This window comes from Podarcis liolepis, assembly GCF_965112155.1.
Source record: "Podarcis liolepis genome assembly, chromosome: 7".
NCBI lineage: Eukaryota > Metazoa > Chordata > Lepidosauria > Squamata > Lacertidae > Podarcis > Podarcis liolepis.
In genome coordinates, this window is record NC_139561.1 from 59236578 (window position 1) to 59456580 (window position 220003).

Here is a 220003-nt window from a genome sequence, read left to right on the forward strand (position 1 = left end):
GAGAGGTAACAGCCACACACCGGGGTTCCTACATCCACAGGAAAACAGGTGGGTGGAGGGTTCGTATCTCAGCCTCTCTTTTTGTGGCCATGGTGGCTTGGTCCTCTTATCTAGGAAAAGGGGAGGAGGCATTGCATTCAGAAGATCCCAGTTTCAATGTCCAGCTGAAAGGCTCAGGTTTCAGGGGAAGGTAAAGACCTCTCTCTACCTGAGACCCTGCAGAATGCCAGTAGGATACCATGTGCCCAACAAAGGTCATTGATCAAGGTGACTAGGCAGTATCAGTCCAAAAGCAGGACATGGAGCCAAGTCGAAATGAGAGCAGAAACTCTGCTTCTTCCAAGCATGTCTGAGGTTCTTGAGAATCTTTAGCCCAAAAAGGAGGTTTGCGTGACAGGGCAATAGTTATCCAATACATCCAGGTTCAGGCCCTCTTGAGGAAAGGTCACACTAGCATCTCCTTTAAGGTTACAGGCACCTGCCCCAGCTTCAAAGCATCTTTCTATCTATGCTTTCAAGGTGAATATCGGGGGGAATCATGCAAAACGCTTACATGAAGCTTGCTAACAATGATGTCTGACTGAGATATTCAAAGTGTTCATCATCTATGGTCCCCCCCCCCCCACGCCCACCCCAATTTCCAATGTGCTGGGCTCACCACCCAAATTGCTAGCTTGAAATATGTGCTCACTGTCTCTCTCTTTCTCTCTTTCAGCTGAAGAATGAGCAAGAACTGAAGGGTTAAGTCAGCGACTGTTTCACAGCTCAGGCTGCAGGGCACTGGGAATCCAGGCGCTGATTGCTTAAATTGTAGATTGCCTCTTGACATTAATTACTATGTAAATCCAACAGATTAACATTGTTGGATGATGAGTGACAAGTTTCACTTGGAGCTCGTGTTCTCAGGTGTTTGGCTGCTATGGAAGTTGCCATGGCAATCTTCTCACTTGGAAAGAAAAAAAAGATACTGGTAGCCAGCATCCCAGGCTGCACACAGAGGCATTGTCTGGCTGCCAAAGCACACAGTGCAAGGTGGTGGATGGTGCCAAGACCCCAGGGTCTCCCCTCTGCTTCCCCAGAGATCCCATTTTTGAAGGTCCCTTGTTCCATAGCTGTCAATGTTTCCTTTTTTTAAGGGAAATTCCCTTATTCCAAATAGGATTCCACGCAAGAAAAGGGAAAAGTTGACAGCTATGCTCTTGCTCCCTCTCCTTCCCATCTCATCATCTGTAGATCAGAAGGTAAGGATATTGTTAGCTATAATATTTTTCACCTTCAGAACCATGGAGAGCAAATCCACCACACCACATCATCAATGAAAGTCCCCTCTCTTGATAGGATTTCAGGGAGACTGGCAGTTGCATAACCACTTTCCCTTATTGTGTCAATCTGCGAAAAGGCCTCTCTTGGCTTCCATGGGGCATGGCATGGTGACCACCTTCACTTTGGGTATTGAAACCACCGCACCCAAGGTGGCTGCCCCAAGGTCACCCAGTGTACTTCATGACTGAGTGGGGATTTGAACCCTGGTCTCCCAGGTCCTAGTCTGATACTACCCTGCACTGGCTTTCATGAATTGAACCCCACCCACCCCCACCCCACCCTGCAGACAGTGGCAGCCTGGGAGCTCCCAAATGTATGTGAAGCTTCAGCTGGTCCCTCTTGGACATCTCAAGGCCTGATTCTTGGAACTGCTGTGACAACTATTTCCCTTTTGGGGAGAACATCTCCTCTCCATCACCTACAAGCTGCCGTCTGGTGTTTGACAGAGTGTCTGAAACAATCCCAGTGCAATCTTTCTTTGTTGCTGCATTTATTTCCTCGTGGTGTCACTCAGTCTCTTGGCAAAGTATGATGAAGAGCTACTTGTTTCTGTCTCCTGCCTCCCCCGCCCACCCGCCCGCCCACCCACTCGCCCACTGGTCTCTTCCCTTCCTCCTGCCTTCACCTTGCCCAAGTGACAAGAGGGATGTCTTTGCAGAAGAAGCTATTGTGAACTGATGGGGCTAAGAATGAGCCTGTGCCAATCTGTGATAATCAGAGCATGACACAGTGATGTGTAAGGGAACGGGCTGGGCTTGGTATTATTGGTGCCAACTGTAGCTAAACTCTTGCTTAGTTCCTTGTGGGCATCTCCTGTTAGAATCTATCTGTGACATCAGTGGAAGGATGTCAGGCCTCAAGTCCCCTGCCAGTGACTAAACAACCTCTCCTCTTTTCTTTTCTCTGTGCCACCATGGTGCAAAAAGGACACTGCAGTTGGCTTGATTGATAGATTGATTGACTATAGCGCTTGCACCCCTCTCTTCAGACAAAAAGGCTCCCCAAGCAGCTTACATACAATCAAAACAAGACAGTCCCTACCCACAAGGTTACAATCTAAAGCAAAAGCAAAAACAGAGCACACAAGGGGAAAGGAGTGGAAAGAGGAAAGATCAACAATGAGGCATCAGTTTCTAAACAGTTGCTTCTGCACTGACCAGCTGGCATAGTTCAGGGGCTGGAGGTGCCTGGTGGAGCTGGGCCTCCAGCAAAATTGATGAAATGAGCCCTGCTTCCTATCAGCTGCTGCTGCTACTGCATCACTTATAAGGTGACACATGGGGCTCAGAGGGCTTTTTCACCCAACTTCTCTGTCTTGAGTGAAGATGACATTGCCCTCACACTGGCCATGTAGCTCAGCCCTCACAGTTAAAATTGGCAAAACAGAGAGGAAAACATTCTGCAGTTGTGGCTAATTGTTTTTCCCTGCAATTGTTGGGTTCCAGCACAACAAATGGGGTGCTTCATTGCTGGTAAATGTAAGGTTTTTAGGGGTGCTGCTGCGTTGGCTTGTGAGCCAAAGTCCAAGGTCTGGGAGTCAGCAGACAGGAGGTGCCAGGTGAGACATGAAAGGAAAGGGAGAAGGTGAGGGTGGCAGCCAAGGGACAAGCAGTCAAGGAGGTCAGAGTTCCAGACAAGAGATTCCACAACATTAGCAGGCTCGGAGATCTTGCAAAGGTAAAGCGGTGAGTCATTGTGAGGATTGCACAATATTAGCCTTATATTGACATGCTGGAATGTGCGCAGAGGATGGTGACCAAGATGATACAGGGTCTGGAAACCAAGCCTTATGAGGAACGGCTGAGGGAGCTGGGGTATGTTTAGTCTGGAGGAGAGGAGAGGATAGCTATCTTCCAATATCTCAAGGGCTGTCTGGTGGAAGATGGAGCAAGCTTGTTTTTTCCTGCTCTGGAAGGCAGGATCTGAAGCAATGGCTTCAAGTTGCAAGAAAGGAGATTCTGACTAAACATCAGGAAGAACTTTCTGGTGGTAAGAGCTGCTTGACAGTGGAGCAGACTCTGCTGGAAGGTGGTGGGCTCTCCGTCTTTTGAGGTTTTTAAGCAGAGATTGGATGGCCATCCACCAGGGATTCTTTCACTGTGATTCCTGCATTGCAAGGCTAGATGACCCTTGGGGTCCCTTCCAGCTCAACAATTCTGTGCTTCTATGAGAGAATACTCTTGAAATGCTGAAGAAGGGGGGCTATTCTGAATCCATCTGTGGTGCAACATCAGGACCAGGGTGATATTTTATTCCATTTGTATCACTTGTCTGTTTGGTTTTAGTTATTTAATTATGTGAGCTTATTTGCACCGCTTTATACTATGCCCTTGAGGGTAAGAGCTTAAGTTAACTTATTTGCATCGTTTTACCCAATGTTGTAAAAGGGACGTGGGTAGCGCTGTGGGTAAAAACCTCAGCGCCTAGGGCTTGCTGATCACATGGTTGGCGGTTCAAATCCCTGCGGCGGGGTGAGCTCCCGTCTTTCGGTCCCAGCTCCTGCCCACCTAGCAGTTCGAAAGCACCCCTAAGTGCAAGTAGATAAATAGGTACCGCTTTCTAGCGGGAAGGTAAACGGCGTTTCCGTATGCTGCGCTGGTGCTGGCTCACCAGAGCAGCTTCGTCACGCTGGCTACGTGACCCAGAAGTGTCTCTGGACAGCGCTGGCCCCCGGCCTCTTAAGTGAGATGGGCGCACAACCCTAGAGTCGGACACGACTGGCCCATACGGGCAGGGGTACCTTTACCTTTACCTTACCCAATGATGTATGGCTTGATATTTTTATTCCTTGCATTTAGTGATATTGTGATTATTTATAATTGTTTCTAACAAGCTTTGAGTTGTTATACTTATTTATTTGATACGTTGTAAGCCAACCTGGGAACAATTTTGTGGGTGAGTAGTCTAGTGGTAAGAGTGTCAGACTAGGATGTGGGAGACCAGGGGTCAAATCCCCACTCAGCCATGAAGCTCACTGGGTGACCTTGGGCCAGTCACTCACCTTCAGCCTAACCTACCTCACAGGGTTGTTGTGAGCATAAAATTGGGAGAAGAACTACGTTTGCCCCCTTGCGTTCCTTGGGTGAAAAGGTGGGATATAAATGTAATAAATAAATAAATGGGCGGTGATGAGATGAGGATGCTCTGCAAGCAATGGGAACTTTAGTGCTGCCCCATAGAGAGGGAAGCAACAGAAGAAGGAGTAACATCATCTTCTTGAACGTTTTGAAAAGGTACCTCTGGACTGACCTTTGCTTGAGCGCTTATACCAGCAAAGACACAGTGTTGGTGAACACCTTTTAAAGCTGCTAGGGGAGCAGGGCATGAAGATGGCCAGTAAAACATCTCTTCCCACCGCACATTCAGTTTCAAGGGATATTTTTTATTTATTATGCACCAGGAGTGCTACAGATTATTGGAAAATGGCATACACTTTCAGCTTCTGCTCCTTCCCTGTAAACCTACACACCCACTCACCCCAGACGAAATATTATTTCATGTGAACTGCTTGACCATGCCGGCTTTGGAAAACCAGATTTTGCCGGGGGCAGGGGAGGCAGAATGAAGAGCAAAGGTGGAGCTGCTGCTCCATCCTTTGTTCTGCCTGAACAAATCCGTGGAGAGAGGATAAAAGAGCCTTGCAAATTATAGGGGCAAAGGGGTTGTCTCCTGAACCACAGGTAGGGCAAGCCCACCGAAAGGCACCCTAGTGGCCTCTGCCACAGGGATGTAGTGGGACAAGAGAACATCTCTGTCATTATGCTTAATTAGAGCAGAGGTATAATTAGGGGTGATGCATGTATTGCAGGAAAAGACTCTCACAATGGACAATTAGCACTTTGGTGAGCCCCTGGGAGAAAGAACTGAGGGGGGATTGTTGTTTTTCCTTCTTTGTTTCAGAGGAGAGGTCAAAAGGTGTCATTTTGTGTGCTGGGAGGGCGGAGGAAAGCGGGTGTCCTTCCCCAACAGCCTTCCCCAACCTGGTGCCCTCCAGGTGTTTTTGACTCTCATCAGCCTCAGCCCAGCCATTTGATGCAGGGGCTGATTGGAATCATAACATCTATAGAGCAGCAAGTTGGGGAATGCTAGTCTCTATAGCCCATAATGTATGGCAGAGAGGATGTTGATGATGTGGGTCTTTATAGGAGAATGATGGTCCAGTTAACTTGTTGCTCGGTTAAATAGGAGCCAAAACTAAGTCAGACTCCCAAACCTAATTGCAGCACCAGGACATAGTTTCAGTTACAGTAACAAGGGATATTTCCCCCAGAACATATGCTGAGTGTGATTCCATATCCACTAAGCAATCCACAGCCTGCCTGTCCCTTTCTGGGTGACCTGGTGAAAGGTTTCTAATTTATGCTTCTTTTTGAAATCCACCACAAGTTTTGCCAACAGCTCTCCCCCCTCCACACACACACTCACACACACACAAAAATACATCCAGGAAGTGTCTTCCCAGACTCTGACTTCCTCCTCCAAATTAATCTGCTGCCAGCCTGATCGTCTTGACTTCTCCACCCATATTTGAAGAGGCGTGGAGTAATTAGACAGGCTGCACTAGTCTAAGTGGCAGAGGACATCTAGGACTGGGCACATCCTCCTGCCACAGGCTCGTGAATCCTCACCCAGCTCTGCCTCCGTGACTCCCTTAATGAGCAGCCTTGTCTGCTCCCGACAAATTTGGAAGGCTCTGTGAAAAGGCCTGGCTGCTCCTTCATCTCTGGACCGTGTGCGCAGCAGCAAAACGACTGCAGAATATTTTCTAATGGCTTCCCACTCGTAATGCCTTGTCTTTCGAGGGGTGCTGAGGGACTCTGGCACTAAGCTTCTGAGGCTGCGACCTTCCGAAATCCAGCTTACAGCTGAATTAACCAGCTTTGCTCAGGTGGATGCCTGCAGAATTTCAATGGGGTGCCTGCCCACATCTGTGCAACAGGTGCAAAAACCCTGATGGAAATGAGGTGGCTGTTTTAGCTTGCGGAATCAGATGAGGTGGGAGGGAGGGAGAGAAACAATGCTATATTTTTTCCATCATGCCAATTGATCACCAAGGAGCCCAACATGATAGCAGATTGCCCAGAAATCAAAATAGTGTTGTGTTTACCTGGGGTAGGTTTGTATTCGTCTGGGGCAGGGAATAGGAGAGATGTCCCTGTCAAGTGGGGTTTGGTCCTTCAGACCTTTTCTACCTTGCACAAACCAGTCTAGAAATAACAACTGAGAGGATTAAAATGTTCTCTTCTGGACAGAGTCCCTCTTGCTCTATCTTGCCAGATGTCCCATCAATAATTCTGGAGGCATCTCCGTAAAAGGCGCACAAGTGTCTCTTGACTCCCAAAACTGCTAAAGAGAAAGGTGAGGGAAGTGGTCATGTACAAGATGCACGTGCTATATCTATGTGGCATGTGGAGTTACTTCTAAAGCAAAAACAAATTTTCACCCAAACTGAACAAAATGGTCAAAACTTGTATTTGAATGTCCAAATTTTGATTTCAACCAATATTTCCAAATTAATAATCAAAGTTAAATCAATAATGCTAAGTTCACTTCTTGATTTTAGAAGGGAAATAACCCAAGTGGTTATGTGGTACCAAATATCCATGATTATAAATGTGGCAAATAAAATAATATGAATTCACCATTTCAAATAAAAAATCAGGTTCGGGAGACCTACTTTTTCCAGACATACCTTCAGGTCAAATTTCACCTTAAATTGTCATAGGGATGAACCCTCTAGTCTTCAGATGTGTGAACAGGCAATAACGTCAGACATTCCACACACCCCACTACCCACTGAGCTGCCGTCAAGCCCCCACAATTTTGCTGCCTTAAAAGGAAGGAAGGAAAGGAAGCTGAGTTCCCTTTTAGGAGGGGAAAGGGAGATGGGCATCTGTTCTAATGTCCTCCCCTCCCCAATTTCCTTCTCCCAACACTCTCTGTGAGATAGTCCAGGTCAGGCTGTAACTCTCAGCTGCAATCACAAGCACAAAGGCACAAGCTATTACTGTCTAATCACAGTGATAAACCACCAGCCAGAATGAGTGCAATAGGGGAGAGAATCGAAAAAGCTACTTTCTCCACTTAGGTACAGAGTAGATTCTGAGAAAGCAATCTTTCTGCCAATCAAAAACCCACGAGGCTCTCCGGCTGCCCACAGTACGGTTGTTGCATCTTCTTCCTCTTCTCCTACCTGGGTGGCAGCCATTTTCCAGAGTAGAAACAAGCCCTGAAGACTCAGGGTCCTTCTCAGATCATCTGTTTGTTTGCAAATGTACACATTGAACAGGTATTGTGTGCGAGCAATGACAGGAAGTCAGAGCTAGTCCCAGTTCTTCAGCAATATCTGCCACAACAAGATTGTGGCTTGAGGCTCAGGTGGTCTCACTGGCTCGGAGAGCCTTCCGTCATCTTCAGCTAGTGGCCCAGCTGCACCCCTATCTGGGATAGCCTAACTTCTGCCATCTATGCTCAGGTAATCTCTAGGCAGTGGCGTAGCGTGGGTTGTCAGCACCCGGGGCAAGGCAAGTAATTTGCGCCCCCTAACCTGTGGATTTGCACCCCCTAACCTGTGGATTTGCGCACCCTAACCCTAACCCCCAGATGTTGCGCCCGGTGTGGCCGGCCCCCCCTGCATCCCCTACGCTACGCCACTGTCTCTAGGTTAAATTATTGTGATGCACTCGATGTAGGGCTGCCTCTGAAGACAGTTCAGAAACTTCATCTGCTGCAGAATTCGGCAGCCAGGTTGCTTGCTCACTGGGGCAAGACAGTTTGAGCATATTACACCAATCCTGGCCCAACTGCACTGGCTGCCACTTAGTTTCCAGGCCCAAGTCAAAGTGCTGGTTTTGACCTATAAAGCCTTAAATGACTTAGGACCACAATACCTCAAGGGGCCATTTCTCTGTGATCTTCATCTGAGGCCCTTCCTCGTGAGAGGTGAAGAGAGTAGAAACACAAGAATGGGCTTTTTCTGAGGTGGCTCCCCATTTGTGGAAGGCTCTCCTCAGGAAAGCTCACCTGGTAACTTCATTGCATATCTTTAGGCACCAGGTGAAAACTTTTTCTTTATAATCAGACCTATGGCTTATTAACATTCCATGGCCTTTTAAACGTGTTAGTGGGAGCGGGGTTATTGGCTTGTTTTTCTTCTTATTCTGTTTTATTGTGTATTTTGTGCTCTCTTTTTGTATTTTGTGTTGTGAACCACCCTGCGATCTTCAAATGAATAACGGTATACAATAATAATAATAATAATAATAATAATAATAATAATAATAATAATAATAGATTCTCTTTTTCTTTCTTTAAAATAATTTTTAGTTGATTTTACACGTGTAGAGTTGTTACAAGTGTAACAATTACATATTCATATGTAATTACATATCCATATTTAGAGATGTCTCTGAATCTCTAGACTTCCCACCTTCCCACCTCCATGGGGCCTATTATAAACCTTTTCAACTGCATATTATTTCATCATCCAAATTTTATGTCTCTCCATTTTGTCCATAATATCTTCTACATTACAAGTGTTATTGCAATCCTGCTAATGTTTTCATCTGCTTACAGTGGTCTCTTAAGTAAATTATAAATTTTACCCATTCTTTATTGAAGTTTTGGTCTTTTTTCCTGCGCTCTCCGGTCCGTTTTGCCATTTTGGCATAATCCAACAGCTTAGTTGCCATTCTTCTCTGGTAGGGACTTTGTCTTTTTTCCATTTAGTAGCATCCATGTGGCTAATAATAATAATAGATTCTCTCCTTGGCTCAGTGAACAAGGAGCAGAAAGCCAAGGCCATGAGTTAGCCCAAGCCATGCGGAAGAAAAGGGGCATCTTGTCAAGGTGGGTTGAATGGAGCTGTCCAGCATCTGCCATTTACTGAACACACACTGCCTTTTCAGCTCAGTGCAAATGGATGTTCACCTCTGCTTATCGGGGTCATTGTTTCCAGCAATGAAGACACTTGCTGCTGTTGCTTCTCATTTCCCATGGCTGAGCCCTTGCATCCTGAGCAGGTTCTGTGGCTCACAGCCCAGTGGCCCCCTGTCTCATAATAAGCTACACTGGTGCTTTCCAGGCTAGTGAGCCTCTTCATGCCCCTGCCTTTTCCCACAAAATCTTCAAAACGGCAGAACATGCTTGTGCCTTTCCCTCCATACCTGGTGGCTTGGGCCTTATCTAAGTTCCCAGAAAGAACCAGCTCCCCCCCCCTTGCACACCACTCTGCCCACCTGTGTCTCATCGCACAGCCCAGCTTCAAGTCTTTAGTCTTGTGGCCAACATCCTCTTTGTGCCGCACCCATGTGCCGCCTGCATTGAAGCTCCTGCCAAGAGGCTGTGCAAGGATGGAGATGCTTTTCAGCACACAACCACAGAGGCCTGCTGTGTGTAGCCACAGCCAAGTTCCCTTCAAGATGCCAACACACCAAAGGGATAGTCCACGCAGGGAGTTTTCTGGCTCTCAGGCGCCTTGCAGGCAGCTTCATTCAGCCAGAGACAATGGGAGCCCTTGCAAACAGTGCAGCCTGGATGGTGTGTGGGCAGTTGTTGACTTTTTTTGGTGCTTAGAAATACCACAATGTGACAATAGTCTTTTTATCGCTTTTTAGGATTTACTTGACTTTCAAAGGGCTTCCCATTTTATTTGCCACTTTAACTACATTTTTAAAAAGCTTTTCAGATAAATGTTATTTATTCATGACATTTTTATCTTACCTTCCCTCCAAGGAGCTAAGGATGCCATATATGGCTTCACATACCTGCATGTGAGGAAAGTTAAGCAGAGAAGAAATTACTGGCCCAAGATCGCCCAGTGAGCTTCATGGCTGAGCGAGGATTTGAATCTGGTTCTTCCCAGTCCTAATCTGCCACTCTCCTAACCACCACACTCTGCTGGCCCTCAAATGCATCCTTTATTAACTTCTCCTGGCCTAGTCACAGGGAAATCAACAATATATTGAGGCCTGGTCAGTCTGCCTATGGAGCAGCTCAGGGCTTTGTTGGAGGATGAGTCCCAGGACCATAGACAGATCTAACAAGAGTCAACCTTGCCAGACTGAGCTCTTTCTTGGGCAATCATGCCAGGACAAAGCAAGCTCCCTTGCTTGCACTCCAGCCACACTTGGCAGGCCTTTGGGCATTTCTGAGTGGGTGGCCTCTGGAGCACGTCCCCAGGGGTCTGTGGTTAACAGATTGGGCCAGGTAGGACATCCCCTCTCTCTCCCTTCCTTCCCCTTCTGTTCCTCCTGGACCTTGGCTCCTCTGGGCGATGAAGGTCTCCCATCTCTTCCTCAGGGGAGTTGGGGTCTGCTCTGGGAGCCCCGTTTTCAAGGCTGTTACCCAAAGACACAACTGGGTCAATCAGTCTGCAAATGGGTGCCTCTCCCTCCCACCCACTGCAGGAGGGAAACTTGCATTCTGAGTACATCTGCAACTGCCGCTGGAGGAAATAGAGGGGGAAGTGTAATTCATTAGAATCAATTTCATTGCAGAATTTGCCACTATCTGGGTGTGATCCATCTTCCGCTGTTAATATCCAGAGCATAATCTGAACATACTTGAGCACTGGGGGTATTATAGGATGCCTGTGTGTGCCTGATTGGCCACCCACTTTCTGCACCTCCTGTTATTCAGATAGGCATGTTCCAGACTAAAATGGACTGGCCATTTCCCCATCCTGCTTTAAAAAAAACCCTTCTCAACAGCACACATATTCAGCTGCTAGAAGGGATCCATCAGGCATTCTCACTCTGTCAGCTCAAATTGCTTCCCAAGAGCTTTCTGCACCAGCTCTGAGCTCAGCTGAATTGTTTGCTCACTGAGGTTCGCCGGCACTTTACTGGCTATACTCTTAAGGTCATCCAGTGCTTCACATTCATTTTCCCCCAAGTTGGATCCGAACTTCAGAGTTTTAAGTAGCTGCCAAAGTCTCTCAGGGCTGTTCAGAGCTGCTGGGAACTTGGCAGAGGACGGAGGAGACCTGGCTTTTGCAAAGCAGAAGGCGCAGGCAGAAAGTCATGATCCAAGCACTCCAGCTGTCATTGAAGGGTATTCATGTCATGCACAGAAGAACAGTTTCCCTGCTGGGGTCAGGTATGAAATGAGGAGAGAATGACTTTCACGGTCCTGGAGGAAACTTTTCAAAGGAGAAACAGAGAAATCAGAGCACCTGCAGAACAAAAAAAAAATAAAAATTGGGGAAGGACCCCCACCCTGCAAAATACAGGCAATTGGGGAGCCATGTGAAGATCCAAATGGAACCTTTTTGCCGCAGGGAGGTCTGCAAAGGAGGACTTGTTCCGACAGTGCAAAGAGGAGTGTCTCTACTGCTAAAAGAAAAAGGGCAAAGAGCACTTTTATTTAAAAAAGCACAGACAGTCTGCCTGAAATGGTGGGGAGAGCAGAGGCATTCAAATCATTGCTAGGCACCTCAGTACAGAGTGTTATGCAAGTGGAGCAGGAAGCTGGCCTCTTTTCTGGGTGGGAGTGCACAGAGTGTCCTCCTCTTTGAAGGCACATCTGAACACAGCCTAAGGGCAAGCGATGGGACAGGAATTCAGTTCAGCTCACGTTTTAATGCCAACCTAATTAGCACCTTCTATAACGATACATGAACCAAAGCACAGCTGTCCAAGTTTTGGGATGAAGTTCACCAGCCAAAAAATGTGGTACAAAATGGGGGGAACTGTGCATAGAATGCACTTAGTAGCGAGAATAACATAAAATGCATTATATTAGGAAGAGTTGCTTACAGGTATGTGTATATTAGGAAAATTGTGTACCCAATTGAATATACTAGGAAAAAGGAGCGCTGCTGTATTATATATTGGTGTAGAAATATGGCAACCCAAACTTGTCATTTGAATCTATTGTTTCAGTTCCTCCCCTCTGGAGCAGCAATAAGCAAGCTTGCTCCGTCTTCCATGTGACAGCCCTTCAGATATTTGAAGAAACTGTAATATCACCTCTCAGTCTTTTCTTCTGCAGATAAACATACCCATCTCCCTCAACCATTCCTCATACGGCTTGGATTCTAGACCCTTGGTCATCTTGGTTGCCCTCCTCTGTCCATCTTCCCATTTCAACCATGGTGCCCAGGTGGAATAGAGTGGCACTAGTACTTCCTTTGATCTGGACACTAGATTTCTGTGGATGCAGCCTAGACTAGCATCAGCTTTTTTCCTGTTTCTATAATATGCCTTTTTATCCTGAGGCTGGCCTTGATGATTTCCCAGTAACCAAATCCCAGAGTCCCCAGTCATGGCCTGCGGATTCCCACTGGTCAGCAATGGGTTCTCATGCCTCCCAGCTCTCCAGTAGCATTCTGCCTGCCTCACTGATTCCTACCGCCTGGTATGGGCAAGGATTCTGTCACTGTAGTGTTTCAGTCCCGACTCAGCTTGAGAATCAGAAAGCAGCAAGTGCCTCTACATCACACTCTGGAAGTTTCTGGTGCCAGGGGAAATCCCCACTGGTACTTTCCCCTGCTTCCCCCCACCCTCCACAGCTATGAACTATATATTCAGTTTTCTGCAGATTATGTTTCCCTCTCAGGCAATGTTTCCCTGCTTTTCGACCCACACAAACGGGAAGATAATAGGGCCCAATTGAAATAGATACACATTAATCTTAACAGACTGAAGTGTTTTCCACAAGGTGTTCTCTTTGGTTGCAGCGAGCTATTCCAGCTGGCCTTTATCTGTATCATTTCTTTGCTCTCCTTTAACAGGATTAAGCACATTCTCCACATGCCCCCCTCGTCCCTATAATAGCATCACACCGAATACACGATCTTCCCTTCAGATATAACAGCAGGCCAAATCTGGGAATCCTCTTTTCCATTTCTTTCCCTCCCCACGTGCAAGCTAAATCCCGTACAGTTGCTGAAGCAGCAGCATTGACGGTGGCAACAGCAGGAGGTCAGACATCTTGGGTTGTGAAAACGGGCCCCAAAGTAATGGGCTATGAGGCATCATTCTTGAAGAAGTAAAACAAGCAGAGAGGAATTTATCTTCCCCCTTTGTGGCACTGAGTTTCAGCTTTTCTCGTTCTCTATTTTGTCAGACGAGCTTTCAACGCCAGGTGGTGACCTATCAGGGGTGCTGCATCAGCAGGGGGTTGGACTAGATGTCCTCTGAGGTGCCCTTTCAAGTCTCTTCCAACTTTACAATTCTATATCTTCCCAGAGAAATAGGGGTCCTCAGGGCCCCACCCCCCACTTACAATTCAACCAAAGGAGTGCTGAATTTTAGAAATGAGAGTTGATGTATCTTCAAAGCAGCTTTCATTAACTCACTAGCAAACCTCCTTCCTAATCCCAGAAGTGTGAAGGACACGCTTTCTGTTTCCAGTCATTCTTGGTGGCACAAATCTTTGGCCACCAGCGCTGGTCTGGGCCGTGGCATCATTTGCAAATGCAGCTTTGAGCTGCAGCTGATCTGCCGGGGCTGCTGAGGACCCATTTTCCTGCTTGCCAGCAACAGCCTCTTCTTTTGCCCCTGTTTCAGGGCCAAAGATGCCCCTTGAAAGCCCTGGCTGAGGCTGAGCACCATGTGCAGGTCCAGCCACTCTCCTTTGAACAGCTGAGAGGCTATAAATCAGCCGCTGAGACACCTAATCCATTTTGCCGACAGAACCGTGGCAGGCCCTACACCGCTGGTAACTGGATGCTAAGCACACTTATCACTGCTTCTATTGTTGCCCGACGAGGATGGTTTGTTGTCAGCAAATTCCAATTAATTTCACCAGAGTCTGCTGACAAGACAAATTAAGGAGTCTTCCCTTCATCCCAGCCTCTGCCAGGAGCTCGCTGTGGAAGGCACTGGCATTTTGGCCAGGCAGAGACAGGCACCCGCCTCTCTTTCTCATCGCTAGCATTATCCCCACGACTAGTGATATATCTGCAGAGGTCAATGGCTCATCCCAAAATGGTGTGTGAAGATGGGGTTGTGGCAGATACCCTTGTGGCATGCATTTTTCTGACAGGTGCCTGGGAAACACCATTCCTTCTAGTCCAGAATGAGGCTCAGATCTTTGGTATGCGTGACAGTATTATATAGTGGCTAGTCCTGGGAGACCAGGGTGCGAATCCTCCCCCAGCCACTGTGCGAGCTCTGGGCCAGTCACTGCCTCTCAGCCTAACCAACCTCCTCACAGGTTTGTTTTGGGGATTAAATGAGGAGGAAGGAGAACCACCTTGAGCTCCTTGGAGGGGGGGAAACGGGACCTAAATGCAGTTAACAACTAAGTAAATTTTATGTCATAATAAATGTGTTCATTTAAATGTTCAGGATTAGACAGCGGAGAAACAGGTTTTTGAAGGCTCACAGTTTTTTGTGCATGGGATTCAGAGGTATTGAAGTACCACGGCTAACTGTGACAATAATCTACTTAAATCCCTCCCCCCAAAAAATAATTATTATAATTTAGAGGTAGCTTCAATTTGCCTTTCAAAAGCATATTTAGAACAGCTGCCATGCCCCACAAATGTCATGGGGGAAATGAGGCACAGCAGCCATTTTGAGTGCTGTGTTCTCACATGATTTCATGCTGAGATCTCGCCCTTAAAAAGCACTTCTTCAGGGTGGTGATCTCAAAGGGTGCCCCAAAATGCACGTTTTTGGGTGCCGTGTTCTTTGGGGGCTGTATCAACTCCCCCTCTCAGCTGTCCCTAGCCTGCGGTATGAGGCTCATTGAGACTCATTGAAGCTAATGGGTCAGCTGTCCCCGATCAGGGCCCAAGCCACCATAAATGGGCCTCCTACCCAATGGAAGCGAGAGACTCTGGCACACAAAACACACACACCCAACGCAAGCTCAGAGGAAACTCTGTGGATGCTGCCTGCTTTTAGTTCCAGCAAGGGTTGGGAGTTATCACAGGGTGGTAGTCCACTGAGCATTACTCAGAGTAGACCCACTTAAGTTTATGAACATGACCAAGTTAGGTCCATTCCTTTCAGGGAGGTCTGCTTTGAGTAAAATTTAGCTGAATACCACCCAAGGAAACAAAAGGTGGTGGGTGTTATGTATTCGGTGGTCTGTGTCTGCCTGAGCTTGAGTCTGGACTAAGGATTCTGTGCCCCTGTGTTCTGATTCGATACATGATATCCAGTCACAGAACATTTCAGGATTTGGGCCTCTGCCATTGGCCCTTAAACTCTGAGTCATGATTCGCAGCTTGGAAGTTTAGACAGCCAATCACGTTGGGAGTGGGAGTGGCCCAGACCTTCAGAAATGTATATACAGTGGTACCTTGGGTTACAAACCTAATTCATTCCAGAGGCCCGTTCTTAACTCCAAACCATTCTTAATCTGAGGCACGCTTTCACTAATGGGACCTCCCGCTGCCGCCATGCCACTGGTGTGCGATTTCCGTTCTCATCCTAGGGCAAGGTTCTCAATCTGAGGTACTTCTCCCGAGTTTGTAGCCTGAAGCATTTGTAACCCAATGAACCACTGTAAGCAGTTGCTTTGTCCCTATTGTCCAGTTCTGTTAGGTCAATAAAGGTTCTTGCTGTTATTATCACTGTGCCTTGACTTGTGGGAACCCACTTACACTTCGGTGGTATTCAACACTAGCCCTACTCAAGACCCATTGATGTTAATGGGTTTACTCTGAATAGAACTCAGCTGAACACAATCCAAACTTTCCTATCTTGGTCAGGGCTTTCTTTCAGACCTCATCCTGACACATACATGCATGGCAGTCACCAGCCACTAGAGGGGGCAACATAGCTCCTCTGATCTCACTAGACTGGGTACCCCACGAGATGGGCTGATCTGATCTCACTAGACTGGGTACCCCACGAGATGGGCTGATAACAATCTGGATTTCCAATGTGGCCAAGAGACAAAAATCTGGACAACCTTTTCATGTATATGATGAAGAAAGAACTGGCAAGATTTGAAATATCATTCCTTACATCAAGGCTAACACTACATTCAGCAACTTGCCAGGCTGATATTTGGGTGGGTGGTGTTAAAAAAGGATTCTCTGGGTTTTTCCCCCTTTTGAAATTAAATCATTGCGTTCCTTCTGTCTCCCCCCGCCCTTGCTGGGGTTCGGTGGCCCAGGCCCCTGTGGAAGAGCTGTGGAGAAGCATCGCAACCTTTGTTTCCACCAGCTGGGAGGCCTCGCTCTCACCAGGCAGACTATCAGCAATGCCACATGCGATCTGCGCTATTCATATGACATCTGCGTGCGTCCCCAAGATGGACAGCCGCCCCAGGAAGCCACTTTCCATAATCAAGTATCATAATAGCCAAGCCTCGCTCCCCTCGCCGTCTCCATCTCCCCTTCCTCGGGGGGCCAAATGGCTTTAATTTGACAGCAGGATGCTCATTAAGGTCAATTATGGGCCATTTTGTTATTATCTGAATTACCTTAGGGTGACATGTCTGAAGAAGGCAATTCATACTTCTTGTTTAGCTGCTTGGGAAGGGGAGGTGAGAAATTTCTACAGCCACTTTGTCTGGGCAGCATCACTTTCCTGAAACACTGATAACAGAAAAGACACAAGGTGGGCAGCTGGCATGACACTTACCTGTGGGCAAAGCAGTCTGTATTTCATAAGAAACAGAAGCAAATATTTTCAATTGTTTTAGAAATCACTTTTTAAGTAGTTCAAGATGCTTTGGTTTTCAGGTATGAATTCTTTCAAAAATGGATTTCCAGGACTTCTTGCTAAAAGTACTGTTGTGGGTTCAGTCTAGGGTCAGTCTAGATGATGCCTTGAGATAAACAACTACCTGACATCTAGAAAACATCTGAAGGCAGCCCTGTTCAGGGAAGTTTTTAATGACATTTTGATGTATTTTTAATCTTTTTTGGAAGCCACCCAGAGTGACTGGGGAAACCCAGCCAGATGGGCGGGGTACAAATAATTAATTATTATTATTAATTATTAATTAATTAATTAATTAATTAATTATTGAGTCCCATCCAATTCTTGGGATCTTGTATTATTGGGGTAGAATGTATGAGAGCCAAACCAGTCCCTTTGTCTAGGTCAGGGTTTGTCAAACTTGGGTCTCCAGCCGTTTTTGGACTACAACTCCCATCATCCCTTGCTAGCATAACCAGTGGTAAGAGATGATGGTATTTGTAGTCCAAAAACAACTAGAGACCCAAGTTTGGGAAACCCTGGTCTCGGTAATGGTACAGTCATACCTCGGGTTGAATGCACTTCAGGTTGAGCGCGTTCGAGTTGCGCTCCACGGCAACCCGGAAGTAACGGAGCGCGTTACTTCCAGGTTTTGCCGCTTGCGCATGAGCAGACGCTCAAAATGATGTCACACGCATGGGCAGAAGCGGCGGGAAGCGACGCGCGCATGCGCAGACGTGCCGTCGCTAATTATGTTTGCTTCTGGGTGCGAACAGGGCTCCGGAACAGATCCCCTTTGTATCCAGAGGTACCACTGTATTGGCTACTATTTAAGCACCACAATTAACATAACCAAAGAAGTTGTTCTGTGCCATAGAACAAATGAGTGGATCTTTGCTCCACCAGGGGCAGACCTTGGTAATCTGGCACCTTGTGTGAGGTGAGAATTTGACAGACACCCTTGTACTGCCTTCCCAGAGCCAGGTAAGAGAGGTGCTGGGCTTTAGGAAGGAGGTACAAGGACTCTGACAGGGAGGCGGAAGGACTCTAGGACCTTGTCATAGCAGCTCACGCCTCCTTCCTGAAGCTGGGTCAAGCGCTTACAGGGCTTTGAGAAGGCACCCCCTCCACTCAGCACCCAGTGCAGGGAAACCAGTCAGGCTGCCCGAAATCTGCTTCTGCCTCCACCCTCACCTAGCTGCTAGGGAGGAGAACAATAGCCAGAGCAGTGTGAGAGAGCTGAGCTGAAAGCTGGATACACAGAGACTTGCTTGCTCTGTGCCAGATCAGAAGCTGTGACTAATGGAAAAGCAAGATCTGTTAATGCTGTGAGCCTCTCTCTCCTATGCTTGGGTTGTATACATGTGTAAATAGCACCATCTATCCTAAAGACACTATCTCCACTGGCCTTCATCCCAAGGCAACCAAACGCTGGGTAAGTGCAGGAAGCCTTGGGGTCTCTTACCACTCAGAGATGGAGTGGCAAGTAGCAGTACTAAAAACATACTACATGTTTTGTCATTTCCAGAAGGTTGTCCCACTCCCAAGGTTTCCACAAGGTTTCCGTGAGAAAACGGCTCACAAAAGTTCTGCAATGCCAGGTAAGCGGGGAGGTTATGCTCAGAGTGCAGCTCCCAGCCCTGCAGGCATCTGCCAAACCCACAAATGTGGAAAGTGTGCATTGGCTAACTGATCCACCTTCCCTCAGCTGGTTGCCACAGCGTCCCCCACAGAGCAGCGGGAGGGGAAGCCTGCATTGTGCAGAAAGCGGGGAGGTTTTTGATCTTGAGACTCCAACATGCGGGTAAGTTTCCACCGTGCAGCGGCAGCACAGATGGACACCAGGAAATCCCCACCACAGGTCTGGCCCACTGGTCACCCTTTCTGCCCTGCAGGGTCACAGGTTGGTCACATGAGAGCCTACAGGTTAGAAACCTCACGCATCCTGCACTTGTGCCTTAACCTGCAGCTCCATCAGTCTCTGTGCACATGGCCTGGGTTACTGAAAAGGGGTTGGCAAATGTCCATTCCTCATCCCATAAAACTCAAGCCCCCCACTTCCTGTTTCCCATCTCAACCCTCTTCCCCAGTGAGCTCTTGGGGAGATCAAAGGGTTGCTTCCTGTGTATGTGCAACTGCGGTTTCCATTCCCACTTGTCGAAACACCTCCCTGCCCCACCGCATTGCTGAATCTTGTGGTAGCAAGTTCCACAGTTTAACTACATGCTGCCTTCCTTTTGTCCATCTTGGCTCTTTCAGTGTTTAGCTTCACTGGACAGCCCTGCTGGGCTCTAGAGAGGAAGGAAAACTTCTTCCTCTACACCATGCCTTGGTCCAACTGTCAAATGAGCTGCAGCTTTCTCATGTTGATCTGCCAATATAATGGTTCTACCCTGAAAATCTGTGCAGTAATCATAATTGTGACCATGTGCACAGTTCCTTTTTGAGCAAGTGCAAGTAACACTTCTGAGACTGAGGAGGGAGGAGGAATCGCATGGCAAACAAAACCGTAGCTGTCAACCTTCCCTTTTTTTGTGGGAAATTCCCTTATTCCAGCGCCGTTTCCCGCTGCTTCCAGCTGCTATCCCGGATTGTTAAGATATCCCGTAGACTGTTCCCGGGACAGGTGAGGCTGCTGATCCTTTATTTTTGAGGCTGCTGATCCCTTATTTTCAAATCTGAAAGTTGACAGCTATGAACAAAACTACCTCATTTGGCACACTCCTTTTTCTTTAAGTGAGTAGATGCGGTGTGGAGAATCTTTTCTTCCAGGTGGGGAGCAGAAGGAGAGACTCTAGAAGCTGCCATGTTTGGGTAGTTGATTCCTCCTGATTAAGGAATGGTCTGTCTCTGAGTAGATGCCTGCTTTTGACCTGAAAGCAGAACCATGGCTTTGGGGTGCTGCAGACTTTTCTTGGCTATTGCCCTCTTCTGAGGATCATGTCTCCTTACCCCCTAAGCCCCCTTTTCCACCTCACTCACCTGGTGCATCTCACACATTAGCCGGGCACAATTATTCCCCAGGGAGCACAGGAAAGTGGGGCATGGGAGAGACCTCCCTTTCCTTCCCCCACTGCTTATGCTTTGGAACTGGAAATTTCACAGCATGATTTAGTCCCCGCTATGAAAATCACAGCTATTTCGCTCTCTCCTGCTGGGTCAGAAAAAGAGGAGGAGGAGGCTGCTGCCGCCACCATGTGGCAAGAAAAAAACACCTGAATGGGCAAGCCCCAAACATATATATTTTTAGATGTCCTTTTTATGTTGAGATTCGTAGATCCTTTGCTGAAGAGGCTCGCCGATCTTTCAGACAAGTCTAAACTTAATTCTCTCCTCTTAGGCAAAGATCACAAGACGACCTGGCTGGTAGCCAGATTCTGCGCCCAGATTTGTAGGCACAGATCATCCTCTAGAACAAAATAGCTTACTAGGGAAATGCTGAAGTCGCCCTTTGGGGCGCCTCAGGGTCATTTTTTTATGGTAGCCCAAATCTCAGCTGTATGAGTACATATCTCAATTTTAACTCATGAGCTATTGCTGCAATCTGCTCCAATTGTATATTTTATCTTTATGAACGCTGCTTTTATTGTGTTTTGCTATGTGAGCTGGTTTTTGACTGTAATAAATTACCTATCTATCCCTTGAATGGGTATTGGAGGCAGTTTCACAAGAGAACTTAAGAAAAGCCTGCCAAATCAGGGCAATAGCCCATCCAGTCCAGCTTCCTGTTCCCACAGTGGCCGCCCAGATCCCTGTGGGAAGCCGGGGCCTGAGCACAAAGGACTCTCCCCTCCTGTGGTTTCCAGCAGCAGGATTGTGCCTCACATGAGGGCTACGTTTGGGGGGGGGGTGTAAAGGCAAAATCAAGTCAGAATGACCCCCTGGAACCATGTGAGCAATCTTACCTTCTGGCATCAGCGCAAAATCTCATGAAGGCCAGCAGAAACCACACATGACCTTCCCAGAGCCCAAAAAGCAAGGCGGTGGGCTTTAAAACCCTTTCCACAGCTCTCTGCCTTGCTTGCCTGGCTCTGGGAAATGCTGCCACAGGCTCTGGATGCTTGCAAGATCTCAGGCAGCCCCTTCTGATGCTTTCCCCCCACCCACTCCTTCCACCCCTTAAAAAAATGTCCAAGTGCATAAAACTACAATCACGGGAGTAAAATCCATTTAAGCTATGATCCTACTGTATTCAGAAGCATTGCTGCCTCCGCCTGTGGAGGTACAGCCTAGCTATCATAATTCATGAAGTCCAGGCATATAGGGGGCTGGTTGCCCATTACTTCCTGAATGGCCCCCTGCCATCCACACTGACTTAAGCCCAGCATGCCTCCTTTTTTAAATCATAAACTGCTGGAAAAGTGGCAGTGCAACTGTGCTCGCTTTGCAACCCCAGAGTGACACTTGAAGTAAGTTTGATGATTTCTCCCTGGTCCCCTTTTCCACTGAACTCTGGCTTTGATCAATGGACAAATTGAGTTACACTTAAACTAATAAGAGAGATGGCTGCTGAGGGACTTCGGCAGAGATCTGGGCAGTGTTGACAGTCCTCTCTCAATATATTTTGCACCGCGAATCCATGAAATCAGCAAACCTCACAGTAACGCGGTTGTCCTTGTGAACTTTTCAGAGCATTGACTGAAGCCTTGCGGCTGCAAGGCATCCTGCTAACGAGACATGGCTGGTCCAGGAAACCTTCCTTAACTGGATTTTTGAAAAAACCTTCCAGGCAGCTTCTTGTGCTGCTGGTTCAACTCTGTACAATCAGGAGAGAAGAAGCAGCGTGGGGAAGAGCCTGGTGATGGTGCTATGGTGAGTGCTAGGTCATAAGAATGTAAGAAAAGCCTGCTGGATCAGGCCAATAGTCCATCTTGTCCAGCATCCTGTTTTCACAGTGGCCAAACAGATGCCTCAGGGGGAAAGCAGGAAGCAGGCACAAGAGCCCTCTCCCCTCCTGTGGTTTCAAGCAACCAGCATTCAGAAGCATGGCAGCAGAGCACAGCCATCATGACTGGTAGCCATTGATCGCTCACTCCTCCATGAACTTGTCTGATCCTTTTTAAAAGCCATCCAAGTTGGTAACCACCACTGCTTCCTGCAGGAGTGAGTTCCACAGTTTAACGATGTGCCGTGCAAGGAAGGACTTCCTTTTATCTGTTCTGAATCTTCCAACATTCGCCTTCATTAGCTGTCATGAGTTCTGGTGTTATGAGAGCCTTTCTCTAGCCGCTTTCTGCATTGCCATGCATTATTTTACATTGTCATGTCGCCTCTTCCTTGCTTCTAAACTACAATATCCTCTTTGAGGTGAGGTGACCAGAACTGCAAACAGGATTCCAAATGCAGACGCAACATAGATCTCTATAATGGCATTATGATATAGGTCAGGACAAGACAAGCCAGGCAGATGGCCCTAAACAGAGTCAATTGCTGGGTTTGAGGATGCTAGAGGGTAGGCACAAAGAAGGGGTGCTACTGGGTGCTACTGGGTGCTGCCTCCAGTGCCCCAAGGGTGCAGTTCAAGGGATATTTCAAGGTGCAGTTGAACCAAGTTCCCATGTTGGCTTGGAGCTTGCCTGCCTCTTACCTGAGTGGTCAGGAGATTCTGCCTGCTCTCATTTCAGTGCTGCTATTGCCATGCTGTCCAATGTGGAGAAACTCCTTCTGAGCAAGTGCCAGGCGTGGGGGGGGGGAGGGGAGGAAGAGATGTGCTCAGTTTCTGAGAGCAAAATTTTTTGACAAGAACTGGGAGCAGACTTTGTGGGCTGAATAGCTTTCAAGATCTCGAACATCGGCAAATGTGTAGCTGGCACGTGACTCCAGCATGTTTTATTCATCCTTTCCTAAATGGTTTCCAATGTTTTGTCAGGAACAATTCACCGTTTTACAAAGCATCGATTACAGCTGCCTTTGGGATTCCTGTTTGGTGTCACCACAGTGAAATATTTATAAAGACGTGCTCAGCAAAGGACAGAGAAGACTTGCCAAGAAGCTCCAGCTCTAGCTTGGACAGTAAGCAGGAGGGTGCGACTTAGGCTGCCTGTACCAAAAGAAAGTCGCAAACCTGCAGCCCAATGTCCCTCTTCCTTATACAACAAAAGCAGGATTCCGCAATCTGTATAAATTATACCAAGCAAGCACGTGTACACGGTTTATCTTGCTTTGCAAAAAATATTCTGCAGTATTTAATATTATTTCTCATAATCTCTTGCATTGCAGGGGGCCCTTCTACCTCTGCAATTCTATGATTCTATGGGAGGAGGTTCATTGCTCATCTACAGCCCTTTTCTGCCTCAACACCCCTCTTTGCCCCCTGGAAATCTTATTCAGTCACCCATTGGGGCTCAGATTTCACCAGATACTGCTCACACATTTTCAAGCAGGTCCTGTCAATCCTAAGAGGATCATAAGACCTAGAAACTTGCTTTCGTTTTGCTGATGTGAAAGCCCAGGCTCTTGGGAAGCACAGTCCTGTGGCCAACAATACATTCTGCAGCATTTCTGGACTCTCGCGGAATCACAGCCCTGATTATAGGCAAATGTTCTGCAAGCAACCAGCCAGAGAAATAACCCCTTGTCTCAGCAAACAAAATCCCTCAGGTTCTGCCACAAACTCCCAGAGAAACCTTCACTATCTCTTGTTGTGCCTATGTGTGCGTATGCAAACATATTAATGGATATATATAAATATATTACCTCCAGTGTCAGTGACATTCCACTTGCAGGGAATTATGACCAGAAGAGTGCTATTGCACTTGGGTCCTCCTATATCTATAGGCCAACTATCTGGTTGGCCGCTGTGAGAGCAAACTGCTAGACCACTGCATTGCAGGGGGTTGGACTAGATGACCCTCAGAGTTCCTTCCAATTCTACGGTCCTATGACAAAGGTCCATATAGTTAAAGCTATGGTTTTCCCAGTAGTGATGTATAGAAGTGAGAGCTGGACCATCAAGAAGGCTGATCGCCAAAGAATTGATGCTTATGAATTATGGTGCTGGAGGAGACTCTTGAGAGTCCCATGGACTGCAAGAAGATCAAACCTATCCATTCTGAAGGAAATCAGCCCTGAGTGCTCACTGGAAGGACAGATCGTGAAGCTGAGGCTTCAGTATTTTGGCCACCTCATGAGAAGAGAAGACTCCCTGGAAAAGACCCTGATGTTGGGAAAGATGGAGGGCACAAGGAGAAGGGGACGACAGAGGACGAGATGGTTAGGCAGTGTTCTCGAAGCTACCAGCATGAGTTGACCAAACTACGGGAGGCAGTGGAAGACAGGAGTGCCTGGTGTGCTCTGGTCCATGGGGTCACGAAGAGTCGGACACAACTAAACAACTAAACAACAACAACAACAAATGATTCTATGACTAGATGGAGCATTGGTCTGGTCCAGCATCCAGGTTCTTCTTATGTATCCATCCAAACAGATGCCTACAAACTAAAACACGACATTCTGCCCACTCAAATAGCTGATTGTGTGTATTTAGAAGGCAAATGTGTCCAACTCAAAAACACCAGAAGGGGCTGGGGCAAGGTGTCAACTGCCTCATGGTTTTGGTAAGAAAGGCAGGCAGTTCTAGTGATGCAGCTTTCAGCAGTCAGCTATCTCAAGGGGCAGTTGATGCCAAGTTCCCAGGGACAAAGTAACAAGGAAATGTGGGAGGAGCTAAAACTGCCAGCATCATAGTGCCATTATACAACTTTATGGTGAAAACACATTTGGAATCCTGTCTACTGTTCTGGTCGCCTCAGCTCAAAAAGGATACTGTAGAGTTGGAGAAGATTCAGAAAAGGGCAAGCAAAAATGATCAAGGGGTTGGAGCTACTGCCCTATGAAGAAAGGATGCAGCCTTTTGAGTTTACAGAAAAGGCAAGGAAGAAGCGACATGATAAAACTTTGTAAAATTATGCATGGCATGGAGAGAGTGGGTAGAGAAAAGTTTTTCTCCCTCACTCATAACACGAGAATTTGTGGGCATCCCATGGATCTGAACATTGGAAGATTCAGATCAGATAAAATAAAGTTAAACTATGGAACTCTCTCCCTTAGGAGGCAGCAGTAGGCACCAACCTAGATGGCTTTAAAAGAGGATTAGACAAATTCACGGAGGAGAGGGCTCTCAAGGGCTGCTAGTCATGATGGCTTGGCTCTAATGCTTCTGAATATCAGTTGCTGGAAACCACAGAAGGTGAAAGTGATCTTGTGCTCAGGTCCTGCTTGCAGTTTTTCTGGAAGAGGAATCTGATTGGTCACTGTGAGAAGAGGATGCTGAAATAGATGGACCATTGGGCTGATCCAGGCAGTTCTTTTTATGACCTTGTGCAAGGGAGGGAGGAATTGATGGCTCTCGACTCTGAACCTTTGCCAGGGATGCAATAGCTTTGAAAGCAGCTAACATTTGCCACAAATGCCAGCATTTATGTCTGTATCAGCTGGGTTAGGTTTCCTAGACTGGGGTCAGATATTATTAAAGGTCTGCAGGGGCTCTTTGCAGCGTTATGAAGGGAGGGGGCTTATCGGAGAAGGAAAATAACGTCTGCTCAAGCTTCCGGGAACATCTGCCTGCTGCTCTTTCAAAGCTAGCAGGCCTCCTTTTGCAACTTCTGAATGTGAGTCAATAACCACCGGATATTTTCACCCAGCCCAGTAAACACTGCTGGCACTTTGCCATGTGTTTGAGGATGCTTCTTTGAACAGGATAAAAATAATTGCTCTCCTGGCACTTGTGGCCTAGTTTCCTCGAAAGGTTGACAACCTGCCAGGTGCAGATTAGAAGCAGAGTGGAAAACGGACGCCCCATTAGCAGTAGAAGGACCTGGACAGAAAATGAGCAGCAATACATACCAGACAGCCCTCTCCCAAAGGTGTGCTGGTATGATGCTGTGGATGGAAGGGCCAGGGCCCAGGGGCAGGACACCTGTTTAGCCCCAAGGAGGTTCCAGGTTCAATCCCGAGGTAGAGCAAGATATGTTTCCACCTGAGCTCTATAAGGAATATATAGAATGATGGGTGTCTATCCTGGCTGGCTCACTTACTGCCATAAACAACACAAGCCAAATCCCCTCTATAGAGAAAATGAGTATCATTTTCCTGATTTATAAGAAAGGAGATAGGGAGGAGCCACAAAACTACTGGCCAATAAGTTTGTTAGGCATCTCCTCGAAGCTATATGCATGGCATTTCCCTCAAAAAATATCAGACTGTTTGCAAAGTAACATTATCCATGAAGAACAAGCAAAATTCAGAGGGTGACACAGTACCAGTGATCAATGTTTGAACTTTAACTGTATTATAAGGAAATATACTAAGAACATTAAGAATAATTTTATTATTCTTATTCTTATTTGAGGTCCCGACTGGGCCTCAAAAATCTCTTGGAGGTTTCCAGCACATACTGTAAACAGAAATGCATATCTATAAATTACTCTAAGACCAAGAGTGTGATTTTTGGCAACACAATCCTAGCTATAGGTGGATCAGCAGGCTATAGAACAAACTCACTCATTTAGATACCTGGGTTGCACAGTGCTTTTTTTTCTTTAAAAAAATGTTTAGGGGTACTCTCATTTTCCTACTCATATTGAAATACTGCCCCTCAATGAGGCAAAACTTAAATTCACAAAATTTTTAGGGGTATGTGTACCCCTGCGTCCCGTTCCCCCCCCCCCCCGAAAAAAGCACTTCCTGGGTATACTCTTAAATGAAAGTCTCTCTTGGAAGTGTTACTGTATTTGGAGGCAGTGAAAGTCAAAGCACAGAAAACTATTGGGGCACTGACGAATTTATGTTATAATAAGGGAGGGCAGCTGATTGAACCTGCCCTAAAGATATTTGGTAGTAAAGTACTTACTCAAATGCTCTGTGGCGTTGAAATCTGGGTCTCTGATTCCAAGTCCATTAAAGTTTTGGAAACTGTGCAGAATTTTTTTAAAAAATCAGAAGCTATACTCTACCATCAGGAATATCAGCAGCTCTTCTTTGTACAGAATCCAGGTGGCCAACATTTAAGGCAAGAGCAGACTGCACTGAGTTAAAGTATATTTTTTAAAATCCAACTATAGTGGTTCCTTGGTTGTTGAACAGCTTGGTTCCCGAACACCATAAACCTGGAGCTTCCGATTGAGTGTAGGAAGCTCCTACAGGCAATTGGAAGCCGAGCCTTGGTTTTCGAACGGTTCCAGGAGTCGAACGGACTCCCAGAATGGATTAAGTTTGACAACCAAGATACCGCAGTATGCCTATTGGGCTTTTTCCTGCTTTTTGCTATGCAGAAATGAATGACAACCAACTCTGGAAAGCAGCTTGTCAAGATGTTTTAGGCTATTATTATTTTCCAAGACTGAGCTCTGCTTTGACCTTGAATAAGTGTCAACTAAGAAACTGGCTCTTCTGGGTAGAATCTAGAAGGGACCTGCAACTAATTAGAAATATCACATTTCTAATGGCACCCATTCTTGAGAACAGAGCATTTTAGAGCTAGTTGCAGTGCTGGTGTGAAGGATTAGAACTCCCTCGCCCTGCGCACAGGTCACAATCTCAAATTGACCCTGCCTGTAACAGTGTGTGATCCAGGGGCAATCACAGATCTCTGGGGTTGCGACTTCCATTTGGCCCAAAGGGGACCTAGCAGGCAGCTCTTGAACGATTCCCAGGATTCTCTGGGGATGCCTAGACAGCTAAAGCTGTATTTAAATCATAAAATTGCAGAGCTGGAAGGGACCCTGAGGATCATCTAGTCCAACCCCCTCCAATGCAGGAATATGCAGCTGCCCCATATCAAACCTGCAACCTTGATGTTGTCAGCACCAAACTCTAACCAACTTAGCTAATTGCAAAAGGTGTATAAAGCACAGCACGGATATGCTCTTCTTTTTTTCCTTTCACATCTTGGAGACATCAAAGCAACATTTAGGCAGCTTTTCCTGTTTACAGTGACCAGCTGGCAGAAGCCTACATCTCTTATCCCAGTGAGATGGCCCTCTGGCTCACTCATTCAGCATTCCCCAGGCTGATGCTTCCGAGGCTGCCCCACCGTCAGGGTAGTTCTCAGCCTCAGAAAATTTTGCAACCTGCTTTCGGCATGAGACAATATTAAAGGCTTTCTCACCCATAATCCTTTTGGCTTGGAAAACCCATTAGGGACCAAGAAGGATGCATTGTGGGAAGAGGGCAAGTACTGGGATACACAAGTACTGCTTCATGAGCTGCAAGGAAAAGAGAGGGGGAAATCTGTGTTGCCTTTTTATAAAGCCATTATTTTCATTTTTGACAGGTGCATCTGTGGCTGGCTCAAGAAGCGGCTTTTGGCGCCAGGACTCAGCTTAGCGACATGTAAGCTGATAATGGAGAGTGTTGTTGAACATATGCAGAGTGCCTGTCCCTTACCACCAAGAAGGAACAGGTGGCCACATCGGGTCTGGGATTTGAAAGAACAACTAACAAGTCAGAGTGAGAGTTGACTGGCTGGAATTTGGCGCCAGGTGCAGCAAAACAAGAATTGTGGATTGAATCCTGGCAGTGAGCTTGCTTCCATCTGAGACAGCTCGACATTTGCCAGCAATAAGTGCACTCACAAGGCCGTTGCTTGAATTTCCTGCGATGGCATCAAAAATGCCAGATGCCAAAGGGAAGGCTTGCGCAACATCTGTGGGAAAGGTATGTTTTGTTGGCAGGGGGAAATCTCATCCATCAGGTGTCGGAAAGAGTGTGTGGTACAAGGTTACTACTACCTGAAGGAATTTGGAGTTGGGGATATTTAGCCTGGAGAAGAGAAGCTGGGAGAAGGAGTGATATTATATCCACCTTCCAATATCTGAAGGTCTGTCACATGGAAGATGGAGCAAGCTTTTCTCCAAAGAGTAGGACCCAAAGCAATGGATTCAAATTACAAGAAAGAAGATTCCAACTAAACATTAGGAAGAACCTTCAAACAGTGAGAGCTATTCCCCAGTGAAGCAAACTACCTCAGAATATGATGAACTCTCCTTCCTTGGAGGTTTTTAAACAGAGATTGGATGGCCATCTGCCAGGGATTCTTTAGCAGATTTGGAAAATAATCTTCTCAAACCAGCTTGGGAGAATGAAATAAGAGCCGCATCGTTTGCATAATGAAGAAGCAGAAGTTGAGCCACGTGCATGGAAAGGAAGAAGAGAATTCCCTCACTCAGATTCCTGCATTCCAGGAGGTTGGACTAGATGACCCCTGGGGTCCCCGGCCAACTCTACAATTCTATGATTCCTCCTCTGACAATACAGTGGTACCTCAGGTTAACTACTTAATTCGTTCCGGAGGCCCATTCTTAACCTGAAACTGTTCTTAACCTGAAGCACCACTTTAACTAATGGGGTCTCCTGCTGCCGCTGCTGCACAATTTTTGTTCTCATCCTGAAGCAAAGTTCTTAACCCGGGGTAATATTTCTGGGTTAGCGGAGTTTGTAACCTGAAGCGTATGTAACCTGAAGCGTATGTAACCCGAGGTACCACTGTACTAGAACACGGGATCATCCAATGAAACTGGCTGGCAGTATATTCTGGCTAAAGCAAAATGTTTTCCCTGCACTTTGGCTTATGCATAATTGGCTTATATAATTTAGCTTATATATTTAATGTATTTATATCCCATCTTTCTCCCAAGTTGGTATTTAAAGAAGTTTACAGCATTTAAAAAAAAACCCATCATTATAAAATACAAAATGATAAAGACAAACTAGTTAAAAACAATAGCTCAAATACATAAAAACACTTTTAGAATCAGCAATAAAATACCTATGGCTCTGGCAGAAGCCCCATGGTCAGCCTCATCTGTACCTAGATTTCAAAGGCCTGTCTCAACAGGGAGGTCTTAGCCTGCCAGCAGAGAGATAACAAGGAGGAATCCAGACTAACCTCTCTTAGGAAGGAATCCTACAGCTACAAAAATGATGTGGTGCTGAGGGGGGCCACACACAGGCTTAGAGGCTTGTGTGTATAATTTATTGAATGTTAACAAACAAGACTAACAGAGTCTTCCAACAATTCAACGACTGAGCATGTGAGGGTGTTCTTACATTCCAAATGAGAACTCACTTCAGAAAACCCCTCCCCTCCAGGGGGAGCAGGGTGCAGAATAAGAGCCACCCAAGTGGTACTGAAGGGTTAAGCACGCAGCATTTCAAGGCACAAAGTGCCCCCCTTGCTCTCTCCTGCCCCCCCAAATTCCCTGCCCTGCCTTTTTGCAATTTCTCATTTGCGGCAGCCTTGCCAAAGTGCCTGCCTCAGCAGCCTGCCAGCTCTCATTACCCAGCAGGTAGGAGAAATTGCTGGTGACACCTCACTTTAGACTGATAACAGGGGCGCACCTGGTACATTGTTCCTTTTCCTGCCATCAAAACACCGGCCAAGGCTTGACTTCGGCTTTCAGCCCTGAGCAGCTCTTTATTCCAGGTGGCAGAATAAGAAACAGCAAGGCCTCGGAAGACTGGTGCCTGAGGCAGGAAATCAAAAGGACGGACGTCATTCTCTCCCCTGCCTGCATCGGCTGATCACATCATGCACACATTAACACACGGGAGGCACCAATCTCCTGGGACGTTCTCCTGCACAGGCCTCCCTGAAAGGAACAGGAAAAAGCATGCAAGAGCCAAATACATGCATGAGCAACATGTAGCAACTCAGCATCAAAACAGGCATTCCTGCGCCTGTTTGACTCCACAGTAGGGGTGGGAGGAAGTAATACTTAACTGTGCCACTGGCGGGCAGGTTATTTTAGACCAAAATGAGTGGCAGCACCCCCTGCAGGGCGGTGGGATTACCTAGGGGGCACTAAGAGGCAAAGGGGCATTGGGTATGTAAACGACTGTCAGACTCTGAAAAGCAAGAACGACAGGTGCTCTGACAATTGTCAACAGAGTTGCGTCAGAGTGCTGAACCGGAAGGCACTTTGGTGCCACACTGCTAACCAATGCTAGGGTGAGCATCTTTTGGTCTGGTGCTTGTACCAGAGTGCCTGCCTGACCGAAATACGGGACATTCCGGGATCAAAACAGGAATTTGGGCATTTGGGCATTCTTCCTTCCTATCTTCCTTCCTTCCTTCCTTCCTTCCTTCCTTTCCTTTCCTTTCCTTCTTTCTTTAAATTATTTATTTGGTTGTTCAAATTAAAATTTTACAGTCACATTATCCAACTTACAACATAAAAACAAGACTCCAAGGAATCTCTTGGACTTCCCTTCTCCCCTTTGTGAGTCCTATTGTTAATCACTTCCTTCTGCATCTTTTATGATAATCCAAATCGTTTACCACTCCATTGTGTCCAAAATTCACTGTTAGACTATTAGTGGTATTCCAATCCTACTAACAATTTTAACTGTTTACAATGGTTTTTAAGATAAATTATAAATGTTCCCCATTCCTTATTAAATTCTTTCTTTCTTTCTTTCTTTCTTTCTTTCTTTCTTTCTTTCCATCTATCTAAACTTCTTTCCCTTGCACTGGATAATTTAAAAAAAACCACCAATTAGCATCATGTTTGTTTTTATCAGATTAAGTCGACCTTCTCCAACCTGATGCCCTGTAGATACTTTGGACTACAGCTCCCATAAGCCTGGCTGAGGCTGATGGGAGTTGTAGACCAAAACATCTACAGGGCACTTGGTTGGAGAAGGCTGAATTAGGCACACAGACACAGGAACACAGACCAGCCGCCTCTCATGCAATGCCATATTGCACAGCCCAGGTTTGGGAATTCCTTGTTAGGTGACAAACATCTGCTTCCCGCCTTACTATGTGAAACCTCTGGCATAAGAGGAATGGAAGGCTGCAAGTGCAACAGCACATTCTCCCAATCCCACCTGGTACACTCTTCCTAGGACTGCCTGGTGTAGACTGCAGCGCCTCCTTGAAAGAGTGGGGGACCACTGCCATCTAGTGAACGAGTCTAGGAAGGACAGGCAAGAGTGAGGTATCTAACTAACGTAGAGATGTCCTGAGCCATGCCTGCTCTTGCATCTCAGCTGGAGACACATGTAAAGGTGGCTTCTCTCCTAAGGTGAGGGCAAAGAAGAAGGAAGAGGAAGGGGTCAACAACCCTCAGCAACTGTGGTAAGGTCAACACAGGTTAGGTCAGAAATGATAGTTGAGGAAACATAGAAGAAGCTGTCTACCAGCTCTATCTGGTTCGCAGGCTGAGACCCTACCTGCCTGCAGACTGTCTCACCAGAGTGGTGCATGCTCTGACTATCTCCCGCTTGGACTACTGCAGTGCGCACTATGTGGGGCTACCTTTGAAGGTGACTCGGAAATGACAACTAATCCAGAATGCAGTAGCTAGACTGGTGACTGGGAGTGGCCGCCGCATATAACACCAGTCCTGAAAGACCTTCATTGGCTCCTAGTACATTTCCGAGCACAATTCAAAGTGTTGGTGTTGACCTTTAAAGCCCTAAACAGCCTCGGTCCAGTATACTTGAAGGACCGTCTCCACCCCCATCGTTCAGCCCAGACACTGAGATCCAGCGCTGAGGGCCTTCTGGTGGTTCCCTCATTGCGAGAAGTTAGGTTACAGGGAACCAGGCAGAGGGCCTTCTCGGTAGTGGCGCCCGCCCTGTGAAATGCCCTCCCATCATAAGTCAAGGAAATAAGCAACTATCTGACTTTTAGAAGACATCTGAAGGCAGCCCTGTTTCGGGAAGTTTTTAATGTTTGATGTTTTATCGTGTTTTTAATATTCTGTTGGGAGCCGCCCAGAGATGGGTGGGGAAACCCAGCAGATAGGCGGGGTATATATAATAAATTATTATTATTATTACTATTATTATTAGTCCATCTGTCACCTCTTTCCCATGCAGACTCTCTTTCACATCAGCCTCCAGTGCAAGCTGCATTGCATCCCAACAATTCCAGCACAATAGGCTAATGGTGAGCAGTGCCAGAGGTCAACATGGGTGGAACAAACATTGTAAATATTACCTTTGTACAGTCACATTTGACCTCAAAAGAGGAAGTTTCCCCAAAATGAAGAGATTGGTAAAAATGAAGTTAAAAGGAAAAGCCAAGAGGGTTAGTCATTCCAAAATGCTTGAAAGTTGTTTAAAAACACAATATTAGAAACGCAACTGTGTACCATACCGAAGATCAAACAAAGTACCATGAAGATACAGGCATGGTTAACAAGCAGATAAGCTATTAGAGGCAAGAAGGCTTCATTTTGAAAATGGAAGTCTTTTGCAGATGAAGAGAACTAAATGAAACACAAACTTTGGCAAAAAAATAAAGTGCAGGCAGACAGTAAAGGATGCTAAAAAAAGAATCGGAGGAACACATTGCTAACAGCAACGACTTCTTTAAATATATTAGTAGCAGGAGACTGTCTAGGCAGGCAGTTGGATTCTTAGATGACAAGGGATTCAAAGGTGTGCTAAAGGAGAATAAAGAGATTGCAGAGAAGCTGAATGATTTCTTTCCATCTGTCTTCTCAATGGAAGATATGGGTGGGGCAGATCCCAGTGTCTGAATTAACTTTTGCAGGAGGCGAAACTGAGAAACTAAGACAGATAGTGGTGGGGAGAGATAAAGTTCTAGACCTAGTGGTCAAAGTAAAAACTGACAAATCACCAGGTCCAGATAGCACCAACCTGAAAGTTCTCAAAGAACTCAAATGTGAAATTGCTAATCTTCTAATAAAAATGTGTAACTTGTCCCTCAGATCAGCCTCCATACCTGAGAACTGAAAAGTAGTGAGTGTAACACCAATTTTTAACAGGGATTCACGTACTGTCCAACTTTTTCAGGTCAAAACCTGGAATGAGCATCTTCCAGGACACGCTCTCAGGTGAGTCACATGACCTGCACCATGCTCTCACACACATACCCCAAGAAAGTGGTTTTTTTCAGGATTGTGATCTCGTGTGTTTTGGGACACCACATGAGATTGCATCCCCAAAAAGCACTTTTGGGCGGCTGAGACCATAGCGCAAGAGTGCATGAGATCATGGCACCCAAAATGGCTACCATGAACTCATGTGAAAAAACAGGATGTCCCATTTTTTCCAGAACACGTGGCAGGGATGGGTTCATGGGGGATCCTGGAAATCACAGGCTGGTTAGCTTAACATCTGTCCCAAGAAAACTGGTGAAAAGTATTGTTAAAGTAAAAATAACCAAGCATATAGAAGGACAAGCCAGCATGGCTTCTGTAAGGGAAAGTCCTGTCTTTCAACCCTTTTAGAGTTCTTTGAGAGTGTCAACAAGCATATAGAGGTGATCCAGTTGACATATTATACTTGGACTTGGAAAAAACTTTCAGCAAAGTGCCTCACCAAAGACTCCTGAGTAAGCTTAACAGTCATGGAATAAGGGGAGGGGTCCTTCTATGGACAATGAATTGGTTAAGTTGCAGGAAGCAGGATGTAGAAAATGGAGTCCCTCAAGGATTGGTCTTGGGACCTGTTCCTTAACTTGTTCCTAAACAATCTAGAAATAGGAGTGAGGCAGCCAAGTTTGCTGATGATACTAACATGTTCAGGGTCATTAAAACAAAAAGGGATTGTGAAGAGATCCAGTAGGACCCCTCCAAACTGAACAAATAGGTGGTAAAATGGTAAATGCAATTCAGTGTAAACAAGTGATGCGTGTCAGGGCAAAATAAATCTTAATTTCACATATAAACTCATGGGGTGTGAATGGGTAGTGACTGACCAGGAATGAGGCCTTGAGGTCACAGAGGATATCTCAATGAAGATGCCCACCCAGTGTGTGGCAACTGTGAAAAAGAAATTGAAAATAAAACTGCTGGTATCATAATACCATTATACAAATCTATTGTGCAAGTGGATAGAGAAAGGTTTTTTCTCCTTCTCTCCTAACGCTAGGACTCATGGACATCCAATGAAGCTGGAAGATTAGGGACAGATAAAAGAAAGGACTTCTTCACACAGCACACAGTTAAACTTAGGAAGTCACTCCCACAGGAGGTTGTGACGGCCACCAATGTGGATGGCTTTAGAAAAGGATTAGGCATGTTGGGCTATCCATGGCTACTAGCCATGGTGTCTTTGCTCTGCCTCCAGAGGCAGCAATGCTGGGAAACCACAGAAACAGAAAGTCCTCTTGTGCTTGGTTCAGCTTACAGGTTTCCCACAGGCATCTGGTTGGCCACTGTGAGAACAAGATGCTGGTCTAGATGAGCCATTGGCCTGATCCATCAGGCTCAGTTTGGAAAAGTCCTCAAAGGGCTGCCTAGTTTAAGGATAACCTTGAGAAGGGAGAGCTGGGGAAGGAGCTTGAAGTTTCCTGTGAGCATCTGGTGAATAGGCTGGACATGGAATAGACTCACCAGGCCCCCCTATGGTGAGAGGCATTCTATTTCTATGTACATTACAGTAATCATTTCTAAATTTGTGCCTATGCATATAAATGAGGATACGTGAGTTCTATGCAAATATTTGTCCCTGTTTGTGATGCATTTCATTGTTTCTGGTGAGGCACTGGTGTCCCCGCTAAGCTTGGGAGATGATTCATCCACATCTGACTTGCTACCAGAAGCCACGTAGACTTTTACTCTGCTGCAATGATGGGAAAGCCTCACTTCTTCTTTGGAGGTTCCCACTTGCATTTATGATAAAAAGAAACCTCGCATCTCAGCTAAGCCTTCCCAGCCAACAAACACCTCTATGTCGTCATCCAACTTGTTTCACAAACAAAGGAGGGCTAGCCTGATTCCTTGCTGCCAAGCCAGAAATACCCCTACAAAGGTCTAACGGGATCTGCCCTATATCTTCCATTGATCTGAGAATATAAACCACTTGTTACCTGACTGTGAATGCACTGGAGCTCATTGTGTGGATTCTGGTAGCCAGTGCAACAGGTGCACAACCGGCATTATGTGTTCCAGTTTCAAGCCCTCATCAACAGAAGAGCATCCATTTTTTGCACCAAGTGAAGTTTCTGAACCATCTTCAAAAGTAGCTGTACATGAAGCACATTACAGTAGTTGAACTTGGTTAGCACTAGTGAATGAGTAATTGAAGTCAGGTCCAGCCACTCTGGATACGGTCGTGCTTATGGCTCACAGCCTAGCATAGCAGCACAAGTCAGTGAAAGTCATCTCCCTGTCCCCAGCCCGTCCTTCAGGGGGTATGCGACCTCATCAGCCAGCTCCCCAGCACACATTACCTCCCATTTCATCTGGTTTAAATTTCAGCTTGCACTTCCTAACAGCTTCCATACACCTGTCCAAGAAAAGCACAGATCCTTGGTGTTGGCTTTTTGCAGTATAGTGACGCTGCAGAGAGCTTGCTGGGGAGATCATGCATTAAAAAGAAGGGACTCAAAAATAACTTAAAGAAGGTTTTAATAAGAAAAACAAAAACTCCATTTACACTAAATCCATTAACAAACAAACATGACCCAACCACCAACCCATCCCCCAGGGTAATGGGAGAGCTAGATGCTGCTCCTTATATACTCTACCCAAATGCTGACACACCTTAATCAAATACAACTCAGCAGCACCTGCTATGTTTCACAGCTGTAAAGCTGGGTCTCGTTATCTTGCTCTGGCCCTTGCTCTGGCCCCTTAAAGACATACACATGGAGTGGAACAATGATGAACCTTTACATTTAAAGAAACCATTCAACATTTCCCCTGCGGTTCATCATTGTGGAACAAAAACATAAAGCATACTTTGTACATGTTTTTCATGTGTAACCTTTGGAAGTGCTTTAGTAAAAATGTCCGCAATTTGATTGTCACCTGGAACATATTTAAATACAACCATTTCATCAGCAATTAGTTTCTTTACAAATTCTAAACGTAATCTTAAGACTCTAGTGCGCTGCGTATTGGTCTCTGAACACAGGATAGCAAGTCCACTCTGGGAATCAAGGTAAACTTTTACTGGTAGTGTTACTTGCATCTGTAGGTCTGCGAATACTTGCAGATACCATTCTACATCACGAGTGGCCTGAACGCATGCACATAATTCACTCTCTGTTGTGGAGAGACAAATAATGGTTTGTGTCTGGGACTTCCATTCAAATGGACAACCGTTATAACAAAACACCATACCAGACACACCCCTGCAATTATTTTGTTCTACTGCATGAGATGCATCACAGAAAATTTCAAAACCTTTGTCAATACATGTTGTAAACTGCAACCTATAATGTTTGGTATGTTTAAGGTACATTACCACTCTCTTAAGAGCAGAGAAACATTGTGTAGTGGGCTTTTCCACAAATTTTGCCAGAAAGTGAAAAGCATAAGTTATATCTGGTCTTGAGATTCTTTGAATGAAATTTAGCTTGCCTATAGCAGAACGATACAAAGTTTTGTTAGGAAATGGCTTATCTTCACCTGTAAAGGTGAAACCACACACCATAGGTGTTTCCTTTCCATTTGCATTTTCTAAACGTAGCATTTCAACTAGATCATCAATTTTTGCAGTTTGATGAACCAGAAAAGATCCATTTTTGCCTTTCTCAATTTGCATGGATAAGTAATTTTTAGCTATGCCCAATTCCACCACATCAAATTTCTTCTTTAACTGTGAAACTACCTGTTCATATTCCTGTTTAGTTTTTGTAGAAATTAACACGTCATCTACATACACACATATTTTTGTTACAGAGTTTGCCCTTTCCTTTATAAACACGCAATTGTCTGCCTTTCCTTGTGAAAAACCAATATCTAGCAATTCTTTTGCTAAAGTTTGGTGCCAATTCCTTCCGCTTTGGTGCAGACCATAAAGGGATTTATTTAATTTGCATACCAAACCTTCAGCAGCATCTATGCCTTCAGGGACACGCATAAAAATTTGTTCTTTTAAATCTGCAAACAAATATGCAGTTTTTATATCTAGGTGATAAACAGAATGTCCACGTTGTGATGCATCTTTTAACAAAAGCTTAACTGTTTCATATTTTACACTTGGTGAATAGCACAAATCATAATCTTCGCCTGGAATTTGTTGAAAACCTCTAGCAACTAGTCTTGCCTTGTACCTTACAACTTCATTTTTGTCATTCATTTTAACTCTATAAACCCATTTTGAATCAATAAGTCTCATATCTGGGGTTTGTGGTACAAGAGACCAAGTGTTATGCTCTTTTAAAGAAGCTATCTCAGAGTTCATAGCTTTATACCAATTTACAGCTTGGTGCTTAGGTAAATTCTGAACATCATTGTAGCTTTTCGGCTCAAAAACCGCCTTATTGGCATACACAGTATTAAAATGTTCATCTGCAAAACGCTGTGGCTTCTGCCTCTTTCTATCTGAACGTCTCAGTCCGGAAGGAGAGTCAGACTCCTCAGACTTAATGGGACTAAGTGAACCACTAGTTTCAGGTTGTAAATCATCACTGTCAGATTGAAGAGGTGCCTGTAGGCTAAGCTCACGGTCAGAAAACTCAAGAGAATCTAACCTCCCCTCAGGTGCCTGTGACTTTAAGTCAAACAAATTATCAGATTCAACAGGCTTTTTGTCTTTTTCTATTAATTCAGAAGCACCATTTTCTCCTCCTGCTGCTTCTTCCTCTTCTTCCTCAGTATCATTTATACCATTAGTATCTTGGAAAACAGCAACTCCATTCCAATTTACAGTTTGTATCATGCTTCTGGTAATATGAAATTTGCCAGTTGCTGGTATGTAAATTCTGTACGCCCCCTGCTGGTAGCCCATTAATTTTCCCTGAACACTACGCTCACCCAATTTCTGCTTAGCGGGATAATGCATAATTACATCTGAACCCCAAATACGTAGGTATTTCAGATTAGGGCGTTTTTTAAACAACTTCTCATAGGGGGTGACATCTAAACCAGAATGATAACTGCGATTTCTAACATAACAAAAAGCATGGAGTGCTTCAGCCCAAAACGCTTTGGGCAGATTAGCATCGTGCAGATAAGTTTTAACCCCTGCCTGCAAGTCACGCTGCACAACTTCAACAAGCCCATTTTGCCAGGGACTTCGGGGGCAAGATAACTCATGAGTAGTCCCCTGCGCTTCCAGGAATTTCTCAAAATCCTCAGAAACAAATTCCCCGCCCCGGTCAGAAAACAGGTTCTTAATTGGTTTGTTAAAGTGCGTTTTTACCCAGTTGCAAAAAACCTTGTACTTCTCAAATGCTTGGGACTTCTCAGCTATTGCATAAGTCCAACAATATCTACTATACTGGTCTATCAGGGTAAGCCAGTACTTTGAACCTCCTAATGATGGTGGGAGTGGCCCAACTAAATCACAATGTACACGCTCAAATGGCTCAGTTACTTTCCTATCTGAGCACCTACCCTTGCGTGCAACCTTAATCTTATTCTTGCACCAAGATAGACACTGCATAAAGAATTTACATGGTTTTAAGTTGAGGCCATTGACAATATTCTGTGTCTTAATTACATCAGCAAAATTCAGGTGTCCCAGAATTCTGTGCGCCATGTGGACACACCCAGAATGTGGCCTTACATTCCTCAACCCCTGGCTTGACTGTGCTGCTCTGCAATTTATAGGCAATTGGGAGTAGGTTCGAAAATACAGTCTATATAAACCATCAGATTCCCGGGCATACAATAGACGTTTGTTCCCTTCGAAAAACTCACACATTGACTTTAAGAAACGCACAGTTATGCCTTGACGAGCAAAACACCTTACTGATAATAAATTGTCCATTGAGGGGCAGTAAATGCAGTTCGCTATTGTAATGTTTAAAGAGTCAAGTTTAACAGTACCCCTGCCAAGCGACTGCAAGACTTGTGAATTGGCTAAATGTACATTACCAATTTCCTCTTCGAAAGAAATAAACAAGCTTCGATCATTGCAGACGTGCTGCGATGCTCCTGAGTCGATAACAAAAGACTTCCACTTGGCATCTTTAATTCTTTTACTATCTTTAGTCCGAGCGTGAAAAGCTCGCGGCTCGTTTCTGTCCTTACGGTACGATGCCGGCTGCTGGGCTGACGACCGTGATTGACGAACAGAAACAGGCTTGGGAGTACTTTGCTTTCTTTTGGATCTGCAGTCCCTTGCAAAATGTCCTTGCTTATTGCAGAACCAACAACGCTTTGCAGCTTTAAATGCAGTTGTATCACCACAGGTTTGCATATGGCATTCCTCATTCTTTCTGGAAACAGGAGTGCTTATGGCACAAGCCTCCCTTCTATCCAACTCGCCCATTAATCTTGCCGTTACCCCTTCCACAGTTAATTGTGCTGGTGGAACAGCAGATATCTGGCTAGCTATACCATCAAAGTCCTCATTAAGGGAACAAAGGATGATAAAAACATACTGAATATCAGGTACCTCCATGTCCCTTCGAATTAATTCGCCACGTATCGCCTCCAGACGTCTCAAGTGTGCTGCCAAATCACCACCAGGCTGCAGCTTCGTCTGGTACAACTGCTTGAAAAACGTCAATGCAGACGCTGACTCTTTTCTAACATGCACTGCTGCAAGACTGTCCCACATTTCTTTGGCAGTTTTCTTATTTCTTATATAGACTACTTGCTGGTCGCTGACTGCCAAATTAATTATCGCCCTGGCTTTTGCATCTCCTTTCGACCAAGCATTAGTTACAGGGTTAGGAGGGTCATCAGTTACATAGGTCCATACTTCTCGAGAGGTCAAAAGCGCCTCCACCCGAAAAGACCATAAACTATAGTTCTCATCTGTTAGCTGTGGGAAGACCAGAGCCTTCTCAGCTTCAGGAACCCGGTCAACCATTCTGGAACTCTTCCAGTCCCACAAAAACTACGCTAACAGGAGAAGGAGTTTTCAAACCTTTCTCAGAGTCCAAAAATATGCAGTCATCCACTCAGCAGCTGGGCCCATAACCAAAGATGTTGGCTTTTTGCAGTATAGTGACGCTGCAGAGAGCTTGCTGGGGAGATCATGCATTAAAAAGAAGGGACTCAAAAATAACTTAAAGAAGGTTTTAATAAGAAAAACAAAAACTCCATTTACACTAAATCCATTAACAAACAAACATGACCCAACCACCAACCCATCCCCCAGGGTAATGGGAGAGCTAGATGCTGCTCCTTATATACTCTACCCAAATGCTGACACACCTTAATCAAATACAACTCAGCAGCACCTGCTATGTTTCACAGCTGTAAAGCTGGGTCTCGTTATCTTGCTCTGGCCCTTGCTCTGGCCCCTTAAAGACATACACATGGAGTGGAACAATGATGAACCTTTACATTTAAAGAAACCATTCAACACTTGGGACAGGGGTGGGTGGGAAAGGGAGGTCGAGTTGTATGCCATTTGCATACCTGTGACTCAACACGGAGATCAAATCTCCAAATAACTTCTCCCAAATTTTAAAGAGCAGGTGGGAGGAGACTTCTCTGTGTGAATCACAAAATGCTCTGTCCAGAAAATCAATGAGCTGTCAACTGGTTGTGCAGTGGCCTCGAAAAGGGCAAATTCCATGATAATGGATAATTAGGGATAGAGTTGAAAATAAAGCTGCTGCTATCATAATGCTGCGATACACATCTCAGGCGTGAACACATTTGGAATCCTGTGTACTGTTCTGGTCCCCTCACCTAGAAAAGGATGTTGTAGCATTGGAGAAGATTCAGAAAAGGGCAACCAGAATGATCGAGGCAATGGAGAGAGTCCCCTATGAAGAAAGATTGCAGTGCATGGGACTTTGTGACTTAGATAAGATGCAAGTAAGAGGTGACACAATAGACGTTTATAAAATTAGACATGGCATACGAAAGTGGAGAGAGAGAAGTTTTCCTCTCTCCCTCATAACACTAGAACTTGTGGATATCCAATGAAGCTGAATGTTTGAAGATTCAGGGAGGACAAAAGAAAGGACTTCTTCAGACAGTGCACAGTTAAACTATGGAACTTGCTCCCACAGGAGGTACTGACAGACCTGGATGGCTTTAAAAGATTATTGGACAAATTCATGTAGGAGAAGATGATGAATGGCTACTAGCCCTGTGGCTATGCTCTGCCTCCACGGGCGAAGCAGCAATGCTTCTGAAAATCAGTGGCTGGAAACTGCAGGAGGAGGAGAGGGCTATTGGGCTCGGATCCTTCTTGTGGGTTTCCCACAGGCATCTGGTTGGCCGCTGTGAGAAGAGGATGCTGAACTGGACGGGCCACTAGCCTGATCCAGCAGGCTTTGCTTATGTTCTTAGGAGATGGTTCCTTCTGCCCTTTTTCAATCTGCGTGTCTCTTCCTCCCTTCGCCTTTCCCCAGCCACTCCATTGCATTCCCCTCCCTATTTGGTCCCCCCTCCTCTTTTTCTGGTTTTTTCCCCTGATTTGTTGGCTCTGCTCCAAAAGACTGTGTTTGTCTCCATGGTCCACAACCAAGGAAGAGGAAGGAGCAAGCAATGTTTTCCGTCTGACACTTTTCTGCCGGCTGGTCCCTCGAAGCTTCTTCCCGCAGAGATGGGTGATGCACGTCACCATAGTTACAAAAGAAGCTTGTTTTTCCTGTAACAAGCTGCGAGAAATTGCATCACCTTTCCAGGCCAAGGTGGGTGGTTACAGCAGTGACTCATCTCTGCCCAGCTACTGGTGGATTATTTGATATTAACAAGGAGCGCTTGAGGACCCCAGAAGGGAATAAGAGGATATGAGATCCAAGAGCTGAACTGATTTTTAATCCAGCTCCTGACATGCAGCCATATATAACTCCCTTCCATCCAAATCAGGAGGGGATGTGGAGGTGTTGAACAGGTGTCTGGAAGCAGTAATGGACTGCATGGGGGCTAAGAACTGAGGCTGAATGCTGATAAGATGGAAGCGCTGTGAGTGGGAGGTGTCCCAAGATGGAAGTGCATGGGTGGGTGGTCCCCATGTCCGGGAATTATGTGTACAGCCAGAGGCACCAACTTGAGCAGAAGATTGGGGGAGCCGATGATGCACATATTGTGTGTTTGTGTGACTCAGGAACGCAGGGAGGAGCCAAGGGGAGGAGCAGAACGCAGCAGCAGTGCACCTTCAATGACTGGCGGGTCCTCCTCTATGGCGCTCAGCCTGCTTCTCCTCCTACCACCACCACCAGCCCAGGGCTGCTTCCCCCCTCCCCTTAAAGGAAGTTCTCAGCTAGGACCAGGGCCTTTTCAGTACTGGCCCCGACTTGGTGGAATGCTCTGTCACAAGAGACCAGGGGCAAGCGGGACTTGACATCTTTCCACAGGGCCTGCAAGACAGAGCTGTTCCATCTGGCCTTTGATTTGGACTCAGTCTGACCCTTATGTTTCCCTCCCCTTATGGTTTTGATCTATGGGCTACCAATAAAATGAGGCTGCATTTTAAATTGTATTTTAACCCACATTTTAAATTGGTTTTTTCTTTTCTTCCCCCCCCCCTTATGTTTTTATTGTAATTTTACTGGTGTTAGCCGCCCTGAGCCCAGCTCTAGCTGGGAAGGGTGGGGTATAAATAAAAATTATTATTTTTATTATTATTATTCTTAGCTACAGAAAGTAGCAGCTTCTCCCAGCCTCTCACCCTGGGAGACCAACATTTCACAGTCCCTCACCCAACGTCCCTCCATGAACCATCAACCATCCCCATGGTGTCTCTTGATTGTTCTGTCCACCACATGTTATCAGTATACTATGCTATCAAACATACTGCTGATGTGGCATATCACTGAACATTGTCATAAGGCAAAGCCTCAAGCAACCCCTATTTACAAGGCACAGTCCCAATGTTCTGGCATCAATGCCCATGCTGTAAAATGTTCTTGTACATTCATTGCCATTCTTCTATTCATTTATTTATATTTATTGCATTCAAAGACCACCTTTCTCTCCAAAGTGGCATACATGGTCCACCACCAGCTCTCCTCAATCCTGCGACAACAAGGTAGGCTAGGCTGAGAGGCAGTGACTGGGTCACCCAGTGAGCTTCATGGCTGAGTAGGGAGTTGAACCCTGGTCTCCAAGGTCCTAGTCCAACACGCTAACCACTATGCCACACTGGCTCTCCATTTTCAGCCTCCCCCCCACCCCACCTGAACATCTAGCAGTTCAGTTTTGGAAGACATAGGGAGTGGGGGATCTTGTAATTGCAAACATCTAGCCAAAATTTTGCACCAGCTTCCCTCCCATTCCTGCTATTTAATATGCAATAGTAGGTAATCCTTAGTATGTATTTAACATAGCATGCAATGGTATATTATCCTTAATATATATTAGACATGCAATGATGTGTACTCCTTCGTATCCAATGCCTGTCATGCTCAAAGTCTCTGCATAGATTCCAGTTGCAGCTATTCTAGAAGTACAGCCAGATCCATTGTGACATCAAACATTCTTTTCAAGAAAGAGGAACTGTTACGGTACAGGCAGTTTACTAAGACACTGTGCTCCGGAAGTCAGGATGGGACAGGCTGTTACAGAGTAAATGAATACAATGCACAGCAGGCAGAGAAGGGATTGTGTAATGTGTGCAAGAGGGGAGAGTCAGGCAGTGATCCTTGATGGGTGAATAAGGGATGTTCCAGCTACGCCAGTGCTGGGTCCAAGAATCAAGGCAGAAGTAAATAACAAGGGCTTTGTTCTAAGATTAAAAAGTAACTGTCATTGCAAAACTCAACAAGTGTGCCCCAGCTTAGCGAGTCCCCGTTGTTACTTCCCATCTCTTGTAATAGGCTGAATCCTTTCAGTTGGCTATTCCTTCCAGCTGCCTTAAAAGGAGACTTGGGGGGAAACTGCATGTTAAATCACCATATTTCTCCCTCTCCATACTCCCACAACCCAGCACTACAAAAGATAATCCTTAGTCCATGCAGGTAGTTATTTAGCTTGGACAGGCCATCTCTCTGGTTCATTCTCTGTCCGAATGGTTGAGGGAGTTGCGTATGTTTAGCCTGGAGAAGAGAAGATGAAGAGGTGATACAATAGCCATCTTCAAATATCTGAAGGGCTGTCACCCTGCTGCTCCGGAGGGTAGGACTACAACTAATGGATTCAAATTGCAATAGAGGAGGTTATAGCTAAGCATTAGGAAGAACTTTCTGACAGTAAGAGCTGTTTGACAATGGAATGAGCTCCCTTGGAAGGCGGTAGACTCTCCTTCCTTGGTGGTTTTTAAACAGAGTTTGGATGGCCATCTGTCAGGGATTCTTTAGCTGTGATACCTGCATTGCAGGGGATGTACTAAATGACCGTTGGGGTCACTTCCATCTCTACAATTATGTGATTCCATGATTCAAGGCAGGTTCTGGTGTCGTCTGTAGTGCTGATGACACAGTGAAATCATCCGGCACAGCACAGCTCACCTGCCTCACTTTCCTACTCTGATGGAGCCAAATAAGAAACATCCCACACACAGTCATCAGAAAGGTCATGAGTATAATGTTCTGTTCTTTCAACAAGCTTACAGAGAGATGTTAAGCTGTATCCTCCCTTCCACAATATCCCAGGTTTTTGGTTTTTTGAAAAATATGCTTCATTTATGCATTTTCAGTAGTAAATACAGTTAAAATCTCTAACTCGAAAGCACCCCCATTTCCCCTCCCCCTCCTTCCCAGTCATCCCATATAATTCATATAATTTGCATAGACTTAAGGTGTTTAACAAATCATGTGTAAATATTGAGATCAATTGTAAATATTGGGTAATGTTCATTCTCCAAGTAGATTGCTCCACAGAGTCAATGGCAGTGTCTTTGTCCTGTAGTTTCTGACATGGGGGGGGAATGTACCATATGTCATCAAAATCTTAGATAGCTTTTCTATGAGTGCAACTCTATGAGTGCAAAATCTTAGATAGCTTTTCTATGAGTGCAACTCTTCTCATAGCATGGATCCCGTATCAAATTAGCAGCTGATTTCCAATTTTGAGCTAAAACCTGTCCAGCAGCCACCATAAAAAGGATTAATAGTTCTTTAAACAAAAAGTCTTTTAAGCCTTCAGTAAACAAGTTTAATAATTGTAGTTTGGGATCACAGGGAACTGTTCCACTTCGTCTATTCTTAAGCTATGAAAACCTTGAATTTTCTTGCAGCTCCACCACATGTGGCAATAAGGTCCCAATTCTTAGCAACCTCTCCAACCTGGTGGGTTTGCTTGCGAATTTGTTTTATAGCATCTGAGACCTATGTTGCATTTCTTTCTGTCCTTGCTGATATAGACTTAAATGGTTGTTTCCCCCAAAAAGTTATGCCGCTCACTTGGCTCAATATTACAGATCAAATCTGATTCCTACAGAGATTTTAAGGAACCTAGATTACCATGTGACAGTAATTTTTAGATGTGTAATAGTTAGGAGAAGCTGTTCTATGGGTTTGAGTGGTCTGATGGCTTGAGACATCCCTATAGGGTTGGAAGTAAAGTGTTTTACTTGAAGAATAGTCAGCCAGTCTGTATCCTAGTTTTTCTGTTAGCTGAGTGCCTATCAATAGGGTCTTTATACAGATCCCTAATGGTATGTATAAAAAAGTTTCCAGTCATTAAATCGTTGCTCCCTAGTTTTGCTATAAAACAGGGTGTGGTGATAGAAAGCTATAAGAGAAAGATGGTGGGAGCTAATCTTTTAATATAGTCATAGAACTGTAGAGATGGAAGAGACCCAAAGGGTCATCTACTCCAACCCCCTGCAATGCAGGAATCTTAACTAAAGAATCCCTGACAGATGGCCATCCAACCTCTATTAAAAACCCTCCATCACCTTTTGAGGGGGTTTGTTCCATTGCTGAATAGCTCTTACTCTTAGAAAATTCTTCCTAATCTTGCGTTGGAATGCTTGGTCCATGTTGTTTGCAAATGCAGTTGGTTTTAATGCATCAGGAATGGAACAGCTGCTGCCTGTTTGCATTTGAAAGAATCTCATTCCAGTGAAATTCATGCACATTGCTGTGTTTCATCATTTAACATGTGCTATGTATATGGGCTGTATTATGATCCCTTGTCAGAATATCCTAGGTTTCTTAACTCAAACAAAAAAGCTGCATTCAAATTGTTGTTCATTCGCACCCCAATGTTGCTCTGTTTACACTTCAGATTCCATTTGTTTCCCCCCCAACTATTTCATTCATGACAGATTCTGAAGATATGCCTGGTTTAGATTTTAAAACTCCAGCAACATTCACTTCCGGAATGCAGGCTCCCCATAGTCATTGGTGACTATGACAGAACAATAGGCCTAGGCCAGCCTTGGTCTGGATCTGGGGTGTGGAAGGCTCAGAAACCTGTCTTGCTCTCTGTGCTGAGTCCATAGAAAGCTGTGGCTTTCTATGTTCTCTCCTAGAAACCTAATGGGGGAGGAAGATATGCTCCATATGAATAGATGTGTAAATAAAACCAATATTACAAAGACACCACAGTCCCCACTGATCTTCATTCTAAAGAAACTGAAAGGAAACTGATTCAAGTGTTACGGAACATAGTTTTGTTAGCTCTTAAAAAACGATGTGGGCCACCAGTTTGCTGGCCTTAATCTTTAAAGCCCCTAAATGGCTTGAGAATAGAGTGACTAGGTCCCACAAAGACTTGCCTTTCTCAGAGGACTCCCACACATGTTTTTTGAACTAAGGTGGATGGCAAAAAGAAGTGTTACCTCTGGAAAGATGTTCCCCTGGCCACATTCCTGATGACTTCCAGAAAGAGGCTGAAAACATAGTCAATCTCTTCCGCTTTTAATGTGGCTGCTGTTTTAATGCTGTCATTGGGGGTCTTAACTGATTAACTTTCCATTTTGTTATTTTATTGCTTTTGTGGGACTAAGTCAAAGAAGCTCAGTGGTAAGAGCATCACACTTTGCATGCAGAAGGTCCCAGGTTCAGCTGCCAAGAAAATCCTGGGAAGGCTCCCAACTAAGATCTTAATATTAGTTTTCTGATATATCCCCTCCCCACTGATCTTCCAGGATGAGAAGAGGTCTGAAGAGGGTGGAGCAGAGACAGCCATGTCAGCAGAGTTCCAGATTGCATGGGAAGGACCCACAGGAGGAGGAGATTTAGGCAGCTGTGGGAAGGCGGGGATCTTCAGCCTCCACAATGGCCTCATAGGTGCAAGACCTACTGAGAAGAGTTGTTGTGCTCATTAGGCCTGGCTTTCCTGAGCTGACCTGGTTTCTGCTAATAAAGAGTTAACATCACATACTGCGTGTGATTTATTGCTGGCTGGCTCCCTGACAGTTGAATACCTGTGGGTAGTCCCAAAACAGAGTCTGTTTCAACAAAATTTAAGGAAAGAGTGAAGATGGCGAACATAGTCATGAATTTAGCCCAGAGCAGCAGAGTGAAATTGACAGCTTACAAATGGCTATCTGGGATCTTGAACATCCAGTGGAGAATAGGAGGATCAGCTTTGGGCAACTGGCATACGTGAGACCTGCCCTTGCTCTGGAGTTGCTTGTTTCCTGTTGGTTTCGCTTGTTTGCTATATCATACTTTGGGTTCAGTGTTTCCAGTTGCTGGAAATCACAGAGGCGACAACGCCCTTGACACCCAGCCATAGTTATATTATACGTTTAATGGTCTTCTTGTTATAATTTTGAGGATTCTTTGGGTGGATTATAAATGAAATAAGGGTGTTCCAGAACCAGAGTTACTAAAAAACATCTGCTCCTCCAACTTCAATTTGTTTAAAAGCAGTTCCTTTCAAGCCCAAAGTCTCCCATGCAGCCCTTGGAGTACCCTTAAATCCTTTGTGAGCAAGAGACGTGCTGATTCAATTAAAATGTATAAAGGGAGCACGATGCTGACAAATTCCGTTGAATGATCAGCCTTGAGAGACAGGATGGAGTTATCTTCCAGGAGTTTGCTTTTTGTTACATGGCATCCCAATCTCCGCGAGTCGTGCAAGATTCTGGGAGTTCCAGGTCGTGTTCAGGGTCGTGTTTCCATTGCTGTCAGGGGTTTAGGAGCAGAGGCACGGGCAAGGGAGGAAACAGAGAGCGAAGGGGAGGAGGCAGAAGAAAAGATGAGTGATGACGACGACCCGAGATCTCCTAGTCTTTCCAGTGAATCAGAGGATTCACAGAAAGGAGCACCAGTGGCCAGGGCAAGGGGGGAGTCTAGGGGGGCACCTCAGGAAGATAGAGCCAGAGGGGACTCAGGGGGGAGCAGCTGGAAATCGGGACCAGCGTCACCGCCAGGAAGCAGGGAAGAGGAAAGGAGCCAGGGGGGAAGCGCTGGCAGCTCACCACAGGAGGGAGGGCATGAGTCAGGAGTGGCCACACCTCCATCGGGGAGCGAAGAAACGGTTAAGAGGAAAGTGGAAGGTTGGGCGCGCGCGCCAAGTTCAAATGCAGAGGAAGGCGGCGCAGTAAGCAGCCCCGAAAGGGAACCAGGTCCTAAAGCCTGGCGCAAGGAGGCAGGAGGGTCCGGGTCAGCGTCAGAAGAATCCCGGAAGGAAGAAGCCCCGGGGGGTAGAGGGACCCACAGGAGGACAGTCAGGCGGAAAAGGTGGAGCAAGGCTAGGATATTAAGTTGGTGCACACGGGGCGGAGACTCAGACGGAGCTTCGCCGATCTAGCTACTAGACGTAGAGTTGCGCGCAGCAGCGTGAGAATGGAAACTGTAATTCAATAAAGACTTTTACTTAATGATCGCTGGCTAGCGTGATCCTCTGTGAGCTAGGATCTTCAAGCAGCTCTGACAATTGCGAATTCAGGGCACAGTGGAGTCTGTAGCACTTTAAGATATATGGTTTATTTTACACCTATATATGCTTAAAGTCTTCCAAGGATGGGTGCAGAACATTATACCCCAATAGTGTCTCTCCTTGCCCCTCTCATAGTTCAGCAGCTGAGGTTTAAAGCAGCTGTCAGACATGGCTGCTAGTCTCTCAGTGCAGTCTCCTCCAGCCAGAGCCAAGATGGTTTTTCCCTCCCCAGCAGCTCATGGAAGTCTGGGTTCTCCTTCTTCCTCCCAACACATCCTTCACCAAAAACCCAGCCCTCCTGCAAAACAACACTCCTTTTCAATCACCTCTCACACACTCATTGTCTTGGCAATATCTGTTTGGTACTAATCTGGGCAACTTCTTTGATGTTATGGGTACCTGACCATCATTTCATAATGGCCTACATTCAACCACCCCAACCAGACAAATTTGCACAAGCTAAACCCAGGAATTTCCGTAGGCACAGTTCAGGAAAACTGCTGCAGCCTGTATTTATCCCTTCAGTGTCCCAAATATTAGCTATATTCAGACATTCATTCATTTCTTGGGTTTAGCATACCCATCAATTGCCCTGGAAAACCAGGGACATCCCATTTTTTCTTATGAGACCGCGGTGGCCATTTTGAGTGCCTTGCTGTCAGGTGATTTTGGGCCGAGATCTTGCCCCGGAAAAAGTGGTTTTCCAGTTCCATGATCTCATGTGGCGCCCCAAAGGCAAGTGGAACATCCTCTCAGAGGACCATTTGGCCTATGTAAGCAGACTCACTCAGTGCCTGACTTCATCATCTTCATTTTCACCAGTGCTATATAGCAATATTGTTATTACTTACAGTCGCCAGCCTGGCTGCTGAGCTTGCTGGATCAGAGCAGAATACATTTGGGGGTTTGGGGGGGCAGTCCAGCAGCTTCTGAACTTTCATTAACATAAGCTCACTGATTTCTGTAGCAATATTGTTGCTAGCTCAGAGGAAAATGCACTTGGGGGGGCTGGGGACAGTCCAGCTTCTTCTGAAGGGTGATTACAATAAGTGCTGATGGGTGTGAACTTTTACTTTTTGCTTTTTCACCGTAAATATAAATCTTGATTAAACCTCAAGTGTGGAATTGTTCAAACCTTTGGAGTTACGAAGCAACATTTACTCCTTTGAGCATCAGGCACACCTGGCTATTTTATGCCTGGAAATCAGTAGAGAAACATGTTCCATCCCTTCAGCAGAAACAACTCAGTCGGGGATAATTTGATTGTCCTCTATTTTCTGGCTTTCTGACACTTCCCAATTGATTGTGTTTCCTTGGGCAGCGGTGTTTTAACTCTATGCCGGTTGGTTTATCTTGTTAACTAGCACTTGCTTGGGGATCAGACTGTCCTCAGAAAATGCCGCCTTAAGACCTGCCTGGTGAGTCATGCATCCTCTTGTCTCCTGCGTGAACCCCAGTCCTTCCATCCTAAGCTCAGGTTTTATATATGTGTAAATAAAACCACATATCCTGAAGATACCACAGCCTCCATTGACCCGCATTCCAAAGTAAATGAAGCCTGGGAAAAGCACATGGAACTCCCAGAGTCTCTCACCACATGGAGGTTAGGGTGGTGTGTAACAATGCATTGAGATGCAGTGTGGAGTAGTGGTTAGACCTGGGAGACCAGGGTTCAAATCCCCACTCAGCCATGAAGCTCGCTGGGTGACCTTGGGCCAGTCAATGCCTCTCAGCCTAACCTACCTCCCTAGGTTGTTGTGGGGATTAAATGAGGAGAGAGGAGAACCATGTACACCACCTTAAGTGCCTAGGAGAAAAAGGTGAGCTATAAATGCAATGAGATAAATAATAAATACTGTCAGGGAAGTGACATCAGAGCTAGAGGCGGAGGGAAGGCTCTCAAATGATGCTGGAGAAGGGCCCAGCAGGGAGAGAGGCAGCTCAACAGATGGGGAAGCAAATCAGCGCAATACCAGGGATAAAGGGGGGCAGATGGGGGAATCGGCGAGAGGGCTCCAGGACTCTTCACCGGACACCAGCGGGGAGAGCACGGGTCCTCTGCTACCCATGCCCTCCCTGCGCAGAAGACTTCCGTGCAGGGAGAGTAGGAGGAGACTTGGCGTCAAACAACTTTTATGTTGGAAAAGGTTTAAGAAATGCCCACTGACGTATTCTGCTAGCGACTGAGGCAGCCACGAAGTGAAGGGCTGTCAAGACAGAAAGGTTTAACCAGGCAACATAGCCAGGAGAGGTGGCAACTTACGCACGAGCAACCCATACTCATTACAAATACATTGGGCTGTTGTGTAGAAAATTGGCAGATTAGTGACTGCAATGTGGCATTTTAATATTTTGCTTTATCTTTGTCCTTGTTGTTACCCACCCTGGGTCTTGCAACAAATGGTGGGATATGTTTGTTGCTTTCTTTTTTAAGGTTTATTAAATTTTCTCAGAAATACAGTCATACCTTGGTTTTCAAACAGCTTAGTTCTCGAACATTTTGGCTCCCGAATGGTGCAAACCCAGAAGTGACTGTTCCGGTTTGCAAACTATTTTTGGAAGCTGAACGTCTGACAGGGCTTCCGCGGTTTCTGATTGGCTGCAGGAGCTGAAAATCAGAAGCTGCACTTTGGTTTTCCCGTGTTTTGGAATTCAAATGGACTTCTGGAATGGATTCTGTGTGACTTCCAGGGTACAACTATAGCAGTACAGTAGAACCTCAGGTTACAGACGCTTCAGGTTACAGATTCTGCTAACCCAGAAATAGTACCTCAGGTTAAGAACTTTGCTTCAGGATGAGAACAGAAATTGTGCGGCAGCGGCGCGGCAGCAGCAAGAGGCCCAATTAGCTAAAGTGGTACCTCAGGTTAAGAACAGTTTCAGGTTAAGAACAGACCTCCAGAACGAATTAAGTTCTTAACCCGAAGTACCACTGTATAAAAATGAAATAAACCATGTAGAAAACAACCAGAAACTGTGTTACAATTATGGTAATGCAAGTAGGCAGATCCAGACTTGATTTTGCACATTTTAGTCAATGAAGGAACCAATAACCAGAGTGTCTAATACAGCTGTAGAAGCAGGAAATCGCAACCAGGCAGCCTCACCAGGCATGTGTTGCTGGGGGTGGAGGGTTTCCAGTGCACGATTCTTGCTGATGAAACATATGAAAGGGAGCCATGTAACACTGAAGTGGCCGTGTTTCATTACCCCTTCAGCATCCTCTGTGGATGGGTTAAGTGGACAACGCAATATCCCACACTTTCTTAAGCCACCTTTCACAAGTTGAACAGGTAGGAGACTTCTGGAATCTGGAATCCCTTTTCTTTTGCTTTCCTTTGACACGTTTATTGAGTTTTCAAAAACTACAGTGTACAAATGAGACAAACAATAAAGAAACAAAGAACGATGACTGTGTGGAGCACATTGTTGCAATTGGAATGAACAGGAGGCTTACAGTTGCATCATAATAAAACAATAGATGCTGTAGTCTTGGATGCTACAAAGGCAGACTTTTATTCACCAGGGTTTTTTAAACAGAGGTTGGATTCTCTAGCTGTGTTCCCGGCATTGCAGAGGGTTAGACTAGATGATCCTTGGGATCCCTTCCTTCCAGCCCTATGATTATATGATGCTATGATTCTATGAAGGGACATTTTAGAAGTCAGAGTAACATATCAATAAGGCAGCCTCACCACACAGCGCCACTTGTTGTTGGGGGCCTAAGCTGTCAGTGCACTTGTTGCATTTATAAAGCATCTAATCGGAAACCATGCATCTTAGAACCCTCCTCTGTTGGGTTAAACACTCAGACAAGGCCATGTCTTGCACCTTCTCAAACCAATAGGGACACCATGCAGACTCCCAGCATTGGGAGATTTTGAATCTGGCTGCAGGCGGCAGCAAAGCAAGCAACTCCTTGTTTTATATGGGTGGAATTTGAGACACTTTCCATGGCTTAGCAATCTCAGTTCGGTCTGCAGCTAACAGCAGCACTACCAACTCTTTGTGCACAAAAGGGGGGGGGTTAACTCACTTTCAGTGACTAGGAGTGCCAAGACTGGATCAGGAGTGAAGGTTTGGTTTGTTATTGTGGAGAGATCCACAAATATAGATCACCAATAAGATGTTAGTTTTTCACACCCTCTCCCTGCCCCCCACGTATGGGGAAAAGGTGCCCTTATGGCCACAAGCTCTCCAACATAGTGGCATGAGATAAGTTGTTTTTTAATAAACAGGCAATAAAAGAAGAAATATCAGCTTGCAAAGCAGGGAGGGGGAATCAGCTCTGCAAGCAGTTATGGTGAAGATAACCATGAGGACTAGCTTCCAGAAGCCCAACCTAGTGGAAATATTCTCTGCCTTCAGTAGGCACATGACAGGACATCATTCCGTAACAACTCCTTTGCGCAGGAAGTGACACCATCCTAATGTGTCAAAAAAGTGGTGTGGAATTGTGCAATTTGCCTGTTTTTCACAATCACACTCCGCTCCAATGAAGTAAACATAGAGCTCAGTTGCCTCTTTGTGGAGCCCTGAAAAGGAGTGCAAGCTGGCAAGACCTGAGCCCATTTCAGATGAGAGGTGTGGAGCTATCAGTGGAGAAGAAAACTCAAGCCCCCCTCCCTTCCAACCCCACCCCTCACCATCCAAGTGTCCCTTCTAAAGCTGGGAAGAGAGTCTACACACCTGGAAGCTGTTCTCCCACTTCCACCTTCCAAGCGTGGATATCTCTGCATATGCCATCAAAACACTCCTTGAATATAGTACTTTGGTCAAATCGATCCCCAACAATATGACCTGTTCAGGCAATTCCAAGTTTTGAAGAACATAAGAAGAGCCTGCAGGATCAGGCCAATGGCCCATCCAGCCCAGCACTCTGTTCTCTCAGTGGCCAACCAGATGCCCCAATGGGAAACCTGCAAACAGGATTTGAGCACAAGAGCCCTCTTCCCCCCCTGTGGTTTCCAGCATCTGGCATTCAGAGGCATTTACTGCCTCAAACAATGGAGTCATATCATATAATCATCATGGCTAGTAGCTATCAATAGACTTTTCCTCCATGAATTAGTCTACTTCATCCTCACATCCTTGTGGGAGGGAGGGTTATTGATTTGTTTCATCTTTGCTCTTGTTTTTATTATGTACTTTGTGGGGGGGGGGAGTGTTCTGTGAACTCTCGTGAGATCTGCCCCGACAGCAGTATACAATTTAATAAATCAATTTTAAAAATTAAAAAACATGGAAGGGAGGCAACTGGGTTTACTTTCAGGCAACCTGTTTATTTATTGAGAATTTTGTCCCCTTTTTTGTACAACATATGTAGCAGGTTAAACAACAGTGGCTTATTTATAAAACTAAATTCTGATTTGTTTGTGGGGAGGTTATACAATGTCTCATCAAGCATTTGGTATCCCACACTTCCCAGTGCATTTTCCTGTCACTTTCCGTATGGCAAAAACTTCAGGGTTGTTTTGTTTTGTTTTGTTTTGTTTTTGGAGCAGGGAAGCAAGTTGGCTGCCCAAGAGCAACAAATTAGCTTTAATTGTACAACAAGAATTTGCCAGCATGTGATTGAAACCCACACAGAAATAGTGACAGTGAAGCTTCCAAAGCCCTGTGCATGTAGAACCTACCAAGCTCCAAATTCCCTCCATTCTGACCACTGGAGCATCTTTGGATCTGTACTTTGAGCAGGTACCATTGTTGAGCTTTTAAGCTCTCCCCCTTGCTGGGGTGGGCAGCATGGCCTTCTCAATGTGCTTGCTCTAGAAGCCTAGGGATGCTCATGTGAGATTTCGCAGGAACTTGGATGGCCATGCAAAATCTCAAGGGAGCATCCCAGAACCCATGTGCTGAGCACCCGCCCCCCAGCAAGGCAGAGAGCTGAAAATGTCTTTCCATGCTGGGAAATGCCAGTCAAAAAGAGCTTTCAAGATTGTTTGCACTTAACTTGCATATTTTCAACCAGGCAGCCTTCAATCACATAAGGTTGAAATCCCTCTAGTTAAAGGGACGTAAGGTGTTGTCATATTGTAATGAAGCCTAGATACTATTTTCTACTGCTCAGCTCAGTTGCTTCGAGCATGGTACTGAAAATGCCAAGGTCATGGGTTCGATCCCCATATGGGCCACCTGTATATTCTTCCAACTCTACAATTCCATGATTCTATCATTTTAATAGAAATAAGTTAATCTTTGACTTGTTGCAAGCACTGAAGGATGCCAAAGACAGGGACCTAGAATGCATTCCAACTTTCCTTACCCCCCACCCCTCCCGGGTCTCGTGGCTCTTTAAGAAGTCCTCCATGCCAAACTGATGTCCCTCTTGCTTTGGCAGAAGCTGCCCTGCTGTTCAGCATTCTGTGGCCGACTCCTTCCCCCAAGCAAGTTGCAATTTGGGAGCTTTCTGGGGCAGCACAACAACAGCTCTGACGCTAAGGAGAGCTTGCAGGGAACCTAACACACAGTTCCGAATCAATTTTATCAAGTGAGTCTCTTGTCGATTTTTCATAATCATCTGCACACTTCAATTTTATTTTATTTTATAAACTACTCCTGATCCCCCTTGCTAACAGAGCAGGGTCAGCGGGCAGTACCTCCCCTTTGGGGGCTGTGGGATCGTCTGGGGGGGGGACACTAAGAGCCAAAAGGGTAGCAGGGGGCTCCTGCAGGTGTAAATGACTATCAGACTATCACTGGATCTGTTGACTGAATTAAACAAAATGGTTTTAATTGGATTTTGAATAAATGTGCAATTAATTGTGACTGCTTTGAATTTTATTGTGCTGTTATCTTCCTTTGTGGGTCATGCAAACTATTATGAATTATGTTTTTCAACAGTGTATGGTAAGGGGCACTGGGGATGAGTTTATGGAACCAAGAGGGCAGTGGCCCAAAAAAGTTTGGGGGCCACTAGTCTAAATCCTAATAGATCTTGCTGGGCTGCACAGTCAGGCCCAGTCACACCTTTCTGCCCCCCACCTCCCGAAGATCACCCATGCGGCTGTCTCTGCTCTGACAGTTTCTGAGCCATCTCTGCCTGACAGCAAAGGTGATGAAGATTGCCACACCGCCTGCACATTGCAAAGCCCCTATAAAGCTGTGAAGGTTGGGGAAGTTGAGGCAGGGGCTGCCTCTCCCAGCCCTGCATGCCATGTGTGTGTGAGTGTGCCAGCCACGCAGTTCCTTCCTTCCTGAGAGACACTGTTGGGCAGATAACGCCTTTGGAGAAGCATTTTGCAATTACCTTGCCGAGAGGGCGAGAGAGAGAAGCGGAGTAACGGCAGTCCTTGAGCTGGGAAGCAGAAATTTGTGTGTTTCCCCCACTCTCTCTTTACAAACTTATTCAGGGGACGCAGCGCATTGGCAGGGGATTCCACTCCAATCTCCAGCATCGCCATTTCCCAGAATGAACAGAGAGTCAGTGGAAAATAAGCAGAGGTAAGTTCTGGGGATCCCAGATATTTTTTTATTTTTTAATTGCTTGCCACTCAATGCATGGGGCCATGTGCTCAGTTGTGTCGCCAGATTATGACTGTGTTTTGCCCTGTCCAGGGTCTGCTGTCTTAAAGAATGTCGTCCTAAATATGTACTGGGGCTCATGGGGCATTATTACCCCTTCTTCCTCTGTTAGGTGGTAGTTGTGTGTGCCAGTCGGGGAAGGGTTCCCACTCACTCTGTTGTGGGTGAGAATGCCCAGCCAAAGAAGAGTGGCCAGCTGGCATTTTGGTGCTGGGTAATGCTGACATGTAGAGCTAAACATTGTATCGGTAGATAGTTGGAACTCTGCTCCAGATATGTGGGACACAGGACAGCTCTGCTTGTGGTGGAAATGTCTCCAGAATGAAGTTGTGGGGTAGAGATCAGAAGAATGGTCTTGCTAGGTCACAGAACTGTCTAGGCAAGACCCCTCAGCACTCACAAGTAAGGCTTGAGGGGATGACCATTTCCCCCTTTGTCCCCATTGTCTGGCATTAAGGCAGAGTGCCCCAGCACATGGAGGTTCTATTTAGTCTCCATGTCTAATAGGGAATAAAAGTGGGACCTCCAACTGAATGTTGGAGTGTACCTCCTTTGCCCCCAAACAGGAGTTTGATTGCTGTTAAATCCTACACTCGCATTGTGTCGGGAACAGAGAGAGGCCAGTGCTGTATCTAGCGCTTGCTCAGGAGCAGAAGAGGAAAACACACAACTAGGAAAGACAAAAATGGCAGAAAAGCAGCAGGCATGCCCTGGACAGATCACTTATTCCCACCAGTGAGGGATTTTGCCAATGGGATGAGGGAGGAATTTGATTCCGTTCTCACTTAAAGGCGAAGCTCCCTAATTTACGCTTTATGAAATGAAGCTGCCCTTTGAAATGGGCACTTCTCCGAATCTTGCAATGTCATTCTCCAGCCAAGTAATGTGTGCAAAAATGCATATTCTGGGATAAAATACATTGAAATGTATATATCAGTGAAAATAACAGACAGAAATGCATGCTATAATAAGGGGGATTTTTGCAAAAATGTGTAGATTGGGGAAAACCATGTGCACATTAGGAGAAATTCGCACTAAAGTGCTGGTGTATTTTCACAAGGACATTTTTTATTTAAAAAACCAAAATCACAAACTGATGCATGGAAAATTTAGAGAACTGAACTTAAGACTGGGAAAACAAGACACTGAGATGAACTGAAACTGACTGACTTGCTCCTCTGTAGATGCCACCCACCCGTGAAGGGAGCCAATGACTGCTCACAACATCAGCCACCATTCCAGAAACCAGCCACTTGTCATGGTTGTGGGGTACCCAAGCAATTAAGCCAATCAGACCTGGCATTAAAGAATGAGTGGTGGCCTGTGGGTTTTGCCTCTTCTGAAGTATGCAAGAGTTGTTATTTAAGAGTGGTGATCCTAGCCTACCAACCCACAGAACTACTAAGTATAGGGCCCTAACCCACGCACCAAGTCACAACTCAAATTTCTATCAGCCTCCCCTAGCTGTGAGCTAGCCTTATGCCTGTGAAGTTGCCACAACCCTGTGCCTTATCCTTGGCATTCAGACATGCATCTGTTGCTGGAAGAACTAGCTATTCATTCTGATGGACCCATCACAGCAGCTGAGCTTGGGGCACTTTAGATTCTTCTTCTGAGTTCTATGACAGCATAATTTAGTTTTGCTACAAGCGTCAACAGATACAGGTGTCGGGGATCTGACAATAGCAGGCTCAGAATGTGATGCAGGATTGGTGGGGTTGTTGTAGAAGTGTCCTTGGTTTTCTCCCAAAATGTTCAAACTACATATCTGCAAATAAACTAAATTGTGCAAAGCGCCTGATGCTCTCTATCATCTAAAGCTAATTAAATCCAGCAGCACAGTGCCTGGAACTTTTCTCCACTCAAAGAAGTGAGGAGCTCAGAGCAGTTGTTTTTCTGCTATAACTAATGTAAAAAAGATAAATGGAGCAGAGAGTTGTAGACTTGAGGCATAGCATGACAATCCCTAATTTACCTGTCAGCTCACCAGGGGTGGCCTTCAGAACTATCCCAATATCAGTGATTCATCTCATTGTTTTTGTCTAGCCTTTTTCCCCCCTTAGTTCTCACCAAGAAGGTGAGCATGTGTCTGGCCTCCCTCACCACCCCAGAAACATCACTGGGGACCCACATAATTAAATGCCACACACACAAAATTCTGCATATAGTAAACTAGCAGGTCAGGAAGACGCCTAGGCCAGAAGCCCTTCTCTCTGACAGATGGAGGGTTACAAATCTACAAGGCCTGCTTCAACAAAGGCATTAGTACCCTGCTTTCCATCCCAGGCTCAGCTCTGCAGCAGCAAGGGGGAATTCCTCTGAGAATGTGAAGAGTGCCTTTCCCTTGCTAACCAGACACAACCCTCCCACACCTGGGATTGAGAGACAAAGGACACATCCATGTCATACGTTTATAGCACACTTATACTACTTTAACAGTCATTACTTTCCCCACCCTCAAAGAAACCTGAGAGCGGAAGTATTTAATGGGGCTGGGAACTGTACGTCTGTAAGGGGTCCCCTAACAACTCTCAGGGACGTGGGTGGCGCTGTGGGTTAAACCACAGCTTGCCGATCAGAATGTCGGTGGTTCGAAACCCCACAATGGGGTGAGCTCCCGTTGCTCGGTCCCTGCTCCTGCCAACCTAGCAGCTCGAAAGCACGTCAAAGTGCAAGTAGATAAATAGGTACTGCTCTGGCGGGAAGGTAAACGGTGTTTCCGTGCGCTGCTCTGGTTTGCCAGAAGTGGCTTAGTCATGCTGGCCACATGACCCAGAAGCTGTATGCTGGCTCCCTCGGCCAATAAAGCGAGATGAGTGCCGCAACCCCAGAGTCTTCAGTGACTGGACCTAATGATCAGGGGCCCCTTTACCTTTACCTTTAACAACTCTCAGCACCCTTAATAAATGACATTTCCCAGGATTCTTTGGAATAAGCCATGACTGTTAAAGTGGTATAAAGGTGCTTAAAATGTGTGGTGCAGATGTGAATGTAAAATAGAGGCAATCTCCAAAAGAAAGCGGAAAGGGTAGTGGAGAACACTAGCTCCCCACCAGGAAGGTGTGTGTGTTGCATTGGTTATGTAACACCTGCCTTGGATTCACTTGACCAACAGCGAATCAACACCTGCCTCTTCTTACACAACAGCTCTCCTCCAGGGCTGATGCCGACATCTGAACCAGACTTGCAAACTGCCTTTCAGATTCAGTATTGATATCAAGGGTGGCGTAAAACAAGGCTGCATTTTAGCCCCACTCCTACTTAATCTCGGCATAAATGACATCGTTCAGGAGCTCTCTTCTCCCTTTCCGCACACGCAGCTCGATTTCTGCAGATGGTGTGGCTCCTGTTTCATTCCCCCAAGTAGGTGCGAGATTATTATTTTCCAAATCTGGAACTTATGGCAATCAGGGAGGTTAATTTGCTCATTATATTGATTAAATTGGTGGTGTGCATCAAAAGGCATACACAGCATAAGCGGTTGTATAATTGAACAGTGTTGTCCACTTAAGTACTTTGGCTTTATCTTTGCGAAAACTCTCTGTGGCGCATTTATTTTGAGGTGCTTAAAAATTCACCTGCCTGGTCATTGCAGGGCTAGAAAGACACTTTATTATACTTCAGACCACCATTCATTTGAATCAATAATAACACTTTCTGCTGCTCAAACTGTATCCTGCTTGTTATATAGTACAGCTATCTGGGGGCAGCTCTAGCAGAGATTAATTGGATAACATCCAAAATAAGGCTGTGTACAAATAAGAATAAGAATAAGAATAAGAATAAGAATAAGAATAAGAATAAGAATAAGAATAAGAATAAGAATAATTTATTATCTATACCCCGCCCATCTGATTGAGTTTTCCCAGCCACTCTGGGCGGCTTCCAACAAAGATTAAAAATACATTAAAATTAAAAATACATTAACATGACGTTAGCTGCAATCCCTGTTGTTACATGCCACCCCAATCTCCAAATGGTAAGAGGTTTTTATTGTCGGATTGACCTTCTGACAATTCTGGAAAGAAGATTCCTGCATTGGTCTAGATTATCATCATGGTCTATTCTGATTTTATGTTGTTGCTGCTGCTGTTATTGTTGTTTTTAAAAAAGAGGGGCTAAAGAAAGCGTGGATAAGCCCTGAGTCCTACTCAGAAGAGACCCACTGAAATCAATGCACCCACGTTCATAAATTTCAAAGGCTCTTCTCAGGGTAGAACTGACATTGCTTATAACCCTCTGTCAGCATTTTAATGCAAATTTATCCTGATATGCACATTTTTGTATGTAGTCTTGACTAATTTACACATTTGCAAGCACTTTCTCCAAAAATAATGTGAGCTTATGCTGTTTTCACTAGCACATGTATCTTTTTGCACACTTTTCCCTAATGAATGTATTTTGGTAAACATTGACCAGTTGAAGAACTGCTTCACAAAATCTGGATAAGTGGAAATTTTGAAGTTTCTCCTAAAATATGTATTTTTATACACATTGGCTAGAGAACTGCATCTATATTTATTTGCTTGTGGGGTGTTTATATGCCATCTTGTTATTAATTTGTTCATCCAGCACTTTTCAATACACTTCCCTAACAACACATACACAAAAACCTCTTTGACTATATCTGGCTTTCTTTAATTGTAAACTATTGATCATGAGAGTTGCTAGCACACAGAAACAACAACTTTTCTAACACAGTTGGATAAATGTCACACTGCTTATGTCAATCTTAAGGATTAACAAAACTTTGCAACTGCATTGTCTCATCACAGCCTCTGCGTCTTCTGTTCCTCCTGTGTCCCAAAGATGGGACGCAGAACTTCTAAAGCCAGGTCATGGATATTTTTGGCATGCCTGAAACCGAATGCAGAGGGCGCAGAGCAGCCCAGAACATTGCCTGGCAGGTGCTAATGCCTCGTGATAATCCTCTTTGTGCAATGCAAAAGGTGGTGAAATTCTAACTGCACACCTTCTTATTAGATGTGTCCCCTTCCTCCAAGGTAAATCCCACCTAGGTTTAGGACTGGCAGCATTTATTGCCAATTGCGTGAGGTGAAAACATCCCCCTCCCCCGCCATAGTGTCATGAAGGGATTTTGAAGTTCTAAGTGCCTAAAAGTGTTTCTCTCTGGCTTCCAGGTGATGCCTGAACCCTGAGCAACACCATGGCAAGCCCTAAGAAGCCCTGGTCCAGGGGGCAAATGATGCTGCTTCTGGGGTGCTCTGCCTGCTTCTTTCTGCTTCCAGGAGGTAAGTTGCCATTCTGCTGTCTAGATGGGGCCAATTTGGGGCATAAGCACAGAATTATAAAATTGTAGAGTTGGAAGGGACCCCCAAGTTCCTGTAATGCAAGAATCACACGTAAATAATCCAACCTCTCATTAAAAACCTCCAAGGCAAGAGAGTCTACCACTTTCCAAGGAAGTCGTAGAAAAGATTAAAAAGGGGTACAGTGGTACCTCGGGTTAAGTACTTAATTTGTTCCAGAGGTCGGTACTTCACCTGAAACTGTTCTTAACCTGAAGCACCACTTTCACTAATGGGGCCTCCTGCTGCCGCCACGCCGCCGGAGCACAATTTCTGTTCTCATCCTGAAGCAAAGTTCTTAGCCTGAAGCACTATTTCTGGGTTAGCGGAGGCTGTAACCTGAAGCGTATGTAACCTGAAGCATATGTAACCCGAGGTACCACTGTACTTAAATACAGTTCATCATAATACTTAACAGTATAGAATAAACAGCCATGTCAAAGTATTCACAATTGCATGTGCCACCAACCACATACAGCTGTAGTAGTCCATTTTGCCACAGCTGCAGCAACAGGTGGATTTGTGAGGCCTCCTTCCCTGAGGTTTGGTGAGAGCCATGTTGCTCTCCCAAGCCTATGTGTTGCATAGTGGTTAGAGCGTCAGACTAGGAACTGGGAGATCAGGGTTCCAGTCCCCATTCGGCCATGAACCTTACTTGGTGGCCTTGGGCCGGTCACTGCCTCTCTCAGCCTAACCAACCTCACGGGGTTGTTGTGAGGATAAACCAGGGAGGAGGAGAACTACATAAGCCGCCTTGAGATTCCTTGGAGGAAAGGTGGGATTCAGATGGGATAAATCAATAAGCCTTTCTCTCCTTGCCCAGCAGGATCCATGGCCTGCAGCAGCATCGCCACAGACTCCCCAGTGGTTCTCTTGGGAGCCACAGCAAGAGCTTCTTGCACCATCTGGAGAAGCTCCTGCCTCATCCAAGACGATGAAGAAATCCAGATGATGTGGAAACTGGACGAAGAGTTCCTGACAGGGACCCAGTACAGTTTACACAATGGGGTAGAAGTCTCCAACATCACCATCGGGCCCATCAATGAGACCGTGACCACTTTGAGCTGCTATGTAAAGAGGAAACAGAAGCCACAGATGATGAAGGTCATCCAGATTCGTGCAGGATGTAAGTGCACCCTGGTGTTGCAGAGCAAGGGACATGGGGCAGGAGGCATCTTTGATATACATGGGCATTCATTTTAACAAAAGAATCAAGGTGGTTTACAATGATAAAAGCAGTAAAATCAAGATCGGTGCAAAACTTCCAAAAAGCAACAGCCAAAAAAAAAATCCTCATTAACAAGGGAATCCCGGAAAAGTCCACTGGGGTAAAACCTCTGCACTAAAAGGAGAACTACTTGAAAATGATTTACAGATGGTATTTAGCTCCAAGTAGGCTTGCTAAGATGTATAGCACTGAATCAGATGTGCTGGAGATGCAAAGACGTAGAGGGAACGTTCTTTCATATGTGGTGGGCTTGTAGAAGGGTAAAAGAGTGTTGGGAAATGAGCCATAATAAATTGGAAAAAATGTGTAAAAGTACTTTCCCTCCAAAAAAACCCAGAATCCTTCCTGTTGGGAATAATTCAGACTGAAATTCCCAGGTGTCAAAAAAGGTTATTTATGTATGCCACTACTGCAGCCCGTGTTCTGTTAGCCCCAAAATGGAAAACAAGTGAGGTCCCAACCAAAAAAGAATGGCAACTTAAGTTGACAGAATATGCACAGTTTGCAGACTTAACATATAGAATAAGCGAACAAGAAGAACATATGTTTAGAGAAGATTGGAAAACATTTATTGAATTAATGGGAAATAACTGGGTACAGCTGAAAACGCTGGCAACATTAAGATAAATTCAACAGCGTAATTAAGTTTTGATGGATGTAATAATGGAATACTGAATGGTATAGTTTTTGTAAAATATGCAGGGATTTATGATATGTAGAATGAACCATGGAAAGAGAAGGAGGGAAGTCATTGATATCTTAAGCATGTAAAAATGAGTACCGGTACTTTAAATTGTAAAACAGAAAATTTAATAAAAATTATAAAGAAGAAGCAATGGGGGCCAGGAGTACCTCTCTTCAGAAGCTGACCTAGATCAGAAGCAGCACAACCCCCCAAAGGGCCTGCGTCTTCTCTGATGGTGGGTCTTTTGAAGTAGAACTAAGTATTTATTGTCAGGAGGTAGGGACATTTCTTGAGCTATTCTAGTCCCAGAGTATTTAAGATTTAAAAAGTCAAAACCAGCACCTTTAATTGAACCCAGAAGCCAATTGGTAACAAGCCCAGCCCTACCATGAGGTAGAGTGAGGTGGGAAACCCTGGTGAGTGGGCAGTGGCGGTGAGGCATCGGAGATGAAAGTGGTATGTGCCCCCACAGTCTGCTGTCCACAGGTGGGGTGGCAGGCATTGTCCCATTGCTTGTGTTGAAGGAAGACTTGGCTGCATGTCAGGTCAGCTTCAACAGATCAGCAAAAGATCTTGGGCTGAGCCTGACTGGTAGCCTGTAAAGTTGGCAAAGGATCTACTGTGATGTGATCCACTCTACCATCTCTCTAGTCAAAACTCTGGCAAGCAACCATATTCTTCTTGTGGAAACCATTGCAGCGTGTCCCGAACAGATCGTTCCAGAGGGCTTTAGTAAATAAGCAAGGCTGTATTCTTCAGGTGAAGGGAGAAATTATCAGGGTCCCTAACTGATCTGCCCTGGATGACAATTCCTTTCTGATAGAGCCAGAATGAATATTTTAAAAATGGGGAACATTTATAATCTTTAACAGCCAAGTTTTGCATTATTTTTTTCTCCATAGCATTCCAGTACTTTAGATTTATTGGCATCTGTTGATTGCTATGTTTTTGGTAGGTATCAAATATGTAATTTTATAAACTGCCTCATCTCAAGTGCTGCTACTGGGGAAAGAAATGTTGTTTGTCTGAAATTCCATTGCATGTCCACTGTGAAATACCAGAGACAAATCTCAAACACAGAATTCAAATGTCATTGGGTGGCAGATGCAGATCTCAGTTCAGCCCCACTGAATGCAGGGATGCAATTCATCTCCTTCTCTTCTTCTGACCCCCTTTCCCGCCATTCAGATCCTCCAGCACAACCCCAAAACCTCACCTGCGTTATGAATGTCACCACGAAGAACCTCACGTGCCGGTGGGACCCTGGGCAAGACAGCTTCCTCCCAGTCAGTGTGGCCCTGAAGGGATCCCGGTAAGGAAATAGAATTTTTATTAAGAGTGTGGAGTGGGGGAAGTGGGGGAACTTTGTCTCCCACATTCTGACTACTTAGAGGGTCTGTAAAATTTGGCAGTTTTGTACCTGCTTGAACTGAACTCAGCATGAGCACATTAAGGCACCGATTTGTGGAGCTCAGTGCCCCATATCACCCACCCCTGTGCATGGTGGGACCACAGAGAAGTCAAAGGTAATTCCTCCTCTGACAGCCACTGACTGACTGCTCTCTTGGTGTTCCAGGAATCAGGGAGTGTGTGAGGTCCCCACAGAGGCCATCCCCGCAAGCTGCACCCCACTGCCTGGGCAGAACTCCTGCACCATCGGCCGAGAGAACCTCCTGCTCTACCACCCCATGATTTTCTGGCTGTCGGTGAACAACGCCCTGGGGGAAGTGGACTCTGAGCCGCTGTGTGCAGACCCCATCGATTTAGGTGTGTGGAGGCAGAGGCAGCGGAGTCCGCATCTTTTTGCAGTGCTTCTGCCTGAGGTGGGGAGTTTGGAAATGAAAGATGCAAATGCTAGCTGAGGCTTGCCATAGAAGAAAAGCTTGGCTGGATCAGACCTTCAAGATCAGACTTTAACACACACACCACTGCCCTTGCCTTAGCTTTTTGCCCTGCACTTCTCATTTCAGCCAAGCTAGACCCCCCAACCATCCACGCCATGCAGTCCATCCCCGAGGAGACTGACTGCATATCTGTCATGTGGGAAGCAGGGAGAGACAGCGAGCACATGCACCAGTTATGTGACCTGAGCTACCAGGCAGAGGGCGACCAGGAGTGGAAGCTGGTGAGTATTACTATGTATTCAGTGGTTTGTGTTTGCCTGAGCTTGAGTCTGGACTAAGGATTCTGAGCCCCTGTATTCTGATTCGATACATGATGTCCAGTCACAGAACATTTCAGGATTTGGGCCTCTGCCATTGGCCCTTGAACTCTGAGTCGTGATTCACAGCTTGGAAGTTTGGACAGCCAATCACGTTGGGAGTGGGAGTGGCCCAGGCTTTCAGCAATGTATATAAGCAGTTGCTTTGCCCGTTTCCTAGTTATGTAGTTCAGTAAAGGTTCTTGCTGTTATTGCTGTGTCTTGCCTCATGGGAACCCACCTATACTTCAAGTATCTCTTCCGAACAGGGAGCCTGGAGATCAAAGCAGGCCTCCCCCTGCTGCGCACACACCCAGTTCCATTGCTGAAGGAGGTTCCTAGCTCTCATTCAAGGGCTGAATGAGGTTCCTAGCTCTCATTCAAGAGCAGCTTTTTGATGCAAGAGAAAGCACACCCCCAACCCCCCAGGACGTGCTTGGCTTTGCTGTTAACCCCTTGATGACTGTTTTATTTACTCATTTATTCCCATATTTACCAACCCGAAAGTGCAATAATAGGGTATTACTTCATACTGTATGCTAAGCAAACAAACCATAAATAATCAGAGAAGAAATGCTGGCACATCAATATAAATTAAGGCATATTTCCCAAGCTGACATGGATGGTGGATGCTGAGCTTCTAAGAAGCATAGGAAATAAAGTCCCACCAGGTGACACAGAAGTGTTCTGAATCCTTCAGCCTCCTGGAAACATGCAAATATATGAAGTCCATAAGTTCTTATACCAAAAAGACAAATGTAGATTTCTCAGGGTTTTCCACTGCTGGGCGCTTGGATCCTAGCTGCTGGTAGCATCCATGTCAAAAGTTCTTTGTGCAGCATGTTTTCATGTTGTCCCTCCACATATTCAATAATGATAGTTGTGGGGAGACCTGAACAGATGATTTAATAATTTTAGGTATTTCTTGATATGCTTGAGACCAGAATAATGACAAGATGGAAGAATACCTGTTCTCCTTCACTCCTGTCCTGTGTCACATCCATCATCCCTAAAACACACACACAGCACCTGGTCCCTTATCTTCACACTTCTTTCCCAGGCTGTTCCCTGGCAACCAGCAAGCCAGGGGCTCATCAGCTTCGTGTTGGCCCTGCCAGCTTCTATTGCTGCTTTTTCTTTTGCTCCAGTGGTAGCCCTGCTGTTCAAATAAGCAAATGTGCAACTGAGCTATTTTTCCTCCAGATCAGCTCACCCACAATTAGCTACGATTGGTCATCCTGCCAAGCACAGCCTGGTTGGGGGCTTGCAGTGGTCCAGTTCCCCTGTTACTGGAGCATCAAGGGTGCAAGTCACTCCTCTTTGCTGGTGCTCTCTCACCATACCTTACCTGTGATGTCTGAGGCAGCCTTTGCCAATCAGATGCCCTCCAAATGTTCCAGACTACAACTCTCATCAACACTAGCCAAGGCAGCCATTCTGGACTGCAACCATCACCAGCCCAAGCCAATGGAGCCATTATGGACTATAATTCCCATCAGCCCAGCCAGCATGGCTGTGCTGGCCAAGGGCAAAGAGTTGGTGAAGGCTGGGCTCTGAACACAGGGGTCAAGGAGAAGTTCTATTTCATTCACACTGAAAGCCAAATCTATTAAATTTGCACTTTTTGAAACGATATAAGAACTTTGAAAATTGCACATATCCGGATTTTGTGATGCAGTTCTCCGATTGACCATTGTTTACCAAAATGCATTTATTAGGGGAAAGTGTTAATTAGAAAGAATATATTAGTGAAAACAACAAAGAAAAATGCTTTATCTTATGGAGAAGTGTTTACAAAGTATGTACATTACTCAAAACTGCAGGCAGAAAGTGGGTTTAGTAGGATAAATTTCCACTCTAACATAAGGTTACCAGATTTTTTTTCAGTGAATCCAGGGACACTTTTCAACTTCAGTTGAAAGGGATGGATTTTGTCAGGGGACTGATTTGTAAATCCAGGGACTGTCCCTGGGAAATGGGGACATCTGGTAACCTTACTCTAACACTTAAGGATTTCCAAAAAGGACTTTTTCTTTAAAGGCACAGATTGCTGGAGATCTGCATTCAGATTGGGAAAATGAGAAAGGGAGAGAAGTGAACCTGGCAGATCCTTCCGTCCCAACACCCAAGGGGCCAATGGCACAGCAGCCTTGGACGATTGGCTGTTATTCTTTGTAGAATTGTAGAGGTGGAAGGGGCCACCCAGTCCAAGCCCCTGCAATACAGGAATCACAGCTCATTCTCATTCTCGCTTTTCACCCCCCAGGTCCACAATATCACCAACCCCACCTGGGAAAGGCAGGAAGTGTGGCGTGTGCGGCACTGCGGCTTCCTCTTTGGGACCCTCTACCACTTCCAGATGCGCTGCCAGAGATTTGGTGGAGCCGGCTACTGGAGTGACTGGAGTCCAATGGTGAACTTCACCACCCATGAGAAAGGTGGGCGGAACGGAGGGACAGTTTCTTCCGAAATCCTGTGGCCCTGTTGTCAAGGGGGAAGCAGGGCAGGGGGCTAGTCCAGAGCCCCTCCTAAGCTCTGAACTGAGATGCTCATCAAAATAAGAAACCAGGGGTTCCTCTGTTCCCTGTGCTGTTGAAGGGTTTTGAGTGAGCCAGGAGGAGTTGCTGGGAGGCAGCCTCAGAACCGATCTGGCCTCAAACCATGCAGGATGAGGAGGGAAAGAGTTTATCCGCCAACGCTTTCATACAGCTGTTCTGTTCAAGAGCAGTTTCAAAAATAAAAGGACCGCCAAGATACCTCCAACAACAACCGTTGAAAAACAACAGGCTACCTTTTTTCCTTTGGGCTGACGGAAACAAAATGGAAGTCAGGGGTGTCATGAAAGGCAGCACCCAGGAAAGGATCACTTTCCACCACATGTGTAAAAAAAAACCCAGCCACCCACACAAGGCAGTTCAGTGTACCCACAGTCAGGTAACTTGCAATTTTGTATTATTATTATTATTATTATTATTATTATTATTATTCTCCTTTTTTCATATCAGTACTCAAGGCACAAATTAAAACAACACAGATAAAATACGGAAGGCTAAAAACATACAAAAGATAAGAGTTTAATTACTTTCAAACAATTATCTTCCATATGTTTTTAGACTTCTGTATTTTATCTGTGTTGTTTTAATTTGTGCCTTGATTACTGATCCAACAAAAGAGCAGGATGTTATTACTAATAATAACAATAATTAATAGAATTAATACAATATAAAAAAACCAGCTCTGTTAAAATTCAGATAATAAAACAGCACAGCAGTATTAAAAGCTATTGAAAAAGAGTCAGTTCCCAAAGGCCTATTGGAATAAAAAGGTATTTAGCTACCGGTAGATGGACTACAAGAAGCCAGTCTAGCATCTCTAGGGAAGGAGTCTAGCATCTCTAGGGAAGGAGTCTAGGAGCAGCCACCAAGAAGCCCCTCTCCCACATCCCCACCAAGTGTGCCTATGATGGTGTTGGGACTAAGAGAAAGGTCTCCCCCAAAGATCTCAGAACCCAGGGAAGGTTTGTATGGGAGAATATGGTCCTTCAGACAGACTGGGCCTATACTGAATTTTCTTCCCATGGATGGGAAAGTCCAAATTTAGCAGTGGTGGGAGTGTGGGCTGTCACTTTAATGAGGTTACGGTGTGGACCCTACCACAGCAAAAACAAGAGAGACACAAGCAACTTCAAATTCACATTAAACTCCAGTGTAGATGGACCCAAAGCCTCTTTTTCTCTTCCAGCACCTTCAGGAGAGCTTGATGCCTGGTGGAAAGTGAAGACCAGGGAGGCAGAGGCAAGAACTGAAGTGCAGCTGTTGTGGAAGGTGAGGGGTGGGGGACTACACTGCAGACCTCAAGGCCAACCATTCTCCTGCAACCTGGTGCCTTCCAGGATTTTTGGGCTACAACTCGCATCGGCTACAATCTGACCATTCCAAAACATCTGGAGGGCACCAGCTTGTGCAAGGCAAGAAGCCCTCATGAGATCTGTGTCTTGCAGTCTTAGGAGGCATCGTCATAAGGTGCAAGAGGCTAATCCAGGGTCTTCTGCTCCCACCCATGTTGGATATAATGTGCACTTTTGATTCACTCATTAAGCAAGCAACCCCTTACAGTAAAGTGGGCAATCAAGAAATGTTGGGAGTTTCAGGTCAGATAAATGAAAGGACTTCGTCACGCAGCTAAACATAGCTAAACTATGCAACTTGCTGCCACAGGATGCAGTGATGGCCACCAAACTGAATGGCTTTAAAAGAGGATTAGACTAATTCATGGAGGAGGGGGCTGTTGATGGCTATTAGCCATGATGACTCTGCTCTGCCTCCACAGTTGGAGGCAGCAATGCTTCTGAATACTGGAAACCACAGGAGGGGAGAGGGCTCTTGTGCTTGAATCCTGCTTGCAGGTTTCCCACTGTGGCATCTGGCTGGCCACTGTGAGAAAAAGATTCTGGACTAGATGGGCCATGGGCCTTCTTCTGTTCTTCTGTTCTTATTGTGCAGCCAATGAAACCCAATGAGGCCCATGGGAAAATCTTGGGTTACATGGCCACCCTCAGCACCCGGCGGCACAGCGGGGAGCCATCGCCACTGTGCAACACCTCTGAGACGTGCTGCACTTTCTCACTTCCACTTGGAACCCAGAAGATTTATCTCATGGCCTACAACGCCAGAGGCTCATCTCAGCCCACTGAAGTCTACTTGTCCGAGAAGAAAGGTAGGAGCCTCCTCAACCTGGGGACAGCTCTCCTGCAAAGAGTCACTTTTACATACCTCTTGCAATACATTCACTGTCTCAAGAATATGAGCGTATTCACTGTCAGCTGCAGATTTTTGGGTTTCCCTCTCCACAAGACTCGGGGCTTGGTTTTTCTGTGTGCCACAGGTTTCTGTTTTTTTCCATCTTGGATATTCATCGCTGTTCTACTGCTTGCCATCCACACTAGTGGATACAACTTGACCGAGGGTATCAGGGTGGGTGCGCAAGCCCCTCACCTCAATTACTCCTCTCTCTCTCTCCATTCGTTATCTTCTCTTTGGAAAACACACACAGGTATTTCTGTACCTATCCAAAGATTTTCCAAAGATAGGTACAGGATTGGAGAAATGGGCAAAAGGGGGTTGTGCTTTGGATTTTTAAAATTTTTAAAAAGCTTATACTGAGGTCTTGCATAGGTCTTCCACAACTAAGGCACAGCAATGATAAAGAGGTCAATTGCCATCTCCAAGTACACATATGTACTGTGTGGAGATCGTATAGAATCATAGAATTGTAGAGTTGGAAGGGAGCCAAAGGGTCATTTAGTCTAACCTTCTGCAACGCAGGAGTCACAACTGACAAATAGCCGTCCAACCTCTGCTTAAAACCTCCAACAAAGGACAGTCTGCCGCCTTTCTGACCGTGAGAGCTGTTTGAAAGTGGAACAAACTAGAATCACAGAATCGTAGAATTGTAAAGTCAAATGGGATCTGGTAATCATCTAGTCCAACCCCCTGCCATTTCAGGAATCACAGCTGAAGAATCCCTGACGTCTAACCTCTGCTTAAAATCCTCCAGTGAAGGAGAGTCCACCACCTTCCGAGTGAGTCTCCTTTTGCTGGAGGCTTTTAAGCAGAGGTTGGATGGCCATCTGTCAGAGGTTCTTAAGCTGTGATTCTGACATTGTAGGCTGGACTAATGACCCTTGGGGTCATTTTCATCTCTCTGATTCTATGATTCCCCCCCCCCATCACCAGTTTGCCTTCCTATGCTCTCTTGCCTATAATTCTAACCATCTCCCCTGCATCTTCTGATACTGTCCGTAGGTCAACCCGTGCCCAAGTTCCAGGCCTCCCCTCACAATGAGACAAGCATCTGGGTGCACTGGGATCCCCCAGCGACACCAGCCAAGGGCTACATCATCGAGTGGCACACCATGACCTCGGTGGAAGACTCATCCGACGGCAACCATGGTCACAACAACATGGGATGGACCAAAGTGCAGAGTGGCACCATCACACATGCTCTGATCCAAGGTGAGAGGGAGAGAGAGGGCTGGAACCTTTCATCCATTGGAAGAGCTGCTTGGGACACAAAGGAGGGGTGCCCGTTAGTGGGGTAGGACAGCTGAGAGTCCCTCCACACTCTTTTCTGTGAAATGGGTACATATCATCCCAGATTGTTCTTCAGGGCCAGTCACCAGCTCACCTTCTGATGTTCTGGCTCCCGTTCTCACATCCACGGACAACCTTCCCCTTCTCTCTTTCAGAAAACGTGAAACCTTTTCAACGCTACAACATCTCCATCTACCCACTCTACAGGGACAGAGTGGGGATGCCCCAGTGTTTGGAAGTTTACACCAGGCAGAAAGGTATGGCCTCCCCCTGCTTCTTCTCAGCTGCTATCATCTGGGGATGCACAGTCTTATTTGGACGCATAAAACTATCTTCCTTCCAACAAAACTGTCTTCATTTGGCATCTTGGGAACCATCCAGACCGATGTGGGTGGTTGCAGGGGGGAGGTTCTTTTCTGCAGCTTGTAACTGATACAATAATAGTGCATTAGTGGTGGATTTATGTTGGGACCATCCACATGCCATTCTGCTTTATTAGTTGTGCTGCAGAGATTGACCAGTGTTATCATATTATTGCTGTCTGGAGGCAGAGGGGAACTCTTGCGCTATTGTGCAACAAAAGCCAGACAAGCCCCACCCCCTGATATGCACTGATTGGAAACGAAGCAGTATGTCTGCCCTAAAGAGTATTGGAAACGCTTATAACTGCCCTGATACCATCATGAGAACACACAAATGCAGCATAGGAAAGAAATCTCCAGAGGGTCCCCTTAGACTTGGAGGATTCCCCCCCCCCCCAAGATATTCACGCCCCACAACTTAATTTCCAAAATTATAAATTCCCATGCTATTATTTGAGTTAACCCTAAACCTTTTTGGATGCCACTTCCTCTGATTGAGTTAGGGGGTACCTGTGGATGTACAGTGGTGCTGGAAAGATACTCTGCACATGTTCAGGCACTATCTTTCTGAGATGTAGAGCTAAGAGCAGCTTCCAGGGATGACTCCTAGCAAGCCTTGGTCCAGATTGCCTTTCTCCGGGTGGACTCACACCATGTGATTAAAGCACACCCAATGTGCCTTTAAAGTGCCTAACTTCTCCCCCCAAAATCCTGGGAACTGGAGTCTTCCCTCACAGAACTGGGACTCAAACTACCATTCCCATGATTCTTTGGGGAAAGCCATGTGCTTCAAAACTATGCTGTGGATCTGCCCTAATAAAACCCATCAGTCCACCTGCAGCCTCCTGGTGACCAGTCTGCTGGTGGCAATAGTAATAACCCCCCTTTTTTCCCTCTGCAGCTCCAGCTGACACCCCCAAACTCCACCCAGGGAGTATCAGTAAGTCCACAGCTCAGCTTCACTGGGAACCCATCCCGGTTGAAAAACGGCATGGCTTCATCACCAACTATACCATTTTCTGGAATGGCACCAATGAGGACCTGAAAAGTGAGTCACACCCATACATTCAGCCCCTCCCAGTTGTGTCACTTCAAATCCCCCCAGCAAAGGGTGGGAGGACTCTGAATTGCCCGGCCAGTGGACAAGGAGAGCTCAAGTTGAGCTGGAAGAAAGGATCTGCCTTACTGCACAGATGGCTGGGTGTCTAACTTCACCTCTGGTCAACAGGCCTGGAGGTGTAGTGGATTTCTTCAACAGCCCCACCATTATGATGTTTAAGACAACTTTACGTGGGGCTTATCCACACTTACCTGTCCTCTGCTCTTTCTAGGCATGCTCCGCATTTTAAAGCTCCACGTCCAAAGGCCCCTGTTTTTTGTTTTTGCTCTGGAGCTACTATTGTTGGCTCCGAGTGAGTGCTAAAGAGCAGGTTTTTGTGGGAAAGCTCTGGGGGCAGGGGATGCTCAGACACAGAGCTTTTAAACACAGGCCTGTGCCTGGAATGAGTGGGGCAAGAGATAAGTGTGGATAATTCCTTGGTCATAGCAGCAGCCTCTGGAAAACCCACAGAAGTGGAGTCCACCAGCCTGTAAATTACCCAGGCTTATACCAAGGCTTTCCCTTACCTTACCTTACCTTACCTTACCTTACCTTACCTTACCTTAGCTTTATGCATGCGTAGAAATTAAGTCACTTTGGGCTCATGCACACTTCTGTTTGTTTCTAGTCATGTATTTGATAGGTTCTGTTTTTGTTTTGTTTTGTTGTCCTGCCACTTTCCTCAGAAAAGCCCACTTTTTACTGCTCAGCTGGAACAAACGTCGATTGGGTTTGCTGCAGATCGGCGTTCGTTCTGATTCAGCAATAAACAGCGGGTTTTCATGGGGAAAGCAGCAAGACAAAAAAAAGAAACCTCTTGGACCCCTGGATAGAAGTCTCCAGACAAATGGAAGAAATTGTGGGGGGAACAGAAGTGTGGGTGAACCAGTTCTTGGAGGAAAAGAGTGCCTGGATCGTGAGAGCTGGATGTCTGATTCAGTGAAGAACAGGGTGCCTACTTACTATCGGGCTACGTACCTCAAGAGTGAGATTTTCCCGCACAATCTCGACACTTTATACAGTCCGAGCAAGCAGATTCTCCTCACTACATCCTTTCACAATCTCTTCTATGCCTTTCTATATCCCATCACGTGTAGGCTGCCTATCAAAGCATATACTTCCACTGCATAGGGTTTCGTATAGTTTCTAAAACCTACTGGGCCAGAACAACATGAGTCGTGTTGGTAAAATTTACGGTGACACCAGCTTTCATAGGCTAGACTAGAGGCCACATTGTCTGAAGCGTTGCCAGGTGGCCTTTTGTCAAATCTACCTACCCTCTGGCCTCAGAACCCCCTGCCTCAGCTACACATTCACCCTGGGGGGGCTAAACATGACTGCCTTTTTCCTAGGTGCTGTCATGAACTCTTCAGTCGACACCTTCACCATCGTGGGTCTCTGGCCTTCCAGAATGTACAGGGTGCACATCATGGCCTCAACAGTGGGTGGTAGCACCAACGGTACCATCCTCACGTTCTACACCAAGGCGATTGGTAAGGAGAACCATAGGACAGAGGGTGGGGCTGGGTACATGGGGGCAGTGGGCTGTCCCCATGCTCTGCCTCCACACTTGGGGGTTGCAATGCTTCTGAATACCAGTTGCTGGAAACCCCAGGAGGGGAGAGTGCCACATGTGAACTGGCTGCATTATAACGATCTGGCAGGCAAGCAGCCTGATAAGCAGCAAGGACTCTTCGTCAGTTTTATGTAAGTTTAGTTACAAGAAAAACACATCCAGAAAACAGCTTCCCATCTGCTCTCATTAACAGTAGTTGATCAGTCTGAATCATTGTCCCTTCCCCAACAGAAAGAATGCCAAAATCCTACCTATTTTCTCCTTCCCTTCCATTGTTCTCTGAGCTTCTCCAGTCTCCTAGTACGGGGACTGAATGGCTGACCTGTCTCCTCCCCACTCCCGGAAGACACAGCCTCAGACTCTGGCTTATCTGCTGGTTGCCTGGCAATGCTCTGGCCACCTTCTAACTCTTCCTCTCCTTGGGAGCTAACAGCATCTTCCCAGGGAAGGAGTGGGGCCGGACTGCCCTTTCTAGACTCTGACAGCCAGCTCTTATCTGCAGAGTTGGCCCCCTGCTCACTTAGCTCAATTTTTGAGGCTGACTCTTCTGCTGCACTCGGGGGGGGGGGAGCACATTCCTGACATGCATTGTGGCTCACATTGCAAGGCTGAACAAGTCCAAGTGCACCCCATCCTCCTCTCTCTCCTCCAGCCCCAAATGCGGAAGGTCCTCTTAACATGCCACCACTATCACCTGGGCTTACTCCTCTGTGATCTCTCTCTTCCAGATGACATGGACCTCCCCTTTGTCTACATGCTGATTGGACTCCTCTTGCTGGCAATTATTGTCCTGGTCATCTGCTTCCAGAAGAGCAAGAGGTGAGTGTTGGGAGGAGCTGCAGAACTCATCCTGCTTGTCATCTCTAAGAGCAGATGAGGAAACACAGTTGTTACCCAGAGGGCCTCAGACAGGAAGTGAGATATTTGCAGGAGGAGGAAAGGAAGAGGCCAGGGAGGAAAGGAAGAGGCGTGTAAGTAGGGAAGAAGCAGGGAATGAGCATGAAAGCAAAGGACAAGAGGAAAGAATGAGTTGGGACTCGGAGTAGGGAGGGAAGGAACAGTCAATTTCAGTTATTTAGGTTTCTCATTTTCCCAATCTTAAGTTCAGTTCTCCACATTTTGCAGCAATTTGTAATTTTAAAAAATCCTCATTAAAATTCATCAGCATTTTAATATGAATTTCTCCTAACAAACATATTTTATATGTTTTATTTGTTTTATATGTTACATATTTTATATACTGTACTCTTTTGACTGACGTACACATTTGTGCAAGAATATAATGCACTTGTGTTATGTTGATTTCACTAATATATTCATTTTTGTGCGAGCTTTTTATGCACTTTTGTGAACATTGAGTGGATAACTACATCACAAAATTCAGATAAGTGTGGCTTTCAAAGGATGGTGATTTCCTGATTTCCTATGCAATTGATGTTGCTCTCCTATTTGGACTTCAAAGCATAGCGAGTATCAGGATTTAGGGAGGGGAAAGTGTGGGTCAACAGTAGTTGGAGAGGGTGGGACAATGGGGAATTAAAGGAGGAGCAATAAGCTGGGCCCTTAGTGGTTGAATGGGAATCAGGCTGACACAGCGAAAGCAATAACATCCTGCCTTTTGTGGGATGTCCAGCCAGCCTAAACACTTTCCTCCTGGGATGTTGAGTCTCACCAGATCTCTCTCTCTCTCGTGTGACCCACAGGATGAAAACCCAGTTCTGGCCCAGCGTCCCTGACCCAGCCAACAGCAGCCTTGGCAAATGGGCACCAGCCATTCTGCAAGAGGTAAATGTAGTGTGGGGGGTGGAGTCTCTTGGGCTTGGCCTGCTGCCCCTCCTATTCCTCCCCTACCTGCGCAGGCCTTTTGGAATACTGACCCACATTTTACACACATCTCAGCTGCAGTGTGAGTCATGGGCAGGTGGTACGGCTGGGAACATGGGCCACCCCTCTGTCCTGACCCACCCTGAGTTCTGCACATCACGAGCCCCACATCGCATAGTAGCCACAGCTAGGTATCAGCACATACTGACCCCAAAGGTCAGCAGCCACAGGCCAGGGATGTTTAAGGACATGGGCCTCAGCTGTGCTTTGTTGGCTCAGGTCAGCCTTTGCCACCCTCCTGTCTTCAAGCTGAATTCGACCACAACGTCCATCAGCTGCAGCCATCACTGGCACCAGCATCATATGGCTATGATGATGGGAGTGGAGGTCCAAAGGGTCCAGAGGGCACCAGGTTGGAGACAACTGGCCCAGATGAATACATGGATGAATCCAAGATTATTGGAGTTTTCTAGCTATGAGGACCAACACTGCAAAGCCTTCATGTTCAGAGACCATCTGATGCTGAGGCCTCACCGGGGATGGTTATTCCACCTCAAGGGATGATGGGCCTCTCCTCTCACCCAACAGGGGGGTGACCTGTACTGTGGCCATTACCTGTTAACTTGACCTACTGCCTTCTTTCCCAGGAGATCCTCCAGGCTCCAAAGTCGTGCGAGCTCAGCCCTGTTGTTGTTTCGGCCATCTTGGTGATTGAAGCGGATGAGAAGAAATGCCTTTCCTGTGGGAAGGGGGAGCCTGCTAAGGCCCTGGAGGATGGGTCAATGACAGCCTCCTTGGAATCTTATATGGCTAATGCTGAGACCACTTTGCCAACCGGTGACCCAGCGCCAGCCTCTTACGTGAACAGCCCAGAGTCTGTCCAATACGCAAAGGTGTTTGTGGACAGCTACTGCAGCCAACAGAAGGCCTCACCCATTTTCTACATGCGCTCCAACTCCACGCAGCCCCTCCTAAGCGACAGGACGCCCAGCCCAAAGCCCTACGAGAACCTATGGTTTCACAGCGACCATCCAAACAGAGAGCTTGACTACAGTTGTCAGGAGGATGCTGTTTTCCTGGACAGGGCGCTGTTAGATTTCCCGTTGCTACAGGGCCTCAAAATCGATGGGGATGAAGACCTGAGCAACTTCCGAAAACTGTAGAACCTGATTGACAGGGGGAGCATCAAACTGGAGCTGCTTGTGGCTTCTTGCATTCTTCTTCTCCTCCTTCACTGGAGGAAGCACTGAATTATTCCAGCCAAACATCCAGCCACCTAGATTTTGTGTCACCCTAGAGAGACTAAGAAAGTGGAGCGGATGTTGGGGTGGTGTTCCCTGAGTGATACCTTTTGCTCCCCTTCAGGGGAAGGGGTGTATCTCAGTAGCAGAACATCTGCTTTGCATGCAGAAGCTCAGTATAAGGCAGCTTCCTCCATTTCGAACCAAGAAGAGGCAGAACTGAAAGGAGCCCTGCCTTGGGTTCCTTCCCCTTTCCATAACTGTGGCCCCCTATTCAACCCCTGCTGGTGACCATGTGCTGCCCCCTGCTGCTGTGACCCTGGACCTGCATGGACGACCCACCTCCCACCTCAAGTCTACCAAGCACCTGCAAATGGAGACTCCCCTCTCTTTCCCATGTAGCACGGTCTCCACGGCTCAGAAAAACAGGGGCAGCCCATAGATAAAGGCAAACTCCCTGTGCTGGCCCCATATCTGGGGACATCTGCCTCTGCTGTGCAAAGGTGTTGAGGAAAGAAAGAGCAGCCGTGGAGAAGCTGCAGAAAGCACAGTGCCAACTGGATGAGAGTCACAATCCAGAACCTCCCAAGGTGGGGAGGAGGGAAAGGAAGAGGCATGAGAAAAAGAGCAGCCCAAGAAACTCACAATCATTGTGAAGTTGCTCCTTTCTCACTGCATCAGTCAGCTTTGTTTGCTAAAAGCCATCGCAGTTGTCACAAAAATGCAAAAGATCAGGCCAGGGTACATGCTAGCATAAAGTCGTGTTGTGCAAAGGAAATACTGTGTTGCTCCTTCTGTAGCAGGAAACAAGGGTGCCCACAAAATGTCAATTTTTGCCTGAAAGGGTTTGGAGGGGAAACCAAGGAGCCGCTTGGAGAATTGAGAAGGGGAAACGGGTTTTCCCCTGTTTAGCACAGCCTGAGCAGGAAGTCAAAGGGGATGAATGTTCCCAGAAGTAGGGTTGGGAACGCCAGTTTTCTTCAACATGTTTATACCCACTGCTGCTGTTTATTTATCATGTATATGGAACATTGCAAATTAAAAGTGCTCCACAATTCTCCTTGTGTTTGTCATCGTTGTAATTCTTGCACCCTCCCCCTCCCGCAACACCCCTCATGCAGAGATTGCAGACAAGAATTGGCTGCAGTCCCTACTTCATCTTTGTTGGGTGGAAAGTCGGCACATGATCCCTAAAGAACTTCCTAGGAACTTTGGAAGATGCAGGTCTCATAGTTCTGTTGCAATCTGTGATGGAGGAGCAGGGGGAGCATCATCTATTATTTTCTAGCTTTTCCCTTCACATTCTGCCAGTGCATCTGCAAACCAACCCAAGCAGTTGCTCAGGGGCAGTTGCATTTTTCAGGGCCCCAATGGAGAAGAGTGGAATCAAAGCATGCTCCACTTCAGGGCACTTTGCAAGGTCACAGAAGGTGCTGGTGGGAGAGTGTGAACCCTCTTGCTCACATCACATGCAAACCATTAAGGCAGTTGCCGTCCTCCAGAAGGGATGGGGGGAGAAATTTGGTTTGCGTTTAAAGGTGACACTGCCATATTTGTACTTCCTGAAACAACATGCAATTTGAAATACAGCTATCCTTCCGAATTCACACTTATCCAAATTTTTAAATTCAGTTCTCCAAGCAAGCAAGGATTACAAAAGTGAATATATTAGAGGAAAATTGAGCATAAAAATCAATATATTAGTATTCAAAATATGACTTTAAAAAGTGGTTGAAAACACAACAGCACAAAACAAATATGAAAAATGTAAGTCAAAATCCAGGATAGCTTGGCCAGACACATACATTTTCAAAGCCATTTAAAAGTCATTGGAGCTTTAATTAACATTAGAATTGAACTAGCTCACTATAAATAGAGCTTGCATACAGGGAAGGGCATTACTGCACCAAGACTTTATGACACCTCTGTTTTAATTCCCCTTTCACTACCTGTAAATAAGTGTATTGCCAGTGCTAAAGGATTTTAGTGTGGAAACAACCCCAGAGTTCCTTTAAAGGTAAGTCAAGGGTCCCTCACCAACCAGCCAGGTCACAAAAATATTATTCCCACAATTAAAGGGAGACCCTTAGCTTTGCTGGTGCAGCACCTCTTAGGGGCACCTAAGATTCCTGGTTCAGCCTACAGTGTAGGATCATGGCAATGAAAATAATAAATTGAGTTGGGGCAATAACACAACCCTGCTTAACACTTGATCCCACTGTGAATGGTTCACTTTGAGAGCCATTGTTATCTGCAATTGTTGTTGTCATATTATCATGGAGGAGCCGAGGGATGTTCACCAGAAACCTATGACCTCACTGTGGAAGGACGTGTGGATCCAGAATTGGCCTCCATTGTCACTTACAGACTCACTGTTAAGACCGTGTTCATGGAAGACAATCTTACTCGGCTATGAGTGGGAGAAGGAGGCGGTGGTGGAGCCCTTTTTGCACCATGCAGAAAGTCCCAGCGCCAGGTCCAGTCCCAGCAGGCATCTCCAGATCAAGGAGAGCTGCTGCCAGCCAGAGCAGGCAACGCTGGCTTAGGTGGCCCAAGTGAGCAAGCTCTGCCAAGCACTGAAGTCCACAGTGAGGTCATAGGTTTCGCAGGCGGCCCTCGCTCGGCATCAGAACGAAAGCAGGCTGGGAGCGGGCGCTGCCATTCATCACCTGAGGGGCGGGCCTCACCCTCTTCTTTTACCTTCCATTGGCTCCGGCGCGCAGGGTATCAATCGATGCTTTCGGTGCTCCCGCGGGAACCTGGCCTGTGACGCACCAAGATGGCGGCGCCCAGAAACTAAGCCGGGAGAGAATGTCGCTGGTGTTGCTCAGAGAAGTCTCGGCGGCGGGGGCTGCCGCGCTGCGTGGATGGAGCTGCCTCGGGTCGAACGTGGCAGCGGCGGCGGCGGCTCGGGGATCACTGCGTAAGGAGCTCGGGGTTGAGTAATTCGGAGCGCGCGCACCTGGTCCTGTTTACACGGCCTCTGCTTCGGATTAGATACGGGCCTCCCCCTACCTGGCACCTTGGGGTGCAGCTCCCATTCAGTCCCAGACAGCACAGCCGGGCGGAGCTCAAGGGAACGCGGCCACGCTGTTTGGGGGGGTTGATGGGGATTTCAGTGCAGAACACCGGGAAGGCACCAGGTTTGGTGTGGATTCACACCGTCCCCGTCTCTGCAAGTGACAGAAAGGCCCCTTTCCACAGGGTGCCTTCCAAACTGCTTGCAAAAGTCACATGCATCTCATCAAAATAGAATTAAAAGGAGATCCGGGTGGCCTCATTGTCCAAGAGCATGGATATGATTGGCCGTCAATCTGCTTTAAGGCACCCGGGGGAAGTGGCTAAAACGCACTGAAGACCCATAGACGAACACATCTATGCATGTTCTTTGTTGGTGTAATAGGAGCAGAAGGCAGGACATGGGGAGGGGGTTGACCTGGTAATTACCTTGCAGTGTGGCAGACACGTTCCGCCACCCCACTTATTTATTTATTTATTTTATTATTACATTTATATTCCACCTTTTCCCAAGGAGCTAAAGGTGCTGTACACACCTTTTGCCCCTCTCCTCATAAGAACCCTGTGAAGTAGACATAATGCCTGGCCCAAGGTCACCTAGTGGGCTTCATGACTGAGTGGGAATTTGAACACTGGTCTCCCAGGTCCTAGTCTGACACTAACCACTGTGCCACACTGGCATCTGGTGGGTGGAGATGGAGCTTCCCAGCAGTGATGGCTGCTTTGGTGTCTCTGTAGCTCTGTCGCGGGTTCTTGCATCACTTGTCATCTTCCGTGTGCCAAGGCCTCTCACTCCATTTCTCTCCCCACCTATTAAATGCAACATCAAGCTCACAACCAAGGAGGCAGTAGAGTGGGCTGTTTCCTCCGTTCCTGGTCTTAATGCACTAAATGATCTTGATTACGGCCTTGGATTGTGAAAAGAATATGGTGACCAAGAAGTTGCTGTTGTATGTCAAAAGAACTTGTTTACATGTCCCTTGCATTGGAAGCAATTTCCTCTTTCCCTGTAGTGGAACCTCTACTTGAACTGGAAACTGCATGACACTACTGAACTTAGAATAGAAAAGAATATGCAAAGGATTTTGCTGTTAGAGATCTTCCCTCGCCCAATGCCCAAAATGTGACTTTTGATCACATCTAGCAACCTGAGCAATTGCAGCAGCCTTGTTGGGAGTGAAAGGCAGAGCAACTTACTCTTTCTCTGCTCATTCATTGCCTGCATTTATTGGCTGTGGGGCAGAAAACAGAATGCTTTCTTCAAATATGAAATGTTCCATCTACTTATGAGCCTAAAAATTGCTTCTCCACAGATTGTTCTCAGACTGGAAGAGCTGTTTTATCTCCCCAAAAACCAAGAGAGAGAAGTGATGTGCCTAATTACTTCCAAGGAGCAAAATGCTAATGTGCTGTTGTGTTATTGTATTGCATTGATGTGGCTCAAGTGTAACCCCTGCTGCTTTTCTGTCCTTTTAGATAAGAGCCCCCTCCTTCAAACAGCCAGGGATTATGCCAGGCCTGTCCGTAGAAAAAAGCAAGGTTTGTATTACATTCTCATTGTTGTAAGCAGTTGGTCTGCTAAGGCTGTCACCTGAACTGTTTGGGATTCCAGTTTTGAGGGAGTTTCATGACTGTACTGGATATTATGGGTCTGAGTCTCTGTCTCTTACCCCATTTCCTAATCCATTGAAATGGAAAATAAAATTGCTTAGATGGTTTTTTTACAATTAAGCAGCACACAAGTTCTGTTAAATAAAAAAGGGTGATTGGACATGTTAAGATACACCACTTGCTACATGTTCTGTTGGCCCAGGTGAACCAACTTCCTGCTGGCTTGCGGGTCACCATGTTTTGCAACTGGAGTCCCTCTTTAGCTTCCACAATGTACTTCCTTCTCTTTACCTACTGAGAGATGCCAAGAGCTTCTCTTTTAGACATCAGCTCATGTGTTCCCACCAATACTTGGCTGACTACTGTTAGAAAAAAGTATTCTGTACTAGAGTGAACTAGCAAGGCAGCTGCTCTGCTCTTATTGCTGTGTTGCTGTTGTTGCAGAAATCCCCAGCCATTTGGATGATCTGCCTCCCACAATGCTGAAGAAACCTTATGCCAACATCCCAGTTATAGACAAGTAAGGTTTGCGATGACCAGGGAAGGACTGTGAGTTTCATGAAAAGGGGCTTCATGGAGGAAACAGCAAGTCTGCCACATTGGGCTGCCCTTTAGGGGCCCCCAAAATGCAACCACTTAAGCCTCATTTTATTGACTGGGGTCCTCAGATGATGGGGGAGGTCCTAAATTAGTGCTCCTATAACTTACATTTAATTCTGAATATCTAACATGGCTCCCTTGATTTCTAATCTCTCAAAGCTGTTCCCCAAATGTTAAGCAATTCGGGGACAAGTAATCAAAGGACTCTCTGCTTTCCTGCAGGGTAGACGATGTTGTGAGAAGGTTGCTGTCTCTGGAAATGGCAAGCCAGGTCAGTGTTCTCCTACATGGGTAAATTGGGATTGGGGGCTAATCTTCCTTCATTCCCCTGCTCTTCCATGCTTTATCATTAAAAGAGCCGTAAAAGCAGAATTTCTGCCTTTTCTGTAGGCAGGCAGGTTTGCTGTTGGCATTGTAAGCAAACAATGACCTGCCATTCCTGCATAGTGGAGTGGGGTTGAGTGGCTATTAGTTATCTAGTTGTATTAGTATCTAGTTGTATTAATTTTGTCTTCTCCTTCTGCATGCAGAAGGAGAAAGTGAAAATCAAGAAACAGCAGCTAGCAGACCAAGTCCGGAAGTTCCCAACTGACACTAGCTCCTTAGAGGTCCAAGGTAAGCAGAAAAATATATCCCAAGAGAAAAGCTGCTGCCTCCTATTTCCTTCGCTGTCATCCTGTCTGTGCCCCAAGGGAGTAGCCCCAGCGGGCACTTCAAGGGATACATAGCATAAAATGGAGCTATGAAAGGGTACATCTGGAAACAGATCCAACTGGATCCTACTTGGCAAAGGCCAGTGTTGGGCAGAGTTGCGGCAGGATGATCTCTTAATGTTGAGAGACATTTCCTTTTATATAGAGAACATGACAGATCTGCTTATGTGCTTTCCCTTCCTGTATAAAAGAGCTGGAGCCAAATGGAGCTGGTCTCTCAGCAGAGCAGGTGGGGTGGTCCTGCTTCTCTTTTTGCCCTATACCAAGGTGGAGAACCTACAGACACTGAAGTGTTCTTGGACCCCTGACCATTGACCATGCTGACTGGGACTGATGAGAGTTGCAGTCCAACAACACCTGGAAGGCTAACAGTGTTCTCAACCTCTGCCATATATCTACAGCCAAAGTCCACGCAAGGATTTTGAAGTAGCCAGAGGGAAGACCCTTAGGTCTTCCAGCTATATAACATCAAACTGTCATTAGTCAAGTGCAAGCTCTAGAATAATGGAAGCACGTCCAGCAGCCAGCTCTAAGTGGTCAGTTCCCTGTGTTTGCTTGCTGGTTGGCAATGTCTATGCGCAGTTTTTAAAGCAGGAATTCAGAAACATTCAACATTGGAATAGGCACTTTGTCTCTGGCCTCTCTGCAGTGACTTTCTTTTGCTGTTGCAGTTGCATTCTTGACAGCCAAGATCCGCACACTCCAGGAACATCTGCATATGCACACCAAGGTAACCGTCTTTGATGCAAGTACAATATATGCTGTATTCAGAGCCAGCTGATAATTTGTATTTCAGGGTGGAGCTACTGTTGAGTGCCAACTGCTACAGCCATTGTTCAGATACAAAGCGATGTCAGTATTTCTTTCAAAGTTGGATCTTGCACAGCACTGATTACATAAGATGTCAGAACCAAAATATAAATGCATTTTACAAAATAAAACAGTTAATATCCATAGCAGTAAATACAGAACAGTGCGGCAAAACTTTATAGTCCAGGGAAAGCCTGCATAAAAGGTGCTCCTTTTCCTGCCTCCTAAATTGGAGAGGGTGTTCCAGAGCTTGGGTGCCATCACCAAGAAGGCCCACTTCATAGGTGCCTTAGATGCATAGATTCATTTGACTGAACTCGGTAGACCTAGACCTAGCAAGGCCTCCTTAAGATCTTATGATTAGCTGAAGATATACAAATGTATAAAAAGAAGATAGTCTGCAAGGTATCCTGGTCCCAAGTAGTTTAGGGCTTTATATGCCAGCAGGAGAGCAAGAGAGGCTGCTCCATTTGGGCTGTTGTGGCCATTTGGACTGTTGTATATAACACCAGCTGGATCCTCACAATTTCTTATATGCTGATACTTTGTGAGATCAGCCACCTTGGAAAGATGTCCTGAGATCTGGGATATAAACAATAGTAGTAGTGGTAACTAGCAACAAGTAACCCTTGTCCCCAGGACACAGTCAACCGTCGCCAGATGCTGATAGCCATAGACCGGCGGAAGATGCTGCTGAAGTACCTGCGCAACACCAAGTACGATGTCTTTGAGAAGACGTGTAAGGTGCTGGACATCAAGTACGAGTTTCCCCCATTGTACTGCCGGAGAGCCACCCGGCGCTGGATCGCCAAGAAAGCCTTGTGCAACAAGGTACGGCCACCATGGCATGTTGCTGCCCAGGCATTTGGAAGCAGAGCTCCTCTTCTGTAATGGATGAGCTTCGGGGGGGCCTGGTGCTGCTTTGCGCTCCCATCAACTGGGAGACATCCGGAGGGCACTGGGTTTGGGAAGGCTTTCTTAAAGCAATATTACTCTGTTAAATTGCCAGGCAGGCCAGCGAAACCTCCACCCTCCTCAGTGGAGCTTACCTTTGTTTTGTATTTTGCATGACCAGTAGTGCTGGGGGCACATATTGGGTAGGACTGAGGGTGTTAGCAGCCACCCGGAGCAGCGCCAAATAGCAGGAGTGCAGTGTTAGAATTCTGTAAGATATATGAGATTCTGCCTTGTGCCAAGTCAGACGCTTGGGCCATCTAGCTAAGTATTGTCTCCAGTCACTGACTGGCAGCAGCTCTCCAGGGTTTCAGCAGGAGACTTTGCCAGCCCTATCTGGAGGTTCCACAGATTGAACCAATGTGTAAAGCAAGGGCTCTGTCACTGAGCCGTGGCTCTTCCCATGAAGTAATAAATATAAAATAGTAAATGCCCATTGTCAGCTGGTATGGGGATTAGACCACTCCCAATAGAACTCTGGGATTTTGTAGTCTTGGTCTGTGCTACTGACTGCCTAACTGCCTCTCACCTCCCTTCTTCCCATTAACCCTCTAGGTCTATCAAGAGGTACAGAAGCTGAAAGCCCCGCAGAGACTGAAGCAACGGCAAGAGTGGCTAGAGAGAACCAGGGCCAAAGAAGCAGAGAAGCAGGCATCACCAACTGAAGGCAGCCCATTCTAAGCCAAACCTACCCTATGTTTGGGAGGGGGCTCATATTGAGCAACATCTTCTGAAGCTGGTAGACAATAAATGATTTAATCACCACTGTTTCCTCTGCCTTGGGTGCATATGAAAGTCTGTTTGTGTGTACAGAGTCCTGTTGCTCCTATTCATATGGTTCAGAGGCCATCATCACTGGGTTAATTTAATCACTTCCAGGTTAATCATGCTAGTCTCTTGTAGCAAAAACAAAGTCTGCAGCACTTCCGGAGAGAAAGGAATGCCATATTTAGGGCTGCAACAACTGTAACTGATCCCAACCAGAACAGACGGTGCTCTGGATGCCTCCATTGGGATTCTACTAGTGTCTAGTTAGAACAAATGTGAGCAACTTTATCCTGGAAATGCCCTGCAAGCCTGTCACAGCAGGCCTATGAGGAGTCCAGCCACTTTTCCCTTCGAGGTAGGTTTAGTTAGCCTATTTCACCACTCAGAATGACTCCAAATGGCTACTTGGGGACAGCTTTTACCAAAGGTGTCATGATAAATGCCTCCCTGGAAACCAATGTCCCCACTGTGGAAGGACATGCGGATCCAGAAGTGGCTTCCACAGTCACTTGCGAACTCACTGTTAAAACCATCTTTATGGAAGACAATCTTACTTGGCTGCAAGTGATCGCCAAAGAAGAAGAGGGTGCTGGAGTGATTCCTTTGGTAGCACAATCATACGCGTTTACTCCTGTCATGGCTGTTGCTGTGAGACACACTACTTGTGCTCAAGCTGCTGTTCTGCCTGTTCAATTTCCTGGAGCTCCCCTGCAAACAAGGTGCAGTCTGGGCTCCCTGCAGTGCCATAGAAGGCCATGAGCAGCGATTGTGTCAACAACACTTTCCATCTCACCATTCCACAGCCTTCCAACCAGAGCACTTAGGAACCTGAGCAAATTCTGTAGGTCTCCAGGGGCTACCAACCCTACAGTTGACTAGCCGTCACCACCCTAAAGTGCCAGTCATAATCCACACTATCAATATCACTCCCAGTCTTGTAGCAAAGACCAGTTCAAGGGTCTGGCCTACCATCTAGCAGTGATGTACTTGGATGAAGGAATTGAGGGGATGTTCATCAAATTTGCAGATGACATCAAACCGGGAGGGGTAGCCGATGCAGCAGAAGATACAATCAGGATTAAATATGACCTTAGCAGATTGGAGAGCTGGGCCAAACTAACAAAATGAATTTTAATAGGGACAAATGTCAGGTTCTACACTTAAGCAGGAAGAACCAGCTACACGAATATAAGACTGGGGAGACCTGCAGTGGAACGGACTCCTTCATTGGTAGTCTTTAAGCAGAGGTTGGGTGGCCATCTGTCACTGATGTTTTAGTTGTGATTCCTGCATTCCAGGGGTTTGGACTAGATGACCCTCAGAGTCTCTTCCAACTCTACAATTCTAAGATTATTTGATTCTATGAACAAATAGGGTCAGCTGAGAAACCAGCAACTTTGGGTGCCTCCTTGCCTTGAACTATTTCCATGTCTGCTGGCCTTTGTAACTAAGAAGTCCCTGAGTTTGTGTTTTTCCTCCTTCCTCCAATTTCTTTTCCATTTTGTGTCATGCCCCAGATTGCCCTCAGCTGACAATCTTATTACTGATCTCTGTAAGCCAATCTTGCAGCCTTTTTACCTGAAGGGGGGGGTGAAGACACCAGGACAGAGTGAACAACCTCCTGAACAAAGTCTCGCCACTAAATTCTCCAGGCCTTGCAGTCCTCTGCTTCCTGCTTACCATTTCCCCATTGCTCAAATACACATGTGGCCTGACCGCAAGGAACTGAAGACTTGAGTTTGCCTTGCAAAACATTTGTCACTGCCATTCAGATTTGCCTTTTTGAGGTTGTTTCTGAGCTGCCAGTGGCCTTAGCTCTAGCTATGTCCGAGCCTGTGACCTGCCAGCCAGTTGCCACAGTCTCACCTTTGACCCTGTCCTCAGAAGGCAGCTGGAGCAGTGGGAGGTATGACTGCTGTTCAGACTGCCCCATGTGTAAGTAAACGTCTGGGTGTATTTTAGCCTGCGGAGATCAATTTTATATAAGATGGAGGAAAGCTGCTGTGGGTTATTGTAGACTGACTCCCCTCCTATTTCCCAGATATTTGTCCAATGATTCCCATATTGCTTCCAGGTTATATGTGTTTAAAACTTGCCACCTGTTGCAATGTAGACCTGCAGCCGTTGTACCTCAAGGCTCTTTGTGAAGAGAAGCTAAGTTGTGGGATTCTTTAGATTAGGAATGCATGGAAATCCATGCCCACCACCTTGAGTTCCTTGGAGAAAAAGGTGGAATAGAAATGCAATAAATAAATAAACATTTGAGGGGATTCATTAAGCAGTTGCAAAATATAGAAAACATTTTGCTTGCAAATGTTGAGATGCCCAGTTGCTTAAGCTGTGCCCAAGGGAACTTTTACCATTTTCCCTACTATACATGACAACTGGAAGCACTTGCCTTATGGCATGGAGGGAAGGGGTTCTCAAGAAGTGCAAGACCAGTGCCCCCTTAGTGCTCAGAACTAGTTCCATGGGTCTTTGGATCCAGGGCAACCTCCGTGTAGGTCCTAGAGAGACCCTTTATTTATGTGGCTGTTTTGATTTGCAGGAGTGTGGGATGTTCGCTTCCTGTATCCAAATCTAACAGCATAAAAATGTGTGATATTCTTTTAAAATCAAGAGAGGTTCAGCTTGCTGTTTTCTTCCTTCACTTGGCTTTCACAGACAGTTATTCTGTCCTTAATTTTAAAGACTATTAAAGTTTATGTTTGTGAACTGTTCTGAGTGTTTGTGTGCACACCTGCTGTCTCAGTCCCTTAGCCATGAAGGGGGACGATCTGTGCAAAAAGTACAGTTAGCAGGAATTATATTTTAAGAAGGGCAGGGTTAGGGTTACTGGTTCCCTTTCACTGATGTTTGCCTCCTCACCTGCGTGTTTCATTTGGGCAGGTTGTGTTGGGCTTCTCTGCCCGGCAATCCTGGCCTGTTACGTGTCACGCAAATACGGGGAGAACTGTTGCCTGGGACTGGTGCCTGGCGGCTTGACAGCACTGCGGACTCACATGCGGCTCTCCTATGGCATTCCGGTAACACTTTCCTCCATCACATTTATGGTGTTGTACAGTTTGTTCCCCCAGTAGATGTGCTCTTACTCATTGATCAGCAGGGGTCTGGAGAGTGAAAGAAACAGACGAAATGTGCATCATCCAAGAAATGATTTATTTCTACACAACTTGTTTGTAGTCCTCTACAGCAGGGGAGTGGTGAGTTCCTGAGATAAATGCAGCCCTCTATGCGACAGAGTGATGCTTGGGACAATTAGTTGCTTGCTGGCCTTTGCTGTCACCTTCCCTCTCTTCCCTTGGATGCAAGGGCATTGCCAGGTTCTTAAAAGACTCAGGGCACAAATTTGGGCAAATTGAGATGGTGGGTGGGTGGGTTTAAACCATGCTGCACTTAGTAGTGTGTCCAACTACCCTTTAAGCCAGAGGTGGAGCCGCTGCAGCCAGGGCCGTCTTACCCATTAGGTTTAGTGCCCTGTGCCACGGCACCAGCCCATCGGGGCACCCAGCAGCGGGAGTCCGGGACCAACCAGGAACAGCTCCGAGGGCATGCTGAGCGGTGGCGGCTCTTCCTACGGCCAGCTGCGCTCTCTCGCTTCCTGCCTGGGAGAGGGGGCAGCGGCGGTGGTGCACAAAGCTACGCAGCACCCTTCTCCCTCCTGCCCGCCCCATGGCAGTAGCAGGACTGCTGAGGAAGCCTGCGTGGCAAGTGAGCCTCGAGCTGCCCGGCGCAGGGGGCAGGGAGGACGGGGAGGGGGAGGGACGCCGAGAATGTCTGAACCTGGGACTTTTGCATGCAAAGCAGATGCTCTACCACTGAGGTTCACTGCTTCTCCTCTCCCCAAATCCTCTACCTTTATCAGAGCTGGCTGGGAGAGGAATGAATAATCTTATGGAGCAAGGCGTCAAGGAAGGGGAAAAGCTAATGCTGATGCTATTCTAGGCTGCTTCAACAGATGTTTTTAAGCAGAGGTTGGATGACCATCTGTCATCAGTGGCGTAGCGTGGGTTGTCAGCACCCGGGGCAAGGCAAGTAATTTGCGCCCCCTAACCCGTGGATTTTAGCACTCGAGTCTCTTCCGCGCCCCCCCCCCCCAGATGTTGCGCCCGGTGCGGCAGGCCCCCCCTGCACCCCCCACGCTATGCCACTGTCTGTCATGGATGCTTTAGTTGAGATTCCTGCATTGCAGGGGGTTGGACGAGATGACCCTTATGGTCCCTTCCAACTCTATAATAATTCTAGGTGATAAATTGCACCATAACTTCTCCAGCAATTTGAACAGAAACAGCAGGGAACAGTTTGTTCCGAGGCCTGGAACTGCCTTGTTTCATTACAAAACAGAGCAGACATTATTTCTGTTGCTTTTGCAACACCACAGATAACTATTTCCAGCTTTTTCTCAACAGCCCAGGTTGTCTTTCATTCCATCCAAAGGGTAGCATTACAAAAACCTTTGTCATGTTGCAGAGGAAGTTAGAAGTGCTGTGGTGAGCGCAACAAGCAGAACAGAAGAACAGGTCCTGGTTAAATAGCTTCATATCTCGGTGGTGGTGGAAATTGGCGAGGAGGACAATATTGATTTTTCATTGGGTTGGACTTCTCCTTGCCACCTACAAAGCATTCTCACCTCTTCTCTCTTTTGCTGAACAATTCATTCTTCCACTGTATAGTGTGAGCAGGTTGGTTCAATGCTCGCCTGACGTTTATAGATGTTTGGACTCTTTTTCAAAAGCTGCAGTATAAACTGTGAAGTATGTCATCTTTGATTTTTTTTCATATAGGCGCTTCAGCAGGGTTTATTGAAAATAGCGATCCCCATCTCTGTTTTGACTGAAGGCAGAGGAAGACATGTCTTTATCTGCTATCTCATTTTTCCTCCCTTAGGAGCCCACAACACACTAGGTAACTGTTTTCACCAGACAGCCCATGCTACTCCTGAACAATATGAACTGCTTCTTTCAGGGGAAACAGGAGTAAAGTGGTGCTAGAACCCCAAACTTCCAGTAGTTAAGTGCAAACCCTATAGAAATAGTGGCTTGTCCAGCAGTCAATGGTCACTGTGAACACACTCAAGTACTGTAGCATGTTGCCCTCTTTCAAATCCCTGCTTGGCTATGAAGCTTTAAGGGTAGCTATGGGGAAATTGCTATTTTTCATCCTAGCCTACCTCATGGGATGGTTGTGCAGCAAAATGTCAATGTGAACTTCTTGGAAGAAGGAAGGATACCATTTTTAAACAAATGTATTGGGTATATCTTTCTCCTGTGCATGATCTGATTTTCATATTATTAATATTTAGTATTGTAATGCTTCGGAGCATCCAAAGGGCTTCCTGTACATTTTCTTGTGATCCTTACAACAGTCATGTGAGGCTGGAAAGTATTATCATATCTGATTCTGAGAGATGAGATTCCAAGGGACTGCCTGGTTCATAGCTCAGCATCTTAGCCAGAATATGACACCTGTATGCTCCTCATGCCCACATTAAGCTGATCCTGTCCACTGGCTCATTGTATGTTTCTAAAGACCTGCCTGTATGTGCAGCAAAAATGTATTCCAGATTTGAGGTGCTATGTCTCATTAAATCTCTTTTCTTTGTTTCAATCATACAGGGCACTGTTTTTAGGGATGCCATGTCAATGTGTCTTTGTGGCCTGTGTGAGTTGTGCCGCATGGGCCGTGAAGTGCACAACCGCTCTCTGAATAAATAAGTAAATGGAGGGGCAAAGGTGGGTCTTGATGGAAAAGTAGCACTGGCATTTTTTTCCCTCGAGGACAAAAATTGGAATCTGACGATCTCTAAGCACAGATATCAGTCAGATGCCTAAATACAGTGGTACCTCTGGTTACGTACTTAATTCGTTCCGGAGGTCCATTCTTAACCTGAAACTGTTCTTAACCTGAAGCACCACTTTAGCTAATGGGGCCTCCCGCTGCTGCCGCGCCACCGGAGCACAATTTCTGTTCTCATCCCGAAGCAAAGTTCTTAACCCGAGGTACTATTTCTGGATTAGCGGAGTCTGTAACCTGAAGCATCTGTAACCTGAGGTACCACTATACAGTCGTACCTTGGAAGTCGAACAGAATCCATTCCGGAAGTCCGTTCGACTTCCAAAACGTTCAGAAACCAAAGCGTGGCTTCTGATTGGCTGCAGGAAACTCCACAGAACCAGCGTCAGACGTTCGGGTTCCAAAAGAACATTCGAAAACTGGAACACTCACTTCCGGGTTTCGATTGTTCCGGAGCTGATTTGTTCGGGAGCCAATGCATTTGAGTTCCATGGTACAACTGTATTTGAGTCCACTTGCAATTGGTTACTGCTGCAGCAGGGAAATCACACTGTTTAAATTCTGATAGTTGCTTAAATTGTGAAACTTTGAATTTTGCCATTTAGGAGGGAAAAAGGAGGAGAGACACATGATAGGTTTATAAAATTATCCACACTATGGAGAAAGTGGATAGAAGTTTCTCTCTCTCTTTCACATTTGCACATTTGTAGCCTAAGCTCCAAGAGCTTGCCTGGACATCGAGAATCTGCCTCAGGGGCGGCGTTCATGTCTTCACCTGCCAGATCAATTTTGCTGGTGGGCATTAGAGACGGGGTCTTTTCAGTGATGGCCCACAATTTGAGTAAAAGAACAAGGGATGCAGGCGGCTATGCATTTGGAAGGGAACTTCACTGATTGAGGCAAGAAGGCAGAGCCAGGCCTGACTTTTGCACCTTGTCAATTGTGTGTTTGTGTCACTAAATGTGTTTACCGTATGAAACTGCCTGAAGAACGCATGTGGGGATAGGGTTGCAAATGGCAACGACTTTCTTCTTCCCAGGCGCCTTAGGGCTGCGACTGGAACCGAGAGTGGTAATACTTAGCCCCGCCCTTTCCCTCACACGATGCTTCTATTTTTGTTTTTGTTTTTTTATTCATTTTCACTTTTAGCATTTGACATCATACACAAATCATAATCAGTTTACAAATGGGATTCTCAGAATCCCCGAACTTCCCTCCACCCTTGTATTCTTTTCAAACTGAATCGTATCATATTCTCCATGTTTCTTAAAACTCACTTTTTATCATAATTCTCGCTTCATTGCAAGTGTTTGTAAAATCCTGCCAAGGTTTTCAATTGTTTACTGTGCTCTTTCAAGTAACTTTTTAAAAAAATCACCATTCTTTAGTAAATTTATGGTCCTCTTGATCTCTGATTTTCCTGGTCATTTTTGCCAATTCGTCTGAAGCTTCTAAATGGGTGGGATATAAATAATAAATTATTATTAATTATTAATTATTCTTATTCTTATTACTAAATCTTCCCCACTTTCCTTGTGTTTTTCAGACACGCGGGGCAAGAACTGGACACTGCATCTTGAGCTGCGCATGCGCCAATAAAAAGCTCATCCTATTAACATCCGACTCCGTCTCGATTATACGCCAGAGGATGAGAGGGCGGGAAAGAGGATGAGAGGGCGGGCCGTAAGCCCATCTAGGGAAGTTGTGGGCGGAGACCTAAGCTCCACCTATAAAAGGAGACGAGACCTGCCAGCAAGCAGCCTTCCGATTGGCGGTAGCGTTGTCCAGGCAACGGGGCCGCTGCCGTCGTAGCAGCAGCCGCCGCAATCAGAGTCGCAGCCACAGCTTGCCTCCTGGGCGGAAGCCCGGCCGTGTGCGGGTCCCGCGGCCATGTCGCTGAGGACGCTGCCGTTGCTCGTCCTCAACCTGGGCGGGGAGATGCTCTACATCGTGGACCAGCGGCTGCGCGCGCAAAGCATCCCGGGAGACAAGGCGCGCCAAGGTCTGGGAGGGGCCCCGCCTATACCGCGCTCTCTCTCACACCCACACACCCCTTTCCTCTTCGGCTACAACGCGGGGCGAGGGTGTCATTTAATGGGGTGGGGGAGGGGCTGGTGTGATTGAGTTCGGGTTGAGCCTATTCGGGTTGGGAGGGGCGAGTGCCACGGCGAGGGTGAAAGACACCCTGCCCCAAGCTGTGAGGACCATTTTTTGGCAACTCGCATCTGCTGTGTCTCGTCCAGATGTTTTGGACTTAGGAACGCATGGTGCTGGGCCCAATGAGAGTTGTAGCCCCAAACATCTGGAGGGCACCAAATTAGGGAAGGCTCTGCACACCTTAGTGTGATATAGTATCTTGCCCACTTACAACTTGGGTCTTGGGTCATTATTATTATTATTATTATTATTATTATTATTATTATTATTAATTGAATTTATATACCACCCTATACCCGGAGGTCTCATGGCGGTTCACAGAAAAGATCAACATAAAAACCACAATATATATAATCAAAATAAAAACACCCCCCCCAAAAAAGGGCCACATTTTAAAAGGGCAAAGGATGTCAAATCAGATCAACCAAAGGCCTGTTTAAAAAGAAACGTTTTTGCCTGGTGCCTAAAGGTGTATAATGAAGGCACCAAGCGCACTTCCCTGGGAAGAGCATTCAACAGACAGGGAGCCACTGCAGAGAAGGCCAGTTCTCGTGTTGCCACCCTCCAGACCTCTCGAGGAGGGGTGTACATTTCCCAATACCTGTTGAGGTAGGCAAATCAAGTACACCTGATCATAAGTGTGCTTAGAGCAGGGGTGGCCCTCCACTTGTTGTCAGGCTGCAATCCCCATTAGCCCCAGCCAACATGACCATTTGTCTGGGATGATGGGAGTTGTAGTCCTGCAACATCTGGAGGGCCACAGGTTCCCCAGCCATGAGCCAGAGGTAGTTGAAAGGTGGCTTTTCTCCAACCATCTCAGTGCAAAGCCAAGCTTTTATTGTGAGTGTATAGGGAGTCCCTTTTTTCCTATTCACTGTATAAGACATCTCTCCAGTCTTGTTCCAAGAGCTGGGAGAAGGTCTTACCTTAAAAAAAAACCCAAGTATGGGTGTTGGGGCTCTGTAACCATAGATCATTCTCTACACAATCCATGAGCCATTTAAGTAATTGCTTCCTTGCACAAGCTAACTTTCTCAATTTCCAGAGCCTGGCAACTGTTAATACCACACTCTCCTGAATCCCCATATCAGACAATTTCCTTGTAGCTGTAATTTTGAACTCTTATAGTACATCATTTATTTGATGGCTCTTACATGCCTTCAAAACCACAGAGCCTAGGGTTTCCTGATTAGAAAGGTTGGTGGTTCAAATCCCCGCCACAGGGTGAGCTCCTGTTGCTCGGTCCCAGCTCCTACCCACCTAGCAGTTCGAAAGCACGTCAAAGTGCAAGTAGATAAATAGGTACCGCTCCAGTGGGAAGGTAAACGGTGTTTCCATGCACTGCTCTGGTTTGCCAGAAGCAGCTTAGTCATGCTGGCCACATGACCCAGAAGCTGTACACTGGCTCCCTCAGCCAATAAAGCGAGATGAGCGCCACAACCCCAGTTGTCCACGACTGGACCTAACAGTCAGGGGTCCTTTACATTTACATACGGTACCTTCAGTTGCAAGTAAATTTTCAGGCCAGCCAAGGCGTCCTACCTAGAGCAGCTTTTCAGAGTAATGTACTTCCCCCTGTCACAGATTACAACCTTCTGGGTGACTTACAATATTCTGACCAGGCAACTTTATAGAATAATAAAATGATGTTGAATGTGAAACAGCCTTTATAAAGTTCTGCCACCATATCTGAATGACAACTTGTGCAGACAGTTTTAAGTTCTATGTCTTAAAGTGACTGGTAACCTTGTTAGGATCAACATTTCTGAAGACATTGCCACATTAGTAGTACTTGGGAACATTGAGAGGGGAGAATATTTCCACATGGTGAGCTGAATGCTGGAAATGTTTAGCATTCTAATGGAATTCTCTAGAAATAAGTCCTTTGCAGGATTCCACAATTTCCTTTGCCATAGTATGCCACTACCCATTACTGAACATGTCGAGACCCTTCCCTCCCACTTGGAGCTGCAGTCATGCTACACTTTGGAGTCCCTCAGAGCATTTTGGAAGAACAGCATATTTCATGGACAATCGCCCCACCATTTCAAGGTGGGGGGGGGAAGGTTTATCTGATCTGCTTCCTAGGTACTTGAAGAATAGCTTTGCTGCTTCTTGGGTATGAGCATATAAGGCTAGCATTGAAAGTGAATGTTTCTCCTGATGTACAAGGTACCCACAACTTACACAAATTTAACTTATGCGCATTCAGCTTTACACACTTGGGGGGGGGATAAAAATAAAGAAGGGGACAGGCATCCAGGAAAAAGGTCTTTGGCAATCCCACCTGCCATTGTATCCAATATATTTTGACTATACATGATTTTGACTTTAGGTGTGATCCCTGGAACATAGCCCTCATATAAGTTGAGGGCATACTGTACTAGAAACAGACCATTAAAAGGAAATGTAAAATAAAAATAATAATGTAAGTCATGGTTGACATTCTGATGCAGGTGAAAAGGACTAGAAAAAGATTTCCGTTCTCTAGGCACCAGCATCAAATCCTATAGTATACTACGGTAATTCTACTGCAGAAACGCTTAAAATTCCAATAGTAGATAGGTAGCCGTGTTGGTCTGCCATAGTCAAAATAAAAGGCTCTCTCAGCTATCTGCCTATCTCCCATTCCCACCACCCTTCTCAGTAACACCCCTCCCCACCTTCTCACTATATAGAAGGATCTGGCAACTTCTGTTTCAGTGTATCTGAAGAAGTGTGCATGCACACGAAAGCTCATACCAAGAACTAACTTAGTTGGTCTTTAAGGTGCTACTGGAAGGAATTTTTTTATTTTAAAATTCCAAGCTACTGATATGCATGTGTTTACATCTTGGGCTGGTAAATAGCATGAGTTCAATTCGTCATACAGCTTACTGGACAAGTGGCTGAACTCAAGAGGAAAGGTGGGAAACAAATCTTGTTACGTTCTTGGTGATCCAGGATGCATGTATCATATTTTTTCTACCTTCAGACTTAAAGTATGGGGCAATGGCTTTGTACAGATTACATTTGCTCAGAAGTATTGGAGTTGCTCTAGCACAGTAACTCATCTACGGGGATCTGAGGATACTCAGCAGTCAGCACAGTCATTTTGAGCAGTTAGTGCAATTATTTCTGTTGTATCTCATTTGTTTGAAGTGAATGCTCTACATCAAGGCTGTGCAGCTGTTGCAATACTTTGCCTTTTCACCAGATTTTATGCTGGGAAAATAAGCTTCTTTCCCCCACAATGTGTGGAGTGAGATTACAGAAGTGTCATAGGTCCATTTTTATAATGCCTGTATATCACCCCTACCCTCCACACATTATGGCTTTTTTTTTTTGCCACTTTAAAATATTAGTTGAAAGCTCTCCTTTGCTTTGCAGCTCTAATGCAGCAGGGTACTAAATACTGTTGGATTCTTTTTTACTTATTTCCCCTCTTTCATCCTGCTTGTCAGTTTGTTGTTCTTAGTACTTGACCCGTCATTTTTTCTGTTTTATGCTTCGTGTAGATGAATGGACTGATGTGGACAGGAGACGAGGTACTGTAACATTTTTAGCCCCCTGCACAAAGAGGTTTTTTTTTCTCTCACTGAGATTCCAAACTATGCATACACAGTATCTTCTGGCATGCTATTGGAAGATCCCTTCAGACCAGCAGCATTATATTTCTGGAGCTCGGGTGACTGACAACATTATGTACCACATTTATAGCAAATCCTGGAAGAAATTCATTGAACCCTCGTTGGTCAATTCTTATGACTTTAGTTTAAGTAATTTATAGTAGTGTTGGCATGCTGGGCAACTGTTAGGAACCTGGGAAGCTGCCTTATACAGAGTCAGACTATGGTTCATCTAGCTCAGTATTGTCCTCACTGACTGGCAGCGGCTCTCCAGAATTTCAGGCAGGGGTCTCTCCCAGCCCTACATGGAGATGAGGGATTGAACCTGGGACCTTCTGCTTGCAAGATAGATTGCCTGTTATTTGACTCTGGTCACATATTATCACATATTTCAAGAATACCATTGTGAATATGGCAACTTGTCATTTTTTTATTTTATTTTATTAGGTTATCATTTGTTAGCAGGGGCAGGCACGAGGGTTGCTTGCTAGTGACAAACTCCACATCAAAACACTTTCCACAGGCTACCTTCTTTAACAGGCAGTTCCAAACAGGAGCAGAAGCAGTCATTGATGAGTAAAGTGTCAAACTAGGACTAGGAAGACACAGATTCAGATCCTCACTCAGCCAAGAAAGTCATTAGGCGATTGCGGTTAGGTCACACACAGGTCTGTTGTGAGAACACACTGAGGGATGGGCGGACTGCCCTCAGTTTCTGGAGAAGAAGCCAAAATAAATATGTATTAAAGATAAATCATTCATTCCCCTTTTTAAAGTAAAAGTTTTCCAATTTTGTTGTAATTAGTATAAGTCTCAAATCAGTTGATGACTGTCTTCTTGCTTTGAAAATACTTGACCATTATTTGGCAATATTGGATTAGTCAATTGACCAAGTTTTTTTTAACCCATCAACAGCCACAACCCTCAACTGCCTTCTGTCTAACTGAAACAGGCGACATGCAGAGTTGAAAGATTTTGCTATAGCTGAACAGGAACCAAGAACAAGCCATAAATGCAGTAGACTGTCAAAGTGCACATATATATTAGGATGTGCTTTTAAAACCTATGAACTGCCTACAGGCCTTCTGTGTGTTGATTGCAGTGGTTTTATTTTATTTCTCTTAACAAAATTTATATACCGATTGTAAATGAAACCTCTATGCGGAACCTCTAATGATGGTGAACTCCTGTAAAAACTTGACTGATTAATGACTAAAATTTTGACTGACAGCATTTTTAGTGGCATGTTGTACATACACACAGCTGCATAGTTGTTCCCAGCTGCTTCAACACTTCTGTAGCAGGTGTAATTGACGAACAAGAGAATGCTTGACTAGGGCTTTCTGCATTTTAAAAGCAGGCAGGAATGATCCTGAAACATAAAAATAATTCACTAGTGCCTTGGAAAAAAACTTATTGGAAAATTCATCTTAGGTAGTAGCTCAACTGATTGCTGAACATCTCTGTTGGCAAAGGAGCAGCTGTACATGCATACTATGAGCAGTATGCAGGCAGAGTGTATCCAGTGGTTCTTGCTCTCTTCCTGCCCTACTGCATCTCTGCCTTGAACAATGTCTTTTAATCCACAACTAAATCCCAAAATTTGCTGCTGCTTTAGTATGGCATTATTGCATATCTTTAGATTGCATCATGCTTTTCTGCATCATGCTTAATACCTGGAGTGGGTTGAGATGAAGAAACCACCAGGTATGTTTCCCCCACAAGTAAACTATGTAACCAAACATAACCCCCAAATGTTACAATATCTCTGTTTCTATTGCTCAGATGCATAGGAGTCTGCAGGTAAATAAGGGAACGAGGGAGTCTGTGGTTTTTTAAAATGCTGTTTGGTGGCTGAATTTTAGCCCACCTGCATTTGCCTATGTGTCACAGGAGCCCAGACCAGTGGATTTGGTATGGAGGAATTGTTAACCACCTATGGCTAATGGCTACCCTAAATGCTGTGTATAGCGACTGTACTAGGTAGTCTTAATTGGTGGTGGCTTAATAAACCAAACTGTTTAGGAGTGAAAAAGAAAAGAAAAAAAGCAATTCCACCACAGGATTCAGGTGTGGATCGTAGAGCAATGCAGGATTTCTCCACTTTCATTTACCAACCCAAAGTTTAGTCACTCACCTGGCACTAAACACCCTGTGCCACCCTGAGGGTTGAGAGGAAAACTGGCTGGCAAGCATCCTAATCTTCTACCACCCCTAGTGACTTATATTTTGGGACAGTGGTGCAATGTACTATCTCATTCAGTTACATGAATATAGTGCAAAATGTCAGAGGTCACTATTTGGTGTGATCATGTTTCTGTCCAATTCCAAACTACTAGAGAGTTTTCTTGGCTGGGGCTGACAGAGAAGCACAGAAGCAGAACTCTGTCAAATCTCTTTAGAAGCATACACTGAAGGAGAGTTTACTACAGCTTTGTTAAGGATTGCATCGGAGCGGGTCAAGAGAGAATTGCATCACTAAAAGCTCTGCTTATCCATCCTAGTCTCTCTGTGCTTAGCAACACCTGCTGGATACTAGATTGAACAACTGCTGCTACTTAGCACAAGGGAGAATGAAAATGGGAGCTAGAAAAGACTTTGTAACTGGGCATAGAATCTCAGAATTGTAGAGTTGGAAAGGACACCAATGATCATTTAGTCCAGCCCCCTTCAATGCAGGAATCACTGCTAAAAGTCCCTGGCAGATGGTCCATCCAACCTCTGTTTAAAAATTTCCAGTGAAGGCATAGAGAACCAGAAGAAGAGTTTGCCTTTGTCCACTTCCACCAGGGAGTGTGAGGAGGGGACGGTACTGGGCAACAGATCAGGATCAAAACCTTTTAAGCTCAGATTTTATTGGTATCCACATGAATATGGTTTCTGTAGCAGCTAGGTCCCATACAGGAAACTGTATTTAATTTCAGCTTGACTAGGAAGATCCCAGGCACCTAAGATCAGAATTTTGACATTTTGGTGAAATATTTTAACCTTTTCTCTGTACACAGGTACACAGTCATTTCTAAGACTGGTTTTTACAGTGATTCTCTCCAATGTTCAAGACTTATCTACATGACCAAATATCATTTTCTTAGCATTAGGGATACCTACTATGGTACATGAGAGATTCTTTGTAGCCAACTCTGCTTGCACAGTACTGGGTATTGAATGTAAAAGAAATAACATCTAGTGCTTGAGTATTACTGGTGTAGTACCTCTGGCAATAGTAACCCTGACCACTACATCTGAATATTGTTTCAATTATTTTATCTACTTCTCAGTATTTAGTTGTGGTTATCAGCCCAACTGCAAGTGATTAAACAATGGGGGACAGGGTGTTGTGATTCTCTTCTACCTCAATTTACTTATCATGGATTCGGGAGCCTCTATAAAATGTTCGCAGAAGAAAAAGAATAGATGCAGTTTGCAAATGCAAAAGAAGACAAATTGTTTCAGATTACCATAATCTGCTGTTCTACTCTTAGAATTTATTGAATTTGTAAACAGTAGTTTCAATGAGGGCAACCGTGTCTCATTACTAAGAAAAGAAACCGTTTCCAGATCCTGTATCTCTACCAGCACTCGTGAAGTCACTGGTAACAAAGGCTGGGAATGGCTTCTGTGCAAGTTTCCTTGAACTGAAGGGGATTTGGAGAGGATCACAGCTTCGCACAGAAGACATTGGTGGGGCATGGTGTGTTTCAGTTGGAGAGTGGCCTTTGCAAGTCCCTCCTCAGCTATAACTGTCTGTGTCTTCCTGTGAAACAAAAGCAAAGCCGATCCATTTGTGATACTTTTGAATCTTTTGTCTTTTCAGTTATGAATGACATCATAGGGGGTATATTCAATAAAAAGTTTATGGACGAGCTATTTAAGCCGCAGGAGCTCTATTCAAGAAAGGCCCTGAGGACAGTTTTTGAGCGTCTGGTTCATGCCTCAATCATGAGACTGAATGCACCCAGTATGGATAAGGTGAGGATGAACCTTTCTGTTTCCCCCAATGTCTTATGGGGAATTCAGGTAACTCTCTGTCAACAAGTGCTGTCATTAAATGGAACTAGGATTCTCATACTTAACATTCAGGAAAAATTGGGGGATAAAGGAAAGTGATAACTGACTCAGGGGAGAATGGCAGCTTAGGTAGACAAGGGAGCTGAAGGCGATGCAACAGCAGTGACAACTAGAGCAATATCAAGACAGGTCTAACCAAGCACAGGCTCCTATTAGGGTGGCTCACAGAATAAAATCCAGCCAACTGCACAAGAAGACAGCTGATTAATATCTAATAAGGCTCAGCCTGGGCTCTGTAATTTAACTAATTCCAGTTTCCTTACTTTGTAGCTCTACGATCTAATGACCATGGCATTCAAGTACCAAGTTCTACTCTGCCCTCGGCCCAAAGACATTTTACTCATCACTTTCAACCACCTGGATGCTATCAAAGATTTCATTTATGAAGCACCCAAAACTCTGGCCCAGGTTGATGCAACCTTTAGGAAACTCATTGATGTAAGAGCACACCATACCTTTTAGATTCCATTCAAATGTATGTACAACTATGGGGGGAAATAATACGAAGGCAAAACATATTGGAGCATGCCCTCATATTGGTTTTCTACTGTGTAGTGTGCTCCCCCTTTAAGCTGCTGCACTGTAAGTCTGGAGATTTCACCAGTGAAAGCAGAAATAAGACAACTGAGTAAAATACAATGCAAGCATATCTTGTTACCAGGGTTATATCAGTGTTGCAATACTGATGTTAATAACATTCAAAAAGTAACAAAAGTTTTGAAATGGATTCATGATTTCATAAAACAAGCATGTTTTACTGGGGGTTAGATTTCTATTTAAGTTTACTTGAATCTGGGAGACTTGGTTTAAAATCCCAGCAGCAACTAAATAGCCACTGGGGTGTCCTCAGGAAAAGTTGCTCTTTCTCAGTTGCCTGTCACCAAAATGGAAATAATCTTCTGCCCACAGTTATGAGGATGCATGAAGCACTTAAACATCCATGTGACTCATACACTTGAATAATGCTAAAGCAGCAGCAAGGATTTATTCTTATTTTATTCTGCAGACATACGGCTCTCTCTCTGCTGGCGAACTTCAGCTCATCCGGCAGACATTGCTCATCTTCTTCCAGGACATACACATCAGGGTGGGTGGCTTTTTCATTTTTACACATCAGTCCAGGGACTTGTGACAGTAGAGCAAGGATCCCTGGGTGAAGTTGCATGATATGATACAGGAATAAGGAGGTGTTGGGCAGAAATTCTTTCTAAGCAAGACCGCTTTACAGACAAAGTTTTGTGCTTCCTCCACAGGTTTCCATCCTCCTCAAAGATAAAGTACAGAACTCAAATGGCCATTTTGTACTGCCAACCTCTGGTCCAGTTCCTTGGGGAACAGAGGTTCCAGGGCTCATCAGGTGAATCTTAGACCTCTCTACCTTGCACCCTGCTTTTTCCATGTAGCCACTAGATAGATCAGCTGCACCTAGTTAACCATCTATCCCAATCTTAAGGAGAATCCCTAGTGCCAGGCTGGATGGGTCCTCTGACTGAGACAAACCTGCTGGGGGTAGAGGAAAGAGTGTATGTTCACTACCTTAGGCCAGCAAATTCCCTTTTATTAACTCTCCCAGCTGTTCTGTGAGATAGAGGGTTATTCTTCCTTGCTCACAAAAGCACTAGAAGTCACCACAGTGCTTCAATTTTGCAATTTTCAGACTTTTCAACAGTAAAGGGGATGAAATTAAGAGGACTGAGTTCGTCAGTGGTGGAAATTACCAGCTTCCATATCGAGAAGGCTCATTCGACCTCTATGGAGACAGAGTAATCAAATTGGGAACAAACATGTAAGCCATGGAATGCAAAGTCACATTTCAGTTGGGGGCTCTCTGCAGTTTTTTTGTGTGTGTCTACTATAAGCCTTATCAATTACCTCTAGATACAGCATCAGTCGGCCTGTAGAGACAGACATGTCGGGGGCAGCCAAAAATTTGGCATCTCGTGTAAAGGTCAGTATCTTTAGTCTACCTTCTTAATCAACCTTTCCCAACTTGGTGCCTCCAGATGTTCTTGGATTACAATTCCCAATGCTCCAAACAGCCAGTGATTAGGGGTTGTGAGATTTGTAGTCCAAAATATCTGGAGGACGCCATGTTGGAGAGGGCTGCTCTTAAGTAGTGCTGTGCTGAAAACCACTTTACAAACTAAATGTTTTCTGTTTCAGATTAGGATCCTGTATCCTTTAGTAATATAATCAGTCCTTCTCTCTGGATGCCATTTTGCTCAGACAGAGCATCCTTTATCATATCTTTTCAACCTGGAGTTTGTTTTTTCTGGTCTTTTCTTTTGATCAGGTTGTGTCTGTTGCTGAATGCAACTTCTATAAGCCAGTGTAGGTGTTTGCTTAAGAGCATTGAGGGCTGAGAGACTATTGGGGGCAGAGAGTACTTTGAGCCAAGGCCACACATAAACATCTTGTCCCAGTGATCTCCAGAGCGAGAGAGAGAGATTTAGATGTCCACTTAATTATGAATTTCACACCAAAATATCTCCCAGTAATTCATCTTCTGTAAGTTGCATGTTGCTGCCATTAATTCTGTGGAGATAACTGATAACCTCTGGAGCAATGAGCTGGCTTTATAGATTATTCTAGACATTATTTTATGATATGTAAATAAGTTGTATCCAAGGCTAATCGTACTCAAAAAAGGCTTGTTGAAATCAACAATCATGCCTATCTCAGGCATATTAATTTCCATGCCAGAACATACTCGGCTACAACCATATACAGTATGCTCTTTTATGTCCCAATTTCAAAAATGTCAGTTGCAAAGCTGCTTTCAACCAAGATGCCAGAGCCCCAGCAGACCGCTTTGTTGCAGCCTTTATAGTGCTAGGCAGCCACAACCCCTGTAAACAAAGCTCTTCCAATACTGCCATTGGTTGCCTCTCCGTGTAACAGACCCACTCTTGTTCCATGTAGGAGAATACTGCTCCAAACCCTCTCGCTAAAGAAGAGCTGAACTTCTTGGCCAGACTCATGGGAAGCCTGGACATCAAGAAGCCCCTTGGCAACGAGGCTGGTTTCCGGCTGAATCTCTTCACCACAGATGAGGAGGAAGAGTATGATCAGTCTCACTTGCTTTATTGGTGGTGTGGGTGAGAGGTGGCCATTCAGCCATCTAGTTGAATCAATCCATGGGTGAGAGGCATGTACTGAAGCCCTTGCATGACACCCCCCTTCCTTTTGGGAACCTTTGCTGCAGAACCTTCTTTAATTAGTACCAGTGTTGCAGAAAAAGCTCATCAGATGCAGCAACAGGGAGCAATTGTCAGGGAATTGCTATTCATTAAAAATTCAAACAAGTGAAGTATGCCAAAAGCTGCTAGAGGCATTACAGCTTACCAAACAGGTTGCATTTGTAGCATTCTATCTGCAAATGAATAGCATTTAATCATGGCTGGTTTAGTTGAGATTCCTTCATCACAGGGGTTTGGACTAGATGACTCTCATCTAACCTTCCAACTCTACAATTCTGTGACAGCGCTTTATTCTTTTCCTCAAGACATGCTGCACTGACCCGCCCAGAGGAATTATTGTATCAAGTTATCAACATACAAGCAGACAAGGTATGCACTCATTGCCCCCTAGCCTCTCATTTCGTGAGTAAGCTGAATAGTTTTCGAACTAAAGGAATGTGCATTTGGTGATGTTTGTTATTGATGTTTGTTGCTATGTTACTTCCAGAAAATAACAAAATAGGTAAGGAACTTGCGGGGGGTAATTTTAGTTGGGCATGCAAGCATTTGAGTTTCACAGAACTCTAGACTGCACAGCAGAATCTCTTCTGCCTGATCAGCCTGCATAAAAGATGAAAAGAAGATAACACATGGGGAGCGTGGGGGAGAGAAGCCACCACATTCTGTGAACATAACTGAGAAAAACCTTGCTGAATCTGAACATGAGCCTCTCTATCCTAGCATACTGTTTCGAACAGTGTCTGGTCAGAACCTGGCAGAACAAGAGCACTCCAGTGATATTTGTTCCCTGCATCTTAGATGGTGTGCTGCCTTTGAAAACAGAAGTTCCATAGAGCCAGTGATAACTTGCGCTTTTTGATGAATTTGTCTAGTGTCCTTCTTTTTGCTTTTAATATTTATTATTGATAATCATAAAAACTGTCTAGTCCCCTTGAAGCCAACTTGACCAGTAGCCATTGCCACATCTTGTGGTAGTGAGTTTCATATGAGGTGTGTGTTATGTACCTGGAACTTGGTGTTTGAGAACCAAGAATGCTTTTTGCTGCCCTCACAGCAGTCAAAGCTCCTTTTGATTTTCAGAGGAACATTTTGATGCTCTTAAAATCAAAACTACGGTGTTTTGTTGCTTCTGGCAACTGAGGTTAAATTGATTTTTTAAAGCTGGTTACTGAAAATAAAGTATTGAATTGTCAAATTTATTATTTATGTTCTCCCATAAGTAGAACCAATTGGACTCTTTTAAATAGGACCCTCAACGGAATGAGGAGCTGGCTCGCATCATGGGAGAGTTCGAGGTCGCAGAAGAACCAAAGGAGAGGATCAGCAAGGGTGCTGACTTGCTGGCAATGATGGATGAGCTGGATGCTGAGCATGAATGCAAGTCTCTTCCATCTTGAGGAGGAGAGCACCTGGCTGTCAGCCTCCTGTAGAACAGAGCAGTTACCAAGGTCATCCATTTTTGTTGGGTCACTAAGGCTGGATGTTGCTTAGATGTGTTTGACCAATTCTGTCTCTGGCTTTGGTGAAATGGGGTCATGGTCAAATAGCAGCTTCATTCCTGTGCTAATAAGGACCTAGATTGTGCCTCACAGAGTTAGAAGCTGGAGCATCTGGAAAGAAAGTGGGCATTTATGTCCTGTGTGCATACACAGATTCCCTCTATAGGCTTCCTAATTAAAGGTCCAAACTGTGTTATATCACTAGTTAAGTTTGTGAGTGTGTTATAACACAAGCAGAAAGACCAGTTTCTTCATTTTGCTTATGGGGACCAAGTTTTTAATGGTGTTGCAACCAAGGTCTTTTTAGTTGCAGCAATAAAGACCAGAAACAAGATGTCCTTTTGCCTTTTTTATCACTTACCTTTTAAGGCTCTCTCCACCCCACCTGTCCTGTGATAACCCACCGCCTCACATGCCAAGTCCAGAAGTTTACTCATAAACAAATCCCCCTCTGTTTAGTAGGGTTTCCTCCCAGTAAGTGTGCAGAGGATTGCAAGCTCTGAAAATCCCTGTAGACATACATTGACAGAGGAGAGAAACAACACTCTTACTAGAGTTGCCACTGTTTATTTCCCTATATCAGCATGGTGCCCTCCAGGTGTTGCTGGCCAACAACTGGGACTGGTGGAAGTTGTAGTCCAACAGCATCTGAAGGGCACCAGGTTTGTGAAGGCTGCCCTAGATGCCTCTCCCACTGATGAATTTCTGCTGCTTTTGCAGCTGTTAAAGGCACAGCAGCCCTACTGGCAAAAACCTTGACAATTCTGATTGTGGGACAGCATGGTTTAAGTATTGTTGTTGGCATCCATCTGTCTCAGGAGACAGTGAAGGAGTGTGCCTTTGGGGGTGAAGCTAATCTATTGGATGGTTGCAGCACCTGCCGTGGCTGTTGAGACTAATACAAGAGAGTCGTTTTGTTGTAGCTGGGTCAGATGAAGGCATCTGGTGGTGCTGGTGCAGATACACTATGGCATTTCTTCTCTCTACACTCCTCCCAGTGGTCTTTCCTCCTCTGGTCACTGCTATGGATACACAACCTGACTGTCTATCTCCAGGCACTCCAGTGTTCTGCAAGGTATTCCCACACAGTGGGGTTAAAGCTACCAGCCTTCATGTCACATTTGCAGACATCTTTTGTAACACAGAGTTGGTTGGCCAACAGGCCTGGTGCCTGAAGCCATTTTCCCATAGAGCACGTCCCTGATGATACCCAAAAGCTTCCTGACACAGCACACATGTAAGGCGTTGAAGGGTTGCTCCTAACAATTCTAAGGTTCCCATGACTCACTTCCATAAGCAGTGTGCTCAACACACAAGCATGGTAGACCTTTATCTTGGTATGGGATGTTAGCATCACATTGTCGTAGCTGTATTGCCAATATGCTTGTCCAGCTCAGCATTGATGGAGGCTGCTGGTTATGGTGAAATCCGGATAGACAAAACAGTCTACCATCTCAAGCGTGTGATCACCAGTGGATGATCACCGAGGATGTTCGTCATCAGGCTGATGGAACTGCCTGCAGGTTTGGTAAAATGGTTAATGAGTCTCTGTGGAGCTGATGCATTCATATTAAGTGAGTTTGCATAGGACTCCCAAATAGATTCTAACTAAGGTAAAGGTACCTCTGACCGTTAGGTCCAGTCACACACAACTCGGGGGTTGCGTGCTCATCTCGCTCTATAGGCTAAGGGAGCCGGCGTTTGCCCGCAGACAGCTTCCGGGTCATGTGGCCAGCATGACTAAGCTGCTTCTGGTGAACTAGATCTAGCCTATTTGCACAGAACAAAAGCTGCTTATTAGAGAAGATAGTTCTACTTTTATTATAAGCTAATTATAAATCCATTACTACCATTAAAGAATAGTGTATAAAAACTATATGTGTTTATTTAAAACATTTTAAATTTGAAAAATGCAGCTTAATACACAGCTCGTCATGTGTAGTTAACTAAATCTTAGCCATGTTTACCGGGCAGGAAGCATTACGCTGCTCAACAAGGGTTGCTCCAAAATACTTGATTGCAGTCTGATGTTACTGTGCTTCGTAAAATCACACCCGGATACCGGCAATTCTGAGCATGCTTAGTTGAGAGTTAAGGCGGCTTTGAGCTGGAGCAAAGGAGCCCATCAACACCACCGAAACTACAACCTCTCCAGCTTTTAGGTGGCTTATTTGCGTCACTTTCAGGGCGGAAAGCGAATCTCCGAGCGCACCAGCTATGGGCGGAAGCAACGGAGCAATCACAAGCCAGCTTTCTCCTCCCCCACCTCGAGCCCCGCCTTTTCTTCCATTCTGGCCAATGGGACTGCTCCACTTTCTTCCGGTTGGGTATAGAACCGGCGAATGAGGAGCGAAGTCTCTTTGATTAAGCCCCCTGTCGATTGCGCACGCGTGCTTCCGCTTTTGCGCTGGGTGAGGAGGCGGGAGATCCAAGACAGGTAGGCGAGCGGAGACTCCGCTTTGTGTGCCTCTTCTGCACGGGACCCGATCCGGACCAGGAGCCGCCACGAGCTGCCCTTTCCCCTTCCCTGGCTTTGCCTGCGGAGCGAAAGGCCGGAGAGCGAGACAGCGAGAGTTAGGCAGGCAGGAGCAGGCCTAGGGGGCATGGGCGTAGCCAGGATTTTTGTTAGGGCCATTTGTTAGCTAACAGAGGTTCTGCCCCCACCCCCTGTATTTTTATTTATTTTTATTGAAGGGAGCAGCTGCTCCTACCTGCCCCCCTTGGCTACACCTATGCCAGGGCAGCTCATTCTGGGGACCCCTATCATGAGCCCCTGGGTCTGCTTCTCCTGCCGGCCGGCCGGCCTGCTTGCTTTCTGCGCCCACAGGATTTCCTGCGGCCCAGGAGGCCCCATGAGTGGATCGGGCCCCATTCCCCACTAGAAGGCCACCTCCTTGGTGAGAGGGACTCTTTGGGCCACTTGGAAGTTGTTTTACAGAAGAACATCAGAACAGCCCGGCTGCAGCTAGATTGAGGCATAGGAGGCCAATCTAGCTCAGTGTCCTCATCTCACAGTGGCCAAACAGATGCTCCCAATGGGAAAACCCCAGAGCAGGACCAGAGGGCAATAGCAGCACACACACCCTCCTGCTGTTTCTAGCAGCTGGCGTTAAGAAACATCTGCCTCAGGCCGTGCAGGCAGAGCCTGGCCTCCATCATGGGTAGGAAGCATCAACTGCCTTCTCCGCTGATTTGCCCAATCCTTTTTTTTAAAGGCTTCCAAGTTTGAGGGTTCTTCTCGGTGTATGTATTTGCCCACAGCACTTCTGGGTCACAGCTGTGACTGTACTCCTTGGCTAAAAACAGAAAAGCAGGAATAGGCTCATATCACAAAGCAATTGCTTCAAATAGTGATTGCTTCAAATGCCCACACATTTTACTTCCTCACTTTCCTTCTACAAGTGTTAAATTCAATTTAAAAAAACACACAGAAAGAAAGAAAGCTCAAGAGTCTGGACCCAGTGTAACAGTGTTCCTCACTCAGTGGCCCTGGCACCACTAAACTTATTAGTTGCTTGTCACCAAATAGGTCTTGCAGCAACTTACACTGAAGCACATATAGTATACATAAATATGTTATGGGAAAGAGAAGAAATTCAGGTATCTGAAGAAGTGTGCATGCACACGAAAGCTCATACCAAGAACTAACTTAGTTGGTCTTTAAGGTGCTACTGGAAGGAATTTTTTTTATTTTGACTATGGCAGACCAACACGGCTACCTATCTATAGCTTTCTCACTATTTTACTGCTGCTCCTTCCAAGTGAGAATGTTTGGTTGCTGAGCAGTTGGCCTCTGGGCATGTGCAGATTCTTTGGGACAGATGATAGATCATGGGCTCAGCCCCTTTTGATTATTACTGCCTGGCTGCTAAGGAGAGGCCAACCAACACACAGAGTTCTGTACTGAAGCTTGCTTAGGTTCCTTTAGAGATCCTGCAGAGCCTCAGTTTGGGTTTTGAGGTTTCACCTGTGTACTCCAAGCAAAACAAACAAGAACTGTGATTTTAAAATCATGAGCTGAATTCCGTGGTTGGCACAGACCCGTTCTCTATATAGCACAAGAGAAAGTGATTAATGGGGCTAACTCACTGAACTCTCTTCTTCCTCCTGTTTCTGTTCCAGCCATCAGGTGGTGCCACGCCATGGAGATCAGCCACTCCGTGAAGGAGCGCACCATCTCAGAGAACAGCCTTGTCATCCTGCTGCAGGGCCTTCACGGACACGTCACCACTGTGGAGCTGCGGGACGAGAGCATGGCTGTGGGACGCATCACCAATGTTGACGCCTTCATGAACATCCGCCTAGCCGAGGCGACGTTCACTGACCGGTGTGGCCATTCCACCTGGCTGGATGATCTGTTTGTGACGGGAAGGAACGTCCGCTACGTCCACATCCCTGATGACATGGACATCACGACCACCATTGAGAAACAGCTGCAGCTCATTCACAGAGTTCGCACTTTTGGTGGCCGAGACAGGGGCAGGAAGGAGTTCCTTAAGCAGAGCTACAAATGAGCAGGCTAGTGCCCTGGATTTGCCATGTGCCCTAAACTCAGTCTGACATTGCTTGCACTCCTGATGAAGAAGCACATTTTTCTGGACTGAGATTAGAAGTGACCTGTAGACAACCCTCCTTGATTTTTCTAGATGCCTTACCTGGCTGCACTTCCTGAGTTCAAGAGTTCACCAAACTTTTCTATAGAAAGGGGAAGTGGGCATTAGGTCTCTTGGTAAGAATAAGTTCGAATACAACTGACCTTAGCAACAAATAGGATTCTTGCTTTCTGTGGACTAATACTCTTCACCCTCTCAGCCTCATTTTTCCAAATAAACTGTTTACAAAATTTTAAGATCCACTTTCCTTTTACAAACTGTTTCTTACCAGACCAACCAGCACCTTTTTGTACGTTGAAAATCCTCATATCATCCCTCTTTAACAAGGATTTGCAGGCTGAGGAAAGTAGCAGCTGAGCCAAGGTTAAATTACAAATGAGAGAGCACTCAGTCCTTGTACAGAGCTTGACTCTGTATTTATTTATTTATTTACTTACTTACATACATACATACATACATACATACATACATACATTTATATCTCACCTTTCCTCCAAGGAGCACAAAGTGGCATATACAGTTCTCTTCCCCCATTTCATCCCCACAGCAGCCCTGTGAGGTAGGTTAGGCTGAAGAAGTGACTGGCCCAATGTCTGAGTGAGGATTTGAACCCTGGTCCCCCAGGTTTTAGTCCAACACAAATCGCTACACCACGCTGGCTCTGGAACCTCAATAATGCAATCTGAACATGTAGTAGTATCAGGAACTTGGTCTATCTTGCCTAGCCTTTTCCACCCTGGTGCCCTCCAGAGGCTGGACTACACTTCACATCATCCCTGGCTATTGCTCATGCTGGGTGGGACTAATGGGAGTTGTAGGAGTCTGATTTAGCCCAGTGCTGACTAATGGTGGTGGTTTTCCAAAGCCATGGGCAGAGAGAGCTTTCTTAGTTCTGCTGCAGCACATCTTTCCAGTAGGAGATGCCCAAGGATTGCAAAACATAAACCTGTCATTGAGCCCTTCTCTCACTCATCCTCTTGTTTGATCTGAAGTTGCATCTGACAGAGTGCATTCAGTTCATAATACAGCTGCTGGGCATCATCTCTTTTTGCCAGAAGCACATGTGGAGACTGTAATGCCTTCTCTTCTGAAAATAATGGAGGAGGGCGGCTGCAGCCTTACTAACATCCCATAACTGTTGCTCAGTTCCCCCTTGCGTTTCACCCATGGGCATTACTTAGTTGAACTGGCAGCCCCACTCCAAAGTGGGCAGCAGGTACTATGAGGGCAGGTTGCTGCTAACTATGGCTCTTTTGTTAGGAGAGAATGGTTTGCACCATGGATAAGCAATGCTTGGGAATTGTCCTGGCTCTCAGCTGGATGAGGAACTAGAACTCTCAACACCATTTCTTCCAAAAGTTTTAATGCATAAGTCAGTTTGGTACAGAAGTCAGGTTCCAAGGCGCAGAGTAAGCAGGTACATCAGAGGCTATGTGACCAGTGGTGCTAAATGTCTGGTTTCTAAATGTCAGTCTGTAACATGGGGGGACAACTAACATCACCCCTCTGGATTTCAGTGGTCAAGCTGGAATATAACAGTTCAGGCTTCAGGTATTTTAGGCCCAAGTTGCTCAGGGCTTTGTATATCAATGCCAGAACAATGTCAAAGAGCAGTCCCCCACCCAGTGTTATTGTCTGGACACAACCAAGCAGGTATGAGTGGAACCACTAATATAGTGTCTCCACCCATCCCACTCAGGTGATCCAGTAGGTTACCATGACCAATGCTATCTAAAGCTGCTGAGAGATCAAGCAATTGTTACAGGGCCATGCACCACCATATTTCTCCCATTACAGGTCATCCATCAAGGTGACCAAGGCCAATTAATTCCCAAAAACACGCCTAAACCTGGATCCTGATAACCAGTGTCATCCAGGAACACTTGCAGTTCTGCAGCTTCTCCACCATCTTCCCCACAAAAGAGGTACTGTACTGGCAACAGGCCACCTGTTATTTCCCACCATTAAGTTCAGCTACTCTCTAGGCAGATGAAAGAGCAGCACCCCCTCCTTCCTCCAGCAGGCATTGAAAGCTGCTCTTCCTGCCAAGTCTGCTGACTTGCCTAGCACATGTTGAGGGGTAACTGGCACAGGAGAGGAGCTGGACTTAAATGCCTTTGGGCTGATGATTCAGAACTTTCCAGGGCCACTGAGGACACAGCAGACAGCCTGTCTGTCTGCACCAGCTTTGCTTTTCTTCCCAAAATCTACAGCTCAAAAGAGTTAATGTTTGTGTGGATCCATCTTAATGTGTGCTGAATGCTGCAGCAATGTGGGCCCCACAGCTACACTTTCACCGCCATTGCATGCACGTGACTCATCTGTACTGCAGGAAATGTTAACACGTCCCCTTCACCTGATGGAGCAGGTGCAAGTTTACAAAGTGAATCAAAGGCTGTGCAGAGGCTGCCTGGCACAGGTTGGTGTGTCTGTCTGGTAACAAAAACGTGGCATCTTGGCCACATCACATTAAGGAGCCAATGAGGGCCATGGAATTCTGTGTGCTCCATATTTGCTATGCTAACTAGTTTGGACATGCTGAAATGTCTCCCGACTTTTTGCTTGCAGCTACAGTGGCACCTCGGGTTACATACGCTTCAAGTTACAGACGCTTCAGGTTACAGACTCCGCTAACCCAGAAATAGTACCTCAGGTTAAGAACTTTGTTTCAGGATGAGAACAGAAATCGTGTGGTGGCAGCGCGGCAGCAGCAGGAGGCCCCATTAGCTGAAGTGGTACCTCAGGTTAAGAACAGTTTCAGGTTAAGAACGGACCTCCAGAACTAATTAAGTTCTTAACCCGAGGTACCACTGTATATGTATTTTGAGGGTCTCTAGTCAGACTGCACACGTGGCATTTGTTGTTATTTATTGCATTTATATTGCACCTTTTCCACTATGGAACTCAAGGTGCTTGCATGATTCTCCCTTTCCTCATTTAATCCCCACAACAACCTTGTGAGGTAGGTTAAGTTGAGAGTAATAATAATAATAATAATAATAATAATAATAATAAATTTTATTTATATCCCGCCCTCCCCAGCTGAGCCGGGCTCAGGGCGGCTAACAACAATCAAATAACAATCAAATAATAACACATTCTAAAAATATTTCATTATAAAAATTAGTTAAAATCAAATTGATGGCAACCGATTAAACAAAATTCTGTGCCGGTTGCCAGAGGAGGGAGTCAGGCTGCGCCCTGACCAAAAGCTTGGCGGAACAACTCTGTCTTGCAGGCCCTGCGGAAAGATGTCAGATCCCGCAGGGCCCTAGTCTCTTGTGACAGAGCATTCCACCAGGTTGGAGCTGCAGCCGAGAAGGCCCTGGCTCTAGTTGAGGCCAACCTAACCTCTCTGAGGCCTGGGACCTTGAGGGTGTTATTATTTGTAGACCGTAGGTTTCTCTGTGGGGCATACCAGGAGAGGCGGTCCCGTAGGTACGAGGGTCCTAGGCCGTATAGGGCTTTAAAGGTTAAAACCAGCACCTTAAACCTGATCCTGTACTCCACCGGGAGCCAGTGCAGCTGGTATAGCACCGGATGAATGTGATCCCGCGGCGAAGACCCTGTAAGGAGTCTCGCTGCGGCATTCTGCACCCGCTGGAGTTTCTGGGTCAGTCTCAAGGGCAGCCCCACGTAGAGCGAGTTACAATAATCCAGTCTGGAGGTGACCGTCGCATGGATCACAGTGGCTAGGTCAGGGCGAGAGAGATAAGGGGCCAACTGCTTAGCTTGGCGGAGATGGAAAAATGCCGCCTTTGTTATAGCTGTAATCTGCGCCTCCATAGAAAGGGAGGTATCGAAGATTACACCCAAACTCCTAACGGACGGTGCTGGCACCAATTGCACCCCCGCAAGAGATGGGAGTTGCCCCCTCGATCCCATATCGTCCCGCCCCAGCCAGAGGACCTCTGTCTTCGAAGGATTTAACTTCAACCGGCTCCCACGTAACCATCCAGCCACAGCTTCCAGACATCTGGTCAGTGTGTCTGGGGCCGAGTTAGGATGGCCATCCATCAACAGATAGAGTTGGGTGTCATCAGCATACTGATGGCAGCCCAGCCCAAAACTCCGGACAAGCTGGGCGAGGGGGCGCATAAAGATGTTAAAAAGCATCGGGGAGAGAATCGCACCCTGCGGCACTCCACACACCAAGGAGTGACGCGATGACAATTCCCCCCCAAGCGCCACCCTCTGTCCCCGATCAGAGAGAAACGAGCGCAGCCATTGAAGGACTGTGCCCTGGATCCCCACATCGGCAAGGCGGTGGTCCAGGAGTTCGTGATCGACCATGTCAAAGGCTGCTGACAGATCTAAAAGAATCAGCAGCCCCGACCCGCCTCGATCCAGCTGCCTGCGGAGATCATCTGTTAGGGCGACCAGAGCCGTCTCGGTCCCATGACCAGCACGGAAGCCGGACTGGAATGGATCCAAAGCAGATGTTTCATCCAGAAACCTACCAAGCTGTTCAGCAACCGCTCTCTCAATCACCTTACCCAGGAATGGAAGTAAGTGACTGGCCCAAGGTCACCCAGTGAGCTTCATGGCTGAGTGGGGATTCGGACCCCAGTTTCTCAGGTCCTAGTCCAACGCTAACCAGCACACCACCACTGGCTCATAATTCAGGATTCTTGGCTGCTGCAACAACTTCTAGAAGAAGTGATTTCTATCCACTTCAGTTGGCACTAGACAAAGCGTGGGAAGAGCCTGGCTTTATTTCCAAACGGTGCTGAGCATCCCTGCCAATGATAGCAAGAGGGAGTTGCACATCCAGAACACAGAGCTGTTTGCAGAAAGAGTCTCCAAATTGGCAGAGGGCTCAAGTCAGGTTTGGTGACTGCAGCCCCACTTCCCCTAATGCCGGCAGTACTAAGGAAGGCGAACTCTCTTTTGTTACCTCCCTGGAGTCTGTTGTTTGCAGAAGTGGCAGTTGAGGCTCCCATAGAGTGAGTCATGCCTGCATGATGCAAGTGCTCAACTGAGGGAGAGAAAGCGAGCTGCTGTTTGTCCTTCTACCTCCTGCCCCCATCACCCAAGCATGACTCACCAGTTACAAAAGTGGCTGAGGGTTGCTCTGGGTTACTTGCTTTTCACTTTTTAAAAAAACAAAACTCTAGTTAAGAGATATGGCAATTTGAGGCTGTCAAATAAGGAGCAAGCGAAGGCCCCATCAATATATTTTTTTTACTGCGTAGGTGAGGCCGAGAGGTAGTGCTTTGCTCAAGGTCACACAATGAGCTTCATGGCTAAGTGGGGATTTGAACCCTGATCTACCAGGGTGTTGTACTGTAGCCTTAGGACAGGGATCTGCAACCCGCGGCTCCGGAGCCGCATGTGGCTCTTTTACATCTTTGCTGCGGCTCCGGGGCGGATACTAGCAAGGGGAGGAGGCGCATTGTGCACCCGAACACTCCTCACTGTGGCGGGCGCTGTACTGGCTGTGACGTCGCATGGGGGCGGTGCATGCGTTAGTCACGCACCGTCCCGACATCACCTTCCCGCCCGCTCTCAGATCGTGGCTCCGGAGATATATTTGTTTTAAATGTCGCAATGGTTTTGCGGCTCCCAGTTGTTGTTTTTTCTTCAGAAACGGGTGCAAGTGGCTCTTTTTGTCTTAAAGGTTGCAGACCCCTGCCTTAGGATCAGGGAGACCAGGGTTTTAATCCCTACTCGGCCATGAAACATGTGCGCCGCCTTGAGCGTCGTAGAGGAAAAGGTGGGAAGATAAGAGTTATAAAAATAAATAAATAATAAAGCCCCCTTTCCCCCTAGGCCAGTTCCAGGAGCAGATTTGGTGGAAACAGCTAGGCCAGGTTTCTCATGTGTTTTGCTTTTTTAATAATTAATTGTAATTAAACACGTTGCTCCGAAAGAGAAATAAAAAAGATTAATACAGTTAACCTATGGTATTTAAAGTGACGTCAGTCGGAGCCTGCCAATCATACCCTGCGTAGGTCTTTCATTCGCCCTCGAGTAGGTGAGGGGCAGGGCTGATTTCTTACCGAAGGGAGGGGTGGGGAACTCGAGTTCACCAATCCTGCACCGGCACTCCCCGCCTACTTCCCCTCTTCCGCCCGGCCTTGCTTCTGTCGGCGCCATCTTTGACACAGGCCGAGGCTCCGGGGAAGAAGATGGCGGCGGCGGCAGCCTGCGGGGGCGTGGCCGGCGTTAGCGATGACGGCAGCGTCGCGTCACGTCCGTTGTCAGGTGGCGGAGTCGAAGAGCCCGAGTTGGCTGGGACAGGCGAGAAGCGGACGGTGGCCGGCGGGGCCGGGCCCGGAGGCGGCGGCGATGGGTAAGAAGGGGCAGGCCGCCCCCTGCCCGCCCACCTACCCCCGCCGCGGTGCGCGCGAAACCTTCTCTTTCTCGGGGCGGGGGTGGGAAAGGGTAGGTAGGGTTGGAATGGGGTCTCCTGGTAGAGGGCATGGCTGGCCGGCTGACCAGCTGGTGTCCTGAGCAGGAGCCCTCCCGCCGCCTCTCCTCCTCCTCCCGTACGGCAGCAGCTTTGGCTCTTATGAATGGCTCAGCCGCGGCAGCCCAGCAGGGAATGGAGTGGAGTCTCCTGGCAGAGGGTCTGGCTGGCAAATTGGCGTCCTGTACAGGAGCGCTCCCCGTCCTCCTTCCCACCCCTCGTTCAAGGGCCAGCCGTGGCAGCCCAGCCCTCTGCGTACTGCTTGGACTCCCGTTGCAGTTGGTGCGCAGGCTTTCTTGGGAGTAAGCCTCGCTGAGCTCCACGGGGTGGCCTTCCCAGGAAGGCTGCTTAGGGCACGTAGGACTGCAGGCGGCGCGGAGCCGAGGGGGTTAGTAGATCTGGCATACGGTGTTTGGGGCGGCGGAGAGAGGGACGGGGAATCGGGGAGGGGGGACCAACGTGCCCCTTTGCAAGCTTTTTGGTCGGTAAGCCACCACGCCCCTCCTTCCCCATCTCCGGCCTCTCACTGGGATACGGGTTTGTGGAGACAACCCCCTGAACACCTCCGCTGCGGAAATCAGTCGCTCATCACCGGCATAGAGTCCCCCCGTCCCCAAACAGAAACGGTTGAAGACTCCCGCTCTGTTCCTTGCAGGGCGAGGACAGAGTTGCTTTGGCCATGGCTGCTTCTCACCCTCAGGTTTGCCCTCGTCTGCAGTCTGGCCTACTCCTTCCGTTCAGAAATCGGCCCCCTGCTCACTGATGTTGCCTCTCTACTTTGATCCTTTCATCTTGGTCTCTTGCATTTCTCTTCATACACACCCTGCTGGCCGCTCTGATTTCATGTCCATTTAATGCTGTTGCAATCAGAAAAATATGGGGGGGGCGACGTTCAAGCCCTCTTTTCTCTCTTTCCCTGCCTGCCCCCAGCTGAGACTCCTTCCTCTCCCTTCCGTGACCACGCCTCCTCCCATCTTCCCCCCACCCACCGGTACCCCACACTGGCCAGTTGCTTTGTTTCTGGCATGTGTGCTGCTTCAGCTCCTCTACCTGACCCCTTCCAGGGCTGCTGCAGCATGCCATAATTCCCCACACTGCCATCCCTTCCTGCTCAAGAGATCTGTGCTTGGCTTTGCTCATTTCTCTGGATGGGGATGATAGATTAAGGAAAGGCTGCAACCCATGAGGGTTTTCCTGTGGTGGTGCTGAGTGCAGGGCAGGAAAGAAGGTGAGAGGAAGGACTCTTGGCCCAGGAGAGGCTGGGAGCCCACATGCAGTTAGAAGAGCACTTTTTCAGGGGGATGAAAACAATCCTTGTTCAGGAATGACAGGTGGGCTCCTTTGCAGAGCTAAGAGAAATATGAGGGCTCAGCCTTCACCCTGCTAGTAACGGGCAACTCGTTTTGTGTATAAAAGTTATATCACGAGAATTTGCTTTTTGCCCTCTGAGAAAGTGTGGTCCCACAGATCAGGATAGTCTTTGTGGTACCCTCTGGATGCTATTGGATTACAGCTCCCATCAGCCCCACTCAATGTGGTCAGTGTTCAGGGACCACTATCGCTGGATGTGGTGGGAACCTGGCTATGCCCAGCTCTGCCATGGCAAACCATTATCTCTGCTTATTAGTGAGCATGGCTACTGCGCTGTAGAGTTTTTGAAGCACTTCACCATCATTATCTAAACATGATTAGCTACAGCTACTATCTCAATGTGGCTAATGTGGGAGCTGAGTCTGAAGGGAAAAAGATTGGCAGTGGCCATTGTAGGAGAAGAGATATGGGGGAGAGAGGGAGCTTCCACATTTCTGGCTCTTAACCACTATACTTGCTCCTCTCAAATGAGAATAATGGCACTTGTGTTCCCTGATGCAGAAAAAGATCTTGCAGCACTTTTGCACCTTAACAGCTCCTTGCTTTCTGCTGTGGCTTCACTTGACAGCTGTGGGGGAAGTTCACAGGTCTACCACTGGCTAAAATGTTGAGGTGGGACAAAGTTTTCCCAGTCCTCTGACTCTGGTGTCACCAGTAGCTGGAGCAGAGGTATAACCCTCGCCTCTGCTCTGTCTCTGTCTCCAGAAGTCTATGGAAGCAAGTTTCCTTAATGAGAGAAAGCTATAGAAATTCTACTAGCAGCTACTCGAATAAGATTTGGAAAATATATATATGTGGCAGTTTGATCCTCGTGTCCAAGAACTTGAGATATCTTTGACCTAGGAATTGAAAAAGCTTTCCAGCCTGAGAGGGTCACTGTGTAGCTGTTTCACAGGTCTTCAGCATGTGGAGAACTATGAGTCTTCTTAGGTCTTCTGATCTAAGCCCTTCTCTCTCTCTCTCTCTCTCTCTTGCCTTGTAACATTTGTTTTTAATTGCAAATATACATACTGAGTACAAATAGAGTAAGCCTTTCTCCTCTGTAGGCATACTTTGCCTCTGATTCCATTTGTGTGATTTTGGGCAAGCTTGTCTTATAAAACAGGCCCAGAGTTCAGAGCTTGCTCTCCTTTCATGTGTGTACCACTCTCTTCCCTTTTCAACCTGAAGCTTCTTGGGGCTGCTTCTCTGCTCAGGTCTTCCTTTTTCTTGTCACGTTGATAATGCTGCAACTTAAGGTGTGGTTTTATAGTAAGGTGCAGTCCACCACTTCAGGTAGAGAGAAAGGTTGAGAGACTAGGCTTCATTTTACAGTCCTCTCTGCAGGTAGTAGCTTGGTTGTGTCTGCTGGCTTGCAGACCCAGCCATAGCCTCGTAGGAAAGTCAGGTAATGATACCCATGATGGTGATCCATAGAAATCATTGGCATTCCTGTCACCTTACACAGAATCTGTGTAGCTTGTAAATCTTGACAACTTTTTTAAAAAAACCTCTCTTTGATTTCTGATAGCTTCTATGACCCTTGCATATGCTCTGTAATTCTGATGGGAAGCTGGGGGGCGGGCAGTGAGAGGAGCTGATTTATGGGCATAATGAATACATCTGATATCTTGTGCTTGAGGTCTTTACGGAGGAGTTAGTCAGGTATAGAGTTAAAATCTTAGCTGTCAGAGATGAAAAACTTGGCTTCCTGTGTCTTCATGTGCATGAATGAGAGTGAGAAAATGAAAGGCAGGCCATGTAAATACATCCTGTGGTTTGCTTCTGGTTATGTGTTAGTTCACGGGCAGGCTGCATAGCACTTAACCTGATGTGCTTTTGTGGGGTCTATTTGGCATTCTGATCTTCCTTTTAAACATGATTCTAGCCCTGATTACAGCGCTACACCCCAGAAGTAAAAAGCAGTACTCTAGAAGCATTATTGTTTATTAAATTTATTAGTTGCTTTCTTTTTTGCCGCAGCAACTCAAAACGACTTAGAACATTTTAAACAAAAACACAAGTTAAAACCAGCAAAGAAAAATCTCTACATTAAAACGCACCATCCATGCAAAAATGCCACAGATAATTAGAAGCCAAAGGCCTGGATAAAGAGGAATGCTTTTGCCTGGCACAGGAAGATATGTAGTGATGGCACCAGGCAAGCCTCTGTAAAATACAATTGATCAGAGCCCAAAGTAACAGAGTCAAAGTGTGCGTTTGCACACATGCACATATATTTGGGTTTGATCTCTAAATCCATATAGCAAGATATTTTTCCAAGGCTGGTTCACATTTGTCATGGGTATCATTTTCCAAATAAATGCAGTGTTTTTGCCAATGGCTGTTGGTCTTCTGATTTGTTTGGATAGATGAAGCTGCTTTATGCTGGCTCATCAAGCCTACTACTGTCTAATCTGATGACAAGGAATGTGGAGACCTCCAGATGGTGTTGGGCTAAAGCTCGTATTAGCCCCAGCTAGCCCAGCCAGTAGTCCAGTGTGATGGGGGTTATAGTCCCACAATATCTGGAGGGCACCATGTTGGCTGTTCCATCTAGCATGCAGCTGTGTGGTTTCTTCCCTTCCTAATCGAAGGTGCTAACTAAAGATTGGACCTGGGACTTACATGCAAAGCATGGACTCTGGCCTTGAGCTATGGACCTCCTCTACGGACATGACAAGCATAGCGTGTGCACATTGCAGGTGCAGATACTGAGCAAGATGCTCATGTACTTCTATTTCAGTGCATTAGCTCCACACGGGGTCCAGAGGGTGGCAACACAAGAACAGGCCTTTTCTGTGTTGCCTCCGTTTGTAGAATGCTCTCCCTAGGGAGGCTCACCTGGCACCATGGTTACATATCTTTAGGTGCCACCCAAAAACATTCCTCTGTTAATGATTTATGGCTTCTTAATGCTATGTGTGTTAATATATTTTCTCCTTTGTTTTAATTGTATCCATGTGATTTTTTTTTTGTTTTGTTTTTGTAAATCCCTTTGAGTTTCTTGTAGCAAGAAAAAGGGACAAATACATTTTCTTAATAATAACAATAATTATAGCTCCTCAATGAGAAATTTTGGTGACTGATAGCACAGAAACCTGTCCTTCTTGAAACAGGTGCCTGACCCAGGACGGGTGTGCACAGGCCAGTGGTTCTGTTTGGGCTGCTATTAATTTGCTCTAGGAGAGGCAGCAACCAGATTAATCAATGCCTCCTGTGGTTCCCAACCCTCGCCCCACAGACCACTTGAAAAGTGATGCAGGTCTTGGCGGACCACGTGATATTTCTGTCTGTTGTAGTAATTGTAATATGCTGTGCTAGACACTGGGTTTTGGGGTTTTTTGCATTGCTTCTTTTACTTCTCATATTTGGGTTTTATTGTATTGCAATTTGAAATCAAATGGTAAAATACAATGTAAGAAATAAGAGAAGCAATCAAAATACGATTAAAAACAAGTATGAATGTTGAATATGATGGATTGCCGCTGTCCTGTCTTCAGCCACAAATCCTCAGCCACACCTCAGACCACCTGACAGGGCTCAGAGATTGCTGGTGGTCCACAGACCACAGTTTGGGAACCCTTGATGTATCTGTTCTTCAGGAATCCCCAAGTGGCAAAGCTAAGGAAATCTAGGTTCACTAGTCTGGCCCAGAACAATTTAACTTCACATAACTTCAGACCCCTTTTTTACGGGCCTGGGGTCCTTTGTCATGGACAAGCAGTTGTGTCTCCTCACTCATGCTTGGAAAGGTCTGTTTGCTCCATATGCCTGTGTCTTCTGTATTGCTTTCTGCCTGGCATCTGGCCCACAGAGACCATGATTTTCCCTGCGGATTGGGTTTTCAGTGAGTTTCTCCTCTAAAGTTCCACATGAGGCCACAGAGCAGAAAGGAAAAGTGTCCTGGCCCCATCTTTCAACCAAGAGGCCAAGGGCTGTTTGGGGGTTTGTGCTTGCTGTTCAAATCTTTTGTAAGTCGTCTTGAGACTAACTCAAATCAAAGGCAAGTTATAAATAAAACAGCAAGGGACTTCTGAGAAGAAGGCCTTCCCTCCCTTTCAAACTCCATTGGTTGAAGTGCCCATTTAAAACTGGCTCCTGGCTCTGGGGATGAAGGTTTTGGAAGAGTGCAGCTGTTAGGTATCATGACCAGGCTGGCTTACTATTCTGGAGTGCCATGGCCTTCCTCCACTCGCCCCACTCTCCTTATCCGTATGACCAAATGTGGGCAAGCCTTGTGGCTTGCTCTGAGCTAAACTTGCCAAACCCACATAGCTGGCATACCTTCGGCCAGTGAACGGCGCTAAAATAAGTTTGACCAGCGAACGGCCCACTGGGTTGCTGATGTCCCAAGGAAAACAGAGTTTTTTGCCTTTGAGCAACAACTGGGGCATGTGTAAATATTATTTTGGGGAGACATTCTAAATTTTTTCTGGAAACATTTAAATTTATTTCTCTCCCCCCCCCCTCAGCTGTTCTAAATCTTTGGAAATCTCATTTAGCATGTTTGTTTGCCTAATAGTGCAATTCTAACAATGTCTGCTGGGGCTTACTCCCAGGTAAGTGGGGTTAGAATTACAGTCTTACAGTTTTGTTTGTTTGTCTTGTTTATTAACCTATCATGTTCCTTTTTTGAGCTGTAAGTTTCCTCCCCAGCCCCTGTAGCCCAAGTCAGTGAGCTGAAATTTTGGGTTGGGGGAGACCAATAAAGTGCTGTTAGCGTGGCTTAAGTATTATAGTTGGGGGGAAAATCAAAACTTTACTTGGAAAATATTTTTATTGACATACGCAGAAATACATTAAGACCTGACAGCTCAGTAGCATATGCTTCCCACAAATCATTGGATTTTAACAGCACAGTCCTATGTCTGCTTCCGCAGAAGTGAGTCCCATTAAACACAGTGGAATTTACTTTTTATAAAGTGTGTTTAGGATTGCAGCATGAAGGGAAAATGAAGGATCCGAAGACTGTTAACGTACTCATTTTACAATGTCTGAAGAGCTCTGTGCATAAATATATGTGCTTCCTAAGTATAGTCACCTAAATATCATACAATTAAAACATCGATTTTAGGTTTGAGTGGTATTGTATCTGTCCCAGTTGCCCAATCTGAGTTGTGTCTGTTCATTATATTACCAATCTTATGAAGTAGTGCATTTCTAAAAGTGGAACGTTTTCCTTTGAAAAAGGTAACGGTGGGAAATTTCCTACCCAGCATTACTACTGGGTAGAAGAACTTTGCACTGAGTTTTTTTGTGTCTCTGTGTAATGAGTATCTCAGCATACATACAACTTTTTTGCTTTTTACCAAGGTGAGATTTTGAGATTTGAGATTTTGACTGATGGAAAAGTCTTTGCCCTCTGACGAACCTTCTTATCACAGCCTTTAGCCTATCAGTGAATGGGATCTGATCAAAGTACATACAGTAGTACCTTGGGTTAAGTACTTAATTCGTTCCGGAGGTCCGTTCTTAACCTGAAACTGTTCTTAACCTGAAGCACCACTTTAGCTAATGGGGCCTCCTGCTGCCACCGGAGCACGATTTCTGTTCTCATCCTGAAGCAAAGTTCTTAACCCGAAGTACTATTTCTGGGTTAGCGGAGTCTGTAACCTGAAGTGTATGTAACCTGAAGCATATGTAACCTGAGGTACCACTGTATTGGATTGGTCAGACAGGGGCAATCAGACGTTGGCACTTTCCTTGCATGGGTTCACCAGTAAGGTGTTTAATATTTGTGTCATCATGGATCAAACCTCTTGTTTAAATATCTGTATCACCTTTGGGGTCATCAGTTATGTAGCAGCACAACATGCAAAAACTGCACGTTACTGCAGCTGAGTTATGGTTGGAAGTGTCAGTGTGACAAAAGGCTGAAAGTGAGACCTGTTTGCTAATCCCATTTTTTATTAGTCACCAAAGAACACTTTGGGGGTGTATTTTCAGTGGCATAATGGGGCATCAAGCTGGAGTTCCGTTGGCGGTGAGAGCTACCAAACAGGGAGCAGGACTTTGCTAAGAAACATATACACAGTTGTAGATAATCCTGTTCTGTGTTTCGGGTGCTATGTGGCAGCATGCAGTGATTATCAGGGCTAGGAAAGTATCATTCCAGTGCAGAGGTATTGGAATGTTGTGATACTTTTAGGAACCAGAACCAGAGTATCTCCCAATTGTAGGTGCAGGTTAGACTGATGAGATGTAGAGAACTCAACAAGATATACCTGTGTGTGTGTGTGTGTGTGTGTGTGTGTGTGTGTGTAGTGGAGCGGATATTCTCTTGCATGCTGCTCAGGGTTCTCTTGCAGAGGATTAGAAGGGGACTAGGGGGTCACTTAGCCCAGTCCCCTTTACAGCAGATACAGCATCCCTGGCAGACAACTGGCAGTCTCTGCTTAAACAACTCCAACAGAGGTGCCCATCTCTGCCCAAGGTAATATTACCGCTAGGGCGTTCCTCCTGATGTTTAGCTGAAATCTTCTTCCCTGTCATTTCCACCTCTTGATACTCGTCCTTCATAAGATGTCTGTGCACAGTGGTAAGCAAACCAGGCCTTCACCGGTCTGTCCTGACTGGTGACAACGAGAGAGTTTCATCACAGCCCTGAAATCTTCCAGGTCCTATCTAGTGAACATGAATACTCCAAAATCTACAAGCTGCTCCACCTGCCCAGCTGGTAAAGAAAAGGTCTCACCAGAGATTCCCTATCATACATGGAGATATCCATCTCCAGATATCTGAAGGGCTGTCACATGGAAGAAGGAGGAAACTTGTTTCCTGCTGCTCCAGAGGTTATGACCCGCATCAATAGATTCAAATTACAAGAAAGGAGGTTCTGATTAACATCAGGAAGAACTTTCTGATGGTAAGAGCTGTGGAACAGACTCCCACAGAAGTTGGTGGAGTTTTTTTAAAGCAGAGGTTGTGTGGCCATCTGTCAGGGATTCTTTAGCTGTGATTCCTTCATTGCAGGGGGCTGGACTTAGATGACCCTTAGAGTTTCTCCCAACTCTACAATTCTAGCATTCTGCAAGGCCACCTTGGATAGAACTTTTAATCCAAAGCAAACCTTCTGGTCCTTCCAGTCTGTTCCCACCATTTCTGGAGCATCAGAGAAGAAACATAACTTCCTAAGCACTGGAGAGGTAGTTGTGTGATGTATAGCACGGCGGCACTTGGGTAAGGCCAGCCTCGTTTGTTTGGGTGTAACTTAGCACGTGAGAAGCTTGTGGGGAGGGTGCTAGCTCTCCCCACCCCCGTTTTCAATGCTTTCCACTAGTGTTCCAAAATGTACAAAGACAAGAGGCTTCCTGCTACAGACAGCTTCCCTTCAATTTGTGGAAGGTGATGAAAACAAGCTGGGGGCACAGCTACTGTGTTTGTCATGCAGTAACCTGCATGCTTAAACAATGCCTGAGTGGGGCTCTAATCTCTAGTTTTCCAAAGTCCCTGGTTCTTCTGTTTTCCAGCTGCATCAGCCTTTGTTCAGGGCTGGAAAAAATCCAGGCGCCTGATGATAGGTATTTGATTCTGGTGCCTAGAAAGCAAAATACTGAAATAGGCCTAAAAACATACTGCTGGCACCAAAAAGCCAGGTGATGTCACCTAAGACCAACCTTCACCCACCTGGTGCCCTCCAAATGGTTTGGACTACAACTTTTCCTTAGCCCCAACCTCTTTTATGGTTCCAGAGTGGGCTTGGTGAAGCCTGCTTAAGTCTTTTAAATAACTTGCACACCTTTGGTCATCTGGATGGTGAAGGCTGTTAGATAGAGTTCCCTGGTCCAGGGCAGATTCACATTGGCGCACTGCCTATCCAAGAGAGCTTTTAAAAAATACTTACTTACTTATTTACTTACTTACTTATTTTTAAGCCTGCCTCAACTTTGTGCATCTTCTGTATGCTGACGGTCCCATGCACAATCCCTAGCATGTTAGGGCGCTCACCAGCATGCACCGCGTCTCCACTACAGCTGCCAGAAGGATATTGGAAATTTCCACTTCAATTTTAATCTTCGGAACTCCATAGTTAGTTGAAACAAGCCAGTTTCATAAACTGTGGCTTTAAGCTGCCTTTTCCCCATTGACGGTTGTTAAGGCTAACCACAGTTTGTTGGGGTTCAGGCAGCACAGCAAACTATGCTTAACCTAAAACGCAAGCCAAACTCCCTCCTGCTTCTCTGCACCAAAGGCAGGGGAGGGGAGGGGCTGGCTGCAATGCCTGCTCGTAATGCAAACCTTGGTTTAGATTTACCTCCGTACCAGGTCATCTTCTGTATCCCGTATCCGTTTGCTTACTTCCCCTGCAGCAGATGGCATTGTCATCAAGAACCACTCTTGCCATGCTCCTCTCTTTATTAGGAAAGATTTCCCTCTAAGGACGCATCAGTATTTATTGGGTGGGACTGCAGGCTTGTCTCCTCATTTCTAGGCACATTTTTTTCTCCAGGAATTGTTTAGGGTTGGGGAACCTGTGGACCTCCAGTTGTTGTTGTTGTTGTTCTCCTGCCCACATCAGCCTCAGCCAATGATTAAGGATGATGGGAGTTAAACTCCTCACTCTCTCCCCGCAGCGCTTTATCTGCCGTGCTGCGTCTCTTCTCCCTAACAGCAACCACAGACACCCTGAGAGCTTTGAGGGCTAAAAACACAGTTCTCCTTGTGTGGCTTCGCCGTCATCCTGCATAGCTGGGCTTTGCGGCATCTTCAGCATCTCTGAAACGGGGTTTCCTTGCACAGAACTTGCAGGCCAGTTGTGTTGCAGATTTTGGAAGCCAAGAGGAGGTGGCCAGAGGGTGGGCTATGGTTCAGTAACAGAAGGCGCTGCGCTTGGCTGGCTGCTGCTTGCAGGCCACGCAAAGTAGAATGAAGCAGATGTTTACTTTTGCTCTTCGGAGGCAGCCAGATCCAAATCTGGGGGCCAAAGTGCAGAGAACAGCTGGCTTTGAATCAGGCTGCGGCGTTGCTGCCTTTCCGAGCCACGTGCTTGTGCTTTTGGCTTCACAATTCCGGCATTTTGGCACCTAGAAAAGCTGTGTCCTGCAACCTGGATAAATTCTGCCAGTTACATGTTTTCCTCTGTCTCTGCCGATGGTTGCAGCTCAAACCCCAGGCAGTAGCAGTGACTGCTTAGCTCTACCCCCCCCCCCAACTTTGAATGTCTTTACTGGGCATAGATTTCCTCATGGATTATTGTGAGTGCAAAAAATACCTTTATATTAAAAAAAAAAGTTGAGATTTTCCAGATTGCTGAATTCTGTGCTGCGTTTGGGTGATCTGACATACGTTTCTGCTCTCATCCCTCTTGCATTGACTGGTGCTCTATGGAGTCTTTGCTGTTGAGTTTATGATTCTCGGTCTGGAAGAGATGGGCAGGCAAAGCTGGCCAGGGAGACCTGTTCTTGTGTACCAAGTAAACTCAGAGAGGCGAATGGGAATGTGTTGTGAGATTTTGGATGGCTCTTCTGGTATCCCACATTCTCCCCTTTGACCGTAATAAGGCAGTGCCCTTCTGCCTATTCTCCTCATGAACAAACAGATCTTCTTCTCCCATAATCTCTGCCACCAAGTATCAGCTGAAGGCAGGTGACAGCAGCTCTTGGAGGGTTGGCTGAGCCCACAGTTTCACCATAGCTTCTGTGTATTTGTTTTATCGGTGAACTTTCACAGGGTGAGAAGCCCGAGGGAGATCCCGGCCAGATTCCCCCATGGGCTCCCTTTGTTCCTCTTTTGACAGAACATCAGCCACTGCTGGGAGATCCCCTTGGCCCCTTGCCACCTGGGCGGCTCTCTGTCCTGGCAAGGCTGCAGCAACAGCTGACATTTCAAGTTTGATGACAAATGGTGCCCGCCAGGAGTCTCCAGGGAGAAGTGACTCATCTCCTCTGCATGCCTGTCAACTTCAGCAGCGTGGGAACCTCTCTCGTATTTCCCCATTGTGTCACATTATGCTCAGTTGCTTCAGCCTTGGGTGGGTGGTCCTGTGCGCCAGGGGCTGAGCAGGCTCACAATCCCCATTTTGAAATCCCTCTTGTGTTTCCAAAGACCACCCTCAGCCCTATTTTCCTGGATGCGTGTAGGGTGATGCCTCTTAAGGAAGGTGAATGTGCTTTCAATTCAGCCACCATTCCTTAGGCTCTTGGCTCCAGAAGCTGCAACGTGGGCAGCTTCAATGCCACTGCTTCAGTTTGTGGCCACTGCTGGTTCATAACAGGAGCACCTGGGCCTTTTTACATCTCATCCTATTTGACTCAACCTTAGAGGCGGTGTTCACATTATTGGTGCTTTTCTGTTCTTGTATGAAAAGTCTAAATGTGCTTGGATTTTGGCTGTGATTGGCAAAGCAACAGTCCTACATAACAAGGCTGTGACAGCTGCTGCTGCTGCTACAGCTGAGCCTGTTTTATCTGTGGATCACTTGAGGCTAATCTGGTGTCTGATCCTGGGCATTGGACAGGGGCACAGTTAATTTCTCTTAGCCTTTGGTTTGCCTGTATGTTTCATCTGCGACCTTTGCCCAGGGTGGGCAGTATCTGGTGGCTGTGAGTGCATGGCAAAGGCACAAGGGAATAAAGAGGGTTGCACAGCCATCTTTTCCCAGGGGCTGTCCCTGGCAGGGATGGAATAAAGCGGGAGAGAGTTGCATTTATTGACTTGAGGACAGCGTTCAGAATTAGCCAGGCACCAGTCGCACTTTGCACCCGGCTATGGAGCACTTGCGACCAAGTGAAGATGCCAGGATGGTGCCTGACATCTCCATCATCTGGGGATCATTGTATCTGGACTGTTTTCACACACTAATACCCCGTCCTGTAGAATTCTATCACTTGTTTTTTACAGGCACAATTAGAATGCATTTCTGGAACCAAAATGCTTTTTCTGTGCAGCTTGATCAGGAGCAGTCACTATTAAGAAAAAGGTTGGAATAAGCCAGTATATACATGGCCTGTCTCTGGATCAAGTAGCTTTTCTTCTTTAAGTTCTCAAAGTTCTTAACCTAGCTCAAGGTTGTCATCTGAACTAGCCAGATGTTTATATGAGAATCAATCTCAGTCAGTCCATTGTTTGAAAATTAAGACTTTAGAGACATTTTACCCCAAAATGGCAACTAGACATTCCGTTTTGGTGACTGTAACCTTGGTTTAAGGAGCCATTTGGCGCCTAGCTTATATATCTGAGTTTCTAACACTGCTCGAGGAATCACCTTCGCTCCTAGAGCAGGGGTCACCGTTTTAGGACCATTTTGAATTTTGAGTGAGTACTGTAGGTGCCATTCAGAAAATAGCTGTTGGCAGGGAGGCACATAACACAAAATTAGAGAGACATGCCAACCTTATGCTTACTATGGGAAGTCAGCTATGTTCTGCGGGTCCTGAGTTTGGAGATCATGCAATATTTCTCTCTCCCCCCCGCCCCTCTCTTTGTAGCCTAGTATACAGCATTACAGAGGGAAAGACTTGAAGGTCAGGGGGCTCCCTCAGGGTCTCACAATGAGTGTCTGCTCTCTTTCCCCAGAACTCAGAATGAACCAGCGAGTGTCCGACAGAGGGGGCGGGGAAACATCCACCAAGGCTTTCTGCCCGGGAATTTCCAGCAGCAACACCAAGCGGGCAGGACCTTTCATTCTCGGTAAGCAGGAACAGAGCCTGTGATCTGCTGCATTGCACCTGGCGAAGGCAGGCTGCAGCCTACCCTGTGCTTACTCTGCAGCTGGCATGCAGAATGCATGTTAATCAAATGTGCATAGAGCTTGCATTGGGCACAATTAATTCTCTGGCAACATGGTCATATTCTGCCCACTCCTCTGGCATCTGAGATCCCTCCAGATTCAAGCTTATTTTCACAGCCAGGTGGCTTAGGAGTTTGTTTTTTTTCTAAATTTGGTAAAAGGGGGAATAGGTAAGGTTCTGAAGGAGAGCTCTGTCCCTGGTACCACATTAGTGCTCCTCAGTAGCACACAGTGTTGCTCACCTTACAGCTAAGTCACTGCTGCTTACTGGGAAAGTAGGAGGGGCAAGGTGGTGGGGAGGTCAGTGCTGTGCGAACACACCGGCAGAGATGCTGTATTGTCTCTGCTCCTGCCGACCTCCTTGCCCCTCCCACTCTCCCTCCTGGTAAGCAGCAGAGACTCGGCTGCCGTCATTCAAGCACTGCTCCACAGATCTGGCCCTGACTTAGAGCACTACCTTTCTCCTTTTTGTGGTTTGCTGTGTCCAGTGCCCAATCCTGGCCACCTTGTTTCCTTGTGATATAGCCCAAGTGCAGTCTCCAAAGGTCCTGTGGTGGTTTAGACTATGCTGGCAACCACTGAGCAGCAGGAGGGCTTGCGCCAAAAGTAAAAAACAGCCAGGCTCTTCTGGCATGTGTGGCGTTTCTGCCATGATCCAATTCTGGAGGAGGTGCCCTTTCTTGTATCTCCTTAAAATGTAGGTATGCTTTCTCTCTATTTAGATGTGCAATCAAGAAGAATAGTAATTTAGTTACCAGATACCATTCCGTCTTTATATTTCCTTATTCAGATTAATTCCAGGTTGGTACATACTAAAATACCGATCAATAGCACCAAATACACTTAAGCCCACTACAATGATAATATAATAAGATGCAGTATGGTCCAGGATTATAAATGCAGTCATTAACCATAATCACTTAAATTAGTTTGAATAGATTATAGCATTTAATACCTAATCCATATCTATTCCTCAGAAAGTTTAGAAATAATGTTCAGTGGTGATGAAAACTTTGTCCGTCCGTCCCCCAGCCTGCCATCTCTTAACTGAATGTTCTCATAATAAAAAAATTCCTTCCAGTAGCACCTTAAAGACCAACTAAGTTAGCTCTTGGTATGAGCTTTCGTGTGCATTCACACTTCTTCAGGTATCTGAAGAAGTGTGCATGCACACGAAAGCTCATACCAAGAACTAACTTAGTTGGTCTTTAAGGTGCTACTGGAAGGATTTTTTTTATTTTGACTATGGCAGACCAACACGGCTACCTATCTGTAACTGAATGTTCTCAGTAATCTTGGCAATTTCTACAATAGTCCAAATCTCGAGCAATCACATTTTTGTTGATGTGACAAAAACAATTGACTCTCCACTTTTCTGTAATCACTATTTTTGCAGCTGACAATAGTTTTCACACTAGCCCCTAATTTTCTTTCTTTACTGTGTCATTCACATAACCTACTGACCTCAAGAGAGGATCTAGTGGCATTGTGTAACCTCATGTTAGGCATAATGTGTAGTTAGCTTGTTTTGGAAAAGGATTTCATTTACAAGCAAGCTCACCATCTGTGGTAGAAATTAGCCATATTTTGAGTACAGCACCAGCCATGATCTGTGGCTTTTTAAATATTCTAAACTGCCTGTCTGGGGTCAGATACCACTTACATAGTTTAATGATTCTCTCCTTTTCCAGCAGATGGTTTGAGGTGAATCTCTTGCAAATATGAAGTGTCATATCTGATATGATATATCTGAGCCATTCATTTCTCCCTAGGCTTCTTAAAAGCTATTAACAACTACTATGCAAAATTTAATAATATACTGTACATTTTTTTTACTTCTTACCATAAATTTTTGACACCAGATTATTTGAACTACTGGATTACTATGACAGTACTTCAAAGTCTTACTATTTTTAGAAATACAACTGTTGAGATGTAAATATTGGAGCCAAAAGAGCGGTTTCCTAATTTTTCAAGCATATCTGTTCCACTCACTTCACTAACACAAAGGGAGACAGTAAAGATAATCCTGGACTTTAAAAAAATATATATTAAAAAACCGTATCCCATACTTCCTAAACAGCAGTCACACAAATGTTGTTTATGTGGCCGCTGTTTTCTGTTTCTTTTCATCAACCCTCACTTGGGGCTGCAAAGCATTTGGGCCTCCATGCTCTGAAGCTCTGTGTGACTTACAGAAAGACATGTAATCCATCCCGGGCAGGGAAAGGGAACTTCCTGATAATCAGGGTCGGCAGCTGAACTGCCAGCAGTGAGCAGTGTAGGTGATGAGTCAGAAGAAGCAAAGTCCATTGTTCTGCTTTTGCCTTCTCAGGGCCTCGCTTGGGCAACTCCCCAGTTCCGAGCATCGTCCAGTGTTTGGCAAGGAAGGATGGGACAGATGACTTTTACCAGCTCAAGGTAAACACCAAGCAGGTGGAATCCTTTTTTCTGGAGAAGAGCTGGCCAGGTTGCGCCAGCATCGGCAGCTGCTGCAGTCTGTAGCCTTGTTCCTTCTGTGATGGTCAGCCTTTAAACCGCTGACACCACAGCACAAACTGCTGCCAGGGTGCTGCAGCTCTGCCCAAGTCCCCAAAGGTTGGGCACCAGGGTTTCCTTGGTCCAGCTGTAAATATTCCAAGCACAGAGTTTGATGTTGGAGCTTGTTGACTTTTGAGAAAGAAATGCAATATGTGTGTGTGTGTGTGTGTGTGTTTTCTTTGTCTGCTTTCCCCAAAGATCCTCACCTTGGAGGACAGGAATGACAAAGGCACGGAAACCCAGGAGGAGCGCCAGGGCAAGATGCTGCTCCACACAGAGTACTCGCTTCTCTCCCTCCTGCACAACCAGGACGGGGTGGTCCACCACCATGGCCTTTTCCAGGTAAGCACAGCCATCCTGGGCACACTGGGGTTCTGTATCCCTGCCCAGCCCAACCGGTTGCATTTTCTATCAGCTTTTGCCCTTTAGAGAGATGTGGGGCCTGTGTTCCTCAAAAGACACTGCACACCTATCCAGCCGCTCTTGTGACCGTGATTGCCCCCATATTTGCTTCACTTATATGTCACTCTATTGATATTATAGTGTTTGCAACATGATCCACCCCCCCAAATGCTATTATGATTATTATGAGCTGCTTTGAGCTCAGCATCTGTTATCTGAAAAGTGGAATAAAGTATCAAATCAGATCAGATCAAATATATTTTAAAGCTGCTTGCTGAGGCTGCCAGTGCCACAGTGACTCCATGTTTTGCAATCACATTGCAACAATGAAATATCACTCTGTTCAGGCTTTGCTACAGTCTTCAAGTTCTTCTGACTGTAACTTGTTTTACCCGGTTTTAATATTTTTACATTGTTGTAACCCACCCTTGGACTTTATGGTGAAGGTAAGAAATCGCAGTTCATAATACAGACTGCGGGTGACCCACGCTGAAGTGTTTAGGAATGTTCAGTGGAACATTCAGCAGTTCAGCCTTTTGAGTCTGTGGCACATTAGTGGGAAGAATTCCAGCACACTTCCAGCAATAAGCCCTTTTCTCAGGCCCCCCACCAAACACACACATCCATCCATGTAAATTCAGCACATGACTGGAGAAGGTGAATGGGCCAGACCTGCCACACATGCTGCTGTTGTGCTGGTGGAAAGAGACCTTTTTGGAAAGGAGGCTTTTGAAACAGAAGTGCTGCATCCAGTATTAGTCATACTTGGACTATACCCATTGAAGTTAATGGACAGGACTGACTTAGGCCCATTAATTTCAGGAGGTCAGCTCTGAGTATACCTTAGTTTCCTCCAACCCCCAAACCATAACTGGGCTCTTTATTGCATGTCTGTGATCATGCAGGTGTAGAGTTTGGGGTTGGCTGTGACCTCTCATGCCAAGGAGTGGCGGCCTAAATAGGGGTCTTGGCTTTTGGGAACTACACAAGCAGCAAGTATGGGGGTCAGCCACTGATGGATGGAAAGGCCAGTTTGGCACCACCTCTCCCAGATTAAAATAACGCCTGCCTCCATCCTTGTTGGGGCTCTGCAGGACCGAGCCTGTGAGCATGTGGAAGACCTGGAATCCAACCGGATGGTGCGTAAGATGAAGAAGCGCATCTGTCTGGTGCTGGACTGCCTCTGCGCCCACGACTTCAGCGACAAGACAGCCGACCTCATCAACCTGCAGCACTATGTCATCAAGGAGAAGCGTCTCAGTGAACGGGAGACCGTCGTGATTTTCTACGATGTTGTGCGGGTAGTGGAAGCCTTGCACAAGGTAGGATGTCTCTACTTGTCTCAGGGAACTGTGAGGAAGATGTGGGGCCCTTGTGGGGTTTTGGCAGCCACGTGGCTGTGTGGGAGGCCTGGTGCTTTGGTGGGGGGCATGGGGTCTGCCGATGCTGAGCGAGAAAGAGTTCTGTGCAAAGCATCTTCTTATATCCAACTTAGTTGGTGCAAAAGTCTTCAGGTCATAAAGAGCCAGGTGAAATGAACACGTGATCTTGATCCACTCCATTTTCTGCAAGCACAACTTTAAGGTTGGGGGGATTGAATTAAGCATTTAAGTTTCTTATCTTACCATAAAAATCTACTTTGTTCTACAGTGGTACCTCTGGTTATGAACTTAATTCATTCCGGAGGTCCATTCTTAACCTGAAACCGTTCTTAACCTAAGGTACCACTTTAGCTAATGGGACCTCCCGCCGCACCGCTGCTGCGCGATTTCTGTTCTCATCCTGAGGTAAAGTTCTTAACGCAAGGTGGTACTACTACTGGGTTAGCGGAGTCTGTCACCTGAAGTGTTTGTAACCCAAGGTACTACTGTAACAGTATAAATTCCCTCTTGTCTTTCTAGAAGAACATTGTGCACAGAGACTTGAAGTTGGGGAACATGGTGCTGAACAAAAGGTGAGCCCCTTTTGCAATTTTCACTCTGGAACATTATTTGCATCTGGTGGGATTTCTGCGGATTGAGGTGGCACGCCAAAGAAAGTTGATCTCCTGTATGTACTGGGAAACACCTGCCAAGAAAGCTCTTGCTTTTCAGTCTGTGCATCCACACACAAATCAAACAGCAACGTTAGAAGGCGGTGTCTTGTTTGCTTGTTTTTCCCTGGAGAAAGCACTTTGGCCTTCCTTAGGAGTTTAGCGAGGTCACAGGAGAAAGAAACTGGAGGAGGGAGGCCATGTCAGTCTCATCCCCCTAGACATCTGATGCGGGCACTTGTGTTGCAGCCATGTCATTTGTGTACCAGTTCAGGGTTGACCTCGTAAGAGCCTCAAGTGAGATGAGGCCAACTAGTTTGATAGTCAGAGTGTACCGTATTTTTCGCTCCATAGGGCGCACCAGACCATAGGGTGCACCTAGGTTTTAGGGAGGGAACTAAAGGGGGGGAATTATCCCCCCGCCCCAGGTCCAGGAGCAGCGGCAAGATTGCTCGCAACCTCGCCGCCGCTCCCAGAGCTTGGGGGGCGGGGAAGCCTGAGCTTACCCCAGCCCCCAGAACAGGCCGCGCTCCCACCGCGCTCAGAAGGCTTGCGGATAGTTGCCTGAAGCCTGAAGAGCAAGAGGGGTCGGCGCACACCTGCATTCGCTTCATAGGACACACACACATTTCCCCTTCATTTTTGGAGGGGAAAAAGTGTGTCCTATAGAGCAAAAAATATGGTAACTTCCAATAGCTGCCACTGCCCTCTCCCTTCCTTTGCTCCCATACAACTCGGGGTCACAATGAGGAATGCCACTGACAGCTCCATGCACCCCTTTAAACAAGATGTTATCTCACATCAGTAGGTTTTGTATCCATTGCTTGCACACACTCACATGCTCCACATAATGTGACTCACATTTCTGGCAAGACTTTGCCTGTTCAAGCCCCTGCCACCCACAAGCACAAGTTATATCTGTTCTGAAACATACAAGGCATGCATGTGGCTTCATGTCTGGCTTGTGAGCTTCTTGGAGATACTTAAGCTGCTGCATTTGGAAAAAGGATACTGGGTTAGATAAACCTTCTAGGGCCGCTCTTACACTCCTAAAAATGAAAATCCCAGGGATCCAGCAGTGTTTTGCATTCAAGGTGGCCACAAGGCCATGTTCTTGTGGGCATGTTCTTGTTTCTGTTGCCACCGCTGCATTAAAAGCGCATCAAATGGCCTCGTGGAGCGAGAGGTGTGAAGCAGGCAAATCTCTTTTGAGCAACGACCTGGTAGTGCAGAAATGCCCTTTGGGTGGCCCTCGCTCATCCAGGATCACAGTGAGGCAAGCGGTGCCATTTCTTGCTCCTTCCTGATCCCCTGTGGGATGAGGTCAGTTTTTGGCTGCCTGAAAACAGCCATTCATACATTTCACAGCTGAAGCACCTTGGATGCTGATCTCCTGATGGCTTCATTGCCAAGAAAACATCGTCGTCTGCCAGGAGGACATGGCGGATGTTTATGAGCTGAGGCCATCCTCCACCCCTCGCTCACAGGAGAGTCATCAGGAGCTGGCTGTTTGGAATGCTGACTTCTTTCTTTCTTTTAAAAAAGTCTCCGTTAATTTAGCCAAAGAACATCCAGGCCTGCTGATTCTTGTGCATTCAGGCCTCTTGCTCCGCCGTCCCTCCCTCCCACTCCCAACTTCTCAAAAGTCTGCTCGTATTTCTTGAGTGAAGGTCAATAAATCTGACACAGATGAGCAAAACCTTTCAGGGGAGTGCCAGGCCCCCAACTCCTAGGGGATTAATGCAACTTTTGCCATCTTAGTGCTCTCCGCATTTGTGGAGGACTGAAGGGTGTTTTAGTCCAAAACGTCTGGAGGGCATCAAGTTGGTGAAGGCTGAATCAGGGCTTTGAGGACACTCTGAACATCAAAGTTAAAGGTGAACCTGAGTTCACAAATTTAGATAGATAGGCAGTGACATATTTATACAGTGCTTCTCCAAGTTGCTCAGGCCAATGTATATGGCCATGCATCCATACACCCACATGCCCTTGCCAACTACCGCATGAGGTAGGCTAGACTGAGAGAGTTACTCACTGGTCTTAGGTCACCCAGAGAGCTTTGCAGCTGAAGGGAGGGTTTGAATTTGTTTCTTCCCAGCTAATCTGCTGCACCACAGTGGCTCTGAATAATTCTGATGTGTATGTCATACCAAACTCCCAAAAGCCCCATCTGGTCCATCCACTGTTGTTAGCTGCTTGGCATTATTCCTCAGAGCGGCCTTCAATGACTTTGTTGACACCCCGGTCATTCATACCACTCCAACACCCCTCACTCCCACACCCCATTACCCAGCCACTAACTTTTTCTCCCCTCCAGGACCCACCGAATCACCATCACAAACTTCTGCCTGGGGAAGCACTTGGTGAGTGAAGATGACCTCCTGAAGGACCAGCGTGGGAGCCCCGCCTACATCAGCCCTGATGTCCTCAGTGGTAGGCAGCAGCATCCCGTGGCAGCCCCCAGACCTTTCTCCCAAAGGGGCCTCCTCCCTGCTTTGCACGCATGACATCGCAGGCATGTGACGCGGCACTGAGCCCCTCCAATGTTGGGCCCAAGATGGGAACGTGAGACCAACCCACGGGCTGGTTGCTTAGTGCCTCTCCTTTGTCTTCCTCCTCCTCCTCCTCCTCCTCCTGGATGGGCTCTGCTAACTCTCCAGGGCCGTCTCTCTCTGTTTGCAGGCAGGCCGTATCGTGGGAAACCCAGTGACATGTGGGCCCTGGGCGTGGTCCTCTTCACCATGCTGTACGGGCAGTTCCCCTTCTACGACAGCATCCCCCAGGAGCTCTTCCGCAAGATCAAGGCTGCTGAATACACTATCCCCGAGTAAGTGGGGGGTCGGGGGCATGCCTGGCCACGGGGTTCTGGGCCTTGGTGCCTCTGGTTTGGTAGCTCCACTGCCCCTCACTCTCGCTCTTTCCTAACAGAGATGGGCGGGTGTCGGAAAACACTGTGTGCTTGATCCGAAAGCTGCTCGTCTTGGACCCTCAGCAGCGCCTGACCGCCTCCGAAGTGCTCGACTCCCTCAGTTCCATCATTGCTTCCTGGTGAGTGTGTGGTGGAAGGGGATAAAATCCTTCAAAGAGCCCTGCAGATGGATCAAGCCAAAGGCTCATCTCACCCCTCCAGCCCAAAGCTGGCCTGTATGTGGTAAAGGAGTGAGCTTTGTTGGGAAGGCTGGGTGGAGGAGTCTTTTGTAAATGCTTTGAACATTGGCCAAAAGACACAGGAAGTGTTGTCTCAACTTCTTGGGAAGGAACACCCTGGGCCATGTCTCTTGTTTCTTAATGGTGGATGCGGCATAATTTCACCCTCCTCCTCACCTTGCTCCCTTTGCTAGAAGAGCATCTTCTTGAGCTTAGTTTTATACCCTGCTACCAAGACCCAAGTACCGAATCAAGCACGAGAAGCCACCTTTACTTACTTCTCAACTAAATGGAAGCACCCCATTTGTGTCCTTCAGTGCCCAGCCCAGGGAAAGGCTTGCCTTTCTTGACAGTGGGCACTGTGGAAGACCTCTTACAGTTCTAACTACCAGGTCTTTAAAAAGATATTGTAGAGCTGTCAAAGGACAGTCAAAAGGATCCTGGGGATGGAACAACTGGCTGCAGCATGTGTTGAACAAGTGCCTACAGCACTTGACCCTTCGGTCCACTGATAAAGAAGCATCCATAATAACCTTTGCACCATGTTGCCCCCACCCCACCCCGGTCCTGTGCTGCTGCTTCACATGCTGAGAAATGGTGAGGTGGGTGGGTGGACAAGGCTCCTGGGTGCAGTGTGTGAAGGTTGCCGCCTTCCAACTGGGGGCTTAGGCCACCTCTGAGGTTGTCACAAATGTGCCGCTTCCTGACCCACCAGCCTGTCTCTCCTGCAGGCAGTCCATGTCCCTGCTGAGCGGGCCCTTGCAAGTGGTGCCTGACATAGATGACCAGGTGGCCAGTCCAGAAAGCGCACACGAGGTAAGACCTGCCTGCTGAGCGGGACCACTTGCCCTTGAGGGAGGCGGGCTCTGCGGCCTGATTGGATGGTGTGTCTTGCTTGATTTGCATATTTTCTGCAAGCTATGCGGAGGGTCAAAGGAGCTCCGCTCCATTCTGAAGCCCCATTCTCAGGTGGCTTGATCCCAGATTTTGCTTCCAGAGCCACATGGGAACTCTTTGGTGTGTGTGTGTGTGTGTGTGTGTCTTTCAGACAGAAGCTGTGAGGACATTTAGTGTGATCTGTTTTCTAGTCAGAAATGAAACAAGCAGGGCAGAGCAGGTACCCAGCAGCATCTGTCTCTCCTGGCCTTGGGGGCTTTTTCCATTAGTTGGTTCCCAGCTGATGAGGAGTGATGGCTGGGGAAAACGAATGTCTTGCTGAGAAAGTTCTCTGAGATAGCAACACATTTTTAAACCCAATTGCAATTTTAATGCAGATTCTTAAGTATTATTAAATGCTACTGGGGATCTGAAGTCAACCACCTCTGCCTGTCCATGAAATTCAGCTGGTCTCTTGGCCTCCTCTTTTTCTCTCTCTTCACCTGCAGGTGGCCCCTTCCCTCTTAGCTGACTCCACCTGCCTTTCCTCCAGGCCCCTCCTGCTTTCCCTTTGGCAGTTGGACTGTTTGAGGACATTCCTGCCAAATATTAAGAGCCCCCAGGTTGTGTTCAAGTGCTGCAAATCTGGCGGCTCCTTGCAGCAGAGACCTTTGTCGCCTCTCAGAGCTTGCTTTCAAGTCATATGCCCACTGCTCTGAACGAATCTGGGATTCCCAGGTGCTTGAACATGGAAGGGTGGGAAGCGACTTGTCAATGCAGAAAACGAGCCTGGCAGGCTTCCTGGTGTGTGCAGTGGAGCAGTGAGCTTGTGTACAAATCCTGGGGGGAATGGGGGATGCTGTTGCAAGCAGGTCTGGCCCCTACCTTCCTGCTGGTTTCTAACAGGGCTGCTTCTCCTTGCAGGCGAAGGTGACGGAGGAGTGTTCGCAGTACGAGTTTGAGAACTACATGAGGCAGCAGCTGCTGCTGGCCGAGGAGAAGAACACGCTCCATGAGGCCAAGAGTTTCCTCCAAAAGCGGCAGTTTGGGAACATCCCTCCGGTGCGGCGCCTGGGCCATGACGCCCAGCCAATGAACCCCTTGGACGCGGCCATCCTTGCACAGCGCTACCTTCGGAAGTAGCTCCTCCCACCCCACCGTGGGTCTCTTGCCCCCGACGGGGCGTGCGACAGCGACAGCCAGGTCCCAGGATCCCTCACAATGTAGCAGTCTTTCCCTGTGTGCTGAGTGCTCAGTGGGCCTCGCCTGCTGGGCTTTGCCCCCCGACCCCGGAGGGGGCAGCAGGGGAAAGACCCCAACTGTCTGGGGAAATGGCTGGCGGATTTTAACTCCACACCTAGACAGCTAATCTGCTTTTAATCATGACTCTGAAATCTACCTCTCTGCCTCTTTTTAACCACACTGTTCTCTGGACTGAAACGAGGAGCGTTTTTTGGCAATGTTTGCCCCCGCAGGCTTCTTTTCTGACGCAGACGTTGGACTGCTGCGGAGACCACGTGGGCCGTGCTTCGCTCTGTCTGGTTTGAATAAGCTTAATCATTTCCCCCTCCTTTCTTCCCTCCCCCCTGGTGGGTTTCATGAAAGTAACTATTTCTTAAACCCTCTCCCCCATCCCCTTTGTTCTATTTTTAATTTAACACCTGGTTTGAATATATTTTGTGTAAACGTTGGTTTCGGGCCCTCTCCGTGACCACAGGCTTAGCAAATGGGTTGCCTCCACTACGAGCTTCTCTCCACGTGAGAAAGCCTCACTCTGCAGATTCTGACCTGGGGAAAGAGTTCCAAACCAGGGGCTGTTTAAAAAATGTAGCTTTTCTGAGGGCCCAAACCTCCCTTTTCCAATCACTTTAATTATTTGGGGATATCCTGGGAGGGTTTTTGTTTTGTTCTGTCTTCCTTTCTTTTTTAAATGGTAGCTTTTGAAAGGTGCAGTAACGTTGCATTAATTCTGTTGACATTTCTCCCTGCCTCCTTCTCACCCACACTGGTACGGCTGAAGGGATAAATCTGTGAAAAATGTGAAAAGGGTTTGCTTGCTTCGTTTTTGTTTTGTCCCCTATCCGCCCCGCCCCCCCCAGGCTGTCTCAGGTTCAGAAATGCCTGCTGGTCTCCACTCCTTTATGTGCTCTTTGCTTTGTCTTGCCATTGCCATCTTGTCACAGACAATTCCCCCACCATGACATTCATTATTATTTTTTGCGGGGGTGGGCAGGAGTGCCCCCTGATGCTGCGCAAACGACAGGTCTTGCTGGGACTGGGCTGGATCATTTCTGAGCCTCGTTTGTTGGAACTGGATGCCTCTCTTGCCAGATAAGCTGTTCTCAAGCAACCCTCCCTAGGCTGTTCTGCCCCATTTCCACTCCCTTCCCATTTCCGGTCAGCCTTCATCACCCTTTCAAAAATTGTCTCAAAATGTGAGGTGTCCCCTCCCCACCCACCCTGTTGTACCGCTGGATGCCAGCAGAAGCAGCATTGCAGTATCCAGGAAGCGACACTGGCCTGAAGGAAGTTGGCTCAAGACCTCTGCAGTCTGGCTGGTGTGGGGCTGTTGGATGGCCCTGAGATGAATGAACCAGCCAAGGACAACGGCCTCCCTTAGTGTGAATGTTTTTGCATGGTTCAAAGAGGAGGACTAGCAAAGGTTGTAGATCCTGAAATATGACTTCAGCACAAGGAATTCTTTTCTACTGACGAGAACTGCAAAAGAATTCTGCAAATCTCTTTCAAAAGAGAAAAGAAGAAAACCAACCACGTGTAAACTTCCTTGCAGAACCTTTGTGCCTGATCTACACTCCCCTCTGTGGGGCAGACTCTGCTTTGGCTGTTCTCTGGCTTTCTCATCGTTGCTAAGTTGGGAAACAGAGATGGAGTTAGGGAAACCCAGGAACAGTTTATTTTGCTCTCTCGCTAGGGACGGACGGTAACCAACCCCTCAAAGGTCACCAGCCCCCCCATGCAGTCTCGCCAAGAAACACAGCATAAACCTGTCTATAAGGCATTAGCTCTGTGGATCAAGCCAAAACTGGATTGGTGAACGCTAACAAGCTTAATGGCACCCCTTGCTTGGCCCAGGTGGGGGCAGTAAATTTGGGCTCCCATTTCACAGCCCCTTCTGTGAGCCAAACCTCTCCAGGTGAGCCAGTTGCTGTAGGCCTCTGGATCTTGTGTCCTGTGGCCCAGCCTCTCTGGTGGTTTTTGGTACTGTTGCTTGCAGCACCATCATAGCCCACAAGATGGAGGAATCCCTCTGTCCGGGGGGGGGGGGATATTTCCCCCACTCCAAATCTGAGTTGCCCATCATGTCATCTGGAAGCACATGCGAGGTGTCCTGCTTGAGCGGGGCCTGCACACCTCCAAAATGAACTATTCTGCTGAAGACAGACCCTTAGCAGTTCCCCTCAATCCTACCTACAGCTTTCTATGGGGTTGCAGTCCCAGCTGATGTGTTTTCTTAACAGTATTGGAAGGTGGGGGAAGAAGTGTAGGATGACAGGCGAGGTGTGGGCCAGCTTTCACGGCAACTTTCTAGTCCACTTCCCAAGCAGGAGGTTTCTGTGGACTTCTCCTCTGCCTGGAATATTTCCTGTGTCAGTAGCAATAGAAGCCCCCTGGGCAGGGCCGGCTCTTCCTTCCCCTCTCAGAATTCAGGCAGGGCAGACACTGCTCCCTCTGCTTCCTTTCTCTCTCTCATCTCCCCTTCACCAGTACTGACCATCTTCCCCAGCAGAGCTGGCTGTGTGTTTTGCATTGGGACTCTCTCCATCCTCAAAAAACATAGCAATACTCGACAGGCTGTCAAGCTGTGCGCTCCGCCCAACTCTGGACATGGTGATGAAAAGCAAACTGAAAGGAAATGGGGAGTGAGGGTGTGTGGAAATTGGGGTGAGCTGTCTGGGTTGTGTTTTTGTGGATTACAAGCCGGGTGAGACACCAGAGACAAAAGATCCTATTGTAAAAAAAATTGCAAAGATAATTTGTATAGAGACCTATTTTTGTATTACATCCAACTATTCCTGCATGTCAGCAATAAAATTTCATAATGTAGAACTAAATCTGTATTGTGTTGGAAGGTGCTGGCGACTTTTGTCTGGAGCCAAGCTGTGTGTGTGTGTGTGTGTGTGTGTGAGAGAGAGAGAGAGAGAGAGAGAGAGAGAGAGAGAGAAGCATGTGAAAACAGAATTCTGTTTCAAGAGAATTATTTTTCTAGCTTTTAAACATTTTTACAGAAACTCCTAGTTCTCATGCGTCTGAAGATGTGCTTGGAATGAGGTAGGCAATATCTGCAGAAATCTTGGAAGCTGGAGGGAAGGAAGGCTGCACATGAGACGACAGGTTAGAACGAACTGCACATGGGGAGGCTGAGCACATGGGATCACTTTGTGTAACTTATGAAAGGCCTGCGGTTTGGGTGCAAAATCTGAGTTGTCCAAGGAGACAGAATATAATGTGTCTCAAATAAGCAAGCCTTGCAGTGAGTCAGAGCGAAGGGCTTCTCGCCGCTGCCTGAGGAGCATCCCTTGAGTTGTTTGTGCAACTCATTTGTCAAACACCAATGTTCTACACCTGTGTTATCGCTGGCAGTCAGGTATGTCCTTTCTGCCCTGGTGGTATGGGTGCTTGTGGTAGTTAAAACTCTTCTACTTAGGAATGTGTTGAGCCCCAGCTGGGAGAGAATTCCACTGGTCTGTCTTATCTAACACACTCAAAATTCCTCTGAAGCACCACTCCACCATTGAGGAAGCGAAACCCAAGAGGGCACAAGCTGGTACTCAACTGGGGAAGGGGAAGACACTCTCAGATCTCTCCCTTGCCGCCCGCTTCTGACTCTACAGAGTCGGAGGAGGGCTGCAGGAATAGTTTTGTATTTCCCATGCACACAGACATTTAGGCAGCCCTACGGTGAAACAGCGTTTCCGTGCGCTGCTCTAGTTTTGCCAGAAGCGGCTTGGTCATGCTGGGCACATGACCCGGAAGCTGTATGCCGGCTCCCTCGGCTAATAAAGCGAGATGAGCGCTGCAACCCCAGAGTCGTCTGCAACTGAACCTAACGGTCAGGGGTTACCTTTACCTTCACAGTGAAAAATGGCCTGGCATAGAAAATCCAGGAACCTTCGCAGCAGGGCTGAAGGTAAAGTGAGCTAGAGTTTCCAGTCCAACAAGGCACCGTTAACCCACCTCTGCCTCGGTAACACACTGGTTGGTCCACATTGCAGCAAGCTCATTAGGCGGGACATCTCCTGCACCAGCCCTGTGAGGTAGGCTAACCCAAAAGGATGACTAGTTCAGAGAGTGCTCTGGCTCAGGGAGGTGGGTGGATTTGAAATTGACCCCAGTCTAAAACCAACAGCATGCTGCAGACACCCCTGTGCTAGGCTGGATGCTCCCTCTTTTGCACGCAGCTGCCATGTAGAATCAATCTTGACTATTAATTTGTTCCTCTCACCTGGTGTCGCCTGCTTCAGGGTATTGGGCACAACTCTACCACCTGGTATAGCCCCCCCCATGCTTGAACTTGGGGTTTCCAGCCAATCAGGTGCAGTTCTCTGGGCCCCAGAGGATCCTCTGCAGTGATCTGGTACAAAGGGGCACTGCTGAGGTGTACCCTGCAAGTGATGGTGATTTGGAGGCCTGCTACCAGGGCTAGGTCAGTTGCCCAAGCCCAAGCCCCCCGGTCACTGCTGGCGTGGCAAGAAATTAGTTAAGAGGTGATGTGATGGAAGATTACAAAATGTGTGGCATGGAGGAAGTGGATAGGGGAAAGTTTATCTCCCTCTCCCATAACACATTCAAAGCCGAAAGCTGTGGAGGATTCAGGACAGATAAAAGAATCTTTATGCAGCACATAGGTAAACTGTGGAACTCTCTCCCACAGGAGGAAGGGGTGACCACTGACCTGGATAGCTTTAAACGAGGATTGGACAACCTCATGGAGGAGAAGGCTACTAGCCAAGATGGCTACGCCCTGTCTCCACCGTCAGAGGCAGCAATGCTTCTGAATACCAGTTGCTGGAAACCACAGGAGGGGAGAATACTCTTGTGCTTGGGTCCTGCGTGCAGGTTTCCCATAGGCATTGGTTGACCACTGGGAAAAGAGGGATGCTGGACTAGGTGGGCCACTGGCCTGATACAGCAGGCTCTTCTTGCATTGGGTGCTGCTACAAGGGCCTGAAGAGAAGTCAGTGGAAGGACTGGGGCTCCCAGTGTGGCACCTTCACTTGCTCCCCTGAAAGGGATATGAGGGCAAGCAAGGGCCTCAGGCTGGACTCTTCCACTACTGAGTTAATGCCTGGCCCTCTTTTTGGCACAAGAGGGTTGGGCGCTGGATGCAGCCCTGACTGGGCCTCAGTCCCTCCTGGAAGCTCCACCCTTTGCAACTGCAGCAGCAGCCTTCCCTTCCTGCAAAGGAAGATTTGGGGTGGGAAAGTCTCTGCCAGTGCTTTCTCCCCAACTTCCCAGTTCAAGACCTGGAAGGAGAAAGGAGCTTTTCTATTGGGGCTTCCCATCTTCTTTGAGCAGCTTCCCTGAGGGTTTCTTGCACCCCCACCCCAAAAGAATGAGAGATGGGGGGCTGCGTACCCAACAGGTTGGCCCCAAACTTGTTTTGGGGTTGGCAAACTGCTTGTGCAACTTTGTGCCAAACTGAGGAATTGGGGACCTATTTTAGCATAATTGGAAATCCCTTTGTATAGGAGTGACGGTGATTGAGATGGAGCCAGCCCACAAGGGTTGGCTAGGGAGAGCTCTCCAGAGGTTGGGGGTAGCCCTTGAGGACGCAGCATTGCCCCTTCCTCGCTACTTGCCATGGCTTCCCAGTGCCAGTGTCCACATCCCCTCCTGAGTGCATGCTTTTCTTTCACAGCTCAATAAGCCCAGCCCCACTCTCCTGCCCCCTGGATTTGGGGGAGAAGGCATCTAGGCAAGGAGGCAGGGTTAAGTTCCAGCCCCATTTCCCTGTGGGACTGGGTGGACAGAAATGGGCTGTGCTGCTGGCACAGCTGCCCTTTGAGGTAATAGAAGTGGACTAAGGAGCACCTTCTAAACCCTGGTTGGACTAATGCCTACAAAATCTCCTTCAACCCAAGTAGAAGTTGCACGTGATTGAACACATAAGAGTCTTGTGGAGGAAACAGCCTCAGAAAGAGAGAGCTGCAGCAGGAGGAGGAGGGTACCGGTGAGAAGGGAAGGGAATGGCCAGATCTAGAACTTCGGGTTAAATTTGTTGGGAGAGCAGCTGGTTATAAATGAGGTGGGGGGGGGACTGAATTTATGGGTGGGGGTCTCTGCAACACTTGGGCAGGACCTGCAAATGGTTGAGAAGCGGAAAGAATGAAAGGAGAGAATTTTCAGCCCAACATGCTATGTTCAGTCTTAGCATGTCTTCTGGGAGTCACCTGCCAGTGGTGGGTGGGGCCAGACACAAGAGTGGGCGGAGCAGCGGAGGTGACTCCTACTTCCTGCATTCTAGCCACACAGGTCAGAGTGGGTGCATGCCTGCACACCCACGCTTCTCCCTCTGTCCAAGCAAGCAGGAGGCCTGATCACACAGTTCATGGGCACATTCTAGCCAGGCAAAAGCAGTTGAGGAGGGTGATGAGCCAGGCAGATGAGGGCTGTGACCTTGGGGAGAAGGGGTGTGCCCTGCAAAAGACTCCCAGCCACATTCAGACCCAGGTTTGAGGTTCTCCACCCCGATAACAGAGAGTCAGCTGGTCTAAAGGGGTCCCCCATCTCGAGTCATTCCCTGGCACAGATCCACCCTTAAACTCCACAGGACACACAGGGGCTTTTTGCAGGCCTGCCCATGAACACTAGAGCAGGAGATATGGGAATGTGTGAAAGCCATGAGGTCTCTGGATTTACACCTTCAAGAGCTGGATCCTTGTAGCTAAAGGGAGCTGCAGTTTGTGCCCATGAAGGACTTGTTGTACTGTCCTGGTAGGGATCATGTCTCTTGTTCTCCTGCCTCTCAGCCTATTCTATTTTTTAAGGTTAAACCAACAGGCTCCTCAAATCTGCATATATTTAAATAAATTAACATGCCAACTATTCCAGCTGGAATATTTAATCCTCCTTCCCTCCCATCCACATGGAATTTCAATACGCATAATTGTTGTTGTGTACTCCAGTGGCCATTTTTGTTTAAGGGACGGCACCTGCCTTCCCTTGCTTGTTCTACCTGAAGCAGGTTAGCCATCAAAATAATCCAGCTATCCCTGCTCTCGCTCCCTCTGTGTGGGTGGAAGGGGGGGAGCTCTGACCCGCCAGCCCCCTCTCAACCACTTCCTGTTGCTCAGCAGCGTTAATGGAAAACAGACCCCATCTTTGCCTCTCTGACTCTTTTCATTCCCAAGCAAGAGGACGGAGCAGGGGGGTCCTTCCATGGCAGAGGGGCTCCATTTTTCCCTCCTGGCACCCCTGGTGCTCCCACGTCCCTCTTCTCCGTGTGCCCGGTGAGTATGCCATGGCGAGCAGCCTTCCCCCACCCCACCCCCATTTCTAATGTCTTCCCACCCAGGGATCCAGGCGACCCAGTTCTTTGATCACTGGAGAAAGAGGAACGGCTTCTGCGTCTGGCTTAGAAGCCACTTAGCTTGAGGTTCTCCACCATGTTTCACAAGGAAGGTAGCGGAGAAATCTCCCCCCACCCCGATTCTGCTCTTTCTCTCTGTGTGTGTGTTCATGTGTTTGCTTGTATGTAGGGAGAGGAACCGATCTGGGCCTGTTAGCTCAGTGCAAGCATGCTCAAATTTGCGTCTTGGGCACAGACTTGAGTTCTCTCATGCTAGAATTCAGCCGGAGAACAAGCTAGCCACCTTCCTCCTCTCCGGTCCTACTTAACTTCTGCAACCCTTCTAACCCTTGGAATTAGGGAGCCTTTGTTTTCAAATGTGTAGCAGTTGACTGTAGTTACCCAGCAGTGTCCCTCTGCATGTGTTCAATGATGCCATAGCTATTTCACAGAACCATAGAGTTGGAAGAGACCTTGAAGCTCGTCCACTTCAAACCCCTGCTTGGTGCAAAGACGCCCATTGCTTCAGCATCCCATCCAACCTCTGCTTAAAAACCTTCTGAAACAGCCTGTTCCAAATAGCTCACGTTATCAGGAAGTTCTTTCTAATAAGGCAAAATCCTTTTTCATGTGATTTGAATCTGTTGTTTCAGGAGTCCTACAGATTTGCCCCATCTCTGTGACAGCCCTTCAGATATTTGAAAGTAGTCGTCATTGTATCTTGTTCAGGCTAAATATACTCAGCTGCTTCAACCTAAAGACCTAGGAAGAAAGGGGTCCTCTTGTCCCTCCCCTTGTTAGTTTGCTTGCTTGCTTGCCCACCCCAACCCCAACCTCTGGACACATTCCAATGTGTCAATATCCTTTTTAAGCTCCAGTGCCCAGAAGTTAACACTGTTCTCCATATGAGGCCTGGTCACAACAGAATGGAACAGCACCGTTCCTTGTGACTGGATGCTATCATGCTGATGCAACCTAGAATTTCACTAGCCTTTGTAGACACCCCATCCCACTGCTGACTCAACAGTGGGGCTGCTGATTCCATGTGTCCCAGCACTGAATACTAGACTCTGTGTCAGCAACTAGCATCCTTGGGCAGCTTCCAGAATTGCAGTACCTTGGCATGGTCCACTGCTGATGCCTGCCCTGGACCTCCTATAATTTTGATGGGGTGGGGGAGCACTATGAGCATTGCAATGGGGTCTATCCAGCTTTTAAATTTCCCAACAATGCCCCTGGCCTAATGTTGCTTTGGGGTACTGTATGAAATTTTAAAAGTACATAGATTTCACTGCCCAGCAGTCAGCTAAGCCCATCAGAGGACATTGTTGCCCAAGGCAAACCTGAAGCTGGCTCTGATGAAGGCCTTGAGAAGGGGCTCCAGGTCAAAATCCACCCCCTTCTTCCACCTTGCCCTGCCTTTAGAGCCTGCTAGGGTCAAAGAGATGAGATAAAGTCCACAGGGCACTAGGCTTCTTCAAAGCTCAGTGTTGCTTCCTGGGTTTGGGCCATGAAAGCTTTCTCCTGCCATCTTGGCAGCACATGGCTCAGCACTGAGGACTGGAGCATGATGGCAATGCCCATTCCTGTTAGCACATTCCCAGCAGGCCCAGGAATTGCTGCTGAAAAGTCCGGGCGACATTCTTGTTCATGGCTCTAGCTGGGGCCAAATGGACTTAGCTGCCCCAATTGGGTGCTCTTCAGCAGTTGCAATAATGCATATATAGACTGCTGCAGACTCCCCTAAGCAGTCGGGACTCGGTCTCAACCTAAGGACCCAGTTGAGAATATTGCAGAGATGAGAGAGTGAGCCAAGGGCACCCCAGGATGACCGTCAGCCAGTGGCCTTATTGCAAGCACACACCCTTTGTCTTGGGACTCCGTTTCTCTTTCCACCTGTAACTGCTTCCTCCTCCAGCTCTCCAGACTGCCAGCTGACTACGAAGATGCAGGACTTCCTTGCTCTTGTGCCTCCAACAGCACTGAGACCATTTGTCCTTTCACCTGCTAAAGTCTGCGGCCCAATGTGCTGTTACAAAGGCACAGTTACACTTTGCAGCTGAACAGTTGGCACCCTGAGTCACCCCCTCCACTGCTCTCTCCCTGCACTTCAAGCCTCTTGACTTTGCTTTAATCATTAACCAGATGTTTGAGCTGTGCGGAGACCAGGGAATGGGGGGGGGTGCGGGCGCTGGATGGTGGGAGCTTATAGGAACTGAGCTGCTGCATTGAGGGGAGGAGGGGAAGATTGTGGAAGAGGTTGCAAGGGTCAACCTAGGGCCACTTCACATTATTTTAGTGGCCCTAGTCTGGACTCATAATGTGCCTATGGCAGGGTCCCCTCAAGGCTGGCAGCTTCAACCTCATCACCCCTCTTTGTGGTAGTGAAGTGTCAACTCTCACTCAAGCCTGGCCACTTCATTGACTTGCCTCTCCCCCTCCCTCCCTCCCCCAACAGACTAGCCAACCAGCCCTTTGTCGGACAGATACCGCCAGACATATCAATACAGATTGGGAGAAGCCACTGAACTGGCTGGGGGAACAGCTCCACTCCTTGAGGCAGTGACTGCCCCCCCTCCGCCACCACCACAAACAAGAGAGGGGCCCCAACACCCCCATTTCCTGTGGCTGAATACTTGGCATCCCTCCTCCTGCTCCTTGCCAGAAGCCCCCACCCCACCGAAGGGGGTCTGTGTTTTCTATTGCTGGCCTGGCTTGACTCATCTCTGCTGATGTGTCACATTTTTTGGATTTTTCTCTTCATCCTCCATCCATCCGGATATTTCTGGGAAAAACAGGATCTGGCTGCCCCTGTGTCCACTGCCCCACTTGGGCTAAACTCAGCAGCCATCGCTCTCAGTCCCAGGAAAACTCCAGCTGCCAAACTTGCTGCAGCCAAGGAGACGGGACAGCTGCTTTTGAGCTCAGTGTTGTGAAGCGGAGAAAGAGAGAGGATGCTAGAGGAGGCCTGATCCTTCCCAGCCCCATTGCCACTGCTGGGGTTCTGAGGTTAGTGACTAAAAGGCTGAGGGACTTAAAAGCTGGAGTGCCCAGAGGTATGAGAGCACTTTCGTGTGCCAGGAAAACATGTGTGCCAAATCTGAACCAATGGCGGAGGGGAGCAGTCACTATATATTTCTGGAGCAGATGGCCGGATCCTTTTCCTTATCAGGCTGACCAGTATTTATAATGTATTTGGGGAGGTGGGGGTGGGCAGCAACCCGCATTCTTGGAAGGGTTCCTGCACTGAAAGTTTGGTTGTCTGAATGCAGTGTTTCTCCCTAAGACAGGGCACCTGGTGTTTGTCTTTTTGATAACAGGGTTTGCAAAACCTGCTGGAACTGGATGCTGCATTTGTGGCCTGTGCACGGTTTTGACATTTTGGGGGAGAAGTCTTGGCAACAGCAGGAGAGGTTATTTTGACGTGCACCAAAAAAACATCCCTTGCAGGGTGTGCCAACCAGTGTGGCCTCCTGGGACCAGTGCCTTGGCTGCAGTGCTTGTTTTCTCTCTTGTGGGGCTGAGTTAAACTTAACATGCCACATCTAATGAGCACTCCTCCCATTGGAGGCATGCTGCCAGGGTGCCGTTTTGGGAGCTTAATCCGAGAACCGCTTAGCTTGGAGAAACAGGAACAGAGTGTCTCTGCGCCATGTGCAGAGAGAGACTTTCCCCTCTCAAACTAAGAAATTGCTGCTCCGGTATAGTTAAGCTTACTGACTAGTTTCCCATCCAGAAGGAGGCAGCCTTGGGGGGGCCCATCCAGCACCCCTCCTTTTTAAAACCAAGCTATGCTGATGAAGCCCGGGACCAAATCTAAGAGGCCCAAAGGAGCCGTTTTCTGCCTCTGCTGGCAGGAGGGTGTTTCTCTTGCCCTGACTGTGCAAACACACGCATCGGGTCTTGATGCCAACCCAAGCCCAACCTTGGAGGCCTCCCTGGTGCGGAGAGAGAGGGTCCTTTGTGTGGACCTCTTTTGATCCTGACTTCCTTCCGTGGACTCTGGGCCCCATTGACCACCACGGCAGGTGGGCGGGCACAGGGACAGCTCCTTTCGCAAAGGATTTTGCAGTCCATTGGCCCTTGCAAGCCTCTCCTTGCTGCCTGGCCCTCTGCTGCCCGGGGGCTGCTCCTCCCCGGAACGCAGAGAAACAGGAGGCCTTCTCTTCTCCTCCCTCTGTGTGTCCCTGGGTGTGTGTGTGTCCGTCCGTGTGTCCAGCCCAGGCTTCCTGCTCCAGGGGAGGGGGCGGGTTCACTGTCCAAAGGGAGCCAGGCCGGTCCTGACATTTGTGCGCTTCCAGCTGCACGGAAGTGAGCGGCAGTTTCCATTAGCCGCTCAGTCCAGAGGCCAGTCTGCTGCTACTCTGTAAGATCCCGCTCAAGCAGGGGGGGGGGGCTCCCTTTCTCCCCTTCTTCTCAGAGGCTCCTTTCTTCTGACAAGGACTGCAATGGAGGCAGAGCAGCAGCCTTGAATTCGGACAGACCCTGCGCTCGGTAAGCCTGGCACCCTTTCTCAATGTTGGTCTGATAGCTGGATTCTGTGGCTGCTATTTGCATGAGCCGCTTTGTAACGGTCCCATTCAAATCTGCTTTGAAGATAGCAAACTTTTCAGAAAGGAGAGCTGGAAGTTGCCCATCCACATCTATGCACTTGGATAGCAGACCAAGCACAGGGCCACAGGTTGCCTGACAAACTTCCCTGCCAGGGTGAGATGTACTGTATTTCCATCGAAAGCACAGTAAATACTTGCAAGCTTTCGTGAATTAGTGCATCCAAATTTTGTGCAATTGCATCCTCTTTGCCCCTCTTTTGGTGTTGCATCTCATCCTTTTTGGGTGATGCCTGAGTGGGGATCTTGTCCCTGTGCCATTTGGGAAGGATGGGCTGATAGAAGGAGCTTTGTGGAAGGAGCTTCTCAGTGGAAATAGTGGGTGAACAAGTCTTGGGATTCCAGTCCGATTCTACTCTGGCAACTGTTCCTTTAGAAGAAGTTGTGCTTGTTCCTAGAATCAAAGAATTGTAGAGTTGGAAGGGACTATAAGAGTCATCTAGTCCAACCCCTCACAATGCGGGAATCACAGCTAAAGAATCTCTGGCAGATGGTCATCCAACCTCTGCTTTAAAACTTCCAGCAAAGGAGAGTCCCCACCTCTAGGGACAGACCTGTTGGTTCTATCTCTGGCCTCTTCCACGCATCCTTTACTGTAGTGGCATGAATAACCTATTCAGGTGTAGCTCCTGAACCTTCATGGCTCACTTTCACCAATGGATGGGGTAACTGCTCTTAGTTTCACAAAGCAGACCTGGCTAGCTATCACCTCTGCCCTTGGAGGGTCCTCTCTTATCCCAAATTAGGGGAGGGGGCTTGCTGTGGATGCAAGAGCACTCTGCCCATGCTCAGAGACAGAATTTATTATTAAATTCTAAGCCGAGTCTTGCCAACGACTTGTATCTCCAGTCAAGTCCCCCAGTGACATCTTAATATCCTGTTGTTACTGGGTGAGATCAGTTTCTACATCTTTAATGCTCTGTGGAAAATCCCATTTCACGGAGCCTTTTCCAGTCACTACTAACATTATGTCTTCAGCCAAAGCTGCAGTTCACCGTAACATATTCACAAAGTCTCCCCCCACCCCCAAAAAACCATCCAACTTTCTAGATTTGCTCTCCCCCAAATAACAGGCAATGTTTCCTCAATGTGAGGGATGCGCTCTGTGCATGCTTTTGGTTATTATTGCCTTTGTTATTAGCTAGCACATTCCCAGAGATGCGCTTAAAGCAACATTGAGCACCAGGACTGTGCCTGAAGCTGCATCTGTGTCTGGCTTCTGCTGGTTCCCCTTCCTCCCCGCCCCCTCCCTCCCTCCCCTGCATTCCTGCACTCTTGGCTTCCTGCTGCAACAGGCCAGGCATCATTGGGCAATTTGGTCAGCACAGGAGAGACTCCAACCAAGCCAAGCCAGTTTCCATTTTAATTTCAGGCTCAACTGGAGGAGGAACTGCCTGGTCCCTCTTTGAAATTCATTCACCCTCCAGAAAAAAAAGCATCTAGGAGAGTTCCCCAGAACATACCAGCGGGGGCGGGAGAGAATCTGAGGCACCTTCTAAATTGCTTTCCCTACTCACAAAAGGTTCCTCTGCAATCTTTTTCTTTCTTTTTTCTTTATTCTCCCCTGCTTGATATTTGAAAAAATAGGACAAAGCTGGGTTTTGTTGGTGAGATTGGTTTCATAACAGAAATCTCTATTTTTAAAATTATTCCGTTATCTCAAATTATTTTGATCAGATTATGGAAGCATTTATCTCTATGCTTATTAGCTAAAACAGATGAAAAACAGGTCATGGGGGGACCCCTTTGCTACCCACACCCCAATATGTGTGTGTTGCACTCCAGTTAGTGATCGATGGCACAAGTCTGTTTTTCTGCATTTTTCTGCATTTTGGGGGGTTTTTTTTAAGGGTTTCATCCTCTGTGCCCAAATGTCTCATTTTCATTTCCGAGTTTTACAGATATTTTTGCAAGTGGTTTTTAGACTCCGTTTCCCATTGCATCCCTGCTGTACTGCCATGGGGTTGGTCAAGGTGTGTGTGCGTATTTTCCAACATCACAGACAAATGAGAAGAGGCAGTTCTTACCTTTGATGAAAGTTAGCAGCAACACCCCCTTGTTCCCTCCCTTACAACTTCGTTGTTATCCCCGACTTATGTGGAAATACTGCTTAGCCAGTCTGCTAGGAGCTGAACAGACCCCTGATGCAGGACCTTCTCTGCATTCCTTGTAGAGATGAACAGTGGGAGGTAACAGGAGGAGGTGCTCTCCTTCCCAGCAGAAGTGACCAAACTCACAACCCAGATCAACAAGGCAGTGGTAGTCACCAAGCTAGGTAAAGGTAAAGGGACCCCTGACCATTAGGTCCAGTCGTGACTGACTCTGGGGTTGCGGCGCTCATCTTGCTTTATTGACCAAGGGAGCCAGCATACAGCTTCCAGGTCATGTGGCCAGCATGACTAAGCCGCTTCTGGCAAACCAGAGCAGCACATGGAAAAGCCATTTACCTTCCTGCCGGAGTGGTACCTATTTATCTATTTGCACTTTGACGTGCTTTCAAACTGCTAGGTTGGCAGGAGCAGGGACTGAGCAACGGGAGCTCACCCCATCGCAGGGATTCGAACCACCGACCTTCTGATCAGCAAGTCCTAGGCACTGTGGTTTAACCCACAGCGCCACCCGCATCCCAGTCACCAAGCTAGATGACTCTAAAAGCGGTTTAGACAAATTCACGGAGGAGAGGGCTATTGTTGACTAACAACCATGATAGCTACTAGCCACGACCAGTCAGAGGCAGCAATGCTTCTGAATACCAGTTGCTGGAAACCACTGGAAAAATCCTGGTTGCTGTTTCCCCTGTAGGGCATCTGATTGGCCACTGTGAGAACAGGATGCTGGACTAGATGGGCCATGGGCCTGATCCCGCAGGCTGGTCTTATGTTATTATGTTTGGGGCCCATAACTTTGCATGGTTTATCCTTAGCATGTTCAGAAGAGGAGGTAATTTTTCCCCAAAAACAACCCCCTCTTTCTTCTCTGGCCTGCTGCCCAGCCCAGCTGCCTGGCTCTCATCAAAGGGTCGCTCAGAGCTTTAGGAAATCTTGGACTCATGAAAAGCTTGTGGGATGAGGGGGGAGAGTTCTGTTTGCAGATGAGGCTGGCATCTGCCTGGATGGCTCCGGGAAATGGGTGGCTGTGAGCTGCTCCTTGCTCAAGGGGGTATCCAATCCAGCATGTTGTCCTGAATGGGGGGGGGTGCTTTCTATCTATTATTCAGTGGAGGGGGGGAGGAATAATTATTTGCCCAAGGCCCTGTTTAAGGAGTTAGTGCTGTGGGTAGTAATATTGGTGAAAATTTGTGTTCACATGCAGCTTGAGAATCTTCAAAGCTTTTGACTCAGATCTAGTTTGAACTTGAGAGTCTCAGACCCAACCTGTCCTTCTGTCCCCAAGACCTTTCTGCTCTGATTTCAAGTTTGATCCCCGTATGGGACAGCCACATATTCCTGCATTGCAAGGGGTTGGACTAGATTATACTCAGGGTTCCTTGCAGCATCTACAATTCTATGACTATCAGCTTCTTCCCTGGCCCTTGTTCTGTCCACCCTGGAGTGTGTCCTCTGGACCCTTTGCAACATCCTTTCAACCTGCCAGAAATAGCCTTGACCTGGAAGACTCCTGAGTGCGGCTGTTGCTGGGTGGGAGCAGAGGAAGAGGCAACATCCGGTCTCCAAACAACAAGCCATCTTCCCACCACTGAGGATGCATCTTTTCCTGTGACAGTGGCAGGAAGTGCCCTGGGGGTGGGGGGCTTAAGGGATGGGGGAAGAGAGGAAACATTTGCTGGGACTCTGTTCCCAGGGTCATGCACAACTGTAAATTAAACATTGGGCCTCGGTGCATGACAAGGCAGTGTGAATAATGCATTGGGTTTGGGTATGGAGAAACTTGGGTTCAAACCCTGTTTGGGCATGAAACTCAAAGGCCTGGGTCATTGAGAGGATTAAATGCCACAGGAAATTCTTTGTATCCTTTGGCGCCCCTCTTTTCAGCTTGCAGAGTCACTGACAGATGCCTCCATCCAAGCTTGCCCAGGGTGTGGTGTGTGACGCATGTCGGAAGAGGCCCCCTGGGAGGGATGACTGTCACAGGACTTTGTAGCCTGAGAGGCTGTCCTGTCCAGCAACCCCATGACTGGCCTGGGGGCCTGAGGGAAGCAAGGCAGCTGTTTTGCTAATTAATGGGGGGGCAGTTGTTTGGCACAGTCAAGCCCCCAAGGTTTCTTTTATTTGGCAATTTAAAACTATCTCAGCTGTTTGCCCTTTAAGCTTAAGAGTTCTGGGGCTGTGCACCCCACAGTGTGAGCAAAACCGAGAGAGAGGAGTTCTCAGGAGTGCCACAATCAATTTATTAAAAGCCCGACCCATTTTAGAGAAATTCCTTTGTTGGAGGCATCTTAGTAGACCTGCAACCCACATGCATTTAACTTGTGTGCATTCAGCTTTATGTGACCTGGTTCTAAGAAATGATTCACAGTGGGGGCAGTGTATCTTGTTTTTATCCCACATGTTACTGAGGTGCTCATTTGTAGTGGTCTTTGTGTTTGACCCACATACAGTTTCCTGCATGCACACCAAGTGGCATATTCTACATAACTGCTACTGCACATGGAGAAATGTTGGCTGGTATAAACTGTTGGATTTGTGAACATGTAAAATTTACTTGTATGATTACAGTGAATGCAGTGTCTGCAGGGATGGTGGCCAGAGAGCTTAGATATTCCCAAGATAATGGACTATGGTGGATTTTACATTAGAGTCGCTGCGGACCAACCAGTGCTTTAAGTTCCTTGTTCTTTTGTGATTAAAGGTTTGCTCTCTAAACATAGAACGCTATCTTGAGATGCCAATGTTTGTGAATACGATTCTGAAGACCATTGGTGACACTGTCCTATCTCAGACCACAAACAATTCTGTCCTTGCTCCTCAGCAGGGATATTGATAGAAGGTCCTCTGTGTTCTTTCTGAAGGCCCTTAGCCTAATGTTCTCTTCAATTCTTCATGGACACCCTCTGTCATTTAGTCCTCTTTCCAGTCGAGCTGCCTCCTGTCTGAATGAATCATTAGATGAACCATGTCTCCTAATTCTAAGGAATTGGGCAGGAGTAATATGCTAATAACGACCCCTCCTCCCTGTCCTCCCAGGTGCCACTGAGGAGCCACCATGGAGACCCACAAGCGGGAGATGGAGCTGCTGAGCAACAGCATGGCAGCCTATGCACACATCCGAGGTGGGTCAGGAAATGGGGGAAGGGGCGGACATATATGTGAGCAATGGCAGTCTCTGGCACTTGGCCAGAGGTGGCATCTTGTTCCCACTATCCATCCTCAGCACATTATCTTGGGATGTGGATGGAGGATCTTCCTCCTGTTTCAAAATGGCAGATCAACCTCCTTCCTTCCCATCCCGAGAAGGGAGTCTGGTTTACCTGCATTTATGAACTGACCAGCCAATTTAGCCACCAGCCTTTGGATTTCTTCTCTCAGAAGCCATTATGTTGTTGTTGTTGTTTAGTCGTGTCTGACTCTTCGTGACCCCATGGACCAGAAGCCAATATAGTCCACTGCATTTCAAGTTCAGGAACCCTCTTGGTCAACTTAACATTATAAAAGTTATATTGCTCCATACAGTGCAGTGTGATTTAGGATACCTCCTTGACTTCATAATGGAAAACAGTGGGAGGCATTCAACACCGTGCTCTTCCATTCATTCATTCATTCATTCATTCATAAACTAATTCGTATAGAGCTGTGTCATTGAGGATGAAGGCTATCCATCCCTTGATGTGCAATTCACAAACGCCTGAAACTGAGCATTTACAATGTGAAATAAATAAATAATACTCTGGTAACCATTTAAGAAACCTCAGCGAAAGACTACAATGTCAAATTAATTGCCTTCTTCCTGTACCCACTTCCGTATTCCCTCATTACATCCCAGCTATTCAAAGGCCATTTCTTTATTTCACACAGAAGAAACTGTATCCCTAAATTTTCTATATACATCATTCTACTTTCCCTCCACCATAGTATTTATCTAAGTTTTAAGCATTTAGTACTGAACAGCCCTTCACCTCCAGCTGCACAATAGTTTAAATCTCTGGTGTATTTCAGTGTTTGGCTACTAAAATTCCAGCATCCACAAAGAAATGGCAAATCAACTCAGTTTATTACCGCCTAATGTCTACAGAGTCTGTGGGAGCCCCAGCTCTTAACCATTTCTGTCCCCTTCACTACCATTTGAATCTCAAAAGCCGGTCTTCTCTGTGGTCTTCCCAGCCTATTTCTGACCCTCCCCTCCATGTCTCTCTCATCTAGATCACCCTGAGAGCTTTGGCCTTTATTTCGTGCTGGGGGTCTGCTTTGGCCTTGTCTTGACCCTCTGCCTGCTGGTCATCCACATCTCATGGCAGCCTCAGGCCATCCCCCGCAAGCCCCGAAAAAGCCTACGTGACTTTAGTGAAGATGAGGACGAGGAGGATGATGACGATGAGGAGGAGGAAGACACCATTGACCAAGCGGCTTCTGAGCCCCCCTTGGCTATGACGGAGCTGCCGCTGGAGGCCCACTCCACCCCTGATGGGACCCTCACGGTCAACGTCTTTGCCTCGGCGGAAGAGCTGGAGCGTGCCCAGCGGCTGGAGGAGCGGGAACGCATCCTCCGGGAGATCTGGCGCAACGGGCAGCCTGACATCCTGGGCACAGGCACTGGCACCATTGGCAGAGTCCATTACTATTGACCCATGGTTGGCCATGGTCACATTCCTCACCTGGGCAGGGTGGACTGCTACTGAACTCTTGAACCCCCTTGTCTCACCCCAAGGGATTTATGGTTAATCACTTCACCCAGCCAGTATCTCAAACATTGCGAGACCTGCCCTGATGCCAGATAAGAGGCAGCGGTATTGCACAGGGGTGAGAGAGGATCAAGTGACAGTGATAAAATGGCAAGAAGGACCAAGATGAGTTAGTTAAACTGTTGGACAGCAAATTCAAGGACTCTGCTCCTTTTCCACCTGGGAACTTGAGAGGGAAGGCAGTGCAGGGCTAGTAAAGGAGCAGCACACAGAACTAATGCCAGTTCCTTTGTTTACGTGTGAGGACTATTCCTGATTTTCACAATGGACACGTGTAGGGAACATGGAAAGTGGTGTAGCAGTGCCCACTGCAGTAACAGAAAGGTACGGGGGTTGCAGTTCACCAGCCTGAACAGACCAAAGTCAGTACTTGCATGCAGGACTCTGGCTTGCATTGTGCTTAACTGATTTAGTAGGCAAAAAAGGAATAAGGTGCTCTTGGGGAGGATTGTGGTGGCAGCAGGGGTGGTGGTGGTGTCTTCCTGCACCTGTCCAGGTACCTCCAACGGGATGGGTTGGAGGGAATAGACTGCAAGGACCTTCAACCCACCTGTGCTTACACACAACCACATACCAAGGGAGACATATCAACTGTGACAAAGTTCTGTATCTCCCTTTTTCCTGGCTGTGTTGGAAGCCTGTTTTTCTCCTACCCCTCCCAAATGGTGCTTATTATTTCAAGGAGTTGCATAGGGAACAGGTAAGTGCCAACTTCAGTATTTTTCCATACTACCAGGAAACTCCCAGTGAATTCTCAGGGTGCAGCACTTCATCTCATCCCACCTTCAGCCAGGTTGATGCACAACTGGGGCGCATCCTGCAGGGAGGCAGCTTGGGGATGACCCCAGCATATCCTTTGCTGCCTGACTCCTCTCATCCCACAAACAGAGTGTGGTTTGGCTAAGTATTATCAAGCAGCAGCATTGTCCAGTTGCCTTTATGGCTCTTTCCCCGATGGAAAAAAAGGGGGGGATTAGCAACCCTCCCACTGGTCCTGTGAGGCTTTGTGCCTGGTGCCCATGTACCCCAGAGGGGGACTCTTTCAACTTTGCACAGACCCATGTTGTATACAGGACCTTGGTTTTTAACAGGCCGGTAAACTTTTGTGTAAAAATGTGCCTTATCTTTCATAAACATCATTCCAGTTTTCCACAACTTGCCTTGTGGTCTCACCTCTGGTCCTCTGCCTAATTTTACCTGGGTAACAAGGAAAATGGAGGAAGCAGGCAGGCGGGAAGGCTAGCTTTTCTCTGCCCCTGGTGGAACCTCTTTTGGTTGAGATGCTTTGCCAATGCCTCTGTCTCTAAGCCCCCTAATGCACAGGAAGGAGCCAGATGGGAGGTTTGAGAGGGCGGGTGAGTCTGAGAGACTGTTGGCCATGTGCCAAGCATATTTTGGTAGTATAACTTCCTTTAACTTTCTCTCTGTCCCCATCTACACACACACAGACCAGCCAACATGAAGGATGTCTAGTCTTTTCCTGAAAAAGGCTGGTTCTCCTCTGCACCAGACCTTCCCTGTGTTATTGGAAGAAGAATTTTTTGTACCCATGCTACTTGAAGGCTCTTACTGACCTTCCTTGTTTGGGAGCCCTCTTCTTGGTTCCCACAAACCTCCTCCCCACCCCCCACCTGTCCCTTGACTCAATCTTGGAAAACATAACAGGCTGGTGGGAAGGGGGGGTCAGGTTGGGGTTGGCTTCCCAGGGTCAAAGCCTCTGTCCAGTAGCCGCATGTTTTCCCCCAGAGACACAGCACTGGTGATGTGGGAGGGGTGGAGAGTGAGAGCAGAGTAAATCTGTCTGGGCTGGGAATGGGCAGTGCGGAGCAGGGACAAGCACAGCTGAAAATCAGATGCTTAAAGAGTTTATTTTGCAATTAGGGAAAGCAACCAATTCTTCCATCCAAGAAAACAAACCCCACCCCTGACAGCATCTGGCCCCTGGTAGGACATTTGGGGTCATTGGTCCTGGGACAAAAAGGGCCCAAGGCACACACCCCTTCCTCCCTGCTCCTTTTGCTCTTTATCCCACTCCTCCCTAGTTTGGCTTGATAAAAATAGCCCGTCCTCTCCTCCTCCTGCTGCTGCTCTAATTGGAACCAGATGTTTTCCTGCAGGGGGGGGGGCTGGGCAGGAAGTTGCCTGGAATGCAGTGGATGAGGGGATGAGAAAGGGTGTTGGGGGAAGGAAGCCATCCTGCATCTAGGGAGTGGGAAAAGAAGGCAAGGCTTCTGGGTCCAAATGCCCCAAAGAGAGCCTGTGCCAGCCCAGGGTCTTCCCATCTATTGAAAGTTAGGAATGTGACATCTGTTTTTTGTATCCACATCATCAACTGTGTTGGGATTTCACGCACACAGCATCTCCAAGGCCAGTGTCTCCAGTCACCCTGAAATCCTTCTGGGTCCTATCCTGCCCCACATTTTTTCAAGGCTTGTGTGCCACTTCTTTCTGTCTGTGCATGGGAAGGTTATTATGCCAGCTTCTTAAGTGAGGCTTAATATCATTTTCCTTATATTATCTGGTGTAAGGGGGAAGTTAATGAGTGAGGCTTATGACCACCCCACCAAAACAAACATCATTTAGCTGGCAATTACTGTTGAAATTAAAACCTGACCTACCCAATTCAGTTTGGGTGGAGGAATAGAAAGGAGGGCCCCTCAACCTCGGCCCTCCAGATATTTTGAGACTACAATTCCCATCATCCCTGACCACTGGTCCTGCTAGCTAGGGATCATGGGAATTGTAGGCCAAAAACATCTGGAGGGCCAAGGTTGAGGAAGCCTGGTCTAAGAGATTCCGGTAGTGCCAGAGTTGAAAGGTTAACTGTCTAAGTGAACTTTTTCCCGTTCCCTTAAAAGGGGGCAAATGTCTTGATCCCTACAAGTGTGGGTGATGAGACCCCAAACAGTGTTAAACATTCTCTCTCTAGTCACCTGCCTCCTTGAGTCCCTTTAGGGTTACGAGCAGGACAAACAAAGGCACGTGCCATAGAACATACCACTTATCAAGTGACATGTATTCTTTAAGAGGGAACCATGATATACAAACTGCCAAAAAAAATACAGGTTCGGAAACTCCCTTCAACCCCTTGAAGGAAACAGGAAGCCAAAACTTCAGACAGAGTCTCTTCTTTCTGGCCAGAATGGACTGCCTGGAGCTCTGCCAAACTGGGAGCCTAGAGGTTCTGAAGGAAACTGGTTCTTAGCCAGGCTTGTGCATGTGCTTGTTTAGTTTCAAGTAGTCATGGCCATATCTCTCCTCTCCCCAAAGAAGCCTGGGACCAGGATATTGGGTGCCTGGCCAGTGCTCTTGATAGCCATTTTATCCCTTTGAAAATCCAAGTTGCTAGCTGCAGAGAGGTCCTGTTTGCATGGGGCACCTTCTAAAGAGCATCTCATCAAAAGTAGGAGTAAGGCAAGTAGCAGGGAGACCATAGTGGACTTGAGTTCTTCTTTGGTCTCAGTAAGCCATGGTTTGGCCTAGTGCAACATGAGAACAAGGACAACAAAATAAGTAATGGAATAGAGACATTCAGGAGTTGTCTACGCTAGACACTTGCAGTTCCCCTAGAGTCCAACAGCACTTGTTTTGCACATTTAGAAGAGATAACACATTGTTCCCTCATTTATTATGGGACACCTACATGATGATGCCACCCAGTTGTTATCCTCTTGTGTGTTCTCCATTGTATCGGCTTTTCCTTCATCCATCTTCCCTTAAAAGTCTTTGCACTACACCCTCTGTCACAGGTGTGCATTTAAATCTTTTTAGAAATTGTCCATGGAGGATGGAGAGGTGGTTGTGGGTGTGCTGATGCACATTTAAACACTGTGTGGCTTGAATGCAGCCTGTTCTACAAAGGTTAAGAGCCATGTCTGTCACTTCACAGTGATATTTGTAAGCTCTGGAGTACAGTTATGGGAGCTGAACTCTATGAAGCCACAAAGCTCCGCCTCCAATTCGGGACTTACCTCCTTCTGTCAAATCATCCACATGCAGCCAAGGTCAACAACCAACAGATGGCAGAACAAGCCAATACAGAGACCATAAAGGGTGCTAATAGCTCATGTAAAGTTCAGATTTCTTCCAAGATAGACCAGCTATCAGTCTGTAGAAATGGGCTCTGAGCCTCACTCACAACAGATAAATCGGAAGAGAATCTTCACTGTTGCTGGGGACATGTGGAGTAGCCAGCTCCAGGGAACTACAAGCTTTTTCCTGCAGTCATGGTGGGAGCTGCTCCCCCAATGCTTTCTTCCCCCTGATGGCTGGTAAGAGCAGTTACATCTGTTTCTGTTTGACTGGGAACATAGGCTGGAGACCTCCAAGTAGGCAGTCACTCTGGGCTCCCCAACTTCTGTTTCAGGATCAAATACTACGAAGAAGGGAGGGAGGGAGAAAAGAGAGAGGAAAGGAAGAAATAAGGAAATGAGTTGCAGATGAAATCTTGTCCTTTGTACAGCACCTAGGGCACCATTGGTTCTGAAATGAATATTAAATTGTAATAAGCACCAGTACCCCCATTAGACTCCAATGGATAGTGCCTTTACCAGTTTTAGCTATTTGGTGCTGAACTGTCTGCGGAAGCGGACAAACGCCAGCTCCCTCGGCCTGTAAAGCGAGATGAGCGCCGCAACCCCAGAGTCGTTCATGACTGGACTTGTCAGGGGTCCCTTTACCTTTACCTTTTACCCACCCACTGAGATTCAAAGAAACAAAAGCTGAGGGATCATCCCAGACCCACCAGCTCTTTTCTCAATGGTTGGAGGGTGCTGTAGGCATCTTACAAAGGTGTGAACAAGAAGTCACAGCTCCGCACCACAGCACTGGCTCTCCTAGCATCTCCTCCCCATGCACAGAAGACACCCCATGGTTCCTTGAGGACCAGCTCTTACGTTCTTACGGCTGGCAATCGCTTGTTGCAACCACAGCAGCTCCATGGCCAGGTGCTTTCGGTAGCACTGGAGGTCAGGCACAGCTTGGGGCATCTCTGGTACTCTTTGGAAATGAAGCTCTGCACAACAAGAGGTGCACAAAAGGTCAAGAAACCACTCTTAGTTTGCCCCCCCCTTTTCTCTCCCCTCCGGTTGGCTCCTCTTCCCTGCCCCCCCACTACCAGGTAAGTTTACTGGGGCAGGGACTTGCCTTTTCAGCATAAGCAAAAAGCACTATGTTGGTTGACGATGCTGAAGAACAGAGAAAAACAGCAGCTGTACTGCAAAGCAAAGGAAGACAATGGGTGGGAGCTTGGAGTCTCAAATTGCTCCACATGCCTTACCTTGGCTCATCCTCGGAGACTCCATGTTGAGGATCATGCTGCTCCATTCGGACGACATGCTACTGTGGTGCTTGCCTTCCTCACTCTCTCCTGGCAAGCTGCAAGCATTCCCAGGGGGCCTGCCCACAAGATGTTCCTCAGCCTCAGTTTCTGCCACCACTTCAGCTGGTGATTGCATCTTGCAATCAAGGTCTTTTTTGGAGAGTAGCTCTTCTTGACGACAAAGCGCTGCCTCCTTTTCATGCAACTTGTTCTTGTTGGCCCCTGGCTCTTGGACACTTAATTCCTTGGCTTTTATTGGTTTCTGGACAGACTATATTTAAGACAGAGGAAGAAGAGCACCATTTTCAATGCATGGCTGCAACATTAAGTATCACCCACACTTTTACTGATGTCAGTTTTCATTTCCCTCTTCTCTTTCCTCCTCGTGCAATTAAAAGCCAGCGAAATTATAAGCACTGCCAGATTCTACCAAGAACAGAAAGAACCAGTAACCGTACCTTTGGAAGAAACACCGGCACAGGCATGGAATGACTGTCCCACTTCAGCCAATCCAGATCCCCTTCAATCTCCTTGACGATGCTCTCATATTCCCCCTTTAAGCTTTTAAATCTCTTCCTGACCAGGTAACCCCTGACATGAGCCTAGGAAGTAAATGAATCATAAAAAATAATCACAAATTAGGAAGGAATTAAAGGTCATTAGCTCAAGCCTGGTTTAATAAGACAAGTCCACGCAGGCCAGCCTTCTAGGGTTGCCATGAGTCCCCCCCCCCCACTTCCTGGTCTTGTGGCTTTAAAAAGTAGCCCAACAAGCAGGAATTATATAGTGATGGTTTTTCTATCTCCACCTTTGCCAGGCTGCTGTAGAAGATGCAGGAGAAAGGCCAGTTGGCAGTCCTAGTATACTCTGCTCCTGACCCCAATCCCAAGAGAGGAGATGCTGGAGGCAGGAAAGGAAAGAAAGAGGAGCTAAAGGCATATGTATGTGTGCGTATTTATATATTACACGCTACCACCACGACTTTTGAGAACTTTTCCCTATGGGCATTCTTTAACAGAAGCCACCATTTCCATTTAAAAACAGCAGCAGCAGAACAAAATGCTTTAAGCAGAGCAGTTTATTTGCTACAAGGGAATCACTGAGGAAAAGGGTGGGATGGGTGAAATGTGTATTTATGCAAAGCAGGCCATGTTGGGAAGGGAGAGTAATGGTTCAGCGGTAGAGCATCTGCTTTGCAGCAGAAGCTCATCTTCTCTGCTTTGCACCCACACCAAGCCTCCCGCCCTCCCAGGGCTGCTGCTCCTTTTCAGGGTCCCCAGGGGGCATGAGACCACGATAGGAAGCCAAACCATGAGGACGAGCACCCCTAGGTCTGCCTTCAGTGGCAGGTCCACCATGCCAACCGGTGCCACCCACTATCCTGGTTCCGGCACCTGAAGCGTCGCCACTCTCCTCCTCAGCATCAGTCGCTGTCGCTCTTCCTCGCTCTCCTCCATCATCTTCCTCGGCGTTGGCTGCCCTGGCAACCGCGTCTCTCGATGACGTTAGCGAAGCGCGACAAGCGCGGGCACTTTTCTTCTTCCTTTTTCCTGAAGTTCCTCAGAGCGGCCGCGAAGTGGCGCTGTCCAGGCGTCCTCTTCGTTCTCCGGGCTGGATGACGGAGGCGAATGGGGAAACAAAAAAATTTCCGTTATTTGCTTTCAAATAAACTGTAACGTCTGGCGCGCGCACGACCCTTCCTCCAGCCCACCTGCCCCCCGCCCACAGCCAAGTCTCGTCGGCAGCTCGCGGCGGCTGTTGGCGGCGAGCTCTCGCGAGGCTTGTTCGCAAGGCATCGCGGATGCCTGAGCCGCGCCATTTTGGAACTGGCTGGCAGACTGGAGCGAGGCCTTGTGGGCGCGGCGGGGGAGAAACGGCGGCAAAGAGGAGCGTTCAAAATCCGGGATCGCGACTGGAGCTGCTGTGCTTTGCCGGAACTTGGCTGGCAGGTGAGAGTCGCGGCGGCGACGCCGCTTCCTCCTTCTCCCTCCACACCGCCAACCGGCCTGAGGGAAGAGGAGGCGGAGGAAACAATGTTTGCGTGTGGGGGGCGGGGCGCGTCCCGGGGGGGGGGAGAGGGAGGAGAAGCCAGGCTCTGAGGCTCCCATAGTTCGGTCTTTCGCCCCCTACCTCGAGCATGTGGCCTCTCCGTCCTTCCCCCGTCTCCTTTCTTCTTCCAAGGGGGAAAAATAATGGGACTCAAGTTCCGTTGGGGTCCGGCTTGGTGGAGGAGCGGCAGTTGGAGGCGGATTGCGAGGGAGGGAGGGAGAGTGTAGATAGGGCAACCTGGGGCGAGGGTGGGGGGAGTCGTACCCGACTTTACCTGGCTATGAAATGGGAGGGGAGCATAGCTGTCAACTTTCAGATTCGAAAATAAGGGATCAGCAGCCTCACCTGTCCCGGGGACAGTCTACGGGATATCTAACAATCCGGGATAGCAGTGGGAAACGGCGCTGGAATAAGGGAATTTACCGCAAAAAAGGGAAGGTTGACAGCTGTGGAGGGGAGATGAAGGGCAGGAAACACGCGCGCAGTCCCGCAGGTTAGGCGCTGAGATCCGCGGGCGCTTTTCCTCCTCCGCCCCCTCTTTCTTTTCCTCGGGTCCCGGATCCGAGCTTGCCACCTCTGGTGGTTTGCAGCGCCGTCCTGTTGCGTGATTACTCAGAAGTAAGCCACACGGTGCGTTACGGGGACTTTTCCCAAGTAACTCTTATGCCTTGGGGTTGCAAGGGGCGTGCTTGGTGACAGTTTTAATTCCTCCGGTTTCCTTCGCGCCTGCCTCCCATGATAGTATCACCATTTCACCCTGCAATAAGACATTCTCACCTCTTTTTTCTGCTGACTTTAGCGTATGCTTCCAGCACAATCGGCGTGGATTTCGTTGCATGTTCTTATTTTAAGACTTCCTTGTTCACAAGTACATGGTGTTCACGTCTGGAGAAAGGAACACTGATTGCAACGTGTCTTGTCTCTTCTTCCCAGCCTGGCCTTCTAGGTGATCTGGATTCTGAACATGAGACCTGGATATTTTGCAACCTGTTGCCTCACTTGTGGGGGACAAAAGGTAGCTGGATGTTGACCTGCAGAGTCTGCTTCGGTTGAAAGGGAAAACGTTGACTAAAAAGTGAATTGGGATTAAAACCAGCTCAGTCACTTTTCCACTTCAAACACTTCTGAAGTCTGCAGAACCTACCTCATGAACTTTTGAAATTCTCCTTAAATTCAGGATAACACCTTGGACTAATATTTTCCCACATGGAATGGATAATTGTATAAACATCTTAAGTTCTGCATACTACTTTCAAGAGCTGTTTTTGCTTTCTGGTTCAGACATTTCAGGCAAAACTGAGATTTAGTGCTTCTACACAACAAAATGCCGAAAAGAAAATGTAAATTTTCTGTTGGGCTACAGAAGAAGTATACCTGTTTTAGAAGAGGTAGAGATGATTTTGAAGGTGAATGCATGATATGTAAACCGGGTACATTTGTCTCTGTGGCAAATAAAGGAGGACGTGACCTGCAATCACACGTGGAGTCCGAAAAACACAAAAAAGCAATTCGAGGCGAAGCTTCCTCAGCACAATTAACAGACCTTTTCATAAAACCATGTAGCAAATTGGAAGATGAAGTAACTGCAGCTGAAGGAACTTTTGCTTTTCACACTGTTAAGCACCACAACAGTTATAATGTGATGGCGTGCACATCAGGCCTACTGAAGACGACATTCCCGGATTCCAATATCGCAAGGAAGTTTTCAAGTGCAAAAACCAAGACAGAAGCAATTGTAAATTCTGTCTTGGCACCCGATTGTTTGGAAAATGTTTTGAAAAGCATTGAAGAAAATGACGTATGTTATTGTGGAGTTTCTACTGATGGGAGTAACCATGGTTCAGTAAAGGTGTTTCCAATAGTTATTCAGTATTTTGACTGGAAAAGTGGTGGTTTGCAGTCCAAAATAATTGAAATGCAAAGCCAACCCAATGAGACTGCAGATACAATCTTGTCATACGTGAAGGAAACTCTTGAAAGTAAAGGACTGCTAAAGAAATGCATAGCATTCATAGGTGACAACTGCAACACAATGTTTGGAGGGATACGATGGGATTCAGAAGGAAGAAATGTGTTCGCAAAGTTGAACAATGAGCTAGATAACAAAACTTTAATTGGTGTGGGATGTCCAGGACACATTTTGAATAATTGTGTTCATCAGGCAGCAGAAACTTTGGACATTGATGTTGAGAGCATCATTTTCAAGATATACCAGTACTTTCACATCTATACAGTCCGAACGGAGCAGTTAAAAGAGTACTGTGAATTTGTAGATACTGAATACAAAAAGCTGCTATCTCATAGCAAGACAAGGTGGTTGTCATTATTTCCAGGCGTCAATAGACTCATTCGCGTGTTTCCAGCTGTCAAGGCATTTTTTCTTTCGCAGAATAATCCACCAACAGTGTTAAAAAGGTTTTTTGAGCACGCGTTTAGTGAGGTTTATTTATTGCACTTGCAGTCTCTCATGAGTATGTTTCACTCATATATTTTAGAACTCGAAAGGGAAAATAATTCAGTTGTAGAGGTTCTGAAAGTTCTGCTTTGTGTTCAGAACGTGCTCAATGAACATAAAAGCAACAACTTTATGTCCCTCAAAGTTAAGAGCCTTCTAGAAGAAAAGCGTAAGGAGGGTCTTGGTGCAGAGTGTAACAAATTCTATGCAGATGTAAATAGCTTATATGACAGCTGCATAGAATATTTGGGAAAATGGATGGAGTCCATGAAAGAGTTTTCATGCTTCATGTGGATGTCTCTTAGTGAGTCACTTGAGTGGGATAAGGTAGAACTTTCCATAAAATTTCTCCTGGACAGGGATGTTTCCATAGATGATGTGAAGTGCTTTGATCAATTCTGCAACCTCAAGAAGTTTGTGGATCAATACAAGGGTGATGATAGGTTCATTAATCTTCAGGCACATCAGAAGTGGACCAAGTACTTTGAGACTTCCCAAAACATGTGCCACTCAGAACTTTTGAAGATTGCACAGTTTTTTTTTGCTGTTGCATCACATGATAATGCAAATATGGAACACATTTTCTCTTTGATGCAGAGTTGGTGGAGCAAAGAAAGAGGCCACTTATCCTTGGAATCGCTGCGGAGTATATTGCTAGTACAATATAATTATAAGCACTTTACTTGCAAGGAATTTCATGCTTATCTCTTAAGCAATAAGCAGTTGTTGAATAAGATAAGATCTACAGAGAAATATGCTTGGGCCAGACAACATCAGAAAGAAGAACAAAGTGCATTTGAAAGTGACATACCATAAGGTAATTAAAAGTAGAAGTTAGCAAATGTGTCCTCTTTTTTGTTCTTCAAAATATGGCAACCTTAGTCTGGAACTGAGAGGGGTGTTATGCGCTGTTGACACTAAATAAATGTTTTGTACTGACAGTATATGGTGAATGCTAATGTATAAGTTTGCTTGAAGACAGAGATGCATTATTAAACAGTCTGTCTCCCCACACTGCCTCATATTTAAATCAAGCCTTGCAATTATGTATTTGTTCCCCATCTCTCAACCTTAGTTCCCAAGGCAGCTTACAATGACATTTAAAAATCCATCCAAGAAATGAAAGGGCCCCTGAGCAAATGAATGGAGAGGGCACAGGAGGGTGACACAGCCAAGAGGAGCCTTGGGACAGAGCAGCAGTCCCCTAGGATTGCTATCAGCCAGATAAGTCACTAAAGTGTAGTGCCAGTTCCCTCCCTTCAAAACATATTAGTATTAAAAGCTGAAAAGCTATAGGAGAGCCAATATACTCGCACGCACCCTCCACTGGTATAGACTATCTAGCAGGACCATCAAGACATTTTCAATCCCAAATCTGGGTCAGAATCAATTTTATAGCAAATGTGGTTATAGTATGAACAAGAATTGAGAAAACATTATTTTAAGACACAGTTTGCCAGTCTGACTTGCATTGCCACAATGATGTCTCCCAGCCCACATAAAGCCCCATACCTCCTGGTTCACTGCCCCCTTGATCATGAGATGATGAGGTTCCTTACCACCTTCTCCCTTGAAAAGTACTTAGAACTGAAGGAGGCAGCTGGACACCCGTTTCCCACACGATGTGCTCTCAAGGCTCAGATTAATTCTACTGGATCCAACTTTTGCACAAATCCCTTGGAAAAGTTAAGTGAGTACATGCACACTTTCTCTTGCACACCCCTGGTATCTATGATGTTAACTGTCGTAATAATAATAATAATAATAATAATAATAATTAGTTACAGGTAGGTAGCCGTGTTGGTCTGCCGTAGTCGAAACAAAACAAAAATCCTTCCAGTAGCACCTTAGAGACCAACTAAGTTATTGGTATGAGCTTTCGTGTGCATGCACACTTCTTCAGATACACTGAAACAGAAGTCACCAGACCCTTATATAGAGTGAGAGGGTGGGGAGGGGTATTACTCAGAAGGGTGGTAGGAATTGCAGTCGTCAACAGGTTTACCACCCCTATCAGCCAATCACCCATTCCCACCACCCTTCTGAGTAATACCCTCCCCACCCTCTCACTATATATAAGGGTCTGGTGACTTATGTTTCAGTGTATCTCAAGAAGTGCATGCACATGAAAGCTCATACCAGTAACAAACTTAGTTGGTCTCTAGTGGAAGGAATTTTTTTATTTTATTAACTGTCCTGTTTACCCATTCCCATATTTGTGTGTGTGTGTGTCACTGTATTAAACTAGCAAGTATCAGTTGTCTCACATACACAGTCCCATTGAGGTCTGCACCCCTTTCCGCCTCCTGGATCCCACCACCACAGCCCACCTTTGTGATGTGATCCTCAGATGTACATTCCAAAGTAGAGAGCATTCCAGTGCGACATCTTTATTGTAAGAACATCCATAAGATAAGCATTTGAGTCGAAGATTGCACAAAACCAGCATGTGGTTGTTTAAGGATCTCACACACACACACACCTATCTAGGAAAAGCCTTGCCGGGTCTTTGCGCTACCACAGTCTTTTCTCAGGTGAAACAAAGTTTCTTCAAGCCGGATGGAAAGGAGGCTTTCTTGTCACTTCTTCCTGCGAGTCACCAGCAGAACACTGAATTGTGTGGGCCTTCTGTAGTTTGTCAGTATTCTCAACCTACTTGATGCATAAAGAATTAGAAATTAAAAAACAAGGCTAGTGCTGTCTCCAAAAAATATTGAAATAAGCATCCAGAGGGCATTGGAAGGAAGGTTGGACTGGGGTGCAAGTGCTGGAGTAGGAGGGCTGTAGGAAGAGAACAGGGATGGGGGACTTGTGGTGTCCCAGGTGTTGCTGGACTACAACTCCCATCATCCCTGACCATTGGGCCATGCTGCCTGCAGGGGACAATGAGACTTGGGAGCCCTGCAAGATGTGGAGGGCCACTGATGTACCCCACCCCTGTCTTAGAAAAAGGTAACACATGCAAGAATAAATGGTATTTTGTGCTCAAGCGATTAACCACCTTTTCTAAGGTGAAGGGGTTAAACTATGGATATGTTTTTTTCTGTGAAAGGTGCTGCAGACAATATGCACATTTCTCTGAGACAGCTACTTTACTTTACCTTCCTGCGTTGCAAAGCTTCACTTTTGGGCACAACTTCCTCTTCTACAGTTTCTGCAGCTTTCTGGAAAAAAGGGGAGATAGAATTGAAGAGGCCCAGGAGGATTCACAACACACACAGATGGAGAAGTGCTTTGTTGCTCCATACAACAGTAAGTCCCAGTGAAGAAAATGGGACTTGCTTCTGTGTAGAGGGCTGTACAATAAGTTGGCCACAGCCACAAAGCCAGTTGCTTTTTAGAATCGTGGCCATAATTGGAATGTAAAATTTAACAACAGGCTCCTTGTGTGAGGATGGAGATCTAAGAAAGCTTTCAGCTTTCAAGTCAATGTAAAGGCAAAGAGACTCCAACCCAATATTCAAAGTTCTCCATAACTCCTCCCCCCGACACATTTTGAGAGTGAATTCTTCCTGCTGAAGTTTCGACACTCACTGGGATTCTTTGCGGTGGTGACAGTTTCCATTCATAAAATCAATCCAGAAGATGTTGACCTAAAGAGAGGCCCACATAACCCCCTCATACCTGGTCAAGAGGCAATTCCACCTGCGTGTTTTCATCATCTCTGATTTCCTGGGCATTCTGTATCTCTTCCCTTACACCTTTTATTTTGTAAACACTTCCTTCATCTGTAGGAAAATAAAACATTTTGAGAAAACATTCTGTATCCTGGGGCATCCTTACCAGAGGAAATGGGATTGCGAAGGCAGCCTACCCAAATGGCCTGCAAGTCTGAAGTCTTCTTCACTTTGGGGGAATCCTATGACCTTTCCCCTTAAAATTAGGAGCACCCTTTCATTTCACCCAAGAGGTACTTCTGAATAACACAGCTACGTCATATTCCAGAGAAGTTTTCAGCATCTCTCACACATGATGGGATTCACTATGAGAAAACACAGTTCTTGCCACCAGCTGAGGACAAATTCATGGAAGACAGGAAGACGGAACCTTCAGGGGGCACAGCCTAAATTTAAATCAAGCTGGCTCAACCCGAGACCTTCCGCAACCTTCACAGCACACACACCGGTCATACTACATGCGGTTGGGCTTTATGTGAATTCTACCATCTTTATTACTACTGTATGAAGGATAAAGGTAAAGGGAGCCGTGACCATTAGGTCCAGTCGTGACCGACTCTGGGGTTGTGGCGCTCATCTCGCCTTATTGGCCGAGGGAGCCGGCGTACAGCTTCCAGGTCATGGGGCCAGCATGACCAAGCCGCTTCTGGCGAACCAGAGCAGCGCACGGAAACACCGTTTACCTTCCCGCTGGAGCGGTCCCTATTTATCTACTTGCACTTTGATGTGCTTTCGAACTGCTAGGTTGGCAGGAGCAGGGACCGAGCAACGGGAGCTCACCCCGTCGCAGGGATTCGAACCGCCGACCTTCTGATCGGCAAGTCCTAGGCTCTGTGGTTTAACCCACAGCACCACCTGCGTCCCTGTATTAAGGATACTACAATCCATATTATACCAACCAATGAAGACATTTGGTTGGCCTGAATGAATACACTTCCCCTCATAGGGATTTGAGTTTTGATTTTTTAATGACCAATGAGGCTACCTTTGTGTTATGTGCGACATTCATTCATTTATAACATTTGTACTCTGCTCTTCAGCCCAAAAGGCTCCCAGAGTGGCTTACATGCAATCAAAACAAGACAGGCTTATCAGCTAAAAATTCACACAGCACGCAAGGGAAAAGGAACAGGGAGGGGAGAGGAAAATTAAAAACTCAGGCACTACACAGCTGTTCCTATATTGACCAGCTGGCACAATTCAGGGGCAGGTGGGGCCTGATGGAAATGATCCTCCAGCAAAGCTGATTACATTAGCCCTGTTGCTTCCCATCTCTCCCCCTGAGGCAGCCTGAGAGAATGGCTGCCCCCAGGATGACAGTTGAGGGGAGGAAGAGGAGGAGGTCTGGTGGGGCTGGCTTAGCTGACAGATTCCAAGCAAGAAAATCTCCTTTTCCTTTTTACCTTGGTCAGAATTCTGGTTTGAGTTCCTCCTGATACGCCTGACCTGGCCCGGCTTGGCGTGGAAGATGGAGTCTGCCTCCTTGCGCAGGTGCTTCCTGCCTTTCCGCGTCACCGCGGAAAGATTCTGGCTGCTGTCCTTCTGCACAATCCCTGTGGACTGCACTCTCCGAAGGTTCAGCTGCAAGTGTGAGACAATTTTATCATTCTCAGGAGAAATTTATTTCTAGGAGTGGTGCCTTATTTGAGCTGGGAGCCCCACCATGTCCACATTTATGAGTGCTGATGCTCAGGTGAGATGTTTCTTCACAATCACACAAGTTGCCATGGCTGTCACTTGTGAGCTCCTACACTCACATTTCACTGCTGACACAACTAGCCTCTTTCCACCAAAAAAAGAAAGCTAGTGTGGTGTAGTTGTTAGAGCATGGGACTAGGACCCAGGAGACTAGGGCTCAAATCCCCACTTAGCCACTGGGTGACCTTGAGCCAGTCACGGCTTCCCAGCCTAACCTACCTCCCAGAGTTGTGAGGATAACAATGGGGAAGAGAACCATGTGTGCTACCTTGTCACTTTTGAGCTGGCCATCGGGGTTGAGGGAGAAACAGGACTGTTTACACACAACAATTGCTAAGGTGGAAGACACACCACAGAATGACTTTTCCCACTCCATATTCTCATGCTGAAGCAAACTTGGGGAAAGGGTCCCCACAAAATAAAATGGCAGACTTGGGTAGCTAGAGAACAAGTGCTTTCAGCACATCCATCATTTGTCATCACTCTCTAGCTCTAGAGGGTAGACTCAATGGCAACCTCATGGAGATTTCTCCACTTTGAAAACGCACCATCTCAAATCAGGGTGTGGAGTCTTCCTGGCCCAGTGGGCCTGTTGACCTTCTGTTCCCACCCTCACAGGGTCATTACGATGCTAGCTGCTTGGGGGCTGCAGCAAGAGGAGCTTGGCAGGCCGATGCTTGGCAAAGCTGCATTCTGGAGGGATTGGCTGTGCAACCATGGGTTGAGTTCACCTGCTGATGGGCAATGAACCATGATCAAGTGCCCCACAGGGAATTTGGTCATGCAGATGATCTACCTACGTCTATACCTGATGTTACATTTGCAGAGCTAAGCAGGATCCAGTATGGTTTAAAACTGGATGAAAGACCATGTGTTGAGATTACTGCATTGCAGGGGACTGGACTATAACACCTTTGGGTTACCTTCCAACTCTGCAGTTCTGTGAATCTATTATTCTATATGACATCAGGTATGGGAAAGATGGGTGTAGTTTGGGGAAAACAGTCTCACAGGCCAAACTGGAACCCACACAGGACCAAATCTGGCCTGGAGTCTGGAGATTGCTCACCCCTGTCTTACATTTGTCCCAAATGGCCACCATTTGCTTTTCGGGGGGGGGGGCAGATAGAAGTATTTAATGATGGAAGGGAGAGATACATACAATAAAAACATGTTTTTAAAAATATGACATCAATGAATTTTTAAGGCTGCACAAACCTTAGGGGGTCTTTGTTAAGTTCTTTGCAGTAATATTATTTGTGCACTTTTACTGATGACCATGTAATCACAAGCTCCCTTTTTCAGTCAACACGAAAGAGAAGCGTGAGGAGAAGCCCCCATTTCCCCAGAGCTGCTGTTTGTGTTTCTCTACCTGTTGTGGCGGTTCAAGAAGTGCTGAGTCACTGGACCCCTCTAGCGGAGCCAGGTGGAGCTTAGCTAACTGGAAAAAAGAAGATATAAAATTCACACCAGGGTACTAGTGATAAAATCAAATCTATTGTTAACTTAACCCAAGGCTGCTTCATTTTAAAAAGACAGGCAGACCCAGAGGGCTGGAATTCCAAGTAGAGGAACCAAAGCCTATCTCTACATTTCAATTGGGTTTTGAGCCGTGGCAATGGAAAGGGCAGACTTTTGTGGCACAACATCAGGAAATCCTACGCACTGAGATTTAGCAATGTGAGATTTTAGCTTCCCTGGGATCTCTTTTATTTGATGAAATGGGGGTGGACGAGCCCAATACATCACACAGGGAAGCAAGCGTTTTGCAGAAATCACACTATTTTTGAAGAATCTAACATCTTCAGATGGTCACTGGAAACCCTTTTAAAAAAAATGGATTTTTCCCAGAAAGGGAAAATCTAGAATAAAATATTTTTCTCATAAAATATCGTGAGAAAAAACATGGGCTGGCCATTCTGCATGAGCACCACCAAACCCACCATATGACACACCGATCCATCTGGAAGTCTTTTCCCCGCCCTTCCCCCTTCAACCAGCACCATCCCTGGGGAAGTCAGCAAAACTTACCCCTCGATTGTGGCTCATTCGTCTGCTATTTGAGTGGTCCCTGTAATCATAGAAGCAGGAAATTCACTGCAGCCCACACCCAGATAAGTTTAGTTAGGGAAAGAGGGTCTGGATAGGTAAGATTTATTTTAAAATAATAATTCTTATAGTGCTAAAAAGTTGCCTTTGGTACGTTGTTATATCTGCTATTATGTTGTTTTACTATGTAATTAGGACATTGTTTTTGCACTGTTTGATTGTGAAATGCATTCCTGTTTCCTTGGTTGTAAGAGCATAATTTGTTTTGTAGAAAAGCGTCCTACAAATATGATTATGAATGATTTTTATTTTGTTTTAAAGGGCTATGTTTGGAACAAGAGGGACTGAACAAGTTTTAGCAGCATGAACACAACCACAAAGGAGTGGGGAGGGGCTGGTGTTTACAGACTTGTAGCCATCTAAGGAGTGGCACTTGAACCAGCCCCCAGTGACTTCAACCACCTACCGAATTGGCTGGTGTGTTATCTTTGGGGGCACTAGCAATTCAAAGTAGGGCAGGTCTTTGTACTTCTCCAGGCCCACCGCCACGTAGTAGTTGCCGCTCACCAGATCTTCACCAGTGGAGACGGCATCGCCATTGAGCTTGCAGAGCCTGGCCAGAGACAGAAAAGCAAATATCTACAACAGGCAGGGAAAACTAAACGGGGAACGAGATTGAGGATGGAGAGAAAGTTCTATATTTGAATGGGGAAGGGCCATAGCTCAGTGGTGCAGCACCTGCTTCGCATGCAGAAAACAACCTTTGCATGGGAGAGCCACTGCCAGTCAGTGTGGGCAATACTGAGCTAGATGGGCTAATGGTCTGCCCATCTGAAAGTAGGTTCCTGAAACTTCACTATAAATCTGAAGTGAAACTAGCAAACCAAAATGCTTACGAAGCCTTGAGAACCGACTTTGCACCTTTCTGCATTACTGTAAAACAATAATAATAATGAATTGCTATTCTATTCAAACATTAAACCTACAAAACAATGTGGGTTTAAATGTCACTGTCTTCCCTTGAGAATTGTGTTGACAGCCTGGGAGTTTGAGCAGAATTGCCAAATTATAGTTCCCTGAATTCCTTGGGAGGAAAACTATGACAGTGATGCCAATATAAAACAGAGTGCAGCTCTCTTCCTACAGACCACGTAGTTGCTTGTAACCCCCAGTCAACAAACCTTGTTGCACATATTCCTAGGAATGGGCACTTTCAGAGGAAGAATCTAGCCATGCCAATTACTTTTATTTATTTATGGCATTTATATCCCACCTCTCCTTCAAGCTCAAGGCGGGATTCTTCCCCATTTTATCCTTATAACAACCCTGTGAGGTGGGTTGGGCAGAGGCCCACCCAGTGAGCTCCATGACTGAGTAGGGGTTTGAACCTTGGTCTCCCACATCATCATCCAATGCTCTAACCACTACACCTTTGGAAAGGCAGCCCCATACTGCAAGCATCTCATTCCCAGCTGGTTTTTCTACTTGTAAACTACTTAAAAGTCTGTTTTGGCATTAAACAACATATAAATAGCCAGTGTTCCAGAATTCAATAAATCCCACATAGAGGTGCCTCCTAGAAGACAAAAACCTTTGGGTCCATTTCCCAAAGAATCTCGTTACTGGAAAGTGAAAGGCAGGCAAAAGGGGTGGAGCTTGTTCAAAGTACTCACCTTCTAACAGCCCCAGTCCGCAGGTTCGCCTTGATTGACAAGATGGACAGGACGGCGCTCCACTCCTGCAGGGTGCTCTTGTTGAGGATCAGGCGGAAGGGGGGGCTTAGCAGGTCCCCGTTGCGGAAAACACTTCAATAGAGAAGCAAAGGGACAGGCTGCATGGGGCATGATTTCCATAGTCACCTGTATGTGTAAGCTCTCCATTCCTTTGGGAAGGGGTGTGGCTCTGTGGCATGGTTGCATATGGAAGGTCCCAATTGAAACCCCAGTGGCACCTGGTAGGGCTGGGAGAGAACCTGGCCTGAAACTTTGGAGAACCACTGCCAGTCACTGTAGACAATGCTGACCAAGATGAACCAGTGTATGAGTGGTATACACTGATGGTATACAATGACGACCACCAAATCCACCAACTACATACAACAAAACAATGCCACTGTTGCTTCAGGAACCTCCAAGCCGCCTTGCATCCAACAGGTACTCAATTCAGATTTATACATTTTTGTTAACCACACACCAGCTAAAAGCAGCACGAAGCCCTTGTGCCAAGAAGTTTACCCCTATAACAGTCAAGAAACATGGCTTGAGCCAGGCCTGGAGTGAGGGACGGGGCATGTTCTGCCTTCAGGACCCTTTCCTAATAATCCCTGCACTCCCCCCACCACCACTGTCCAAAGAACATTTGTTTTAGTTCTCTACTGCTCCAAAGGGAAAATTGTCAGAAGCAGCCAGGGAGTCACTCACTGTATAATGCAGGGCAAGTTCGCCTGCTTCCTCCACTGTGTCGAAACGGGCATCTTCTGGGGAATAACTGGGTAGCTCTGAAGACCAGAAACACCAAAATTGTTATTGACAACAAGAGATCGCCAGCCGTGCTCTTGGTGCTCTGCAGATAAGCATAAACGGAAAAGAGAGACCAACAGGGGTCTCTACCCCAGCAACCTTACAATCTGATTTTTGGAAGACCAGAAGAGGGGAAGGAGGACCAAGTCTGACAAGCGACGGACATGGGGTGACTCAGAAGACCGAGACAGCCCAGGAAAGCCTGACGGGTTTATGCATTCTAAAGTTCAAACTCAGAATTTGAAACCAGACAGCCAACACCATGTTAAATGGGCTGCTGCCCTCCCCGCTAAGCCCAGAACTATGGCACACAGCAGTGAGTCATTGTGGCCTTGGCAGGCCTGTTCCTAAGAGGCACTGCTAAGACAAGGTCTTTCTGTTGTCATCAACACAGAAAGAAGCCTCTTTCACAATGGCTTGCTGAGTGCACATCCTGCTGCTATAGTGACTAAAGCTTTACTGTATATACACACAGCTCAGTTGGTAGAACATGAAACTTGATCTCAGGGTCATGGGTTCAAGCCCCAAGTTGGGCAAAAGATTCCTGCATTAAAGGGGGTTGGACTAGACCCACGTGGTTCCCTTCCAACTCTTACAATTGTATGATTTTTAGTCTTGTAGGGTGGATGGGACCAAAGGGGTTCCACTCAGCCTGAGGAAGATTCAGACTTTCCTCCACAGATTTACTCTTCAGATTCTTCAGAGGTTAACCTATATAATTCATATCATCATCTTCAATGAGTGGACCATTCTGTACCCCACCACTGCTTTCGTCCTAAGTAGAATCACAACAGTGATAGATAGTTCAAGGTCTTGTTGCTATATTTAAGAGAAAAATCAATAGGTGGATGGATAACTTACTTGCATCATCCACTAGGCATTGCAATTTGTGTACAAACACACACACATTATTATTATTATTATTATTATTACTACTACTACTACTACTATTTGTACCCCCACCCATCTGCCCGGTTGCCCCAGCCATTCTGGGTGGCTTCCAACAAATATAAAAGCATAATAAAACACCAAACATTTAAAATCACTTAAAGCTGTTTTCTACTGAGCCTAAAAACACAGAAACAGAGCAGTTCAGAGCCCTCTTGCAGGTTTGCTTCACTGCATTGGCTTCTCAGCAACTGGACTATATTGGAGTGGGTGGGCCAAGCAGAGAAAGTAACTTTTCCAGACTAAGTCTGAAGGCAAAGCTTATTCTTTTGCTTCCACAGTGCCTAATATGCCAATAAATATTTCTAAGTTGTTTTTGTGTGTGTGTGAAAACCGCTTTAAACTGCTCATCCTTTAAAGCAGTATCAGGTTCTTACAAACAGCCAAGGCCTTTCCCTGCCCCACTCTGGAACTCACCTGCACTCTGTCTTTCTTCTGGTTCCCATTGAGCTGCTTCATTCCAGGGTTTAGATAGCTGTCAAAGCAGTGAGGGAAGAAAATGAACAGGGTGAGCAAGCAGAGGTCAAGTCCCAGCTCAAGTCTGGCTCACTGATTGGGTTTTGAAAGTCTACTGTTGCCAAGTCTCACTCTCCCCTGCTATGGATTGGACATGTAATTTAGCTTTACAGCTTCTTGTTTGGGGGAATTAATGTCCCCTGACAAAACCAATGTGGTCTTTATAAACAGCAACATTTGGGTGATTAATTAAAAAAACTAGTTGGATCTGCAACAAAGTGCTGCAGTATATCAGGGGTGCCCTCTAGGACTTGCAAGGGTGAGCAGGTAAGCAGGCACCAGCAGCACCATGGCCATTGCTGCTGCTGCTTTATTGCCAGTGTTCGAAATTAGCCAGGAGCCAGGTGCATTTTGAACCTGACTATCGGCCACTTGCAAACAAATGAAGATGCCAGGGAGCCAGGATGGCGCCTGACATCTCCATAATCTGGAGGTACATGCCTGGGGATCATTGGATCTTGATTGTTTTCACACACTAATATCACATCCTGTAGAATTCTATCTGTTATATTTTATCTGCACAATCAGAACAAATTTCTAGAACCAGGTTTTTTTTCCTGTGCAGCCTGAACAGGAGTGGTGAACAACATTAATTGTTGTGCAAACCTAAAGTTACGGTGTTCCCTTGAATCCCGCCCCTCTCCCAGAAAATAGTGACTCTTTGGAGGCAACCAGACAAAGCCAGAGTCACTATGGTTTACAAAAGCCAGAAACGACCTCCAACTTCGTACTGTAACAGCCCACCAAAATGCAAACTGCCAACAGCTGCCTCTCTGTCTCACACCCACCTTTCTCTTCTGCTAACATCCCTAACTGTCAACGACCATTAAAATCCCCTGACGCTCTTGAGGAGCAAATAAAGACTAGGGTCCTAATCCAGTCTCTAATATAGGATTATGACTACTTCTACAAATTATACACTTTTTGGCCCAAAGGCCCCCAAAGTGGGAAACGGCATGTTAAAACAAAATATTTCTTTAAAATATTTATAAACTGCCTACTCCCATAAAATATATTAAGGCAATGTACAACAATGCACGCACACACCCATAAAGTGCCACAAAACAGTACAAAACAATCATAAAAAAGACTGGCTCGCCTTTTTAAAAATTTAAACAACTGAACAGGCCTGTCGACATAAAAAGATCTTCAAGAGACATGAAAGTCAAAAGCAAAGGATGCCCTCCTCTGGTTAATGGCAGTGATCAAGCTGGTGTCCTTATTTCATGGAGTACAATAAATGCTACCATCAAATCAGCAAGCAAAGGCAGCCAAATCACAAGAGGAAAAGCTTCCCCAAGCAAGATTGCTTACAGGTGACTTCACCAACCCTCCACACACAGCACCTAGAAGAGTGTACAGACAATAAGAACCACTTCTCTAAAAAAATGAGAAACACTTCTAGAAATATTTATTAAGTCCAACATGCCCCCCCATTATTTCTAGCAAAATATAGCCCCTCAATAGAAGCCTCATTAGACTTGTGTGTCCTGTCCCTCCGAAACCTCAGCCGTGACCTCCAAAGTCAAAAGCACTTGCAGAAAGGTTCTAGTTCTCTCCTAATAATAATCATAATGATTCACCTCAGCCACTCTCCACAAGTCTCAGGCTAAGGGCTGAGTCACCTCTTCTCTCTGGGACCCTCCAAAAGCCACTAGACTTTGGACACACACACACCCCTCTGTTTTTGGCCATGTTGGCTGGGGCTGATGGGAGCTGTAGTCCAAAGCATCTGAAGGGCACCAGGTTGAGGAAGGCTGCACTAAACATTGACCACCAGATACACCGCTCTTTAAAGCAGCCCTTTGTTACCTGCCAGTAGATTGGCTGTATTCCCAGCAGACTGGGGGATAACAGGCACTGAAATTCAGACTGTTCCGTTACCTTGCACATCTGCTTTGTAAGTCAGGAGCCCATGCGTACACAATACTTGCTGGGGATAATGCCTGTGATGTTTGTGGGCTGACATCACAGACTTGCTGCTGTCACAATCCAGGAGGGGAGTCTCCCTGGGACACAACAGCCCATTGTGGGGCCTCCTGTATCGATACGGGAATCCCAAATGGGAAGGGTGTTGCTGTGGCACTCAGGTCCTCCTTGTGCGCTTCCCAGAGGGCCAGAGTAAGAACAGGATGAGAGACCCTCCAAGTGCCCCTATTTTCCAGGGACAGTCCTGGATTTACAGAATGTCCTACTTTTCCTCTTTTCATCAGAGAAATGTGGAAGGGGATGCAGTTATGCGACCCCTGAGCTAAGGAGATAAGTAATTACAACCTTTAGAATGGGGTTGCTATATTCCCAAAAGTGAAAATCCGGACAAAGTTGTTGACCAAAAAACAAGTAAGTCTTTGGGCCCTTGGGGGGATTTTTTAAAGCGTTTTTATTTTTAAAATCACCCTAGTTGCCTGGACACCATTTTGACAATGATTCCCAGATGTGTCCAGGAAAACCCAGACATATGGCAGCCCTACTTTAGAAGACATCTGAAGGCAGCCCTGAATAGGGAAGTTTTTTAATGTTTAATATTTTATTATGGTTTTTATATACATTGGAAGCCACCCAGAGTGTGGCTGGGGCAACCCAATCAGAGAGGTGGGGTATTACTATTACTACTACTGAATAGGACGTCCCTATTTTCATCAGAGAAATGTTGGGGAGTAAGGGGTGATGGGCTAGATTGCCACTGACCTGATCATAGAATCATAGAGTTGGAATAGACCACAAGGGCCATCGAGTCCAACCCCCTGCCAAGCAGGAAACACCATCAGAGCACTCCTGACATATGGTTGTCAAGCCTCTGCTTAAAGACCTCCAAAGAAGGAGACTCCACCACACTCCTTGGCAGCAAATTCCACTGTCAAACAGCTCTTACTGATCCAGCAGGTGGGCTCTACTTATGCTCTCAACTTCCACTCATGCCATCAGGACTCATGTAGGAGATCCTGCCACAAGGAGGCCGGAGGGTGGCAACACGAAAACGGGCCTTTTCCGCAGTGGCTCCCTGCTTGTGGAATGCTCTCCTGAGAGAGGTTCAGTTGGTGCTTTCATTATACACTTAGGTGCCCAGAGAAAACGTTCCTCTTCCACCAGGCCTTGGGCGGAATGACATCCGGTGCCCTTTTAAATGTGTGGTGGGTGGGGGGATTATTGGGTTGTCTTTGTTCTTATGCTTATGTATTTTGTGTGTGTTTTGTATATGAGAATTTTACTATGTGAACGGGTATAGGGCAGCATGCAAATTTAATAATAAACAAATAAAATACCATGTGCCAGCAGAAGGAGCTCTTCGAGGGAGTTTTCTTATAAGACGACTTGCCAGACACAGCGAGATTCAGTGTCTATTTCTAGTCACCTCCCAAACATATTCCTAAAACGCTCACAGCCACGAGGCGGCTGTACGTGAAAACAAAAACATTGGATAGGCTCAGGGACAGCATACAGGAGAAAGGGTTAACTCTGTTTGGCATGGTCTTTCAGGTTTAAATGACCTCCCCCCGCCCCCAGTCCTGTTATTTGCTCAACAGCAGAAAACGTGCACATTGAACCAGCATGTTTCTCTACAGAGCTAACTGCAGCTTGGGAAGACAATTTTTATCTAGGGAAATGGTGCGGGACAGCTGGGTTGAAAGCTTAACTCCCCTTTACACAGTCCGTCCGTCCCCCCATTCCGGCAGCTCCTTTCAAATAAAAATCTGGCACCCTGCAGTGCCCCAGGTGAGAAGACACCCTAATTTTTGGTAGGAAATCAATGCCCTCATACCTGACTTCATCCCTCCCTGCCAGTCAACATAGCTAACAGGTTCACAGTCAGTGGAGCTGATTTTCTGCAGAGAGCCTGGGATTATTTGGGGTTGGGGAGGGGGGCAGATAGTCTGCTGCCATCGCTATGGCAGGCAACACAGCCAGCCTCCAAGTGCCTACTCACTCCAGTCTCTTGAATCTCTCAAAGCCTCCTGCAACGTACTGGCACCCGTTCTGCAGCTCGCCCAGGTCGGAGACCCGATGACCGTGCCGGGGGGTGTAGATGCTTCTGATGGCCGTGGGGGCATGGATTGTGCTGGTCACCTCGTTCAAAAAGGCCTCAAAGGTCAGGAACCGCCGGTGGCTCACCACAAACTTCCTGCCGTTGAAGAAGGGGTCCCCGTTGCGATACACCATCACGTTCTTGGCCACAGGGGCCACTGCCACTGTCCCTGAGCTCATGTCCCTCTGGCCTGCGGGTACCAGCAGATTATCTTGCAAGTCCCCTTGGCCAAAGTTGGAAAGCGGAGCAATGGGGGCGGGGGACAATCCTAGGGAGCTGCCACCACTGCAAACCCTTCCAGTCTGAGCAGGGCCTCTTTGCCAAGGTCTGTTCTGAGAGAGCAAGGCTTGCCGTTTCCATAGCTGCCAGCTCAGCAGGGGAGGAGGAAATATCCTTGTCAGGCCAGGAAGCTGAGCCACATCAAGAGCGAGAGGGAGGGAGGAAGAGAGTGAGTCACTTTTGGCTTGCTATGGACACCGATCCTCCCTTGAACAACATTCACAGTCCAGGTTCCTTCCTTTGACTTCAGAACCTATCCAGTTCTCAGGCCTGCAACATGGGAAGCACTTGAGCATGTGCAGAGTTCCTCCCACCTGGGATTATAAGCGAGGCTTCCAGGCCCTTCTCACTTACGTTGAGAAGTGATGCCACTGGTGGACACAGCTTGGGAACGTATATTTTCACACTACAGTGGTGCCTCGCAAAACGAAATTAATCCGTTCCTCGAGTCTCTTCGTCTAGCGTTTTTTTCGTCTTGCGAAGCAACCCTATTATCGGCTTAGCAGATTAGCGCTATTAGAGGTTTAGCGGCTATTAAAGGCTTAGCGGCTATTAAAGGATTAGCGGCTAAAAGGCTATTAGCGGCTTAGTGGCTTAGAAAAAGGGGGGGGGGAGCGAAAAAAAATCGGAACACTTGCAAGACGTTTTCGTCTTGCAAAGCAAGCCCATAGGGAAAATCGTCTTGCGAAGCAGCTCAAAAACGGAAAACCCTTTCATCTAGCGGGTTTTCTGTCTTGCGAGGCATTCGTCTTGCGGGGCACCACTGTATAGGCAATACATTTATTTTGCAAAGGAATTTGAAATCCTTCCTGTGCTTGCCTACCTAACAACTCGGCAAGGTAGTCCATTGTTAATTCCAATTTACAGATGGGAAAAAAGAGGTTGAATGTGTTGCCTATGCACTGAAGCCACAGGACTTGCCCCTGGGCTGCTTATTTGTCAAAGCAAGCTCTGTAGACCCTGGCAGGACTAAGTACTACAATCCCAAACAGCCGTGTGATGCAGAGCAGATTGTCTCTTGGAGAATATTCTGTGACTATTCACAGAACCTGGTGCTCCATAACCATCTCCCTGCATCGGGCATTGCTGTCCAGCCAGGTAGGAAATGTGACTGCCACCTCTGATGATCACGGAAGGTTTGTATTCTGCAATTCAGTACAACAACAAAAATGCAGATAGTGGCACAAGGGGCAGAATCCAGATTCTCCAGCATCTTAACTTTTCTCAGGGGGAAAAACATAGCCATAAACCTTGGAAAGGATGTGGGTAAATCTGACCACAGCAGGCCGATTTGTTGCACAGCATCTTGCTTGTACCCACAGAAAGCAGCATTGGGGCAGAAGTGATGGTTTGGTACTAGGCAGAGGACACTTCTGTGGAATACTGGGTGCATAGTCTGGGATAATCCAAAGCTGGGATTGCTGGGAGCCTACTTTGTTTCATACACTACAAATCTTAGCCTTTCTCAATATTATTGCCTTTCTATCTGTTTATTTTTCCCCCCTGCCTTCTAAATTGGCAGGGGTAGGGCAATCATGATTAGGAATCTGGAGGGGGGTCAAGTATTTTGACTCTCATTCTAATTAAACCCTACCACCCACTTGGCTACAGGATGTGATTTGTACTCCAGAAGTCTGGAAACCGAGTTGTGATACCATTTGCAGCGTAAAGCACATCAGCAGCGACTGGGTGCTGCTAAATTGCAGTGTCGCCAAGTTAGATGTCAAAACCAAAGACACAAAATAAACTTACCTACCAAATATACACACAAAACTTTTGTCCTATAGAAAGTTTAATAACTATTTATGAGCTGATTTTACAAAAATTGGACTCCACCCCCTTCCACGATGAACGTTTCATGTGTTAACAAGCATAACAACATTTACAAAATTACAAACCACATTCATTTGTTCAGTAGACTACAATTTTCACAAAGGTTTAGAAGAGCTTGGGAGGGAAAGAGAACACAAGGAAGTGGACTAGTAATACAAATTAAAGTTTGCATACTTTATCTGCTTTTTGTGATTTTAAATGCAGCTTTTGGGGGGGTACACACTACCCAGTCTTTGCCAAATTTGTGCCCTCCAGATGCTTTTGGATACAACTCCAGACGTAGCCAAAAACAACTGGAGGGCACTATGTTGGTGAAGGCTGCATTAACCCCTGCCTTCAGCAGTCCTATGCATTAACAAAGAATTCTTCTATGGGACTTCAACTCATTAAGCACTCAATCCACATCCTTACACCATCAGTTACTAAACAAACACTAACTGGGCCATGCGAGATCCTCTGCAAGCCTCAAGGGACGGGCAGTGCACTACAGGTCCAGGTATCCAAATGGCTCTGGCAGTGACTCCGGGTTCAAGGCTAAGGGTGATCAGGAGAAGGAGGCAGCAGCACCAGAACTGGGGAAGGTGGAACTGAGGGTCAGAAAAACCTCAAGAAATATGGTCCTCAAGATTCCTGCCCCTGATACTCCTCAGCGCTAATTTCTCCTGCAGGAAGGCAGAGGTGGCTCCCATATGCATTAATCCGCATAGAGAATCTGGATGTTGATCTGGAGTTAGCTAGACCTGCAGAGCCATCAGCTGCAGCAAACGCCAGCAGGCAGTAGAGCAGCTGTCAAGGGCTAAAGCGGAGGACAAGATCAATTCTGCCACATTGCGCAGGCCGCTTGGAACTTTCTGCTGACCCTCAGGGACAGTCATGAGAGGCCCTGGCAACCTGATGAGGTCGTCACAGGAAACATTATCCCATCAGCATAAATAAGATACTAAAAAGCGCAATGAGAACAACAGCCATGGTGCCTCAGCAAATGTGGAATCAATAACATGATTGACAACAGAGTGTCAAAGTGACCTGGGCAAAGGGGTGCTGGAAAAGGAAGGGGCTCACAGATTATAGGCACCCAGAATCTACATCTTATATGGGCTTGCCAAGCAAGTAATGAAATTGATAGAAAAGGTAGAAAACACAATCTTTCTGGTATATAGAAAGATGTTCAGAGAATCCCTCTCTTTCTTTCTTTCTTTCTACCTGCCTGCTTGGGGTCTAACTCTTTTTTTTACATCCTCTCACCCAGCTAAAGGCCACAGGATCCTAGCCCACAGCTACTGATGGTTAAGTATTTTATTCCAAAATGCTACATGTGCCATCAAACTTAGAAATTCATTTTCACAACTAGATGGCTCCAAGTCAGAGGCTAAATTTTCTGGAAACCTTGGTTTGCTCGGCACAACAAAGCCACTTAAAAGAAAAAGAAAAAACGAGCTTTCTGCAGTTAAGAAAGCGACGCACTAAAAATTGTGAGATAAACAACTGATTAAAAGGAAGGCATAACACCATCACACAAGCAATCCAATCACAATGAATGTCCATTGTCGTATAACGTCCCTGAAAACAAATCAGAACGTTTGCTCAATAAAAACCAGACACCGTATCACCCCCACATAAACATTGTGTAGGCAAATAAGGATGAATGCTCAATGTAGAGCCCATCTGGAGGCAATATCCATATTAAGTTCTAACGGTACTATACTGCAATATTGCATTTCTTCAAATGCCACAGTTATCTGTATGAAGAGAATAATATACCTTGAATGAAGCAAATGAATAATATACCTTCATTTCATGTATAATCTTGAGTCTTTTTTCACTGGCTATGCATTACTGTCTTACTAGGTTCTGACTGAGCAAATGTGAACCCTAATTAGATTCCCCAAGTTGTTAACACTGGGAAAGTTTTGCATCTCCATTTTGTTGCCTTGGAACAACTGCCAGAGCCCTGCATGTGATGTAGGGGTAACCTAGCAGAGTCTTGGGTTAGGCCTGTCTGGGGCTGGGTTGTGGGGGCGGGAGGGGGGGTGAGAAATGAGGGACAAGCCCCAGGGAAGAGAAAGGAGGTAGCCCAGGAATAGTATTTCTACACCTCTAGCAAACCAGCTGTTTGTGTGCATTTGCAAGGGGCAGAGCTACATCCTGAATAGAGAGAGTGCAGAAGTTCACCTGGCAGCATGTGAAGGGCTGTGGAGCCAGGAAACTTCCCCTCCTCAAGTGACAGTGGTTCCCTGAACTGTTCCACAACCTGTCCTTCAAATCTGGTATCAGGGGGAACTGGGTCCTCCTTTTCATGGCAGAAATGAAACATGCAGACCAAGGATTGGATGATCCCAATGATGAGGATAATAAAAATAGTAACACTTAACATCCATATAGCACCTTCACATGTACTCTCTCTAGCTGTAAAGCTTAGCAACAGCTCTGTAAGATATTATCATACCCCATATTGCAGAGGGGGTACTGAAGCTGAGAGAAAGTGACTAAGGACAATTAGTCAGTTTGTGGCAGAGGCAAGATTCAAACTGGACACTTCTTGATTCAAAGCAGTCTCTTAAGCCACTACACTACACCAGCTCTCTACAAATAGGCCTGGAGGATAAATTTGGGTCTGGCTTGCATTTTAATGAAGAACTCCATAAGTTGCGCTTATTAACACAATGTGTAATGTGTAAATAAAAATACAGCTATTCTTCATAATTCACACTCCTCTGAAATCTAACACAGTTGTCCAACCAAATAATGTTTTTAAAATGTGTATGTTAGGGGAAAGTGTGCATAAAATGCATACATTAAGGAAAATAACATACAAAAAAATGCATTTGGGGAAATTGCTTGCAAAAATGTGGTTAAGGAAAACTCTGTATAATTAAGAGGAATTCAACTGAAATTCTGATAAATTTGGCCTTCCCTAGTCATAAGACCACTTTCCTCCTCCAGGGGCAGTTTCCTATTAAACAGTTGGCATTTTAAAAAATGTTGATGGGGCACCAAACAAACAGTCATGAAAATGAGCATTCATGCTATGCTGGGGGGAAAAATATTAAAACTGGAGGCAGACAACTCTTGGCAGAAGCAGCAAGACTGATGGAATACATCACCGTCCAATTTGCTGGCCTTGTGCCTGTCCAACTGTGTGCGTACAAACATGGCATGTGTGCAAACTGGTCTGGAGCTGTAGGAGGGGGAAAACAGCGGATCCTGGTTCTAAGGACTGTCTGCAAGCAGCCAAGCCCTAGAACCTGCATCTCTCTGTCTTGGCACAGGACATTTTGCCAGTCAAAGCCAGAGGCCTGCATGGCCCAAGAGGGCACCCCTTGCCACATCCCCCAGGGCCCTGCAGTCTCTGTTTGCCCTCTGTCGGTCGTGGGGCGCAGGAGTCTCTGCTGGAGGCTGGCTTCCATGCTGCCTCTGCAGTGTGTCCCCAGTGCACTGAGGCCCAGGAGTCGCATCCTTTTCCACCAGGCTCCACCTAACTTATCCTTTCCGTGTACAGTCCAGAAGTAGTTCTTTGCTCGGGTCTTCTTCGCTCGGCTCTGCAGCTGCTTCTTTGCTCCCTTTGTTTTTCTTTTTGAGGCTTCTTAATGAAAACAGTCAAGAGAAAAAGCAGGCAGCCTCCAACTCCTCCTTGTTCTAGACTGTGGACGCATCCTCCAAGTCAGGGTTTTCTGCCAGGTGGAGCTTTTGTCTGAGGTGTCTTATTAAGGAAAAATGAAAGGCAGCTAAGCTATGATGCCCGCCCACCCCCTTCTTCTCTGCAGACATACCTTTTCACTCTGATGCTGCTTCTCTTGGGGAGAGAGAGGAGGAGGAAGCCAGAGGGAATCTCCTATTTAAAAAAGGAGTAACTGGACTATTCAACCTTGCCTATCTGCCACAGATGGATAGACTACTTCCTCCCTGTACCCCACCCAGCGTCCCACCCTTCACCCCCACCATCGCCTCTGCCCCCAGTCCGCCTGGGAAATGGCTTGGGCATTCACACACTGGGCACCATAAGGAGGATACATGGAGTTGCTGAGTTCTTCCAGCTGCAAAAGCAAAAGAGAGTCAGCCACAAACAAACACAAGGAGCTCTTAAGAGGAGCTGAGTAACAGGAGCCTTGCAGGCACTGAAAAGCAAGAGGTGTCCTTTCTGCACTGGAGCAGCTGACGTTCAAAATCAGCCTCTCCAAACCTGGTGCTCTGCAGCTGTTTTGGACTACAACTCCCATCAGCCACAGATAGCACCTGACCGGTGGGAGCTGCAGTCCGTAACTGCGGCAGAAGAGCATGCTGGGAAAGACAGCTGAACATCACAACCACACTCTGTACTGCAGTAACTCGGGAATGTGGTGCTGAAAAAATGTAAAACTCCACAGACAGAAACTCCACATTCTGCAGTGGAAATAAACTGGGGCCACACTAAGCAAGGTGATGGAGCTCTGTGATAGGATCATCCCCCTCTTTAGATTTTGGCAAATAGCAGCTTCTGGGAGAAGGCAGTGATAAGCATCAGGGGTGCAGGCGCTGAGTGAGTAAGTGAGTGTGTATGGTAGTGTTTTTAACACATACACTCACAAAACCTTATTTTTCAGATAAAGATGCCCCTGAAACAGGTATTTGCTGTTAAGGGAGAAGCCAGAGGAATCTCCCACTGCCACCTCTGTGGCTGCCATTTGCCAATATTTAAAGAGAGGGGATATTTAGCCTGCAGGTACTTCAAAAATGGATCAAGATTAAGAAAGTTAACTTGTTTCCTAAAATGCAGAAGAGAGTCCCATAGATATTGCACCAACACGGAGAAAGCTCTATTGCAGGGTTTTGGAACTGGATCTGGCCAGGAGGCTGGATGGACCCTTACCTCCCCCATAGGCCAAGCTTGATAGGCAGGCCAGTCAATCACCCAACAGGGATCCAGTTTTTGTCCATGCAGACGATCAGCTCATTGGTGGGGCTTGCAGAGTGCTGCTCACAGGACACTGCAAGTCCTGATGATCAGCTGATCACCAGTACCTGCAAACCTCTTCTGTCTCAGCCACACCTTTACCTGCCCAACACCTGATCAGGTATAGGGCTTGGCCAAAACCACCAGACTGGCCATAAATATTGGAGGAGCACAGAGCAAGGTCTCCCCCAGCTGGCAGATGAGTGTAAATTTGCCAGTAAGTAAAAGTTTGATAGGGACGTGGGTGGCGCTGTGGGTTAAACCACAGAGCCTAGGACTTGCCGATCAGAAGGTCGGTGGTTCGAATCCCCGTGTCGGTGTGAGCTCCCATTGCTCGGTCCCTGTTCCTGCCAACCTAGCAGTTCAAAAGCACGTCAAAGTGCAAGTAAATAAATAGGTACTGCTCCTGTGGGAAGGTAAACGGCGTTTCCATGTGCTGCTCTGGTTCGCCAGAAGCGGCTTAGTCATGCTGACCACATGACCCGGAAGCTGTACGCCGGCTCCCTCGGCCAATAAAGTGAGATGAGCGCCGCAACCCCAGAGTCCTCCATGACTGGACTTAACGGTCAGGGGTCCCTTTACCTTTAAAAGATTGTTACCTATCACCTGCAAATGCACCCTACACACAGACTGAGTAGTTGGGATGTCATGGATGCTTATAAACTTCTCAGGGGGAGAGGCAATTATATTTTAAGTATGCTGGGTTTCCATAACAAAGGCATATGCACCCAATCATGTCTTGTGCTGGACAACATATGTGACTTGGGCTACTTACACACTATATATTGTGGCACACATCCCCCCAACTCAAAGAATTCTAGGCACTATGGTTTACCCCTCACAGTCTAACAATTCCCAGCAACCTTTAAACTACATTGCCCAGAATTCTTTGAGGGAAAGTGTGTGCTTTGGATGTGTTTCAAAGTATATGCAGCCTGAGCTCTTCAGTTCCGGGCTGAACAAGGAGGTCGGAGAGGGCGAGAGTCTCTCAGCCAGAAAAGGGATTCCAGGATTCCTCACAGCACTCACATTTGTCAGCAGCTGATCCAGGTTCCTGTCGGCCACCGTCTTCTTCTGGTCCTCAGCAAGTTCCTCCACGTAGACGTCCAGGCTGAAATGCAGGCGAGCCAACTTCTCCTGCATCTCCCGAACGTGCTCCAGCTGCTCAAAGGAACATTCCTTCCCTGCATTAGTTGAGAAAAAGAACACCAGCGTTATTCCATGGAGCTTCTAGGAGATGCCACCCCCAGTTAGCTAGGTGAGGCTGAGAGAGTTTAATTCAGCTAATTGCACTTGCTAAGCAAAGATTCGAATTCAGGCCTTGCCGTTCCCCATCCAACCCCCTGCATATTACAACACACTGTCCAGAAACAGATATTTCTGAGATGTTTTTCTCCCTCGGAACTCAAGGGTCGAGAAATAACTGAAGTGCTTACCAAAAGCCTGCAGCTTCCCCGAATGGAAGTCGTTCAAGAGGTTCAGGAGGCCCCCCTCCATTTCATACACATCCGAGACGTCGGTCAGGAATGAGTGCTGCAGAGGGGTCCCCACAGCTGCTGTGGCAGTGCTGCCTCCAGGCTGGGGAGCTCGGGGCTTCTCCTTGTTTGCTCTGCATCAGACAACAGCAATAAGAAAAGGTGATGGGTGGGGTGGGACTGGGCAGGAAGTCCGTCTTCCTTCCTCAGAGCACAAAGGAAGCCAGAGACGGCCTCCAAGATTGTCCTCAGCATCATTTCCACTTTCCTTGCCAAGGAGTCAGGGGCTCTGCCAACGCAATGGCCAGTTGGGCATGCAGGGCTGGGAACACGCCAAAATCTCTCCTAGGAGGGCAGCCTCACCTCCTCCTATGGAGGTTGTGGGGGAGAGCTGAGAGATCCCCCACCCCAAATTATTAACAGGGAGGCATTGGGGTGATTGTTTTCCAGGGAGGAACAGAAAGCTGGGCAGCTAACTGGATAGTAGTCTTTTTCTTGTATGCAGACTTCTTCTCAGCAGCTGGCTTCCCCATAAATGCTGCTAGAAATTGTGCTATATCATCATTGGACATTGATCTGCTTACCCACAACTTTAAAGCAAAAGTTCTCAGCCCAGAACTTTCAGCTCAGGAGACATATTCCTTCCAACTCCCTCCCACCTCCCACACACCAGGCCACAAGACCTGGACTAGGAAGTCAAATCCTTTTGCTTTGTTTACTGGATAAAGAAATGCCATTGACTCAAGGGCACGGCCTAGATTCCACCCCGGCACCCATCTGGCTTGCTCTAGCAAAGGTCTCCTTTCATTTCAGTGAGGCCTGCTCCGGAGGACATTGCTCACAGCACTCAATCGTGTCCATCTTCCCTCCTGCCACCCTTAAGGGCAGCTCCAAACTGGAAGCCTGGGTCCCCTTTGCCTTGGGTTATAATTTGGGGAGAAGTGTCATTTCAAAGGGAAAAGAGGTGGGCTCTCTCTAAGGGGAACGAACCTTAGGTAAGCTGTCGCCAACCTGGCTGGAGCTGGTGGGAGTTGTAGTCCCAAGCATCTGAAGGCTGCCTTAAGGCACTGTGGGGTGGAGCAAGGACTGCTTGTGACTTTAGCAAGGCATAACCAAGACACTGTAATTCTTCATACATTGACTTACTGTTTTTGACTGTGCCCTGTTTGCTACCACAAGGAGATGCTGAGATAATTTTATTCAAAAGCAGGGTTGCCAAGTTTTTCATTTTCAATGTTTCCAGGGGCTAAGTGCCTCTAAGCATGTGCCGAGTGCCCTCCTTCTGTGAAGGCAGACAGCTTTTTTAAAAAGCAGACCTATTAATTTTCTCTTACTTAAAAAAATTATACCCTGCTCTCCCCCTATGGAAAAAGTCAATCAAAGCAGTCTAGAGATGTAAAAAAGCAACAATGATGCAACCATTCAAATGCAAATCATCAAACTCAAAGCAGTAGCAAAAAGCAAGAAAAGGGTGCCTCTGGGCAATGGCAAAATGCCTTTCTCTGATGGAAAGCAGCTTGGTTGAAAAAATAAATAAATCAGCATAAGGTTAAAATGTCCTTAAAATGCATGGAGTGTCCAGTTCTGAACAGTCCTATTTAAAGGTAGGAACACAACATAAGCATTAAAACACCTCCTCCCCAGTTTCACATCTTTCCGCTTGGCAGTGGCTGGACAGATGAAATTCTAGCCAGCTGAGCTCTGGGTTCAAATCCCTCCCAGAGGAAACCATGCAGCTCTGCCCCAACCTTTGGCTGACCTCTTGAACTTGGCTCTTTGCTTTGGCGAAGGGAGATGAGGCATCCCCAGGGAGAAAGAGGTGCTCTTGCTCGAAGGGACTGGCAGCTTGCGGAGAGCACTGGCTGGAACTGGCTGAGCTAGGTGGGCTTTGGGACTTTTCTTCTTCTTCTTCTCCTCCATCCCGGAAGCAGCAGGTCTCTCTTAATCACACACCGGAAACTGCTCAGGGGAACGGAGAATGAACCTAAAGATAAGCTAGAAAGAGATAGCAACAGCATATTGGTGGCTTTCAGTCATGAACGTAACTAGATGGACCCTCCAGTGCTCCAAGGCAGTCTACCTCTGAACATCAGGCGCTGGGACAAACAACACGGCAGTGGCCAGTCCCAACATGCTCTGCAGGGAAGCATCCATAGGAACACAGGAAGCTGCCTTATACCCAGTCAATTCCTTGGTCCATCCAGCTCAGTACTGCCTGCACTGACTGGCAGCAGCTCTCCGGGGTTTCCGGCAGGGGCCTCTCCCAGCCCTACCTGGAGATGCCATAGGGGATTGAACCTGGGACTTTCTGCAGGCAAAGCTGATGCTCTGCCACTGAGCTATGGCTCTTGCGCCTTCCAAAGGAATCTGGCTGGCCTTCGGTGAAAATAAAAGGCTGGAACAGATATTATTTATTGTCAGTATGGTGTAGTGGTTAAGAGCGGTAGTCACGTAATCTGGGGAACCGGGTTCGCGTCTCCGCTCCTCCACATGCAGCTGCTGGGTGACCTTGCGCTAGTCACACTTCTCTGAAGTCTCTCAGCCCCACTCACCTCACAGAGTGTTTGTTGTGGGGGAGGAAGGGAAAGGAGAATGTTAGCCGCTTTGAGACTCCTTAAAGGGAGTGAAAGGCGGGGTATCAAATCCACACTCTTCTTCTTATTATTATTATTATTTTAAAAAGCTATTTTTTCATCAGAAAATTGCAGGGTGTACAAAAGTTTTAATAAAACTCTTCACACAGCTTGCAAATATTTTTTATAACCCCAACGGTAAACGAGACGATAAGAGACATATAAATATGTCTTCCCAATTACACAGATATGTAAGGCTGTCATTGCACAGCCCCCACTGAAGGATTCATCACAATCCTGGATTTGCAGGAAGTTGTGGTGGGGTAGGGGAGGAAAAGAGAAGGCAGGCTGTACAACAGTATGACAATGGCAAGGGAGTGAGAAGGGAGGCACACTGAGAGGGGAAGCAGTTTTGTCAGGTGTTGCAAGGCCAGGGAGCGTTCTGAAGACAGCAGCCTGTTCTGTAACCAGGACAAGAAACAGACTTCCACCACTTCCAGGCTTCCTCTTCCTCACATCCCATCTCCAACCCTTTGAATCAGAGGTGGGGAACTGGATCTAGCAAACAACAGCAAAGGTTTGAATAAAGAACCTTCCATACAATGAAATCATTGTGAGCTCCTCATCCTCTCTCTCACACACAAGAGTCAGGTGAAGAATAAAAGGAGAAGGGAGAGACACTGAAGGGGGGAAATCGCATAAGTGGGGCTGGAAGAACACAGTAGGGAAATAGTAGTATTAAACAGCACCACAGGTCTCAATAAAGCAGGGGTGGAATGAAGCAGAGCAGGGGATGGTTATTTTAAACAGTGGCAGAGGTTTGAATAGAGCGAGTGAGGTGACATAAGGAGGGGTGAAGTGGCAGGTTAGAAAAAGGTTTGAATACAGCAAGGAAGTGGGAAGGCTCTGTTGTGTTAGCTGCTATGATGCACCCATTTCTGCTACTTCTCCTTGTTAAAACAGCTTTGTTTTTTTAAAATAACAACCGCCAGTGTCTCTCCATCTCTGCTGCACTTGAGCCTCTGTCATCGTTAAAACCACATTTTTTTGCCTCCGTGTCTCCAGCCCTGCTTTACTCAGATTTCTGCTGTTGTTTGAGTATAGTGAGAACTGTGTAAATACAACGTGAGAACACTTTCTGACTGTTGCTATTTTCGGGTAGGATTCAGTCACACACTGGCAAATCCAGGTTGCACAGTTTTTTTTAATGCTCCAGCACATCAGTTTTGCTCCCCCCCCCCCCCGAAAATATTGTTTTGGTGATAAGAAAAGTGATGGGGGAAATGAATTGGAAGGTTTTGGGATAACATTTGCTTGATGCAAGATTGTACAACCTTCCCACAAACAAATCAAGGTGACTGCTCAGTAAGTCTGGATGCGGCCTAAGTCTCTACTGCTCTCCCCTTCAAAAGGACACATCAGGCATGGGTTGTATTACCCCTGGAGTTTCTCATTACTTGGAGACAATAATATGAGAAAATGAGGTGCTGGGTGTTTTTGGTTCAGTGGAGATACCTAAATACCCTTCTTAGAGTCACAGAATTGTAGAGTTGGAAGGGACCCAGGGGTCATCTAGTCCAGCCCCCTGCAATGCAGGAATCTCAGTTAAAGTATCCATGACAGAGCACCATCCAATCTCTGCTTTAAACACCACCAAGGAAGGAGAGGGAGGCTGTTTGACGGTCAAACAGCTCTTACCATCACAAAGTTATTCCTGATGTTTAGTCAGAAACTCCTTTCTTGTAACTTGAATACATTGGTTTGGGTCCTATCCTCTGGACAAGGTGAAAACAAGCATGCTCCATCTTCCATGCGACAGCCCTTCAGATATTTGAAATGGCTATCATATATCCTCTCAGACTCCTTTTATCCAGGCTAAACATACCCAGATTCCTCAACTATTCCTTCTAAGACTTGGTTTCCAGACCGCTGATCATCTTGGCTGCCCTCCTCCGCACACATTCCAGCTTGTCAATATCCTCCTTAAAACTGTGGTGTCCAGAACTGGACACAGTATCCCAGGTGTGGTCTGACCAAGGCAGAATAAAGTGGTATTATTACTTCCCTTGACCTGGACACTACTGTTGATGCAGCCTAGAACAGTGTTTCCCAACCACTGTTCCGTGGCACACTAGTGCAGTGTTTCCCAACCACTGTTCCGCGGCACACTAGATGTTGCCCGGTGTGCCGCGGGAAAAATTAAAAAATTCGAAAGATTTTTTTTTTTAAAGTCAAATTTTCGATTGGGGCGCCGTCACTAGATGACCCCTGGGGTTCCCTCCCTCCCTCCCGCTCTGCGCCTCCCTCCTCCTCCTCCTCCTCCTCCTCCGGGGAGGCCCTTCCTGGCTCTCGGCCAAGGCTTGGCGGCTGCCACTCACTCACTCGCTCGCCCACCCATCCCTCCATCCCTGCACCCGGCCTCTCCCCCTCCGTCCCCGGCGCGGGGGCTGCCGGGATCCGTAGTCCCCTCGCCCTTGGGCTCCGCGCCCGCGCGGGGTGCGCAAACTACATTTCCCAGCGTGGCCTGGCGGGCCGGGCGTTTTGTTTGAAGCGCTCTTCTCCCGGCCATGGAATGAGCGCAGCGGCGGCAGCCGGGCGGGCAGGGGCTCTTCCGCGCAGACCCCGCGCAGCCAGCCTGCGCCCCCGCGGAGATCGGGCGGCAGGATGGAGCCCGGGGATCCCCGCGGAGGCGGAGCGGCAGAGGCTGCCCCCCAGGTAGGGCTGCGTCGGGGGGGTTTTATTTTTGCAATGCTGCATCCGCGCCGGAGGGGACGCATCCGACCGCGGGGAGACCCCTTGGCGGGCGTGCAAGGCAATGCATGCGTGCAGGCGTTGCATGGAGTGCAGTGCAATGCAATGGCAACGCGGCGCCCTGCATGCATGCATGCAACTTCCACCGGCGCTCCGGACTTGGCAGGTGAGGGGGGTCCCCAGTGGGCGGCAGAGAGAGCCGGGAGGGTGAAGGGGAGCCGGGGGGAGCAGCGCTGCTCGCCTAGCCCGGGGGGAAACTTCGGCGTCGTTGCGCCGGGTGTTGGAAGCGGAGGCTGGCGGGGGCCCCTCACCTGCAAAACCTGGTCGCCTCTCATATATTTCGTGCATTGCATTCATTGCCCGCTTTCTCCTCCAAGGAGCTCCCGGGGGGCACGCGTGGTTCTCCCCATGTTATCCTCACAACAACAGCCCTGCGAGGTGGGTCAGGCGAATGGCCCAAGGGAGCACCCAGGGATTGTCCTGGCCAGGTGGGGTGATTTGAACCCTGCTCTCTGCCCGGTCTTCGTCCTCATTTAGCCCCCACATGTGCATGACTGTGCATGACTGAGGTTTTCCCCCCTCGTCTTGGCTATGGTGTGAGTCTGTGCTGTTAATTAATGGGGTTCTGCCTTCGGAGAAGATGAGCCAGCCCTCAAGGAGGTGATTATGTAATTTGCTAGCAATTCATGTCCCTCCCGGCGTGACGCTGCGCGCTGACGTCACGGGGCTGTAATGGTGGTGTGCCTCGAGATTTTTTTTCATGAAACAAGTGTGCCTTTGCCCAAAAAAGTTTGGGAAACACTGGCCTAGAATAACAGATGAACTACCAGAATATACAACCCAGAAAATGGCATCGCTGATCAGCGTTGGGGCTAGGGAGAGACACCTTCAGACCCCACCCAGCCACAAAGCTCACCAGGTGGTGTTGGGAAGATGTCTTGCTTGCTTGGGCTAACTTAGCTCTCAGGGTTTGTTTTGAGAATAAAATGAGGATGCATGGGCGTAGCCAGGAGGGGCAGGGGGCAGCTGCCCCCCCCATCAATCAAAATCAATACAAATCAATACAAATCTGAGGTTCTGTCCTCCTCACAGAAGCCTGCCCCCCCAACAAAAATCCTGGCTATGCCCATGTGAGGGTGGGGTAAGTATTTTACACCCCTTAGCTCTGTGTAAGAAAACTAAGGTAGAATTTAAATTGATTTCATAAATAAATGTGTTAATATTTCAGAAGGGACATTTTGAGAAGGGGCGGTAATCCTCCCTCCGCCCAGTTCTCAAAGCTGACTGCTCCCTGGTGTTCCAGCCCCTGCTCTGTTAGGGCACATGGTCCCATCAGGGACACCTCTTGGTTTAGGGCCAATTATCAGAAGTCGGTCGTTGGAGGGGGGAGTGATGGGTGCAAGGGCTCCTTCTCCAGCAGTAGCTGCTGGGGTTGTCAACTGCTTGGGTGAGAAGGACTGGTTCTCCCGCTATGAGAAATGCCCTGTACATCTCATTTAGGTAACAACACTAAACGCTGAATTGCTAATTTGAACCCTCCCTGGCTCATCGACCTTCTATTTTCGCTCTTGCATCACATAAGGAGCTCACATAAATAGATCGATAAACAAGACAGCGCAGAGGAGGCGGCGATGATGCAGCGCCTTAACAAACAGCCCTGTCTGGCTTCTAAGAAGAGGTCGCTGCCCGAGAAAAGAGGTCCGGGGCGAGAGAAGGAAAGGTCTCGCTCTCCGCCGGCAATCTTAAAAGGCCGGTTAATCCCACCCACCGCCATCTGCCAGCAACAAAAGATGCCACCGCCAATGTTCCGATTTGCAACGCTGATTCCTCGCTCCGCGTTCCAAATCAGAACGTTCTGCTCGCCGAGGTTCCACCCCCCCTCCGCCCCCACTTCGTACCGCATGGGGTGGAGGACGCGCTGCGGAGACACTGACCTCTGCGGCGGAGACCGGCCACGGGGGACGCTCCCGCGGCGGCTGCTCTTGCTGCTGCGCGCCAGAGAAGCGCCGAGCGCGTGCGCGAGCGCGCGCACTCCCTCTAGGAGAGGCAGTGGCCAGGCAGGCCCCTCCGCAAAGGGGCTTGTGGAAACGGCGGCCCGATGCTCAGGGTCCGCTACGCCTCGGGTCGGCTGCAGCTGGTTTCCCCGGGCTCGGGCGGAGGGAGGCTTGGTGGCCAGAATGGCATGCCCTTTCACTGGATCCGACGCTGCCACTGCCTTCGTGGACAGCAGCCGCTGTTCCATTGCTCAGATCCGGGCCCTTGGAAAACTAGCTTGCTCCCCACTCCCGCTCTGAGCCAGCCCATTGCAAACGCCCGTCTTAAACCCGTTTTGGAGGATAGGGTTCAGTAGCCCAAGAGCACGTCGAAGGGAAAAGGTCTCTGGGCGTGGACAGAAGGCATCGGATTCTACCTAGGTAGGCCTTCCTTTGCCCATCTTCTCCTCCCTGACCCCACAGCTTCCATTAAGCCCAAGTAGTACATTAGACTTCTTCCCTCCCTTCACGCCCAGAAAAGCTTGACCTGGTACATTTCTCCAGGGTAGAAGCAGGACTTCTATAAAGAAAGAAAAGGAGGTGGAGCCCCCATCCCTTGAAAAATGTAAATTAGAAGTTTAACTGCTTGCCCCAAGCAGAAGCTTTAAGCCTGACATGATGACCTGCAGAACCTCCCCAGGATATTCTCCTAGTGGGGGTGGATCTGTGTTCGGTCATATTCATAGCCTAAGGCTTTGGGGCAGGGTACACAGCTACAATTCCTTTATCACAAGTGTTGCTGAAGGAGTGCAATACTTGAAAGCACCCTGTCCCCCCTCCCCCCAAAAAAAAGCCTGAATAGGGGCTAGGATACCTCATGGCAGAGTTGTATGACTAGAGATATGGGTGCTACTACACCCGTGTTCCAGATTTTGTTGGACCCAACTCAAAATCGGTCCTGGCCAGTGGTCAGAATTAGAAGGGTGTCAGGTTACCCCACATTCCACAGTCGAATCCGCACCAGTTCATTCAAAATTACATGGTTTCAGCAAAGCATTGGGAAGAACTTGCCATGCTAACAGCGCTAGATATTCAATCCTGGAACCGTGGTGGACACTCTTTTTGGTTAAGAGGTTTTTAAACAGAAGCTGGATGGCCCACACAAGGCTGCTGTAACAGTACATTGGATGGTCTTTGAGGTCCCTCACGGCTCCATGGTTTCCTTTTTTAAAATGTAGCTAGAGTTCCACTTAAATTATAATACAAATTAGGAAGACCTGTTGTAACTTCAGTCTTCAGTGTTCTAGACCAGGGGTCTGCAACCCGCGGCTCCTGAGCCGCATGTGGCTCTTTTACACCTTTGCTGCGGCTCCGGGGCGGATACTAGCAAGAGGAGGAGGCGCATTGTGCGCCCCGACACTCCCCACTGTGGCGGGCGCTGTACTGGCTGTGACGTCGCATGGGGGCGGTGCGTGCGTTAGTCACACACCGTCCTGACGTCACCTTCCCACCCGCTGTCAGATCGGACATTAAGGTAAGAAATAATATATGCAGTGTTATATTTGTTTTAAATGTAGTAATGGTTTTGCGACTCCCAGTTTTTTCCCCTTCAGAAACGGGTCCAAGTGGCTCTTTTTGTCTTAAAGGTTGCAGACCCCTGTTCTAGACCAATAAAAAAAATCGGAGTTGTCTTCTTGAACTGGGACCTGAAGGTTTGGTGTTAATGCTTAAGAAGTCTAACACTCCCTCTAAAGCACTACATTGGTTTTAACTCTGAATCCTAACCAAAAAATGATTTTGAAGCTAAGCAAGTTAAAAATATTTCCCAGACCCATTTTCACCGCTTACAGTACACATGAAAGTGATACAAAAACTGTCCCAAGTCCCTTGAAAAGGGCCAAAATACCCTTTATAGTGAATTGGGACGGACATCTGGAAATTGGTGCTGTGTGCCAAGCTCAATAGCCTGCCTCAATATCCATGATGGTAGCGGAGAAAAAAGGAGCACAGACATGCAGTCAAGTTTATGTTCATTTGTATTGGATACAAAGATATATATATATAACAGATCTAGATATTGCCTGTACCACTGCATTAAAAAAAATTGGAAGGTTTTCTTGAAACATCTCAGTGTTCAGTTCTGTCCCACTCCAAGAGTAAAGTTCTATCTCCCATTTACATTCATCAGCTTTTGGCCAAGCCCTGCAAAGTACAAGGAAAAGGATGGGAGGTGGCCCATTCATAGCATAGACTTGCTCTCCCCACCCCTACCGCCACCCCAGCCCCCTATGCACCCTTGAAATTGCTCAAAGGTTGAGGGACCCTCCAGAGCAGATTGGGTGTACGTGGGGAGAGGGGATGTAACAAAGGCGAAGTCCTGCCATATCTGCTGGTGCGATGCTGGATGTCACCCCAAGCTTTGATGAAATCACTACGTCCAGTAAGAGAAACAAGGAAGCAAAACAGCTCTGCAAGAAACCTGCCAACCTGGGTGAGAAGTCAGATCATACAAAATGCATCGCTAATACTGTTTCCTAAAGCCCAACTTCCTTTAACACAGAGTGTTTGAAGTCTATAGGGCTGGGCCTGAATGGTGCCTGCCCACAGCTGTTCCCAAACACCAACACTCAACAGCTCAAAACACAGCTAACTGAGGAATCGGCAGCTCAGCAAGACAGGAATTACAATAAAGGCTAATAATGGTCCCAGCGAGGAGGGATGCAGAGTTTTAAAAGCAAAGGCAGCAGCTACTAAAACACAAAGAAGTCTGTAGTTGGGTTTTAAGCCCAAGAAGCAGCAGAAATTGAAATCACAAACAGAAAAAGCCTCTATGCGTTTAAACTAGCCATGGCAGCACTGAGGACTAAATAGGAAACCTCTTTTTTACTGACATGGAGCTGTGTAGACAAGGTGGCCCAAGGAAAAGTGCTGTTAAGAAAAGGAAACAGGAGTCCAGTCATGGAGGACAATCTCCAGGCAGCTCCTGATGTGTGTTAAGTTTGTTTCTAGTTACTGGGCTTTGCTGCCTGGGAGGTTAGGGTTTGTCTCCCTGAGCCTCTGGGACTGTGAAGGACGTTTAGAACCAAAGTATCCCAAAGAGGAGTATATAACACATGCGGGGGATTCACGCCCCCTGCCCGCCCCACCCCCAGAGCATTCCCCACACGCAACCATGTGCACGGGTGCTCATCATGTGCAAAACACTTAAGGAAGGAAAACCTTTGGATTAAATCTTTAATACATACACTTGTGCGTGTATAAGCATAGAGGCAACGGTGAAGTCGTAAGGCTGTTGAAACATAGATTCTGGAAGTAGCAAAGTCCTAGAGAGGATGCTCCCCACCCACCCTCTCCTCAAACCAACAGGGCTCTCAGTCTCTTGTCCCCAGGAAGCAAAGTCACACCTATTTTATTCTCCGCTTTCCTGGGGGAATCTACATGCTAAAAATAACCTACTAGATAGCAAACTCTTGAGTCTCCTGTTCTGGTTTTAAGCCTCTGGGTCTGGTCAGTATATGAGAAAAATAAACAAATCCTCCAAAGGGCCCCATGATGCCAACCTCCTAAATCTGCATTCATAGCATAGCACCCACAGTGAGATGTAGCAGCCAAACTGAGTTTGGGGGAGGGGAATAGGATTATGGTTGGCAAGATTCCCCCACGCCCATACTTCAGAAGGTATTTTGGTGAAACTGCCACACACTTAGAGATGTTCACACGACACACAAGGATGTGGTTCAATCTAGTTCCTAGGCCTATATATAAAAAGTGGGAGTTGCCCTGCACATCATATCGTGTAATATATAGTGAGATAATTTTTATAAAGCAAAAAAGAAAAGAAAAACGCCTTCAAACTTAAACTGGAACACCTTAAGTGCCTGGGGGGTGGGGGACTGAGCTTTGTCACCCCAGGCCTGGGGCCCAGTCTCTGGAGAGGTATGCCCGCCTCTCCCCCTTCCTCCATCTTTACTCAAGAGAGACAGCAGCTTCATCCATCTTTTCCCGAGCAGGGGCTCCTCCTATGCTTGGCTCCCCAAACCTCTCGGCTGGTCCCGTGCAGCACACCGCCTGTGCCAGGGCAAGGCACTCCTCCACGGTGGTGCCCTGAGGTGCCAGCTCCTCTGAGCTGCCTTGGGATGGGTCCTTTGGTGGTCCCTGGAGGTCCGTGCTGGCAGCGGGAGGCACAAGGGCACACAGGTCCTGCACCTTCTTGTTCAGGTCATTGCGCTCTGTCTGCAGGGCCCGGCAGAGCTTCTCCAGGCGCTGGATTTTCACTTGGAGCCCTTCCAGTTCTTTGTCCCGGAGAGTTTTCTGCAAGGGGGAAACAAAATCAATTTCAGGGCCAGGTTCTGCCTGCTTGCCAAGGTACAGAAGAGGTCATGAAAAATAAGTTGCTTAAATTCAGCTGCTAAGACGTTAGGAAAGCTGCTTGTTCATTAAGATGGGAAATGTCCTTAACCAGCTTACAGGCCAGCTCTGGACCAGAGACTACCTAACCCTCAGCCACACCCTCCCCTCCTTGTACCACTGGGTGTAGAAGCCCCACAGCAAGGAGTGCAATGTGTGCTCTGGAAGAAGAAACTTCCAAGTACAAGGACAGGGAAGTGCATATCCCTGCTTCTTTCCGCTCCACTCCAACTCACTGTGGCATCGAGGTTGGCCTGGAGCTTCTAGTCCCAGCCAGCAATGAAGAACAAAAACAAGGGCACCATTCCTGGGTTGCCTTTCTGTCAACTGGCCAGCGCCCAACTCCAAAGCCAGGACTGAGCGCCAGGCAAAGAGCAAGAACAAAAACTCAAAGGCTTGTTGAAAAGAATCCTGACTCAAGAGCACGGAATGCCAAGAGCAAAACTAAGGAAGTGAGAGAGCAAGAGAGGTTTCTTCTGATGGAGAGGATTTGTGATTTCACCAAAATGCCTTTTTTTCTTCTTCAAAGAGTGGCACACTCTTTGAGGAGGATGCTTCCAAGGACTGAAAAACTACGCACAGGCCATCTACAAGTCGAGACTTCAGCAAAAGGTTGCTCAGCATTTCCAAGCTCATCTCTAAAACTGCAGAGGCAGCAGCATCTTGTACTGGATCTGCCAATATTTATTATTCTCTACTGAGTGCAGAGTCAGGGGGGAAATGAACATAATCTTCCAGAAAATCTGATTTTTTTGAACACTATTTAGAACCTTGAGGATTTCAAAGATTTGAAGGGGTGGGCACAGTTTCAATCCCTCATAGGAATTTCTGCGGCCTGTCTGGCTATGCATTTAACCCTGAAGCTCCTGTTTCCCCTAGAGAAGTCAATGTGGGTAAGGCAGGAGTGACGTTACCTCTTCTGCCATTTCCAAAAGGGCCTTGTTGCTGCTTTCCCAGCGGGATCTGTACATTGTGGTCTCTTTCTCCAGCTTCTTAATCTTCTTTGTCATCTATAGGGTTGTAGCAAGGAAGGAAAAAACAGCGAAAGTCAGTCGGTCCTGGGACACTTGCAGAGAAACAGTTCAGGGGCTGTCCTCCCCTCCCAAGGCAGCAGCTCAAAGGGATGGGCACTTCAGAATTTAAGCGTTGTTCAATAGGAGTGACAATATAAGTCAGAGCTACTCCTCCCAGATGCAGCTTTGTCACGCTGGCCACGTGACCCGGAAGTGTCTCCGGACAGCGCTGGCCCCCGGCCTATAGATGTGAGATGGGCGCACAAACCCCAGAGTCTGTCAAGACTGGCCCGTTCGGGCAGGGGTACCTTTACCTTTACCTTACTCCTCCCACAGCACATGAAAGCAGCACGGACATACAGTACCTTCTCCATTTCTTGCTTGAAGGTTGTGAACACTTCACTGCTTTTGGATAGTGTGTTCTGAAACTCCTCAAACTTTGCTGTGTAGAGGGCCAGCTGGAAAAGAGGAGGGAAGGAAAAGAGTTAACATCTACAACTCTTTCTTTAGATCAGGGCTGAGTAAGAGAAAGGGAAGTGCGCTCTCTCTCTCTCTCTCTCTCACACACACACACATGCAGACATTCTTCAAGCACCATTTACTGAAAACACTGCAAGTACAGAGGTTGGGTAGGAAGAGGGAGCTACTCAGGACTCAGCTGGGAACTCAAATGAAACCATCTTAAGTGCCTAACAACATTCCAGCCCAATTTAGGTTTGGAGGAAGCAACTGTTCCTTTAGCCATGCCCCTGTTGTGACCAACTGGTCCTTCCAGCAGGTCACAAGAAGGAAATTTGTTTCCCCATTCTAAGAAAGTGGATTTTGTATAGAAAATGTGAACTATAGCAAGGGGGGGGGGGCAGAGAGAGAAGAGTGCCACCCACGCACACACCTGCTCCTTGAGATGTGTTTCCTGTTGCTTCATCAACTCGCACATCCTCTGGGACTCCACGGCTTCCTTCAATAGCTGTGCAAGAGAGAAGGAACAGGGGGAAGGCAATGGAGTAAGAGAAATTAACTCCCCACCACCACCACCACCACCACCACCACCACCACTGCAGGAGAACAGCGCCCTGCAGCCTGGAACTTCCCTCCACTCCATGTTTAGAGGATCAGTTAAGAGGCAAGCAGGGCCTGATGCAGCTCTGAGGAATATCAAAGAATCCAGGAGGAGGGGAAAGGACTCCCTAGCTTGGATGCAGCTCTCCTCCTAAGAGATGCTCAGCTGCAGCAGCCAGACTGGGGCTTCTCCTTGGACCATTTGAGCAAGACTCACAAAGTCTTTCTCCCGCTGATGCCTGTCCTCAGCCTCCTTCAGCATCTCCTGGGCCTGCTGGAGCTTGGCATCCACCAGCTGCTGCTGCAGGTCCTTGTGTTTAAAGACCTTGTCGATGTGCTGCCAATGGAAAGACAAAACAGGCTGTCAGTCGTCAGCAGCAGCCGCTTCTGGCAAATGCAAGAGCAATACCAAGACACAAATATCACTTTTATTTTTACAAGTCACGTTAGCCAAAAGAAAGCAATCACTCATGGGGAGGTTGCCTCTGGCATACAAGAAAAAAGCTGCAATGTTTTGGTTTTTTTCTGAAAGTGAAAGCATTTTAATTTGGGGGCCTGCATAGGACAGGTCAGTTTAAAGCCAGCGTGCAGACTCAGGTATCAAAACGGTGTGTTTTCAGCTGCCAACAGGGCACTTGCTACAACGAGCACAGGAAACTGTCTAATACAAAGTCAGACCCTTGGGCCATCTAGCTCAACATAATCTATTCCAGCCTTCCCAAACCTGATGCCTCCAGATGCTTTGGATTACAAGTCCCATCAGCCCCAGCCAGCACACTTATGAGACTGATGTAAAAACCAGAGACCCCAAATGCATATTTTTGATTTTAGAAATGTTTCAATAATTGCATTTAACCTTTGGCTAGAATGCATCCATGAATGATTCCTGTGTGCCTGCATTTTATGACTCCTAGTAGCTGCATTCCTTTCCTATCTGACCCTGAAAGTGGCATAAAAGGTCACTTAGGGTGTTTTGCCGTGTCTGTTTTGAGTTAGCACTAGAGTGAAATCCGGCACCCCCTTGAAAGGTTCCAAGGAACAGATAGGGACAGGAATGTCAACAACCCTGTCAAAGGCCTGGTTGCTAGGGAAACAATGATAAAGTGAGACATTTGCAATATGAACTCTGGGTCCCTAACTGGATCTGCTGAAGCTTGCTGTAATTCCCTTGGTTCTGTGTTTTATTTAAAAGCTGTTCCCTCACTTGGGTAACAAAAAGGTGGCGTAGAAGTAAATTCTTATCATAAGACTAAGGCTGCAGAGATTTGGGGATACTTCTCCTCCCTACCTCCCCAACATTCCAGTCGCCCCTCACCCCCCAGTCACAATGCACACCCCACCGCTCACTGTGGGCTGCACACCTCCTCTCGCAACTCATACTGCTCAATGAGTTTCTTCAGTCTCTCGGCTAGCTCCATATTCTCCTGGCGTAGCTTGGAGTTGCGCTCGTTGTGCTGCTCCATCTGCAGCTGGATATCGTTGAGGGTCACCTGGAAGTGGGATGTCACCTCCTTACGCTTCTCTTCTTCCTCCCGGGCTCTTTGGACACCTTCTTCCTAGAGAGGCAGGTTGGAAAGAACATGTGAAAATCAGGGGGCAGAAGAAGGGCGAGAATGAGGACTCCTGCGGGCAGAAGGCTCTCCGGGTGGGGATACTTGGCACCCCCCTTAAAGGGCTTCTGTTCAGTGGCAGTGATGGAAAAGGGAATGGCTGAAAGTCACAGTAGGCAGAGCTTAGATAAAAAGGGACTGGCTCGCTGGAGAAAAGAAATTATTTATCATCCCTTATTGGAAAACACCTGCTGAAATCCAATTCAGAAGCTGTTATATTCTTCCTTCTTCCCTGATCCTGCCCCCCCCAACCAATTTGTCTACAAAGTCACAGACTGGGGGCTCCACTGTGATCATTTAAAATCAGCCAAAAGGGCAACCTAAGACATCCAGTATGGCAAGCCGGGAGCTGCCCCCACAACAATGTTATCTCCCTTCTTAGGCTGAACTACGCTGCTTGGATAGGCTTTCTTTTGACCCCAAAGGTGCAGCAGTGTCACACAGGTCTCTGGCCGAGAGGCCTGCACATGACACTGGTACAGCACCCGGGGCTTTGATGAGGGTGGGGGAGAGGCTACCTACAGGTTGTGCCTCACTTGCCTTGAGGGTGCGGTTGTGCCTCTGGAGCTCCCGGCACAGGCTCTCCAGCTTGCTGCGGGCCAAGATGGCCTTGCTGTGCTCGCTCCATAGATGATCCTTCTCCTGCACCAACTGGGTCTGCTTCTTCTGAAGGATTTTCATTTGCTTCTGAGAGTTTCTGTGCTCCTCCAGCTGGCAGGACAAAGAGAAGCAGACCAGGACAGGCATAAGGAATGGTACCCACATAGCAGTAAAATGAGGGTTCCCAAACATATGAGCAATAAGGACAGAGAGGGGAGAAGAGGGAAAACTAGTACTGAAGCAACATGGTGGAGGGATGCATCATCCTGGGTGGCCCTTCTGTGCTAGAAATACAGCACTCTTTTTCTGACTAGGCTAAAGGCCAATGAATTTGGATAGGCAGATCCCTGAGCCACAAGAGAGATCAGCCACCCAAGTCCCAGTGGGCAGCCTTCTTCCCTGGATGCAACTCTAATTGTTGGGACTCTCATGTATTCTACCTCTGCAGTCCTTTTCAGTTATTATAAAATCTTAAGAATGCAAGCAGCACAATGCAGTGTTGGGCATCAAGATCTGAAGGGTGTTTGTGCCACTTAGGCAAACAGACTTGTAAGCCCCCTTCAGACCTTACTGTTCAAAGCTGAGGGTATCCTGCATTTCATCATGAGGAAGCTTCTGTCAAATTCACATAACAACGTTAAATAGTGTCCAGATCAAGGAAAGTTAATAGTACCACTTTATTTTGACTTGGTCTGACCCCACCGGGAGCACTGTGTCCAGTTCTGGACCCCGCAGTTTAACAAGCATATTGAGTTGGAAGCATGGCATTGCAGATATTTTGCCATAGATTGGACATTGCAAAGACGATGAAACTCCAAAGAAGGTCAGTTGAGATTGTCTAAATTGTCAGTGGATTGATATGCATTACACCTGACACTGTGGGTTTGGTGAACAAACTGGGGCAGAGATGAACCTGAACAATAACCCCCTATTACAATCAGGGGTAAGAGATAACTGCCACTGGAAGCCATTAGCAGAAGTACTCTTGGTCAGTGAACAATGTGTGAATCCTAAAACTGGAGCCACTTGTGCCTAAAGTGTTTTAGGTATTTCACAGGTCTAAGGCAGCTCTCTTAACCCCTTAACTGGTAAATCTTCTGGTAAAGCCTCCTTTACCAGTGGTTTGGGAAGGCCTGCTCTACAACTCCTCCCCACCCATCCTGCCAGCACTGGCAGCAACCTGGCAATAAGCATACTGCTGCCTGCGGTTTAGTTTAGGATTCCCAAGAGGCAAGGCACTGCTAGAAGCCTGTTGAGCACTTCTGCTTGGCCATAAAGGTTTCTGAAAGAGTCTCCTAGTACAAAAGGAGGGAGCACTCTGCTGCCTGGGTGTTTTGCATTCCTCATCATAGACAAACTACTTTATCTATGATCCCTATGAAAAACTCCCCAGTCCCTTGAAGACAAAGTTTGCCCCTTATGAAGGGCCAGGCGGTTAAGTGGGATTTGGATATGGCACGCACATCCCCAACGTTTAACCTACACTTGCACCAGACTATAATAGCATATGTATTGGCTTTAGCAGACGAGTTGCGTGATGGAGTCCCACTTGTTCTGAACCTGTTATGACCCACAACAAACCATACAAGATTCAAAGGAAAAGCATGCACACCCTGCCCCTGGCATCTGGTTTCCTCAGAGATAAGCTCTCACTTTCAGAATAAGCCCTCTCCTGTTGCCTCCTGCACTAATACCCCACTGAAGCATCCCTCCCTCTCACGTTGCCAGACACTGACCAGTTCAGCATACTTCTTGCAGAGGGCTGTCAGTTTCTCCTCAGATGTGCTGAGAGTGTTGAGGGTCTGCATTAACAACGTGATCTCCTTGCCTGGAACACAAAGGATAATATAGACACATCTTCAGATCACAATGAAAAGAACTAGGGGGTGAAGAGTTTGAGACCAAAAGAATCTAAGCAACTAGAAACCTGTAGACTGTGGAAATTACTAACAGTTTTCTATAAGCTTGTAGATCGGGGTGGGGAGGCAGGATGTAGACTGGTCTCTGCTATACACTTTCCTGCCTGCCTCCTTGCTCTTTAACAAAGGGCATTTTCCAGAGAGCAGCCAGCTCACATTATATTTTTTCAGTCATCATAATGTGAAAAATCTCTGCCTTAAGCACTCTACAATCTGAACTTAGGCAGTCCAGAATGTCTGTAACAGAAAGTAGTTGAGTCAATACCAGCCACAACAGCCCTGGCATGACTATTCCAACATCAGAGCACAGCAGGCAGAGAGACCAGAGGCCCATGAAGAGATTGCAACAGTATGTGATTACTCTTTAGCAAGGGCAACTGCGTTTAGGATTAGGACATAAACTGAGGATGGGACAGCAGAGAAGAGCACTATCAGGAAGGAACCACCTACCAAGCCCCTTAGCTTTCTTTTTTTCTTGGGCTCGTTTCTGATCCCGCTCGCCGCCTTCATCAATGGTCCCTCTGGGTCCCTCTTTCTCTCCATTCATCTCAGGGCAACTCTGCTCCTGCTCGCCATTCCTTGGGGACTCACTCCGGCACTTTTCTGCCTCATCCATCTCTACAGGTTCACTCTGCCCATTGTCATCTCCTGGTCCTTCCTGGTTTGTATCCAGGCAATATGTGTTCAGAATGTCCTCTAGTTGTCTGCTTAGCTCTTCAGAGACATCACAGGTAACCGGTTGGTGGGGCTGGGATACAGCCTCATCCACCAAAAGTGCTGCAAAAGGAATAAATGAACAACACTATTTAACATTAATACGCAAGATATTAAATGTGTGAACATGTGCAAACTGGAGAGAAGGATTTTACTAGCTAAATAATATCAAATGTTATTGTGTTTCAGATCATTGTGCAAAGTTTATAGAGTCTACTAGAGTAGCATAAAATATTTCAAAATATTCTGCTCTTAATGTGCTAGACATTTTACTAACAGCATAGAAGAAAAGAGCTGGTTTTTCCCTGTAAAATAAGGCCTGGAAACTGATAACAGAAAATTGACATAAAAACTAACTTCCTGGGTAAGGTTCAAGCAGTTAACAAATAAGCACTTTACATAAACCACTGCATATATTGCGCTGAAAATATATAAAAGTCATTTTTTTTGCACTTCTTAGCAATGTAGACACTAGTGTTTAGTAAATAAGGTGCTGGGAATAAAGGTGGTACATTAGGATTACAGCACGGGGGAGGAGGGGAAGAGAGGAGACCAACGCTTCCTGGAAGAGAGCATGGTATGGCCTCAGATGTGTTTTGGCTTTAGAATTATCAGTCGATGAAAAGATGGGCATTGTGAGATTTAAGAACGTATGCAATATAAACAACAATCCCTTTTAGCGGTGGTGGTGCAAAGACAAAGGAAATAAATGTTTAATGCCACTAGCAGCTTACGGCTGAAGAAAAATGTAAAGGGATATAAAAATTAACATTTGAAAGGGCAACGGGCCTCATGATAACACATACCCTCTTTCTTACTCTGCTCCTCACTCATTGGGTTTTCAACATTTCCGTCAACCAAAGAGTTCAAGCTGCACAGCTCAGGCTGGTGTGGACATTCACAGCTTTCTGTAGTCACTATGGGAGCCTCAGCTAAGTCTTCCAACCCCAGCACACTACTCATTTTGGAAGGGCTGGCAGGTAGAAGGACAGCTTTGCTTTCCCCATCTTGGCTCTTCATTGTAAGTCACCTTCCAAGCCACTTCCAACAGCGTCTGGTAAAAGAAAAATGTGGCCCTCTGTTTAGCATTAAGTTCAGAGGATGACTGGCAATTTCAATGGAAATTAAAAGTCATTAGGTAAGAAAACACCACATTCAGGAGAAAGGATAGTCGCTAGTGCAGTCACTGAAATCATGTATCATTCATTACAGCTTGGGACAATTTGTATGGTTGCTTTCTCTCAGCATAGCGGAGAGCTTTGCTCTCATAGGTTTAAAAACACCCCTGATTTATCTTCCTGCCCTGGCCACACCCATCCCCATCAGAAACAAGGTAAGAGAGGCCTGTTAAAAGCTAACATGTGAACACTATCAGTTGAGGGAACCTCAAACTCCTAGCCCATTCCCATTATGCCCCTCTCCTCTGCAAAAAAATATGTGGCACATTTCCACAGAGTCCCAGAGAACATTGCCAGTCCCTTACAAGAAAACAAAATGCCCTCAGATGTTCTCTCATGAACCCCACCAAGTGACTTACCTCTCTGTCTTATCAGCCAAGCCCTACTCCAGGGCTGGCCCACCCATGAGGCAAGTTGGGGCAGCCACCTCAGGCGGCAGGGTTTACAGAGACAGCAGATCCAGTCCCCAAGGAATGCATTGCTGCCCCCTCCCCAACGTTGCCTCTGCAGTGGTGAATAGGAGGCACTGCTGGTCTCCTCCCACTCGTTCCCGATGTAGAACTTTATTCCTTTCCACCCTGACTCCCGCTTGTTCCTGATGCAGATCTTCACACACCTCTTCTCTTGTGGGCAGCTTTGTGCCATTTTGTGGTTTGTCTCAGGTGCCAAACTGTCTTGGACCAGACCTTCCCTGCTCCCACTACAACCGCCTTAGGGCATGAGCAACTCATGGGACCCCTCCTTCCCTTAGCTCAACACCACCTATGATTTTTATTCCCTCAGCCCTAACACCTTGTTATTACATGAGTTGGGAATTCAGGCCCCAGATGCTCCCTGCTTGGCTCCAAATGTTTGCCTGTTCACCTCCCACACCAAGCCCTGGCAAATCTACCCCAAAGGGCCCCCTCAAGAAAACAGCACTACTGTTTCTCCCTGTTCCATGCACACAGCTCAGCAGTCTACTGACCTCAGCCCCCGTTTCTTTGCCACTCAGTCAAACACCCCAAATACCCGGCGTGGGTTTTACTGCTTTTACCAGCCCATGGCTGCTGCCGCAAGTTTCCTTTTATGTATTTTGAGTTGCTGCTGTGTTTACCTTTGCAACTTTGCGGGCGGGGAAAGAAGGCCTTATAGAAACCCACAGGCCTCCTCCTCCTCCTGCCACTCAGTCCCAGCCCCGCTCCTCATACAGTTTGCCTACCTTTCCAGCCAGTCCCAGCCTCCGTCCTGGCCCACCCGGGACTCCCCCCCCCCAGCCTCAACTTGCCGACCCCACTACGCATGCTCCCCCGGGGGAAGGGCGCTACCGCGGCCCTCCCTGCTCTCCACACGAACACGTCACTCACTCAGAGTTGTCGTCACCCTTAGTGCTCTGACGTCACGGCCCAGAGGTATGACGCGTCCTACCAAACTCACCGCCCAGCACCGACGGGGCTGCTCTGCTCGCTTTTGCTTTTCCCCTTTTGCTGCTCCGCCGCCACTCTCTTCTTAACGAGTCGTCGCCGCCGCCAGCGCTTCCTCCCGGTTCCAGTCTGGATTTAGCGGTTCCAAAAAGCTCGAGAACGCAGCTCCGGCCCCGGGTCTCAGAATTGCGCATGCGCCGCCAGCCGCCGCCAGCCAATCAGCGGGAGCGGCCGGGAGAAGCATGCTGGGAAACTTCGATGGGGTGGAAAAAAGCGGCACGCGAGGCGGGAGTCTGGGCTGCACTGCAGCTCCCGGCATGCATCACTCCGGGGGAAACGGGGCGGGGTTAGAGGCAGCCTCGTTAAAACTACAACTCCCAGCATCCTCTCGAATGCGGTCCCGGGCTTCTTGCTGGAGAACAAATCCCGGCTAGTTCCACGCACCCACCCCAAACAAGGAAGGTGGCAAAGGGAAAGGGATCTTACCCAATGGCAGGGCGGCGGCTCGCAAGGGAGAGCTTTCTTAATTAATATTTACACTGACCCTTAAAGTGCTAAAAGGGTTTCAGATGCGCTATCTGGTTGTACTTATAAGCGTGGAAGGTAGATAACCTTGCTCCCTATTAGAGTGACCATACGTCCGTCTGTGCGTGTGTTCAGATTCATCCTTGGCAATGGCAATGGTCGCTTTGCTACCGTGGCCTGAAAACAAGCCAGGCTTCCTTAGATTATTAAAACACTGAAAGTTAACCATGCGGAAATTCAGATAAAAAGGTCTTACAGAAGACCTGTGCTATATATATATATATATATATGCAGGTTTTGGTGTCCTCGGGTGTCTTCCCGTGTAAAAGTTGGGGTGTCTAGGCGACGTTTCGACGAGGTCTCACTCGTCATCTTCAGGCTGGTGCTTTCGGCTTCTTGTTACTGGAACAGAGCGGGATCTCAGTGTTTGAGTTCCTATAAATACTGTAGAGGGGTGTGGTGTATTGCCTCAAAAGTTCTGGGCAGAGGGGAAGTTCCCAGGCTAGTGTTCTTTTCTTCTTTTGTTCCTTAATTACTTGAGGGATATCTTGAGTGATTTCTTGAGTGATATTCTGAGTACCACTTAGGTGGGTCATTAGGTGTGGATTAGTTGCTAAAGCCTTCGTGTCTTGACCTCTTGAATTTGTGAAGAGTTTTTCTGGGAAGATGGCTGTACTGCACTTAGTTGTGCTTTGGCTTGGCTTCGTGTATAGGGGCGAGCTGTGGTTTTGTGCCCTGTGCCTATAAGTTATATATATATATAACTTATATATATATAAGTTCCAATGTATATGTGCCGCAGTTATTGTCTCCAGGGTAGCCCCTCACATGTGTTGCTATCTTGAGACACTGAATGATGAGAGTCCAACACGCAACAATTGAAAAAAGGCTAGCTGCCCTTGTTTGGGCTTTGCAAGGTTGTGATCAGGCAAGGAGCAAATGGGCGTGACAAACCACTCACTCAAAAATAAATGAATAAAAATTTAAAAATGCTAATAAGCTTCCACCACATCCATGACTTCTAATGTGACCATCTTTTTACTTAACAGGTTTTCTGCAGTATGAGGAAATCTGAATTAAACATATGGACAGTAAAAAAGCATGGTTGCACAAGTAGCACCAATTCTACAATAGACTTATCAGATTAATGCAGTTATTATTGCATTCCCTTATTTTATCCTGCTTGCTAATTATGTTGTTTTCATCAATGTGATTTATTCTGTCTGAAGGGCGAGCAGATAAATATGTTCTTTAAACCCCAGAGAGAAACAAAAGTGCATTTTGCAGTGCATTAGTCTAGTTTTATCCATATAGCAGTATAAAGCTTCTAGGTAGGAATTAGGTTTCCTTAAATATACTAGACTATTTATGCTAGAAATAATTTTTCTAGATTTCAATTGGAAATTTCAAGTATATTATCACCATTCTACATTAATTCAGTTCACCAACATAGTAACCCTCCTATGAAGCCTCTTTATGTTCTGTGGTTATATGGATGGCTAACCCCCTCCTTAAAAAGTGCAGAGCTGAAGGAGGAAACTGGAACAGTAATACTCTATGAGATTTTCAAGGGCTAGATTAGTTCTACTGGATCCAACTTTTCCCCTGGATTAGGCCGCTCCCTCACAGAGAGGAAGTGCATACATGAATACACAGTTTCTTTTACAAGGGATCTGGGTAAAAGTGGCCACAGGGGATGGCACCCATATCACTCAGCAATCCAAGTATCAACCTAAAATGACTGTCAACAACCTCTAACTTAATCCTTGGAACATTATAGATTGCAGTCCCCTTTCCTTCAAGCAGGAATTCTATTAATCACAGGTCTTGGGCTTTTTGTTATCAAAAGATTGTTGTCTTCTACACAGTAATAATACAGTAATAAGTTTTCTGTCCCAGTCTGATGACCAATTAGCCAAATGACACTTCCATAGTAAAAACAACCACCCCAAATATTTCTAGCTTTGTCTGCTATGATAAATCATATCAGCTGTAATAAGATCCTTCACCAAGATGCTCAAATAAGCGGCATATACATTATGCCTCACACTCATCTGATTTTTTAAAATCATGCTAAGAGTTATAAACCAAGTTTTCTACCACCACAACAAAGTTGCATCACAATTACTCGCTGGAAGGTTTAAAGCAGCTTTCATCCACCTGGTGTCCTCTAGATGTTGCTGGACTGGACCTCAACTATCAGTACCATTCAGTACTGGCTAGGGTTGATGGGAGCTGCAGTGCAATAGCATCTGAGGAGGGCACCATGTGGGCTGCCTTAAAAGAAGTATCTATTTCTGATTATGTCCTTTGAGATGTGATGGGTCACATAATTTCTTAAGGCAAGAGAGGGAATCCTCAGAACGGATGCTTTCAGTAGTCCAGGTCCTGGTCACAGTGGCCTTGTCCTGTTCCAAAAATGGTATTATTCGGGCCTCCAGAACAACAGGTAGATGAGTAGGCAAAGGAATCGTACATATTTTTTTTACAGACCAAGCAGACCTGGATACTTAAGGTTCAAGGAGTCTGCATATTTACAAGCATATTTTAAAGCAAACAAAGCAGACCAACTCTACTTTCACATCATTGGGATTGTAGGGGAAGGTACATTTGCCCCTCATGTAGCTAACGTCTTATTAGGAGTGTGAGAGAACAGAAGAGCTTGGTTGTTGGATGAGCATCATTCAGCCCCACCTAAATTTCTCAATCAATGTGAGCAACAGTTGCATTTGTTGATATGCTTGTATTTGAGATGAGGCAGTATGGTTATGAGTTATAAACAGACATATTAAAATCAGCCCTGGCCTGACTGGAATTCCTAACAAGGGGGGAAAGAATATAGGTAGGAGTTGTGTGGCACAGGAATTTCACACCATCAGCTGGGTGTATTACAAAGATTGTAGAGAGACATCAGCATATAGATCAAATATATTAAAATCCACTTATATTTGCATAATTGACGTATCTGGGGCTTCCCCCCCTTGCTCACTCTGCTTCCTAACCCCCATCTCCTTGCCTCAGTTTCCCTCCCAATGACCATAATGTGGGTTTTCTTTCTCAGCTTCCAAATCTACATAAAAGGTCATAGTATCTCCTCCACCCACCCACAGAACTTCCCATCAAAAGGACAATCTCTCTCTCCACACACCCCAAATTCTCTCTCACACCTGACCGGAAAATCCTCCCTCAGTAGCTGGGAACAAGAACAGCATGGAGGAAGTTCCCCCTCCCAAGCACATTATAGTGGCACCACCCTCTCCCTTGGTGACCCATGTGGGCTCTAAGGTGGATTCCTGCAAAGGCCAGCTTCCAGGCATCAGATCACTCCATGTTCCTCTTGCGTCCCCCAGCAGCTCAGCCTGCGGTCACAGGATGACAACAGACCAGTACAAATTCTGAGAGACAAGGATGTCATTAAGTAGCAAGAGAAGGTCCACCACCAGTTCCATTAACAAGCCAGCCTCTTCCCATCTGCCACTTCATAGCAGCCACAACATTAGGTTGAAATAAAAGAAGGGGTGCAGGGCCACTTCATTAGCACAGCTCAGAGAGCATCAGTTTTTGGCTCCTCCTCTCCTTGAACTTTTTCACTTTAGCTGGACCCTAGAAGAACATGTTAACCAAGAACTTGCACCTACACGGTACACATTCCCCACATTCAATTTTAACTTGTACTAAGCCTTTTGAGGGTGTATGTCTAGGCATCTATATTGCTTTGCTTGTGCTTGAGCCTTTGGTTCATTTAAATCAGGAAAGGGAAACTTGTTGCCCCTTTGGATGGCATTTGACTCAAGCTCCTACCAAACCAAGAAAGCTTGGCCAATTGTCAAGGATGATGGGAGCTGTAGTCCAAACATCATCCGGAGAACCACAAGTTTCCCACTCCAGTTTATATTACATGGAAACAAAAACAAAAAAAAAAAAGGAAAAACTGCACCAGGAGGATGAGATTGGTGTGTCAGTAAAGCAGACTCC

The 220003-nt window shown here is 46.9% G+C and overlaps 10 protein-coding genes and 4 long non-coding RNA genes across 43 annotated transcripts; 9 read left to right on the forward strand and 5 right to left on the reverse strand.

Annotated features, from left to right (window-relative positions):
* The first annotated feature begins 44197 nt into the window (after nucleotides 1–44197).
* Nucleotides 44198–47981, forward strand: LOC310710694. Its single transcript, XR_014528186.1, has 2 exons — nucleotides 44198–44420; nucleotides 47751–47981. It is a non-coding gene; the product is annotated as an uncharacterized lncRNA (long non-coding RNA).
* A 7898-nt stretch (nucleotides 47982–55879) lies between these two features.
* On the forward strand, nucleotides 55880–79692 carry CSF3R (colony stimulating factor 3 receptor). 7 transcript variants are annotated; one of them, XM_083511597.1, is made up of 17 exons: nucleotides 55880–55982; nucleotides 56845–56935; nucleotides 62158–62268; nucleotides 63149–63451; nucleotides 65427–65550; nucleotides 65815–66005; nucleotides 66209–66363; nucleotides 68705–68876; nucleotides 70180–70262; nucleotides 70941–71154; nucleotides 72243–72452; nucleotides 72686–72787; nucleotides 73794–73940; nucleotides 75344–75484; nucleotides 76296–76386; nucleotides 77271–77352; nucleotides 78039–79692. In XM_083511597.1, the coding sequence occupies exons 3-17, from the start codon at nucleotides 62184–62186 to the stop codon at nucleotides 78552–78554; spliced, it is 2616 nt and encodes an 871-aa protein (XP_083367723.1). In that variant the 5' UTR covers nucleotides 55880–55982; nucleotides 56845–56935; nucleotides 62158–62183; the 3' UTR covers nucleotides 78555–79692. The 7 variants fall into 7 exon arrangements, 4 of the variants coding, with proteins under 4 accessions (XP_083367723.1, XP_083367722.1, XP_083367725.1 ...); XR_014528160.1 differs by lacking the exon at nucleotides 55880–55982 and having other exon boundaries at nucleotides 56415–56935; nucleotides 78039–78808; nucleotides 78846–79692; XR_014528161.1 differs by lacking the exon at nucleotides 55880–55982 and having other exon boundaries at nucleotides 56415–56935; nucleotides 63152–63451; nucleotides 78039–78808; nucleotides 78846–79692.
* A 1690-nt stretch (nucleotides 79693–81382) lies between these two features.
* MRPS15 (mitochondrial ribosomal protein S15) lies at nucleotides 81383–87103 on the forward strand. The gene is made up of 8 exons (XM_083511691.1): nucleotides 81383–81555; nucleotides 83127–83189; nucleotides 83706–83781; nucleotides 84084–84132; nucleotides 84392–84476; nucleotides 85246–85304; nucleotides 86024–86215; nucleotides 86894–87103. The coding sequence occupies exons 1-8, from the start codon at nucleotides 81444–81446 to the stop codon at nucleotides 87017–87019; spliced, it is 762 nt and encodes a 253-aa protein (XP_083367817.1). The 5' UTR covers nucleotides 81383–81443; the 3' UTR covers nucleotides 87020–87103.
* A 7559-nt stretch (nucleotides 87104–94662) lies between these two features.
* Nucleotides 94663–107765, forward strand: OSCP1 (organic solute carrier partner 1). 2 transcript variants are annotated; one of them, XM_083511653.1, is made up of 11 exons: nucleotides 94671–94901; nucleotides 98554–98583; nucleotides 102479–102633; nucleotides 103003–103170; nucleotides 103739–103819; nucleotides 103986–104089; nucleotides 104390–104518; nucleotides 104611–104680; nucleotides 105655–105794; nucleotides 106238–106301; nucleotides 107180–107765. In XM_083511653.1, the coding sequence occupies exons 1-11, from the start codon at nucleotides 94790–94792 to the stop codon at nucleotides 107327–107329; spliced, it is 1203 nt and encodes a 400-aa protein (XP_083367779.1). In that variant the 5' UTR covers nucleotides 94671–94789; the 3' UTR covers nucleotides 107330–107765. The 2 variants fall into 2 exon arrangements, with proteins under 2 accessions (XP_083367780.1, XP_083367779.1); XM_083511654.1 differs by lacking the exon at nucleotides 98554–98583 and having other exon boundaries at nucleotides 94663–94901.
* On the reverse strand, nucleotides 99075–108900 carry LOC310710697. The gene is made up of 2 exons (XR_014528189.1): nucleotides 108720–108900; nucleotides 99075–99379 (listed from the first exon to the last, which is right to left on the reverse strand). It is a non-coding gene; the product is annotated as an uncharacterized lncRNA (long non-coding RNA).
* An 867-nt stretch (nucleotides 108901–109767) lies between these two features.
* Nucleotides 109768–112280, forward strand: LSM10 (LSM10, U7 small nuclear RNA associated). 3 transcript variants are annotated; one of them, XM_083511728.1, is made up of 2 exons: nucleotides 109768–109868; nucleotides 111554–112280. In XM_083511728.1, the coding sequence occupies exon 2, from the start codon at nucleotides 111574–111576 to the stop codon at nucleotides 111943–111945; it is 372 nt and encodes a 123-aa protein (XP_083367854.1). In that variant the 5' UTR covers nucleotides 109768–109868; nucleotides 111554–111573; the 3' UTR covers nucleotides 111946–112280. The 3 variants fall into 3 exon arrangements, with proteins under 3 accessions (XP_083367854.1, XP_083367853.1, XP_083367855.1); XM_083511727.1 differs by having other exon boundaries at nucleotides 109789–109868; nucleotides 111561–112280; XM_083511729.1 differs by lacking the exon at nucleotides 109768–109868 and adding an exon at nucleotides 110164–110328.
* A 5932-nt stretch (nucleotides 112281–118212) lies between these two features.
* Nucleotides 118213–144608, forward strand: STK40 (serine/threonine kinase 40). Of its 3 annotated transcripts, none has more exons than XM_083511629.1 (11): nucleotides 118213–118339; nucleotides 131324–131437; nucleotides 133873–133958; nucleotides 134277–134420; nucleotides 135575–135802; nucleotides 136382–136434; nucleotides 138830–138945; nucleotides 139195–139339; nucleotides 139441–139560; nucleotides 140391–140475; nucleotides 141460–144608. In XM_083511629.1, the coding sequence occupies exons 1-11, from the start codon at nucleotides 118219–118221 to the stop codon at nucleotides 141676–141678; spliced, it is 1431 nt and encodes a 476-aa protein (XP_083367755.1). In that variant the 5' UTR covers nucleotides 118213–118218; the 3' UTR covers nucleotides 141679–144608. The 3 variants fall into 3 exon arrangements, with proteins under 3 accessions (XP_083367755.1, XP_083367756.1, XP_083367757.1); XM_083511630.1 differs by lacking the exon at nucleotides 118213–118339 and adding an exon at nucleotides 124095–124368; XM_083511631.1 differs by lacking the exon at nucleotides 118213–118339 and adding an exon at nucleotides 126432–126674 and having other exon boundaries at nucleotides 126782–131437.
* A 3492-nt stretch (nucleotides 144609–148100) lies between these two features.
* Nucleotides 148101–161686, forward strand: EVA1B (eva-1 homolog B). Of its 4 annotated transcripts, none has more exons than XM_083511328.1 (4): nucleotides 148107–149006; nucleotides 153506–153559; nucleotides 158820–158905; nucleotides 159993–161686. In XM_083511328.1, the coding sequence occupies exons 3-4, from the start codon at nucleotides 158839–158841 to the stop codon at nucleotides 160412–160414; spliced, it is 489 nt and encodes a 162-aa protein (XP_083367454.1). In that variant the 5' UTR covers nucleotides 148107–149006; nucleotides 153506–153559; nucleotides 158820–158838; the 3' UTR covers nucleotides 160415–161686. The 4 variants fall into 4 exon arrangements, with proteins under 4 accessions (XP_083367456.1, XP_083367454.1, XP_083367455.1 ...); XM_083511327.1 differs by lacking the exon at nucleotides 148107–149006 and adding an exon at nucleotides 151557–152074; XM_083511330.1 differs by lacking the exon at nucleotides 153506–153559 and having other exon boundaries at nucleotides 148101–149006.
* A 694-nt stretch (nucleotides 161687–162380) lies between these two features.
* LOC310710673 (IQ domain-containing protein C-like) lies at nucleotides 162381–167572 on the reverse strand. Of its 2 annotated transcripts, XM_083511690.1 has the most exons (5): nucleotides 167246–167572; nucleotides 166310–166453; nucleotides 165810–166122; nucleotides 165427–165545; nucleotides 162381–164906 (listed from the first exon to the last, which is right to left on the reverse strand). In XM_083511690.1, the coding sequence occupies exons 1-5, from the start codon at nucleotides 167309–167311 to the stop codon at nucleotides 164868–164870; spliced, it is 681 nt and encodes a 226-aa protein (XP_083367816.1). In that variant the 5' UTR covers nucleotides 167312–167572; the 3' UTR covers nucleotides 162381–164867. The 2 variants fall into 2 exon arrangements, with proteins under 2 accessions (XP_083367816.1, XP_083367815.1); XM_083511689.1 differs by lacking the exon at nucleotides 165427–165545 and having other exon boundaries at nucleotides 167246–167545.
* Nucleotides 167568–171367, forward strand: LOC310710695. The gene is made up of 2 exons (XR_014528187.1): nucleotides 167568–167800; nucleotides 168834–171367. It is a non-coding gene; the product is annotated as an uncharacterized lncRNA (long non-coding RNA).
* Nucleotides 171368–172729: 1362 nt separating this feature from the next.
* On the reverse strand, nucleotides 172730–186138 carry DCDC2B (doublecortin domain containing 2B). Of its 4 annotated transcripts, none has more exons than XM_083511646.1 (11): nucleotides 185688–186138; nucleotides 181664–181721; nucleotides 180200–180276; nucleotides 179453–179584; nucleotides 178246–178392; nucleotides 177762–177801; nucleotides 177103–177171; nucleotides 175436–175613; nucleotides 173980–174083; nucleotides 173457–173519; nucleotides 172730–173010 (listed from the first exon to the last, which is right to left on the reverse strand). In XM_083511646.1, exons 1-11 carry the CDS (start codon nucleotides 185963–185965, stop codon nucleotides 173008–173010), a joined length of 1149 nt encoding a protein of 382 aa, XP_083367772.1. In that variant the 5' UTR covers nucleotides 185966–186138; the 3' UTR covers nucleotides 172730–173007. The 4 variants fall into 4 exon arrangements, with proteins under 4 accessions (XP_083367772.1, XP_083367771.1, XP_083367774.1 ...); XM_083511645.1 differs by having other exon boundaries at nucleotides 172730–173007; nucleotides 177103–177167; nucleotides 177758–177801; nucleotides 185688–186133; XM_083511648.1 differs by having other exon boundaries at nucleotides 172730–173007; nucleotides 185688–186126.
* On the forward strand, nucleotides 175593–178239 carry LOC310710711. The gene is made up of 3 exons (XR_014528206.1): nucleotides 175593–175725; nucleotides 177036–177204; nucleotides 178101–178239. It is a non-coding gene; the product is annotated as an uncharacterized lncRNA (long non-coding RNA).
* A 1701-nt stretch (nucleotides 186139–187839) lies between the features above and the next one.
* Nucleotides 187840–202084, reverse strand: CCDC28B (coiled-coil domain containing 28B). 8 transcript variants are annotated; one of them, XM_083511709.1, is made up of 8 exons: nucleotides 201562–201656; nucleotides 198762–198905; nucleotides 196384–196698; nucleotides 196063–196298; nucleotides 194265–194437; nucleotides 193858–194012; nucleotides 191910–191932; nucleotides 187840–191589 (listed from the first exon to the last, which is right to left on the reverse strand). In XM_083511709.1, the coding sequence occupies exons 4-8, from the start codon at nucleotides 196221–196223 to the stop codon at nucleotides 191535–191537; spliced, it is 567 nt and encodes a 188-aa protein (XP_083367835.1). In that variant the 5' UTR covers nucleotides 196224–196298; nucleotides 196384–196698; nucleotides 198762–198905; nucleotides 201562–201656; the 3' UTR covers nucleotides 187840–191534. The 8 variants fall into 8 exon arrangements, with proteins under 8 accessions (XP_083367835.1, XP_083367836.1, XP_083367839.1 ...); XM_083511710.1 differs by lacking the exon at nucleotides 196384–196698 and having other exon boundaries at nucleotides 198575–198905; nucleotides 201562–202084; XM_083511713.1 differs by lacking the exon at nucleotides 196384–196698.
* Nucleotides 202085–203618: 1534 nt separating this feature from the next.
* On the reverse strand, nucleotides 203619–216296 carry TXLNA (taxilin alpha). Of its 5 annotated transcripts, none has more exons than XM_083512486.1 (11): nucleotides 215517–216296; nucleotides 213729–213976; nucleotides 212659–212985; nucleotides 212026–212117; nucleotides 210230–210400; nucleotides 209441–209635; nucleotides 208297–208416; nucleotides 207913–207987; nucleotides 207386–207478; nucleotides 206922–207017; nucleotides 203619–205911 (listed from the first exon to the last, which is right to left on the reverse strand). In XM_083512486.1, exons 2-11 carry the CDS (start codon nucleotides 213940–213942, stop codon nucleotides 205567–205569), a joined length of 1728 nt encoding a protein of 575 aa, XP_083368612.1. In that variant the 5' UTR covers nucleotides 213943–213976; nucleotides 215517–216296; the 3' UTR covers nucleotides 203619–205566. The 5 variants fall into 5 exon arrangements, with proteins under 5 accessions (XP_083368612.1, XP_083368616.1, XP_083368614.1 ...); XM_083512490.1 differs by having other exon boundaries at nucleotides 209441–209631; nucleotides 210226–210400; nucleotides 215517–215699; XM_083512488.1 differs by having other exon boundaries at nucleotides 215447–215685.
* Nucleotides 216297–220003: the final 3707 nt, after the last annotated feature.

Coding starts and splice junctions, on each gene's coding strand:
- TXLNA (XM_083512486.1), bottom strand. CDS start 213,942: ATGAAGAGCCAAGATGGGGAAAGCAAAGCTGTCCTTCTACCTGCCAGC. Junction 210,401..212,025: donor GCAAGAAGTATGCTGAACTG/GTCAGTGTCTGG, acceptor TTGTCCTGCCAG/CTGGAGGAGCACAGAAACTC. Junction 208,417..209,440: donor AGTATGAGTTGCGAGAGGAG/GTGTGCAGCCCA, acceptor TTCCATTGGCAG/CACATCGACAAGGTCTTTAA.
- LSM10 (XM_083511728.1), top strand. CDS start 111,574: ATGGAGATCAGCCACTCCGTGAAGGAGCGCACCATCTCAGAGAACAGC.
- STK40 (XM_083511629.1), top strand. CDS start 118,219: ATGACGGCAGCGTCGCGTCACGTCCGTTGTCAGGTGGCGGAGTCGAAG. Junction 138,946..139,194: donor CAGCCCTGATGTCCTCAGTG/GTAGGCAGCAGC, acceptor CTCTGTTTGCAG/GCAGGCCGTATCGTGGGAAA. Junction 139,340..139,440: donor GCTGAATACACTATCCCCGA/GTAAGTGGGGGG, acceptor CTTTCCTAACAG/AGATGGGCGGGTGTCGGAAA.
- EVA1B (XM_083511330.1), top strand. CDS start 158,839: ATGGAGACCCACAAGCGGGAGATGGAGCTGCTGAGCAACAGCATGGCA. Junction 158,906..159,992: donor AGCCTATGCACACATCCGAG/GTGGGTCAGGAA, acceptor TCTCTCATCTAG/ATCACCCTGAGAGCTTTGGC.
- OSCP1 (XM_083511653.1), top strand. CDS start 94,790: ATGTCGCTGAGGACGCTGCCGTTGCTCGTCCTCAACCTGGGCGGGGAG. Junction 105,795..106,237: donor ACCACAGATGAGGAGGAAGA/GTATGATCAGTC, acceptor CTTTTCCTCAAG/ACATGCTGCACTGACCCGCC. Junction 106,302..107,179: donor TCAACATACAAGCAGACAAG/GTATGCACTCAT, acceptor TCTTTTAAATAG/GACCCTCAACGGAATGAGGA.
- CSF3R (XM_083511597.1), top strand. CDS start 62,184: ATGGCAAGCCCTAAGAAGCCCTGGTCCAGGGGGCAAATGATGCTGCTT. Junction 71,155..72,242: donor CTACTTGTCCGAGAAGAAAG/GTAGGAGCCTCC, acceptor TACTGTCCGTAG/GTCAACCCGTGCCCAAGTTC. Junction 76,387..77,270: donor TGCTTCCAGAAGAGCAAGAG/GTGAGTGTTGGG, acceptor TGTGACCCACAG/GATGAAAACCCAGTTCTGGC.
- MRPS15 (XM_083511691.1), top strand. CDS start 81,444: ATGTCGCTGGTGTTGCTCAGAGAAGTCTCGGCGGCGGGGGCTGCCGCG. Junction 81,556..83,126: donor GGCGGCTCGGGGATCACTGC/GTAAGGAGCTCG, acceptor CTGTCCTTTTAG/ATAAGAGCCCCCTCCTTCAA. Junction 83,190..83,705: donor TGTCCGTAGAAAAAAGCAAG/GTTTGTATTACA, acceptor CTGTTGTTGCAG/AAATCCCCAGCCATTTGGAT.
- CCDC28B (XM_083511710.1), bottom strand. CDS start 196,223: ATGGAGGAGAAGAAGAAGAAGAAAAGTCCCAAAGCCCACCTAGCTCAG. Junction 191,933..193,857: donor TGGATCAGCTGCTGACAAAT/GTGAGTGCTGTG, acceptor TTGCTTTTGCAG/CTGGAAGAACTCAGCAACTC. Junction 191,590..191,909: donor GAAGAACTCAGCAACTCCAT/GTATCCTCCTTA, acceptor AAGACACCTCAG/ACAAAAGCTCCACCTGGCAG.
- DCDC2B (XM_083511645.1), bottom strand. CDS start 185,965: ATGAGCTCAGGGACAGTGGCAGTGGCCCCTGTGGCCAAGAACGTGATG. Junction 180,277..181,663: donor AGAAGAAAGACAGAGTGCAG/GTGAGTTCCAGA, acceptor TCTGGTCTTCAG/AGCTACCCAGTTATTCCCCA. Junction 177,802..178,245: donor ATAACACACCAGCCAATTCG/GTAGGTGGTTGA, acceptor CTATGATTACAG/GGACCACTCAAATAGCAGAC.
- LOC310710673 (XM_083511689.1), bottom strand. CDS start 167,311: ATGATGGAGGAGAGCGAGGAAGAGCGACAGCGACTGATGCTGAGGAGG. Junction 166,123..166,309: donor TGCCGGTGTTTCTTCCAAAG/GTACGGTTACTG, acceptor TCTTAAATATAG/TCTGTCCAGAAACCAATAAA. Junction 164,907..165,809: donor GTCTCCGAGGATGAGCCAAG/GTAAGGCATGTG, acceptor CCTTCTTCGTAG/TATTTGATCCTGAAACAGAA.